The 282,486-nt window shown below is 46.7% G+C and overlaps 9 protein-coding genes, 2 long non-coding RNA genes and 1 other non-coding gene across 97 annotated transcripts; 7 read left to right on the top strand and 5 right to left on the bottom strand.

The window, feature by feature from the left end:
• The first annotated feature begins 3,836 nt into the window (after positions 1 to 3,836).
• On the top strand, positions 3,837 to 32,544 carry OCM2 (oncomodulin 2). Of its 4 annotated transcripts, XM_081552912.1 has the most exons (8): positions 3,965 to 4,190; positions 11,452 to 11,515; positions 28,765 to 28,850; positions 29,481 to 29,548; positions 29,820 to 29,957; positions 30,168 to 30,300; positions 30,746 to 30,855; positions 32,264 to 32,544. In XM_081552912.1, the coding sequence occupies exons 4-8, from the start codon at positions 29,488 to 29,490 to the stop codon at positions 32,287 to 32,289; spliced, it is 468 nt and encodes a 155-aa protein (XP_081409038.1). In that variant the 5' UTR covers positions 3,965 to 4,190; positions 11,452 to 11,515; positions 28,765 to 28,850; positions 29,481 to 29,487; the 3' UTR covers positions 32,290 to 32,544. The 4 variants fall into 4 exon arrangements, 2 of the variants coding, with proteins under 2 accessions (XP_081409039.1, XP_081409038.1); XM_081552913.1 differs by lacking the exon at positions 29,820 to 29,957 and having other exon boundaries at positions 3,961 to 4,190; XR_014072233.1 differs by lacking the exons at positions 11,452 to 11,515; positions 28,765 to 28,850; positions 29,481 to 29,548; ... (2 more) ...; positions 30,746 to 30,855; positions 32,264 to 32,544 and adding an exon at positions 5,654 to 6,252 and having other exon boundaries at positions 3,837 to 4,190.
• On the top strand, positions 25,923 to 26,029 carry LOC145533645 (U6 spliceosomal RNA). The gene has a single exon (XR_014074225.1). It is a non-coding gene; the product is annotated as a U6 spliceosomal RNA (small nuclear RNA).
• Positions 32,545 to 35,550: 3,006 nt separating the features above from the next.
• Positions 35,551 to 44,445, bottom strand: LOC145531151 (uncharacterized). Its single transcript, XR_014072229.1, has 2 exons — positions 44,366 to 44,445; positions 35,551 to 37,191 (listed from the first exon to the last, which is right to left on the bottom strand). It is a non-coding gene; the product is annotated as an uncharacterized LOC145531151 (long non-coding RNA).
• Positions 44,446 to 44,531: 86 nt separating this feature from the next.
• On the top strand, positions 44,532 to 60,132 carry CCZ1 (CCZ1 vacuolar protein trafficking and biogenesis associated). The gene is made up of 15 exons (XM_081552861.1): positions 44,532 to 44,667; positions 45,606 to 45,703; positions 45,797 to 45,890; positions 46,164 to 46,241; positions 47,286 to 47,333; positions 47,908 to 47,991; positions 49,411 to 49,586; positions 50,888 to 50,969; positions 53,080 to 53,141; positions 53,443 to 53,554; positions 56,906 to 56,939; positions 57,542 to 57,659; positions 58,439 to 58,597; positions 58,859 to 58,986; positions 59,790 to 60,132. Exons 1-15 carry the CDS (start codon positions 44,554 to 44,556, stop codon positions 59,843 to 59,845), a joined length of 1,443 nt encoding a protein of 480 aa, XP_081408987.1. The 5' UTR covers positions 44,532 to 44,553; the 3' UTR covers positions 59,846 to 60,132.
• Positions 60,133 to 60,740: 608 nt separating this feature from the next.
• On the bottom strand, positions 60,741 to 85,976 carry RSPH10B (radial spoke head 10 homolog B). Of its 50 annotated transcripts, none has more exons than XR_014072219.1 (21): positions 85,901 to 85,976; positions 83,923 to 84,275; positions 82,072 to 82,147; positions 79,886 to 79,954; positions 77,994 to 78,167; positions 77,705 to 77,790; positions 76,961 to 77,081; positions 75,538 to 75,714; positions 74,379 to 74,538; positions 73,627 to 73,748; positions 71,196 to 71,385; positions 69,113 to 69,227; positions 67,835 to 67,914; positions 67,586 to 67,734; positions 66,946 to 67,053; positions 65,883 to 66,026; positions 65,160 to 65,285; positions 63,725 to 63,818; positions 62,084 to 62,295; positions 61,233 to 61,609; positions 60,741 to 61,139 (listed from the first exon to the last, which is right to left on the bottom strand). XR_014072219.1 is itself a non-coding variant. In XM_081552800.1 (20 exons), exons 2-20 carry the CDS (start codon positions 84,177 to 84,179, stop codon positions 60,971 to 60,973), a joined length of 2,616 nt encoding a protein of 871 aa, XP_081408926.1. In that variant the 5' UTR covers positions 84,180 to 84,275; positions 85,828 to 85,976; the 3' UTR covers positions 60,741 to 60,970. The 50 variants fall into 50 exon arrangements, 34 of the variants coding, with proteins under 34 accessions (XP_081408926.1, XP_081408930.1, XP_081408923.1 ...); XR_014072208.1 differs by having other exon boundaries at positions 62,084 to 62,282; XR_014072217.1 differs by having other exon boundaries at positions 85,925 to 85,976.
• Positions 85,977 to 86,935: 959 nt separating this feature from the next.
• On the bottom strand, positions 86,936 to 112,917 carry PMS2 (PMS1 homolog 2, mismatch repair system component). Of its 10 annotated transcripts, none has more exons than XM_081552785.1 (16): positions 112,835 to 112,917; positions 110,696 to 110,835; positions 109,905 to 109,995; positions 109,623 to 109,745; positions 108,370 to 108,553; positions 106,134 to 106,301; positions 103,560 to 103,657; positions 102,167 to 102,266; positions 100,609 to 100,693; positions 99,504 to 99,659; positions 97,788 to 98,658; positions 95,921 to 96,088; positions 92,717 to 92,817; positions 92,337 to 92,506; positions 87,833 to 88,016; positions 86,936 to 87,337 (listed from the first exon to the last, which is right to left on the bottom strand). In XM_081552785.1, exons 1-15 carry the CDS (start codon positions 112,855 to 112,857, stop codon positions 87,873 to 87,875), a joined length of 2,622 nt encoding a protein of 873 aa, XP_081408911.1. In that variant the 5' UTR covers positions 112,858 to 112,917; the 3' UTR covers positions 86,936 to 87,337; positions 87,833 to 87,872. The 10 variants fall into 10 exon arrangements, with proteins under 10 accessions (XP_081408911.1, XP_081408918.1, XP_081408912.1 ...); XM_081552792.1 differs by having other exon boundaries at positions 103,560 to 104,597; positions 104,645 to 106,301; positions 109,623 to 109,725; positions 109,909 to 109,995; XM_081552786.1 differs by having other exon boundaries at positions 109,623 to 109,725; positions 109,909 to 109,995.
• A 148-nt stretch (positions 112,918 to 113,065) lies between these two features.
• Positions 113,066 to 120,709, top strand: AIMP2 (aminoacyl tRNA synthetase complex interacting multifunctional protein 2). 5 transcript variants are annotated; one of them, XM_081552899.1, is made up of 5 exons: positions 113,066 to 113,333; position 113,774; positions 117,369 to 117,550; positions 119,391 to 119,622; positions 120,180 to 120,709. In XM_081552899.1, exons 1-5 carry the CDS (start codon positions 113,199 to 113,201, stop codon positions 120,566 to 120,568), a joined length of 939 nt encoding a protein of 312 aa, XP_081409025.1. In that variant the 5' UTR covers positions 113,066 to 113,198; the 3' UTR covers positions 120,569 to 120,709. The 5 variants fall into 5 exon arrangements, with proteins under 5 accessions (XP_081409025.1, XP_081409026.1, XP_081409024.1 ...); XM_081552900.1 differs by lacking the exon at position 113,774 and having other exon boundaries at positions 113,066 to 113,213; positions 117,344 to 117,550; XM_081552898.1 differs by lacking the exon at position 113,774 and having other exon boundaries at positions 117,344 to 117,550.
• EIF2AK1 (eukaryotic translation initiation factor 2 alpha kinase 1) lies at positions 120,706 to 155,592 on the bottom strand. Of its 9 annotated transcripts, none has more exons than XM_081552855.1 (16): positions 154,804 to 155,592; positions 151,338 to 151,570; positions 139,538 to 139,700; positions 138,736 to 138,869; positions 138,007 to 138,044; positions 137,207 to 137,306; positions 136,566 to 136,646; positions 135,822 to 135,921; positions 135,228 to 135,288; positions 134,572 to 134,902; positions 133,218 to 133,329; positions 130,974 to 131,074; positions 125,154 to 125,268; positions 124,837 to 124,919; positions 124,148 to 124,381; positions 120,706 to 121,714 (listed from the first exon to the last, which is right to left on the bottom strand). In XM_081552855.1, the coding sequence occupies exons 3-16, from the start codon at positions 139,584 to 139,586 to the stop codon at positions 121,583 to 121,585; spliced, it is 1,671 nt and encodes a 556-aa protein (XP_081408981.1). In that variant the 5' UTR covers positions 139,587 to 139,700; positions 151,338 to 151,570; positions 154,804 to 155,592; the 3' UTR covers positions 120,706 to 121,582. The 9 variants fall into 9 exon arrangements, with proteins under 9 accessions (XP_081408981.1, XP_081408983.1, XP_081408980.1 ...); XM_081552857.1 differs by having other exon boundaries at positions 139,542 to 139,700; XM_081552854.1 differs by lacking the exons at positions 151,338 to 151,570; positions 154,804 to 155,592 and adding an exon at positions 147,934 to 148,119.
• On the top strand, positions 126,315 to 130,065 carry ANKRD61 (ankyrin repeat domain 61). Of its 2 annotated transcripts, none has more exons than XM_081552866.1 (3): positions 126,315 to 126,602; positions 127,407 to 127,504; positions 128,962 to 130,065. In XM_081552866.1, the coding sequence occupies exons 1-3, from the start codon at positions 126,387 to 126,389 to the stop codon at positions 129,905 to 129,907; spliced, it is 1,260 nt and encodes a 419-aa protein (XP_081408992.1). In that variant the 5' UTR covers positions 126,315 to 126,386; the 3' UTR covers positions 129,908 to 130,065. The 2 variants fall into 2 exon arrangements, with proteins under 2 accessions (XP_081408992.1, XP_081408991.1); XM_081552865.1 differs by having other exon boundaries at positions 127,404 to 127,504.
• On the top strand, positions 153,614 to 212,371 carry USP42 (ubiquitin specific peptidase 42). Of its 5 annotated transcripts, XM_081552761.1 has the most exons (19): positions 153,614 to 153,670; positions 159,270 to 159,426; positions 174,643 to 174,892; positions 176,926 to 177,126; positions 193,044 to 193,154; positions 194,811 to 194,913; positions 195,571 to 195,638; positions 196,330 to 196,400; positions 197,363 to 197,445; positions 198,885 to 198,996; positions 199,799 to 199,939; positions 200,127 to 200,227; positions 201,261 to 201,414; positions 203,133 to 203,861; positions 203,994 to 204,088; positions 205,697 to 207,166; positions 208,417 to 208,718; positions 210,523 to 210,566; positions 211,358 to 212,371. In XM_081552761.1, exons 3-18 carry the CDS (start codon positions 174,652 to 174,654, stop codon positions 210,528 to 210,530), a joined length of 3,990 nt encoding a protein of 1,329 aa, XP_081408887.1. In that variant the 5' UTR covers positions 153,614 to 153,670; positions 159,270 to 159,426; positions 174,643 to 174,651; the 3' UTR covers positions 210,531 to 210,566; positions 211,358 to 212,371. The 5 variants fall into 5 exon arrangements, 4 of the variants coding, with proteins under 4 accessions (XP_081408887.1, XP_081408886.1, XP_081408885.1 ...); XM_081552760.1 differs by lacking the exons at positions 153,614 to 153,670; positions 159,270 to 159,426 and adding an exon at positions 169,361 to 169,487; XM_081552759.1 differs by lacking the exons at positions 153,614 to 153,670; positions 159,270 to 159,426; positions 210,523 to 210,566 and adding an exon at positions 169,361 to 169,487.
• CYTH3 (cytohesin 3) lies at positions 200,785 to 277,613 on the bottom strand. 8 transcript variants are annotated; one of them, XM_081552869.1, is made up of 14 exons: positions 277,544 to 277,613; positions 228,758 to 228,840; positions 227,157 to 227,221; positions 226,663 to 226,729; positions 223,486 to 223,604; positions 221,419 to 221,499; positions 220,550 to 220,662; positions 220,322 to 220,470; positions 220,007 to 220,118; positions 216,272 to 216,348; positions 216,113 to 216,184; positions 215,880 to 216,034; positions 215,482 to 215,577; positions 200,785 to 204,213 (listed from the first exon to the last, which is right to left on the bottom strand). In XM_081552869.1, exons 1-13 carry the CDS (start codon positions 277,581 to 277,583, stop codon positions 215,505 to 215,507), a joined length of 1,206 nt encoding a protein of 401 aa, XP_081408995.1. In that variant the 5' UTR covers positions 277,584 to 277,613; the 3' UTR covers positions 200,785 to 204,213; positions 215,482 to 215,504. The 8 variants fall into 8 exon arrangements, with proteins under 8 accessions (XP_081408995.1, XP_081409001.1, XP_081408996.1 ...); XM_081552875.1 differs by lacking the exon at positions 200,785 to 204,213 and adding an exon at positions 212,572 to 214,221 and having other exon boundaries at positions 277,531 to 277,613; XM_081552870.1 differs by lacking the exon at positions 200,785 to 204,213 and adding an exon at positions 219,700 to 219,702 and having other exon boundaries at positions 212,572 to 215,577.
• Positions 277,614 to 277,766: 153 nt separating this feature from the next.
• On the top strand, positions 277,767 to 281,263 carry LOC145531153 (uncharacterized). Its single transcript, XR_014072231.1, has 2 exons — positions 277,767 to 278,424; positions 280,252 to 281,263. It is a non-coding gene; the product is annotated as an uncharacterized LOC145531153 (long non-coding RNA).
• The last annotated feature ends 1,223 nt before the right edge of the window (positions 281,264 to 282,486 follow it).

Here is a 282,486-nt window from a genome sequence, read left to right as displayed (position 1 = left end):
TCAGGGAGGCAGGACAAGAGCAGCTGCGTTGGAGAAAAGCACTTGGGTAAGAAGTCCCCAACGTGACCCTCATTTATTCTTAATATCATCGTTATTTTTATAGAAGCCCCAGTCTAACATATTTCAAGATCTTTAATTTCTCCAGACCTAAGCCTGTAAGCAGGGCTGTGATTCTCAGCCAGGGGTGATGCCGCCTCACCTAGAGACGTCTCTTGTTGTCACAACTCAGGGGAAGGGCTGCTACAGGCGCCTGGTGGATAGAGGCCAGGGATGCTGGTAAACATCCTCCGTGCACAGGACGGCCGCCACCATAAAGGACGATCCTGTGAGAAGCCCTGCAGTGGGGTACTGGCTTGTATGTATTGGGTGAGAAGACCTAGACCCTGGGTTCCCCAATCCGGAGTAACTTTCAACCTTTTTTTAAAAGGAAGAGTCTTAGTTGGGAGAATATATTTACAGATTCTTAAGGCTCCACAGACCTCTGTCTGAGAAGCAATGACTTCAGAATCTCAATGCTCATTCAGTGAAAATCTATCGATCGCAAAGTTATCATTAGAATAAAGGGTTGGTTCTTAAACTGCCAAAATGATTGTTTAAAAAGCTGGAAGGTGGCCCCCAAGGAACTTTCTGAGGTGATGGAATTGTCCCCTGTCTTGATCTTGGTGGTGTGTATATGAAAGAAATCCATCAGAATCTATACACCGCAATTAAAACAAACAGCTGGGGAAATAAGAGTAGCTGAATGGGATGTAAATGGAATAAACTTTATCAGTTATTGTATAATTTCACCCTGATGCGCCTATATTTCCTTAATATCCAGACAAAGACATTTTTTAAAGTAGGGAAAAGGAAGGACTAATAAGCAAATGCAATCTGCAGAAGACCCCTTCATTTGCAAATCTGAGCCAGGTCCATGGAGGAGGGCGGAGGAGGGTTGAGAATTAAGCTCCCCAAGCAATATTCCCTCCAAACACAAGGCTTGGGACCATGTAGAGCTAGTTCTGAGACACTGGGGCAAGTTACTTAATCCCTCAGAGACTTTGTTTCTTTATCTGTAAAATGGGTGAATAACACCGATATGTACAAGCTTGCTTCGAGGGTCTAATGCTGAGTCATCCAGCATGATAACTACTATCCATATATGTCAATTTCATTGTAAATACATTTAACGTAAACCTCAGTCCTTCAGTCCTACTGGTCACATTTCAAGGGCTCAGTAACCACATGTGACTAGTGACTGCTACATTGGACGGCGCAGATACAGAACACGTCTATAGAGGTAGAAGTTTCTGTTGGACAGCACTCATCGGGGGCACAACAGTGCCTGATCTATCATCAGGACCCAAGGAGGCCAGTTGTGATCACAATTATGATTCACTGTGAACTCTCAAATCTAACACTGCAGGGCTGAGGGAAGTGAGGGGAGCGTCTCTCGCTGAGAACTCAGAAAGAGGAGAAGAAATAGTGGAGGTTTTGCTGGTGCGGAGAAGAGAACAGAGGTCTCAGGGCTTCAGCTCCCCTCTAGGACAGATGCTGGTCAAACACCCGCCTGGTATCAGCAAAGGAGACTCCAGCGGCACACGTGCATGCCTCTGCCTTCTTCAGAGACAGAGGCCACGGAAATGGTTAGGAGATCTGCGGTTACCTTCACGTCATGGGACTGGCAAGGGGTGCGGCTCTCCATCCATTGGATACAACATTTCTGAATCATGAAAAATGTTGCTGAGATAACCTTCATTTGTTCTGGGCAATTCTGTTTCTAAAATTCAACTGCAGCGATTAAAAAGGTGTGGGGTGTGTGTGTGTAGTGTGTAGTCAGCTCTTTGGAGCTACACAGAAAGAACCAGAATTATTTTGCCCTTGGCAGTATCATCCTTATTAAAACCTGATTTCATTCATTCCGTGGAAGTGAAGCCTGGGGGAGGAGGTGAAGGATAAATGTTCCTGGGGGAGTTTTGGGCAGCATTTCCTAATTTAGGGAAACGGGGTCACCTCCTCGGGACTGCTTGATATAGCTGCCGGTTTGGGGTCCTAAGTGAAGGCAAACAGGACCTCCACTGGAAGTCTGGTCCCCTGGACGCACGTGGTGGGGGTCGGAAGGGTGGGATGTCTGGCTGCTTATCGCCTGTCAATAGCAGCCCGACATGAGAAATCCCATTTCAGCACCTTGCGAGGCCCTCTGCCAAGCACATCTATTTTGGACTCCACAGCTGCGATCACACTCTCTGGGCAGGCGTGAAGAGCAGAACATTGGGACTTTCCAACCCCACCCACAAGGGCACCCTTTCCTCCCAGCCCGTGCCTCTGAGTCCTGTCAACGGGGCCCCTCCGTTCCGAGGACCGTCCACACTGTCCATGGGCACTGTGAGGTGACCTGTCAAGGGGTGGTTGAACCATCAGTGTACAATTAGCAGGTTCTTGGGTCATTTGAGAGCACCCTCCACGTGTGTGCACCCAGAAATGCTACCCTTGTGGCAGAGGGGACTACGACACTCCTTGTCTGTAAGAGCCTGGAGCGATGCTGTAAGTGGGTTATCAAGTGCCTCTCGCTCCCCCGGCAAAAAGTCTTCAGGGAGAAGGAGTGAAGGTGTACAGCTCAGCAAAGTGGGATACGAAATGGGGCTTTTTAAACCTCTAGGTTCCTGGCTCAGCTTGGGTCCAGGGGAGACACCCAAAGGACACCTCCTCTCACCTCCCCACGGGAGAAGCCGGGGGTCCTGGTCTGTCCCTGAGGAGGTGAGCCCCAGAGGGCATGTGGGCAGCTAAAATCCCAGGTCATCCCCAAGGTCGTCAATGACCATCAGCCCCTGACTACATCTCCAACACGACCCCATCGCAGGCTGCACGGCAGCGCCTGTGGGCAGAGACCAGCCAGCAGAGTGTTTTGATTGACCCACGCAGAGTTTGAAAAAAATTGTCCCTAACGGCCAATGTTGAAAATTTTCGAGATTTCACGTGGGGGAAAAAAAAGGCCCTGTATTTTCCGATTCTCTTGAAAAATCAGAATCTCTGACCACTCTGAGCCCACATTCAGGTAAGTGACCAAAAGGCTGGGGTTCAGGGGTGGCTACCAGCTTAGAGTTGGTCACCATGCCCAGGGCCTCTGTCCCAGGGGCCATGTCTGCCCAGACCCTGTGGGTACATACAGGATCCATTCCTGCTCAGGGACCGCAATTACTCCCAAAGGCGGTTGCAACCAGGAAGGACTCCTTAGGGCCCATGCCTGAGACTTAGGACAGCCTCCCAAACGTTTATGAGGTACTTTCCCATGCATAGCCTCACTTAACTCTGGTAAAAGCCCTGCAGAGGGAAACAAGAAACATAGTAATTACCTGCAGGGGGAGATCAGTCAGTCCAGAAAAATCTGCCTAGTCTATGGCCTGAAATTCCTGTGGAAGGAACCCCCCACCGGGAGGAAGGGGCGTGGGTAATCAGAAAAGATGACCTGGCTTGATCACTGGGGACTTCTTGTTCCTGGGTTAAAACAGTGATACAGGCAGCCCATTAACTGTAGGGTCCAAAGGAACTGCGGAGAAGGCGATGGCACCCCACGCCAGTGCTCTTGCCTGGAAAATCCCGTGGACGGAGGAGCCTGGTGGGCTGCAGTCCATGGGGTCCCTAAGAGTCGGACACAACTGAGCGACTTCACTTTCACTTTTCACTTCCATGCACTGGAGAAGGAAATGGCAACCCACTCCAGTGTTCTTGCCTGGAGAATCCCAGGGACGGGGGAGCCTGGTGGGCTGCCGTCTATGGGGTCGCACAGAGTCGGACACGACTAAAGCGACTTAGCAGCAGCAGCAGCCAAAGGAACTCGGTGAGAGAAGAGAGAGTTAGGAGCCAAACGGTGGGAGCTGATGGAGGCGGGAGGCTAGAGGTCGCGCGGTGCGGCCAGGACGCAGCCCCGCGGGCAACAGCGACCCCTGGTGGACGTGACGAAGCAGGCTCCCCAAGTTCCCTGAGCCTTCACGGTGAAACCGACAGACAGCTCGGTGGGCACCGCGCACCAGCCAACGCACAAAACCCGGGGTTTGAAATACCTCTCCCAACAACCCTGGGATTACTGCTATTATCACTACTCCGTTCCACGGCTGAGAATCAAGTCAACGTCTTACCATATCCCATAGCTGTGCGGATTTAGAGCAGAGGCGACCTGGCTACCCCACCCAGTGCTGACCCACTTTAAAAACGTAAGCAGGGCTTCCTTGGTGGTCCAGTGGTTGGGAGTCCGCCTTCCAAAGCGGGGGACATGGGGTTCAGCTCCTGGTGCTCGAAGATCCCAACTAAGAGCCCCATGTGCCTCGACAAAGACCCAGGGCACCACAACAACTGAAGCTCGGGTGCCCAGAGCCCATGTTCCAAACAGAAGCCCCCATAAGGAGAAGCCCACGCAAATCCTAACGAGTGAGCCGCCTCCACTTGCCGCAACTAGAGAAAGCCTGCGCAGCAACAAAGAGCCCTGTGTGCCTCGACAAAGACCCAGAGCAGCCAAAAAGAATTTAAAATAAGTAAATAATTTTTTTTTAATTAAAAAGAAAAGCAGAAGCAGATCCAGCCATTCCACTTCTGGGGATATGCTCCAAAGAACTGAAAGCAGGACTAGATCTTTGCTCACCCTTGGTCATAGCAGTATTATTTTGCAAGAGCCAAAAGGACAGAAGGAACACAAGACATTTCCATCGATGGATGGATGGTGGTCCATCCATATGATGGAAGAGTATTCAGCCTTAAAAAGGAGGAAAGTTTTAACACCTGCTACAACATGGATGAACCATGAGGAAAGGATCTCAAAAGAAAGAGAGTCACAAAAGGACAGATACTGTATGATTCCACTGAGATGAGGTCCCTAGGGTTGCCGAATTCACCTAGACAGAGAATAGAATGCTGGGTGCCAGGTGCTGGGGGAGCGGGGAAGGGGAGTTAGTGTTCAGTGGGGACAGAATTTCAGTTTAGAAAGATGAAACTCTGTGGAGATCGGGGAGGGGCTGCAATGTGAATATACTCAATGCCACTGACCCGTGTACTCCCCCTGATGGAGCAAGGATCAGATACTTTCCCTTTCTCTCTCCCTGCACCCTTCCGTGCCCCACGACACACACAAAAGGAAAGACTCTGCTGCTGGGCCCTGTTCCAGATGAGGCTGGTGGGCGTAGACATCTCTCATGCCTCTTCCCAGAGCAGAGCAGGAATCCACTTCGTCACTGCAGACTTGGGCTCCGGGAAGTTCAGGCTTGGCAGGGGTAGGTGGGGGCTCTCTTCTGGCTCGGTGGTCAACCTTAGCCAGTGTCACCCCCCAAGTGAACAACCTCTCCACATTTACCACCTTCCCCTCCACCCGGGCTCTCCAGAGAGCGGCCAGGCCCTTTCGGCCAGGAGTGGACCTAGGGCCTGAGGTCTCCTCTGTGCATGGAGAACTGCGGTTGGAGGTTCCACAGGGCAGCAGGGGGCCAGGTGTCTTTGTGATGAAAGGAATTAGACTCCTCGAAGTTTGTCTTACAATCAGCCACTGAGTTGATAGCTTGATCCAAGAATTCTGTGCACAGTCTCTAAAAAAGATATATTTTTGGTCTTGCCTGCTTGGATTACAGTCTTTCATATTCTTGCCTTCAACATGTTCCTTCTCAGCCTGATTTACAACAAATTCCTTCCACAGAATTCCCAGGTAGGACGTTCCATGAAGTAGGTTCTTCATGACCTTGGTCTGAATCGAGTCCCTAGGACACCCTTCACGGCACCCCTCTCTCTCCGAGCCATTTCCGCTATCCGGCTTGGTGGAAGCTCCTCTGGGACTCAGGGGGACTCTGCTGAAGCCTGTTTTCAGAAGCACGTGTGTGTGTCCTACTTGTGTGGCTAATTGCCACCAATCACCTCAAATCCTAATAATTCATATTTGAAACCAGATGCCGCATTTTACGAGTGGTTTGCAGTTCACAGATGGTGGCTGCGTAAACAAGACTGATGACTGTCCGTACTGGGAATCAGCAGTGTGCTCACACCCACAGTGACGCGTATTTCCTCAGGGCCGGCTCACTCTCTCCCTGGGTCCGAAACCACAGACTTCCCCGTGTGCCTGCTGGATCTTGTGTTATCGCGTCAATCTATTTTTTTTTTTTCTGGGTGATTCTCAGATATCTGAATATGTGTTCGATGTATATTACAGTGAATACAGAAAAGCAAATACCTTACTCTCCTTGTGGAAGTTAATTTTTTAAAGGGAAAATAAAAGAACACGCAGGATGTTCATCAAATCTGGCACTTCGTATGATGTCATTTTATTTTTTAACAGATTGATTACATTGTGCCCACTTCCCTACACTGTCAAGACTGTGGATCAAAGACATTACGTGAAGGGAAGATCCTGTGGTATTTTTTTTAATTTATGTGAATCCACTACTTGTAACCCCACATTCTATGTTCATGAACCCCTATTTAGCATGAGCTGGTTCCCAAAACGATGATATTTAGCCCCCAATTGGGGTTTCAGTTCACACTTACGCATTGGAAACAGTGTTTGGTGGGAGAAGTGAATAAAAAGTAGCCAGAAGTGTAAAATAGAGAAGAATTGCAGGTTAAGGAGCAAGGAGGCTGAGCTGGAAAAACTGCCTGGAGGCAGAGAATCCCCATATGAAGAGAAGGGTCTCTGCCCCCACAGAGTGGTCTGGACCTGGGGCATCTGGAACCTTCTCTGTGGACATCACAGAAGCCGTGGCCTCGGGAGAAGCCAGTGTGGGCAACACAGAGACAGGCAGGATGGATGACCCCCTGGTCCCTTCTGCAAGAAGCCCAGAAAGGATCAGCAGACACCAGTCGTGGCTGGTGGTCAGCAGATATGCCTCAAACTGTGAAACACTGTGTGTGTCCAGAGGGGTCAGGTGGTCACCAGACCCGAGCTTCAGGACCTCCCAGCAATGACCGTGCTCCCAGCCCCACTGCACGCCGTGCCAAGGTGGGGCACCTGACCATCGAGACACGAGGACCAGACTCCAACGACGAACGAAGGGAACAGTCCTCCAGAGGACGTATCCACTTCTGATACCAACTGCTGTTAATAGTTTGAGCGAGTCCCTCAAACCACTCTGAGTCTGGTGATTTGCTGGAAGGACTCACAGAACTCACTGTGAGCTGTGGTTTATATCAAGGATGCAGGAGAAAGTCAGCTCAGGGAACCGGCACACGGACAGGTCCAGGGGGGCTCCACGTGCAGAGAATCTGCTGGCCCCTCCATGGAGTCACGCGGGTGACATCACACCACTCGGCGAGGCTCCCCCGAGCTCCGGCGTCCGGGCTTTCTGTTGGGGCTCCAGCACACATGACCCGATGGCTCAGCTCTCCAGCCCCTCCCGGAGTGGGGGCTACACCTGCCCCCGGATCCTGACAAAGACGCTCCTAGGCTGAACTTTAGTCATGCTCCTCTGAGCCCTCTTCTCCACTAGGCGTCCAAGAACTGCAAATTTTTGACACAAACACATCTATCCTCTGTCCTCCAGTCCCCATACCAAGTTCAATTCAGTTCAGTCGCTCAGTCGTGTCCAACTCTTTGCGATCCCATGGACTGCAGCACGCCAGGCCTCCCTGTCCATCACCAACTCCTGGAGTTTACCCTAACCCATGTCCATTGAGTCGGTGATGCCATCCAACCATCTTATCCTCTGTCGTCCCCTTCTCCTCCTGCCCTCAATCTTTCCCAGCATCAGGGTCTTTTCAAATGAGTCAGTTCTTCACATCAGGTGGCCAAAGTATTAGAGTTACAGCTTCAGCATCAGTCCTTCCAATGAATATTCAGGACTGATTTCCTTTAGGATGGACTGGTTGGATCTCCTTGCAGTCCAAGGGACTCTCCAGAGTCTTCTCCAACACCACACTTCAAAAGCATCAATTCTTCTTCGCTCAGCTTTCTTTATGGTCCAACTCTTGCATCCATACTTGAGTACTGGAAAAACCATAGCCTTAACTAGACGGACCTTTGTTGGCAAAGTAATGACGCTGCTTTTTAATATACTGTCTAGGTTGGTCATAACTTTTCTTCCAAGGAGTAAGTGTCTTTTAATTCCATGGCTACAGTCACCATCTGAAGTGATTTTGGAACCAAAAAAAATAAAGTCTGCCACTGTTTCCACTGTTTCCCCATCTATTTGCCATGAAGTGATGGGATCAGATGCCATGATCTTAGTTTTCTGAATGTTGAGCTTTAAGCCAACTTTTTCACTCTCCTCTTTCACTTTCATCAAGAGGCTCTTTAGTTCTTCTTCACTTTCTGCCATAAGGGTGGTGTCATCTGCATATCTGAGGTTATTGATATTTCTCCCAGCAATCTTGGTTCTAGCTTGTGCTTCCTCCAGCCCAGCGTTTCTCGTGATGGACTCTGCATATAAGTTAAATAAGCAGGGTGACAATATACAGCCTCGATGTACTCCTTTTCCTATTTGGAATCAGTCTGTTGTTCCATGTCTAGTTCTAACTGTTGCTTCGTGACCTGCATACAGATTTCTCAAGAGACAGGTCAGGTGGTCTGGTATTCCCATCTCTTGAAGAATTTTCCACAGTTTGTGGTGATCCACACAGTCAAAGGCTTTGGCATAGTCACTAAAGCAGAAATAGATGTTTTTCTGGAACTCTCTTGCTTTTTCGATGATCCAGAGGATGTTGGCAATTTGATCTAAATCCAGCTTGAACATCTGGAAGTTCACGGTTCACATATTGTTGAAGCCTGGCTTGGAGAATTTTGAGCATTACTTTACTAGTGTGTGAGATGAGTGCAATTGTGCGGTAGTTTGAGCATTCTTTGGCATTGCCTTTCTTTGGGATTGGAATGAAAATGACCTTTTCCAGTCCTGTGGCCACTGCTACGTTTTCCAAATTTGCTGGCATATCGAGGGCAGCCCTTCCCCACAGGCCATACCAAGGGATTTGAGCAAACAGTTGCCTGGTGTCTCTGGAGTGACCAAGCCGCCCCAGAGCCCCGAAGTTCTTGCCTGGGCTCAAGGAGGACAAAATAATTTGCTGCTTAGAGATATTCTGGCCCAACACCCGTTTTGCCTAACAGTTCTCGTCAGGAGGAACCAGGAGGGTTTGGGGTCCTGCAAGAACAATCGGACACCACTGGTTTGGCATCTCTATTGTGCTTCCTGGATGAAAACACTTTAAAAATTATTGTGCTTAGGACACTTAACATGAGATCTACCCTCCAACACAGTACTGTTAACTATAGATGAAACATTGAACAGAACTAGAACTTATGCAAAGACTTCTTACAACCTCCTTCAAAAGCTGAGAAAACTGAGGTTTGGCGAGGGCAGCTGACTTGCCCAAGACAATAGATAAATAAGTATGGAGATGTACACAGTGCACAGAACTGCCTCAGGCACCTCATTCCGCACGTTCCTTATAAACACCTCGAGCTTCACTGAGGGGCAGGTCTTACTATGACCGTTTCTTGCTGTTGTTCAGTCGCTAAGTCATGTCAGACTCTGTGCAACCATGATCTGCAGCACGCCAGGCTTCCCTGTCTGTCCCTCACTGTCTCCCAGAGCTTGCTTAAACTCATGTCTATTGAGTCAGTGATGCCACCCAGCCATCTCATCCTCTGTCACCCCCTTCTTCTCTTGCCCTCAATCTTTCCCAGCATCAGAGTCTTTTCCAGTGAGTCAGTTCTTTGCATCAGGTGGCCAAAGTATTGGAGCTTCAGCTTCAGCATCAGTCCTTCCAATGAATACTCAGGCTTGATTTCCTTTAGGATGGACTGGTTTGGTCTCCCTGCTATCCATGGGACTCTCAAGAGTCCTCCAGCACCACAGGTCAGAAGCATCAATTATTCCTTCGGCGCTCAGCCCTCTTTATGGTCCAGCTCTCATTTATGACCATTACAGTTGTGGAAATGGACTCAAAGACATGACAGGGCTCATCTGAGATCATGCAGCCTCTGAACTGGATCCCAGCTCTTCAGAGGGTCGCCTGGCACGTCTTTCACGTGCCTGTGCCACTCTCAGAATGTCCTGGAGCAGGGGGCGGGAACCGCAGCCCCCCAGCCGCAACAGGGTCCCAGCTGTCACCAAGTCTCCCTCTGCTGGAGATGGCTGGCTTTTGGATTGCAAAGCAACTCATTTGCTGAAACAACAAAGACGTCTAAATGCTTTGCCAAAAAGAGAGTCAGGCAGATGTTAACAAACCTCCAAACTGTTTCCCTAGTGATGGGTATATGGCAACGTGAGAACATGGGTTTGTTAGGCAGTAATACTGAGATGTTCCACGTCTTATTTGCACATTAGTGTTTATTTTCTTGTTTGTTTATTGTCCCCCTTCCCTGGAAGGTTAGCTTCACGGCAGTGGGGATCTTGTGTCTTGATCAACACTCTATATTCAGAGTCTTTGTTTTTTGGGGTTTTCTTTTGGCCTAACCTTGTGGCATGCGGGATCTTAGCTCCCCAACCAGGGATTGAACCCATGCCCACTGTGACGGAAGCAGAGTCTCAACCACTGGACAACCAGGAAAGTCCCTATCTTCAGCATCTTGAACAACAAAGTTGTGCTAAATGAATGATATCCCACCCATGAGAACAGACACACAAACGACCCCGTGACACGTGCTGCCAAAACCCCAGCTTTTAAAAGGAAGAATTTGATCAAATCTGACCTTGATTAAATTGGTCTGAAGACCCTGATGCTGGGAAAGATTGAAGGCAGGAGGAGAAAGGGACGACAGAGGATGAGATGGTTGGATGGCATCACTGACTCAATGGACATGAGTTTGAGCAAGCGCCAGGAGATGGTGAAGGACAGGGAAGCCTGGCGGGCTGCAGTCCATGGGGTCGCAAAGAGTAGGACACGACTGAGCCAATGAACAACAACAACAACCCTGAACATATGAGCAAATCTTTCCTTATTTGCTTTTTACCTGGGCAATGTTTAATTGGGTTGATAATATGATATTATATGATAATATTTATGATATTAAAACAAATATTTATGATATTAAAACAAATATGATAATATTTGTTTTAAGAAGGCTTTCACTATATCCATGTTAACATATTTTGGTTTTGTGGACTGATTTTCTTGATTTAAAATACAACCCTCTTCCAGCCATTTTGCGGAGAAAGCAATGGCACCCCACTCCAGTGCTCTTGCCTGGAGAATCCCAGGGACGGAGGAGCCTGGTGGGCTTCAGTCCATGGGGTCGCTGAGAGTCGGACATGACTGAGCGACTGCACTTTCACTTTTCCCTTTCACGCACTGGCGAAGGAAATGGCAACCCACTCCAGTGTTCTTGCCTGGAGAATCCCAGGGACTGGGGAGCCTGGTGGGCTGCTGTCTATGGGGTCGCACCGAGTCGGCCACGACGGAAGCGACTTAGCAGCAGCAGCAGCCATTTTGTACCCTCTGCTAATGATGCTCTGGTTTTCACTCCAAGATTTCTGTGCCCTCTGACTTGCCTTTCTCTGGTGACATCTACAGGCAGCTGCAAAATTTATACCACAAACAGAATTACGAAGGAGGGGCTTCCCTGATGGATCAGCAGGTAAAGAATCCACTTTCAATGCGGGAGACCTGGGTTTGATCCCTGGGTTGGGAAGATGCCCTGGAGAAGGGAAAGGCTACCCACTCCAGTGTTCTGGCCTGGAGAATTCCATGGAATGTATAGTCCATGGGGTTGCAAAGAGTCAGACACGACTGAGTGACTTTCACTTCACTGGAGAACTCGGGGTTCTACTGGAAATAAATATTCTGGGTACACATACAATTCTTTAAATTGTGTACTTATTTTTAATAGGTCATTTTATTTATTTATCTATTTATTTTTTGGCCTGCCCTGCAGCATGTGGGATCTTAGTTCCCTGACCAGGGGATTGAACCCATTCCCCCTGCATTGGAAACACTGGACTGTCAGGGAAGTCCTCTGTACATACTTTTTATCAAAAAACCTTAATACTTTATATAATCTTTAACCAAAAATTCTCCTAGTAGCTTACAATTTTTAAAATAACTGTGGCGATCTCTTCTACTTCCAGCCAAGATGGAACAGTAGAGACTGGATGACCCTTCCTACCTTAAGCACCTACAAAACTGGACAAAACAGAGAACACAGCAGCTGTTAGACACCGGATGGCAGGCAGTGTAGGAGGGGGAGATGAGGCAGGGAGTCTGCAGGCTGCGCTTTGGGGACTGGGGACCTGGGCAGAGGCTGGAAGTCTCTCTGAGTTGAGAGTTTGGGGAGGGCAGAGCAGCAGGAGTTTGCAGGGCAGAGTGCCAGAGGAGAGGGCGGTCAGAAAACCAGCTCAGCAGATTTGCAAAGGAGCCCCCTTGAGTCCTCAGCTGAGCAGCATCAGAACACGCATACTGGAGTGGGTTGCCATGGCCTTCTCTAGGGGAATCTTCCCGACCCGGGGATCGAACTCACGTTGCTTAAGTCGTCTGCACTGGCCGGTGTGTTCTTTTCCACTAGTGCCACCTGGGAGGCCCAGACAACCATACTATTATTTAAAAATTGGCACATTTATGTCACACCTAGATGTGTGCATTCATTGTTTTCCAAAAATGATTCAAGAACTAAGGATTTCAGTGTTGGCATTATCTATTTACTTAAACGCATAGCTAAACTCACTTTCTCTAAACGCACAGGCTATGTGTTGCCCAAGTGCTAAACAGTCCTCACGGATCCCCTAGGGCACTGCTGAATATATCTTATTTCCAGAATTTATTCATTTTTTTTCTGTTGCTAGAGGTGATTATGTTTCTTAAAAAAGGGCTTGCAAAAAAAAAAAAGGGGGCTTGCAAGCTAAGGGAATGGTGTGGTCCTCACCCACTGCCTTTGTGATGCTCTAAAAAACGCTGACTTTCAGGCTAGGTCGGGGAGCCCTCCTCCTCTAATTAGTCAGGCGTCTCTTCTCTCCTCTGTCTGGGACATTAATGCCGCCTGGCATCGTCGTCATTGGTGGAGTAACTGTGCATCATTAGTAAAGGCTCAATTCCCGTAAGAAGCAAAACCAGCAAGAAAATTCATCCTGTCCCGGTTTTCTAGGCAGCATCCTTCAAGATCGCACCCAGCTGCTTAATAATTTAGCCTTTTGGGCAAAGTTCTCGTTAGAATAGGTCAAAAGCATGAATAATTCAGGCTCTGGCGAATCATACTGCTCAGTTGTGCTGACACTGGCCAAAAAAGACAGTACGCACTTACAAAGAGGCTCAAGGTGACTAGATCAGGTGGCTGGGTCATGATGACACCAAATTTGGTTAATGGGAATCCCAGGTCAGATCCAGAGGTGTCAAACTACAGGCACTGCCTGCCATGTTTTGCAGCTCGTTGAAGTCTGAAATGTCTCATGAAGTAAAAATTCCTGCCAGGAAACCACACTCTACATCTCTAGTCCTTTCTCTCTCTCTTATTTCCCCAGGACACTCTTTTAATCCTCAAACCCCAACACACCTTCATCCCTAGAGGGTGAACTTGCTTCTTCACTGAGAAAATAGAAATCATCAGGAGCTTTAGGGGACTTCCCTGATGGTCCGGTGGGTCAGACAACATGCGCCCAATGCAGGGGGCCTGGGTTCGACCCCTGGTCGGGAAACTAGACCCCACACTTGGAAACTAAGAAGCCCCCATGCCTTGACAAAGATCCCATGAGCCAAAACTAAGACCCGGAGCAACCAAAATAAGTAATTTTTTTTTAAAAAGAGAGAGCTTTTTGCCCTTCCCCAATTCCATATGTCATTACCAGCACTTGCAACTCACACACTCTGCTTTCTATTCTATGCATAAGAGGCTCTAGCCCTGTCCTACCCAAGTCAGCTCCTCCAAGTGGATGCTGGGCCCCACCCCCTCCTGCCCACTCAAGGACCCCACCCCCTCCTGCCCACTCAAAGATATCACTCCACTCACTCTCCCCTCCCCTCAGACATGGATTTTTCATTACCTAAGAAATCTTTCTCATCGGCCTACAAATATGCTGTTATTGATTCTGTCTTTAAAACTACAGGAATACCTCTGAGATACTGCAGGTTTGGTTCCAAACCACCAAGATAAAGCACATCTTGCAATAAAGCCAGTCATTATGACTATTCGGTTTCCCAGTGTATATAAAAGTTATGTTTGCACAACACCATAGCTTATTAAGTGGGCAATACCATTATGTCTTGAAAAAAAAAAGTCCCATACCTTAATTGTAAAATACTTTATTGCTAAAAAAGGCTAACCATTATCTGAGCCTTCAGCAAGTTGTAACAGCAGTGACATCAAAGATCACAGATCACTATAACAAATATAATAACAATGAGAAAATTGGGAAATTACAAGAATTACTGAAATGTGACACAGAGACAAATACTGTTGGAAAAAAAAATAGCACTACAGACTTGCTCGACTCAGGACTGCCACAAACTTTCAATTTGTAAAATGTGCAATATATGTAAGCACAATAAAATGAGGTGTGCCAGTCATTCTCAATACAGATGGCAAATAAACTGCAAAGACCGCGCCTCCCAATATCATCACATGGGGATCAGGTTTCAACCTCTGAATTTGAGGAGATACCTTCAGCCCGTAGCATAGTGACATGAAGAGATGCTGAGCATCATAGTCATTAGGAGACTGAAGATGAAAACCCCAAGGTGCCGCTGCAAACCAATGAAAACGTCTTAATTTAAAACCAAAAAACCAGCACTACCAAGTGTTGGCAAGGATGTGGAGGGACTGGAACTCCCTTCGCTGCTGGAGTCGCACCCTTCGTGTGAACCAGAGTTCACATTGATAAGATCTCTCAGGCTCTTGGGATTTTTTTCAACACGCTTTCTCTCCTGAATTTAAAATTCTTTGGAAAACAGGTTGGCAGTATCCTAAAACTACTCTAGGACCCAGCTTTTCCACTCCAGCTTCCTCCACTGAAGCATCGGGATTTCCGAGGCACAGCCTCCCTACCACCCTATAAAACACTCAACAACCATCAAAACCACCACCACCTGCTATGACACAGCCCATGTCAGCAGCAGGGCTGTCCCCAGAGCCCACCCCGCCATGTTCAAGGACTTCTTGCCAAGAAGTTTCTGGGCATTTTTCAGTAAAAACCTATCCCTGAAGTTTCTGCAATCTGACCAACCCTGTGATTTATTTCATCGATGTATCACTTTTTGACCAAGGGCAAAAAAATATCAGGAGATCCCCAAACTGCTCAGGCACATATGAAATCTTAGAGGAGAAAAGAAACAAAATGCTTTAGATGGCTGATTTTTTCATGAACGAGAAATGTGAGCATCTCCATCTCAACTTACTGATGGGCTGGAGGTAACATTTAATGGAGACTAAGTGAGTTAATTAAGAAGAAATCACATGAAACCCAGCGTAAGGAGACAGGCCACAGCTCTTACTCCAGGGCACCCTCTTCTGATCTGTCTGCTCTTCCCTAACATGCAGATGTTAGGGCAGGGGGAGCTCCTTGAATTGAACAGACATCCCCCCAAGAATCAGATCCCCAGGAAAACCATCCACGAAGAGAAATTTCAAGGAAATTGTCATTGTCATAACAACGCTCATATCATGTCATAGAGCACTGCCATCCAGAAGTTCTGGAGACCACAGACATAGGGCCGGGTCCAAATCTAGGAGACTGTTCTAGAGCCTCAGGGCTCCCTCAGGTTCTTATCTAGACATGACCTTGAACAGATATACGAGCAGAAGACGTAGGACACCCTCACTCTGACTTTCCCAGCTGTCTGACCTCAGGAAAGTCACCCAAGCTCTTAGAACATCACTTTTCTTATTCATTTACATAATAAACTTTTTAAGAGTCTCATGCTCTACCGACTGAGCTAGCCGGGCCGCTTACACAATAAACTTTTAAAATACGACCCTCTATACATAAAATTGATTTGCTACTGAAAATTGAAACAGCACATCAAAACATTTTATTAAAACTCAACATGCTGCTCTGATAATGCTCCAGTCAGACCGCCCGGTGTTTGTTTTCTTTAGATTCCTTCCACACAAGCTAATTTGCTTCAAATTCTTGATATTGGGTTTCCTCTCAGGGACTTGAGGCTTCTAAAACAGGCACTGCTTGAGACCTACTAGTGCTTCTTTGTGTCAAATCAAAGTGGAACTAAAGGATATTCAAGTCATAAATGCAATCTACACAGATTCCTTATATGTTACCTGTATTAAGGCAGAAAAGAGATGTCTTGCATCACAGAACTTACAATACAGGTTATCGAAATATTGGTACAGTCTGTTCTATATGCTACAAATTTTTATGAAGTAAACATTACACTAGCATGAGTAATAAAAGATTACCTGGTTGACTTATTAACTGATGTAGAAATAATAAACATAAAATGAGTGTGTACATCACAGAGCCCCAGAGATCTCGCTGTGTATGTAACTGGTAAGTCGCTTCAGTCGTGTCCGACTCTGTACGACCCCATAGACGGCAGCCCACCAGGATCCCCCGTCCCTGGGATTCTCCAGGCAAGAACACTGGAGTGGGTTGCCATTTCCTTCTCCAATGCATGAAAGTGAAAAGTGAAAGTGAAGCCGCTCAGTCGTATCCGACTCTTAGTGACCCCGTGGACTGCAGCCTACCAGGCTCCTCCGTCCATGGGATTTTCCAGGCAAGAGGACTGGAGTGGGTTGCCATTCCCTTCTCCATGTGTATGTAAGATAATAGAAATATATATCTATGTTGGTCCCTAGCCCTGGCTCCTGGCACAGAGCTCCTTCCTGGACACTTGTAATTCCCTAAGTGCTAAGAGCACTGGGAGCATCTTTTGTCACTAATATTTGGTCTTTAACTCCGGTTCACTGCACCAGCTCATCAGTGCCTTAGAATTTCCTGAGTGACAGGAATCTCTTTTGTTCTACAAGGTGGGCTCCTGGACGAGGGCTGGTCAACAGAAAGGCCAAACCAGGATTAGAAAGTTGGAGCTTCCCCCCCACCCCACATCCTCTGGAGAGGGGAGAGGAGCCGGAAATCAAGTTAATGATCGACGCTGCCTACGTGAGGAAGGCTCCATGAGTCCCCAAAGTGTGGAGCTAGGGGAGCCTCACCTGGGGAACATGTGAAGATGCTGGGGAAGCAGCTGGCCTGCAGGGGGCACGAAGCTCTGGGCAGCTTCCCCTCTGCCTTGTCCTATGCATCTCTCCCCTCAGGATGCTCACCTGTACCCTTGATCATATCCGTTTACAATAAACCGGCAAATAGTAAGAAAACTCTTTTCCCGAGTCTTCTGAGCTGCTCTAGCAAATTAATCCAACCCAAGAGGGGGTTGTGGGAGCCTCTGACTTACAGCTGGTCAGTCAGAAGCACAGGTGACAACCTAGACTCGAGGTGGACAGTGTGAGAATTGAGTTAAATTGCAGGACACCCAGCTGGTGTCGCAGAGAGCTGCTCATGGTGGAGAACACCCAGCACACACATCTGGTGTCAGAAGTGCTGTGAGCGGGCTCAGAAGGTGAGCGTTAAGGAGACACACAGGAGAGGATGCCATGGCGGTAATCGCAGGCTGTTCAAGACGGGAGCACGGTCCACGGACTCCGAGGGTGCGGGTGGACCAGGAAGATGTGAGCACGCCTCAATGTCAGCATTTTCTTCCTACAGTGCTCCTCAAAACCCGAGAAGACCCCGGCAAAGGTTAATGTGCAAATAAACTAGGATTGATGTTTGCCATCAATTCCACTGAGTCATTAAAGCAAATCTCAAAGAGGGAAAAAAAGACATAAGAAGTGCTGTCATCTTTGGGGTTATTTAAGGCATGAGATGGGCAGGCAGAGAGGAGGAATTGTCCTCTCCTGCAGTATTTGGGTGAAAAATGCTGTGGCTTATACTGTCCTCTGAGAGCCAGTGAGAAGGCTGGGCGTAGGGGTACAGGGGGTCCTGAAGGCAACAAGGGGTCTAAGGACACTTAGAATGCCAGCTGGATCATTACTGAAGCCTGGAGCGATGGATCCAATGTTCCAAACACGGAATACAGTCCTAACAGAAAGCTGGAGGAAGAACCCAGAGGTAAGAGGAACTAAAACCCAGGAAACATCAGTGTTCTCACAAGTGGGAACCCTTTCCCGAACCTGCACTTTCTACAAGGCCACTGGCAGCCGGCATCTTAAAGAAAATTCCTGGGACTTCCCTGGCAGTCCAGTGGTTAAGACAAGTGAACCATAGCTGTGGCTTCTTGTTTGTTTTTAATATTTTTGGCAGAGGAGACGGACATTTGCAAAGTTCTTTTAAAAACAACAACAACAACAACACCTTTTGTATTTCCTTATTTATTCGCTGGGACATGCGGGCTTGTCTTGTTGCCCCTGGACTCTAGAGCTCGAGGGTTCAGTAGGTGCAGTGAACTCTCTAGTTGTGGCACGCGGGCTTAGTTGTTTCACGGCAAGTGGGATCTTAGTCTTTGACCAGGGATCAAACCCACATCCCCTTCACTGGAAGGCAGTTTCTCAACCTCTGGACCACAGGGAAAGTACCTGCAGAGTTCTTTATACATTCTCATAGCAGCCTCTCCATTGACTGCGGCCAGGACAGGCCCTCCTGAATAAGGATCATCTCACTGGGACTCTGCTCTCTGAGTCTGACAAAAGCAGCAGGTAGTCCAGCCAGTTTAGAAAGAGCAGGGAGACAGGAAGATTTCAGTAGGAAGATAACGGCTGGCCCATTCTCTGAAATTCAGCTTAGTTTCCTCATCTGTAAGGAAACATGAATACCTGACTTTTGGGAACATTCTGAGCTGTGAGATACACAAGGGTTTAACACACATTTTAAGTGGATAGGCTGTGTATGGCTTTTTGCAAGAGCAAAATAGGAAAAACATGAAAAATTACTAACTTTTATTATTTTACATGTCAGTATTGCTGGGTCAACAATGTTGTTGTTTAGTTGCTCAGTCGTGTCCGACTCTTTGTGACCCCATGGACTGCAGCCCACCAGGCTCCTCTGTCCATGGGATTTCCCAGGCAAGAATACAGGAGTGGGTTCATATTTCCTTCTCCACGGGATTTTCCCAACCCAGGGGTCAAGCCTGCATCTCCTGCACTGGCAAATAGATTCTTTACCACTGAGCCACCTGGGAAGCCCCAACAATGTTTGGATAAATAATAAAACAGTGACATACACAATTCATAAATTGTTATATTTTAAACACACAAAGTTTGTTTTTCTTTCTTTCTTTTTAGCAAACACTTTGTAATTTTATAATAATATTTCTACACAATATTCTACTGCAATAATAAGCTCAGGGACTAAAAATTAAAATGCAGTTATATTCAAAGTATGATGTTTGAATATATTTTCATCAAAAACATATAATAAAGGTAAAACATTTAAAAATCAAAATTATTTGTGTATGTTTTCACAAAATTGTTTTCTTCTGAAGCAAAGTCAGCTAGGAATAAATGGTAAAATATGAACTATAGTTAACAAAAACCAAAATTTTAATCAAAATGATTTAAATAAAATGAAAGTGTTTAATGTGTTAAAATACTCACAGAATTTCATTAAACCTTACTAAATTCTTCTAAACAGGAAATAGTTTACAATTCAATCCTCCCTCCTCCCCAGTCTCTGGGATCAGGAGTGACACAGACTCCGTATCTCTGGGCACAGTTGTCTTGTTTTGAGGACACGGAGCAAGAGATGTGAAGAAGTTTTTCCCTGGGGCCTGAGCTGTGTTAGCCGGGCAAGTGGATGCTCAGTGACACGTCACCCGGGCTCACATGGCAGGAGGGCCTGGGTTTCCCTCTCTTCTCCTCTCTCCTTTCTCCTCCCCTTCTTATCTGTATTTAACCTTCACACACACACACACACACACACACACACACACACACACACACACACCCCACACTACATACAAGCCAGGCTAGTGACTTGTTCATTCATTTACTGAAAGTGCCACAGTCTTGCCAGGTATCACATGAGTGCTAACAATCCTAAGAGTAGTCCAGATACTTGTTATGCTAAGTCAAGCTATCCTGATGTGATCATATCTTAAAGTACTATATCCTGTCTTGCTCTTAGAAATCCCCCAAGTACATATATACAGTGGAATAATTGTCGTTTAGTTGCTCAGTCATGTCTGACTTTTGCAACCCCATGAATAGTAGCCCATCAGGCTCCTCTGTCCATGGGATTTCCCAGGCAAGAATATTGGAGCAGATTGCCATTTTCTTCTCCAGGGATCTTCCCAATCCAGGGATTGAACCTGCATCTCCTGCATTGGCAGGTGGTTTCTTTACCACTGAGCCACTTGGAGAGCCACAATGGAATACTACCCAGTCATGAAAAAGAACAAGAAATGCCATTGGCAACAACATGGATACAACTAGAGATTATCATACTAAGGGAAGTAAGTCAGAGAGAGAAAGACAAATACCATATGATATCACTTATATGTGAAACCTCAAATATAACTCAAATTAACTTATCTAAGAAACAGAAGCAGAACCACGGACATAGAGAACAGACCTGTGGTTGCCAAGGGGGAGGGTTGGGGGAAGGATGCACTGGGAGCTTGGGGGTAGCAGATGTAAGCTATTATATATAGAATGGATAAACAAAAAGGTCTTACTGTATATAGCACAGGGAATTATATTCTATATCCTGTGATGAACCATAATGGAAAAAATATTTTTAAAAAAGAATGCATAAAAAAAAAAAAAAAAAAGAATGCATATATGTATAACCGAATCACTTTGCTATATAGCAGAAATTAACACAACACTGTAAATCAACTATAATTTTTAAAAAAAGAAAGAAATTCTCCCTAAGGAAACAGGTCCAAACCACACTAGCCCTGGATCTTAAGTGAATTATCAAGGGGAACAGGTGGGTGGGCTTCCCTGGTGACTCAACGGTATTTGCAGCATGTGGGATCTAGTTCCCTGAACAGGGATTGAACCCAGGACGTCTGCACTGGGAGCATGGAGTCTTAGCCACAGGACCACCAGGGAAGTCTCTGGATGTTGTTTAACTTAAGACTTCAGATTCCCACTTGGCCCACCTTACAGCTAGTCATGTACCCAGATGAGGCCAGGCCCTCTGTTCTCCACTGCTGGAGCCCCTGGGGCTAGTAAGAGCCAGGTCCTGAGGACTGAAGATGAACCAGACACACACACAGCCCCTACTTCTCAGGAGATTCCAAGAAAACAGTAAACCGAATAAATTCAGACCATGGTAAGCATTCTCGAGAAACAAAACACAGAGTGGTGAGATTAATGGGGCTGTCAGGGAGGAAAAAAATGTTTTCTTCCAATCTCTTAGGTTCGGTTCATGCGGCCTGTGAATTAAACTGACAAAAGACAGGTTGACAGGAGTTCACCTGCATGGGAGTTTACAGGAAAGAAGTGACACTCAGAGAAGCAATTAAGCTTGGGGGGTTACGTACCATTTTAACAAAGAATGCTGAATTCTGGAGAAGTGGCTAGACAAAGGAAAGGTGGTTTAGGCTTCCTGGGGTAATAGACCATGAGGAAGTGACTGGGAAATACATGGAGAACTAATGGAAGATAAGGGTTCTTTTAGAAAGGTCTGTTTATGCAGACTCCTCTTGGCATCAGCTCTCTACCTTTAAAAAATTATTTATTTATTTGGCCTCGCTTGGTCTTAGTTAGATTCACACTTGAATGGTCAGAGCACATATGAAAACAGAACTCAGAACTCTGATCCACCATCTGCAGCAACCACCCAGTGGAAGCCAACCTGTAAGTCAGATTTGTAGCAAATGAGACCACTATCTCCAGCAAGTAATCCAGGAAGCCAAACGAACGCTTGTAACAACTGGCCCAAAACAGTGGAGACTGGATTAAAACTGATAGCTTACTTCACTTTGGCCCTTGCTTCCAACTTAGGACCAACCAGAAAGCCAAATACGCTCCCGACACACTCACATAGGATGCTCAGCTTCTATCAGCCAGGCTCCGGCTGCTCCAAGCTGCCAGCCTCCTATCAGAGCATACCTGAGTCTTCCTCTTTTTCCACTGTCAAACCTTCCTGCTCCTCTGCCTGCCTTTGGGGCCCTGCCAAAGACAAGAGATGGTGCCTCCCTTGCTGCAGGATGCTCTGAACAAATAGCCCTTGCCTGTACTCATTTTGTTGACATCCACATGGGGAAACAGATTTGAGCAGACACAGACTCTGACCCTCCTCGCGTGCATCTTACTTCCCAGAGGGCAAGAAACACGATTCAAGTGACCACAGCAAGTAGGACCAGCAGCTGTGATTTTGCTGCTGAGAGAAGCACGGTGGTTCAACCGCCTGTGAAGTCGGGTGTGACCTACTCTGCGAGTCTGGGACGGCTTCCTGAAAGAGGTAACACTTGAGCAGAGCTATAAAGGCTGTGTGTGTGAGACATCTAAAGGTGAGAGGAAGGAGAAGGGTGTTCCAGGCAAAGGCAACAGTATAACAAGGCCATGGTTGGTGGAAGAGTGGGTAACTTGAGGGTCTGATGTGGGAGACGGTGTGAGATGAGGCTGGAGAAGTCTGCAGGGAACGGATCAGGAAGGGTCTTCAAGGCCGTGGGAAGGACTTTTGTCTTTATTCCAAGAGCAAGTGGAATCCAGAGAAGGGCTTGTGGTTTGGCAGACGAGGTCAGGGGGAAGGGGCAGAGGGGACCCATACGCTTTGTGTTTTAGGTTGAATCGTGTCCCCCTAAAAGATATGCTGAAGTCCTAACCCGCATACCTCATACAGTGACTTGTTTAGAAAAAAGGTCACGGCAGGTGTGTCATTAGTTAAGATGCGATCATACCACAGTCGGGTGGGCATTTGATCCATTACGACTGGTGTCTCTGTAAGAAGAGGACACAAAGGGGGAAGATGCCAATACGATGACGGAGGCAGACACCAGAGAGATGCAGCTGCAAGCCAAGGAGTGCGGAGGACTGTCCGCAAATACCAGAGGCTGGAAGAGGCAGGCAAGGATCCTTCGTCAGAGCCTTCAAGGGAAGCAGGGCTCTGCTGTGATTTGGGCTTCTGGCCTCCAGAACTTGAGACAACAGATTTTAAAGCCACACAGTCCATTAGGGCAGCCCTAGGGAACTAACACAGTTAGGTTTTTGGAAAGATCCACCGAGTGAGGCTGGAAGGGGAGCCCAAGCGGATGAGGGTTGGCCTGTTAGGAGTCCTCTGCAGCTGTTCCCAAAGAAATGACGGAGGCTAGGATGAGGGTGTGAAAGTGGGGCATGGAGAGAAGATGAAGCTGAGAAATGTAAGGAGGTGACATCATTGAGAGAGGATGGAAGTCAATTGTGCTTTTATCTACAGCAACACACACACTGAACAGAAGGCCTCAGACACTTCCGAGAAGTTAGTTACCAGTAAGATTGGGGTTGGGCATAGGTGGTGATGACACCTGGGTCAGGCCGATGTGGCTGGAAAGAGCTTACAGAGCTACAAAATCAGCAGGTGTGTGGGCTCCGAGGAGGGGAAGTCTGTGGGATAAATAGCCCCATCAGGGATCTGGATAGAAACCAGTGACTGGGGACAGCATCAAACATCTGAGAGAGAAGTGTGATCTGACAGTCGGGGGCCGTGGCAGAAGCAAAGCCCGAACACACAGCCTGGACGGAGTCAGGAAGTGCTCTGCTCCCTGCTGCCAGTCTTCCCATTGCAGACAGTGCTAGTCGATCCCAGCACCCATTCCCTCCATTCTGGGAAGTCCCTGCCAATCGAGTGGAACGGATACACAAATGAAATACTCTTGCAATTGCAGGATGGGGTGGGATTCACCAGGGGACACTGAGACCCCTCTGGACACTTGCAGACCTGCACTTGGCCACGTGATCCTTGGAGGAACTCTGAGAAGTTGATGGAGCAGGTATTTGCATTACTCCTACTTCCCAAAAGGGGAAACTGGAGTGCAGAGTCACATGGCTAATAAAGGACAGATGTGGGCTCAAATCAAGGTCTATTTCCAATGCTTCTTTCTTCTCTTTCATGGGAATTGGTGACCAAAATAAGGAAGACTACTGAATCAACACTTTTTATTGTGGTAAAATATACATAACATAAACTGTACCATTTTAACTATTTTAAGTATACAGTTCTGTGGTTTCAAGTACATCCACACTGTTTTACAACTACCAACCACCATCCACCTCCAGAATGTTTTCAGCTTCCCAAACTGAATCTCTGTCCCCATTAAACACTACTTCCCTTTTCCCCCTCTCCTGGTGGTTACCCTTCTATTTTCTGACTCCAGGATTCTGACTACTCCCAAGTGGCACTAGTGGTAAAGAACCTACCTGCCAATGCAGGAGATGCAAGAGACGCACATTCAATTGCTGAGTGAGGAAGAGTCCCTGTAAAAGGGAATGGCAAACCACTCCAGTATTCTTGTCTGTAAAATCCCATGGACAGAGGAGCCTGGCAGGCTACAGTCCATGTGATCACAAAGAGTCGGACACAACTGGGCACTAATTGAAGCACCTAAGAGTTGTGAAATCATACAGTCTTTGTCCTTCTGTGTGAATCAACATTTTGATCCCCAGATTGCACGTAGTGGAATTCAGGTCAGAATCCTGGTTACATTCTTGATTCAGACATCATTTACTGGATCTCTGTTTATCTTTACGTTCTATCAGAAAAACAGCATGAATATCTAAACTGTTTAACCCATATGCTGTTTTCATTTAAATGAGAAGATTTTTTAAAATGTCTTTCTCTCTATGGACAGTTGTAAACCCTTGCACAGAAAGAAACAACTCAGCCAGTTTCTATGGCAACTTAATGTCAGCAACCTAATTTCTTAAGACTTATTTTCAGAAACTGTTTTTTTTTTTAAGACTGGGGCAAGTGGATGGTGTCTGGTAATCTTATTTTCAGGTTCTTTTTGCTGTTTTTATATATCTATTCATCACATAATTTCCAGGCACCTAACTAGGCCAGGCACTGTGCTAGGCATTTGGGGCAACATCATATGGGCAAGACAGAAATGGCACTGACCTAAGGTTTGGTAATTTAAGAGATGCTGTAGGGACATAAAAAATACAGTTGTGGTTACCAGAGGAGAAAAGGGGGGAGGGATGAATTAGGAGTTTGGGATTAACCTATATACATTACTATATATAAAACAGGTAAACAACAAGGACCTATTGTAGCACAGGGAACCCTACTCAATATTTTGTAATAACCTATAAGAAAAACAACATGAAAAATAATGTATGTATGCACATATAAATATGAATCACTTTGCTGTACACCTGAAACTAATACAGCATTGTAAATCAACTATATTTCAATAAAAAATAAAAATTTTATGCAAAAAAAAAATGCTGTAGGTGTTCCTGAGAGAAACTTTTCATTGATAACACTAGCAAAAGAAGAGGCATAGAAGCAGGGAGGAAATTGAAGATGGCTGTCCAGATTGTACCCCCAGGTAAGAGTCCTGAGATCCTTCTCTAAAAAAACACTGAATAATTATGATTGCAACATGGGATCAGTTTTGACTTTAAAACACTTGAATTCAGCCTTCAAAAAAGAAGCATATGACATGTCATATGCTACCACATGGATGACCCCCAAGGGCATTTTGCTAAGTGAAAGAGACCAGTCACAGAAAGACAACGACTACACGATTCCACTTATAAGGAGCATCTAAAGTGGTCAACTCTTAGAGACAGAAAGTAGCATAGTGGTCGCCAGGGGCTGAGGGAGGAGCATAGAGTGTTCTTAATCAGTGGGTACAGAGTTCAGTTTTGTCAGATGAAAAAGTTCTAGAGAGATGTCCCTGGCAGTCCAGTGGCTAAGATTCCTCACTTCCACTGCAAGGGGCTTGGGTTCAATCCCTGGTCTGGGAAGTAAGATCCTAAGTGCTGCGGCACAGCAAAAAAAAAGAAAAGAAGTTCTAGAGATCTGCTGTCCAACCATGGACACATTCTAGAGATTTGTTGTCCAACCATCTACACGTAGTTAACGTTACTATGTGTACACTTAAAAATGGTTAAGACGGTGCTCGCTTTAGCAGCACATATACTAAAACTGGAACGATACAGAGAAGATTAGCATGGCCCCTGCGCAAGGATGACATGCAAATTCATGAAGTGTTCCATATTTTTTCTAAAGTTAAGACCAGAAACTATAAAACTCCTAGAGGAAAACATAGGCAAAACACTCTCTGACATAAATCACAGCAGGATTCTCTATGACCCACCTCCCAGAGTAACAAATAAAAGCAAAAATAAACAAATGGGACCTAATTAAACTTAAAAGCTTTTTCACAGCGAAGGAAGGTGAAAAGACAGCCTTCAGAATGGGAGAAAATAATAGCAAATGAAGCAACTGACAAAGAATTAATCTCAAAAATATACAAGCAGCTCCTGCAGCTCAATTCCAGAAAAATAAACGACCCAATCAAAAAATGGGCCAAAGAACTAAACAGACATTTTTCCAAAGAAGACATACAGATGGCTAACAACACATGAAAAGATGCTCAACATCACTCATCAGAGAAATGCAAATCAAAACCACAATGAGGTACCATCTCACACCGGTCAGAATAGTTGCTATCAAAAAGTTTACAAACAATAAATGCTGGAGAGAGTGCGGAGAAAAGGGAACCCTCTTACACGGTTGGTGGGAATGCAAACTAGTACAGCCACTATGGAGAACAGTGTGGAGGTTCCTTAAAAAACTGGAAATAGAACTGCCATACGGCCCAGCAATCTCACTGCTGGGCATACACACCAAGGAAACCAGAATTGAAAGAGACACGTGTACCCCAATGTTCATCACAGCACTGTTTACAATAGCCAGGACGTGGAAGCAACCTAGATGTCTACTGGCAGATGAATGGATAAGAAAGCAATGGTACATATACACAATGGAATATTACTCAGCTATTAAAAAGAATGCATTTGAATCGGTTCTAATGAGGTCAATGAAACTGGAGTCTATTATACAGAGTGAAGTAAGTCAGAAAGAAAGACACCAATACAGTATATTAATGCATATATACAGAATTTAGAAAGATGGTAACAATGACCCTATATGCAAGACAGCAAAAGAGGCACAGATGTAAAGAACAGACTTTTGGACTCTGTGGGAGAAGGCGAGGGTGGGATGATTTGAGAGAATGGCATTGAAACATGTATATTATCATATGTGAAATAGATCATCAGTCCAGGTTCGATGCATGAGACAGGGTGCTCAGGGCTGGTGCACTGGGATGACCCAGAGGGATGGGATGGGGAGGGAGGTGGGAGGGGGGTTCAGGATGGGGAACACATGTACACCCATGGCTGATTCATGTCAATGTATGGCAAAAAGCACTACAATATTGCAAAGTAATGAGCCTCCAATTAAAAAAATAAAAATTAAAAAAATGGTTAAGATGGTAAATTTTATGTTCTATGTTTTCTACCATAATTTTTTTTTTAGAAAATAGCACAGTGATGTCTATATAACGACTTTGTGGAAAGCCAAAAACCCCCAAAACAAAAACAAATCATGAGGTCCCAAGTCCTGGCCTCATATATTTTCTGCAAATTTTAGCTGTGGGGTTGGGAATGGGTAGTTATTTTCCTCTTTTTTGCCTTTTTAGTACGTGCAATTTAAAATACAGCTGAGAGCAACACGGATGCAACTAGATATTATCATACTAAGTGGAGTCAAAAAGAGCAAGACAAATACCATATGATTTTGCTTATATGTGGACTCTAAAATACGAGACAACTGAGGACTTCCTGGGTGTTTCAGTGGTTAAGACCCCGCCTGCCAACGCAGGGGACACGGGGTCAATCCCTTGTCGAGGAAGATCCCACATGCTCTGGGGCGACAGCCTGTGTGCCGCAGCTACTGAAGCCCATGCACTAGAGCCTGTGCTCCGCAACAAGAGAAGCCGCCATGATGAGAAGCCCGTGCACTGCGACCAAGAGCAGACCCTGCTCATCACTGCGACCAGAGAAAAGCCGCTCATGGCAAGGAAGACACGGCACAGCCCGAAAGATTAATTAACATCTTTAACAAAACATGACACAAATGAACCTATCTGTGAAACAGAAACAGAATCACGCTCATAGAGAACGCACTGATGGTTGCCAAGGATGAAGGAGCTGGAGGAAGGCTGGAGCGGGAGGTTGGGGTTAGCAGATGTAAGCTTTTATATACAGACTAGATAAACAACAAGGTCTTACTGTATAGCACATATTTAAGATCCTATGATAAACTGTAATGGAAAAGGAGATCAGAAAAGGATGTATATACAGGTATAACTGAATCACTTTGCTGCACAGCAGAAATTAACACAACATTGTAAACCAACTATACGTCAATCAAAAAAAAGTACAGCTGAGAAATGCCAAAGTCAAGACTTCTTTGGAAAGTCATCTAACCAGAGCTATCCCCCTGGCGGGACAAGCCTTTGTACCCATCTGACACTGACCCTGAGTCTGTCAGCCCTGGACTGAGGTCAGCCTCTCATATCTAAAGTTTCAGAGGCTGACAACAGACCTGCCTCCGGCAGCAGCCACTAACATCTGGGGGGGGGTGCTTTTCAATTGACAGAGCCCCCTCAGATGTGTTTACCTCGCTTCAACCACTGTCTCCTCTTTGCCAGGCCTCTGGTGTCTTGACACTTGGCCAGCAGGGTTGGTTTGCAAAATTGAAACCTTAGTTAAGGCTTGTTGAGGTTTGGTTTTGAAAACTGGCTGTTCCTACCCACATTCCTTTGAGATATAAATAGAAGAAGAAAAAAGGTTTAATTAGTAAAGCAAGACATCTGAGCTATGTCCACCTGATCCTTGAAAAGGAAATCTAAGAGGTTCTTCCTATCGCTTTTTCAATCCTATATAAGGTACGTCGTGAGGTAGCAAAAGCACATCTGTTTTTTGGCTCCTTCGGTTGTTTTTCCTGATTCTTCTTGGACGAAAATCTAAAACGGTGAGTAGCTGGTGGACCACCCAGATCCCAGACTCTTCTTTCCTACACACATTCATTTTAGGCTGGTGCATGTGGTGCTCAGATTCTTTTCCTGTGGAGTTGAAACATGGGTAGATTTTGATCTCTGGTAAACGGGTTTTTGATGTCTCTGATTCCCATCCTTCAGGACAGAAGGGCATCCCTTCCATAGAGGGTCTGCAAGTAGCCCAAGCTCTGTCCTTCCGTAAGTGAAACTTGCAACGTTGCTATTCTCTGGCCGGTGTATTAAAATGCCATTGCATTTGTAACACAGTCTACTTCTGAATGGCTTGTAGATGTCCGTGTGAGTGGTTGATGATGTAAATATAATTTTTTTTACAAGAAAGCAGCATTGAATCTTTCTTTAGTTTGTGTTTTTTAATTTCATCTTTGGCATATATTCAAGAGAGGACACTGAGACGAAGGGGGCTGGAATCTTTTCGGTATTTGGTTTTTATTTGGATATTATATCTTAGCTGGTCATATGCTTATTACATTTTAAAATTTCTCCAACAAATGTGCAGCTTCTGGGGGCCTGGGGGGGTGCACTCCCCCCAGACGTGCATGTTTCTGCTAGGCATTTACCACATCTCGATTATTCTGTGAGAACAGGTGGAAAATGAGCATCACAGATGTCCTCAGTGCCGACGACATTGCAGCAGCCCTGCAGGAGTGCCAAGGTAAAGCGGGAGTGAGGCAGTGGCGGGTTTCTCTCACATATTGGTAGCTCCTGAAAAGCTACAAAAATTAAAATGCAAACTGGCTGAAAGTGCATGGGAATCAGAGGAAGAACTTATTAGCTAGATAACTACATGATAGAAATAGGAGATCTGAGCATAGACTCCCTTTCTGTAAGGTGAAAGAAACTTACTAAACATGAAGAAAAAAAAAAGAGGAATCAGTGGATCCCCGTAGCCTGTTTGAATCCTATGACTGTATTTCTCTCACCAGTTAGACCAGTGGGGGTGCCATCTCGGATACACAGCCTGAATAAAGGGCACCAGGAAGCACAGAGGAGAGGAGGCCAGAGAAGGCGAGACGGACAAAGTCAAGTGCAGAGGGAAATCTGCGGAGGGGGAAAGGAGATGAGTATGAAGGCATATGGTCTTGGCTGCCTCAGAATCCAGACCCAGTCACAGCCCTTGGCTTTTAAAAAAAAAAGTTTTTTTTAAAAAGAGCATCCCTGTAGCTCAATAATGTTATGTAAAGTAGTTTTAACATCCTAAGTTGACATCACTTTGGTCCAGAGACAGAACGCAATCCAATGAGCATCAGAATAACCTATTCTCTATTTTTCAGATCCAGATACCTTTGAACCCCAAAAATTCTTCCAGACATCGGGCCTCGCTAAGATGTCGGCCAGTCAGGTGAAGGATGTTTTTCGTTTCATAGACAACGACCAGAGTGGGTACCTGGATGAAGAAGAGCTGAAGTGAGCTTTGTCCTAAGCCCGACCAGCACCCCAACATCGTTAGGTGGGGCGGGGGTGCAGAGGAGGCCAGTCTCCCCAGTATCTTTCAATGACCAGCTTTGGCGCTGGTCACTCAGTAGATTCTCATGAAAGAGAAGAACGTGAGTCAGTCGGCCACGCTGACTCGCAACACACTAAATACGGGCACCAGAGACCTCGGGGACAACAGGCCACCAGTCTCGGGAGTGCTCCTTGGCAAAGAGACTAACAGCAAACTTCTGAAAAAAATTTTAAACAAAACGTCCACTGGTCTCTACAATGAAGGAAACTTTTGCTTGCTAAGATCTTGACTGATTATTGTGGTTGCTGGGAACAGATGGTTTGCTTCAAGAGAAAAAGGAAGGGGCAAACGCAGGAATGTGTGCGGGTTTTAAAAACATTCCCCTCCATCGTTACTATCCTGTAGGTTTTTTCTCCAGAAGTTTGAGAGTGGTGCTAGAGAACTGACTGAGTCGGAAACCAAGTCTTTGATGGCAGCTGCGGACAATGACGGAGACGGGAAAATTGGGGCTGATGGTATGTTCACACCTGTACATGGCAGGAGAGATGAGCTCAGGCAGCATCCAGAGCAGGGGGTGAGGCCATGAGATCAGACAGACATGGGTTAAAATGCCCCTTCCTTCAGCTTGCTGAGCCTCAGTCTTTTCATCCATAAAAGTAACGTGAGGATGCAAATGATCTATGTCAAGACTCTGGCATGGGGATATACCATAGAACGTAGTCCCACTGATCACTGTCCATGAACCAGAAAATGCCCTTCACCTGACCAGGGTACTAGCTACTAGCCTGGCCCATTATTTGCAAGACACCCTGATGCGCCTGGAAAATAATGTTAGGAATCTCCAGCAGTGGGGTTTGAGTCTCTCTGAATAAGGAAGAATTGACATTCTCAAGTACGAATCATACCGAAGTATCTATTTGATTCTTTTGAGTAGGAAAGGATCTTAGCTTGCAAGGGTTTAAAGAAACAGGTTTTTCTGGACAATAGCATACCAAGGAGGCAATACTAAGATAACACATAAATCAATCACCATTTGTGCAGCCTTCTGTGTGCAGAGCCCTGTGTGCAAATTTCAGCATAACTGCATGTCTGTAGGATTATCTTCATCTGATTCTGTCATGTAACCACACGCTTTTTACCTACTTCGTGCATGTCAACTCAGGAGAACTTATGCGTGCTCCTTATGGTGGTACTAATTAAAGTGTAAAACTGCTACTTTAGATCCTTATCTTAAAAATCTACTCAAAATGATACCACTATCACTTACTATATGGGAGTTAATGCAGCCTATATAGATAGCTCAGAAAAATAGTTCAAGTAAGGGAAAATAGGTTTATTTAAACTTACTCATGAAAGACTTCAAACAAGCAAAGCTTATCAATAAATATAAAGCAAATCCCAGCTTTCAACTTCACTCTGTAGCATCCACACCTTATTATTATCTTTTAGTAACATAAATTTGGGGGCCCAGGTTAGGGTCCAGTAGAGAGAAGTTAGCTCAAAGTCCCAATCTATTAAGCGTTTCCTAAATATACAATAAGTAGCTACTGAACAGAAGATGGAAACCTCCCATTTCTGTCCCGAACTGACCAGACAAAAGGTTGAGTGAGCACAGGTATTGTGATGGGCTGCTACAATGAATTCACTTCTCGTCAAACAGAAATGACTGGATTGGCAAATCCTAACACAAGAGGCTCTGATGCAAAATTAAAGATGTTTGTTAGGTTAGATTAGGCGGGAAGACAGAACACTGCAGGCTGTCAGTGACACCTTTTCTTGTTTCTGTGCCCTTGGAGGGGGCCATGGCCATCATCTGACAATGTGCTTGGTTCTCTTTCCTCTTCAGAACTCTCACTGGCAGTAGCCTGTCTGTAAAGTGCCAAGCCTTCCCTGCTGACCCTGTTCTCACCTCTTCTGTTCTAGAATTCCAGGAAATGGTACATTCTTAAAGGGCCCAGACTGTGGAGCTAGAATCAGCTGGAAGGCCTCCAAAGCCCCAGGAATTGGGACACCCCACCTCCTCCCCCTAATTTATTAATTTCCCCTAGAATGCTTCTACAGTTTGCCCGCTGTGTTAGTGAGGTCATAAGACAGTCATTCGTGACTTTTTGGTGGTAGGTATGCCCTAATGACTCCTGTAAGGCCCTCAGCAGACAAAAATGCCTTAAAAAAAAAAATCACCCAATAAAGACACCTTTCTCATCATCTGCTGATGTGTGGGTGTGGTTTCTTCCTTCACGAGAGATGAAAGCAATTTGGAGACCGAGGGAAGAATTTTAGGAAGATTTCTGGTCTTAGTCGAGCACTAAGCCACGCGTACTTGCATTGTGCACAAACGCACAGGGAAAGGAAGTTGGGGAAAAAAGTCACAAATAAAGGGCATCATCAGGCTAGGATTTTCTCAGCAATTTATCTGAGTTTGAAACGCCTATGAATAGATTTTAGCCAGGAGAAAGTCACGCTTGCTTATGTGTTTTCTGCTACTGGGTGTTAGGTTGTTATAAGCGAGATTTATGTAAAAGCAAATAGTACAAGACAGAAAAAAGTGGAAGGCTACAACAGCCCTAAAGCTAAGGGAACCTGCAGTGCTGGTTGAGACAAGCAGACATATTTTCAAGCTGTTTTTTTTCCCCTAGGGAAACAGGCTGTCAGAGACTTGCTGGCTCTGACCAAGTCCCACCCTCCCACGTCACCTGCTTCCTCCTTCTCACTTCTCCTCTCTCCTTTCTTAGCCACTACTTTCCTGGCTCTCATTTGATACCACCTGAACCAATTACACCCAGAATTGTCCGAACATTCGAGGCGAGACTCGGGTTCCTGTTACAGGTCTTTCACTAGGGTGGGGCAACCTCAAGCCAGGAAGTTCTTCTTAGGCTGACTTCCAGGTGACAGGCTTGAGCTGTTCTCTCGGGCTGACCCCGCGGGTGAGGACTCCTGGGAGGAACTGAGGCACGTTCCCAGAGCGAGTGTACACGCTCACATTTCTTACCCCGATACCCAAGCTCACAGTGCCCTGGCCCCTCTTGGGTTTGCTGCCATCCTGCTGAGTGGCTTATCTACTTCAAACTCCTGTTTTTTGGAGGTTGTGGCAGAGCAGATTTTCAAAGTGTGGGCTATGTACTACAAGGGGCTCTCAAGGTGATTTTATGGGGGCAGGGACCAACACTCTTAAATGTGATAGCCATATCACATGTATGTGTATTTATTTTAATAGGTGTCAGAAAGATAAAAGTAGCACAAACTGGATTTTAATATCGCTGCTTTAAATAAGGCTACTAGACATTTGAAAGCATATTGAGGGACTTCCTTGATGGTTTAGCAGTCTAGAGGTTAAGACTCCAAACTCCCAATGCAGGGGGCACGGGTTCAATCACTGGTCGGGGAACTGGGATCCCGCACACCACACAGAGCGACCAAAGGGAAACAGGAAGTGTACTGATTTGAAGAACACTAAGTCATGCAGAGGAGCTTCCCTGGTGGCTTGGCGGTAAAGAAGCTGCCTGCAGCGCAAAAGATGCAGGAGACAGGAGCTCGATCTTTGGGTTGGGAAGATCCCCCGGAGGAGGGCACGGCCACCCACTCCAGTATTCTTGCTGTCCTGGCGGGCTATGGGCCGTGGGGTTGCAAAGAGTCGGACACAACTGAAACGACTGGGCACACACGCACACAAGCCGTGGAGAAAGGACAAAACCCATAAAGGCCGTCTTCAGGAGACTCAAGCGGGGGAAATCCAGCCCCCAAATGAGGCCCTCTTTGGGGGGGCCACAGAACGGAAGTGGCCCCTTCACGGCCGGCTCTCTTGCTCCCCGTCCCTGTGCACAGCTGTGCCCTCACGCTCCGCTCCTCCCCATCCCTCCTGGAAGGAATTGGGCTGCTTCCTCTGCACCTGTAGCTTCCCGAGGTGAGTGACAGTGTCTCCCAGGTACCAGCAAGAGGGCCTTCCAGGCCAATTCTGACACCCTCTGAGGCTTGACCCCTAAAACAATCCACATGCTGCCTTCACCATCACACCACGTGGACACGCTGATCCTCCTGACATTTCTGTTCACTCCACTGGCTCTCCCCAGGTAAGGGCTCTCATCCCAACAGTTCTGAAGGGAGAGTCTTTAAATAACTCAGTGTGATCATGTAGCCTTCTTCCCTCGGGCTCTGGACACCATATGCCTCGAAGAAACAAGGTGAATGATGATGCTTTTTAGACAATTTAACTGACTAAGCAATCCATCACCCATTGGAGTAGCAGAGGTAGCCTCACCCCAGCAAGGTAAAGACTGTGGGCTTCTCTCATTTCCTTTCTGTCAAGAGGGCATCCGTATGGAAATAATCACTGGAGGGGTTCTTTGGCACACCCAGGGGACTTCCCTGGTGGCTCAGATGGTAAACAAGCTGCCTGCCAATGCAGGAGACCTGGATTCAATCCCTGGGTCGGGAAGATTCCCTGGAAAAGGAAACGGCAGCCTACTGCAGTGTTCTTGCCTGGAGAATTCCATGGACAGAGGAACCTGGCAGGCTACAGTCCACAGGGTCACAAAGAGTCAGATACGACAGAGTGACTAACACCCACAGGGGACACTGTGCCATTGGGTCATACCCATGTTCTGAATGTCTTGGGGAAATTGTTTAGAGGATGGATGGATACAAAAGGATGAATTGCCACATTTTCCATACATAGAAAGTCAGTTATTCATGAACTGTGTTCATTCTACTGTTTCAAAGGGCTTCCCTGATGGCTCAGACAGTAAAGAATTCGCCTGCAATTCAGGAGTCGCGGGTTTGATCCCTGGGTCGGGAAGATCCCCTGGAGAAGGAAACGGCAACCCACTCCAGAATTCTGTGGATAGAGAAGCCTGGCAAGCCAGGGGTCGCAAGGAGTCAGACACAACTGAGAGACAAACTTTGCTTTGCTTTACTATTTCACAAGTATAATTCAAACTATTTTTGCCCATTTCAATTACATTACCTTTTCATTCTTCTAACCCAATCTTAGGAACTTAATTTCAAAGTCTCTGTCAATGGTAATAACTAGCAAACAAAAGGAGTCATCTCTCTGTATTTAACATCCAAAAGTGTCAGGTGGTACACTTAAATGAAACAATCTTTAGTGGTCTTTATTCATACCAATTTTTAACTGTGTTCTTCAGATCTGGGGTGTTTGGGGGAGGGGGTGGGTATTCCACTCTGCAGGTAATAACAACTCCAGGCATTTGGACACATTTGTGAATTAGCACTTTTTATTTTTGTAGTTATTTATCTAGGTTGAAATTTTGTAGAAACATTAGCGTTTCCAAATTTTAGCAGTAAGTATAATTTGAAAAGAAGAAAATGTTTTCAAAAATTACCCTAGTTTAGTCATTACATAAATACTGTACGAAGCAATTCATTTTTAAATGGGTCCTATTCAATACGTGCCTCATGGGAAAGAAAAAAGTGAAAGGACATACAGCAAAATGTTAACAGCCGTTCTCTCCAGCTGGTAGGATTACAGACCAGTGATATGAGCCTGGAGGCTTTTAAATGGGGGAGCATAGCAACTACAGAAAATGAAAATCAAACATAGGATTCACGCAACAACCCACCTCAAAAAAACATGTTCTCAGCAGTAGAGTGATGATATTTTGACTTTGAAATGAGGGCCCACATTGCCCACTAGGTCACAGAACTGAAAAACTTGGTGTCTGTTATTTTTCCTAATTGCTTATAAAACAGGGTGGCATCAGTGGCTTTAATTTGGACTCTTTTTACAATTATAATTTGAGTTTATAATTTAGTAGTCTATAATTGAATGGAATATGATCTCAAAGGCAGCTTTGTGAATGTGCTTAATTGTTGAGACTAAAGAAAATTACTAAAATACTTCTAATATTAGTTAGCATTTTGCTTCAGCTTCTGCACATTATGTTTATACAATTATTTTAACATACAGGTTTTTGTAGCTCTTTCCAGCTCAAACACAAAGTGTAGCAAAACAGTGAAGATGTGAAATATTTGTTGAATTGTTCAGGTTTACAAGCTACATAGTTAATTCTGCACAACAACTACAGTTTAATTTTGTGTAATGAGTACTTGGGAATCCAATTTCAAGCAAAAACCTATCTGGTATCTCTTCTGCCAATGTTAAGGTATGGTATTACTTTGCAAACACTTAAGAAGACAGATGAAATTGGAATCACCAAGATCATTTCCACCTGGCCTGTTAATTTATTCACTGGAAAGGCTATTCATTTACACAATGTTTTAACTGGTTTCAAAAAGTCAACTTTTTTTGGAAGGGAGTGGATTTTGAGACCATTTTTCTTAGGGGTTCTACAATGCATGTAAATAGAGTCACACCTTAAATTATAAGGTATTTCAAACGTACATCTCAGACTACAGAGATGTAGCAAACACCTGCATACCTACCACCTCACTGTATCAAACCTTGACAGGGACTGTTTGGTAGGTTTGTAATTTGTCATCTTGCTTAGGCTACAGGTACCCAGTTAGAGTGGGCAATAGGAGACATCCTCCTGCCTGGGATGTGAAGGGTGGGAGTGAAGCAGCCATGATACCGATGCTCTGGAGGTTGGTGTGGGAGTACCTTACCTGCTGGCTCCCCTCCATGGTGTGGGGATCTCGTTCTGTCCAAGCCCCAGGAGCATTTCCTTCGATGACAAAGAAACCCAGCTTTGGGAGCAGTGAGAGACTGATATAAGTTCCAGTCTGTTCCCAGGGGCTCCAGCCTGTCCTCACTCTCCTCTTTACATCCATCTTCCCTTCCTGCCTGTCTGCTCTGCAGAATTCAAGCTTCAGCATCAGATGCAGGCGAGAGCCTTATAGAGACTACTGAACCATGCTTCACTGGTTCATAATACCTGTAATACACATATTTGTATATATGATTGTATTTATTACATAATTGCATAATACCTGTAATTTATACCTGAAAATTACATTATATATAACATACATGTACATAAATATATATTTCCTAGATGATTCTCACTTTCCAATACTGATTTACAAACTGCCTCAGGTTTTTCACTTTTTAATAAAAGAATCCTTTACAAGTGGAAGATCCTTTACAAGTGATCACAGGAAGAGATGGAGATCAAGGGCAATTTTAACTGCAGGAGAGAGATGTACCCTCCGGATGAAGGTCACCTCGGAATGACAGGGTCTCTGCGCTCTAAGTCAACAAAAAAAAGGTCGATTACTTGACTCAGGGGCAGAACTATGCAGGAGGGAAGTCCATTTCTCCATCGTCTCTGTTCCCTACCTCCATTAATTCATCCATCAACACACTGTATCCTTTAAGGCAGGCACTGCACTGGACAACGGGAACAAGATGATGACTCTAATCGGGTCTGACCATCTACAAGCTCACTTTTCTTGTTAGCGGGGAGACAGACGTATGTGAGGACACATCCAGAACCTCCCACCCTGGAACTGTGACTTCTTACCTGGAACAATGCCTTAACTTAGTCCCTTGGAGTTTTGAACTCAGATTCTTTTTCCTTATCTTTATTGAGGTGTAACTGACATTTAAAATTGTGATATATTTAAAGAGTAGACCATGGTGATTTTACATATGCATATGTTATGGAAAGATTGCCACCAGTAAGAAACACATCCGTCACCTCACATTTAGGGTTTTTTTTTAATGAAAACACTTAATTCTACCTTGTTGGAAAATTTCAGTTATACAGTGTTATCAACTATAGTCGCCATGTTCACATTACAGCCTCAGATCTTATTCATCTTATAACTTCATTTATTTATTTATGGCTGTGCTGGGTCTTCGTGGTGGCATAAGGGCTTTCTCCAGTTGCAGCAAGCAGGGGCTACTCACTGCAGTGGCTTCTCCTGTTGCAGAGCACAGGCTGTAGGGCACGTGGGCTTCAGTAATCATGGTGCATGGGCTTTACTGGCCCATGGCACGTGGGATCTTCCCGGAGCAAGGATCAAACCCATGTCTCTTGCACTGGCAGATGAATTCTTAATCACTGGACCACCAGTGACGTTCCTTATTCATCTTATAAACAGAAGTCTCTAACTTTTATCAGCCTCTCCTTATTTCCTTCACCACCACTACTCCAGTCCCTGGCAACCATTATTCAACTTTCTGTTTCTATGAGTTCCATTTTTAAGGTTTCCTATAAAAGTGATACCACACACTATTTGTCTTTCTCTGTCTGGCTTATTTGACTTAGCATAATTAGGACTGATGCTGAAGCTGAAACTCCAATACTCTGGCCACCTGATGAGAAGAGCTGACTCATTTGAAAAGACCCTGATGCTGGAAAAGATTGAGGGCAGGAGGAGAAGAGGATGACAGAGGATGAGATGGTTGGATGGGATCACTGACTCAATGGACATGGGTTTGGGTGAACTCCTGGAGTTGGTGATGGACAGGGAGGCCTGGCGTGCTGCAGTTCATGGGGTCGCAAAGAGTGACTGAACTGAACTGAATTCCCTCGTTTCATCCGTGTTGATGCAAACGGAAGGACTTCTTTCTTTCTTATGGCTGAATAATATTCTATTGTGTACATATGTGTCACATTTTATTCACTCATCAATGGACACTTAGGTTGTTTCCACATCAGATACTGTGAATAATGCTGCAATGAACATGGGAGTACAGAAATCTCTTTCTGATAATTTCATTTCCTTTGGATATACACTCACAGTGGAATGGCTGAATGGTAGTTCAATTTTTAGGGTTTTTTTTTGTTTTTTTAGGAAACTCCATACTGTTTTCCATACTATCTGCACCAACTTACATTCCTACTCATAGCGCAGCGAGTTCCTTTTTCTCTACACCCTGGCCAGCATTTGCTCTCTCTTATTCTTTTCAAAACATAAACCTAACTGGTGTTAGGTGATATTGTGATTTTGATTTATATTTCCCTGTTTTTCTGTATCTATGAAAAATATCACTAGAATTTTGATCAGTAATGCACTGAATCTATAGATCATTTGGTAGCATGGACATTTTAGCAATATTAATTCTTCCAATCCACGGACACAGAATATCTTCCCATTTGTCTTCAATTTCTTTCACCAGTTTTATAGCTTTTAGTACACAGATCTTTCACCTTGGTTAAATTTATTCCTAAGTAGTTTATTTTTTTGATACTTATAAATAGGATTTTTTCTTAATTCCACTTTCTGGTATTTTATTGTCAGTGTATAGAAACACAACTTATTTTTGTGTATTGATATTATATGTTCTGCAACTTCACTGAATTTGTTTATTCTAACAGGTTTTTGGTGGAATCTTCAGGGTTTTCTACATATAGTATCATGTCATCTTCAGAAACAATTTTATTGCTTCCTTTATGACTTGGATACATTTATATTTCTTTTTGTTGCCTACTTGCTCAGGCTAGGACTTCCACAAGGATGTTGAATAAAAGCATTTTGAGTGGGCATCCGTGCCTTGTTCCTGATCTTAAAGGAAAAGCTTTAAGCATTTCACTGTTGAACATGATTGTGAGCTGTGGTTTTATCATTTATGGCCTTCATTATGTTGAGGTACATTCCTTCTATATCCCGTTTGTTGGGAGTTTTTAATCATAAAAGGATGATGAATTTTGTCAAATGCCTTTTCTCCATCTATTGCAATGATTATATGACTTTTACCCTTCATTTTGCTAATGTGGTATGTCACATTGATTTTGTGGATGCTGAACCATTCTTGCATCCCTGGAATAAATTCCACTTGATCATGGTATAAGATCATTTTAATGTACTGTTGAATTAAGTTTGCTAATATTTTGTTGAGTTTTTCTTTTTTCATATATGTCCAGCGGGGATATTGGCTGTCACTTTCTTTTCTTGTAGTATCTTTTCTGGTCAGGATAATGCTGGCTTTGTAAAATTTTAGAAGTGTTTCCCTCACTTCTATTTTTTGAAAGAGTTGGAAAGGATTTGTATTAATTCTTTAAATTTTGGTAAAATTTACCAGTGAAGCCATCTGATTCTAGGCTTTTGTGGTTGGGAGGTTTTGATTATTAATTCAATCTCCAAATGAGTAATTAGTCTGTTCAGATTCTCTATTTCTTCATGATTCAGTCTTTTTTTTTTTTTTCATGATTCAGTCTTGGTAGGCTATGTATTTCCAGTGACTTATCCATTTCTTCTAGGTTATATAACTTGTTGATGTAAAACAGTTCATAGTAGTTTCTTGTGACCCTTAGTACCTCTGAATTATCAGTTGTAATGTCTTCTCTTTCATTTCTGACTTTGAGTCCTCTTTCTTTTCCTTAGTTTAGCTAACAGTTTTTCAATCTTAATCATCTTTTCAAAAACACCAGCTCTTAGTTTCACTGATATTTTCTATTGTCTTTTTAGTATTTATCTCATTTATTTTCAGTATGACCTTTGTTATTTCCTTCCCTCTATTAAATTTGGGATTAGTTTGCTTTCTTTTCGTTCCTTCAGATTTAAAGTTAGGTTGTCTATTTGAAATCTTTGTTCTGATTGTAGGCATTTATTGCTATAAACTTCCCTCTTGAACTGTTTTTGCTGCATCCAATTAAGTTTTGGTACAGTATGTTCCCATCGTCATTTGTCTCAAGATTTCTTATTTCCCTTTTGATTTCTTCTTCGACCTGTTGGTCCTTCAAAAGCATGCTGTTTCATCTCCACGTATTTGTGAATTTTCCAGTTTTCTTCTTGTAACTGATTTCTAGTTTCATATCATTTGTCAGTGGAAAAGATGCTTGATATGATTTCAATCTTCTTAACTTTATTAAAACTTATTTGGTGGTATAATATATGATCTATCCTGGAAAATGTTTCATGTGTGTTTGAGAAGAATGAGTATTCTGTTGCTGTTGAATAGAATGTTCTCTGTATGTCTTTTCGGGTCATCTTGTCTAACATGCAGTTTAAGTCCAATGTTACCTTAATGATATTCTTTCAGGATACAAGACAGTGAAATTCATACAGTCAGAGCAGCCTACTCCCTTGGCACTGAGTCCAGGTATATACTCACTAGGAGTGCTCTCAAACCTATTTAAAAACTTTTTTTGACTATGTGCTGTGAAACTTGTGAGTAACCCTGTTGACTGTTAAAGCCAAGTAACATGGGGGCCCATTCCTTGGGGAGGTGTGTGTGTGTTAGTCACTCAGTCCTGTACAAATCTTTGCGACCCCATGGACTGTAGCCAGTCAGGTTCCTCTGCCCATGGAATTCTCCAGGCAAGAATGCTGGAGAGGGTTGCCATTCCCTTCTTCAGGGGTTCTTCCCAACCTAGGGATCGAACCCAGGTCTCCTGTACTGCAGACAGGTTTTTTTTACCATCTGGGTCCACCAGGGAAGCCCTGGTGGAGATTGCCTCCCAGCTGTATGGTGCTGTGCAGACGGTGAGGCTCAGACTTTCCTATCCATTTTGCTGTGGGTATTTTCTCATTCACCTCACATATGGGAGTCTCACCTCACATTTAGTTGGTCTCTGGATTTCTCTCAGATGAAATTGCTCTGTCTGTAGCTGTACAATCACTGTATTTGGGGAAGGAGGGAAGATCAGAAGCCTCCTACATCTCCATCTCGGTCCCCTGTTTCTGAGTTCACAAATTCTTTGTGCAAAAGATCTAATTCCTTTTTTTTTTTTTAATGATTTACATCTAATTTTCTATTTCTGTTACTGGACATAGATTTGAATCCCCGTCCTACTGGGAGACAAAATCATAATTTAGGACAATGTCAAGAATTCAGCCTCCTCTTCACCCTTATTTCCCTAGCTGACAGAAGAGGTGGGTAATGCAAGGCCCTGCATGGGAAAGGAGTATCTGGTGCTTAGTCCATACAAGTGACCATTGAGTCAACCTCAGTCCTCTCCAGTCTTCTGGACTTCAGTAGTGGGTCCACCTAGGCCACAGCTAGTTTCTCTTTGTTCTAATCTTACGGCCTTTCGGGTCTAGCTTTCTCTGAATTACTTCTGTGCACAAGTGAAACATTTAGTTGTTTCCTGCATCAAGTAGCACTTACTGCCTAGATGCCTAGACACTCATGTGGCCACAGCTATTCTACTGTTGATGCATTGCACTTGACACAGAGGGGCACTCTGCAAGACTTGCCACTTTCCCCATTCCACAAGGAACAAGATATACATCTACACCCTCTCTCCTCTGAGACCTCAAAACACATCTAAGTGTCTATCGTCATTACTCCACCCACCTCCCACCCATGCATACCCTATGACTGAAAAAGGAGGATGCATCACTATCTAAGCTTTCTTGCTTCCTTAGCTTTTGAAAAAAAGCATTCTGATTTCTGATTTTGTTTGGTTTATTTTGTTTTTATATCATCTCTCTCCTGTGGCGATCAATGCAACTGACTGACTGGGGCATAGAATGCAAAGTAAACAAGGAAGTAAAGACATGCTAGGGAGAATGCAATAAAATGTTATCTTACCAATTTTTATTGTAATTGTACTTTGCACATTACAAAGTACTTTCATTTGTGTCATCTAATGTAATATTTGCAGTTCTCCTTTGAGGTAGGTATTAATCTCATTTTTCAAAGGAAGAAACTGAGCTCAAAGAAGTTAAGTGATTAATCAAAGGTCATGTAAATGGCAAGTGACAAAATCAGAACTAAAATTCGGCTGTCCCTACCTAAGCCCCAGGCTCTTTCTACCACTCTTCCAAAAGCATTTGGTCTGAGACAAAGGAAGTAATTCTTTAACCTAGAGTTTTCAAATTATGCTCCCTGGAGCCCCAGGGTCCTGTACAAGTGCTTTAGGGTCCCTCAAGGAGACAGAGATGGAAGAGGGGCAGCTCTTGGAAAAGGCCAGTGGAAGGTTTTCTTAGGTCTCATTTCTACCACTCAGCCTCACATTCAACCAGAGTAGCTCTGTGTCTATTTTTTAGAAGTTCCCATGGACTTTGGGGCAATCAAAGGGAGAAAGGAGATTTTGCTACCTTAAAATTCTTTGAAAATCGTTACTGTCAAAACATATCTTTCTAACAAAAGACTGTCATACACTAAAGCAAGCTAGTTGAGGGAGTCTTCCAAGAGCAAGTAATGACAGCAATCTTGCTGAATAACGATTAAGGGCTGGGACTACTATACATACAATCACAGTCCCATTTTTTTTTTTTTTTTGCTGCACAGCTTGTAGGATCTTAATTCCCTGAACAGGGATTGAACCTGGGGCCAGGCAGTGAAAACACCAAGTCCTAACCACTGGACCAAAATGGAATTCCCACTCATTTTATTCTTAAAGTGAAATTCCTACTAGAAAAGCATTTACCATTAGTTATTTTACATATTAGACGCACAGACTGGAGACACCTTACATAATGGGTCCAAGGACTCCCGCCCAGGGAGTGACAGAGCTAGAGTAAGTATCCAGTTCAGTCTCAAGCACAAATTCCAACACCGCCTCCCTAAACATGAAGGTCTATTCTGTTAAGCTGGATAAGAGGTCCTATTTTCACACCTAATCTGTGAGAGACAAGACAACCTAAAATAAAGTCTTGAGTTTGGCCTTGCGGTCTGCTGCAAGGGCTTGAACTCCAAGTAACAAAAGTCACGAGCCGTTCCAGCTCCTACAGCCCACAGGCCTCCAAACCTAGTGAATCCCAAGGGCTGGCAAGGTCGATGCCCTGAGCTCCAAGGCCTGGGACTGGGCACTGTGCGGAGAAGGCCACGCTCTGGTCCCGCTTCGCCACACACCGCGCTCGCCACCTGCAGCTATCTTTCTCCCTTAAGGCAGAGAAGTCGCGAGAGGCACAAAGTCACCTGACGTCTCTCAAACGGGGATCTAAAAAGACCAACAAATATAGGGTGGGACCCTGTGGACGATGAAAACGGGCAAGCTACCTGACTGAATACACTACAACCCCAAACGTTGGGTCCTCCATTGCACCTTCACAATCCCTTTCACACAAAACAAGGCCCATTTCATTTTTCTTCAAACACGCAACCCCTGCCTTCAGCCAGGGCAGAAATCTGAGGGGGAAAAAAAAAAACACAAGACCAAAACGGCTTCACTTCCATTTAACTCTTATAGTACCGACAGAAGAAACACCTACCCAGAACACAAACAGGAACGAACCCACACGGGTGCGCCAGAAGGGGACGCTGGGCTGCGGATTCTTCTTCCGGGCCGGCGGCAACCACTTCCGGGGCGACGGCGAGCGAAGCGGAAGTGCGGTCTTCCGGCGGCAGCTGTCTCTGGGCGGGCAGAGGGAGGCTCCCGAGGCTGGGGGGCCGGGCCGGGATGGCGGCAGCGGCGGCCGGGGCCGGCGCAGGAGCGGCCCAAGAGAAGCAGTTCCCGCCGGCGCTGCTGAGTTTCTTCATCTACAACCCGCGCTTCGGGCCGCGCGAGGGAGAGGTAAGTGGAGCGGGGCCGCGCGCGGGCGTCCGTGGGCGGCAGAGGGCCCGGGGTAGGGGGGCTGCCGGATGGGGTCCGGCCCGGGCAGCCGCGGGGTGCGCCTGGGGGGTGTCGCTTGTCAATCTCCCCTTATCGACTGGCCTTTACCGGATTGTTTTGTGCTGGCTGTACGGCAGGGCCCAGACAAACGCGGGCAGGGTCTGGTTGCAGGTCCCAGATCGATGCCTGTGTATTGAGTGAAGGTTCGTCGGCTTAATCACACAGGTGGAGTCTCTCTTCTCTTGACATCCACCCTGGATGATTAGAGTTGAGCTTTTGTCGTTGTTGCTGGAAGTCCCCCGCCTAGAAGCGTAGAACAAGAGTGGGAGACGGTAGTCCTGTAATGCAGGCTTGGCGGATCTTCGGAAAGTTTTTTTTCCGAATTAATAAGTTAAGTCGAATGGGAGCGGTGGTTTTGTTTTGGTTTTTTATCATTTTTTTTAAGGTGGGGACGGTAACTTCCTCAAAGGATGTACGGCGCCAACTTTTAATGGCAGGAAATCACGGTCCTTTTAAAGGCTGCCAGTCCAAATGCTTGTGAACCTGCTGGGTTTAATTTGTGGGGAGGTGTATGTCTGTGCACGTGCACACACACTTATTTCTTACAAGCGTTGATGTATTACAAATTACCATGGAGAAAGAAATCCAAAGGTGGAGTTTTCAGCATAGTTGTCTAGTGTTAGTTTATATGACTTACCAAATATCACAGCTGTCTTTCATGCAGGTAGGCGTTTGTTACACCGTGAAGAGAAGATAATCTTTGTTTTTCTAAAAGGGGCCTTTGTTTTGTCTTGCCAGCTAGCGCATATGGCATGAGAGATTGACACTAAGTATTGTCTACAGCTAAGACAGAAAAAATGCTTATGTCAATGTTATGATTCTCTCTCTTCATACTTTAGGAGGAAAATAAAATTTTGTTTTATTATCCAAATGAAGTAGAAAAGAATGAAAAAATTAGAAACGTTGGATTATGTGAAGCTATTGTACAGTTTACAAGGTAATGCCTTTCAATGTGCTTTTGCAGAGCTCAGTGAATTCTTAAAACTTCCACTGGGGGATTGTGGCTAACATATTCTTTTACCCTTTTTAGGACCTTTAGTCCATCAAAACCTGCAAAATCTTTACATACGCAGAAGAACAGACAGTTCTTCAACGAACCAGAAGAAAATTTCTGGATGGTCATGGTATTTACACATACAGTACACTTTTCTGAATTTGTGTTATACAGTTATGGGTGATCTTTACTGTTAGGAATTCAGGGAAGTCCTCTGGTCATTGCATCAGAGGAGAGTTACAGTACAGTGAGTAGCAATTTAAAAATCAAACTCCTATTTGGTGTAATTGTTTTGGGGGCTCCTTTAAGAAGTTTTGGTGTTGGGACATGTTCAAGTTAGAGGAGAATTTAAAAACACATATAATTGATTCCTTATGTAATTTCAGTTTATCAAAATTTTTAGGTTGTTCGGAATCCTATAATTGAAAAGCAAAGTAAAGATGGAAAACCAGTTGTTGAATACCAAGAGGAGGAGTTGCTGGTAATGTGTCATTTTTTATTTCATATTCTTAGGAAAAAAATTGTTAATATCTTGAGTGACTTACTTGTTCAGATTTAACTTATGTCACTTTTGCAGAAGTGTCGCAAGGTAGGCGTAGGGAAATTTGCTTATTGTTTCCGTTAGCGCAATCTTATAGAAATGTCTATGTGCCGTCTCTTACCGGGGCCTTCTATTCATCTATTTAAAGCCCTCCTAAAAATTAGACTTGTTTGCTCATTTGTGTCCAACTCTTTGCAACCCCATGGACTGTAGCCTGCCAGCCTCCTCTGTCCACGGGATTTTCTAGCCAAGAATACTGGAGAGAATTGCTGAACTAGGCTTCAGTTCAGTTCAGTCACTCAGTTGTGTCTGACTCTTTGCGACCCCATGGACTGCAGCACGCCAGGCCTCCCTGTCCATCACCAACTCCTGGAGTTTACTCAAACTCATGTCCATTGAGTCGGTGATGCCATCCAGCCATCTCATCCTCTGTCATCCCCTTCTCCTCCCGCCTTCATTCTTTCCCAGCATCAGGGTCTTTTCCAGTGAATCAGTTCTTCGCATCAGGTGGTCAGAGTATTGGAGTTTCAACTTCAGCATCAGTCCTTCCAATGAATAGTCAGGACTGATTTCCTTTAGGATGGACTGGTTGGATCTCCTTGCAGTCCAAGGGACTCTCAAGAGTCTTCTCCAACACCACAGTTCAAAAGTACCAATTCTTCGGCGCTCAGCTTTCTTTGTGGTTCAACTCTCACATCCTCACATGACTACTGGAAAAACCGTAGCTTTGACTAGACGGACCTTTGTTGGCAAAGTAATGTCTCTGCTTTTTAATATGCTGTTTAAGTTGATCATAGCTTTTCTTAGGCTTATTTGTTCATAATTGAATTTAAATACCTCTTAGTTTCAGCACACAACTATTATAGGACCATGTGTATGAACATTATATTGCTTTACCAAGAGTCACTATACCTTTACTATGCAATTGATTATTTTTTTGTTTTCCCTCGAATGAGATCTGTGCTGTTTCTGTGCTATTTGTAGGACAAGGTTTATAGTTCGGTGCTCCAACAGTGCTACAGCATGTACAAGGTAAGCACAACATGTTTTCTAGGTTGAGTCTAGCCAATTACCCCAATTTACGTGGGTCATTTAAAATAATTCTTAATTCTTTACATGATTGTAAGGTGACTATGTGTCTGTTATGGGGAGGAAATAATGGGGCCTGTAAAGCAGTATTGAGGTTTATGCCTGCACCGATTCATGCAATACAGAGCCCTTTTCTCTTCCCCGACTTGTCCTAAGAGTATATCTGCATCAGTGAATGATAGAATCCATGTTCTTAAGGAAAGTAGAGAGTGCAAAGATTTATATGATTTAAGACGTCTAGCAATATTATTTATATAAAGTGAAACTTAGGTGTGAGTTCAGATTTTTTTTAAATGCCCAGAACAATTGGGTGATTTTACAAAAATTATAGTATCCCTTAACAGTATTTGATATTTTGTGATTTATAACTCAGACTTTCTCATGTAAATATTTTCTATATTCAAAAAGAATTGCGGGATGAAATAAGCAGAATTTAATGTAAAAGAAAAAAAAGAACTTGTTATATTGGGAAATTGGAGGACAAAAATTTTTTTTTCTTAATCTTTTACACCATTAGCTTTTTAATGGAACATTTCTGAAAGCCATGGAAGATGGAGGTGTCAAGGTCCTAAAAGAAAGATTAGAGAAATTCTTCCATCGAGTAAGTATTTGGAATTTTATTTGTAATCTTGGTAGTTATCAAACTGACTGTTAAAGAAATACAGACAAGTTTGCTTCTCACATACAAACAAACTTAGAAATTGGAGTTGGTGTGGAGACTCAGACACAGTGGGACAGAATCAGACCAGTGAGGAAACCAGGTTAGGTTTGTGTTTGTATTTTTTTTTTTTCTGCTTTAACCTTTATTTTTTATTTGTTTATTTTGCCACATGGCAAATGGGACCTTAGATCCCCGAACAGGGATCAGACCTACGCCCCCTGCATTGGAGACCCAGAGTCAAACCCTGGATCGCCAGGAAAGCCCCTAGGTTTGCACTCTTGAATCAGAGCTTCCTGCCAGCTGTGCACAGCCCCTTAAAGCACCTTGGAGGTGTCTTCTGGCTCCATCCTTGACCCACCTGTGTCTGTCAGTGTGGGCTTACTCTAAAGCAAAGCAAACTTCCTTGGGGTGGATTGGTTAATTAGCAAAATCGCACATTCTCATGGATTGATTGTGTTCATTGAACAGGCGTCATCTGTACTGACTCAAGGTGAAGTTTGCGACTATAGCACAGATTTTTTTCCCTTAGTGGTCATGAGTGTGATCTTTTTCCCCCTACGTTGTTTTCCTTCTTCAGTGTCAATTTTGCATATTTTACCCTGAAAAAAGTGAAAGTGTTAGTCACTCAGTCATGTCCAACTCTTTGCAACCCCATGGACTGTAGCCCACCAGGTTCCTTTGTCCATGGAATTCTCCAGGCAAGAATGCTGGAGTGGATAGCCATTCCCTCCTCCAGGGGATCTTCCCAGCCCAGGGATTGAACCCCAGTCTCCTGCATTGCAGGCAGATTCTTTACCATCTGAGCCACCAGGGAAGTATCCCCTGGTCAAATTCAGTTTGTCTTAGAGGAATGAGTCTCAATCAATCGTTCTCCCTATACTACTTTAATGTCTGTTTTTGAATTATTTTGTTTTTATGAATTACTTTTCTTATTGTTTCTTCACTTTAATGACCATAATTATTGACTCTGACTGTCCCCTGGTTCCTGTTCTCGTCTTTATTCCTCTCCTGTCCATCATCACTGCCTGCATGCTCTTCCAGTGTGATTTTAGTATAAAATGCTCCATAATAGCATGTGCAGAGGTCAGTCTAATCTGAATAGCACTAATAAGGAATTAAACACCTCACAGAGAGAAAACACAAAGCTGAAAGAACACCAGTTACATTTGAACTTAATTTTTTGAAATTGGTACTGATCCCATATCCAGTTCCCTGTGGTTCACCTCCATGTTGGTCTTGTAAAAGTGCTGTTTGCTAGCGTGTAATTGTACCACAAATTAAGACCTGTTATTTTCAGCTGCCAGAGTACTAGCTTCTATGTGCTATTAGTAAGTTTTATGCCTTATTTTTTTCCTGCAGTATTTGCAAACATTGCATTTGCAGTCCTGCGATCTACTCGACATATTTGGTGGGATCAGCTTCTTCCCATTGGATAAAATGACTTATTTGAAAATCCAGTCCTTTATTAACAGAATGGAAGAAAGCCTGAGTATAGTCAAGTACACTGCGTTTCTCTATAATGATCAACTCATCTGGTAGGTACTCCCATCTTTTAGGATCATAAAAATAGCAGTGACTGGACTGATAGCAGGTTATCAAACTAGAAATAACAGCTGAGGGTGGGGGTGGGGTGGAGTGGGAAGCGTCTTTTTAGATATTGTCAAAATAAGGCAGTGATTGTTTAAACCAAAATTAGGGTAATTTTGTTTAAAATTACCAAGCAGAGGAGTTTAAAACCAGTTCCACGAAAGATGGAAAAAATGTTAGGTTTAAGAATCCTATTTTTGTCTTGGGATTTTTCCAATAACATCTTCAAAGAGACAGCATAGTAAATGTGATTCTCATAGTTTCTTTTAAAGAAGCTAGTATTTAAAAACATCCAAGAAGTTAAAGGTGCTATAAAACCAGGAAATTAACCTGCTGTCATCAAGCTATATTTGGGTCTTGTCTCTTAGGGACAAAAACAATTTCTTTGATGAAATTATTGCTACTCAAGAAGCAAAGATGAACTGTTACTAAATGTTCTCAATGACCGAAGACTAAACTCCTGAAGAGCCGTGTGAATGAATGGGCATGAGCCCTTGGGTAGGGGCCCCAGCGGTGTAGGAGGCAGAGCTGTTTGTCTGCAGCTGAGAGTGGTCTGCCCTGGATGAGCCACCGAAGGCCCTCCCGCTCGGAGTCCTTCCATTTTAGTGTTTGTGTTTCCAGCACATCGTTTGTGCTGCGTGAATGTCGATGGCAGGGAGTGTTCCTGTGCTGACAGGCCAGGCTTCTAACATAACCTACGACTTACCTGGGAAAGAAGGGAGGGCCTCGGGGGTGTCACGCAGAGGCTTGGCTTCTATCAAGGGAGATTTCAATTATCTTGAATAGGAAAAAAAAAAAAAACCCAGATACAGACTCATTGTTTATATCCTTACCTGAAAAACTGATTTTGGATCAAATCCAACGACTCCTGCTGGTTTCTCTGTACTTTTCCACGTACCACTTATTCTTGTCTCGTTTCAGAGTGGATGGTTTCCCCGAAAGTTTGTTTCTTTCTCTGCCCGCTTTTTGCCTACACTGAAATTGAGAAAATTAAAACCCACATACATTTCTGAGACATAACAGGACCAAGTTCCCTGTCCACAGCATACAGTGTATTCAGGATGGTGGGTGAGAGAAAGTGTTACCCTGTAATCCAGATATCTGATACCTGGAGCAGAGTGGCCATCAGCTGCTGATGCTCCCTGGATAATCCCACGTAAAGAGGGAGAGATGATTTTTAATCACAAAACAATGGGAAGACGGAAGACCGATTCCAGACTTTTAACACAGTACTTTTCTGATGTTGCAGGAGTGGATTAGAACAAGACGACATGAGAATTTTATACAAATACCTCACCACATCTCTGTTTCCAAGGCATATCGAACCTGAGGTATGATGAGGTACTAATCTCTAAAGAGACAGATGGATAAACAGATACATAGACACACACACACACACAGATTTGGGGAGTGGAAGAACGTGGGGGGGGCAGTTCTGATCTATAGTTTACAGTATTAGTGTGACGTTCAGTGATGGAGCTGTCTGTCGGTATCCACGGGGAAGTGCTCCCAGGACCCCTGCAGATACCCATGCCCACATGTGCTCAAGTCCGTTATATAAAATGGCTTAGTGTTTGCATGTAAGCTGCGCATGTGCACATCCTCCCCTATACTTTGAATGGTCTCTAGATTTTTATAATACTTAATACAAAAAAATAAGAAAAACCCTGATACAATGTAAACGTTACATAAGTAGGTGCCAGCATGTGGCAAATTCCAAGTTTTGCTTTTGGAAACTTTCAAGCTTTTCCTCCCTGACTATTTTCAACCTGCAGTTGGTTGAATCGGCTAACGGAATCCGCAGGTGTAGAAACCTCTTGTGTCACTTAGCACGGAGAACCACGTATGTCAGCTTTTCTTCATCTTGTTCAAATGCAGTTGCAGAGGTGTAAGAGGGAAAATTGGATCTTTAGGTTGGGTTCTGGGAGCTCTCAGAATGCCCGCGATCTTGAACAAAACAGTGGTCTTTGCACCTACAAACAGGAGATCCAGTCTTGAGTTGCTTTTATACTGCCTACCTGGCTTTTCCACTCTGGCACTGACTCTCCCACTCCTCTGCAGAGAATTGTAAATAATACCACAGTGCTTTCCCCAAAGCATCCATTTTTAGCTTTAATTAGGTAAAGTATTCATAAGCCATGAAATTATCATTTTGACCCAAGGGTGCACGTGCGCACGCGCGCGCACACACACACACACACACACTCTCTCTCTCTCTCTCCCTTGCTCTATCTTTTTAAGGCCATGACTTGAAATAACAGGAAAATATCTTTTAGATAAGAAATCGCAAGGTTTTGAGAAGGACCCAGTCCTGCCCTGACTTCCCTTCTAGGTAGTTTGAATACAGTGGCTCACGTTGCTGGAGTGTATGCCGTACACCAGACACAGTATACGTACCCAGAAAACTTGCATTATCTCATGACATCCTGAGAGCTGGGGACCTCATCTCCATCTTACAGAAAGGAGACCCAGGCTTGAGGGGCTCCCATGACTCACCCAGTGTCCCCCCAGCTAGTAAGCGACAGAGCCAGGACTTGATCTTTGGGTCCGCTTGATGCTAAAGCACCTGCTTTCAACCACACCCTCGGAAGGACCCTCCAGGAGACTTTCCCATGGAGGGACGGTGCTGTTGTAACTGCTGAAAACTCTCTTGCTGCTTTATTAAACGTCTGAAGAGCCAGACTTCTAAAACAGAAGCATACGATGGGGCAGCGGGAACACAGACACGGGAGGACTTGTCTCTCAGTGCAGCCTGCATCTGGGAGAGTTAGCTGTGTGTTCTCAGTATCAAATTGACAGTGTTTTTCAGTCTTTCAAGTTGTATGCTAAAACCTTATGTAGGCTAGAAGAAAAGAACATCAGAAAGTTTTAGAAGGGTAAACTTTAGCTAACATGACTGTTAGATTTGGATTTTTTTTTTTCATTTCCTACACATACTGAAATAGTGTGTCTTCAGAAGAAACCAGGAATGTGATACAAATAAAAACCTACAAGGAGGCACAGTGTCATGGCCAAAGACAGGGACTTTGAGGTCAGACAGGCTTGGGTTTGCTACCTGGCCCTCCACTCAGGAGCTGGGCACATTGGTGAACTTCTTCAAACTTCAGTTTCCACTTCTGGAAAACTGGGAGAGGGCATTCCCCACGGGGCTGAAATAAGATGAAATTAAGTAATTGATGTCACTGCCTAGCACTTGTCAGCCTTCGGTTATTGCTGTCAAGTCCGTACGTGGAACTTAGGGTACAGTGAAGTTCTGGTTAAAACCAGTGAGTTCTTTCTGTACCTCTGTAATCCTCCCCCCCCCCCTTTTTTGGTGGAGATGAATGTGGGAAATTGATAGATTCATGGCATGGAGTCAACCAGTGATATGAATGCTGTTTCTCAAAGGGTTGAATGTAGAAAATCTAAGAAGTCACTTGTTAATATTAAATCTGTTTACAGTTGGCGGGAAGGGATTCTCCAATAAGGGCAGAAATGCCAGGAAACCTCCAACACTATGGAAGGTAGGACTTCTGCCCTCTGATAGACAGTACTGGATTTTATTGTCTTTTCTGGTAAAGATAAAATCACAAACACTGAATTGCCTTTGTGCTGCTTTGTTGACAATAATCAGCAAAGGAAATCCTTTTGGTTGCAATGAATTAAAACTATGCTTTTTTTATTTTCTGATGTGGTGTTTTCTAAGTAGTGTCTAGCTTCCCCAAAAAGGGTGTCTATTACCACCCTTCATAGGAATGCACTGTTTATATATTCCTGCTTATATCCGCCTGATTGAATCGACTCATCTCTATGCTTGCTTTTCAGATTTCTCACTGGTCCCTTGAACCTTAATGATCCAGAAGCAAAATGCAGATTCCCCAAAATTTTCGTAAATACAGACGACACTTACGAAGCTCTGCACTTAATTGTGTATAAGGTAACCGTCGTCTCTCGCTCCGGGGTTACAGATCGATGCTAAAGTAAATCTTTCTGGCACAGGTTCCACCGGGTACACCAGTCGGTATGCAGACCTCTTACATGACCCTTGGGACAGTGTCCTTACAAGTTCTAATTATTTCTAAAAACTCGAAATGAGTGCTGTCTGGAGTAAGAGGTGTATTTTCAATCCCCATGGAACAGTTGTGTGATTTGTGAGAGGGTCACTCTCTGAGGCCATGACTCACAAGTCCTGCAAGTGGACAGGTCAGGCCCTCAAGGCCACTGTCCCCTGTTGTTTGATGCCTGCCCACCCTTCAGCGGATCCTTCCTCCGCTCTGATTTTAAGGCTGTGGACTCACTAATTCCACGAGGCCAGTCTGAGTTTCTGTCAGGAGACTGTCTTGTAAGGATGTAAGTTAATGTTGTGGAGTCACTAAGTTGTTTCTGGCTCTTTGCGACCCCATGGACTGTAGTCCACCAGGCTCCTCTGTCCACGGGATTTTCCCAGGCAAGAATACTGGAGCGGGTTGCCATTTCCTTCTCCAGGGGATCTTCCTGACCCAGGGATTGAACCCAGGTCTCCTGCACTGCAGGCGGACTCTTTACCACTGAGCCACCAGGGAAGCCCCATGTTTATGTCAGGTTGGGGGTTTTTTTTATTTGGCTACGTCGAGTCTTAGTTGCGGCACACGGGGTCTTCGATCTTCGTGACCAGGCGCAGGCTTCTAGCTGGCCTCTGTGGACGGTCGTGCAGACGGCACAGCGCCTGTTTCTCCTAGCAGTGACAGGTGACAGTGTAGGGCGGCTTCCAGGGAGGCGCACCCAAGCCTGGACATCCAGAGGCTGGATACAGGCCCCACTGGCCACACTTGTGGCTGACCATCTGTAGCTGACCTGCGTGAGCTCAGGGCCACGAGGGGTTGCTGGTCTGTTGTTCTCTTTCGTTTTGAAGTCCTCTCTTTGTCGGTTTTGGTATAAGGGTGATATCCTGTTTTTGAAGGCTTTCTGAAGGACAGATGTGAATTCTTCAAATGTTTGGTCATGGTAAAGCCGCCTCCATCTGGGCTTGTCGTTGGGGACGTGTTTAAATTATTAATGAAGTCTCTTATTATAGGTCTTTCCTGACTTTCTTTTCCTCTGAGTCAGTTTTAGTAGTTGTATGTTTTGAGGAATTTGTCCATTTCAGGTTGTTGAAGTTGCTGGTGTCCAGCTTTTTGTGATACTATACAGGCTTGTGCTCCGTCTTTTGCAGCCAGTAGTGCGGTCTCCCCTCGCGCTCCTGTTAGTCATGTGCGTCTTTTCTCTCCTTGGTCTCGATGGGCCCGTCTGAAGCTTTTTCAGTTTTGTTGATCTTTTCAGAGGATCATCTTTTGGTTTCATGTTTTTCCTCTTGCTTTTCTGTTCTGTTTCTGTTTATTTCCGCTCCAGTCGTCATATCCTTCCTTCTGCTTGCTGTGTGGTTAGTTTGCACCTCTTTTTTCCAAGGTCCTAAAATGGAAGGTTGTTACCGATTTGAGGTCTTGCTTCTTTTTTAATATATGTGTTCACCGCTGTAATAAAAGACTGAAATACTAAACTGTAGTAGATTGTCTTTTATAAGCGTTCCTCCATCTGCTGTCTGCCCTTAGGAAAATTTCCCTCTGGAAATTTGATTTTTTTTTTATATTTTTCTCCAATTACGATGTTTCCTTGGGGAGAGAGAGCATTAATATGTAGATCAGGGTGGTGAATTGGGCAGGATTGTCCGTGAGTTGTCGGTTGTTGAGAAAGTGATGGTCCTTGGGGTTCATGTGTACCTTTCTACGTACATTTTTAATGTATTTGAAATTCTTCAACTTTTTAAATAGACTTGAAAAGGCCCATATTTTTGTTTTCTTTTCTTTAAATAAACCTCTAAGGAGTCAGGCACACAAATGTCTGATGGCAGACACGAGGGAGGCAAGCTGGATCGGGGTTTGGGACCCTGTGTCCCAAGGAGACCAGGTGGTGGCCACAGTGCAGAGCCAGTGGTCCTAGGGCTCGAGATGCCGGAGGAGGGGCTGGAAATTGGGATTTGGGTAGCAAACTAGTTGGCATCTAAGTCAGAATGACTTGAAATGAAAAGAAAGACCTAATTAGGTGGGACCAGCCTGTAAGCCACCCAGTTTGCAGCCTGTTTATGGGCAAATAATAATTACCATTCAGTTACAGAAGAGCATAAATGTCGTTAACTCTGACCACGTGAACATAAAGTCGGAGCTGAGAGTCTGAGAAGGGGAGGAGGGGAGAGGTGCAGGGACACAGGGGGGCTAATGTCCTCATTAAAGAGGGGCTGTGACTGGCGGTGGCGTGAGCAGTGAGCCCTGTGAGGCTGTAAGGTGACCATCCAGCGGAGGAACTAGAGTGGCTTAAACCAGGCCGGGGGGGCCGTGGCTGGAGAGGAGCCGCGTCTGTCATGACAGCCAGAGGTGATGGTGCTGTAGCCATATTATCTAGAACAATCACAGTGGTTGCTGGGGGAGCGGGCCTCAGAGAAGGAAGTCTTTTGCGTTTTCATCACAGACCTGTATGTTTTTTGGCTGCCTTGAGTTCTTGTTGAGGCATGCAGGCTTCCCTGGTTGCAGAGCACGGCCTCTAGAGCACATGGGCTCAGTTGCCCTGAGGCACGTGGAATCCTAGTCCCCCAACCAGGGACTCTCCTGTCCCCTGCGTTGGAAGGCAGATCCATAACCACAGGACCACTAGGGAAGTCCCAGGCCTACATGTTCTGTTTTGACCTTTGTTTTTTTAACACTATTACACGACTTTGATAAATTTAAATATATTTTGGCTGTTTTATTTACGATCTGGCATGCTGTAGGTTCCCGGTACCTACTCCTATCATAACTGCAGTATTTTCTATAATAGAAAAGAGAGACAAAGTGACATTAATTTGCTGGGGTGGGGGTGGGGGGGTTGAGTTGTATTAATGAAGATTATCAAACACACACAACTAGATTAGAATAATGAATACGCAGGTGCATATCACAGAGGTTAATGATATGCTAACGATACCACTCGTCTCTACACATTTTTTTTTGTTGGAGCATTTTAAAACGTCCTGTCGTTCCCCTCATAGCTCCTTTTGCATCTCTAACTACCAAGGGCATCTGTTTTAACATCGGCACCTGCCATTAGCATGCCTGACCAAAAGAAAGAATACTTCCTTAATATTAGCTAATGTCCAGCCGCATCTGGATTTCTTCAGCTGCCTTAGAAAAGTCTTTATAAAGTTGACACGTTTAAACAAAGATTCAGACAATGCCCTGCGTCGCTTATGTCGGTCCTCTTCTTTGTATCGTTTCCTGACCTTGGTTTCTTTTCATCCCAGGCCATGAGTGCAGCTGTGTGCTTTATGATCGATGGTACGTACACACGTGTATCTAAGCCTTGTCTCTTTACACGTTGCTCCCTTCCATTCCTGAATGATAAATACGTTGTCGTAGCAACATGGAGGCCGAATTAACCCCCGTCGTCCATCGAGGGCCTCTGCCAGCGTCACTGGCTGTTTCTAATATCATTAAGGTCCCAGCTTGCCTGCTTCTGTGCCTTCTTGCCCATGAAGCGATCACAGGGAGCACCCATCTAAAAGGAGCTTTAGAATTAAATGAGGTAATATTTGTATGGACCAACGGTACCGGGCCTGTGAGTGCTGTTGTAGTGTTTGTTCAATAAGTATTTGACTTTGCTTTTACTGAGGGTAGCCAGTCAGTTTACTACCCTGCAGGGCATGCTTCAGCCCACATTTACAGTGGATGAGTCTCTGCCTCTTCTTCATCTTAAATATAACTAGTTCTGAGCCCTGTGTGTCTCTCCTGTTTCGGAGGGGAGAGGGGTCTGATCATTTCATTGTTTTATTTCCCAGATCAGTAGTTTGCATATTGTTGTTAAGACAGTGAAATGAAAATCGAGCTCTTTAACCCCTGGCCCCTTGACACTCACTGGTTATTTCTTGAACTACTCGTAGCCTCCATTCAGCCCACATTGGATTTCTGCCGAAGACTGGACAGCATCGTAGGGCCCCAGCTCACAGTGCTGGCATCTGACATCTGTGAGCAATTTAACATCAACAAAAGAATATCTGGGTTTGTATTCTGCTTCCTGGTTGCTTTCAAGCATTTAACTGGTTTTGGGTGAATAAGGGTGGTTTTTACTTAGAATGTGGATGGTGTTTTCTGAATCCAGATGACACACATATTGGCCCTGTCTGAAGGGCTTCCTGGGGAGCTGTTCCTGGGTTTTTCTGCCTCACGATGGTGGCTGGGGTTGGGTCTTAACACATCCCCTCTGCCCTCCCTGATGGCGAGGTAAGCGTGTGGGGTCAGGTGTGCCAGCTTTGCCCACGGTCTTGGCCTTGTGCACCTCTCCCCACGTGACCCACCCAGGCTGTGAAGTCCACGCTGGCACTGGTAATCAGTAGGGTTTTGCTTTGCACAGACGGAACACACTCGGCCTCTTGTGCAGAAGTGTTCCCGGTGAAGTTGGCTGTGACGTGAGCCAGTAGGGGTTTTTCTTCAGTTGGCAAATAACTGAGTGACTACCATTTATAAAAGACTCTACTTGAAAGTAAAGCATCACAGTTAAAATATTTTTGGTTTTTAAAATGCATACTTGAGCTCACTGGAAAATTCAGTCATGTTGAATACATCACAGATATCCAAGAAGTTACTGCCGAATGTTATGTCTTAACTGAGGTTCTTGATTTGAAGGCCTAGCCGTTGAAAACACCACCTTAGCCATTATACACGCAGGGTTTTGACAGTGCAGCTGTATAGTTGGAGTAATGCTAGGATATTTCAGAAACTATCTTTTCTGTGTAATTGTTCTTTCAGAATGTTACCATCTGAATAACATGTATTCACAGGTCTGAAAAAGAACCCCAGTTTAAGTTTATCTACTTCAACCATATGAATTTAGCAGAAAAAAGCACAATTCACATGAGGAAGACCCCCAGCGTGTCACTCACATCTGTCCATCCGGATCTCATGAAGATTCTGGGTGACATCAATAGTGATTTCACAAGGTAATTCTCACCACCTCTGCAGCTAGGTGTCTACCCTCTAACGAGAATCAGCTCCAAACACCAAGAGATCCCAGGTCCCTTCAGAGGGCCTGACCGCCTTCTTGGGCAAATGTCATTAAGCCCAGGAGTGGCTGGTCACTCACAGGGGCCTCCCTGACCGTTTCAAGTCGCTCAGGTTTCCTGTTTATTTCAGAATGTTTGTCACAGTCCAGCTGTTATATATAAAATAAACAATTGCATCTTGAAACTCCTGTCTTACAGAGTGGATGAGGATGAAGAAATCATCGTGAAAGCCATGAGTGATTACTGGGTTGTTGGGAAGAAGTCTGACCAGAGGGAGCTGTATGTTATTTTGAATCAAAAAAATGCAAACCTGATTGAAGTTAATGGTAAATAGGGTTTGGTGTTTGAGCAGAATTTTAATGCTACTGATGTTTCACAAACTATCTTTTCAGTGTACTATGGAGCATGTAAATAGAGCAAACATGACTGTTAAGATTCTAAAGCAGAGGCCCCTGTTGCTGAAAGGAAACCATCGCTTGGTCTCTTTTTCTGTAACTTAGTTCCTTGAAAAAGTATGTGAAAAACTTGCCTGTTTCTTGGGAAACTTGATACAGGCCAGAAGAAAATTATTTTCTCTAATGCTGAAGAAAAAAAAATCCCATGGCTTTATACACCATGTATAAAATGTGCATTTTGGGAGATCCCTGGTGGCCTAGTGGTTAGGATTAATAGTTGATGCGTTAGGAACGACAGCAGTTGATACACGCCTCATTGAAAATGGGAATTGAGTTTAACATCCAAAGAATGATGCCACTGTGGAACTCCTAGTCCTCAATTCAGGGCTGCTGCTAGAGTTTCTGTGTGCTTGTGTCAGATTCCTCAAGATTTTAGAAGTTGTACTCCTAACCCCCAACTCATGGATGTCTCAGGGACTTTAGGTTTGAGCTCTCTCAGGCCTAAAGAAGAGATGTTAAATAGTGTTAAAGTCTCTTCTGTGTCAGGCCTTTTTATCTTTCTCTCGATTTACGAACATATCAAGGCTTCTAAGATTTAAGGTCAAATTCAATGAAGACCTTTATTTATTTCCAACTTTATTCCCAGAGAATTATCAGAGTAAGGTACTGATATATATCCTATAACCTCTTAAGTGAGAATTTCTATCCCTTACTGTTTTCTGTTCTTTTTGCAGAAGAGGTCAAGAAGCTTTGCGCAACGCAATTCAATAACATATTCTTCCTGGATTGACTTGAGAAGGGCTCCGCGAAACATCTTTTAAAAAAGAACTCGGCAGGCATTCTGTTTCCCATGGCTGGTTATTGGTCATATTATTGACTGGATTAATGACAATAGTAAAGCAATACTTGCTCTGAAGAGTCAAATTTCTACTCAATCTGATGATTCCTGAGGTTTTTAGATTTTAAATATTTATGTGGAATTAAAGGTAGTCAGCTACATCTCTGTCATTCCATTGTTTTGACATGTGAATATTTTACTGGAAAACAAGCCTAATAAATTGTTAAAGTTTGTAAAAATCCTGGTCTTACCTTGAGTCTCTGATTGCTGGTTTCTAGACCAGGGAACTTGGAGGAAGTGGTGAGTCAACCCGCTTGCTTGGTGACGACAGGTAGATCTGGACTTTGCCGCCATCTTCAGCGTTTTCTGTCTCCATTCTTTTTTTTCCTTTTCCCCAGTCTCATGTCGGATGATCGTTGCCTGCCGTTTTGCTAGTTTGGAAGCTTTAGGTGTATTCTTATGCTTTGGGTGGTTCCCCTTCAATTTAACAGGACTACTAGCTGTACCACGTTGCTAACAGAGACTTCAGGCCTTCGGTTAGCCTCCGACTGTGCAGCTGGCTCTTTATCCTTGCTGTTCGGCCTTTTGTCCGCCCGGCGTTGCTCGCTGTGCTGTGGGAGCAGGTGGGGAAGGACCAGGGCAGAGGCCACGGAAGAGGCGGCACGTGAAAGGACAGGGTGTGGACACGGCGGTTACCAGGGGCAAAGGGCGCGCCGGGCTCAGAGAGGGCGGGGCTGAAGAAACGTGAAGGGCTTCATCTGCTCCCCACTGTTTTCTTGTAGGTTTTATCAGATTCTAAGCTTAATCACCAGTGCTATATTTAAAAAAAAAACATAATACACGCTCATTCAGTACCCTCGTGTGTATTTTCATTCAGCTCAGCTGTCAAAATATAGGCATTTCGGTGATCCAACCACATAAGAAACCCTCAACCCAGTGCGCCCAAACCCCAGTTTTCAAGAAAACAGACAAGGTGTGAAACAGGCAATTTTATCGGTGAGGAAATTTACCGTCTTTGGTTCTAACCTCCTTTCACACCTGCCTGTTCTTGTGGCTCATTTACAAACAAGGAGATGTCTACTTTTTCTTTTTCTTGCTTGTGATGGTTTTGCTGGACACCACTGTGTCCTCTTTCGGGGGGCTTGGTGTGAAATTCGAGGAGGGGGCGTCCACCGGTTCCTTGATCACGGTGATGTCTACCTCATAGTCTTGTCTTCTGGCCTCTTCCTCTCTCAAGCTGTTTAGCCTAACAAGAAGCAAACACAAGAAAGTATCTTTTTTTTCTTTGAAATTTCAAAACCAGTTTTTACGCTCTCGTGTGGTGTAAAGTAGTCCATACCTGGATCTCAACAGGGTTGGTCATCACTTTGCCCGAAATAAAAAGTCATGCCATCGACATCTCATCAGTTCAGACTTTTCACACATCTTAGGTGACTTGTGAAGTACTTGTCTCTGTAGCAACTTAGCTAGTAAGCGGCCTTTTTAAAATCCTGCTGTAGCTGTTAGTTCCTAAGTCTAATGCTCTCCACAGGCCAGCGGGCTCGTGATGCCCTTCACAGATGAGCATCTGCACTCGAGACTGACCTGGCTGTGGAGCTGAGCCTGGACAGTGTGGCCATTCCTGCATGCTCACCACGCCCCAACCACTGTTCTCAATCGTTCAGAAACACGTGCCCGCTCAGTCCTCACAGCAGTCCAGCGAGGTGTCACCTCCACCTTTCAGGGGCAGAAACAGGGACAGACCTTGCCCAAGGTCCCCCAGGTGTAATAAGTGCTGGGGCTGGGATTTGAACCGGGGTGGTCTGGATCTGTGTCACGCTGTGTCCCTGTGGATGCCTGGGGACAAGGGCGTCATCGCTACCTTAGCCAGCCAGGACAGAACAGGCAGCCACGGGTTCCCGGCCCCACACGAGGGCATGCCGCTCTTTGGAAGTTGTAGACTCTTGTGGTTTTGTGTGGTTTTTAATCAGTGGCACATGGGATCTAGCTCCCTGACCAAGGATCGAACCCAGGCCCCCTGTGTTGGGAGTGAGAAGTCTTAGCCACTGGACCACCAGGAAAGTCCCTGACATCATTGCCTTTTAATGAAAGTGTCTGGTCCTGAAGCGCGGGGTGGCCGCAGAGGACAGGAAAGAAATGACCAAGGGCCCAGGAGGGAGGGAGTCAGTCGAGAGGTTTTTACCGAGTTACCTTGCTTCCAGCTCCTCGTTTTCCTTCTTCCTCTGAAGGGCCGTTGCTTCATTCTGTAGCCTGTTTTCCTTTACTTTCTCCTTGAGGGTTTCTTCATGCTTGTGTGCTTGGAAGAGAGTGGTCACAAAAAAGACGTACATATTACTGATCCATGTGTTGAATTTTTCCTTTTGTTCATCCTTGGATTTTTCTTTTTTCCCTGGAAGAAAGGGCTGATTGAAATGAGCATTGATACAGTCTTGCAGTATCAAGGGAGGAGTGTGCCTCCCCGTTCCGGTTCTGTCACTACCTGTGGTGGGCTGAGTGTCCTTGTTCCCCCATAAGGGTGACGCTGTGCTCCTCATGGGCTTGTGGGCATTAAGGGAACTGCAAAATGCTTCAGGGACCCCCCAAAACAAGGCTGGCATCAGCTGACCCCAACTATCATGGTCAATACTTCCTTCAGGTCTCCTGCTACTTATTTATTTTTTTAAAAAACTATTTCAGTTTTCTAAAATTAAAATCTTAAAACATTCTCATATTTTCAGAGAAAGGAAAAAAAACTTGGCTTTTGACTACACTGTCTTTAAAGGCAGTTTTAAGAAAGAAAAAAAAAACTTTAAAGGATTTTACCTCTGAAGTGAGTAAGAAGGTAGGTAAAATTACTGACTTGGTAAGGAATATAGCTTCATGTCTACTAAGGCAGCAGACACCCAATCGGGAATGTGTTTTAAATAGTTGATTCCAGGAGGATAATGCTTTAGATAGTTCTGTAATATCAGTAAGACTGGGGATCTGTCAAGACGGCATTTGTTGTTTGATTGTGTCTATTTCTTGGGCTCTTGTGGCAGGGATGGGAGGGGACGATGGGCACAGGTCCTGTGGAAATGCAGGGTTCTGTGACCACCCCAGCCTCCACCCCAGGAGCCACCGTGAAGGGCCCAGAGCGGAAGACATGGGGAGAGCCTTGATGCCAGTGCCAGAGTTTACAAGGGCGAAGAGATACGAAAACACGTCCACAAAGGCTGCACACCAGTGTTCACAGCGGCATTCTTTATGACAGCCAGAGCTGGAAACCACCCGAGTGTCCGTCAACTGACAAGTAGATAAAAATGTGGTAGAGCCGCACAATGGAATACTAACACACGCCACCACGTGAATGAATCCCAAGACAACAGTGAGTGAAAGAAAGAAGAAAGTGAAGTCGCTCAGTCGTGTCTGACTCTGCGACCCCATGGACTGTAGCCCACCAGGCTCCTCCATCCATGGGATTCTCCAGGCAAGAGTACTGGAGTGGGTTGCTATTTCCTCCTCCAGGGGATCTTCCTGTACCCGGGTCTCCCATGTTGTGGGCAGATGCTTTACCCTCTGTGCCACCAGGGAAGCCCGTGAGTGAAAGAAGCAGGCGTAAAAGATGTATGATTCCGTTTATATGAGGGGTCCAGAAAAGGCAAATCCGTGGAGAGAGCGAGTTGTGGGCATCAGGCGGCCCAGAGGCGCCCCCCGCACTCCAGGCGTCTCTCCCACACCCACCTCCACCCCGTGGCCAGCTCCCTGTGTGTGCTTCCCATGGCGGTGACATGGCGGTACCTTTTTATAACTGTGATGGCATTTATAAGCAACAGCTTGCTAGTACCAAAGTTGTAGAATTAAAATACTCACCACTTTGAGATAAAAGGAAGGTCAGCCCTTTTCCTGCAGATTTAAAATTCACTTTGGAAGTTTTTCCGTCACTTAGAGATTTCTTGATTTGGGGCTTTTACATAAAAAAAAAATTAAATTTAAAAAAGAAATCATAAAGCAAAATATGACTTCTGCATCATTATCGACTAACACTAATTTTCTATGTTGTAAATAATTAGAAAAGTATTCATGAGGCTGATATCCTTATGCTAGTTTGACTTTTTAACCTGCATAAAATTTGACTTTTTAACCTGTATATCTGTCCTATTGAGGAAATGAAGAACAGAGTTATTGTGTCCACTGGAAGGCTCCTCCCCCAAGAAACCAGACTGGACACTCTACCCTGGGTCTGTGGAGAATATTTATTAACCGTCTCTCGGTGGCCGTGATCACCTCACACATGCTGTACACACCCACATCTCTGCCGCCAGTAGATCTCGCCCTTGAACCCCAGACTGTCTCCAGCTGCCCGTTGCCATCACCACTTGGATGTCTCCTCAGGCACCTGACATTAGCATGTGTCCAAACTCAGCTCCTTAGGTTTTCCCCCAAAACTCCTCCCCCCTCCAATGCTAGTCCTCCCCTTCATGATAAACGGCAGCTCTATCCTTTCAGTTCTTCAGGCCAAAAAAATCTTTGAATCCTCCCTGCCTTCTCTTTCCCTCTCAAAGTCCACAGCACTCAGAACAGCGGCAGATAATCCCAAGCGCTTCCTCATGGGTTTGTCATCAGCTCAGCACTGAGGACAGGGGACCGACTGACCGCCCTGCGCGCGGGCCTCCGTCTCTCTCCACCGGGTGCCCCTGGCCGGGCGCTGCCTCACTCGGTGCATCTTCCTGGGCCGCCCCGACGTGGCTGCACCTGCTGCCACCCTTCCTGCCCAACCACCCAGATGCACTCCTGCCTTAGAGCCTCCACGCAGGACAGACTCCCTCCGCTGATCGCCAGCTGTGCTCAGGGATCACTTCCTCCCAGGACCCTCCCTCCCACCCACCCCGTCACTCAGCCTCCACTGCCCAGCCCGCTTCTCATCACATCCCCGACATACACCCTGGAGTGGAACTGCCCCAGCTCCGCTAGTTAGGAGCTCTGTGACACTGGGCAAGCTACTCTACCTCTCTGTGCCTTAGCTCCCTCCTAGAGCTGATGGCAGCACCTACAGGTCATCTGGGCATTAAATGAGCAGGACCCTGGCAAGTGCATGGCACTGGCTAAGCACCCCACAGGCGTCCCCTCTTCCTGTCTCTGTGTCACCACGTCCCTCTCTTCCCCAGAATGTGAAGCCCACGAGAGGACAGGCTTCCTGCTCCTGCCAGATCCCTGGCCCCAGAGGCACCCTGACCACACAGCCAGTGTGTGCCCACAGCGGATACCGCAGCCTTGGCTGTCTTCCCGGTTACCTGTCAATACACACCTCTGACTTCCTTATCTTGCTGATGTCGAGCAGGACTCCCAACTTGCTTGAAGATGACTTGGTGCTGTCCAACTGAACGTCAGACTCCTGGCTTGTTACTGCACTTGGACTCCTGTTCTGGGTGTTCTGATCAATGACAGACACACAAGAGGGCTTCTGGTTTCCATGGAGATGCACAGGACTTTAATGCAGTATAACTGATTTACGATAAACGACACATAAAGCGCACCGTGATGATAAGTACGGACCTGTCTGTACCTGTGACCCCGTCACCAAGGACAGTGGACGTGCCCATCGCTCCAGAGGCTGTAAGCCTCGTGGTCCAGCCAGTGCTCCCTGCCCCCAGGGTGTCAGCAGGCACTCTGACACTTGTGACGGAGCTCCTCTAGCATGGCTAGGAGTCTGCTTCCTGGGTCAAGACCAGGAAATACATTTCCCCTAACTTACAAAATAAATAATGTAAGAGACCTTCCCCGGTGGTCCAGTGGCTAAGACTGAGCTCCCAATATAGGAGACCTGGGTTCGATCCCTGACTGGGGAACTAGATCCCACATGCTGCAACAGCCAAATAAATAAATAATTTTTTTTTTTAATAAATACTTTAAGACTTCACTAGTTATTTCCTGAAGGGTTACAAAACCCCAAGATAGTTCTGATGATGGTTTAACCATTCCAGAATAAAGCCCTTCCTTACTCTGTCAATTCTAAGATATTATCTGTTACCTGAGCTGTCACGGGGTAAGTGCTTCCAGCTTTGTTAACAGACAGGTCACCGTTTGGGAAATCTGAACAGAGTTTAGTTGCTTGCTCAGGAACAGAGATGAGGGCGAAGCTCAATAGAGCTTCAAAGAATTCCAGGAAAACCAGCTGCAGTATAAGAAAATATAAAGGGGTCTTATTCAATCCTCACACAACTCGAGGTGGGCCAACGGCTCTTCTGGGTGTTTTTCTCTGTTCTCCAGGAAACGCCACCTTGTTCAGCACTCGGGTGCCACAGGGGCACAGCAGTCTGCAGTAAAAACTACAGCCTTTAAGAGATCTATGAGGATGCATGTTCTCTCCCGAGGTCTCTTAAGTCACTTTTCTATTTGATGCGAACATGTTGCTGTGTATTCCGTCATTGAGGACTGTCACTCTAAGAAGTATTTCCTCTTTTCCTGAACGAGAGAAGCGGCACCAGTGACAGCTGACACTGGAATGGCTAAGAGACACTGAGACGGGGTGACCGTGCTCTGTACGGAAGGAGCACAAGAACTGGTGAGGGGTAGATTGGGAAAGGAAGACTGTTGTGGTTTGAACTGTGCCTCCTTGGGAAAGGAGTTGGGAGTCCTAAGCCCCAATATCCTCAGATTTACAGATAATCGAGCTAAACTGAGGCCGCTAGGGTGGGCCCCAGTTCAACATGGCAGCTGTCCTCATAAGAAGAGGGAGGCTGGGGCCCCGAGACAGGCACAGAGAGAGATGACCACGATGAGCCAAGGAGAGGGGCCTGGAGCCGACCCTTCGCCACAGCCCGCAGCAGGAACCAGGGCCACCAGCACCTTGCTGATGCTAGCCTTCAGAACTACGGGCAAGAAATGGCTGACATAAGCCAAAAAAGAAAGGAGGGGGAGGGGTGTAGCGAGTACAAACGTTCGGAGGCAGGAGTCTGGTAGGTGTGACTCGGTGGTCAGACCTGGACTCAGAGAGGTGGCCGTGCTGGAGACAGAATCTTGGTCATTGGTACCTCAGGCAGAACAAACAGCCTGAATTGGATCTGGGCCGTTCGTGACACCTCTTTACAAACCTCAAGTTCAAAGTTACTGTCGATTCCATCATACATGGAAGGGTTATCCTCTGCTATGACCTCCACAAACTTGGTTGCTGTCAATTCTTTATTTATCATCTTAAAGCTCTGTAAAAGAAACAGCCAATCAAACCATAATGGCTGCTAACTACAAACAGCTGTATATACATATATGTACTTTTTAAAATGTCACAGTCCTGCTGAAAACGAGGGTGAGGGAAAAATGCATGTAGGCAGGGCCCTCCCTCCACACCGACCCTTCCCTCCACACTCTATCCTAAGAATGGGGAAAGCCGGGTTCACGTCCCCCAAGCACGAGGAGTTAGGAGAACTCCTCCCTTGGACACCTGAACATCCAGGAGAAGAGGTCTATGGACAGTGGGCTGAGGGGGTGTGAGAGGGGAGCAGGGGCGGTTTCCTGGCTCGCTTACTCCACAGTGAAACCCAGTCCTGGACCGGTGCTGCTCATCCACAGAGCTTCCCATCAGCCTTAGCATGCCACAGTCCTACCTGTGGGTGGACAGCCCAGGTGCACCACTCACTTGTTCCTTGCACATCACAGCTAGACTATTTTCCCTTTCCTAAATTAAAATCAAAAATGGCTACAAACAGAAAGCCACGATCCACCGTGAGTGGTTACCCTCAACATCCAGAGGAAGTGCCTCGTGTTCATGGCGAGCTCGTGGGGAGGGGCCGCATTCGGTCTGCAGTGCACCGTGTAGATCTCCCAGCACTTGTCCACGTAAGTCATTGAATAGAGGGTCCGCTGGGCCTCACAGAATAAACGGCCTGAAGACGGAGTGGAAACACCAACACTCAAAAAGATGATTACAGAACTCGATGTTGGAAACAATTAAGGTCCACATACTCCTACCGGTTCTGTCTTTACCTTTCACACGGCAGGCGTTTGGGAGAATGTTTTCATTCATCAGTTTTTTAAAACACAGAAAGAGCGATGGGCTTCGGTCTCTGCAGTTAAAAAGACACCATCGTCACTCCTCCCCCCAGGAAATGGAACTTAATCCCCCCTCCTGGAGTGCCGGGTGGACCTCGTCACCGGCTTCTCTAATAAGTAGGCCAAGCACAGAAAGGGGAAAGCAGCAAGTCTGCACTAGGGGACCCGGCTGATAGCACTTCGTCACGTGGCCACGGGTAACATCGCCAGTGATGAGACAGACGGATGTCATGTACCCGATATGGCGGTATTCTTCCCCCAAACCCATAACCTCAGGGTGATGACAGAAGAACATCAGCAAAGCAAAATCGAGGGATATTTCACAAAATTACTGATCAATACTTTTCCAAAGTGTCAAAGTCATAACAGACAAAAAAAAAAAACTATCACAGTGGTAGGGGACTAAAGAGCCACGTCAATGGAAAACACCCTCATACTGGGAAAGACTAAAGACGAGGAGAAGGGGGCAGCAGAGGATGAGATGGTCGGACAGCATCACCGACTCAATGGACCTGAGTTTGAGCAAACTCCGGGAGATAGTGGAGGACAGGGAAACCTGGCGAGCTGCCGTCCTCGGGGCCACAGAGAGCTGGACACGACTTGGTGACTGAACAACAACAACAGCAAAGGAGATATGACAACAAAACAAAGGGCGGGATCCCGCGTTCGGTCTCAGGACAGACAAGTGAAAGACTCAGGAAGTCCTAATAAACTCTGAAATTTACTTAATCAAATGGTAGCAATGTTAATTCCTTCATTTTAAGAAGCGCACCGTGATTCTGTAAGACACAATCATTTAGGGAAGCAGGATGCAGAGTATAAACCAATTCTCTGTGTTAACTTGGCCACACTCTTGAAAGTCCACAATTATTTGGAAATCGAAGGTTTTTATAGAAAAAAAAAGATACAGTATCAATTTTGTCTGAGAAAGACAGGAAATTCTAAGGAAGAGTTGGTAGTGACTATTTCTGAGTAAAAAACTTGAGAGCTGTTTGCACAACCGAAACGTGACCACAACAGAAGGGTTTTCAAAATTTTTAATTTTGCTTCTCATAGTCTGGGTGGCTAATGTTTGTAAGAAACTTTTGTTTCTAATCCTTCAAGAGTACGAAAAATAATCATGAATATCAAAGAAAAGAGAACAATATTATGACAGTCGTGACGGTTCGCTCAGCCCTCATCCTATCACAGGGGTCCAGAAGGAGAACTTACTGGTATTCTTTGTGATGAATGTGGTAAGCCAGCTGCAGGAGGTAATTCAAAAATGTCCTCAAAAGTAATGTTGTAAATGGAGAGTGAATTTCTTCCACTGGTATGTCGTTATTGGCTAAAATAAGAAAATTGGAGAGGATGTGATGGCTGAGAGGGTCAAGAATCCACCTGCCCATGCAGGAGACACAGGAGATGTGGATTCAATCCCTGAGTCAGGAAGACCCCCTGGAGGAGGAAAACAGCAACCCGCTGCAGTATTTTTGCCTGGAGAATCCCTTGGACAGAGGAGCCTGGTGGGCTACAGTCCAAAGGGTTGCAAAGGGTCAGACACAACTGAGCGACTAAGCACACTAGTGTTTTCTAGAAACGTCTCTCTTACTTGCTCCCAGTACACAACTCAAAGAACTGAATACCACGGGGTACTTTTTTCTAGAAACGTCTCTCTTACTTGCTCCCAGTACACAACTCAAAGAACTGAATACCACGGGGTACTTTTTTCTAGAAACGTCTCTCTTATTTGCTCCCAGTACACAACTCAAAGAACTGAATACCACGGGGTACTTTTTTCTAGAAACGTCTCTCTCATTTGCTCCCAGTACACAACTCAAAGAACTGAATACCACGGGGTACTTTTTTCTAGAAACGTCTCTCTTACTTGCTCCCAGTACACAACTCAAAGAACTCAATACCACGGGGTACTTTTTTCTAGAAACGTCTCTCTTACTTGCTCCCAGTACACAACTCAAAGAACTGAATACCACGGGGTACTTTTTTTCCTAGAAAATACTCTGGACAGCATATAAGCATTCACCGAAAAATTAAGTTCCACATGAAAGATCTCTATCTGTTACTTTACAAGAAACTAACAAGATACCTTGTCCTGGTGTTTGTCAGAGTGGTTTGAGTCACAGTCTGGTTAATACTGCTAATTTTTAATGGGTTTGAAGTATGTTTCATAAACTAAAATTTGCAGCAAATAGTTGATACACACACAAAGAACACCAGGTGAGCAAATGCCATTGGTAAACGCCGCTCATAGATTTGCTTGATGCACATGTATTAGTCGCTCAAACGTGTCCAACTCTTTGTGACCCCATGGACTGTAGCCCTGCAGGCTCCTCTGTCTATGGGATTTCCCAGGCAGGAATACTCGAGTGGGTTGCCATTTCCTCCTCCAGGGGATCTTCCCAACCTAGGGAACAGACCTGGGTGTCCCGCATTGCAAGCAGATTCTTGACCATCTGAGCCACCGGGGTTGATATTTGCTCTATCCAGTAGGTAATTTGAGACCTCTGAGCCTGCCTCCCACAGTTCAGCTGTAGGGATTAAAACCTTCAAAACTGTTAATTTTACTGCACGAACTTTTTAACCTGAACTCAAGCCCAACCTAAAATTACCTAAAGCCTTTTCTAGGCTATTCCAAGCCCTCCCTGATCTTCTCTGCTTCTGACCTTACAATTTGGTGGTGTTTTGTTTTGTTTTATAAAAACTATAGATCAGAGGTAGCATACACTGTATAGGAGAGCATACTCTGTCACAGAGATATTTAATAATGAGTCACTGAGGCTTGATGGGTTTTCAAGGAAATGGTCCGGGGATTGGTGGGTACTAACATGGTAAAGGACATTACCATATATGTCCTATATGCTATCTGTATAGGTAGCATACTCTGTAAAGAGCCAGATGGTAAATATTTTAGGCTTTCTGGGCCAGAGAGTCTGTGCCATAACCACTCAGATCCGGTTTTGCAGGGCAAGAGCAACCACAGACAAGACATCAACAAGTGAACATGGCTATGTTCCAATAAAACTTTATTTACAAGAACACAAAGTGGGCTGGATTTTGCCCATGGACCCACTTTGCTGACCCTGCTATGGATGGTCTTCGACTACTGCTGTTACTTCAGTAGATTCTCTCTTCAGTTGCATTTTAAGTACCTTGGGAACAAGCCCACAGGTTGCTTTCTGGAACACCTCTCCAGACATGTGCCTTCCTCGCTCCCTCAACATTTGCTAGCTGGTTTCAAGGTGCTGAGATGTTATACGACCCTTTAGACCAGACAGGAAGGACCTGGAATACTCACCACCGAGCACCCTGTCCATATCAGCAAGGGTTATGTTATGGTGATGGAACTTGCAGTCTTTGAGAAACCTCCAGAAGTGAAGTTTTGTCATCAGAAAGGTGTTATCCAGGGAGCGGTCACAGCCCAGGCTGCTGTAAAAGTTGTAGATTCTTCTTAATTCCGTAATGTTTCTTAAGATAGCATATTCTATCTGAAAAGAGAAAACCACATAAATCTTCAACTGACCTGATAAGAACAAAGGTAAAAGAAAACTAGCTTTCTAAATTAAATGAGGTCACACATGCAGTAGCATTCACCTCTTACCACTGTAAGAGCTCAGGGAATGTTATAGTCTCCCTAATCATTCCAAAGTCAATAAAATGCAATTTCTGAATGGGAATAGGAAGACATGCTGTTATCTTGACAGTGGAATTACTTTCCTACTACTCTGTCCTATTCTGTCCTGTTTCATCCCATCTCCATGGCAGCAATAAAAGTCTCTTGTCTACAGATCAATGGCTCAGTGGTAAAGAATCCGCCTGCCAATGCAAGAGACGTGGGTTTGATCCCTGGGTCAGGAAGATGCCCCTGGAGGAGGAAATGGCAACCCACTCCAGTATTCTTGCCTGGAGAATCCCAGGGACAGAGGAGCCTGGCAAGCTACAGTCCATGGGGTTGCAAAGAGTCAGATACAACTGAGCAACTGAGTGCGTGCACACACACACACAGAGACATCAATATCCCTCATGGACACAGGCACAAAATCCTCAACAAAATAGCAATCCAGGGACCTCCCTAGTGGTCCACAGTGGTTAGGACTCCTTCACCTGCCAAGGTCAGGGGTTCAATCCCTGGTCAGGGAACCAAGATCCTGCAAGCCACATGGCCAAAAATATAAAGATGTTTTTTAAATTAGCAAACTGAAGGTAGCAATATATAAAAAACAATAATACATTAACACCAAGTGGGGCTTATCTGGTGATGGCAAGGCTGGTTCAATATGTAAAAACTCAATCAGTGTAGTTCATTCTACCACAAAATCATATCAATACATTTGGCAAAAATTTTTAATATCCATTCATGAAAAATACCCTCAGCAAATTAGGCATAGAAAGGAACTCCTTAATCCTTACCCTGACAAACAGCAGACAGAAAAACATACCACTAACATCCCACGTAACACTGGAAGCCTGAAATAGGTGACAGTCACACTCACTGCTTTACTCACTAGCCTCTCTGTCCCCATTCACCGTCTATCATTTTCCCCAGGCCCTCAGTGGCCTTATGCTGCCCCCAGACTCCTCAGACCCACAAAACTGCAGCCTACACAGTGTCCTGTTTCTCCAAACCTTGTGTCCCATGCGTCACCCTCCAAAATAAAAAAAAAAATCAGAAAATGTGAAGAATGGAATTTGGGGTCCCTATGGAGACAGGGAAGTCCCAGCTGGGCGGCCCCATCAGGCCTGTGTCACTCTCAGCATCAACTCCTGCCTTTTAAAATTCCCTTCAATTGGATAAACAAGTGGAGTTGGCCCTACTGAAAACACTGCTCCAGAGAAGGACGCGGAATTTTCTTCAGGAAGCTTAAAATCTAGTAGAGATCACAAGACACACATACAGTAAGGAGGCCTCCTTACAGAACAGAGCCAGGGAGGGACAAGAGTTGGATTCAAGGACGAAGCTGCCTGGAGGGCCTGTGCCTGAACTGAGCTCTGGAGAATTGAAGAGTGGGCCGGACTTCACAGTCCACGATCCTCAGGTGTAAACAGCTGGTTGGGATTGGACACATGCTCACGAAATGAGGTCCAGCTACACATAATTTTTTCTCTAAGTATTTCGACACTGTGAACAATTTCTAAGGGTCTGAAGTTCTTTTGAATCCCAGCAGCCTATGACAACACACAGCAAAACGAATGTCCTCCAGAGTGAGGTGACCACAGCCTTGGCCTTCAGACCAAGCCAGGGGGACAGGGGGGTTGACTGACCCTTGGAAAAAAAAGTGAAAGTGTTAGTCGCTCAGTTGTGTCCAACTCTTTGTGACTCTATGGACTGTAGCCCGCCAGGCTCCTCTGTCCACGGGATTCTCCAGGCAAGAATACTGGAGCAGGTTGCCACTATCCATCTGTAGGGGATCTTCCCAACCCTGGAATCGAACCCAGGTCTCCTGCATTGCAGGCAAATTTTTTACCACCTGAGCCACCAGGGAAGTTCTGGGTAATTCACTGGGTCCTTCCATCCGAACTTCCTTTTTCTCAGGAAGCCGGCTCACTCACATGGGATCCTGGAAAATTAAACCAGAGGATATTTAAGCCAAGTGACTCCCAGGTGTATAAAAGATACTTGATATAGAACAGTAGTCATCAACAGTATCTTCCCAGGGCTATGGAGAGTCTGCTAAGATTTAAGCCTAAAATATATATATATATATATTTCTAACAAAGAAGGTTTTTACCTGCTTCTTTTCTTCTGACTGGTCTTTCTCAGGGTACATTTTCAGCAATAAACTGAGATCCAGCTCGATGCTCAAGCCTAACAGGGAATTACTTTCACTGCCATCAAGCTTTCTCATGATTTCTAGCAAATGAAGGCAAATACAAGGGATAATTGTGAAAAGCAACATTAAAATGTTTCACATGTAACATAAAAAAGATTTTCTGCAAAAGTGTGACACAAGAGTATTCAAAAACCTACAAGAAGGCTGTTGTGGGGACTTCCCTGGTGGTCCAGCGGCTAAGACTCTGCACTCCCAAAGCAGGGGGCCGGGGTGTGACCCCTGGTCAGGGAATTAGATCCCATATGTCCCAATTTAACAAAAGATTCTGCATTTGTAACTAAGACCCCTCACAACCAAATAAATAAATCTTTAAAATATATATATATATTTAAAAAAGACAGCAGCTGCTCACAGCAAACTTGTGTTTTCTTCTGAAATATTAGGTACATTTTTTTATATCAGTGATAAAGAATCTGCCTGCAATGCAAGAGACCAGGGTTCGAACCCTGGTTCGGGGAAGATTCCCTGAAGAAGGGAATGGCAACCCACTCCAGTATTCTGGCCTGGAGAATTCCACGGACAGAGGAACCTGGCAGGCTATAGCCCATGGGTTCACCAGGAGTCGGGCACGAGTGAGCGACTAACACTTTAAGTTTGATGCAATATCACCACATCAGTTTGCCTCTAGCTGGCAAGTGGACACTCCCTACCAGCACTGGCGGAGGACTTGCACCCCTGGGACCTGAGGGCGCACTCTGAAGTCAAGTCCGGGTAGCTCATCACTTCCCCTTCCAGATTCGGAAACTCCGCTATGTGATCCTTGGAAAATGGGCCATCATACACACGCCCATTCTTGAAGGTTAATCGGCCCTGCAGAGAGAAAGACAGTTTTTTGCAGCTTAGTGAAAGATTTTTAGAAAACCATTGGTAAATTTACATCAATATCTTTTCAACAGTTCGGAGGCTTTCATTTGTTAAGATCTGCACTTAGTTCACATACAGACAGGCTCATAGCATCTCAAGTCACCATGTAGACTCCTCTCTTCCAATCCCCCTTTCCTCTCCTCTCTCTGTATCTCCCCCACAACCTCTCCACAACCCTGAGCACTCCTAGGTCACAGAATGTGGCTTATTAAATAACGACCAGCAGAGGTGCCTATCATAGAAAGGGGACTCATCTTGATATTTGTCGAACCCAGGCCAATAGTTGGTCTGACTCAGAGGTGGGCAAATGCAGCTTAGTGAACCTAAAGACATGTGTGGAAAATTTCTGCAAAAAGAGTTTCTTCTTTCCTTCCACTTAGTGGGGTATGTAGGTGAGAAGCCTGGAACCACAGCAGCCATCTTGCAGTCATGAGGGAGGCACAGCATAAAAATGAAGCTGACAGGATAGGAGAGACATGGATGGATGGAAGAGAAAGATTTAAGCTAGATTTTCTGTTACTTGCAACCAAAACCACCCTAACACACATATATACACATACCACAGGCTAATTAAATAACCTCTAAATATACAGGAAATTGATGACATGTTAGAAATTATTCCCTGGTGGTGTAGATGGTAAAGAATCTGCCTGCAATGCAGAAGACCCAGGTTCAATCCCTGGGTTGGGAAGATCCTCTGGAGAAAGGAATGGCTACCCACTCCATTATTCTTGCCTGGAGAACTCCATGGATAGAGGAGCCTGGTAGCCTACAGTCCATGGGATCGCAAAGACTTGGACATGACTGAGTGACTAACACACTCACACAATCATCTTAACAAGTTGGTAAGTTGCCTATGCAAAATGGCTAATGCAGTTTACTAAGTAGAGAATGTCTTGCCTTTACATAATCTTTAAGATGTAACCTTCACGGGTCTGTACTTACCATGCCGTGTTTTTTATTGGAGACCCATTCTCCTTCATACATGGCTCCGCTGGCATAGTAGAACTTTCCATGGCCATGGCGGTATCCATTCACAAACTCGCCTACGTATTCATTTCTCAAAGGATACTGGGAGTAGGGGATTCTCTTTAGAAACCATGTGTATGTGCCAAGGCCATTCTGAAAAGAAGGCAAATTTCCATGAGAAATAGTCAAAACATTTCCTCTTTTTACCTGAATCAATTTAAGTAAGGTAAGAATCAAATACAGGGACTCATTTGAAGGGGCGAAAAGCATGGACACTGGAGTCGTACAGACTCAGTCCTCACCAGGGTCATGGGACTGATGAACTTACCAATCAAAGAACCTAACTTGTGTGCGAGACCTTTACAGAAAACTAAATGTTAATAAAACAGCACTTTTTAAAAGGCTGATTTAACTATAGAAAGAATGGAATAATAATGCCATTGCAGCAACACAGATGGACCTAGAGATGATAGGACCTGGACTGAAGTCAGAAAGAAAAAGACAAATACTTATGATATAGATCATATGTGCAATCTCAGAAACAACACAAATGAACGTATCTACAAAACAGACTCACAGAACAGATTTGTGGTTGCCAAGGGAAAGAGGGAGTAGGGGAGGGAAAGACTGGGAGTTTGGGATTAGCAAATGCCAACTATTACATATAGAATGAATAGACAATAACTTTCCACTGTAGTGCACAGGGAACTATGTTCAGTAATCAGTGATAAACCATAATGGAAAAGAATATGAAAAAGAATATATATACATAGATAACTGAATCACCACGCTATCCAGCAGCAATTAGCACAAAACTGTCAATCGACTATACTTCAGTAATTTTTTTTTTCAAAAAGGCTGATTTAGGGACTTCCCTGGCCATCCAGTGGTTAATACTCTGCACTTCCATTGCAGGGAGTATGGGTTCAGACCCTGCTCAGCAAGCTAAGATCCCATATGCCGTGTGGCATGGCCAAAAATTAGAAAAAAGAAAAGAAAACTGAAAAATTTTAAAAGGCTGATTTAGTCGAGTAATCATCACGGGAGTTTCTAAATTTAACACTGCCTGAATTTCAGATTGCCACACAATACCCAACAAACAATTCCTGGGCTGAGATTCAGCAGAGCATCTACCTGCGGGTTGCTGCTATTGTTGCAGGGTCGCTCAGTTGTGTCTGACTCTTTGCGACCCCATGGACTGTAGCCCGCCAGGCTCCTCTGTACGTCGGAATTCCTAGGCAAGAATACTGGAGCGGGTTGTCATTTCCTTCTCCAGGTTATCTTTCTGGCCCTGGGATCGAACTCCCGTCTCCTGCATTGCAGGCGGATTCTTCACTGCTGAGCCACCAGGGAAGCCCCGCCTCTGGGTATGTTCTGCCAAGACCAGCTGGCACAGTACCTGGACCCCGTGCTCCCACTGCCCGGTGTACTCCTCGTTAGTCGTCAGCCACCTCATCCTCCCTTCCCCATGGCGCGTGTTGTTCTCCCACTGACCCTCGTATATGTTGCCGGACTTGTAACTAGGACCACAAACCAAACAATTAAAACCAGTTATCTCATGTTCATTTACCTTTAAGGACTTTATCTGAAACTTTCTCCCCAAACGCCTTTGAAGAAATCCAACGCTTGTGCCCATACAATCTTCCCTGTATTTACATTCAGTGGATAGGCACGAGGTTTGCCAAAGCAATTCTCCCAGTGGTGGGGGTTGTGGAGGGTGCGTGGGGGGAGAATAGATCACTGTATATAAAACCTTTTGATCATTTAATTATCTGACAAAGTGGGTAAGAATAGGGTTTCTGTTTTTTTAATCTTTTAAAAACGATTCCCTATACTATTACGGTTAATATTTTGGTTAATATTAAAACTAAAATATTTAATTAAAATAATTAAAACCAAAATATTGGTTAACATTTTGCCCCAGATATTTTATTTCTTTGCCCCCAAATATTTTAATCCTTAAAATATTTGGCTCCATCAACTGAATCTAAATATTCCCCCTGCTTATACAGCAAATGTATTCTCTGTAAGTTCTGCACCTCATCTTTAAATAGCCTCAGGGCAAAGCTATCTGGGCCCACAAATGCTCTTCGTTAGCACCTGAAACTTGGCGGGGGCGGGGGAGGAGGCCGCGGATACCTACCATCTTATCCCCCAGCCCTTTCTGATGTTGTGTACCCAGTCTCCTTCATACCAAGAGGTGCCCTCTTGATTATAATAAATGGAGCCCTAGAACAAGGAATACCATTAAAAAAAAAATCAAACCTCATAAAACTGGTTTTTTAAAAAGGTAAAGATAAAAACATATGATTTTAGGGCATCTAAAGGATGTAGATGTCATCCTTACGACAGCTTCGGTAAGACATAAAATCGGGGTCACGGTTCTGGTTTGTGATTGAGGGTGTGGGCAAGCGTGTGGCTGCCTCGCCCACCTTTCCGTGTCTCTTGCCATGGCACCAGTGGCCGACGTAGGACACGGGCTGCGTGCTGCACCTGAACATGCCGAATCCGTGCCTCATGCCGTTGACCACTTCTCCTTCATAGGTGCTGCCATCTGGCCACGTGAAGACGCCGTGGTTCATGGGGATGTTCTTCACAAAGTCGCCCTGTGGCAACATGGCTATCAGAGCAGCAGAAAGAAGCCAGTGGGGAGATCCCTCACCTCGTGGGCTGCTGGGGACGCGGAGACCACGCCGGTCTCTCCTCCCAAGGTAACAGCTGAATACCCCCAGAGCCCCCAGCCCCCTCCTCCCGTCCCCACACAGCCCATCCTCCCTTACCAGGTCCCTGCACCGAACAGAAGCCCAGGCGGAGTGAACGCCGGGAAGGCCGTGTGCCGACAGAGCTCCAGGAAGCCATCAGGGGACACGGTACAGGGGTGCCTCCCAAGCCTGGCCTTGGCAACTCTGGACTCTGCAACCCGCCTCAACAGAGGCTACTTCATTGGTTCCCAGGAGATGTTGACCACTAGCTAGGCTCAGTGATCACTGGTGGAAACCCTAACACTCTGCAGACACGTCAGCCAACCGCCTGCCCTGGGGGCACCTTCCAGATAATCCCCTGTGGTTGGGGCCCCGGATGGGTGCACAGCACGAGGTCCTGCACACCTCAGGCCGGAGGCTTTGGGTTCTTCTCCAGGAACGTGAGCCTCTGGAAGTGAGATCCCACCAGACGTCCCAGGAGGCCAGGGACCTTCGTGAAGACGCGTCTGAGAGCAGGAACCCTGCCCGTAAAGCCTCCTGACTGGGCTGGTATGTGTATTGGAGGGGGCAATGTCTACAAGAATCAGGCCCACCTGACCTTCCAGAGATGATAAATGAGCCAGAGGCCAGGCCAGGCGGCAGGGTTTGGGGGAAAGACGGGTTTCCTGGGAAAGCCTGGCCTGAAATGGCAGCTGGCACCCAATCCTCTGGCCACCCTGGACCTCAGATGTTCTCTTCTCTCCATGACGGTGAAGGTGGACGCCCTCCCCTCGCTCTGCCCCAGCCCTGTCTCCCACTCCCACCTGGCTGTTTGAATATGTGCATTATGTCCTCCATTTTAAATACTTTCATTACAACTTATAAACACCATTGCGTTAGCAGCTTTGCAACTGTGATTTTCAGAGCGGTGTTTCAGGCCCACCCATACTATGCAGACACCGATCTAAAAATACATATTCCCCTCAGCCCAGCAAGATGGGATAAGTTAAACCCATATCCGGAACATAAGTAGCCAGTAAAAATCGAATGATCTCAGTCAATGGATATGATTTGATCTCTAGAAAAATAAAGAGGCAGAAGAGAGGGTATAATGAACTATCTCTGGGACTTCCCTGGTGGCCTAATAGCTAAGACTCTGAGTTCCAAATGCAGGGGGCCGGGGTTCGATCCCTGGTCAGGGAACTAGATCCCAAAGGCCGCAACTAAGACCTGGCACAGCCAAATAAATAAAATAAGTAAGTAAATAAAGTACCTCTGTTTATAAAAAGGTGGGAGAGGCTGAAGAATATCTCTAGAATACACAAACAAAACTGGAAACTGTTGACAGTTTACAGAGGGGCCCCTAGAGTAAAGATTACTTGTCACCTCCGTTCTTGGGTCTGTGGATTTTTTTAATCCATGTGCTGAGCAATTTTTACGAAACTAGCTTTTTTTTTCTCCTGGCTGCCTCATGCAGCAGGCCAGATCTTAGTTCCCCGACAAAGGATCGAACCCAGGTCCCCTGCAGTGGAACTGCAGAGTCCTAACCACTGGACCACCCAGGGAAGACCCTGACACTAGCTGGGAACCTTCCCATTAAATTGCATAGTTAGTTTAGAACTGCAACATATTATACGCTTTACCTCGTATTTCAATCCATCAGCCCAGATGTAAGTCCCCTGTCCGTGCATGAGTCCTTCAGAGAACATGCCCTTCAAAACAGAACAACAAAGCCTTAGGCCCAATCTTGATTTCATACAACTGCTACCCAGGGATTCAGCTCTTAAAAGGGAACCATGTTCCACAAAATGCTGGTCCAGCATTCAGCTGGGAGCTGGCACCGCACTGGCGTCCGTCTGGTTCTAAAAAGGATCTCAGGAGTCCAGAAAAACCCAGGTCCCTAAAACTGACACCAGGCGGTGCTAAGCAGTTGTTAAACTGAGCTCTGAAACCAGCCTTCCTCTCCTAACTAAGCTGTTGGAAAACGACCATTCAAAAGAACTCACATACTTTGGGCTTTACATTTCAAACTTTAAAGGTTTTTTTGAAAATTATTTAGACCAGATGTCCTTGGTCGCTCAGTCGTGTCCAACTCTTTGCAACCCCATGGACTGTAGACCGCCAGGCTCCTCTGCCCATGGAATTTTCCAGGCAAGAATACTGGAATGGGTTGCCATTTCCTTCTCCAGGGGATCGTCTTAACCCCGGGATCGAACCCGAGTCTCTTGTGTCTCCTGCATTGGCAGGTGGATTCTTAACCACTGAGCCATCTGGCAAGCTCCATCTAGACTAGAAGGAACTGATTAAAACCATCATCTGGGTATTAAGAATGATGACATTTGTCAGTGTCACATTTTGTTTTCTCTTATTGGAAATTGTAAGTATGTATCCCAAAGGCCAGATGGGACATTTTAATGAATACTATTCAACCAGAATAAATGGCTTTTTTTTCTTGGCTTCACTCCCTGGCTCATGGGATCTTAGTTCCTCAAGCAGAGGCTGAACCTGGTCCCTTAGTAGTAAAATTGTCTTAGTAGTGGAGTCCTAACCACTAGATGGGCAGGGAATTCCCATAAATGGCATTTGTAAGAGTTTTTACTACACAGGACAATAAACATGTTAAGGGGAAAAATCAGGGTATTGAAACCCATGCCTTTTGACCTCAACTACAAAAAAATCTGTTCTCCTATAAGCACATATTTCTTAGATAATCTCAATGAATGAATGAATACCTCCACTGTAGCCTCATGGATACACACGCACAAAAAAAAAACCCCAAAATACCCCCAAAGTATCTAACAATTGTGGCATAGTTCTGAATGTTAAATCAGAGCACTGTGCAATAATTAGAATAATAATTATGGAAGAGGGAATGGGGAGTTAGTGTTCAATGGGGACAGAGATTCAGCTTGGGAAGATGAAAAAATTATGGAGACAATGGCTGCACAAGAATGTGAATAGACTTAACATTACGGAAGTGAAAGTCGCTCAGTCGCTCAGTCACGTCGACTCTTTGTAACCCCTCTTGGAATTCTCCACGCCAGAATACTGGAGTGGGTCACCGTTCTCTTCCCCAGGGGATCTTCCCAACCCAGGGATTGAACCCAGGTCTCCTGCACTGCAAGCGGATTCTTTACCAGCTGCCCACCAGGGAAGAATACTGGAGAGGATAGCCTATCCTTTCTCCAGCGGATCTTCCTGACCCAGGAATGGAACCAGGGTCTCCTGCATTGCAAGCAGATTCTTTACCAACTGAGCTATCAGGGAAGCCCAACATTACTGAAATTTGCACTAAAAAATAGTAAATATTTTTTCTTAAATTGTAAATTTAATGTACATTTTACCACAAACTTTTAACTTATGAAAAGCATACATCAATACAGCAATGTAGTCCTAAGTAAAAAAAAAGATTCAAGATGTTATCTACAAAATCAATATGCCCATGTGAAAATACTGATTCATCCCTTCAGGAAATAAAAGGGACGCAGAAAACTGAAACAATTTATGGCAAAAGGATGCTGGGATTTTAATTTTACTCATTGTTATTTACTTTAGTGACCTTAATGTTGTTTATACAATAAATAAAAATCAAGAAAAGGAAAAACAAATCTAAAATTGGGAAAAGGAAAAAAAAATCTAAAACAATTATTTCAATTGTACTGAGTCATGTTTTTGCCTTAAAATATGTACTCGGAGTTCACAATAAAATCAGCATTAAGTATTTCCAATTCCTTCTGGAATTGGAATCAGAGGACGTTTCTGAAGACGCAAATCTAAGATGATCACCCCACACTGTCTGCCTTGCCCAGTCCCAAAACGTGTAACTCACCTGGTAGGTACAGCCTCCTTGGAAGATGGCAAACCCTTCTCCCTCATACAGTCCACGGACTTTTTCCCCTTCATAGCTGCAATGAAGTAAAGCTCAAGGCAGTGAATCAGGTGAGGAAACCCCAGTGACTGGGGGTTAAAATACAGAAGGAATATCAGTGAAGACGTGCAAATGATATCTCACACTCCCTCAACAAGCATCACACCCAGCCCCCAGGACCACTGTGTGCCTGCCCCTTTCTAAGTACTGGGGCTTGGGCTGTGAACAAGTTCCTGCCCTCAGAAGTTTAAGGTTCAAAGAGGAGAGACAGACAATAAAAAGGAACAAATGAACAAGATAATTCCAGATCACATCCAAGTTTTGTGAAAGAAATGATCGGGGAATGTGCCCCTGAATGAGGAGGAGGTTACCTGGTAACAAAGAACCTTGAGAAGAGGACCCCCGGGAGGAGGGAACTGCAGGTGCAATGGCTCTGAGGCAGGAAAGAGCCCGCCGTCTCAAGCTCAGCCGCGTGGCTGGACCACACTGAGGAGGGGAGTGATGGGAGGGAGACCAGGGGAGGCAGAAGCTGGGTGGGCAGGCAGCTGGGCTGAGATAAAGACTTGCCATCAAGTACAAAGCTCTAGAAGGAATCATGAGAAGGTTTTAAGAACTGGGTTGGACAGGACCAGATTTACATCTTAAAAAGATCACCCTGGCTGTTTCAGAGAACAGACTGGAGGGGAGAGTGAGCTGCCAGGAGGGAGCAGTGGGCGGGGAGAGAGATGAAAGGAATATTCCGGATAGTTTCCCATCTGGGGTGTGAAAACATTCTGGAAATGGACAGTGGGGATGGCTGCATAACGTGGAGAGTGTACTTAATGCCTCTGATTTGCACGTAAAAGAATTTAAAATATGTATATTTCACTATGATAATTTTAAAACTTTTTTTTTTTTTAAGATATATTCTGGACACAGAACCAATAGGGCTTGCTGATGTGCTGGCTTTGGGCAAGGGAGGTGCCAAGAACAGTGCCCAGATTTTTAGTTACCAACTGATAACGTGTGACATTATCACCTTGCTCACCTCCAGGCTCTGAGGTGAGTGAGGTGGAAAACAAATGGACCTGTGACAGCCATGACCACAGTGGGCGTATCCAAGAATCCGGAGACGAGTAAACATTAGAAAACCTACGATGAGGAGATTAGTTCTACGACTTCAGGCCTGGATGTAGGGAAACGGTGATGCCCTAAGAGAAACAGGGACCAAGGGATGAACCCACAGCTGGGAGAGAAACAGCAGTATCCAGAGAAAGCTTCTAAGGTGCGAATGCTCATTTATTTCCCCTCATTAAGAACCTGAGGCTCAGAAAGGTTCGGCAATGGGGCTGACATCCTAGAGCTAAGACTCAAATCCTGATTGCGGTATTTCAAGTCCTGCAGTCTTTGCTTTGGGAAACAAGTCCAGTGGATGATGTCTGGTAGGGCATTAAAAACCTGAACCAAAAACTTGCGGAGACAGAATGGTGCTAAAGGCATAGATGTTTACAGTCATCTAGGGAGATGGAAGTAAAGCTATAATAAGAGATCATCCACAGACAGCGAACAGACAGCATGCAAGTTGGAGACAAGGGAATGTGGAAGAAGCAGCTCCTTAAATCACCTTTCAAGAAAAAAGAAAAGTCAAGACTCCTTTGGTGGTCCAGTGGCTAAGACTCCATAAGGGCTCCCAGTGCAGGGGACCCGGGTTCAGTCCCTGGTCAGGGAACTAGACCCCACTTGCCACAACTAAGATCCCACGTGCTGCAACCAAGACCCCACACAGCCAAATAAGTAAATAAATAAATATTTAAAAGAAAGAAAAAAAATCACCTTTCTACTATGAGTTTGGTCAGAACGGGCTCTTCATACTGGGTGGTATCTTCATGCGGCAGGTTGTCGCTTTTGACCTCTCTCTTGACCCCCGGGTCCTTGAGCTGCATGTCCGGTGGTGGCGCAGCACTCGGGGACACGTCTTGCCTAGTGGCGTTACCATCTTGTTTGGCAAACTCTGGATAATCGGAGGGAGACGAGGGAGAACGGGCAGACTTGTCCCCTTTTTTATCCACTTTTTTCTTTTCTTTCACCATGGCCTTTAGAAGACCTAAGGTTCACTTTATTTAGATAAGTATCCAGTGACTCCTTCAGTTGAAAGCTGTGCGTTTCAAGGTGTAGGGGAGTTTTATCTGAAAAATAAAACTTATGTCTCTGAATACTTGAGGGTTTCACTCATAGTTACAATTTAAGTCTTTTTTTTTTTTTTTTAGTTCTACCAGTTTATTGCTACCAACCCATCTCCCTCCACCCTCATGCACGCATGCTCAGTCATGTAACCCCATGGACTGCAGCCCACCAGGCTCCTCTGTCCATGGACTTTTCCAGGCAAGAATACTGGAGTGGGTTGCCATTTCCTTCTCTAACAATTTAAGTCTTTTTAAAAAGTTATTTATATTCATGTATTTGGCTGAGCCGGGTCTTAGTTGAGGCATATGGGATCCAGTTCCCCCACCAGGGATGGAACCTGAGCCCCTGGCATTGGGAGCAAAGAGTCCTAGTCACTGGACCACCAGGAAAGCCCCTTACAATTTTAGTTTTACAAGCCCAATGTCATTATCATTCTCTTCCTACAGCCTGAAGCCCAATGTCATTATCATTCTTTTCCTACAGCCTGAAAAATTAATTACAAGGATCAAGTATCACCAGGTTATAAAATACAATTTCAATATTGCATTGTCCTAAGATTTTTTAAATTGGAACCACCATCTATCATTTCTTTTCAAATAGTGTTCCAGTGAGAAGGGCAACCCTTTGTGGGAAAAAATATCAACCTAACCTCTAAAATCTTACCTACCACCAGTTCATGCTGTAAAAGCCCATATCTGTACATCCCCCTGGCAAAGTGCTCAGGAGCTGAACACAGGCTCCTGCATTGTCCCCTTCCCAAACTGTCCTTCTGATTCAGATGTCAAACAGGAATAATAGTAACTTGTCTGCTTATAAGGATTAAATGAGACGATGCACAAAACCAGTTATTCTGTCACTTTCCTATTTTCAAACTTGAAGCCATCGGCCACCTACTCCCTGGGACAGCATGACAATAGATTGAGGCCTCCTATGTCAGACAAGAAACCTTGTGTTAATCATTTGCCCAAGGTCCCAGATCTAAAGGGCAGGGCTCCAAAGCCATAGTATTCGTGGCCCCCCCAAAACTTGGCCCCACTGAAGACATCCCAGTACATCAAGAAGGAGGCAGAGGTGAGTCCCAAAAGGCAAGGCAAGACCCCTCTTCCTGTGCCTGCCGGGGGCAGTGGCCACCCCACGCCCTCTGCCTGCCTGGCATCCTCTGGCCACCTGATTTCCGCTCACTCCCCCTCACCCCCCAGGCTCTGCTGTCACCAACACGGTCCTGCTCCCCTCTTCCTTCAAAACCCCATCACTCTTTTCAGCCCTGCACCCCCACCTCAGGACTGTCAGCGAAGCAAGCCGCCGAGGCTTCTAAACTCGTCTTTACTACAGGCTTTCCGCTCCTCCATCACCGAAGTCTGAACTACTAATAAAGCAAACTTACTTTCTTGTGGCCTGTTTCTTACCAACTTTTGTGTATCGTCTGCTCTCCCTGAGTTGAGGCTGTATTACGGACCGTTTACTTTCCTTAGCACGAGAGGGGCACGCATTCTCTGGGCCCAGGCTACCAGTTCGGTCCTGTCCCTTCCTCCGCCCTCCCCACCCACCGCGCACCTGCTCGGGTCCTCGGAGGCCGAGAAAGAGCCGAACCCGGCGGGCGGCGCAGACAGGGCCGCACGCCTGGGACCCCGGGATCCCCGAGGTCACTCACCTCGGTGGAGACCCAGAGAGGATCCGGCCGGGACGGAGACAGCACGGTGTCCGGCGTCCTCACCCTGGACGGTCTCCAGGCAACCGCGGGCCCCGCCCCGCCCGGATCTTAAAGGGGCCGCGGCAAGTGCTTTGCCCTTAAGAGCAGGTAGCAATCTGGAACTCAACTACCTGTGTTTTCCCTCCCCCGGGCTCTCTCAGCCTGTATCTTCACCTTAACACAAGACTAACTCAGGAACTCAGGTGTTACTTTTGCATTACTGCCATAAACAAGTTACCCCAAACTTACTGGCTTAAAGCAAAACAGATTTATCATCTCACAGTTTCGGGGAGTCCACAAGGAATTGGTTCCTTTGGCAGCTCCAGGGACAAAATCTTCAGGTTTCTAGAAGCCACTTTCCTCCAGCTTCGAAATCAGCAGCTTTTCTCTCTCTGGCACAGCTGGGGAAAGTTCTCCATTTTTTAGAAGACCTGGGCTAGACTGAGCCACACAACCAACCCAGGGCACGCTCCCCCTGCCCCATCCCACCACCCTTACACCTGCAGAGCCCCTTTGGCCACCTAGAGCAAGTATTCGGGGGTTCTGGGATTAGCACACGGGGCCTCTGGGGAAGGCCTCCCTCCCCCTCGAACCCCAATTTGCAGAATTCTTGTAAATATTAAATGAGGTCTTTCAGGTCCACCAGCATAGCGCTTACACGAGTAACAATAAGTATTACTTGACTGTCTCCTCACACCTAAGGACTTCTAAGTCTGTAAATGGAAGGAAGCCCGCTGTCTAGGCAGAAAGGTGGAGAGCAGGGTTAGGGTGGGAGGTCCACATTGGGTATCGTCCACCGACCATCATTTGGACCCTGCAGAAGGCATGCTTACTTGCATTTCGGGCAGAGTTCAAATGGGACGAGATTCTACGAAAAACTGACAACAGACGAGGGATTCTCCCTCCAGTACAGTCAGTAGCTAGAGCATCTTGCAGTCCACACTCCAAGGAAATCAAATCACAGCATCAAAGTTACAGAAAAATCAGAATCTTTTATTTCCCCTTGCCTACAACAGTCTTTGGGCTTCCCAGGTGGCTCAGTGGTAAAGAATCCACCCGCCAAGCAGGAGATGGAGAAGACTTGGGTCCGAACCCTGGGTCGGGAAGATACCCTGGAGAAGGATATGGCAACCCACTCCAGTATTCTTGCCTAGAAAATTCCATGGACAGAGGAGCCTTGCAGGCCACAGTCCATGGGGTTGCAAAGAGCTGGACACGACTGAGCAGCTGAGCATGCACAACAGTCTTTGCCGTTCTGGCTGCAGCGGGGAACATTTAAAACGAGAGACCCAGGAGCTCCCCGTCGGTTCAGCGGTCAGGATCCTGGGCTTTCACCGCGGTGGTCTAGGTTCAATCCCCGAAAACCTCGCGACACTGCCAAAAACAAAACAAAAATTAAAACAAACAAACAGAAAAGAGAGACCCCGAGCCACCTGCTCGACTTCTTCCAGCTGGACAGAGACTCCCCCTTGGGTTTTCTTGGATTCTTTTCTAAATTTAATATGCAGCAGGGTTCAGAATGACTAGCTCCAAAGAACCATAACATTAACTTTATGAAGTGAAACCATTAGGAATTTAATCATCATTAAGGGCTGAAAGTTATAGATCAAAACACGTCAGGCCACAGCAGAGGTCCCAGTGACTTCTTAAGTGCTATATTTCTGTAAAATATACTCCTGCCTCTATACACACACAGGCTCGCGTTTAAATGCAAAACAAAAAAAGTGTTGCAAGCAGTGCTCCATGTGGATCAAAAGAGTCCTCAAAATCATTTCTAAATGGATCTGATACCTTTGGAAATAGCAGTTGCATTTAGAAACAAACCCCCTAAACAGTTCATTAAAGCCCTGCCTTGCAAAACAGAAAAACCTGCAATACGATCAACAGCTCTATAAACTGAGAAGCGCTGTCAGCTCTGAGAAATGACATCCAGGTTGGCGATGTGTCTCATGGTGGGCCTTCCGTGGGGACAGTTCCAGGGGTGGTCCATCTCCCCCATGTGCGTGATGAGTTTCTTCATCTCGCTTGTGTTAAGAGGGGTTCCAACCATCACCTGCGTGTGAGACATGATGGCTTCAATTAAAGCTTTACTGATTTGGGTTAGAACAGCCACATTTAAGGCTTCCCTAGCAGCTCAGACGGTAAAGAATCCGCCTGCCAGGTGGGAGATCTAGGTTCGATCCCTGGGTGGGGAAGATCCCCCAGAGGAGGGCATGGCAACCCACTCCAGTATTCATGCTGGAGAATCCCCCATGGGCAGAGGAGCCTGGTGGGCTACATACAGTCCATGGGGTCACAAAGAGTCAGATACAACTGAGTGAAAAAGCACAGCACAGCCATTCTTCAGAAGCAGCGTTCTCCACAAAGAGGCTGGACAAGACTGTGTCTTGTGTTCCCTGAAAAGTCCTGTCTGGAAGAACCTCGCCCTCTAGGGCCCCAGCCCTCGGGCCCCTTTGTGAAATCCAGCCCCTCCATGGCTCCCTCATGGTGGCACATCCTTGAGAGCCATGGCCCACTCCCGTCCAGGACCAACCAGTCTCGCCAGTTCCACCAGCACCCACAACCCTGCCTCCATGACCTCCCACCGTGGCAACCACAGTGGTCTAACAGGTCTCCCTGCCCCCCCACCCCATTATTCCTTCAACATATCCTCCACTCAGGGGCCAGAGATTCCTCTTAAAAGTCTATCAGGAGCTTCCCCCGTGGCGCAGTGGATAGGAGTCCGTCTGCTAAAGCAGGGGACATGGGTGCGATCCCTGGACCAGGAAGCTCCCACATGCCACAGGGCCACTAAGTCCCTGTGCCACTACTGGGCCTGTGCTCTAGAGCCCAGGAGCCACAACTACAGAAGCCCGTGTGCCGAGCCAGCGAGCCGAAACTACGGAGCTGGCGTCCTGCAAGTGCTGAAGCCCGAGCATCGACAGCCTGTGCTCCACGACAGGGGAAGCCACCGCAGTGAGGAGCCCCTGCTCTCCGCAACCAGAGAAAGCTCGCACACAGCCACAAAGACCCGGTGCGGCCAAAACACAGAAACACCCGCAGCCACCCCTCAACCAAGTGCACCGCGTGACGCGGCCTCACTGGCCTCCGCACCCACATCTGCAAGCAAGCGGCCCTCCTTCCCCGGCTCCAGCCTCACAGACACCCCCTCCGCACCCACATCTGCAAGCAAGCGGCCCTCCTTCCCCGACTCCAGCCTCACAGACACCCCCTCCGCACCCACATCTGCAAGCAAGCGGCCCTCCTTCCCCGACTCCAGCCTCACAGACACCCCCTCCGCACCCACATCTGCAAGCAAGCGGCCCTCCTTCCCCGGCTCCAGCCTCACAGACACCCCCTCCGCACCCACATCTGCAAGCAAGCGGCCCTCCTTCCCCGACTCCAGCCTCACAGACACCCCCTCCGCACCCACATCTGCAAGCAAGCGGCCCTCCTTCCCCGACTCCAGCCTCACAGACACCCCCTCCGCACCCACATCTGCAAGCAAGCGGCCCTCCTTCCCCGGCTCCAGCCTCACAGACACCCCCTCCGCACCCACATCTGCAAGCAAGCGGCCCTCCTTCCCCGGCTCCAGCCTCACAGACACCCCCTCCGCACCCACATCTGCAAGCAAGCGGCCCTCCTTCCCCGACTCCAGCCTCACAGACACCCCCTCCGCACCCACATCTGCAAGCAGCCCTCCTTCCCCGACTCCAGCCTCACAGACACCCCCTCCGCACCCACATCTGCAAGCAGCCCTCCTTCCCCGATTCCAGCCTCACAGACACCCCCTCCGCACCCACATCTGCAAGCAAGCGGCCCTCCTTCCCCGACTCCAGCCTCACAGACACCCCCTCCGCACCCACATCTGCAAGCAAGCGGCCCTCCTTCCCCGACTCCAGCCTCACAGACACCCCCTCCGCACCCACATCTGCAAGCAAGCGGCCCTCCTTCCCCGACTCCAGCCTCACAGACACCCCCTCCGCACCCACATCTGCAAGCAAGCGGCCCTCCTTCCCCGACTCCAGCCTCACAGACACCCCCTCCGCACCCACATCTGCAAGCGGCCCTCCTTCCCCGACTCCAGCCTCACAGACACCCCCTCCGCACCCACATCTGCAAGCAAGCGGCCCTCCTTCCCCGACTCCAGCCTCACAGACACCCCCTCCGCACCCACATCTGCAAGCAAGCGGCCCTCCTTCCCCGACTCCAGCCTCACAGACACCCCCTCCGCACCCACATCTGCAAGCAAGCGGCCCTCCTTCCCCGACTCCAGCCTCACAGACACCCCCTCCGCACCCACATCTGCAAGCAAGCGGCCCTCCTTCCCCGACTCCAGCCTCACAGACACCCCCTCCGCACCCACATCTGCAAGCGGCCCTCCTTCCCCGACTCCAGCCTCACAGACACCCCCTCCGCACCCACATCTGCAAGCGGCCCTCCTTCCCCGACTCCAGCCTCACAGACACCCCCTCCGCACCCACATCTGCAAGCAAGCGGCCCTCCTTCCCCGACTCCAGCCTCACAGACACCCCCTCCGCACCCACATCTGCAAGCGGCCCTCCTTCCCCGACTCCAGCCTCACAGACACCCCCTCCGCACCCACATCTGCAAGCGGCCCTCCTTCCCCGACTCCAGCCTCACAGACACCCCCTCCGCACCCACATCTGCAAGCAAGCGGCCCTCCTTCCCCGACTCCAGCCTCACAGACACCCCCTCCGCACCCACATCTGCAAGCAAGCGGCCCTCCTTCCCCGACTCCAGCCTCACAGACACCCCCTCCGCACCCACATCTGCAAGCAGCCCTTCTTCCCCGACTCCAGCCTCACAGACACCCCCTCCGCACCCACATCTGCAAGCAGCCCTTCTTCCCCGACTCCAGCCTCACAGACACCCCCTCCGCACCCACATCTGCAAGCAGCCCTTCTTCCCCGACTCCAGCCTCACAGACACCCCCTCCGCACCCACATCTGCAAGCAGCCCTTCTTCCCCGACTCCAGCCTCACAGACACCCCCTCCGCACCCACATCTGCAAGCAGCCCTTCTTCCCCGACTCCAGCCTCACAGACACCCCCTCCGCACCCACATCTGCAAGCAAGCAGCCCTTCTTCCCCGACTCCAGCCTCACAGACACCCCCTCCGCACCCACATCTGCAAGCAAGCGGCCCTCCTTCCCCGACTCCAGCCTCACAGACACCCCCTCCGCACCCACATCTGCAAGCAAGCGGCCCTCCTTCCCCGGCTCCAGCCTCACAGACACCCCCTCCGCACCCACATCTGCAAGCAGCCCTCCTTCCCCGACTCCAGCCTCACAGACACCCCCTCCGCACCCACATCTGCAAGCAGCCCTTCTTCCCCGACTCCAGCCTCACAGACACCCCCTCCGCACCCACATCTGCAAGCAGCCCTTCTTCCCCGACTCCAGCCTCACAGACACCCCCTCCGCACCCACATCTGCAAGCAGCCCTTCTTCCCCGACTCCAGCCTCACAGACACCCCCTCCGCACCCACATCTGCAAGCAGCCCTTCTTCCCCGACTCCAGCCTCACAGACACCCCCTGGTCTCTTGCACAAGCCTGTTAAGCAAGTACCTGCCTCGGGCCTTTGGCAGTGGCCACGCCCTCTACCCGGCACAAGCTTCCCGCAGGTGTCTGCATGTCTCAGGGCCCCCTCCCTCAGGCTGCTGCTCAAATGCCCCTGCCTGCCCTCAGCTTGCCCGTCTGTCCTCTGCAGTGCCGTGGGGAGACTACTTCCGTTGGGTGCTCAGGGAGGGTCGGAGGGCGGGAGGGCACTGGGCAGGCGAGGAAGGTGTGTGGAGCAGGGCATCCAGGCAGAGGGCTTGCGGCAGGAAGCAGATGGTGTGGCTGGCGTGCCGAGAGCCAAGGGCAGGACATAGAGCCCTTGGGTGCAGAGGAGACAGCCCCCAGTCTGTGCACTGTGTGGGGACAACACCAGGGCCCTGCCAGAGTCGGGGGGCGGAGGGGGGGCGCAGCCAAAAAACACACACTGCCAGGCCTTGGGGTCCCTGCAAAATGCCTGCTGACCGCAGGGCCTCCGGATAACCTCCCACAGGGTCAAGAACTGGCAGCACCTACTCCTTCTCCACCAGGATCATTAATACCCATCAGGTCCACAGACGAACAACGGGGACAAACTGCGGACTAGGCGGGATCGCTGGAGGTGCTGGGAGGACGCTGCATCGGGGATGCAGTAACTGCGGGTCAGAGCGGCCGTGCAGGGCTCAGGGTTATGCTGGCTGAGGACAACGGGATTCTCTAGGCACATGGCCCAGGGTGACCATCGACCACACTTAACGGGGTTGTGCAGGGCTGAACCGAGAACTCCTAGCTGGAGCAGACCCCTGAGGGCCCGCGGGCGAGCGTTCCTTACTCACCGACTTGCGACAGGCTCTGGAGGCAAACATCTGCCTGACGCGGGAGGGCCGGCACATGACCCCGGGGCTGTCGCTCAGCATGAAGAGCAGCTCGTCTATGTCCTGGGGTCCAAAGGTCCAGTTCTTACTGGTTGGCAAGGAAATCAGCTTAGCTCTTTCAGTGACTGGCGCTGAAAGAAGACAATTTGGGGAAAAAGCCATCGTTTGAAAACTGCGTTTCATTTGGGTGCTACTTGTCAGGAACATCTGAAAGACAGGGCAAACGCAAAGCGCTTTTGGGGGGAAGCCTGTCCATCTCTAAAAAAACACACTGTGCAGGGCCTCAGAGATCGTTCTCGGCTCTATAAGGATGCAGTTCTACCTTCTAAGTAATAACTTACCGTGTTCATCGATAACAAAGTCAAAGCCATTCTTCCTGAATATTTCCAGATTTTCTATTAGAATTGCTTCATTGACAGCCGTTAGGCTGAGAGTCTGAGGTCTGAAAAACAGAGACCCAAACTACATCTTGAAGGCTCTAAGACAGAAATGAAATTAAAACAACAGCTTTGTGATTTATTCAAACATGAATAACATGGTTTCAGCTGTGAACCTCACCTGTCACAAAACTCCACTTCCTTTTTTAAAAAAATAATTTTTTTTTGGCCGCGCCTCAAGGCATGTGGGATCTCAGTTCCCCAATAAATGATTGAAGCCCACACGCCCTGCAGTGGAAGTGCAAAGTGCTAACCACTGGACCGCTGGAGAAGTCCTAAGCGTTTCCTTTTAATTTCCACTTTGTTTTTTTTTTTAAAGATCTTCTTAGAAGTCAGAGTTAACTCCAAAAGTAGTTTGTGTTTCCTCAATCTGCCATCCCACCCCAATAACTCTTTTTTTTTTTTTTTAACGATAACAATACAACCTAAAAGAAGCTATTTTTCCTCCTCACAATAAAGAGAATTTGAAAACCTGGCTTCGGTCATTATAGACATTTGAAAACAGAGGAAATGACATCTGTTCCACTATCCTGCTCCTTCTCCTGCCTGCATCCTTCATCCAACCACCTCTCCTTCCAGCGTCAGCGATCCAGCGATCCACCCATCTCTCCACCTGGATTTATAGAAACCGCTAAAAGACAGGGGCTATAAAGGTGAGCAAACACAGACCCGTTCTCTGTTCTCATGGAACAAACAGTCTAGTGGGGAAAAAAAGACCCTGATGGAACAGTCAAGCAAACAAACTATAATTACAAACTACACAGAGAATGTACTGCAGATGGTGATTGCAGCCATGAAATTAAAAGACGCTTACTCCTTGGAAGGAAGGTTATGACCAACCTAGATAGCATATTAAAAAGCAGAGACATTACTTTGCCAACAAAGGTCCGTCTAGTCAAGGTTATGGTTTTTCCAGTAGTCATGTATGGATGTGAGAGTTGGACGGTGAAGAAAGCTGAGTGCCAAAGAGTTGATGCTTTTGAACTGTGGTGTTGGAGAAGACTCTTGAGAGTCCCTTGGACTGCAAGGAGATCCAACCAGTCCATCCTCAAGGAGATGAGTCCTGGCTGTTCATTGGAAGGACTGATGTTGAAGCTGAAACTCCAATACTTTGGCTACCTCATGGGAAGAGTTGACTCACTGGAAAAGACCCTGATGCTGGGAAGGATTGGGGGCAGAAGGAAAAGGGGATGACAGAGGATGAGATGGCTGGACGGCATCACCGACTTGATGGATGTGAGTTTGGGTAAACTCCAGGAGTTGGTGATGGACAGGGAGGCCTGGCGTGCTGCGATTCATGGGGTTGCAAAGAGTTGGACACGACTGAGCAACTGAACTGAACACAGAGAATCAAGAAGAGACACTCAGAGACTTAGGAGCACGGAGCACGTGAGACTTGGCCTGGAGAGTGGGGGTGGGAATGGTCACGGAGGGCTTCTCTGAGGAAGTGACCTTTGGGCTGAGATCTGGGGGTGACAGGCAGTTATCAGGTGATGGGGGTAACAAGTGCTCTAGGCAGAGACAACAGTCTGTGCAAAGGCCCCAGGATGGACCAAGGATGTTCCCAGAGCCACACACACAGATCTGCTTCCTTCTGCTTGATGGCCAGGTAGGAATTCATCAGGCCTGTCAAGGGAAAACAAAGGATGGCCAGGGTGGCTCAAGCGTAGAGAACAGGAGAGGAGGGCTCAGGACAGCTGAAGAGGTCGTCAGGGCCAAGCGAAGCAGGGCCTGGTAGGAAAGGATGCAGCTGTTGTCTTTACCCTTTCATCCCAAACTGTGGTCCACCAGGAACCCATTGCGGCCTGGGATTATCCAAGTCAACTTGAAATGCCACAAACGAGACTGTAATTATGCAAAACAGCTAAAAAATAAATGGCCTCTGTGAGAGGCATAGGAGTAACTCAGTATTCTAAAGTGGCTCATTCAATGTCTTTACTACTCCTACTAAAAATAAAGGTAATTAAACCATTCTGCAAGAGACAGAGGAAACTGAGTACTCAGCAAATAAACTAGGTAAGGGTTCCAGCTGAGAGACGGTTTTAGTAGTAACTTCTTCATGACAGGATCTGTTGCTGTTGGGATCTGAGCTAATTACATAGTTTAATTCCCCAAATGAAATTCCATGACTTCTCCTTACAACTCTACTTAAGACTTCTGGTTTACATGCTACACAACCAAACTGCCTTGTAAAGTAGTCAGTATAAAACCTTCAATTTGGCAAAAGAGAGAGAAATACCAAATTCTGCAGTGACTAATCACTGAAACTGCTCTACCATAGCTGAGGACAGACACACAGGCACTACTGACCTTCTGAACACATGAAGTGAAGTGAAGTGTTAGTTGCTCAGTCGTGCCCGATGCTTTGCGACCCCATGGACTGCAGCCCACCAGGGCCCTCTGTCCGTGGGATTTTCCAGGCAAGAATACTGGAGTGGGTAGCCATTTACTTCTCCAGGGGATCCACATACTCTAAACAGACATACTATAAACTGTCCTTCATCAAAAGAATTTCCTGGCCAACCAGTGATGGGCATTTTTGAATAGCTAAAAAGGTTTGATCGTTAAAGAACCCATCAGCTATGTAACCTTGATTTAACCTCTGTGTGTGTGTGTCTTCAGTGTTATTACCCGTGAGATGGTGGTACTACACAGTTACTATTTCAAAGGTTTGTGAGGATTAAATGCAAAATTTTCAACAGTGCCCAGCACAAAATAAGCACTACATAAAGGGCAGGTATGACTATTAATATGCAAAAAGTATGAAATCTGCTTTAAGGATATTTAGGACTAAAAAATATAGATAAATAGATATAGATTTGTTGTTTGCCAAGTTGTATCTGACTCTATGACCTCCCCCCATAGACTGTAGCCCACCAGGCTCCTCTGTTCATGGGGTTCTCCAGGCAAGAATACTGGAGTGGGTTACCATTTCCTCCTCCAGGGGATAGTCTCAGACTGGGGATCAAACCGAGTCTCCTGCCTTGGCAGGCAGATTCTTTACCACCGAGCCACCAGGGAAGCCAGAGCTAAGGACAGAAGACACACCTATAAGCTAAGTCTGGGATATGAAATGACACTGAATTCTGAGCAATGAAATGCACTTACGCTATAAGCCTCTGACCCTGGAGAATAGTGTGCTGCTGAAGCATCTCGAAGTTGTATTTCTCGTCTGTGGCATGCTGGTCCACTATGAAGATATCTGCATTCAGCTTGGTGATGATAAACCCCAAGTTAAACTGACCAATGATTTCCATTTCTGCAAACATCGTTTTGCTGTGTGTAGAAAATATCAATTAGATAAGTTTTTTTGTTTTTTTTTTTGGGGGGGGCTATACTGCACGGCTTGTGGGATCTTAGTTCTTCCACTAGTGATTAAACCGGGGCTGAGTCCTAACCCCTGGACTGCTACGGAATTCCCATTTTACAAGACATTTTAGAAGATTCTTTCTCTGATTATAAAATACTGTTTCTCTGATTAAAAAAAAAATACAAAAACACAAAGTCCCTAATAATCACACTTTCCAAAGATAACATTACTTATTCATGCATTCATCTAACTCCCCCATGACTTAGTTACTAAATTATTAATGATTTGGTGCATATGCTTCCAGACCTTTGTCTGTACATTGTTTAAAATAAATAGAATCAATTCTTCATACTCCAAGCACTTAACGGTGCATCTCAGATATTGTAGGAAAAGACAGGGCATGACAGAAAGCAAGAGAAACCACTGCTCCCACTTGGTCTTGCAGAGTCCCTCCAGCGCACCCTGCTGATTATGTCTAACAGTGCACCAAGAGAAAGGCTTATGCGGTCCAGCCTCCAGGACTGCGACCCAACACCTATCAGGATTGCAAAAGCAGGGCTAAGCGGGGATTTGGAGCCAAGAGGCAACAAACTGATATGATCTGCACAAACACCAACTCCTTGGATCTAATTGCTCTTTCAGGAACCATCTGAGCCTGCTCTGATTCCCCAGGCAGATTCCCCACTGGAAAAACCTGTGCCAGCCTGAAGGCCCTGGTCTTTTCATGTCTTTGGCAGGTGTATCTCCTGGCATAAACTAGAACAAGAACCTAGCATCTGGGTTCAAGAAACAAAGCTTTACAGCTTGGTGCGTGCTCAGTCGCTCAGTCGTGTCTGACTCCTTGCGACTCCATAGACTGTAGCCGGCCAGGCTCCTCTGTCCCTAGAATTTTCTCTGTCCAGATATTTTTAAAATAAATGATAAGAAAAGTACAAGTTAAATATTTTGGCCTTCCCTGGTAGCTCAGTGGTGAAGAATCCTCCTGCCAATACAGGAGACACAGGTTTGATGGGAAGATTGCACATACCTCAGAGCAACTGAGTCTGTGCTCTGGAGCCCGGGAGCTGCAACTCCTGAACCCTGCTCAACCTGTGCCACCCAGAGCCCGTGCTCTGTGATGAGAAGCCACTGCAGAGAGAAGCCCGCGGGCTCCAACTAGAGCAGTCCCTGCTTACCACAAAGACAGAGAGTCTACAGAGCAACGGAGAACCAGCACAGCCAAAAACAAATAAATGTCTTCTTAAAAATTAAATATTTCAAGAGAATTCATCATTTTTAAGAATCACAGTGTTAGACATGATTACTGTCAAGAAACTAGCAATGACTAGTGTTTTTTATTATCTGTATTACAGATATTTTACTTTAAACCGCCTTTTTTACTTAACCTTATCTGATACCATCTTCTTGAAATGATAGCTTTGGTAATTTTGCCTCATAAACATTAAATGGAAAGATGGAAAATAGCAATAATGTTCCCCAAAGGTGCCCTGAATTCAATGCAGGAGAAGTCACCATGGGTTGAAAACTTCCAAGAGGAATGAAATTGGGGTCAAGAAGGCTTTGACTGATTTGGACCAAATCTGTATGAAACATAAGGAAAAGAATTCCTGCAAGGTTTCAGGTTGCAGAACTGCATGGTAAGAGTTCTTTAAAGAAAATTGTTACCTGATCTCTTTTCTTAGTTCGTCTTCTGCCACTTGATTTTCTCCTGGGCAAATCTTTGCCCGAAACTTCCTATAATTCTGTTGACTTTCTCGTTGCTGTTCTTGCTGACACAACTGCTTTATTCGTTTGGCTAAAGAACTCATGGAAAAATCAAGGGGCACTATTTTCTTGTTAATTTTCACAGCTACATCCACCTCGGATGCTGACGCATTCTGGGTTTTCACCAACTCTGGAAGGACATCGGGATTTAAAGGAATCCCTTCTTTTTTAAAACGCTTTGCGTTTGGGGATGAGAGCTTCGTGGGCTGCGGCAAGACTCTAGATGTGGAGCTGCTTTCTTCTTGGTCTAAATGGCACTTTGTGCCTGAAAGACGATGGTCAGTTTCAGGTAACTTTTCCCGAGACTCCACATTTTCTTGGGAAAAACTGTCTCCGGGGGAGCTTGCCACCCTGTCAGTGCTGGGGTGGCTGCTCATCTCGGGAGTGCTGGATGCCTCCTCGGAGCCGGTAGATGAGCTGCCGTGCCCCGAGTCCTCCTCCATCTCCACTCTGCCCATTGAGTCGTGAGGCCCCTGAGCAGAAGTCCTCCCATCCTCCCCAGGTTCAGAGATGTGCTTCCGGGAGCAGGGGCGCCCCGAAGCTCTAGGAAACTGGGCACTACTTCTCTGCCTCGGAGAAACCTGCCTCAGATTGGTGGCCTTCGGACCCCGGGACTTGTTCTCAGTTGACTGATGAAGGGAAAAGGCCTCTCTCAGCCTGGAAATGGTCACTGCCCTTTTCTCTGCTCCGTGAGTCCTTAATGGGGCAGGATCATCCTGCTTTTCTGGCTCGGGCTTCTCCATCTCTGCCGAAGGCCTCTTTATTAAGTGACCTAAGTAGATGCAAACAGAGGAGGGCGTCAGAGGCTGTGCAGAAATGGAATTACTGTTGTTTAGTCGCTAAGTCGTCTCCGACTCTTTTGCAACCCCATAGACTGTAGCCCACCAGGCTCCTCTGTCCATGGGATTCTCCAGGCAAGAATACTAGACTGGGTCGCCATGCCCTCCTCCTGGGGATCTTCCAACCTAGGCCCTGAACCCACGTCTCCGGCATGGGCAGGCGGATTCTTTAAAGTTGAGCCACCACGGAAGCCCGTGCAGAAATGGAATGAGGGGGTATTTTCACGTGAACACGCACTTTGCACAGATGAGCTCTGTATGGCTGATCCAAGGCATGAACACAGCACTACACGAACCAGGAAGGAGACACGGATTAAAATCACAGTGTGATGTGGCTATATACCCTTCAGAATAGGTAGATTAAAGAAATAGGAGAAAATGGCAAAAATTATCAGAATCAACTTGTTCAGAACTCTGGAAATGGACAAAAGGCTTGCCAAAATCAGGGCATGTTTACTGAAAGAGAAGGGGTGAGTCTTGGTAAGAACGGACCCCTGAGTGATAACAGAGGCGGCTTGTGTCTCTTTTTACCCAGATTACCTTAAAATCTGCAGCAACGTGCTTTGTGGGTGACGCATATTGTCTGTCTAAGAAGGGAGATTTTCTTTCATGCCAAAAACACTTGCCCTCCAAACAAACTGAGGACAGTACCAGGGCAGCCGCGGGTGGTGGAGGCTGTTTACATGCTGGTAAAACACTTGCCCTCCAAACAAACTGAGGACAGCACCAGGGCAGCCGCGGGTGGTGGAGGCTGTTTACATGCTGGTGTTTTTCTTACCTTCCACACCCAGCAGCGGCTGCTGGGTGACCTGGAGTTTGTTAACATCGCTCTCAAACATTCCTATCAAAGACGTCTTTAAAACTGCCAACAAAAGCTTCTCCTCGTGCAATAAAATTTGCCTTTTATCTGGAGTAACGTTGATGTCGACACATTCTAAAGCAGAATAGAAAAGATGCTGATTAAGTCCACCTTAAGCAAACAGATGAACTACCCAAGTACTTGAGTAGGGAAATTGCAAAAGAAAAAAAAGCAAACAAACCCATGAAAAGACAGGTTAAAATTGCAAGCTAAAATGTCATTTTTATCACCTACTGAATCTGCTTAAAACTTACAATCCCTAGTACACAGCTGATAGATGTATAAACTGGTATAACAGGATCACATTCACTGACCCAGTGATTCTACTTTTAGGAGTTTATCTTAAAGAAACAATCAAAGATATAGATAATGATTTATCTATAAGAAAACAATTTAAATTTCCAAAAGCTGAAAATAACTAAAATAAGCACAAACATAAAAGTTCACAAAGCAAGATATAGCCACACACCGAAATACAATACAGCTATTAATATTAGAATCATGTTTCTGAAAAGAAATGTTTACATCTAAGGTTAAAGAGCATAATACAAAATTTTCCAAAATTATTTTCCCATTCCAAAAAATATGGATAGATATATATATACCATTAGGTATATATATTTTTAAGGTGTGCACATATAGATTTCTAAGCATCTAGAAAAAACACGGAATAACAATAAACCATAATAACAGCTATCAGAAGAAAAATATCTAGATGAAATGAATTATTTTCAAAATCAGGGAAAACATTTATTCGACTTTCTCCCTTGGCTGACATGAAAAAGTCACATTTTCCTAATAACACAATCAACAAAGTTCCAAGTAGAAAGCAGGAAAGCCTGTATAAAAAAATAAAAGTCTAAAATAAAATACTTTTTTAATTTTTAAATTTTTTTAGTTTATAAAAATGTATATAGCCATTAACTGTTCTATAAAATTTTCTAGTCATATCTGAGCTTTATAATTTCATTTTATTCTTTCAGGAGTAAGTCACCAATTTTACTGAAACCTCAGCAGAACTTACCCGAATCAACAGAAATATCAAGAACAACAAATGGGTACTGATGTCGATTATACGTGTGATAGACCTCATTCACAAGTCTGGAAACCTACACAAAAAAACAAAGATTAGAAAAGAATAAATGTTTATTTCCCCAGTGTTCTAATAACACTCTAACCAACTATTAAAAGGATACATTTTTTTTTAGCAGCTTTCTTGAGGTAGAGTTGCCCTAAAACAAATTGAACTTCAAGTGTACAACTTTTTAAGTTCTGATATATACATACACCTGCAAACCCATTCCCACAATCAAGATAATGAAGATATCAATCACCTCAAAAAGGTTTCCTCTTGCCCCCCCCAAGGAGTATTTTTAAGCACAGATTCATAAAACTGAATCTTTTTCCAATATGAAGATGCTCTTGAAGAGATGTCAGTAAAATGTGATGTAGTTTAAATGCTCATAAAATACATTCGCACGTACATAGAGGTGTATTTATATGGGTTAATAATGAGACTATCAAATGGCATTACAGATAAGCCATAAAATCACATCCATTATAATACAGTTTAAAAGTTTAGAAGCTGAGTCATATCTGGTTGACAGAAGTAATCTGGAGGATTCTCTGCCTTGTGGTTAAGACCGTACTTTCATTGCTGAGGGTGGAGGTTCAGTCCCTGGTTGAACCAAGACTCCACCAGCCAGGCGGCACGGCAAAAACAAACCAGGAAGTAATTTTGAACAATCACTGGAAAACAGAAACTATTACTGAGGGATAATGTTGCTGAAGATGCAAAATCAAAACGGACCATTAAAACATGCTATAATCGTATCAAGACGATCAGTTTTAGTTTGAAGCAGAAGCAGTTTGGGCCTTATTTTCCTGGAAAATGGCTAAAACAAAGAGAAAATACAGAGGCACATGCACGTGTGTCATCCTACACCAAAGAGTAGATAATAGTGAACGTTTTAAAATGTTTACTGTCTTCTAATCGTGATAATTTTATGATAATAAGTATGTTGGTTATTAATATATGTCCATATGTATACACACACACAGAGATGTATAACTGAAACCACTGTATGGTACACATTTTTAAAGGTCTAAAATAAGATAATTTATACATAACCAACAAGGACCTACTATATAGCACAGGGAACTCTACTCAATATTCTGTAATAATCTAAATGGGAAAAGAATTTGAAAAAGAATAGATATATGTACGTGTATAACTGAACCACTCTGCTGTACACCTAAAACACAACACTGCAAATCAACTACACTCCAATGTAAAATAAAAGTCTTTTTAAAAAGAAAGAAACTAATAGCGAGACATTCTAAAAGTATTTTTTAAATGACAATAATATAGCATTGTTGGTTTAAATAATATATTTCCATGAAAACATGCTTTTAGAATAAGATTGATTAGAATGAAAAAACAGATAATTTACTCATGTTTCTGAGTTAAGAGTCTCAAGTTCCATGTAAATTGCCTGTGTCAGAAAATGTTATTTTATAAAAAATAAAATTAAAAGTGAAGGCTAGAAGAAAAAAACTAATCCCCCCAAATTTTGAAATACCTTTGATGGGTCACAAGGCCGCCGATTGATAAAGAAAAACTGTCTGTCCGTTGAACTTCTTCCCACGCCATGAGCACAGTGAGAAATAAAACCTGAGATACTGTTCAGTGTTAATGCCATTAGGGCAGGATTCCAGGGTGGAAAGGAGCAGACACACATCACTCAGCACATTCTCAAAGTGAAAAATAAAAACATAATCCCCGGTGACAAGCTGACAGGTATTAACATTTCAGGTAATGAGCGTCTGTGCTCCGTTCTGGTGAATCAGGAAAGGAACACAGACCCTCTGGAATGTCCCAAGATCCCATTATTGACAAATCCACCACGGGTAACTCAGTGGTTTCAAAACTGATTCACTTCGGCTCTCACTTTCCCTATTAAGTCCTTCGCCTCCACATAAGGAGCAGGTCTCACCCCACATTCACATTCTAGAAACTTCGTGCAGTCTCCACCGAACTGTCCACAGAGCCCAGGGACCTGAATCCAGGCTCTTTGCCCACATTCTCCTTCCTTTTAAAATCAGTTCTCAGTCAGCAAACTTCTATCAACTAACGCACTGGTTATGGGCTTATTTCACCTGAGATCCACCCACCCCTGGGATATCTGAGTTTCTGTAAGACTGATACTGTAACAAACAGGTAAATCTTCATCTTTAATTTCAGGCATAAGCCAGAGGCAAGTGGACGGATGGTAAACAATATGGGCTGTCACAAGGCCAACCCTGTTTATGGAAAAGTGTCTATATTTTTCTTACACTAAAAGTAATGATGCTGGGGGACTTTCCTAAGATCCAGAGTGTGGGGTCTCAGCCACTGGACCACTGCAAGAGGCCCAGGCCCAATCCCTGGCCGGGGAATTAGATCCCACATGCCACAACTAAGAGTTCGCATGCTGCAACTAAGAATAAATAAAGGAAGGATCCGGCAGCCACAATTAAAGACCCTGCATGCCACAACTAAGACCCCAGTACAGCCAAGTAGATGATTTAAATCATTATTTAAAAAATGATGATGATGATGATGGTGGATTGGATCCTGAGTAAGGCACAAGTGAAAATAAACTCAGCCTCTACCCCGCTTTGCAGATTCCAATAAAATGAAACATTATACATAATTTAAGAGCTATCCTACCTGTTCACTAGACAGAGTCTCTTCTACAAGGGCTAACTCAACAGGAAACCCCCTAAAATGTACCAGTTACCCAGAACACTGTTTGCATTCAGTACCCGACTCCTTCATATAAACCTGCTTCCTCAGCAATCATACTGCCTACAGTTTTATGATGGACATAAGAAACTATAAACTTTAAAAGCATGATCTTTAAAAACGAAACCAAGAAAAAAAAATCTCAAAAAAAAAAATGATGGTAATTTTCTGGGCAGCAATCTACTTACCAAAACAGGTTATGCAGAGCCTGGGAACAGCTCAGCCCATATTCTTCGCAGATGGCGTCACTAGGGGGCAGCTGCACAAAGGGGATGAGGCTTTGCAACTGAAAGAAGTCAAGGTTCATGGTGATTTCATGACCAAGTGAGAACTTCAACTTCCAAACTTCAGAATGGAAGCTATAAAGAGAGTTCTGTGTTTTCCTTCATAATCAAGCTATCCATATTAAGAGAACAAAGAATCTCAACAGTTGCTTTCTGCAGTTTTAGAGTAATTTTGATTTATTAGCAAAGAGAAACACTTGGGGCTCCTACTTATCCATTATCAATACACTGCCCACAAGGACTTCCCTGGTGGTGGAGTGGTTAAGAATCTGCCCTGCAATGCAGGGGATGTGGGTTCCAGCCCTGGTCGGGGAACTAGTACCCCACATGCGTCAGAGCAACTAAGCACTCGAGCCACAACTACTGAGCCAGAATGCTACAACTGGAGAGCCTGTGGGCCACAAAAGGGAGATACCACATGCCGCAACCAAGACCTAACACAGCCAAATAAATATTAAAAAAAAAAAATACACTGCCCACAAAACTTTCTATTTTTTTAGAGAGTAAAAGGGTTATTTTAAAACTTACAGCTCTTAACATTAATTTTTGTGACAGGAGCCTAATTAAAAGAAAATCAATTACTGGATTTTACTCTCTATTCTATTTGTTATTGCTGTTCAGTCACTGAGTTGTATCCGACCCCACGGAGAGCAGCACGCCAGGTTCTCCGGACCTTCACTGTCTCCCCGAGTTTGTTCAAATTCATGTCCCTTGAGTCAGTGATGCTATCTAACCATCTCATCCTCCACCGCCCCCTTCCCCTCTCGCCTTCAAACGTTCCCAGCATCGGGGTCTCTTCCAACGCTCTATTCTACTGGAAACGTTCCCAGCATCGGGGTCTCTTCCAGCATCGGGGTCTCTTCCAGCATCGGGGTCTCTTCCAACGCTCTATTCTACTGGAAATGTTCCCAGCATTGGGGTCTCATCCAACACTCTATTCTACTGGAAATGTTCCCAGCATTGGGGTCTCTTCCAACGCTCTATTCTACTGGAAACGTTCCCAGCATCGGGGTCTCTTCCAACGCTCTAGTCTATTGGAAACGTTCCCAGCATCGGGGTCTTTTCCAACGCTCTATTCTATTGGAAACGTTCCCAGCATCGGGGTCTTTTCCAACGCTCTATTCTACTGAAAACGTTTCCAGCATCGGGGTCTCTTCCAACGCTCTATTCTACTGGAAACGTTCCCAGCATCGGGGTCTCTTCCAGCATCGGGGTCTCTTCCAGCATCGGGGTCTCTTCCAACGCTCTATTCTACTGGAAACGTTCCCAGCATCGGGGTCTCTTCCAACGCTCTATTCTGTTGGAAACGTTCCCAGCACCGGGGTCTCTTCCAACGCTCTATTCTGCTGGAAACGTTCCCAGCACCGGGGTCTCTTCCAACGCTCTATTCTGTTGGAAACGTTCCCAGCACCGGGGTCTCTTCCAACGCTCTATTCTGTTGGAAACGTTCCCAGCACCGGGGTCTCTTCCAACGCTCTATTCTACTGGAAACGTTCCCAGCATCGGGGTCTCTTCCAACGCTCTATTCTGTTGGAAACGTTCCCAGCATCGGGGTCTCTTCCAACGCTCTATTCTACTGGAAACGTTCCCAGCACCGGGGTCTCTTCCAACGCTCTATTCTACTGGAAACGTTCCCAGCACCGGGGTCTCTTCCAACGCTCTATTCTACTGGAAACGTTCCCAGCACCGGGGTCTCTTCCAACGCTCTATTCTGTTGGAAACGTTCCCAGCACCGGGGTCTCTTCCAACGCTCTATTCTGCTGGAAACGTTCCCAGCACCGGGGTCTCTTCCAACGCTCTATTCTGCTGGAAACGTTCCCAGCACCGGGGTCTCTTCCAACGCTCTATTCTGCTGGAAACGTTCCCAGCACCGGGGTCTCTTCCAACGCTCTATTCTGTTGGAAACGTTCCCAGCATCGGGGTCTCTTCCAACGCTCTATTCTACTGGAAACGTTCCCAGCATCGGGGTCTCTTCCAACGCTCTAGTCTGTTGGAAACGTTCCCAGCATCGGGGTCTCTTCCAACGCTCTATTCTACTGGAAACGTTCCCAGCATCGGGGTCTCTTCCAACGCTCTATTCTACTGGAAACATTCCCAGCATCGGGGTCTTTTCCAACGCTCTATTCTGTTGGAAACGTTCCCAGCATCGGGGTCTCTTCCAACGCTCTATTCTGTTGGAAACGTTCCCAGCATTGGGGTCTCTTCCAACGCTCTATTCTGTTGGAAACGTTCCCAGCATCGGGGTCTCTTCCAACGCTCTATTCTACTGGAAACGTTCCCAGCATAGGGGTCTCTTCCAACGCTCTATTCTGTTGGAAACGTTCCCAGCATCGGGGTCTCTTCCAATGCTCTATTCTACTGGAAACGTTCCCAGCATCGGGGTCTCTTCCAACGCTCTATTCTATTGGAAAGCAACAAAAGAAACTTGCCATGACCACAAGAGTGAGAAAACGGTTTTACACAACTGGCCGCCACTACCTGCTTCTGCCCAAACACCAATCCGATGTTTTCCTTCATGCTGGAGCTTCCGCTGGTGCACACCACAGGCTGCCGCTTGCCCTGCCCAACCTGATTGGTACAACTTATACGGACGCCCGCTGAAATGATGCAGTATGCCTGTAACACCTGAACCATTTTGGCAAACTCCTGTTGAAAAACACAAACCCAAAGACTCAAGGTTACTTCAGTTTTACAAGAATCACATGATTCAAGTTACACAGCCAATTCAAGGTTCTCATATCATCTTTCAATGAGACAAAACAATTTACGAGTTGAATCTCCCAACACGATATCCAAGAGAAATCAGAGGATAAAGTTCTTTTTTTTTTTCTGTGCAGTGCCAGACACTTCATTGGCTCATGTAATACTCTTATGGGCACTCTTGTAGTTTTCTGCTATAGACGTACGTTCCCTTTGACCTTGGAATCCCCCCTCTGGAAATTTATCCTTGCAAAAAAAAAACAGTGGCATAAACAATCGAAAATGTATTATGAAAAAATGTTTACTGAGACAATCTGTAGTTGTGAGAAATTAAAAACAACCTAAGCAGGGGCCAATTAATTACAGTATATCCATACAATGGTACCATGATATAGAATAATATAGTACCAGTCGACCAAAAAAGATATCTACAATATACTATATAAAAAGTCGAGGTATTGAACAGTGTATATAATGTGATCCTAATTGTTAAAAAAAAGAAAGGAACATATGTAGAAAGACTGTATATACAAGTACGCGTTTAAAGTCTAAGGAATTCAAACCAAAGTCTGGGAGACAAGCAGAAACAGCACCAACTTTCTGCCACACACAGTTTCATGTGATTTAAATGTTTCATATTCTGTATCACTTGATTTCCTAATATTAATATTTATCTTGAAGACTTTTCTAAGATTTATGAATACATGAAACTAGGAGGCTGGAAAGGCAAACCAAACTGCTAACCATGGTCGTCTCTAGCAAGTACAAGTTCTTTATGCCTATGTTTTCTGAGGCACAGATGTGTTTACCATACGATACAAAATAATAATAAAAGTTTTCTCTGTACAAAAAATGTTTAATTTTTAAATTAAAAAAGAAAACATTTTTTAAGTTTTTCTATACTTTGCAAAATGTTATGAAGTTTTAACTAGCACAAATTGCTTTAGAGGTAAAGAACGTTTTAAGCAGCATATGTTTAAGTAATTTTTTGGATTATAAAAAACACAGATACAAAAGAGAAAGGCTCAAGGAAGATAGCAAAAGTGATAGCAGATCCAAGAAAAACCACTGGTAGCATTCATGCATCTACTTTCCCAGTCCTTTTTTCTATGCTGATTAGGCCAGTTGCTTTGTTTTTACAAAACTGTAATCATATATACATATGACTATACATACACACACACACACACACACACACACACACACACATATACATCCATGGACAAGGAAATGGCAATCCACTCTAGTATTCTTGCTTGGAAAATTCCATGGACAGAGGAGCCTGGCAGGCTACAGTCCATGGGATCACGAAAGAGTCAGACACAACTTAGCAACTAAACAACAACTTACATACATGTGATTACATACATACATATTTACACATACACATATATAGACAATTTCTAACTGCTTTTTAAACACAACAGTTATATAATTTGCAGCTATTTCATTTTCATTCCAATTCATAAAAGTTACACTGATTCACTTTTCAGGGAACCAAGAAAAACTGTCTTATTGAAAAATACAGAGAGGATCAAAAAATAGTCTTAAAAGACTCATTTCCCATACTAGAAGATCTCCTAGACACAATTTGATGATTCTTTCCAAGAAAAGAAAAAGATAAATCATCCAAAAGTTGGGTCTTTTAGAGAAAGAGACAAGCTAAGCACCTCTCCAAATATTAAAAAATTAAAGAAAGAGAATGAACAGTCGTGCAAACCAACCCGATTGATCTTGAACTACGTCTGGTCACTACCCTCTCCAGGCTCTCGCAAGTCAGGATTCTGGATTTATTGTACTTTTTTTTTTGGCTGCTCTGGGTCTTAGTTACAGCATAGCATGAGGGATCTTCAATGGGGCATGCAGGTTCTTTTAGCTGCAGTATGTGATCTCTTAGCTGCAGCATGCAGGATCTAGTTCCCTGACCAGGGATCAAGCCTGAGCCCCCCACTCCCCAGGCAATGGGGGCACGGCACCCCAGCCCCTGGACCACCAGGGAAGTCCCTTACCGTACCTTCTTAATATTCCTTTGAAACTCCTTATGGCGCACAGGAAGCGTATAAAACAGTTGCTGCACACTGACCGTCGTCCCCCTGGGTCGTGGGTAGGGGGTTTTCTGGAGGATTTTTCCATTGTGATCAAACACCAATCGAGTCCCAACCTTCACAGACGTGTGGCAGGTAGAAATAGTCACATCACTAGAAGCAAAAGCCAGCACAGCATGGTCAGCTAAAGATGCCCAGGTGCTGGACATCACATGCTTATTTTCTCACTTCCGTTCTCTCAAAACTCTCCTAAAAAGATGCTGATCCTTCTGAGATCATCAAGAGAGATTAAAGGGGTGAGGAATTGTCATAAAATCTAAAGCTTGGGCCCCAGTAGATAGTGAGAGTTCTGTAACTATTTTGTTTTGATAAAAGCTTTGATACTTGCTTTGGTTAAACTGCAAAATAAAAGATCTTAAAACTGCTGAATTCACTAATAAAGATTTATTTCTCTGTTTAGCTGTCATACTACTAGTCTAACAAAATCTTAGAAGATGTGCAGTTAAATAAGTGTTCAGCAAATTTTTTCCTCAACATCAAAATAAATTAAAATAGTACATGGCATCTATATTTATCTATATGTTACCTTTTTTTTTGATTAATTAATTTATTTATTTGGCGGCACCAGGTCTTAGTTGCAGCACTCGGGATCTTTGATCTTTCATTGCAGCAGGTGGGAACTTTAGTTGAGTGATGTGACATCTATTTCCCTGACCAGGAACGGAACCCAGTCCCAGCCAGTGGACCACCAAGGAAGCCCCTATGTGACAGCCGCTTGGTCGTGTCTGACTCTTTGCAATCCCATGGACTACACAGTCCATGGAATTCTCCAGGCCAGAATACTGGAGTAGGTAGCCTTTCCCTTCTCCAGCGGATCTACCCGACCCAGGAATGGAACCAGGGTCTCCTGCATTGCAGGTGGGATTTTTTACCAACTGAGCTATCAGGGGAACCTAGCTATGTTACTTTTAAATGGAGAACTTTCTGCTTTAATAAGGGTAGCGATTGTTTTATAATATCATATACCATTTGTTTCATTTCACTCATTGCTTACATTTCAGAAATATTACCACTTAGGTTGACAATACGATAGAACAGAGAAGTTAGAAGTTGAGAATATTCATATGGAAAAGTGTAAACAAAAATGATTCTAATCAGACTTCTCAGTTTTCAGAGAGATTTTTAGAAGGGGTCAAGTTAGATGATAAAAACATTGCATCACCTTAGTGCACAGAGTGAGCTCAGAGCTTCCCCTCGAAAGCCAAAAGTTTCAACCTGAGTAAGGTCAGCAAACTCCTGAATCTTCGAAGTGTGATGTTTCAGAGCTGAGAGAGAGGTGAAGAGTCTAAGTCCAAGATATCATCATGATAGAACAATGAACACACACAGTACCCACCCAAATGACTGGTTGTAAAAGCTGTTTTTGGGTTTCCTAAGACAGTGTTACCCCAAATTCTCAGATATTGGGCCAAAATATTTTAAAATAGGATTATCAAAATACCACTTACTTAAGCCTTCAAAATTTTCTTCTTCTACCCCACATCCGTTGTCTGAAACTTCGATGAGCTCCACTCCATAGTCTTTAAGCCTGAGATCTAAAAAGGTTAAAGTACTGATTCTCAAATTGGTCGACATGAAAAGACTTTAGAGTGAAAGACAATAGTTATAACTTACAAAATGCAACTTTGAGTCCTAACTATATTTATTTAAATAACTACTGTCATCTTGTGTATTTTATTCTTTAAAGTCCTTCTTGGCTATTTACTAGCCCAGATAAAGTCGTTTCATTTTTATTTTTTTCTTTCCTCTTTCCTTCAAGACGGTAATTTTAACACAGCCTTTAGAGAACAGGTTCTGGAATCAGACTCCCGGGGATCAGATTTACTAGCTAAAGCTCAAAAAAGGCAAATTCCTTGTGCCTTAATTTCCTCATTTGTAAAATGGAGATAATAATTATTGCAATAGTAATTTCTAATCTCATAAGATTACTCTGCAGACTAAATGTTACCTACATAGTTCTTAGCACAATGCCTGCCTGGCACATAGAAGAACACAATAAAAGTTAACTGCTATTATTATGATTACTACCTAGGCAAGTACTAGGCACGTAACAGGTGCTAAATTTATGTTTAAAAAAATAACAATTTCTCAGCACATCAATGATTGTCTTGCTACAGTCTTATTTTTTATGCTTAAAAGATAACTTCACAGCATATCAATGATCATCTTACTGTTTCTTGAATAAAACAGCATAACCTGATTATTTCTTGTTGTTTAAAACTCTCCCAAACTTACCAATACTAGTTGCACCGGCATCCACACTATTTTCTACCAACTCTTTCACAGCAGTGCTTAGACCAAGTACCACTTGCCCAGAACAAATCTGATGGACTGACTTCCGATCAATAGGTTTGATGGCCTTAGCAAGTTCTGAACTAAAGAAACCAGTTACAAGAGACAAAGCAAGGAGGCAATTATGTATTTTCATCCTGGTTTGAACTGTGGGAAACAATTCATCTCTGTTAAGTTAATTTGTCTAATCCATCCATTACATTAACATATCCAGTAATTATATTCATAAATGTAAATGTTGGTCTACAATCCTAAAACATGTCAAAAAATCTTCTGAATGGATACTTCAAGTAAAATAGATATTTAAAATCTAATTATACTGGGATCTACATGGGGGAGACACATGTCTCCCTCAAACTATGGGTCAATGAACATTTACAATAGGACCTTCTTTCTTTGAAAGCTGAAAGCAACATTTCCCCACAATTTGAAAAACCAAAAGTTTGCTGGGAAATCCACAGTGTTCACATCAAAATCAAAACCATCTCAGAAATCAGGTACCAGTTGTATAACTATTCCTATGGTTGCTTTCAAATACCCACTCCAGGGGCTTCCCTCGTGGTCCAGCGGTTAAGAATCCACATTGCAATAGGAGACGTAGGTTCAGTTCCTGGTTGGGGAACTAAGATCCCACATGCCACAGAGCAACTAAGCCTGAGGGCTATAACTAGAGAGTCTGTATGCTCAACAAAGGATCCTGCCTGCCACAATGGAGACCAAAGGGACCCCCCCCCCAAAAAATCCCCACTCTGAATCCAGCCTGCCAGCTTCTATCTTGGCAAAGGCCCTCAAAGTTCTGACTGTACCTCCTTTCAGAATTTTCCAATGGGTCTGTCTGTTTTCTACTTCAATTAATCCCCCATGATACCACCAGAGTTACTTTAGAAATCACAAATCTGGCCAAATAATTTTACTTTTTCAAGAACTTACTAGCACCGCACTGTCTGCTAGGTGTGTGTGCCGTCATGTCTCACTCTTTGTGACCCCATGGGCTGTAGCCCACCCGGCTCCTCTCTCCAGGAATTATCCAGGCACAAATGCTGGGTTGCCATTTCCTCCTACAGGGGATCCTCCTCACGCAGGGATCAAACCCACATCTCTTGGCCTCCTACACTGGCAGACAGATTTTTTTTTTCTACCACTACTTGTCACCTGGACATAGTATATCCTCGGTGAAAGTGAAAGTCGCTTAGTCGTGTCCGACTCTTTGCGACCCCATGGGCTATACAGTCCATGGAATTCTCCAGGCCAGAATACCGGAGTGGGTAGCCTTTCCCTTCTCCAGGGGGAGCTTCCAGACCCAGGCATCAAACCGGGGTCTACTGCATTAGAGGCAGCTTCTTTAGCAACTGAGCTATTGGGGAAGCCCATATCCTCGGTAAATCCTTGTTAAAAAAAAGAAAAATCCTTACTCTTCATTTTACCTTGCAAAAAATTCTACTCAAGTTTGTCTTAAATGTAAAAACTGCAGACGAGACCACATAAAATGGGAAAAAGTGCCTCTAAAAATAAGTTGAATTGGCAGGACATCCTACACGGGCCCACCCTTGACATTTGGAGAGGTGGAGATATAACATTTAAACACAGAGAACCTGGGTTCACGAATCTGACAACTGTGCAGCAATGCTACCCGAAGACCTGCTACCCCGAATTCGGTGCAGCCGCCGGTAAGCGTGTACTCAAGGAGCCACAGAAGCACTGCGTCTTTTAAAACTGTGCGGCTATGCAAATTCGCATGTGTCTTGAAGCCGCCCCTAAAACCACCCTCAATTTAAAAAGAGAAAGACAGCGCGCAGCCAGGTAAAAAGGAAAAGAATTCCGTCTACTGGAATTTCAAGCTCCGGGTTCAGGTCCGCGGATGAGTGGCAGCGTCCGGGCAGGGGGCCGAATTCCTCGCGGACCCCGACCTCAAAGTGAACCCACAGGGCGGCGTGTGTGGGGCGCACTGAGGTGCCCGCTCCGGGGTCTCCGCGTCGACGGCTCGGCCTGCGCCGCGGTCACTTTCCCCTCCGTTCCAGAGGCCTAGAACGCCGTGGGCTTTAGCCAGGGCGACCGCAAGAGAACGCTGCAAGTTCCGCTCACCTCGGCCCGTCAGCTCGCTCCATGGATGCGGAGCCTGAGGCGGGACTCAGAGCTGTTCGCGCCGCCGGTCACGCGGGCGCCCCGCCACCTGGCCGCCCATTGGCTGCTTCTCACACGGTGTCCCGCCCACTTCCGGATAAGGCAGGGAATGCTTCCCACAGCTTCTTCTCGCTGATTGGTGGTATCAAAGGTCGAGTCCGTGACGTCGAGAGAGCAGGGGCCAATTAGAGCACAGGAACTGAGCTTTCCCGAAAGCCCGCAGCCGGGTCGGAAAGGAGGTGGCTGTGGACTGTCGTAGACTTGGACGGTTTGTGAGCGTTCGTGTCTCTCACCTGCCACCTTCCCTCCTTTGCTTCCCAGAAGGATGCCGATGTACCAGGTAAAGCCCTATCACGAGGGCAGTGGATCTCTCCGTGTAGAGCTTCCCACCTGCATGTACCGGCTCCCCAACGTGCACGGCAGGACCGGCAGCCCGGCGCCGTCCGCCGACCACGTGCAGGTAGGAGCGCGCGGCCTTTGCCCCGCCCCCCCCCACCTTTTCAGTGCGCAGGCGCCAAGGCCCCGGCCCGCCGCCTGCCGGTCCAGTGCGCAGGCGCCCTGGCTCCACCGCGGCGTCGGCCCGCCGCCCTCTTGCTCGCTCAGTGCGCAGGCGCTGCCGCGCTGGTCCGCGGAGTTCGGGGTCTGGGGTCTGGGGTCTGGGGGTCGCTCCAGGTCACGACCGTGCGACCTGAACTGTGTCGAACAAACCGTGGCGACTAGACCCGGTCGCCTATCCTCACCCCAGCCTCACTCACCCTCCGGCCTCTGAGTGACCATAACTTTAACCCATTGGAAGATGTATCCCATCTTTTTTTCCCTCCGCTTAAGACTGCTTAGACTTTATTACCAAATTCTACCTACAGAAAAGCGAGTTCTAAGGAATCGTGAAGCGAATCCCAGGGTCACCCATTCAGGGTAACACGGAGTCAGCGCCCCCACTTAAAACTCTTGCGCCCCTATTGTGTCCTGCGTTTCTCTCTTGGTCCCCCGGGTGTGCGTCCCTGGACAGTGGGGTCTTGGTGTCAGTGGGGGCCTGCAGCGCGTGCCCTGCGGTGTCTGGCGGCCCCTTCTGAACGTAATTGGAAGAATCGCTTTGCTGCGTGAGAAAGCTTCGCTTTCATCCCCTGTGGTTTACTGCTCCTTGGCATAACTATGCCGCCACGTCTTTATCCATCCCACTGCCCACGGGCGTCTGCTGGTTTTCTGTTTTAGGCCGTTATGAACAGTTCTGCAGTGAATGTTCTTGGACAAGAGCAGGCGTAGGGTATATACCACGGACATGGGATTGCTAGCTCAGTGGGCTGGTGTACATTCAGCTGGACTGAGTTGCTTTTCAAAGCGGTCATCCCAGTTTATGCTGTCACCTGCAGTGTATGTGAACTGTTTTTTTTTTAAAGATTCATTTTATTTATTGATTTTTTAAATTGTTCTAAAAAAATTTTTGGCCATGCTGCAGCACACGGGATCTTAGTTCCCCAACTGGATTCGAACCTTCGCCCCTGAAGTAGAAGTGCACAGTCTTAATCACTGGCCTGCCAGGGAAGTCTGCTGTATTTACTTATTTTTTAATTTTGGGGGTATGTGAATTTCTGGTGCTGGCACCCTCCCCAAAGCTGGTGGGAGTACAGTGACATCCTAATATAGTTTAGTTTAGATCTCCCAGACCTCTAAATCGGTCTAGCACCTTTTCATGTTTATTGGACATTTTGATTTTGCCTGCTTTGTAAAGTAGCTGCTCAGCTTTGACTTTTTCTATAAATTGCAGGCACATCTTAATTTCCCTGCAGGAGAGACTTTCGGTCCATTCTGACTCGGATGAGTAAATAGAGAACTTTTGTGACTCGTTTTCCCTGTCATCCTTTGTCTGAAGAGTTTTCTGCCTCAACTGGAAGGGAGGTGGTTAGTTTAGTTTGAAAGCAAATAACACAAGTGTTGTCTCACTGCAGAGCTAAAGCAATGATGCAGGCATGGTCCAGTGTCTTCACCTGGAGATCCCCATGGAGACATACGGTCCGGTGCCTCTCAACTGGACTGACTCGTGGAACCGAAAAGGAAACCCCAGAGTGGGGAGCATCACATCTCTTTTGAGACCAAGTTCTTTTCCTTTTTTTTTTTTTAAGTCTGCTGCCTGACTTTCTTTGGGCATTTAACTGTGAACTTGCAACCTAGAAGATGATAACCTAGCAGATTATAACAACGGGGATAGATTATTAGAAACCTAGCATCTCCAGGGGAAGTGAGGGCAACACAAAGAATAAACAACTTCTAAAGACATGTGGATAACACAAATGGATAAACACAACACGCCAAGTCCGTCTAGCCCGAGCAAGGAAAACAGCAGGCCAGCGTTGCAAAGAGTAGTAGGTTTGAGACTTCTGGGGGTCCACTGGCTAAGAAGCTGCCCTCCTAATACAGTGGGTACTGGTTCAGTCCCTGATTGGGAAACTGAGGTCCGGAATGCCACACAGCTATGTTGGACTCTTGATCACATTCCATGTGTAGTACTGGTCGGGCAGGGGTGCCACTGCCATGTGTAGAAATGAGTGAAGCTGAGTACAGACAACGCACACATACAGGCTGGATTACAGGATTGGAAGTACTGCTCAAGAGGACTAATATTGAGTAACCTGAGGCTTTCACACAGGTGGTGGCCTCGCTGGTCACACACCTTGCGTACAGACTTATTTCTGGTCAGCACCCCATTATGTACTTGGCACACTGAACTCTTTCTTCTTCTTTATTCCACCCAGACCACAGTCATCTTGCATTTCTCTGCTCTGTGATCTTAAACAAGAGCAGCAGGCGAGGGAGCTGAGAGTGTGGAGATCCAGCCGTAGGGTAAATAGCATTAACCAACGGAGAGCCGGGGGAGGGGTGTTACAGAAGGAACTCGATGAGGAAAAGCCCTGGGGCATGTGGGGGCCTGAGCGTTTTAAGACCCAAAGGACAGTGTGGCCTGTTCACAGAGCGAGGGGGAGAAAGATGGGAGAGGAGGTAGCCAGAGGACCAACTGTACAAGCTCTTTATCAAGCCAGGTTAAGGACTCTGCTTTTTAGCCTAAGAGGTTGTTTTGCTTTCTGGCCACCATCCTGGGGATGGACGGGCAGGAGGGATGATGGATCAGAAGAGTGCCAGGTGGAAGGAGGCCAGGTGGAAAATGGTGTTTCGGACTCAGGCGGTGACCACAGAGGCAGCTTATGAGCCACTGGATTCCGGAAACTGGACAGCAGCTGGCAATGAATTGGATCTTTGAGGAGGGCAGTTATGAGCGACAAGGGGAGGAACGCAGTGTTCCTTAAAGTCACCAGCACACAAATGTGAGCAGGAGCTCTTCCCACACTCACGTTGTATAGTGAGCCCATATTTCTATAGACTCAAGGTCATTGCCTTGTTGACCCTTCTGTCTACTTATGAGCATCTCATTCATGCTTACGGGGTCCTTTGTTCTCTTGACTCAAATGAGTTATCTTTTGTAAGAGCTTGAGAGTCTGGAAATAGGCTGCACATTGTTACTACTGGGAGGTTTCTCACTATTGCTTTTTAAATAAGTATGTAGAGATTTATTCCTCTGCAAATATTATGTTAGTCCAACTCTTTGCGACCCCATGGACTATAGCCCGCCAGGCTCTGTCCATGGGGACTCTCTAGGCAAGAATACTGGAGTGGGTTTCCATTCCCTTCTCCAGGGGATCTTCCCAACCCAGGGATTGAACCCAGGTCTCCTGCATTGCAGGCAGATTCCTTACCATCTGAGCCACCAGGGAAGACCTCAGCAAATATTACTAGTTACTTAAGGTATACCAGTCCACAAACAGGCAAGAAAGATGCAGAGATTCAGTGAATGAAGGATGTGAGTATTCCCTGTTTATGAAGTTATACATTTCAGCAGTGAAGAAGTTCTAGATAATTCTAAGATAAGGGAGTGCCAGTACTGCCGCAAAAATGATTTGGGGCACGGATCATGAACACACTGACACACACACACACACACACACTACCACCACCCTGCCCACCCCGATATACCTCCAAACCTAAAGACACTTTTTTAAGTTGTGTGTGCCCCCATTTTCCTTCCATTAGTATAAATTATTGATCACATTCTTATTGCCACCCCCGTCTTTATTCTGTTCATTTACGTGAAGTATTTTGAACTAGTTTGATAGAAGGAACAATCTGTGTTGGTTTTTTTCCTCATTCTCTGTTTTTAAAGACTTAAGTGCCTGAAGTAGGAGCCTTACAATTTCAAAGTGGTTTTCAGTTGCAGCGTTGTTTGTTTTATAGCATTTGGGGATTGATTTCAGGACCTATGAGACTGGGGAAAATGAGATGATCCTGCCACTTCATTCTGATGTCTTTCGAAAGGCAGGAAGTTCGATGAATTCATGGAACTAAGTAGAAGGCAAGTGGCCAAGTTTAAACAGAGTGCTTTGCCGTGAGAGGAAATGAACGTTCTGATGTTGGTCTGTTTAGGAAGCCTCGGACCCGTCTCTTCAAGCTCTTGAGTCCCGCCAAGACGATATTTTAAAACGTCTGTACGAGTTGAAAGCTGCGGTTGATGGTCTGTCCAAGATGATTCAGACGCCAGATGCGGACTTGGATGTAACCAACATAATCCAGGCTGACGAGCCGGCTGCTCTGTCGACCAGCGCTGTGGACTTAAATGCCATGCTTGGGCAGGTAAGTTCATTCAGAAAGCTAAAGAACATCACAGCGCTGGGTGGTGGTTGGTGCTGGAAGATCGTGCTAGTGTGACTGAAGCCCAGGTTTCCACATTTTCAAAGATGGTGCAAAAAGCACATTCTTTTTTCCTCTTCTGATTGCACCTGCACGGAACAGATGCGTGAGCTGTGAGTGAAGCCAGGCAAGCGCTAATGCAGCTCTGCAGTTCTCGATGCAGAGGAGGGACTCGGGAGTCCCTTCTTTCTCCCACTCGTGGCAGCTCCAAGCAGCCTCTGAGCCCTGGCGAGGCAGCTCTTGGGTGGTTCCTCAGTGCTTCTCTGAGGTTCAGCCGAGTCAAGCTTTGTTCCTTGGGAGTGGCCTGAGTTTCAGCTTTGGCTGCCCAAGCACAAATATCTCACCAAACCTGCAGTTTGTTGCCAAAAGCAAGTCACTGTCTCATACCTCAGGCATATTTTGCTTAAATCCATTTGCTCTATTAAAGTTCAGTTGCTGCAGCTGATGTAGGGGACAATTCGATACACAGAGAAAGAACGTCTTGTTAACAAGTGAGTACAGAAGGGTTCGCCCCAAGAATTCCCGCTAGCACCACCCCTAGAACTGACGGTAGAAACGGTCCTGCTCGGAAACCTAACAAGCAAGGCGGCGCGGAGGTGTCTGGCCCAGAGCTGTTTTTGAAAACCTGCGTTCCTCTGCAGTCACGTGTCCCTTCGTCACCCAGTTCACGTTTGCATGAGACCCCACCCAGCCAGTCCCCCGGGAGCCAGTGTGTGTAGGGGGTAAACCGGGAGCCAGTGTGTGTAGGGGGTAAACCGGTGAGCGCAGCCGGGTCGGGTGTCCCAGGGCCGGAGGGGCCTCCTCGAGCACACGGTGCTTCAGATGAATGTTGATACTGCGGAAGGCAGGGTCAGGTAACACAATACGTTTGGAGAAGTGGAGAGCATCCAGCCTAGGTCCACGTGAAGGGCATCAGTCAGGAGTGGCCTGGCCGGGCCAAACCAGAGGCCAGATTGTGGCAGGGCTGTGGAGAGAAAGCCAAGCCGTTTGGCCTCTGCTGTATTGGACGAGTTCATTCGTTATGAAGTGTGGATGTACAGAAATAAGATAGTCTGCATCTAAAAGGGCAGTGCATGTCGCAAATCAACTGTAATTAAATTTAGAAAACAAAAAGGCAGTGCATTTCAGCACTTTAATTCACAATCTCGCTCAGCCAAGACCCTTTTCCTAGGGGCTCTTTTGTGCTGTGCTCAGTCACTCAGTCATGTCCAACTCTGCGACCCATGGACTATAGCCCATCAGGCTCCTCTGTCCGTGAAATTTCCCAGGCAGGAATACTGGAGGGGGTTGCCATTTCCTACTCCAAGGGAACTTTCCAACCCAGGGGTCGAACCCATGTCTCTTGAGTCTCCTGCATTGGCAGGTGGATTCTTTACCGCTAAGCCACTTGGGAAGCCCCAAGGGGCTCCTCACTGACACATAAACCAAATTGCTGTAGAAACTATATCCTTTTGGGCATTCAATTTAGTAAAAGGAATAATTGCGTGTGGAATTTTTTTTTTAACTTGGGGAAAAACAGAAGTGTCCTTCCTACCGTGTTGTACTGAGTTGAAGGTAAAGTCGCTTGTGGGAGCGTGCGTGCGGGGCTGGGGGCACTAGAGTCGCCGCTGTCCCTGGCTCACCAAGCTGAGCGCCCTCGGGGGCCCCCTCCCCACCTCGGCTGAGGCTGGGGGGATGGTGGCGCCTTCCGGGGGGTGACACTTGGCACGAGCCAAGCCTGGTCAGGCGCTGACTCGCATCGTGGCGGGTGTCCCTGCCCCCACGGGCGTCTGCCACTCCCCAGGACCACGGGGCGCTGAAGGACATCGTGATCAACGCCAACCCCGCCTCACCGCCGCTCTCCCTGCTGGTGCTGCACCGGCTGCTGTGCGACCACTACAAGGTCCTGTCCTCGGTGCACACCCACTCAGCCGTCGGGAGCGTGCCGGCCAACCTCCTGCAGTGCTTCGGCGAGCAGGCGAGGCAGCAGCCCCGCCACGAGTACCAGCTGGGCTTCACCCTCATCTGGAAGGACGGTGAGCGGGGGGGGGCGGGCTCCTGGGCTGTCCGCCCTCAGGTCTGACCCTCTCTGAGTCTAGGAAGCCCGTCAGGGCTCTGCAGGAGTAGAGACATCCTTACCCAGAGACACGCTCCGTCCTCTGGGAAGGCGCAGGTCCTGACTCTCAGTCCAGGGGGGGAGTCCAGTCTACGCAGCCAGGGCAGGGGAGTGGCCGCTGGCACACTCCAAAGCCTGTCGTGATGGGGGGACACACTAACGTTCTCTCCTAATAGACATGACCTGATAAAAGCACAGCAGGATGTCATTTGTTCAGTATCCCACTGCAAGGCGCCTCTCCAGTCAGACTCCTAGAGGGACGTGAGCTCATGTCCATCCCGTGAGGCCCGAGAGTCAGGGCGAGGGCAGCAGGAGGTCTTGTTTAAACTTTCTTGAATATTATCAACCTTTTAAGTACCACCGGGTGCATGACTGACAGGGACCCACCACCCCACCCCACCCCCGTGCCACGCTGCACAAACACTTCCTCCGGCGGTGCCGCCCTTGCTGACGTCTCGTGGCGTTTATTCCTTTCAGTGCCGAAGACCCAGATGAAGTTCAGCGTCCAGACGATGTGTCCCATCGAAGGGGAAGGGAACATCGCCCGCTTCCTGTTCTCGCTCTTCGGCCAGAAGCAGGATGCTGTGAACTTAACCCTCATAGATAGCTGGGTGGATATAGCTATTTTTCAGCTGAAAGAGGGCAGCAGTAAAGAGAAGGCCGCCGTGTTCCGCTCCATGAACTCTGCCCTCGGGAAGACCCCCTGGCTCGTGGGGGATGAGCTCACAGTGGCGGATGTGGTGCTGTGGTCTGTGCTCCGGCAGACGGGGGGCTGTGGTGGGACGGCGCCGGCCAATGTGCAGAAATGGATGCAGGCCTGCGAAAACCTGGCCCCTTTCCACACGGCCCTCAAGCTCCTTCAGTGAGGCTCGGCCACTGATTTTCAAGGGTTTCGATTTTAAGAATGGTGCTGTTTCGTGCCTATTATTGGTAAAGGGACTCGTACTAAAATCAAAGCCTTTATTTAGGCCCAGGATCAAGTATCAATAAAAGCATCATATAATTAACTTGTGGTTTTCATTTTATTTAAAATCCATGGACACTGTGTGCAATATACCATGACAGCTGCCGGCAACATGGCAGGCACGTTGGGGTGCAAACATGGATGTGTCACGTCACTGCCTTGAGGAATGTAGGTTTGGGGGACGCGAGTCTGATGAGGAGGCCCGTGGCAACCACGCAGGACAAAGGCAGGGACATTGAGAGCGCAGCTGCCCAGTGATCGTTTGGGGGCAGAGAAGCACAAAGCTTTGAGGGGGTGTGGGTTTTGGGGTGATGCCAGGGTGCAGGTGAAGAGAACAGGAATGGGCTGGGTGACGTATGCCATGCTGCCGGCTGATGCCCGGCAGTGAGTCGGGCAGTAGTGTGGAGGGCAGGGGGGCCAGCAGCTGTGGACTGAACAGCCCAGCGAGCACACGGGCCTGGGCTCCGGCAGAGAGAAGTACAGAGCACACCGCGTCTCTGCAGCAGAACCTTCTGGAGGAGGATGTGGTCAGCAGGCAGCGCTCAGAAGTGCTGAGGAAGAGGCCTGCATCTCACGGTCCGCGGTTGGAGGGATGGTAATAATAAGGTATGAAATCCAAGAAAAGGAGCACACGGGGCAGAAGGGAAAGACGAGAGCAGGTTCGTTTCAAGCCATCTCGCGTGCAAAATGCCAGCCTTAAAAGGCACTGTCAGAACCTCACTTTGATGAGTCCTGTAGAGGATTACTACATAGAGTTACACCAGCTACACCCAGGTAAAGACTGAAAATTTACACTCCAGTTGACTGTTTAGGTTGAAGAGTTCAAGTCCTAGTAAGGATGGAAAATTCACACTCCAGTTGACTGTTTGGGTTAGCAGAGTTCAAGTCCACTTTCCTGTTTATAGAGCCCTTGCGGCTAGATGGGCACGCCCCTGTCTCTCATGTCATCCTTCACCCCTTTGTCCCGAGAGAGGAGACTTAGCTGCTTCCTTAGTTCCTGAATTTCCCTCTCTTGCTCGAGTATCTTCATCTGTAGGGTGAGATTAACCTGTGAAGAGAGAAAATTGTAAGCTCCGCTGCCTCAGGTTCTTCCTTTACTTTGAAACATGCAGGCTGCCTCTCTGCACGGCCCTGACACGTGTGGATTCCAGTTCCCACGGCTTACTACGTGTCACCCAGCCACGTGGTCGAGCGTCAGTTACCCGGGTAGAGTGACTGACTGCCTGAGCGCTTCAAGTCCACAACACACAATGTGACTCACCCGCGTCCCATGACTGGGGACAGTGCTCACTTCTCAAAAGCTCTGGTGGCTGGTTGCTCAGTGAGTCAGTTCACACACCAGCAGTGTGCGCGCAGCCGTGCTGCCTCCTGTCTCCCAGTGATAAACCCACTGACATTTCTGAAAGGGAATCGGCCAACAGAGATGGAAGTGCAGCCGAGTAATGAGAAGGGACAGTGCTGGAAGTGAAAATCAAACACTCGGCGTCCCAGACAGGACACCTGATGCTGCAGCTGCAGATCACGTCACTATCCAGTGCCGAGTGAGGGCAGCTTATCAAACAGGAAGAGGACGCAGATGTCCCCGGGAAAGAACCCTTGGGGACAGATCCCAGCATCAAAAGTGCCCAAGACAAAATGCCAGAAGCTGATGCAAACTTGGCAGGCAGGGTGACAAGTCACCCTATGAAAGGCGCTCACTCCATATCCTAAGTTACAGGACGAGATGAAGGCGGGCACTGCTCAAACTGCTCCTGAAACACTTTTATTCTCCATTGTAGTTTTATAACTTTTCATGTCTGTATACATCTGTAACTAGATACTACTCGAGTTTTCAATGTTTTGACACACGTTTTTAAAGGCCAAGGAGTAACTTGACTTCTTCCCATCAATGACTCAGCTCCTTTTGTATGCTGTGAGCTCTGTGCGGTCATCTTCACAGCCCTGCACTGCACAGACTGCAAGCAGGGTATAAACAGACGTATCTGTGCGGAGGTTACTGTGGAGAACCGTTCTACAAGGAGAAATCCTTACCATTAATACCAAGTAACAATGGTCTCCACTCACCGTCCTCATGGGGAGTTAGAAAATGCTCTCCACACGAGGAGATCAAGGTAACAACCACGTCTGCTCTTTTCAGAAACTCGAAAAGCACTCCACCTGCCTGTTTAGTGTTCCGTCTAGTAAAATTCCCTGTTTTGACTCAAAAATGAATAAGCCTTAAACAGCAGACAAATCAACTAACTAGCTGCCAGCAGGTCCCCAACTCGTGAGCCTCAGAGCCTCTTGGAGGGCCTGCGGAAGCACACACGGCAGCCCCTTCTCCCGCAGGCCTCGTTTTTAACAGGCCAGTAGGGGAGGGAGGGGGCTCTGAGAATTCTATCAAGTTGGTGGTGATTTTACCCCGCCGGTCTGGAGACTGCTCCCTGGAAGCAGTGCATTCGCACACTGGGGCCCACACACTGTGGGGAAGGCCCCTGGAGACCTTGTTACGATGCAGGTCAGGGGCGCAGAGCCCGGAGCCCGTGTTTCTAACGAGCTCCCAGGTGAGGCTGCTGCTGCTGGCCGGAGGACCCACTCTAAGTAGCAAAGCACCAGACAACCTGTGAGTTTCTCTCTGAATCCAGACTTTTTAAGTCTTGCAAAGTTTCTGTTTGTACCTGGTAGTAAAACACCAAGTTGGGGAGGAGGGTGGGGAGGGGCTGCCTAGGGCGACACCTCCTCACAGGAGAGAAGGCCAGACTCCCGCACCCGAACGCTGAGCTCTCGGGCTGGTTAAGCAGGTCCCGGCCACAGGTGGTCCGGCTCCCCTGGGCGGCCCTGCTGTCCTGGATCCCCTGGTGTGTGCGCCTTTCCACTGTGCGCTCAGTCGTGTCCGATTCTTTGCAGCCCCATGGTCTGCAGCCCACCAGGCTCCTCTGTCCACGGGATTCTCCAGGCAAGAATACTGGAGCGGGTTCCCATTTCCTCCTCCAGGCTATCTTCCCGACCCAGGGATCGAACCACTGTCTCCTGCACTGCAGGTGGATTCTTTACCACTATGCCACCTGGGAAGCCCTTCTACTAGTACACACTTTGCAACAGTTCATAAAAGGCCACATACCATGGCTGCAAAGGAAAACTAAAACCTTCTGACAGCAGGATGAGGCTCGAAACTGGAGCCCAGGTGACCGCCTTCAGCGTGGACAGCTGGCAGCGGTCACCTGGCCTGCCCGACAAGTGAGCCACTGGAAGCTCTGAGAATGGGTTGAGATATTTCGTCTCTGTAACCCTTATTCTAAGCTCAACTGCTCTTCACGAAATGGGATTCACAACTTAAACCACCTCTGGCCAGTGCCTCTCTTGGCTTGGCCCACCTCTTCCTTGAGGTGCTCTTTCTGTTCTTTCTTCAATAAACTTGTTTTTGCCATGGGAAAAAAAAACAAAACAACAAATTCCATGTTGGACTTCCTGTTGTCCCCAGTATTAAATAAGTCGTACATACATTTCCAGAATTTTGGAAGAGCTCACTCTGCAGCAGCTGGATGGCGGATGGCCTCTGGGCTGAGTTCTTTCTAGTTAAGTGCTGGATGTACTTGGCTTGGACGGGACACCTTTTACTGAGGGCCTCAGGGATCTGTCCAGTTCTCAAACCTGTTAAAACGTGTGCTCGCTCCATTTCTGTCCCAAATGGCTGAAAGAGCTCCAGCAGGATCACGCCCAAGCTATACATATCTGACTGGAAAACGGGGGAGACGGTCATTGAGTAGTGAAATACACAGTGACATCTGTGACACCCATGGATTTGAAAACAGTTGTTGTTGACTAAGTCATGTCCAATTCTTTGCAACCCCATGAATTGCAGCACGCCAGGCTTCCCTGTCCTTCACTGTCTCCCGGAGTTTGCTCAAACTCACATCCATTGAGTCAATGATGCCATCCAACCATCGCACCCTGTCACCCCCTTTTCCTCCTGCCCTCCATCTTTCCCAGCATCAGGGTCTTTTCCAAAGATGCAGTTAGAAAGTGAGGCTTTCCCACTACGGCCGTTTGATGTGAGAGAGAATCTACCTACCTCACTCCACCATGTCCAGAATCACTTGGATGTCAGAGCTTCCCCTGCATTTACTGTACTTTCTGTTACTTCCGACTACAGGTAAACCCACTAACTGGGTAAAAGGGAACCAGTCCTACCTTGGCATCATACTCGGATCCCTCCAGCTGTTCCGGGGAAGCGTACAGACACGTACCCACTCTGGACGTGTGTGCTGGCGTTCCTGTGATTTGAAAAGTCAGAGATGAAGCCTGGCAGGGTTAGCACTGTCCACGTGAAGACCCCTGACCCCGAGCAGACACTGAATCTCCCAAGGGAATGGTGCTGCTTTGTAAAATCGCACCTCTGCTATTAAGTCTTTATGATTCTCTTTAAATACTGACAGTGTCCAACCATATCTCTCTCTCTTTTTAATGTAAAAACAAACAAACAAAAACCACCACCAAAACAAACTTACTCGCCCCATTTGTGCCGCCCCAGTCTGTGTTCTTCTGGATGATGTCTGCACAGGCCAGGCCAAAGTCTCCTATTTTTACTTGCTGATCAGGGCCATGAAGGAAAATGTTTCTGGGCTGGAAACAAACACAATACATCAATTCCCTGGTGTTCTAAAACGAACAGTGAAAACGAGTAGATGTTGAGACATCGCAGCTCAGGAGTCAGCAGCCCTTCATGAATTAACAATGAGAACAGTGGCTCTCAAACTCGGCCGCACTTCACCGAGGAACTTGAAACAAATCTCAGTGTCCAAGCCACTCCCTGGACTAACAGAATTCTGGGGGGTGGACACGGCCACTGACATTGGTTTCAAGTCCCCAGCTTCTAACATAGAGCATGTTTGTACACAAGCGCACCTTAGCCCTGCCGAGACCTCAGAATCACTGAGAAGCTTTTAACAAACTACTATCCTTTCAACAAGTCAAAGCTGTTGATTTTTCTTTTCTTAATGAAAAAAAAAAAGAAAACTGGTCTTTTTTTAAAGCTCCCAGGTGACTCCTCTGTGTCAGCCAAGGTTGGGAACGACCAGGCCACACTCTGAACATATACATTTTGCTCTGTCAAAGCACGACTGTAGATCCAACACGTCTCCCTTGGAGCTACCCCTAGACCAGTGCAAAAATACACCTCTGCTGGAGGCGGGAGGAATTCCACTGAAAACTAAAAAATGCTCGGGTTAAAAGTCAGGTTTTCTTAATTTCACCGTAGTCATCTGGGGACTTCCCTGATGGTTCAGTGGTTAGGACTCCAAGCTTCCACCGAAGGGGATGTGGGTTCGATCCCTGACTGGGAAACAAAAGATACCATGGGCCTCATGACCTGGACCAAAAAAAAAAGTTTTATTTGAATGTATAAATTCCCCTATTTTAGCTTCGTCAGTTTTCTTTAACAGTAGCTGAATGGGAAGAGAAAACAAAAAAAACAATCTTATGTACAAGATGACAATCTGAATACATTTTTATGACTGAGGAGAAAGTCCTGGAAACAGCACTTCTATTGGCGCAATAGATACAGGAACAACAGGTGAAAAAGTTGGACTCTGAGGTAAAAATGCATCGTGTTCATGGATACGATTCTCAGCAGTTCTAGGTCAGTTCTAGAACTGAGCTGGGAGAACCCCAGAGAGTGGGACTGACCGATTCCGTGCTGCACCTTCCCTGAATCCCTAGGTTCCCCACTGGAAGCTGTGCTCATGGGAAACGTAACCAAGAGAGGCAGCAGGGGGCAGGCGGCCGACGGGCCCAAGGCCCTGGAGGGCAGCACGGCGGCCACGCTGCACATCCAGCTCTACGAGGCCATCATGCAAGAGGACTGTGCCGCGCTCCGGGCCCTGCTGAGGAGCCACCCCGTAAACCAGCCCATGACCGTCCTGGCCAACTCCACAGGCTACAGGCTACTCCTCACCCAGGTACTCACCTCCCCTGCCCGGTCCCTCAGCGCCCTCGGCATGCCCCGAGCTGAGTTCTGCAGAGTCGCGACACCCGTTTCCCAGGGACCACAGGGAAAGCGGTGTGGGCAGAGGCGGGGCTCGCCCGGCTGCAGGAGCCCCCCGGTCACCCTCCCCAGTGTGCCGAGGCCACAGCTGTGTGCTGGCATCACTTCTCCCTTTCTTACAGATACTTTTTTCATTGTCTGAACTTTTATACAATGATTATTACCTTTATGATTTTTTTTTTAAGTCACCCTCTGCCCTAATCTTACAGTCATGCTGTAAGGCCACTACATACATCTTTTTTAAGAACTTGGGTAAACAGCTCTGCTAATCATAGACAACAAAAGTGGCGTTACCTTGGAAACCCTGAAAATGCAGAATTGACTAATGATACCAATGACTTTGGCAAAGCCATAAAAAACACAGAACCTACTTGGCAATGACCCTCTGGGTTCATTTAAATTCGAAGGGAACTGATAGCAATTACCATTAATTCTACACAATGAGCTCATCACAAAAAACGACTTTCAAAGCTTTAAGTAAATTGTATCTGCTGCCTTGGTAAATCTGCATTAATGTAAAATACCGATTTTTATAATACAGAATTAACTAGCTTGGGGTCATTTAAAACAAGCCAAAGAAAAGGATAATTTCAGTGCACCTAGCAGAAAAATACTGAATTAAAGAGATACTAAACATAATTAATCCCTTGGAGGGGGATTAACACAACTATTATTTCCAACTACACTGGGCTACTTGTATCGTATTTCTCCCCAGAAGCAGATGCAGTCCATCATCCCCATCCACCTGGCAGCCAAACACCGCAAGGCGCAGAGTCTGCTTTGTTTGCTGGAGCACGGGGCTGACCCGGAAGTACGGTAAGTTAACGCTACAGGCCACCGTGTTGAAACTATGAATAAATGACAACACACAAGATTTCAGTGCCCTTTGCCCGGTCATGTCTGGACTCATCCATTTTCCACCAGTGATGGACTACAGGTTACCACATTTTGAACAAACCAACTTCTTTACTGACTAGAGAGCCTCTGAAAAACTGGAAATAATGTGAGAACACAAGTCAGTCAGCCCACTTAAAGCATCGTTGAGTATTAAGCGCTCAGCAATGGTTTGTGCAAAATGAAGTCCCTGGTCACATCCCTCAGGGAGTTTAATGACCTAAGTTAGTTAGGAGAGATAAGAAAATAGAAACAGGCAGAGATTTTCTTGGAAAGAAGTTTATGTTGCTTCCCAATATATCTTCACCACCTAAAACCAAGGCTGATACTTCCTAAGTGCCCTATAAATACCATCTGAACGAATGGAAGAAGTACATAGTATAAACGAAAGTAAAGCCCCAAATCCTGACCGTGCTCCAGAAGGGCCCCCAACCCATCGTGCCGTCACCCTCCCCCATGAGCCCCACCGGGGTCTGTAGAGCCGCTCACAGGCCTCCCACTGGAGCGTCAGCTTCCCCCCCCCTCCACCGGGACTCCTCGGTGCACCTTCCTTGCCTTGGGTGGGGCCAGCAGACCTCTGGAGAACTCTGCCCACCAGCTGTTCAGTAGCTCTGTCGGCTTAATCCTTCCACATTTGACTGGAAGCTATGCAAGGTGGGGACGCTGCTATTTCCCCACTTCCCTGTCATAGGGCTTACGCTAAATCCACATAGGTGAACTGAAAGTTATCCATTTCCAGGGGAGTGGTCAGAGGTTCCTCAGAGACCTTCCCCTTTCTCTGCCAAAATCAAGGAGCTCTGAAGGCAATCGTGAGAGACTTCAGTTAACGGAGATGAGGGCTGAGTTGTCAAACCCTTGCTCGGCCTGGAGCAGGTTCTGAGGGTGAACTCCAGAGGCAGCCCCTGCCATCCGCATGTGGGTGAAAATGTCAGGTTAGAGAAGCAGGCGCGGGGCCACCAGGGACTGAGTCTATGGGCGCCCTGGCCCTTCACAGCTCACTTCGGTGGGAACCCCCGGATCATGCAGGAGTCCAGGCAGTTTTACTGAATGGCTGCTAACTCTGCACACTCCCCTGGGGAGGGGCTGGGACACAGAGGTAACTGAGATGCAGCCTGAAAGAGGCCACGAATCTAGCAGGAGTCGCAGCCGACACGAGCTGTGACAGGAAGCTGGGCCCCTCTGTGCTGTGAGGCATACCACCCTGCCCCTCAGAATGCTGCAATACCCCAAGAAACTAAAGAGCAATGCAGACTGTCAAAACCATCTTTCAGGTAATTACAGGGGACTATCGTAATCGTTTCCCTCGTAAGCCATAGCTCGCCCCGCCAAGCCATCCCCACTGTGAGCTGAATGTAACCTGCCACAAATGCCTATTCCAGGGACACACAAGGCCTCACCACTCTGCACCTGATGCTGCTGCACTGGCCCCTCACCTCGACCACATGGATGAAGCCGAGGAACAAGATCCAGATGATGCTGATGGACATCGAGAGCAACGCCGTCCTGTGCCTCCGCATCCTGTGCGAACACGGGGCCCAGGTGAACGCACGGGTGGACAGCAGCGGCAGGCATTGCCCACTGCACCTGGCCACCACCTACGGCACCCATCCGGTCCTCTCCATCCTGGCACAGAACGGGGCCCAGGTCAACGCCAGGAATGGGTCCAGCATGACGCCCCTGCACATGGCTGCCGACATACTCAACAAGGAGATGATGGAAACGCTGATTGCCTGCGGGGCCAACGTCAACTGTGCCGTCTCCTCCACGGGCAACACGGCCCTGAAGCTAGCGGTATGCACCGCATCAAGCAAGGCCGGCCGGCTGCTGGCGGCGGGCCTCGGCTGCATTCGCCTGCTCCTGGTCCATGGGGCCCAGGTCAATGCCCAGGACCACGACGGTCAGGCCGCCATCCATGAGGCGTGTTTCGGAGGCAGGGAGGCGATCATCAACCTCCTGCTCGAATTTGAAGCCAATGTGAACATCTTAACAAGAAACGGGGAGTCTCCAATATACATGTACCTCCAGCGTGGCTCCAACATACGAGACACGGCCCTTCTTGCCAGGTTGCTCTTCCGCTCTTACCCTCTGAGGCTGACCAACAACCAAGGAAATCTACCTGCGGGAATCAAGCTCCCGGAATTCCACCTCCTAAGGGAAACCCTCCTAAAGCTATCTCAGAGGCCCTTATCCCTGGAAGACATCTGTAAAAGAAATGTCAGAAATATTTACGGGGAGAAGCACAAACAGCTCTTGAAGCGACTTCTCCCGGGGAAGATCTGGAATTCTGTCTATGGTTATCACGACTTAGCTCATCTCCTGAAATAAGACCTCCAAGCTGCACAGGGCCACAGAGCTCCAGGGACTCACTACCCTTTCTGGCGAGACGTGGGCCCAGAAACACCTACACCGTCAGCTTATAATCCCAAATGTACAAACTGCTGGTTCTTAAACCTTTTCAAAAAATAAAGTGATTTGCACAGTAACTTCTTCTTCCTAAACAGTCTTTTAAGAGCATTTTCCAGGATTTAACTTTTGCCCCCAAAAGGTAAGTAAATTAATTTAAAACTCTCTGCCAAAAAAGGAGGGCTTCTCCAATGGCTCAGCAGGTAAAGAATCTGCCTGCAATGCAGGAAACATAGGAGACAGGGGTTCGATCCCTGGGTTAGGAAGATCCCCTGGTAGAAGGCATGGCTACCCACTCCAGTATTCTTGCCTATGGAATCCCACGGACAGAGGAGGAGCCTGGTAGGCTATATATAGTCCAAGGGGTTGCAAAAGAGTCAGACACAACTGAGCAACTAAGCACACCAAAACAGTAAATATATTTTTTTCTCTTCTTTTGGCCGCACCGAGCAGCTTGTGAGATTTTACTTCCCCAACCAGGGATTGAACCCTTGCCCTTGGCAGTGAAAGCATGGAGTCCCAACCACTGTACCAACAGTGAATTCCATTTTCTCTCTTGACAGTCTTTTATAAAAAATTGAAATAGTTACTGCAGTTTTTTAAAACAGCAGAAAAAAAAATTCCCATGTTAAATTTCCCTTAAGAGGGATAATTATAGAAACAGATTTTACCTCAAGGCAGAAAAAAAATGAGTATTTTTGTCAGCATGAAATATCTTTAGCAAAGTAAGTTATATCAGTACTCAGATCACCCTCAGTATTAACACCTGAAATGAGCTAGAATTTCTGAATGCCCAAAGATTATTCCTTTTAAATTTCACTTCAAGTTTTCATGTTCCAGACCTATGGAACGATGAGTTATGTAATATAAAGGTAATGATAACCTCCGAGGTAAATGAACAAAGGTACACAATCTCATTTAATTCAATGAACCGATACCCAAGGCATCCCAGGAAGCAGGTGTTAATGATTGAATCTCCCCTACTTACCTTCAGATCTCTGTGTACAATTCCCATGTTATGTATGTAAAATACACCTTCCACCAATTCCTGAAAAATTTTTGTTGCAACACTGGCCATAACATAAGGACCTTGAAGTTAAAAAAAAAAAAAAAGTTTCACTTTTCTAATAGTTTTTCACTCATTAACATCAAAATATAATGAATGCAGTTACAAATACATTAACATGTGACACCAACACAACAATAAGATTTTCAGTACTTCCTTAAGAACCCATTTCCCAAGCAGAAGCTGTGAAATCAACTGCTCACAGGGCTGGGGTGAACCACTCTCCTCCCACAGAGACAAGCACACAGCACTACAATGCGCACGCAGCGGGACAAGGATACATACAACTCCTGTGGGGCCCTAAAGATACCCCAGGCATCACCGACCACCAATGGACTGAGCAAGGTCTGGCACATTCTAGTTTCATGGGAAACAGAGGGACACTGAGGAGCTACTGGAGAGGGATGTTACATCTCTGCGCTGGAAGCTAGTCTTCAGATTCTGAGCAGGCCAACTAACCTGTGTTTTAGTCCAAATAAAGGGTCCCAGTGTCATTAGGAGTGAACAGCAAATGACTAATTATACTTAGTTGAGTCTTCGCCTAAAATCAAGTCGTTCGCATCCCCTATTTTGATAATCTATTATAATACAGTGAATTTCAACTTTGGCCACACGTTAGAATCAACAAGAGAACTTTCACAAAATAGACCAAAGGCCAAGCCCTAACCAAGACCAATTATGTAAAAGTTAATGCCGTGGACCCAGACAACATCCTGTTTAAAAAGGATTTCATTTTTAAGAAAAAATAGTCTTAGATCTACAGACAAACTGAGGAGACAGCGCCCACTTACCCCACACCCAGTTTCCCTGTTGTCAACACCTACATCAGTCTGGTACATCTGTCACAATTAATGCACCGATCCTGCTAAGAGTCCATGGGTTATTCAGACTTCCCTAGTTTTTACCTAATGTCCTTTTTCTGTTCCAGGACTCCATCCAGGACACCACATTACATTTAGTTGTCATGCCTCTTGAGGGTCCTCTGGTCTCAGACTTTTCCTGTTTATGATGACCTTGACAATTTTGAGAAGTACTGGTCAGGTGTTTTGTAAAATGTCCTTCAGCTGGGATGTGTCTGTGTTTATCTCGTGATTAGACTGGGGTTATGGGCTCTGGGGAGGAAGACCACAGAGATACCCTGCCCTTCTCATCAACTCTTCTCAAGGGCACATACTAGCAACATGAGTTATCACTGTTGCTGTTGACCTTGACCCCTAGCTTAGGGGGTGTCTGTCGGGCTTCTTCCACTGTAGTTGTTCTTTTTTATTGACAACATGTTTTTGAAAAGTTCCCCAGGTGATTTCAATGTGTAGCCTAGGATGAGAACCAGTGTGGTAATATTTTACAGACATTAACCTAACAGTTATTTCTAGAGGATATGCTAGAACTGCAAAGGGGGGGGGGGGGCCTCTGGATCTTGAGGGAGACAAACTTCTGACCATGTACCCTTCTATAAGGGTTTCTTTCAAGGTCTCTTTTTGTAAAAGTGTCACATTTTCAGGCTAAAAAGCTAAAATATTTAAATTTTCTCCCTTACAAACATTTTAAAGACCTTTTCTACCTAAAATCCCTAAATTCTAGCACATTACTCCTGTGCTGTGTGCTTAGTCGCTCAGTCATGTCCAACTCTTTGAGACCCCACGGACTGTAGCCCACCAGGCTCCTCTGCCAATGGTGACTGTCCAAGCAAGAATACTGCAGTGGGTTGCCATGCCCTTCTCCAGGGGATCTACCCAACTCAGGGATCAAACCCAGGTCTCCTGCACCGTAAGCAGATTCTTTACCACCTGAGCCACCATATTACTCTTAAATATTAGCAAACTATGTATCTATGACAGTGAATGTTACTCGCTCAATCGTGTCCAACTCTTTGCGACCCCATGGACTGTGGCCCGCCAGGCTAATCTGTCAATGGAATTCTCCAGGCAAGAAAACTGGAGTGGGTTGCCATTTCCTTCTCCAGCGGATCCTCCTGACCCAGGGATCGAACCTGGGTCTCCTGCATTGCAGGCAGATTCTTTATCGTCTGAGTAACTTCCAAACAACTTACTTGTTTTGAAAACTGTGATTTTCTCCGCCCCCCCAGTCTCAAGCATCCGGAGGCAAAAGACGATCTGCCTGCCTGTCACTCCGGGCCAGACCCTGGGACACCCCCGCGGTACTCACAGGCGGACTCGTCCACACTCTGCCGGCCCCGCCTGTCTCTCTCCGCGATCCAGTCCCACAGCGAGAGCTCGCACAGCTGCATCTGGATGTGCAGCATCAGGCGGTACTGCGCCTAGGGGGCGACACGGTGCAGGCTCCCAACTGCAGATTCGCTCACAGGGTTCTCGAGGGGACAAAGGCTCCCCCGCCTGCTCTAGGCCAAGCACTGGGCTATGGGCTGTGGGCAGAGGCGGTTGGACAGACAGGCCAACCCAAGAAGCCAGAAGTCTACTGAAGGAGATGGGAGGAATAAAGCAATACTGAAGACGGGGAGTCATCATGAGTGGGCGGAGGCTAGGTCCGGCGGGGCTTAGGTGGGCAGCAAATGGAAGAAGCTCTCAAATGTACAGAGGCCATGGGCCCAAAACTGTTTAGTCTGCTCTCAAGATACAGTTTTTATAGCTAAGATAAAGTATCGGACTGACTGTATGGTAGTCCACCACTCTATGGATACCCCAGAGTGTACACACGCTTTGTCTGACTTCAGTGGAATGGAAATTAACCATTTGTCTAAGAAAAAAGTAAGCAACAATTAAGCTCACTGCAGCCCATTCAAGACGATTTTCAAATGTATTACAGAGCAATGAAAGGATTTCTAACGAAAAGTCCCTCACTCAACTTCTTTAAAATTCAGGGGGACCTACTCAAAATTTTGTGCTTCATCGAAAACACGTGCACAGAGCCTCGTGTTCCTGGACAGCCAGGATTAACTCTACGTGAATGTACGGATAGGGTCTGCAGGTTTATGATCCCAACACGACAGATTGTGTGTAGACCCTGTATTAACAGGAGTTACTTAACAGGAGTTAACACCAGTTACTCAGTGAAGGTGAGAGCACGCGGGAGTCTCACCAGCATTATCAGTGGAATCCTAATTAGTGTAATAAGACCCTGAAAGATGACCAGGTGACCCCACTAGGACGGTCTTCTCAAGTCTTCTCTTTCCAAAAGACAGAAAATCTTTCTCCATAAATACATTTTGAGAGTATGATGCTAACATACCACAGCAACAGCGTGCGTGATACTTCCTAGCCCGAGGTGTACATATGAAATGTCTAGAGAAGGAAAGGGCCCGGGCAAGGAGGTCAGGAAAGGGCGAGCGTTAACTGAGGGAAGGAGGGGAGACCAAACACCAGGGCTGCAGGTTAGGAGGGACACGAGAAAAGAGACAGACCATGAGGGCAGGAAGGCTACGGAAGAGACGGGGAGGAGAAGCCAAGGAGGGAGCCAGCCTAGGAAGGGGCTCTAAGCACAGGGCTCCACGCCATCACCACCAGGAAACAGCAGGTCGGCAGGTCCTGGGAAAGGTGCCCACCTCCGTCTGCCCCAACAAGTTGAGGTTTCCTTCAGAAGATTCCTCGGTGGATGCAAAGTTCTCTTCCAGGTTGGAGTTATGCCGAAGCGGCAGCCGACGCCCAACAATGGGTCTGGAAGACCCATCAGCCACGTCACTTTCTCGGAGCTCAAGTGATGATTCAAAGTCACCAGCATCTCTGGCGACTACACTGGAGCTGTAGTTCACCAATCCGTTATTCTGATTATCTTCAACACCAGGTTCTCGTAAGGATTTTTCTTCTTCTGGGGTGAATTCGGCAAAAATAATGGATGAGCTATTACTTCCATCACTTTTAACATCATACTGAGCTCTGCAGGGGGAAAAAAAAAGTAAAGATAAAAACCGATGTAAAAAAAGGTCACGAGTACCTCAACTGTTCCTTCCAGGCTGTATGAATATCTTACTGGTAAACTAACAAAAAAAAACAGCCAATCTGTCTAGAAACAGTAATTACTTAAAAATACTGACAGGAAACACTTGAGGAGAAAGAAAACAGTTTAACATTTTGTAATGAAAAAAAGCAAGAAGAAAGTCTAAAACACTCCTGAGCTCCTTGGTTGCAAAAGGCAACCCAAGGAGGTGACAGGAAAGGAAGTTAACGTCCACTGTATGAAAGGACACAGCAGCCCACGTACCCGGGGTCTTTCCGGTCAGAGACCACTTCCAGGGACGGCAACTGAAGAGAAAGTCTATCTGCTGAAGAGAAAAGGAGAGTCTTCAAAGCTGCTCAGTTTTCTAATTTATAGTCAAAGGCAGTGCTAACGTAGGTAAGGAACACCAAATGAGACTACAAAATAAAAACGTCATGACCTTCTGGCAAAATGCAAATACATCAAGCTTAGTCCAATGACTGGCGGACTGAGGAAAGATAAACACAGAGCTGTTCACCTGTACAAGGGCTCAGGGCACTTACTGGACAGGGCCCGACAGTGAACTCTTCAGGTGCTGTGGGCCCCGGGGGACTCTGCTGCCACGACGCCACTCTGCTTGGTGGTGCCAGAGCAGCAGAGGAGCACACACTCCTATGAGCCTGGGGTCTCACATACTTTACTTATTGGCAATGAAATTTGAATTCACATAATCTTTACAAAATATTCTTCCTTCGATCCCTTCTAACTCTTTAAACAAAAAATATATCAGCTTGTGGGATGCGCAAGAGAGGCAGGCCAGATGTGGCCCGCAGGCCAAAATTCACCAGCCCTTCAACTGTGTCTTCGGAAGCCGCTCACCTTGCCTGTGGGCCACGTGAACGTGTTCTATCCAGGCCGTGTGATAGCCAACGATATTAGGGTGCTGAAGACCGGCCAGCACCTTAACTTCCCGCAGGACCTGGAGAAGAAACACACTCAGAGCTGACTTCTACTGACAAACCTGCTACATGGTTATGGTGTCAAACATGACTTGTTCCCTCTGTACGAGGAACCTAAACTCTCTTAAAATGATGGGAATACTTTTGTGGGAGAAAAATGCAGTTGTTTAGCAACTAAAAACCTTATATGCATATGGTACTTTACACTTCTCATGGTTCATACATAATCATTCTCTCATTTCATTCCTACAAGTTAAGTCCAGCCCTCCAGGGTAAATAAACCATACTTGTCACCGCTATTTCAAGGGCAAGAGACAGAAGTGGCTTAGAGGACTAGGTCATTTGCACAGGACCACCCAGCGTGTCAGGAAGGAGCTGGACCTGAATTGAGAATCTATTTTTCCTAACAAGGTTGTTACATATTATATATAAATAGTTTACTTAAAAAATTAACTTCCCCAGCAATGACCCAGAAATGTGGTCAATCTGAAGTGCCTATAAAAAAATTAAGTCTTGATGTTTATTTTACTGTAACGCATTCTTAGTAAATTGTAATCCATACCACCTATTTCCAAATACATGCGTATGCACACACACACACAAACTCTTTCAAAAGGACCTAAATACTCAATTATTCAAAATAAGTAAATGTTTTAAATCATACCTTCATGCAATCTGTTTTAGTTGCACCCTTAATCAGGATTTTCTTAATTGCATAGTACTGACCATCTAATTTATTCCTGACCTAAAAAGTAGATGAAAAGACAAAGTAAACTATACCATTAAATTCCAGCTGAATAAAGACAGTTCTTTTCAGCTTGACCTCAGATAATCCAAACTAGTCAAAGAGGTAAAATTACACCACAGACGTGAGTCCTCTTAACTACATTTAGGAAGTCAGCCATAGACAGCCAGACTAAAAGTTTTTTCAAGTACTGAGAATGTCGTGGTTCTGAAAGTTGGACTGAGAGTCCAACTCCCAGAAGCGCTATGTCTGAAGAATGGGATTGTTCAAAAAAGAGCTCTGTGAAAAACACAGCAGCATAAATGTTTCAAGTAATACATTTTTAAATAAAAATTAACCACAGAACAAAACTCAAAAGGTTTCCAGACTCCCCCTAAATCATCAACATGTTAGGAAAAACTTAAAACCTGCTCACGTCCCTAACAAATGACAAATCTTAATAAAACAAAATACACATGATTTCTAGAAATTTCCTTTGAGCACTGTAAATGACAATGAAAACGTCTTCAAATAATATGTTGTTTAGAGTAGGAAGTCAGAACGAATATGTAGAAAGCCACCTTGTATACTCTTCCATATCCACCTTTTCCTAAGACGGCAAGCTCTTCAAATTCATTTAAGTAACGTGAAGTCTGTGCTTCAAAGGCTACTTCCCTTGCTCTGAAAGTTAAACACAAACCAATCAATCAATACCAAAACATGAGAGAACCACAACATTCTAAGATCTAAGATAGGTCACGCTCACTGTATCACTGTCCTGGGACACCTCCTTTATCACTAAGCTGGGATGGTTTGGAAAGGATGAGCTAAAATGAAATTCTTCCTTCTCTATGAAGAATGCATCTGCTAATAAGCAAATCAACAGCATAACAGAGATAGCAAGGGGATCGTTAACTTAATTTTAAGTATTTTACCAGCAATTAGTATTCCAATCAGAAATTATTATTGTTTTAAAACAGGAATTCTAAAGATGACTAACAGGCAGCAGCTGACCAGTCAAGTTCAGTGACAAATTTACTTAAATTTCTTAATGATTCAGAACAATTACAGGTTTTAAACTAGCATTTCCTACATGAAGTTGAAATTCAGTGGTGCTCCCCTGACAGGGACTGGATGTCAGTGCTCTGAATTAAAGGCAGGGCTTTACAGAATCCCCAAGGAATTGTGGGGGAGGCGGGGGTGGAGGGGGTCAAAAAGAGAATGAGAAATTTTACCAAGCTTTTAACTTTCATGAACTACCCTAACTACATTATTTTTCATCCCAATACTAATTTCTGATTAATTCCAGATTAATTCTCAATACTGATTTCTTTTGGATCAGTTTGCTTCTTACATAGTCAAAAAAGTATTCAACACATACCTGATCTTCTGGATATGAGAATTATCCTCACAAGGACTCTAAAATCAAAAAATTATTTTTTAAAAAACATCTTGAAACTTTCATGGAATAAGGAATCTACCAAAATTCAATGTTATATTACAACTCCCAAATGCTCAAATTAACATTTAAAAAAATACACCCACCCATCCAATGGCTTTTTCAATATCACTTAAGAGTTTGCAGTTAATGATATTTCTCCCTGAAAGATCACTCATGAAAAAGCTATATTCTCACCACCCAAGGACCAGGCTGAGACCCTCTGCTTGGCTCAGTCCCCAACCGCAGCTCCTGCGTCTCGTCTCCGCAGGGCCCACTCTGACACGCTACAAAGAGCTCACACAGTGCCCGCACAGTGCCTCCCGACATTTTCTAAGCCCTCTACTCCTTTATGCTTCCTCTTAACACCACCAACTAACACCCCGCATATCTTTCTTTTCCTATTGTTTATTGCCTCCTCATCAGAACATAAGCTCCCTGAGGGCAGGGACTTTTATTTTGTTCACTACCTGAACCCCAGCTCCTACAAGATAGCCTAACACACGACAGCCATTTGATAAATATCTGTTGAATAAACAAAGTTAATATTAAACCTGTTATATAAAAAAAAACACCACCTTATAATCAGGTTTTCATAATGCTTTAAAATATAGTTCTCTTAAAATCAGGATGTTTTTTGTCACACACCGAGTATCACTTCGCAGTGCTTACCTGGCGAACTCTCTCCTTAGCTGACCTCATCAGATGCGTAATAGCTCTGTTGTGATGTAGCCGCAACGAGCTGAACTCATCGCTGCAGGTGAAGGACGACAGCAGCCCCATTTTGATAAAGGTCTGACAAAGTACTATAAGAACAATGTGGAAAACAATCATTAGAAAGGCCAGCAATAAAATGTCTACCTGAGCTGTGAGCTGTCACAGCAAATTCTCAAACCTGAGGGGCAACGGGAACCCCCAATTTGGAACCAAGTCAGCCACAAGCATGGGTAACCCAAGCACCCAGGGACCTCCTGCTTGCAACTGGCATCTGAAATGAGGGCAGTCTTGTGGACTAAGCCCTTCAACTGCGGGAGCTGACTCTGACTTCAGGGAAACAGTGCCAGGAGTGAACTCTAAGACACCCAGCTGGGGTCAAGACAACTGGTCACAACTGTTTCAGGGTTTTGATCAAAAACAGGTTCAGAATCAGTATCTGGGATTTTCATGTACCTGCTCACCAACTAAATCATAACAGATCTTCGAAAACTATGTGAATTATCACACTGTAAATCAAAAAGACCTACTTTTTATTTATTCAGATACACACAATTTTATAGTGATTAATCTTTTTTGGGGTTCCCAGCGATGACATTCATAAGGAATTACCCAAAGGAAAATACAAAATAAATTTACAAGATGTATTATTATTAAGGCTTATTTCAAATTTTTAGACACAGGCTGCCTCTCAGACCCATGGCATTAAACAACATAGAATTTGTACAAGTTTTATTTAGCAAAGCTAATTCATTCTTACTGACATTTAAACACCTGTCTGGAACGAAGAGGGTTTGGCTCGTGCACATGGCTCAGGTGCTCCAGCAGAGAAACCAGCAACAGTTGGTTGGCAACTGCAAAAGGGAAGGTCGGCTGCTGCAGAGGTCCTTTCAGCACCTGGAGTTCTGCGGGAACATCAGATTCTGCAAGTGAAAACAGGGAAAAAAAATTAAGAAATGGTGAACCGGTCAGTCCTAAAGGAAATCAACCCTGAATATTCACTGCAAGGACTGATGCTGAAGCTAAAGCTCCAATACTTTGCCCACCTGATTAGAAGACCACTCAATGCCAACTCATTGGAAAAGATCCTGAGGTTGGGAAATACTGAGGGCAGGAGGAGAAGGGGGAGACAGAGGATGAGATGGTTGGATGGCATCACCGACTCGATGGACGAGTTTGAACAAACTCCAGGAGACAGTGAAGGACAGGGAAGCCTGGCGTGCTGCAGTCCATGGGGTCACACAGAGTCGGACACAACTTACTGACTGAACAACAACAATAAGCATATCTCACAATGAAAAAAAACAGCCTACGCTGATTAGTAAAAGACTCTACTTAAATTTAAGGAAATAAAAAGCAAAACATTAGTTTAGGTGACTAAAGTTAATCAAGACAGAATTTCTGGAATTGAGCTTTGAGTTGAAATCTGCAAGTTTGGAAGCACTAGCAGAAAGACAAGGAGGAAGTTTTGGCTAATGATGATGTGTGCAAAGGTAGAAATGAATAAATGGAAAATAAATATTTCAGCAAGCAAACAAGCAGGGACAGGCTTCCTTCCGGCCAGAGGTACCAGAAGTCTGGCCATGAAGGAAAGGAGGAAGAATGGAACATTTATGCTGAGTGTGTGCTACATACGTTTGGACCAGGTGTTTTATATGCATGATCTCATTTGCTGCTGCTGCTAAGTCGCTTCAGTCGTGTCCGACTCTGTGCAACCCCATAGACGGCAGCCCACCAGGCTCCGCCGTCCCTGGGATTCTCCAGGCAAGAATACTGGAGTGGGTTGCCATTTCCTTCTCCAGTGCATGAAAGGGAAAAGTGAAAGTGAAGTCGCTCAGTCGTGTCCGACTCTTAGCGACCCCATGGACTGCAGCCTACCAGGCTCCTCCATCCATGGGATTTCCCAGGCAAGAGTACTGGAGTGGGGTGCCATTGCCTTCTCCTATGATCTCATTTAGTCCTCACGAAACCCTATGTGACCATTCCCATTTTACAGATGCAGGCGCTGACCTCATTGAGAGGCTGAGGAACAAGTAAGCAGGCATCTCAGACTCTCAAGCCTATCCTCGTTCTGCTAAACAAGACCAAGCCGACAGCTGAGTTGGCACTTAAAGCAGAAGGTCATAAGTTCTCATGCACCGTTTATTAAATACATCATTTAACAGGCCAAAAACACAATGCAGGAAGCAGTGAGGACACTGTTCCGGACACGTGACGGGGAGCCTGGAGGAGGCATGCAACCATCAACACCAAGTCAGGATGAGCCCAGTAGAGGAGTTAAGTGAAGAAACGTGGAGGAAAGAACAAGTCCTAGAGATAATAAGGAAGAAATGGACTAGCCAGGATTCAAACACTAGGAATGGGAAGGAGAGGTTAATGAGAGTGATACCTGGTAAGAGGGACTGTTGGAGGAAAGAAGAGGCCCTCCAAACTCTCAAAAGCTACTGACCCAATCGGCTGGAAATACTCTGCAGAACAGGGCCCATTGTACCCTACATCTTCTATTAACAAAATCGTCCCCATTCCAAACACTCTGCTCCGAGCTTCTCTATAAACCACTGAAGGTCCTGGAAGAGCCGAGGTTTTCAAATTGAGAGTTCGTTCACCAATTTCCTCTCTGACCTGCAGGTGGCTCAAAAAAGACCTGCATGAATGGCGATGTGCTATTCATTTTAAATGAATAATTATTATCTGAGTATGAGAAAGAAAAAGAACGGAAAATGCGCCATGTAAAAACGTCTCTATATAAAGGTATCTTCAAATTAAAACAGGAATCACAAAATCAGATACAGTAATCTATACTGTATGTGTCAAGAAAGAAAAGGCGACAATATTTATACAGAGCTCTTACAGGCTAGTAAGAAAATGAAGCACAGTTAAAATTCAAACAGGCTTAACAGAGCTAGTAGGTAATACATATATATTATGAAACGGAGGACCTTAGATTATGTGTAACACATACACAGTAAAATAACCACAGTACCAGAGTCTGGAAACAGTGTCATCAGATCGGTAACTTTTTAAAAATTTATTTTTATTGAAGTACAGTTGATTTACAATGTTGGGTTAATTACTGCTATACAGCAAAGTGATTTAGTTATACATACATATATATACATATATTTTAACATCCTTTTCGGGACTTCCCTGGTGGTCCAGGGGTTGGGACTTTGCCTTCCAAAGCAGGAGGTGTGGGTTCGATCCTTGGTAGCGGAGCTAAGATCCCACATGCTTCTAGGTCCAAAACCCAAAACATAAAACAGAAGTAACACTGAAACAAATTCAGTAAAGGCTTTAAAAATGGTCCACATCAAAAAAAAAAAAAAAATTAAAAAAAAAACCAAAACATCCTTTTCCATTATGGTTTACTACAGGATATTGAATACAGTTCTTTTGTGTGATTCAGAAGGACCTTGTTTATTCATTCTATACATAAAAGCTTATCTGTTAACCCCAACCTACCACTTCATTCCTCCCACAAACCCCTGCCCTTGGCAACCACAGATTGGTAATTAAATTCTGGAATCCCTGGTATGGTTAAGAGCACAGAAAACTAGACACTTTCAAACCCAAGGGGCTAAGTATCTACAGCCTTTGGCTATACACTGTAGAAGTTCAAATGTGCAAACCTTAACCCAGCAATTCTACTTTTGGAAAGACAAACCAAGGAAATAAAGAAAGCACAGCAAATACATATGTCCAAGGTGATCAGGGCAACACCTTCAAGTACTGAAAATTTGTTAAGGTAAATACAGCAATATGTGAACTGGGAACTTCCAGATGTTCAAGCTGGATTTAGAAAAGGCAGAGGAACCAGAGATCAAATTGCCAACATCCGATGGATCATCGAAAAAGCAAGAGTACCAGAAAAACATCTATTTCTGCTTTATTGACTATGCCAAAGCCTTTGACTGTGTGGATCACAATAAACTGTGGAAAATTCTGAAAGAGATGGGAATACCAGACCACCTGACCTGCCTCTAGAGAAACCTGTATGCAGGTCAGGAAGCAACAGTTAGAACTGGACATGGAACAACAGACTGGTTCCAAATAGGAAAAGGAGTAAGTCACGGCTGTATATTGTCACCCTGCTTATTTAACTTATATGCAGAGTACATCATGAGAAACGCTGGGCTGGAAGAAACACAAGCTGGAATCAAGATTGCCGGGAGAAATATCAATAACCTCAGATATGCGGATGACACCACCCTTATGGCAGAAAGTGAAGAACTAAAGAGTCTCTTGATGAAAAAGTCAAAGAGGAGAGTGAAAAAGTTGGCTTAAAGCTCAACATTCAGAAAACTAAGATCATGGCATCTGGTCCCGTCACTTCATGGCAAATAGATGGGGAAACAGTAGCTGACTTTATTTTCCTGGGCTCCAAGATCGCTGCAGATGATGACTGCAGCAATGAAATTAAAAGACGCTTACTCCTTGGAAGGAAAGTTATGACCAACCTAGACAGCATATTAAAAAGCAGAGACACTACTTTGCCAACAAAGGTCCGTCTAGTCAAGGCTATGGTTTTTCCAGTGGTCATGTATGGATGTGAGAGTTGGACTATAAAGAAAGCTGAGCACCAAAGAATTGATGCTTTTGAACTGTGGTGTTCGACAAGACTCTTGAGAGTCCCTTGGATTGCAAGGAGATCCAACCAGTCCATCCTAAAGGAGATCAGTCCTGGGTGTTCATTGGAAGGACTGATGTTGAAGCTGAAACTCCAATACTTTGGCCACCTCATGCGAAGAGTTGACTCATTGGAAAAGACCCTGATGCTGGGAAGGATTGGGGGCAGGAGGAGAAGGGGACGACAGAGGATGAGATAGCTGGATGGCATCACCGACTCAATGGACATGGGTTTGGGTGGACTCAGGGAGTTGGTGATGGACAGGGAGGCCTGGCGAGCTGCGGTTCATGGTGTCTCAAAGAGTCAGAGCGACTGAACTGAACTGATACATAGAATACTATGTAGCTGTTGTATCAATAAATGACTCTGTACAGAAAGATTATCATAAATAACAATGTAGCAAGTCAAAGAAGTAGGCTAAGCAACAAGGACCTATGGTATAGCACAGGGAACTCAACTCAGTATTCTGCAATAATCTATATGGGGAAAGAATCTGAAAAAGAATGAACATCTCTACATGTATAACTGAATCCCTTTGTGGTACACCTGAAACTAAAACAACCTGGTAAATCAACTATACTCTAATAAAATAAAAATTTTAAAAAAACAAAAAGAAGCAGGACATAAATTAGTAACGCTAATGAAGGTGAGGCAAGACAGTTTGATACAAATCAACACAACCTTTCTGGTCACCATTTTAGCAAAACATATCAAAAAATTTTTTTTAAATGTTTTCTTAAAAAAAAAAAAAAGTTTTCTTTGACCAAACAAACCTTACTTCCATGGATCTATTCTAAAGAAACAATCATGTATTAACAAAGGCTTATGAATATAGATATCAAGCAGAGGTCAAGCCCTGTATTATTTCTAATGGTAAAAAAAAAAAAGACAATCCTGTTTTTCAACAACACAGAAAAGATTAAATAAACCACAGTACAGAATGTGATCATCTTAAAATAACGTTCTTAAAGGCTAATTTATCACAAGAGAATGCTAACATAAGTTCACATTTAAAAAGCAACCTGCTTATCAGACTATTATGATCATGATTTTAAAATATATTTATTTTATAGCTATACTGCTCTACATATACAAAAAGAACAGAAAGATCAAAACAGACAAAAATCTCTGCCCCCTATGTTTTCAATGATACATCGACAGAGGCTACAAAGAGTGAAATTACAGTGAGTTTTATAGTCTGCCTATTTGACCACTAGTGTCTAGGTATCCACCTGGTATACAGCACCTCTCAGGAAATACTACAAATAAAAACACCAAATTTTTAGCAATGAGTTCTCCTCAGAGACGCGAGTAAAAGGGACCTTCCCCTCTCCTTCCTTTATGCCTTTAAATTTTCCAAATGCTTTCTCTAAATTTTTATCATAGTCAGACAATGTTTCTATCATATTCCGATAGAAATCTTTAATCTATTCAGAATACCTTTCTTTGACAAATATTTTAAATGCAAAATTCACCCAGAAAGTTGTCCCTAGCTAAACCAAAATGTACTGTTTGTAAATGGATATTACAAACCTCTGGGCGATGAGATCATGGCTTTTTTAGTTTCTTCTTCAGACTTCTCTACCTTTTCAACATATTCTATAATGTGAAAAAAAAATTTTAAGCACTGAATTACCAACAGTGATGAGATTTTTTTTTTAAGGAGTGTTTTCTGCTTCTATATACCCTTATCCTTATCCTCTATGATAAGAAAATTATTTTTAATAAAAAACAAAAAAAATGGTTGCTCAGCAGAGTCAACTGACGAGATGACACCACCCTTATGGCAGAAAGTGAAGAACTAAAGAGCCTCTTGATGAAAGTCAAAGAGGAGAGTGAAAAAGTTGGCTTAAAGCTCAACATTCAGAAAACTAAGATCATGGCATCCGGTCCCATCACTTCATGGGAAATAGATGGGGAAACAGTGGAAACAGTGGCTGACTTTATTTTTCTGGGTTCCAAGATCACTGCACAACTGAACCTAATAAAAAAGTGACAACTTTAAAAAGATGATGGACAGACACCCAAACACAGGAAGGAATAAAACTGACAGGAAACAAAGGTGGAGGTTGAAAGTCTCTCACTTCAGTTATGGTCCAGAGAAAAGGAAGAGGTAAGGGGCTGAAAGGAAAGATGAGGTCAAGTTCTCCCATAAAAGAGTAAGAAATAAGATCCAGACCCAGTGTGAATTACAGTTCTACAATTCTGCCAAGAGGGGAGTAAGACAAACAGGAAAGGAATCATCTGATTCAACCTCCTGAGGAAAGTATGATCCAAATTAAAGAATTTGAAGGTTAATCAGAGGTAAAAATTCAGAAATACCTGTGTCAGATGAGAGAAGAAAAATTAATGAGCCTGACAACAGGCTTACTGTTGGCCCTCGTTCTAATGCGAGCTTTTCCACAGGGGCGGGGAAAAAACATGCAAAAACTTTGATCAAAGACTGATGATGCTGGTTCAAGCAGAATCCCTACTCAATGAGCTGCTGAAGGACACAGGCTTCAGTTACAGCCAGACTGTGACTTTTCTAAGGCTACCAGTGCTGGGCACAGTGACCTCCTCACACCAACAGACACCCGCTGAGAAGTCATCTACCTATTCTGTTTTTACATCAAGAAATGAAACTGGGATTTCTCACAGACCTAACCTTTCATATAAGGTTATGTCCAGTGTATGTCTGGACATTCTGGGCTTCTCTTTTCCTCTCTGTGAAAGAAAAGGCACTATGTAAACACAGCAGTATCATGAGTAACCAAAGGAGAAGGAAACTTTTAGAAGCTTATCAAAGATCACTCCCTTCAAGAATAATCTTCAGCGTGCAGAAAACCTTATCACAAGTGTTACAGAACAGACTTGCTTGTTTACAGCAGGGACTTTGACATAACGCTTTACGTATTACCGAGCTACTAGAATATGATACATGTGGGAAAAAATCAGTTTTTCCTTTAAAAAATAGTTATCTTACAACTGTCCTATGCTAAGAGCCTACCTAAATCACTATCACAGTCTGCTTTTGTTTCTCTTTATCAAGAATTGTAGGTAGTAATAAGGGTGAAAATTGAAGAACTTATGGAATAAATTAAGACCGTTTCAACTCAGTTTGCACCTTTAAATCCCCTGTAACGTGTTAACATTTGTTTCAGGCTTCAACTTAACATATATTCTCTATAATCACTCTATTTGAACTACCACAAAGTAAAAACCTTTCTGAATCAATGATGCATTCATTTATGGCGCAATTTTATTTTTAAAATGGCCATAAACCCTACTATATATAAACAAGGACCTACTTTACAGCACAGGAAATTATACTCAATATCTTTTAACAACCTATAATGGAAAAGAATATATATACATATATATGTATGTGTGTGTGTGTGTATATATATATATATATGGCTGAACCACTTTGCTGTACACTTGAAATTAACACAACACTGTAAATTAACTATACTTCAATGTGTTCATCCACTAAAAAAAAGTACATTCTGAGCACTTGGGATATTTTTTGCTACTGGATTACAGAATACCGATGCCTATACTACCACCATCAATATATTTACTGAGAAAATGAAACTTTTAAAGTATTTTTAAACTATTTCTATAGTTATCCCATATTCTAAGTAGAGCAAACAAATACTACCTATCATACGCTCCATTTGGGCCCCTATTTAATCTTAGTTCTGCTCAAAATTATACCGCTGTCATGATCACTACAAATCCTTATGTTGATGTCTGCAGGGGCTCAGGCAATTACAAGGTAAACAGTCCACACCAAACCACCCTCCCTTCTGACACCAACTTCAATTCTGGAAAAGTTCCTGGTATCACCCTGATGTTCAAGAAAAAAGAAAAAAAAAAACTGCCAAAACAACTGGTTACCACTGAAGAGTCTACTGCACTTTCATTAATATATTAGATATTTTGAACTGGTTAGACTCAATGTTATAAGCACCCCTCGCTTTATGAACCACTTGACGCACTTAAGCCCTATCTCCTAGTAACCAAAAGCTTCAAGAAAACTTGGGTTTCTTCCTTAACAGAAGAGGATGATGTCCTTACTGTTTCACTATGAGAACTCTTCAGCTACGCGAAAGTAAAGCAAAAGACAAAGAGAAGCAACCAATGAAAACTCAACCCAAACTGCTCTGCGCACAGGGTCTGCCAAGTTGCATCCGACTAGTCTGCAAGGCTCAAGCGCCATCACCGCAGCCCCGGGGCTCAGGAGCTGGAAAGCAGCCAGAGGGAAAACAGACTGGCGCGTCCGCAGCCCTGAGGCCGCAGAAGAAAACAGTGGAGCAGAAAGGGGAACGATAGAGCGGGCTGCAGACAAGTGTTTCCATACGAGCTCTCCGGATCCAGACGGCCCGCCCGCCGCCCCGGCCCCGACACTGCCCCGCTGGGTCCCGTTCAGGCCCGGATCCAGCCCGACTTGTCCAGGTCCTGGGCCGAATCTCGCAGCCACCCGCCTGCCCCAAGAATGAAGGGGGCCCGGGGCGGGGAAGGCCGCCGCACTCCGTGTTCCTCACCATCATACTTGGGGTCCGAGCCCTCGGCGGGGAAGTCGATGGCGGGCGGCGCGGGCACAGCCCCCGCCGCGTCGCCCTCCGTCTCGCGCTCCACGGCCCCAGAGACGCCCCCCAGCATCGCCGGGCGCGCGCTCGGGACGCCAGTCAGCCTGCCCTCCCGCCAGCCAGCTTGGCGCCGCCACACTCGACCCTTCCGGCGGTCGCCACCGGATAAGGAAGTAGCCCCTCGGAAGGCGGAAGACCTGCCTCGCCCCCGCCCCGAGCGACGCCGTCGCAGGCCACGCCCCGTCTCGGGGCCATGCCCGGCTTTCATGGAGAGAAGGACGGGCTGGTCGAGCGCCGGCGCTTCCCTGGTGCCGGCGGCCGGTGGGCTGGTCCTCTCGCTGCTGCGGCGGTGGCGGGATCCACACCTCCCCGCTACGCCGGGGTTGACCTGGGCCTGCGCTCCCCGCGATCCGGCTCCACTGCCCTCGAGACCTGAACATGCAGCTGGTCAGCGCTCTCACATCTCCCGGTATGACTCCGGTGCTAGTCTAAGAATCCAGCGTCTACAGGGACTATGATCCCAATGTTTACTTTTTGCGGACACGTCGGTGACTTTGTCATTTGTTGTTGTTGTTTGAGAAAAATCAAAAGCATCTACAGGATTCGTCTCAACGAGAACTGAACCTGTTTGGCTGAACCGTTAGGCCACCACAAAACGGGAATTGCTAGCTAGTGAATCAACCTCATAAAACTAATGCTGGTTTTGAGACAACTTGCAACTGAGGTGATTTCAAATCCAGACAGCCTTTTCGAAGTGATCCCATGGCCACACCGGATCAACGGTGGTTTGAAGCCACTGGCTGCAAAAATCCTCTTTGCTCTCCGGTGTCTCTGATGACTTGGTCGCCGACGCAATGCTGTTGGAAGTTAACTCTTAGACTGCAGATCACATGGCATAGCTGGAATAAAACGACAATCAGGGAGTTTCCTGGCAGTCCAATGGTTAGGGACTTGGTGCTTTCACTGCCATGGCCTAAATTCAATCCCTGGTCACAACTAAGATTCCACAAGCCGCCTGGCGCGGCCAAAAAAAAAAAATTCCTTTCAGATTTGTGTGCTCAACCCCAGTGCCATGTGCAAAAATGGTATTGTTTAAGAATTGCATTTGAGGGACTTCCCTGGAGGTCCAGTGGTTGAGACTCCATCCTTCCAATGTGTCGGGGTGAGGGTTTGATTTCTGGTCAGGGAAATAAAATTCCACGTGAATTTTTTTTAATCTACTCTTAAAAAAAAAAATTGTATATGAACAAAGCTTCCTCATAGTCTACTGGGGTATTCACCCTGGTAGAAGTAATTAAGGATGTAGTTCTCCAAATAACCCCCAGGGACTAGGGATTCGCCTTTCCATGCCCTGCTGATGGAACGAGCATAGCCTTTCTGGCGGTGATTTATCTATAAATAAATGTGCAGAGCTTTAAAAATGCAAATACTTCTGATTCATCAATTCCACTTTTGGGAATTTATCCTAAGGAACAGATTAAGACTGAGCAAGAAGACTTAGCTTAAAAAGTATTAATTGCAACACTAATTATGATACCCAAAACAGCACAATATAATTGGTTAGATAAATGATAAACATCAATACAGTGGCACACTTTGCAACCATTAAAAATGTTGGGATGCATTATCTGGTTCTCACCACTTTTTTCAACCACCACCAGAATAGAGAAAAAAACCAAACTCACTCTGGTGGGAAGATAATGAAGGCAACCTTTCTAGAAAATGACATGCAATTTATGGTTAAAAGCTTTTAAATAGGCATACACTTCTACCTGTATATAGGTGGATATCCAAAGCAAATAGAGTGGTGAAAAAAAGATAAATACAAATTCAGTTCAGTTCAGTCGCTCAGTCGTGTCCGTCTCTTTATGACCCCATGAGCTGCAGCATGCCAGGCCTCCCTGTCCATCACCAACTCCTGAGCCCACCCAAACCCATGTCCATCGAATCGGCGATGCCATCCAGCCATCTCATCCTCTGTCGTCCCCTTCTCCTCCTGCCCTCAATCTTTCTCACCATCAGGGTCATTTCCAATGAGTCACCTCTTCTCTTCGCATCAGGTGGCCAAAGTATTGGAATTTCAGCTTCAACATCAGACCCTCCAATGAACACCCAGGACTGATTTCCTTTAGGATGGACTGCACAAGAGTCTTCTCCAACACCACAGTTCAAAAGCATCAATTCTTCGGCGTTCAGCTTTCTTTGTAGTCCAACTCTTACATCCATACATGACCACTGGAAAAACCATAGCCTTGACTAGACGGACCTTTGTCGGCAAAGTAATGTCTCTTCTTTTTAATATGCTGTCTAGGTTGGTCATAACATAAATACAAGAATGTCCACCAAAAGAAAAGCCAAATATATATATATATATATATATATATATATATATATATATATATCCACCAAGATATAGTTTATAATAGAAAAGCACTGAAATAAATCCAAATTCCAAATAGAAGAGCAGTTAGGGTACAACTGTGCAATGAAACCACATGCAGGCAAAAATTGGGGGTAGGGGGGAAGGTACACATCACTCTCTTGGCTTCCACAATATCACACAATTCTAGTTCTTCCCTGTTTTACTGGTCCTTCATCTCAGTATCTCAGTATCCCTTTCTGGATCCTCCTTCTCTAAATGTGTAATTTTGTAGGGCTCTTGTCACGTCACCCCGAATTCTCTCAGAAGATAACCATGTGCATTGCTATCAGTTTACATACCACCAATAACCTGACAACTCCCAAATGTATCTCTGCAACACAGACTTGTTCTCTCAAGATGGCTTAAAAGCTCGAATTTGTGAAAGTGAACTCTTAATGTTCCTCCTAACACTTTTATACTATCCTTCTCCATCTATTTAAATTAACACATAATCCACCCATTTATCCAAGTCTAAAACATGAGTTAATTTTTATTCCATATCCAGAATATATCTAAAGTGAAAATGGAAGTCGCTCAGTCATGTCCAACTCTTTGCAACCCCATGGACTGTAGGAATTATCCAGGCCAGAATAGTAGACTGGGTAGCCTTTCCCTTCTCCAAGGGATCTTCCCAACCCAGGGATCGAACCCAGGTCTCCCATGTTTCAGGCGGATTATTTACCAGTTGAGCCACAAGGGAAGCCCAGAATATATCTAGGCTGCCTACAAATTAATAAAAAAAAAAAAATAGAAACATGATACAGATAAACATGCAATACTAAACATATAGGTAACCAAAAAGGAATCCCATAGGGCCCATAACATAGGAGAAGATGCACAAATTTCACTAGTTACAGGTAAAAGTTGCATGCCACAACGAAGACCTGGCACAGCAAATAAATATTTTAAAATAAAATAAAATATAAAGTGTACTTACTCTGTACCTGTGGGCTTTACTGCTGAGTGGCTCAGCAGTAGCGAATCCACCTGCAACGCAGGAGATGCAGGTTCAATCCCTTTGTTGGGAAGGTCCCCTGGAGGAGGGCATGGCAACCCACTCTTGTCTGGAGAATCCCATGGACAGAGGAGCCTGGTGGGCTACAGTCCATGGGGTCACAGAGTCAGATGTGACTGAGCAACTGAGCACACACGCACACTTTGTACCTGTTTCTTTAAAAACAAAAAAAATCATGATCAATATTAAGACCTGGGAGGTATCCTGAGACAGAAAGTGCAAACACCCATGAGTAGGAATGAATCTAGTTTATTTCAAAGAAAGAAAGAGGCCAGGGGAGGAGAAAGGAAACATGAGTGAGTGGCTGGAGAAGCAGTTAGGCCTTGTGAGAACGAAATTTAGACTCCTCTGTAAGGCCCCAGGGCCTTTCAAGAGCTGCCCCAGCGTTCCTTTTCGGTCTTCACTCATCACTCTCACGGAAGTCTAGGGGACCACGCAGATGACTAAGACTCATGACTTCAGCGTTCATGAGAGGGGGCCAGAGCAGCGATGGTTCCCGAAGTCACAGCTTCCAGAGCAGGGACAGAGTCACACAAGAAGCAGGACAGAAACCTTAGTGACTGAACAACCGGTGGCCATTGGCTGCACAGTGGGTCTTTGCCCACCTTCTCCACTTATACTGCATGTACAGTATAACTTTTTCCTCTTGGTGAAGTGAAGACAAACTTCCTAAAGAGATGGAAATTTCTTCATGGTGGGGGTGGGGATCTTAAAGTGGGGGCTTGTATCCCTGAGGAAGGCCCCCTCTTTTTGGCAGAGTAGGCGTGTGTTCGTATGTGTCTGGATGTGTGTGTCCCTGTGTATGTGTGTGTATGCACAAATGCCTACCCAGTCTCTCCGTCACCTTCCCCATCACTAAGCACCCTAATGTGAAACCTTCACATCAATATTCACATGGACTTTGTCACCTATTCGGAGAGACAGATAAATAACCTCAGAGGATGTCCCCAGTAGCTACCTTTATCAATCATCCTGTTACATCAATAATGATGATTACCTGGTAGCTCAGATGGTAAAGCATCTGCCTACAAAGCAGGAGACCCAGGTTCAATCCCTGGGTTGGGAAGATCTCCTGGAGAAGGAAATGGCAACCCACTCCAGTATTCTTGCCTGGAAAATCCCATGGACAGGGCAACCTGGTAGGCTACAGTCCATGGGGTCGCAAAGAGTCGGACACGACTGAGTGATTTCATTTTCAATTTCACTTTCAAGAGAAGCTAAGTGCTATAAACCTTAGTAGAATTAGTGGTCTATCCATGCATGTTTGCAGGTTAATGAGATGGGAGGAGGTATAAATTTCTCATGTCTATGGTGGGGAGTTAGAAGATACTGTTTGATGGATCAATAAACAGAGATTAAAGTATATCATATAAGGTCACTAATAAGGTGCTTAGTGTACAGTGTAAAACTGGGGGTTGGATCCATTTTATCATCTTTCCTACTTATTCATTTCATGTTAAGGAATTGTCCAAGTTAACACACTGGGATCCAATCTTCTCTAGTCTGTCTCTAATTCTACAGTGTCTCTAATTCCTCTATTTTTACTCTAACAGCTCCAGCCACCTGGAGGTATCTAGCAATGATCAGGGAGCATGAGCGTTGGACCTAGGGTACGACACCTTGATAGCTAGCCTTCCAGATGGCCCCTACAGATCTCTGCCTACTGGTCTTCACACCCTTTTCAAGTTCCTATTCACAGTGTACTAAGGTTAGCTTGTATGATAGTTAGCATATGGAGGACTGATGGTCTAAGGTGCCCAAGATTAGTTTAAAAGATGCGGTGACTCCCACCTTGCTTTCTGTCCCTCATCCCTCCCTCACCATGTTGTGAGCAAGGCCCAGGAGATGAGGATGTGAGCCTGCCAACAACACGGAAGTGGGCTCAGAGCAGATTCTTCTTCCCTAGAACCCTAAAATGTCTGCAGCACAGGACAACGGCTGGACAGCAACCTTAGGAGACTCTGAACTAGGACCAAGCTTTGCTGCTCTCAGATGCCTGACCCTCAGAAACTGTGGGAAAAAAATAAACGCTTGCTTGGGGGTAACTGATTACACAGCAATAATAAATATATATGCTTAACTAGATTTCCAGCCTTTTATCGGGGTAAGGAACAGCCTAAGGTAATGCCTTGTGAAGATACTGTTGATATGCCTGGCTACCAGACAACAGCTGTGATGTCATCAGGATTAGAACCCTCACTCCATACGGTCTTGCCAATGTGGGATGACAAGTCCCAGATGAACAGACTTTTCCGGTAAGCACATCAGTTTCTGCTTTCCTCTTTACTTCCCCAAACAAGGCCAATTACTAAAGGATCCTCAAGCCAAAACTGTTTCTTGATATTCCTTTTGTCAACAGACACACTTGAAATGATGATTTAACGTGGATATTGGCAATTAAGAGTGTGTCACTCCCATTTCAATCCCTGGACTTCTCTAAGTTTTGGGGCCTCAACCCCAGTGCAACATACAAGAGATGTTGAGTGTTTTTAACAATTTTTATATAGGGCTAGTCAGATATATAGGGCTAGTCAGATATATGGAGAAGGCAATGGCACCCCACTCCAGTACTCTTGTCTGGAAAATTCCATGGATGGAGGAGCCTGGTAGGCTACAATCCATGGGATCACTAAGAATCGGACACGAGTGACTTCACTTTCACTTTTCCCTTTCATGCACTGGAGAAGGAAATGGCAACCCACTCCAGTATTCTTGCCTGGAGAATCCCAGGGACAGCGGAGCCTGGTGGGCTGCTGTCTATGGGGTCGCACAGAGTTGGACACAACTGAAGCGACTTAGCAGCAGTCAGATATATGATTTCAGTGAGTTGTTAATATTAAAAATGAATAACTATATAAATAATAACCATTTTATAAAGTCAAGCTATAACATATTTCAACTGAAAAATCTCAGGATGCACATTTGAAAAGATATTTAATTTTACTTAATGCCTCTCAGTTTCCATCCAATATAAGCCATGTAATGTAGAACTAGGGCAGTTTTGAGGTAACCTTCTCTTTTTTTTTAAAGCTCCTTGAGACTAATGAAATACTGCACTGTTAAAAATGATTTTTAATGTTCTTTTGGGAGTCCGAGAACCTTTATTTTTATGTCCATATTCTCATAACCCTCATGTCCTCACACCATCAGGCGGATTTTATTTCTCAAATTATTAAACTTTGTAAGAATAAAGTTCTGTTCTACCATAACTCTCTTAAATCCCTATGCCTCCTCCTTCTCTCCCCTACTCAGTTGTCGGTTTAGTGTATATTACTCCAATCTTTATTCAATTACACAGATAAGTGTGTACTACAATAGAACAGCATTGTTTCGAAAAGGTTTGGTTTTACAAAAACAATGGCTAAATACACATTTTCCTGCAACTTGCATTTTGTTCTCCACTCCGAACTATGTCCTGGGCAACTTCCATGTTTAGTGTAACACAGTATTTTGTAACTTGATATTCCATAATTCGGCGATGCCTCCAGCTGAGGGAGAAATAGGCGTCTCCGATAATATTACAAACAACTCGAAAAGTAACATCTGTATCCAGTTTGTTTACACGGAGTCCCACCACTAGTAGCTGTAATTTTTAAACAAATCATTTAACCTGTCTCAGTTCTTCATTTGTAAAGATTCCACTTCATCCAACCTTACAGGGTTACATGACAATTAAATAAATTGACCTGTTTGTGGGCAGCTCTTGGTAACTGTAACCCAAAGCCGTTATTTTCTTCCTTTAGCTTCGATCCTTCAGTTTCGGCTCCTGGGAGACGACTCCAGGGGCCGTGCGCTGAGGGTCATTTTCCAAATCAGAGTAACTCTGAACCGGGTGGGAAAGTCTTCCTCTGACACCTCTTATTTTCCTGGTGAAGGTGAGAGGATTTTCTGACAGTTATGGCTTTTCTACTCAAAGGTTAAAGGAAGCGAACTGGACACACATTCACCAATACCCACGAGCTGCTCCTTCTACCTAGATGCCCAGGCCGGTCCCTCACCATCACGCTTGGGGTCCGAGCTCTCGGCCGAGAAGTCAATGGCAGGCGGCGCAGACAAAGTCCCCGCCAGGTCGCCCTCTGCCTCGCCCTTCCGCATTGAGCTGCACCCCAACATCCCCGGCGATGCGAGCGCCATAACTCAACCCGCCCACCACTGCCTCGCAGCTCTAAACTGACCCGGTAGCTATCGCCACCGGATCCGGAAGTGGCACCTTGCGAGGCGGAAGTCCCGCCCCGGCTTCTCGCGCTTCGCTGTCGGGGGTGGGCCCTGGCTGAAGCCCCGCCCCTTCCTGTCGAATATGGAGGGCAGGGCTGGTCCAACGTGGATGCAACCCTAGCGCTCGCGGCCAGGTGGGCTTCTCGGGCAGCTGCCGGGGATGCAGGGCTGGCCTGGGCGCGGCCCCGCCCGCTTGATCGCAGCCTTCGCTCGCGGTAGCCTCTCCCCGCTGCCCTGGAGAAGGCTAAAGCCCCCCGCTGACCCTCAGACCCCATTTAGGTCTTTACTCCCCAAGTAAGCAGAGCTCTTCATGTCTAACTGGTCTATCATTTCTTTTCTCCCTGGTCTGCACATTGCCTCATAAGGAAGACCCTGCAGTTAAATGGGTGAATGAATGAGTTTATTGCTCAGATGAGTACTTAAAACATTGTAATAAGTCTTGAACGACTCCTCTCAGTAAGCAAAGATTGTAAACATAAGAGCGTAAAGACAAAATTGCGAAAGGGAACTTCATATTATTTAATACCTCCCTGTTCCCAGTAGCTGTCAGGTAGCTCCTCTGGGAGCTGACACATCAAATTTGCTGCCCGGGAATCCTAGAACCAACCTTTAAAATTTTACACTGTTGAAATTATTTTGTCTATTATCGTTTAGAATTACCTCAAGGCATTTTCTTTGTTATACTCACCAATGCCCTAATGGTGCATTTCTTTCCTGGAATCAGACATTGGCCTTCTAGAGGTTAGCGTAGTTGAGGAAGAGTAAAAGCTAAAACAAAATTGTATCTTTGGCAAAACAAAATTTTTATTGTTAACAGTACTGCACAAGGAATAGGCAAACTTTTCTAGAAAACCTTTTGTGTCAAGTTCCACTTGGCCATTATACTCTGTCCCCTCTTCTTTCCCCTTTCTGGAATTAAGCACTCTTCACTTTGTCCAAATCTTTTTCTATTCACTTCTGTGCCTGGCCATGTGTCCGTAGAAAAATGTATATTTTGGACTTTAGTTTCTGGATTCTTACTGAATGTTGTATTATTGTTCTACAACTTGCTTTATCAATCAACAACGTGACTTTGGGAATTTTTTCATTACTGCATTTTATTTTATTAATTTTTAGCCACACCTCATGACGTGTGGGATCTTTATTCCCCGACCAGGGATCAAACCAGTGCCCCCTGCATTGCAGTGGAAGAGTTTTAACCAACAGACCACGAGGGAAGTCCCCCATTACTGCATTTTACATATTACTCACATGCAAAGCTTCTGTGACCGAATTAGGTGAAAATATTTTCAGATTAACCAGCAAGAATGGATTTGTACTTCTGTGCAATATGATTGCCCACAAGGCCCCCTTTCTGACCACCACTGCCACCTTTTTATGCTGGTGTGCCCCACACTCCTTTTATTTGCCTAGTAGATCTTTCACACTTCTGTTTGTTAGCCATTCACTTGTGTTTGTTGGAACCTGTAAAATGCAAATCTAATTATCCCTTCCTCATTGTGTTGTTGAATGTAATTAAAGAGTTAACATATAATTCAGACATACAGAAGATGTACTGGGCATATGATACCATGATAACAAGTATTATTATTATTTTATTATCTCTGATGTATGTATTACCTTATTGCCCTAGAAGCAACTCTTCTAAGAGACTTCATTCCGCCACAGACACTGACACCACCAAGATCAGAGAAAGCACCCTGGTGGTAGCAAAACTTCCTTAGTCCTCCTTTATTGTACTAAGCTGGGATAGTTTTCAGAAAGAGTTGTGAATTTTCTCCAGCAGCGCTTTTAGACAATCTACACACTGAGATCTCCCTCCATCTCTTTTACTGCTGCTTTTGCACACACTACCCCATCTGCCTAGGAAATCCCATGTCCCTAGCCTTTTCTGGTCTTGCAGTAAATCCATGTTCAGTTCAGTTCAGTCGCTCAGTCGTGTCTGACTCTTTGCGACCCCATGAATCGCAGCACACCAGGCCTCCCTGTCCATCACCAACTCCCAGAGTCTACCCAAACCTGTGTCCATCGAATCAGTGATGCCATCCAGCCATCTCATCCTCTGTCGTCCCCTTCTCCTCCTGTCCCCAATCCTTCCTAGCATCAGGGTCTTTTCCAATGAGTCAACTCTTCGCATGAGGTGGCCAAAGTATTGGAGTTTCAGCTTCAACATCAGTCCTTCCAATGAACACCCAGGACTGATCTCCTTTAGGATGGACTGGTTGGATCTCCTTGCAGTCCAAGGGACTCTCAAGAGTCTTGTCTAACACCACAGTTCAAAAGCATCAATTCTTCAGCGCTCAGCTTTCTTCACCGTCCAACTCTCACATCCATACATGACTACTGGAAAAACCGTAGCCTTGACTAGACGGACCTTTGTTGGCAAAGTAATGTCTCTGCTTTTAAATATGCTATCTAGGTTCGTCATAACCTTCCTTCCAAGGAGTAAGCGTCTTAATTTCATGGCTGCAGTCACCATCTGAAGTGATTTTGGAGCCCCAAAAAATAAAGTCTGACACTGTTTCCACTGTTTCCCCATCTATTTCCCATGAAGTGATGGGACCAGATGCCATGATCTTAGTTTTCTGAATGTTGAGCTTTCAGCCAACTTTTTCACTCTCCTCTTTCACCTTCATCAAGAGGCTCTTTAGTTCTTTTTCCCTTTCTGCCATAAGGGTGGTGTCATCCGCATATCTGAGGTTATTGATATTTCTCCCGGCAATCTTGATTCCAGCTTGTGTTTCTTCCAGCCCAGCGTTTCTCATGATGTACTCTGCATATAAGTTAAATAAGCAGGGTGACAATATACAGCCTTGACATACTCCTTTCCCTATTTGGAACCAGTCTGTTGTTCCATGTCCAGTTCTAACTGTTACTTCCTGACCTGCATACAGGTTTCTCAAGAGACAGGTCAGATGGTCTGGTATTCCCATCTCTTTCAGAATTTTCCACAGTTTATTGTGATCCACACAGTCAAAGGCTTTGGCATAGTCAATAAAGCAGAAATAGATGTTTTTCTGGTACTCTCTTGCTTTTTCAATGATCCAGCGGATGTTGGCAATTTGATCTCTGGTTCCTCTGCCTTTTCTAAAACCAGCTTGAACATCTGGAAGTTCATGGTTCACGTATTGCTGAAGCCTGGCTTGGAGAATTTTGAGCATTATATACGGCTTAATGCTGGGGAATATACGTTCTGACACTGTGAGATCACAAGCAACGTACTTAACTTCTAATCTGTAAAATGGAAATATTAATTGTACCTACTTCATAGTCTTGTTGTAAATAGTAAATGAGTTAACATTTTTAAACCATTTAGAAGAGGTTCCTGGGGGCGTAGGTTCCTCTCAGCTATTAGCTGGTAGCCAGTATTGATGCTACCAGCAAAGGCTCAGGGACTTCCCTGGTGATCCAGTGGTTAAGACTTCACCTTCCAGTGCAGGGGGTATGGGTTTGATCCCTGGTGGGGGAGCTGAGATCCCACATGCCTCAAGGCCAAAAAACCAAAACATAAAAAAACAGAAACAATATTGTAACAAATTTAATAATGACTTGAAAAATGATCCACATCAAAAAAAAAAAGAAAACAACTTAAAAAAAAAATACCTTTGCTTAATGCTCATCCTTCCTCTTTGCTCCTAGGAGGCTGATCTTTCTCCCAGCACTGACGGACATCACTCAGGTCAGACACTCTGATCCTGGTGGGAGTGTCGGTTCCTTAGCCTTTAACCATTAGAATCTCCCTAACAGGAAGATTTCTTCTGAAAGTATATAATCTGTCTCTTCAGCACTCACTGAGGTAAGTTGGACATTCTTCTTCCTTTCTCCCCATTTCTTCCCCTTGCCCCTCTCCTTCAAGCCTGCAGTGTCCTAAGAGTATAAATGTTGGGTACGTATGGCAAAGTTGGTGCAGCCACAGAAGGAAACGAGAACAAGACTTGGAAGGAAGAAAGTTGATTATACTCACAGGTCCCAGAGCAGGGTCACTGCATGCCCCGCAGGGGCAAAGGAAAGCATCAGGTTTTGGTTAAGTGGCACAAGACAGGAGTGAGGGGAAAGCCTGAGCCAGACCTTGATTGGGGTTTGGTTTTCTTTTTTTTTTGACTGGGGTTTTAATGGGAGAGGCAAGATACAGCAGAGTGAGCAGCTTAGGATTGGTTTGTTGGAATAATTCTGGAAGGCTTTGCCATAGGGGTATCTCAAGGTTCCCCTGGTGGCTCAGATGGTAAAGCATCTGCTTGCAATGTGGGAGACCTGAGTTCGATTCCTGGTTTGGGAAGATCCGCTGGAGAAGGAAATGGCAACCCACTCCAGTACTCTTGCCTGGAAAATCCCATGGACAGAGGAGCCTGGTGGGCTTCATTTCATGGAGTTGCAAAGAGTCAGACTGAGTGACTTCACTATCTCAAGTTGCCTGGTAGCTAGCCCTGGGGTAATTTAGGGGACAGAAGTATTGACTCCTGTGTGAGTGACATAAGGAAGAGGTGAGGTCTTTAAGCTCGGGACGGGTTGGTTTGCACGGGTTAATTGCACTCTTTGCTCTCCTTATGAAATGGCTAGCTCTGGGATAGTCTCTCCTGACCAGCAAGCTTTTTAAGATGTCATAAAATACAGAAAATAAGAGCATATGATCCATCAATGCAGATCTGGTTCCTTCTGCCCAGAACGCTCCCCCGCCCCAGCCCCCACTTCCCCTGACTTCCAGTTACTGTCCCTCAGGTCTGTAATGAAACTCTGACTTGTTGCACTTATACATGTCACAGGACCTCCCGCCATTTATTAGTTTGCTCGAGCCCCACCATAACAAAGTGCCACAGGGTGGGTGGCTTAAACAACACATGAATTTTCTCATAGTTCAGGAGGCTGAACATCCAAGGTCATGGACCACAGGGGGGAAAGAAAAGATATCCATAATAACCTAAGCTGGTAAAGAATCCGCTTGCAATGCGGGAGACCTGGGTTCGATCCCTGGATTGGGAAGATCCCCTAGAGAAGGGAAAGGCTACCCACTCCAGTATTCTGGCCTGGAGAATTCCATGGAATGTATAGTCTGTGAGGTTACAAAGAGTTGGACATGACTGAGAGACTTTCATTTTCACATATGGGATCTTAATTCCCTGACCAGGGACTGAACCTGCTCCCCCTGTATTGGAAGCATGGAGCCTTAACCAGTGGACCTCCAGGGGAGTCCCCACACTTCCCGACTTTATAAGGACGTCTGTTCCTGGTTTACAGTCCAATTCAAGGACCTCACATTAACTAGATTAACTTTACAGAGACCCTGTCTCCAAATAAGGTCATATTCTCAGGTGGTGGGAGTGATGACGTCAATGTATCTACTGTGTGTTGGGGGGAACACACTTTAACCTAAAATACCCCCTCACAGCTTTCTCTTCATCCGACTATGTTAGTGCCTCCCACTCTGCCCTTCATAGCCCTTCATCCATCTCCCGTGCGTGCTAAGTTGCTTCAGTCGTGTCCAACTCTTCACAACCCTGTGATCTGTAGCCCGCCAGGCTCCTCTGTCCACAGGATTCTCCAGGCAAGAATACTGGAGTGGGTTGCCATGCCCTCCTCCAGGGGATCTTCCCGACTCAGGGATCAAACCCAGGTCTCTTACATCTCCTGCATTGGCAGGCAGTTCTTTACCACTAGCAGCATCTGGGAAATGCCTCCATCTCCCATAGCATTTAGCATACCTTCATTCTAGATGTTGCATTTTTGAAGCCAATTTCTCTTTCTCCCTCCAAGTCCCCTCCCCATAAAAGCACAGTGAAAACCCCATTAATACAAGCACTGTTTATGTGTCTCTTACTCATTTTTCTCTGTATGATGCACACCCTCTGATGCTCAGTGGATACTCAATGGAAAATTGATGAATGAATGAAAGTCTGAACTGTTTGGAGGGGAAGGTGGTCCATGTAAATAACAATACTCATAAATTAATGTATTTGTTGCCTGGAGAACATTTAAATCATTTTTACTAATTTCCAGAAGTAATTCTCTTGGGATGCATGACATTATGCTTGTAACTTAATTAAAAGGATTTATACATTTGCCCTGTAAGCAATTTATTATGTTGTGGAAAGAATCCCCTTGGAATCAATTTCATCACAGTTGCAATCTAATTTGAGATACATGATATCTGTTCAATATTATGTTATAACTCTGCATTCAGCAAGTATCATTCAGCTATGTTTGATCATGTTCTTCATATAAGCACTACAAGTTATTTATTATTATTTGCTATTTTGTTTCATCTACTGTGATGAAAGTCACTGCTTAAAGCATTTCTAAGTTGTTACTGTTAAGACTTAGGGACCAACTGACTTTACATACCTTTTTTAATCAGCCAGCCTTTTATACTCTAATTGGGTTTCCATTGATTATATTGATTCTCTCTCTCATCTTATTTTTATTCTTGTTTTTGTTTTACATTGGTCCAAAAAAAAAACAAGAACCATATTAGTCATTATGGTAATAATACAAACTATGGTTTTGTTCAAACATAAGATGTTGTTAACATATCTTTGTTGACCAGCCAGCCAGCTGCATCCTTATTTCATAGTAAATGTGTTTTCACAACTGTTTCTCCTCCCTCATTTGAAACCTGAGGTCATCACATCACTGTCCTTTTCTCTATCTTCATCTTCTGACTTTTGTGTCATTCCTTTATGCTCATGGAAGGCTGTGGTCCCTGACTCCGTTTCAGCCATCCTACTCCTCAGAATTATTACTCCCAACTTCACCATCTGTATGGATGACAAAGTCACCTTGATAAATAGTTTGCACCATTTTTCAAAGACAAGTGGGGGAAATGGAATAATAGAAGAACCAAGAGACTGGTGAACTCTCTGAAGAACTCCCTCCTCTGCTCCCACGACCATGTCTCCTGTATTTTCCACATGTAACATCACTTCTATATTATGCCCAAACATAATTGGCATTAAAAAAAGAAACTCTTAAGAGTGACGTCAGCAAAAATGGTAGAGTATGAACCTCAAGGGGCCGACTCTAACACTGAAACTCCTGCCAAAAAACTGTCAGAATCACCCTTATCAAAGCTCCAGAAGACAGTCAAAGGTTTTCAACAACTAAACAAATGCTTCGTGGTGGCCCAGAGACCAAGACTCCAAGTTCCCAATGCAGAGGGGCCAGGTTCTAGTCGTGGCGAGTGGGGGCTACTCTCCAGTCATGGTGCACAGGTTTCTCATTGCAGTGGTTTCTCTTGTTGCTGAGCGAGGGCTCCCCGGGCTCTGGATCACAGGCTCAATAGTGATGCGCACCGGATTAGTTGCTCCAAGGCATGTGGGATCTTCGCAGATCAGAGAAAAGCCCACGCAGCAACAGAGACCCAACACAGCCAAAAATAAATAAAATTACTTAGAACAATTACTAGTATTATCATTTGTAAACTCCCCTGAGACTTGAGTCTACTGTCAGCGTTGATTGTCATTCTTCTTTAAAAAAAAAGAGTATTTATTTCTTTATCTTGGCTGCCCCAGGCCTTTGTTGGGGCATGCAGGATGTTTAGTTGGAGCATATGAACCCTTCGTTGCGGTGTTCAGGATCTAGTTCCCTGGCCAGGGATCGAACCCCAGCCCTCTACATTGGGAGCGCAGAGTCTTGGCCGCTGGCCCACCAGGAGGTTCCCTGATTGTCATTCTCAAGTCAGAAAAATGCAGAGCCTGGTGGTAGCCTCTTTCTTCCTTGGCCATCCTTCACTTTGTTCAGCTCCACATTGAGACATTTTTCTACTAAAGCTGTGAACTGTTTCTTTCAAATGCATATCAAGGTGAATTACACATTCAATCGTCCTTTCCTCTCTTGATTTTCTTTACCATCTCTGTCCTTGAGTCTCTGTGTCCAAGTCTTCAAGTCACCTTGCTCTCTGTACTTTCTGCAGGGAAACTGAAAGTTGTTCAGTTGTGTCTGACTCTTTGCGACCCCATGGACTACACAGTTCATGGCATTCTCTAGGCCAGAATACTGGAGTGGGTAGCCTTTTCCTTCTCCAGGGGATCTTCCCAACCCAGGGATCGAACCGGGGTCTCCTGCATTGCAGGCGGATTCTTTACCAACTGAGCTGTCAGGGAAGCCCCCTCTGAACTCGCCCTCCAATTTACCCATGCCCTTCCTCCCAATTGTGTTATTTTCTCCCACTCTTCTGGAAAATTGTCCTTAATTGCTTAGCTGTTTTATATAAACATCCTGAAAGCTACTGAAGGCAGGGACAGTGTGGACTAACTCGTCATTTCTCTTTCCCTGATTTCCAAAATAGATACCTGTATCTTTGGTTACCTAGATGGATATTTGCTGAATGAATGCAAGAGTCAGCTGCCTCAGGAGAAAGGAGCTAGACACAGCTAACTGTTGAGTGTGTGAACCAATGGCTTTATTGCCCAGATGAACATTCAGAACTTTAGAGTAAGTGCCACTGGAGTCCTTTCAGAAGGCACTGCATTTGTAAATTTATTTTAATCTTTATATTACAGGCATTTTATTAAGTTCTGGAGAAAAATCTCTTTGGGATCAGTTGTTTGTTTGTTTGCTTGTTTAGTTGCTAAATTGTGTCCAACTCTTTTGTGACCCCATTGGACTGTAGCCCACCAGGCTCTTCTGTCCATGGGATTTTCCTGGCAAGAATACTGGAGTGGGTTGCCATTTCCTTCCGCAAGGGATCCCAAGGATTGAACCGGAATCTCTTGCATTGGTATGCAGATTCTTTACCATTGAGCCCCCAGGGAAGCCCTGTTCTTAAAATCTTTACAAATTGAAGTGTGTCTCTTCATTTAGATAGTCTTCCTTTGGGTCTTGCATGTTTTTCAAGCTTATTTATTCTTTAGTATTTTGTTAAGCTCTTGAGATTATTATTTACTATTTTTCTAATTTGGATATTGCTATATATAGATTTCAGGCTTCCCAGATGGCACTGGTGATAAAGAACGTACCTGCCAATGCAGGAGACAGAAGAGATGCAGGTTTGATCCCTGGGTCAGGAAGATCCCCTAGCGGAGGGCATGGCAACCCACTTCAGTATTGTTGCCTGGAGAATCCCGTGGACAGAGGGGCCTGCTAGGCTATAGTCCAAGGGGTGCACAGAGTCAGACATAAATGAAGCCACTTAGCACGCACGCACGCATATATAGATTTCAGCTGACTTTTTTATTGAGGTTAACTATATATAAAATTTATCATTTGAACCATTTTCAAGTGTATAGTTCAATGGCATTAAGAAAATGCACATGCAATTGACTTTTTATTTTTTAATTTTATTTATTTGTTTTTGCAATTGACTTTTTAAATAGTCTTACTAATCAGTCACTTTCCTGAAAACTCTTCAGTGGGTCTTGTTAGGTAGTTAGAATTCGCCTGACAAGCTTATGTATTTTCTTTTTCCCAAAGAGAAGTATAACATACAAATGAAAATAAGGTTGGCTCCACTCATATAAATATCTTGTTTTGATGGTGGTGGGGGGGTGGCAGACTTCCAGAATCATGTTTAATCATTGTTTAGGATAGTTTGCATTCTTTAAAAAAAAAATAAAGTGTTAATATTTATTTTTGGCTGTGTTGTGGCACATGGGCTTAGTTGCCCTGAGGCATGTGGGATCAAACGTGAGTCCTCTGCGCTGGAAGTCTGTCTTAACCACTGGACCACCAGGGAAGTCCCAGTGAGGCCCAGTCTTAGTGATCGGTCTAGCAGCTAGGTGGGGCTTTGGGGCAGATCCTGGAGAGGGCATTGTCCTGGGGGGTACCTGCCTCCTTCGAGGCTTCTGCGTGGTCTTGGGGTTGTGGGGGTGGGATGGGAGCAGGCTTCTTCTACAGGCCCCAGAGCTTCAGACGAGTCTGAGGTTCTACCGCTGGCAGGTCTTCATCCTTAGTCTCGGGGTCCCACCTCTTCCTTATCAGAGCCCTGACTGTGGTGTTGGCGAGTAACCATGACTAAGGAGTTGACCATTTCTAAAGTTCAGCTCCTTTTTAAAAAATTTTTTAATTTATTTATGGCTGTGCTGGGCCTTTGTTGCTGTGTGAAGTCTTTCTCTAGTTGCGGCGCTCCGGCTTCTCACTGCGGTGGCTTCTGTTGTTGCAGAGCACAGGCTCTAGAGTGCGGGCCTCAGTAGCTGTGGAACATGGGCTTAGCTGCCCCACAGCATGTGGAGTCTTCCTGGACCAGGGATCGAACCCATGTCCCCTGTTCTGGCAGGTGGATCCTCAACCACTGGACCACCAGGGAAGTCCTTAAGTTTTAGCTCCTTTTCAGTGAACCTGAGCCTGGTCCTCAGAACTGTCTGCCCTCTGACTGCAGGTGATGATTGTAACAGGCTGCTAAGCAGATCCTTTTGGCTTTGCTGTATATTGATAAGAGGTTGCCTGGAGGCAGTCGTTTTGCCTCTTTCAAGCATCAGTGGCCACCTAATTCCAGTTTTAAAAAATTTCCCCCACATCCTCAAACACCAGAGAGATTGAATAAGCCAATGCACCCCCATCTACCACTCTCCCATCCAGCTCCCCCAAGATAATGGTCATCACACAGCTGTCAGCATCCTAGCAAGCACCTGAAATCCTATCGTTAGACTACTTCTTAGGACCATTCTGGGTACTGACTCTCTTAAGCTGAGAAGCAAGGCTTGAGACAGAATTCCAATGCCTGCATTACATGGAGAGAGTGTTCTTGGGGAGAAAGGGAATGGCGGAAGGAGAATCAGGAAAAAGAATTAAGTAAGGATGCAGTCTCAGCAGGAGATGAACTTGCTTCTGATTTCATTGGCTCCAGAATGTCAACTGCATCATAAGGGCTGGTCACTATTTGAGGCAAGGTCTTTCTGAACCCTGCATCGGTGAGCCATTGGCGTACACTGGAAGGGGTAGGTATGTGGGCTTAACTTGCCCATGAGACAGCCCTGCGCCAGCCAAGAACAGCCGTCAGAACTGGGTAGCTCTGCGTCCTTAGCGGCCAGCACACAGAGCAGCTGGGAGTGGACGGGCGCCTCAGCCAGCCAAGGAGACCTAGATGGGGCAGTAACAGCACCCACCGCAGGCTCCCTCGGTATCTGGGGGCCCTTGGAAAATCTAATCTTTTCCTTTTGGACACCTTTGGCTCTTTGATCACGTGATCACCTGGAGGCAGAGGACTTGGTGTCAGTTTCTCTGTGTGCGCTCAGTCGTGTCTAGCTCTTTGCGACCCCGTGGACTGTAGCCACAGGCTCCTCCGTCCATGGGGTTCTCCAGGCAAGAATCCTGGAGTGGGCTGCCATTTCCTCCTCCAGAGGACCTTCCCGACGCAGGGATCGAACTCAAGCCTCCTGCACTGGCAGGCAGAGTTTTTACCACTGAGCCACCTGGGAAGCCCCTGGTGTCAGTTTAGCTCTGGCGTAAAGACAGCGCTGGTCAAGGTAACTAGCTAAGTAATTAGTGTAGGTCCCACAGCTTGTAAGAACAGAGGCTTCCAGCAGCGTTTACTTTGGGTTAAACTCTGGTCTTGAGGAAAATGAGTTTCTGTGGCAAAAGCCAAAGACCCGGCTGTTTGAAGGCAGGGGCTTCCTAACATCCTTTGTCAACTTCTGCATTTATGTCATAGGTTTGCTACAGTAAGTGGCCCTGAAATTCTTTAGATGAATAGGACCTCTGTGTTTGTTTTCAAGGCACAGAGGAAGGAGGAGGTAGGAGGAGAGGGCCATGGGACAACCCCGCCTCTCCAAAAAATTCTGTTCTAGATAGAGAATGCCAAAGGATTAAAAAAAAAAATCCCTGGGGCGAGAGAGCATGAGATGGTTGGATGGCATCACCGACTCAATGGACATGAGTTTGAGCAAACTCCTGGAGATAGTGAAGGACACGGAAGCCTGGCATGCTACAGTCCATGGGGTCACAAAGAGTCAGACACGACCAAATGACTCAACAACAATTCTACTATATTAAGAGGTTGGTGGCAGGGGCAGTTTGTCAATAGGATGTGAAATGGAAGATGAAAGTAGATGCCAGACTTCTCATGTGGCTTCCAAAGAAAGCATTTTGAAATAATCACAAAGCTCAGGTGACTATTAGGCATTTGACTTCTTAATTCCTTTTCCTTCTGTATTTAATCACCTGAAAGCAAATTACTGGCTCCATCCCTATGGCTCTTCTGTTCTTACAAATCTCTTCATAGTGTTGCCAGGACCGTGCAGGTGAAATTTCATAACCATTCTTCACCAGGAAGTAAATTGTGGTGTTAATCCCCAAGTAAAGTCGCTAAACCGTGTCCGACTCTTTGCGACCCCATGGACTGTAGCCCACCAGGCTCCTCCATCCATGGGATTTTCCAGGCAAGAGTACTGGAGTGGGTTGCCATTTCCTTCTCCAGGAGATCTTCCTGACCCAGGGATGGAACCCAGGTCTCCCGCATTGCGGGTGGATTCTTTACCGTCTGAGCCACCAGAAAGATCTTTAATCCCCAAAGCGGGTCCTGAATTTTGGAGGCTTGAAATTCACCTTTTCCTTTCTTGTCTCCTCAAACAACTTCAGTGTTCTGATCCAAATACACAGCTGATCATTTGCATGACTTCTTTCTTAACAGTGAAATTAGAGCTACTAAGATACAGGGGGAGCAGTAAGATTCTGATGGGGGGGGAGCTCATGAAAGAGGAGGCATGGAGTGGGATGTCTGTAGGAATAAGGCAGTTTTGGCTAGGCCCTAAAAGGAAAGGGAACTGGAGGCCTTCCGTGCCAGGAAGAGTGGAGACTTTTCTGTGGGTCAAGAAAGTAGCTCTTAGGAAGGCAGCGACATCTGACTTGTCTTTTTTTAAAAAGAGGATCCTGGCCACAAGTGTGAAGGTTGAAAGGGCAGCAGAGTGAGTGGAAGGAATGCGAGCGGCCAGGCTAGGAAGGGACGACAGCCCCCACTGGGTAGGTTCAGGTGGGAGTGACTTGATGTAGTAGGATCAGGAGAGGGAGAGAGACAGAGGAAGCACTCAGGTTAGTGCAGGAGAGGGCCGCGTCGGCTCATCAAAGCAGGCAACCACACGGGCAGGAGCAGGCCGGTGGTGGAGGAAGGGAGATGCCACAATCAATTCTGTACTCTCCTCGACATCCAATAAGCGGCTGGATCTGGCCCTCGGGAACAAGAGCCGGTCTAGCTGCCCCCCAGGCGCCCGGCTCGGATCTGAGATGATCCTGTGGCGGGATGGGCCGGGGTAGTGGTGGTGGGGGTCTGCGTCTTCTGGAGCCTGGGTGGAAAATTCTCCGCTTGCAGGAACACGGCTGGCGAAGTCCGAAGGTGCCCCGCTGGCTCCGGCGTCCTTAAATGCCGGGTCGCTAGGCTGAGGAGGATCTCTCCCGGAGACCTGCCGTTTTAGGGTGGGGGGGAACCCAGGTGTCCCCGCGTGGTAGCGTCCCCCCGGCGCGGGCCAGACCGAGCGCACGCCGGGCAGAGGCGGGGGGCGCTCTCGGGCCTCCCCTCGCGCCCCACCGCCGCTGGGGAAGGACCTCAGCGCGCCCGCGCCGCGCGCGCGGCCCGGCGCCGCCAATCAGCGCGTCGCTCCCGCGGCCGCCCCGGCGCTCCAGTGACGCGCGCGCCAGCCCGCGCCCGCGGCGCTTTGGGCGACGGCCCCTCCCGCGCCCGCCCGGCCCGTTAGCTGCGCGCCGCGCCTCTTGTGCGACGGCCCCTGGGCGGCGGCGGCGGCGCGTGCGGGGCGCGGCCTTGGCGCGCCCCCTGGCGGCCCGGCGGGGCGCTGCGGGCGCGGCGCTGACCCGGAGGCGGCGGCGGCGGTGCCCGGATGGAGGCACGTCATTGTCCCCCGCCGGGCGGCTGGGCTGTGTGCGGCGGCGGCGGCGGCGGCGGCGGCCGAGGGGGATGGAGCGAGCGCCGAGCCGGGTCAGGTAAGCTCCCGCCTCCTCCCCGCCCGCCGCCGGCCGGCGTGGGGCCCGCGGATCGCCCGGCTCGCACCGGTCGCCGCCGGCCGGGCCGCCCCTCAGCCGGGGCGGCCCGCCGGGGGGCTGGTGCGGCCCCTTGCCCGCCGGCCCCGCTCCGCAGCGGGCCGGGCCGCCCGGGACCCCGCTGCGCGGGTGGCAGCGCCGCCGCCGCCGGCCGGCCGGGGCCAGGCCCGCCGGGGAGGGGGCGGCGGCCGCGGCGCCGCGGGAGCCGGGCTGCGCGGGGGAGGCCGGGCTGCCCCCCGGTTGCCATGGACACTGCCCTCCCGGCGCCCCCGCCCGGCCCAGCCCGCCCCCTTGGGCCGTGGGCCGGGTCCGGGGCGGCCGGGCCGGCACCGGTCTGTCCCGGGTGGGCGTGTGCCGGCCGCCGGCCGCGGAGCCCCCCCCACCCCGCGTGGCTACCACCTCCCGCCCCCCGCCCCGAGCGCCCCCCGGAGCCCCGGGCTCGCCTCCCCGCCCCCCCAAAGAGACAAACTTTCCCACCGGGTCGGCCCGCCGCGCCAGCGCCGGTCCGCTCCGTCCTCGCGGGGCCGTCCACCTGGCCGGGTCCCCGCCGGGCGTCCCGAGTTGCGCACGCCGGCCGCCGGGCGGAGCGGGCACCCACTCGCTGGGAGAGCAGGGGCCGGGCCGGCGTCGCGGTCCCCAACCCCCGCACCCCGCACAAGCGCGTGTGCCGGGGTCCTAGTCTTTTATCTTCGGGGCAGGAAGAGCCAACTTACCTGCAGAGGGGGTGGCGGGAGAGGGCGATCAGATGTTTGAGAAGATTTGGCGGAACCCGAAGTTTTTACGGTCTTAGGACTTTAACCTCGCTTTATGATGAAGGCAATCGACATCGCTTTTGGTGAATAGCTCTTTTATGTTCCGGGAGGCCTTAAGGAGGGCTGACTTGTTGGGAAAAGCACGTTTCCTCAAATAACAGGAAAACTGGTTGAGAAACTATTTAGTTAGCACCTGTTTTTCAAAGTGAGCCCCACTGTTTTAGCTTCTTCCACTTGTTAGTGGAGTCTCAAATCTTAAGTTGTATATTTGAAACATCAGTCTCGTCTTTTGACTGTATTGATTTCATTCAAAATGGATTGGTGATAATGAATCATCTGTCTCACTTGTTTGTATTTAGAACCAGTTTCACTTTCTTTTCTGTGTCATTGAATTAAGTCTACAGAGTTTGTAGAAGTTTAAAGGTAGTCGATGTGTTTACGTACAAGTAATTAAAATCCAGGTTTTGTCTTTTTAAAGCATATGTATTTGAAAATGGAAATACAGCTAGAAGGTGGATTACACTGTTAATATATTAAAAAGCAGAATGTTAACAGTTTCTTTTTGCATGTATGGATATTATTACCACAATGTATGAGGGGTGCCATAATGTTTAAAGAGATGTTTATTTTTCTAAAAATGAAAAAGAAACATATATTCTAGCCTCTCATCACCACAAAGGAGAAAAAATACCATAGGAGGGATAGCATTTTAAGACTTTCGAGTAAAACATTGTACTCAGAGCGAGTTACACTTACAGGAAACACTTGTGAAGTCACTTTGTCTCATTCCTCCACACACCATCCAACCTTGATTCTTGTACCCAGTTTTTTTCAAACATGCTTTTGTAAATTTTTATCTGTCATCAGAAGATGATGAGAGAAGTTTAAACTGTTCATTGAAGTAGTTGCTTAAAAGTCCTGAGATTTATAACAGTAATGTTTAAAAGCTTTACTGAGAGTAAAGAACACGTAACATCTGAATCCTGCACAGCATAGTTTGGCTTCCAGAAAGGTTTCTCCGTAGCAGATGGAGTTTAGTTTAATGCCTGATGGTTTCAGGGTAAGAATTCACTGGCTGAATACACATAATGAAGCAGAATGGACGGTTTTGGTTTTCCCAAGTCATAATGCTATATGGTTGTCAGTGAGTGAGTTGTATGTTTTACTTTTTTTTTTTTTTAAGAGTTGTTCCTCCCCCCCAAAAAAGGCAACTGCAGCAAGTAAAATAGTCTTATTAGGTCATGAGTGAATAATTGTCCTGAAAGGGATGTTCACCCCAGAAAATCAAGGTTTTTGCTATTTAACATTATTGTAAATAAGGCTAGGTTAATTTGCTTCTTCCTTTTCTTCCTCCTCTACTCCTTCCTCGCTTGTTTTCTTGGTCTTGCCTTGTTTTGTAGTTTCTTTTGACTGTTAAATGAGGAAAGTGTAACTTTTATTTGGATAATATGGCTCCACTGTTTCCACATCTATTTCCCATGAAGTGATGGGACCGGATGCCATGATCTTAGTTTTCTGAATGCTGAGTTTTAAGCCAACTTTTTCACTCTCCTCTTTCACTTTCATCAAGAGGTTCTTTAGTTCTTCTTCACTTTCTGCCATAAGAGTGGTGTCACCTGCATATCTGAGGTTATTGATATTTCTCCTGGCAATCTTGATTCCAACTTGTGCTTCATCCAGCCCAGCGTTTCTCATGATATACTCTACATATAAGTTAAATAAGCATTTTTCTGGGCTCCAAAATCACTGCAGATGGTGACAGCAGCCATGAAATTAAAAGACGCTTACTCCTTGGAAGGAAGGTTATGACCAACCTAGATAGCATATTAAAAAGCAGAGACATTACTTTGCCAACAAAGGTCCGTCTAGTCAAGGCTATGGTTTTTCCAGTAGTCATGTATGGATGTGAGAGTTGGACTATAAAGAAAGCTGAGCACCGAAGAATTGATGCTCTTGAGCTGTGGTGTTGGACAAGACTCTTGAGAGTCCCTTGGACTGCAAGGAGATCCAACCAGTCCATCCTAAAGGAGATCAGTCCTGGGTGTTCATTGGAAGGACTGATGTTGAAGCTGAAACTCCAATAGTTTGACCACCTGATGCGAAGAGCTGACTCATTGGAAAAGACCCTGATGCTGGGAAAGATTGAGAGCAGGAGGAGAAGGGGACGACAGAGGATGAGATGGCTGGATGGCATCACCGACTCGATGGACATGGGTTTGGGTGGACTCAGGGAGTTGGTGATGGACAGGGAGGCCTGGCGTGCTGCGGTTCATGGGGTCGCAAAGAGTCGAAACGACTGAGCTACTGAACTGAACTGAATATGGCTCCGACTTTCTTCCTGAGTAAGAGTCCTGTACTATATTTTACTTAGATTGACTTAACACTTCAATTCAGTTTTTCTTTTTGTTAAGATCTAATTAACATCTTCTTTTCTATTTCTTGGAAAATCTCATGGACGGAGGAGCCTGGTAGGCTATGGTCCATGGGGTCGCTAAGAGTCGGACATGACTGAGCGACTTCACTTTTACTTTTCCCTTTCATGCACTGGAGAAGGAAATGGCAACCCACTCCAGTATTCTTGCCTGGAGAATCCCAGGGATGGCGGAGCCTGGTGGGCTGCCGTCTATGGGGTCGCACAGAGTCGGACACGGCTGAAGTGACTTAGCAGCAGTAGCAGCTTTCTATTTCTACGGAAGATTCCAAAATTTTTTTCTTTAAGGTTGTACTTTTTAGGGAGGTGATAATCTTGCTTTCATGTAAAATCGCAACAAAATCAGGCTTAAAAAAACTCCTTGTTGTGAGTAGACAGTGCATGATAACATTTGTTAAGGCATCATATACATGGGTATTTATTTCACTGTTTTGAGTATTTTTTGAAACAAGTTTTAATTCTACTTCAGAGTCCTTAAGGATTAAATGAGATACTTTGTACACATCAGTCACCTGCAGCCTGGTGCAAAGAGCAGACACTGGTTCCATTCTCTCTTCACAGCTCACTCATCTGTTCAGCACGTGTGGGGAGAGCTTTCCCTGTGCCAGGTCAGGGCGTACAAACAGGAACACGAGGGAGAGGAGCGTGGCAGGCAGGACGGCTCCCTGGAAACCAGCCAGAGGGTGCCCCGGGTGCTGGGGAGCTTCCAGGAGGGGTTCTCCCGTCTTGGGGGAGGGGGCTGTCCAGGCAAGTGTCCCGAAGCCAGGGGAGTGTTCACCGGCTGGAGTTGGAAGGGTGGGAGAGACCTGGGGGAAGCGCAGCCCGTCCGGAGCAGGGAGAGAGCAGGCAGGAGAGGACCGTGCGCGCCTGGGGAGGTTTCCGGGGCTGGCAGTGCAGCTCCAGGTGTTGGGGAGCTGTGAGGGGGCGGGGCTCCCCTGGAGGGTCACCTGCAGGGCAGTGGCCTGCTCCGTCTGGTTGCCGCTGGGCAGTCTCAGAGCATTCCTGGAGTGCTGTGCTCTGGACCTTGGTAGAGCCCGAAGGAACCCCCGCCGGGAATGTGGGGCCTAGCGCCTGTTCCCAGCGGTGGCTAGTTTGGGTTAGGGTTGCCCCGTTTTGTAGCCCCAGTGAATTCTGTCCAGTCTCTCATAGGTCCTTATGAATATTAAGTTAGTGACTAACACAATGCCCAGCACATAGAAAGTGCTCAATTAGTGCTGGTCCTAAGATTTCTGTAGCGTTCAGAGAGAAAATTATAATGAAGTACTTTTATAACGTGTTTGTTTTCCAGTTTGATGTCAGAAATGCCTTAACGGGCTTCATTTTAAAAAGTCATGTATACCACATAAATGAGCCTCTTCAGAAAATATGTTTCAAAAGTGAGACTTCCTATTTTTTTTTCCCTATATTGTTTAAAATAGTAATATAGTTCAAACAATGTCATTTGAACTTGAAGCTTAAAGCTAGGTTTTCTTTTCAGGTAGTTGAGACTTTTCCCTGAGGAATTATATATGAATTGAAAATTGAGCCAAGGGTATTAGTGCATTTCACATTCTAGGTTTAAGCAAAAGAGAGAAAAAGATACTTTGTGAATGTAGAGAACTGGAAATTGAGGTACTTGATTGTAAATCAAAATATTAGATTTTCAGAGGGCATGAAATAGAATGACACGATCTAATCAAATACTTCACTGAAGATTTTATGATGAAAAATTGTTGGCATGTTCGGATTAGCACAATGGTAAATATCCCAAGAAAATTATTACAGAGCTAAAAACATACTGTTGCTTTTATATTGGAGTGATTTATTGGAAAATTAGCCTAACTGCTTTTAATTATTTTCAAAGATTTAATGGTAGAATAAGTAGATTACTTTTCTTTACCTTATGAAGCAAATGTATGCTTTTCGTCTTTTACAGAGTTGAACAATGACCATAGTTGACAAAGCTTCTGAATCTTCAGACCCATCAACCTATCAGAACCAGCCTGGCAGTTCTGAGGCCGTCTCACCTGGAGACATGGATGCAGGTTCTGCCAGCTGGGGTGCTGTGTCTTCGTTAAATGATGTTTCAAATCACACACTTTCTTTAGGACCAGTACCTGGTGCTGTAGTTTATTCAAGTTCATCTGTACCTGAAAAATCAAAACCATCACCACAAAAGGAGCAAGGTATTACTTTTTAAAAGACGGAATCACTACAGGAAACTCCTGTATAAATGCTGTCCATAAGTTGGTAGTTTCAAAGAGGGGCTTATTTTGCAAGATAAATTATTGCCACCTGAGTGGCCGGCAGAGTTACGTTATTTGACGGGCTTCATTTTCCTCTGCTTCTGCTTCATGATTTACATACGTATCATAACAGGGTAAGATTATTTTTAGTTACTATGAATTTCTTTAATTCCTAATTATTTGAAGGATAAACTTTATTCTGGTGAGAATTGAGATGGACAAGCGTTTCGTTAACTTGTTAATTAGCTACAGAGCCCTAAGTAAATGTCTACCTCTCAAAAATGTAAAAATAGTTGACTTTTGACAAGTGAGCTCTGCCCAACTTTGTTTTCAATTTTTTGTTGGTTTTTCCCAGTTAAAGTCATCTGTAGTCGTAAAGCTCTTTGAAAGAGAGCAGATCACGTAAATATTACATTATGTATCAAACCATATAGATGTGGTTACATGTGTTAAAACTCATCCAGATAAGTAAGATGTGGACCCTTTAGCTGGCACTCCTAAAACTTGGGGATTTGAAAGCTTTGAAAGTGTAAGGAAAGATTGATTCCTACTCAGGACAGTGTTCACGTAGAATGGCTTGGCCCTCGGATTGCCCTCCTAGTACGTATGATGCTGTGATGTGGGGTGGGGGGTGCGATTTGCTGAAGGTATTTGCGGGGGAGTTTGTCTCACAGAACAATTTTATTGAAAGTTGTACAGAGAGGTGTAGAGACCTTTGTGAGCAGGATTTTGCCACAGGACGTCGTCTCACAGACCCAGCCTCCTCTCATCTTGCTAGGGCTTCTCTCTCCCTCCAGACGGAGTTTGTGTCACCCCCCACCCCGGCCCTTTTTTGGGGTCCTTGTCACACTTTTTAAAGACTCATGTCTCCGTTCCTAATTTGGCTCTCCCTTCTTCATGAAGCTGAAGCCTGCCTTTTTGCATACTTAAATGCTCAATATTGCTGTTGCAAGCCGAGAACCATTTATCGGGCGTCTTAATCTTTCGTGGCACTGAGGAACTGGCAAACTTTTGAGGAAACGGTCTGGCTGTGGATGATTTTGGCCTCTCCTAGATAAGTTGTTTTTGAGCTTCACCTGAGTTTTATTAGCATCGTCGTCAATTAGCCATTTAAGTCTTAAAAATAGATTAAAAAAAATTCTTCCTATATGATGTCTTTACGAGTATGTTATCATGGTGCCTGAAATGCTGTTTCCTTACTGGTAAAGTTGGGACGACATCACTACCAACCTTTAGAATCGAGACTGACCAACAGCGAGAGAGGACTCAGCGAGTGAGGCGGCGCGAGCGTGGCGGCGCCGGTGGGGCCGGGATACGCGCACCCACGGCAGGCGTCACCGGGCACCGGCTTTCCTGCACTTGCTGTTGGGTTGTTGTTTATTTATATAAAAGAGAATAATTATAAGGAATTCTCAGGTCCCCTTCAGTCAACTTTGTTTATCGACTCCTGGCCACTCATACCTCTACCCACTTAACTCCTCACCTCACTTCCCAACCATTTAAAGCAAATCTAAGACTTTCTATTTCGTCTGTAAATATTTTAATGTGAGTGTCTAAGTCATTCTTTTCTGAAAATTAAAATGTTTTTCTATTAAAAATCCAGTCAATATTCAGTTGTGTCCCGGGTTGGCATAGAATGGTTTTTAACAGTTGGTCATTGAAACCAACTTCCAAACAAGGTCTACCCTTTGCATTTGGTGAATGTCTTTTTTAAGTTTTTTTAAATCTGTTAAATACTGTCCCCCCTCCCACACACACACTTTTGTCCTTGAAATTTATTTATCAAAAAACCCCAAATCATTTAGAATTTCCTGCATTCTGGGCTCTTTTCTTTTAAAATGTCCCTTTCTCCCCTGTGCTTCTGGTTAGCTGGTCAGAAGAATCTTGGTCAGATTCAGATGTGATGTGTTGTTATTTATTTAGCCTCAGAAGTGTACAAAGCTTTTGTTTTAAATATTTGTTTATTTTTATAGCCCTAGGTGATGGCATTGCTCCTCCACAAAAAGTTCTCTTCCCATCTGAGAAGATTTGTCTTAAGTGGCAGCAGACTCATAGAGTAGGAGCTGGGCTCCAGAATTTGGGCAATACCTGTTTTGCAAATGCAGCACTGCAGTGTTTAACTTACACGCCACCTCTCGCCAACTACATGCTATCACATGAGCACTCCAAGACATGTAAGTGTCCTGTGTTATGTTGTGCGTGTGGTGTTGTGGTATGCTAACCTACTTTCATTTTTTTCTCTGAAATGAAAGTGAAGAATTAAGTCAAGAATTTGGTCATCACTAAGTTGGTTTCTTTTAGAAACCACAGAGGAAGACTCAAAGGTTTGCATTCAGGTTGCATAAAAAACATTTTGCATGTAATTTAATCTGTGGAATTATTTAAAAAGAAACGTGTTTTTTCGGCATTGGGCGTTTCTAAATACACTGCTGACTTTCTACACTTGCTAAAAATTGTGCCATAAATATCTACTGCCAACAGCTTGGGACAAGCAGGGTTGAGTCCTGCCTCTCCTGGCGTCCATCCTGTGTCGAAGGCTTGATTCATTTACAGGCTTTAGGCGTGAGAGGAGCGTCTGGTCACAGCTCCTAACCCCTGGAAATTGGTGCAGGACTTTCCCTTTAGTGTGTGAGAGCTCAGTTTTCAACCTAGAGGGCAGGAAATTAGTTCAAACATGTTATGTCTTTAAAAACATGTTATGTCTTTCAAAGAGCATGTTTTACTTTAACTAGGGGAGAGGCAACTCAGTGGTCGACTGGTGAAATTCAGAATTTAGAACGTATCCATTTTTTGTTGAGGTTTTGAACTTCTACGTATAGTATTATAAATGCTCTTCACCTTTTATAAATGAAAACTCCCTGTTCTTTGATCTACATTAATGTGTATGTGTATGTTCAGATGCTAGTCCTTCATTATTAGGGTGAGAAGAAAAAGCCCTTGATTTCTTTCTGAATAGTTCTTTACTTTTTTGTTTTTTTGATGGCTGGTGGGATCTTAGTTCTCCCACCGGGGATTGAACCCAGGCTCTCGGGAGTGAAAAGTGCTGAGTCCTAACCACTGGACCACAGGGAAATTCCCGAATAGTCCTTTACTTGATGGAGAATTTAGACGCATTCTTTTAAAACTTTTTCCCCCCAAAGAGCAAAATAATGGCTGTGTAAAGAATTGGGAAAGTACAGAAAATTTTAAAGTAACCAAAGGAAAATCACTGAGACTGTCAACCACCAAGAGGTGTTTGCTATGCCAGGGGGTTCAGATTACAGAAGGAAGATTCTCTTTGCCCTCGTTTTTTCCTTTTCCAAGTCCATAGTTGATAATTATGTTAATATGTAATAATTGATATAATTAACACGGACAGCTTTCTGATCATTTTTGCACTTACTAAAACTGGGGTGTGAATGAGAGTCCAGCGCTGGCACCTGGACATCGAGAGAGAGGGATGGAGACAAAGACGCAGCTGCTTGGGGTTTTCAGAGTCAGGTGCCCGTCTTTTACAGGCCATTGGTAGTTTTCCCTCGTTATCAATAAGCAATAAACTGCACATACTTAAAATACACAGTTTGATGCATCTTGACATTTGTGCACACCCATGAAACAACCACCACAATGAACTCTTTCATCACCCTGGAAAGTCTCAGTACGGCTTTGAAATCAGTCCTTCCAGCCCTTCCTGCCTCGCATTCCTTCCAGGCCATGCAGCCACTGATGGGCTTTCTGTTTTATTGCAGATGAGTTTGTATTTCCTAGAATGTCATATATGGGGGATTACACAGTATTTATGTTTGTATTGCCTGGCTTTTTCACTCAGCACAGTTATTTCAGTATCATTCTGTGCTGCTGCCAGTATCAGCAGTTACTTTTTATTGCTGAGTAGTATTCCATTGTATGGATTAATGTACCACAGTTTGTTTCTCCATTCACCTGTTGACGGACCTTTGGGTTATTTCCCTTTCGGGGCTGTCACAAGTGAAGCTGCTGTGAGGTTTCTGTAAGGACGTGTGTTCATTTCTTGTGGGTAAGCATCTAGGAGAGGAATGGTTTGGTCCCATAATATGGGTATGCTTGACTTTAAGATACTTCCAAACTGGGAAGAGGATTATGAGATTTTACCTTCCCACCAGCAGTGAATGAAAGTCATTTTGCTCCACATCTTCCCTGATCCTTGGTGTGGTCAGTCTTTCTAATTTTAGCAACTCTTAACAGGTGTGTGATGGTATCTTACTGTGGTTTGAATTTGCATTTCTGTAATGAATAATGGTGTTGAACATTCCTCCATATGTTCAGCAGCTGTGTATTTGCTTTGCCCAAGTGCTTGCTCCTATCTTTGGCCTGATTTAAAATTGGATAGTTCTCTTCTTGTTGAGTTTTGAGAGTTCTTTATATATTCTGGATAGAAGTCCTTTATCCAGTACATGATTTGCAAACGTTATTTCTCAAACTGGAGAAAATAGTCTCTTCACACTGTCTTTCAAAGAGCGTGTTTTATTTATTTCAGTATTTTTCTTTTTTTGTCAGTTGTGCTCTCAATGTTGTATTTAAGAAATCTTTGCCTAACCAGAGGTCGCAAAGATTTCCTCTATTGGTTTTTTTTTAAGCAGTCTTATACTTTTAGTTTTTATGTTTAGGTCAGTGATCCATTTTGAGTTAATTTTTGTCTGGCATAGAGTTCATGTTTTTCAATATGAATATCCAATTGTTCCAGTGCTGTTTATTCAAAAGATAGCCCTTTCTCCACTGAATTATTTTTGTACCTTTGTCAAAAATCAATTGATCATATCCGTATGGATCTGTTTCTGACCTGTTTTGTTACACCGATCCACTATCTGTCTTGACTCCATAACACAGTGTTTTTTTAAAAATTATTTCTTTTATTTATTATTTGCATTTTTGACTGCACTGGGTCTCATTGCTGCACCGGCTTTCTCTATTCGGAGCGAGCGGGGCCTGCGCTGTAGTTGCGGGGCTGGTGCTTCTCATGAGGTGGCTTCTGCTTGCAGAACACAGCTCTAGGGCACTCCGGCTTAGTTGCACCACAGCCTGATAACAGCAGTGTCTGGTTACTATGTATTTAAAAGTTTTGAAATTAGGTAGCTTTTCCAACTTTGCTCTCCTTTTTCAAAGCTGTTTTGGCTGTTCTTGGTCTTTTGCATTTCCAAATTAACTTTGAAATCAGTTTGTCAATTTCTACAAAAAAGCCTCCTGAGAGTTTGCCAAGGATTGTGTTGAATCTGTAAATCAGTTTGAGATGAATGACATCTAAACAGTATTGTCTTCTAACCCACAAGCAAGATGTACGTCTCCATTTATTTAGGTTCTCTTTGGTTTTTCTTAGCACTGTTGCATAGTTTTCAGGATATAAATATAATGTGCACATTTTAAAATCTGATTTATTGCTAAGTATTTCATATTTTTGAAAGCTATTATAAATGGTAATATATATTTTGACCTTCAAGTTTTGATTGTTTATTGCTAGAACGTAGAAACGCAGTTGACTCTTGTTTATTGATCTCGTATCCTACAAGCTTGCTAGCTCCTTAATTCTAGTTCTGTTTTTTTTTTAATACAGTTACCTGATTGGTTACCCATGTGATTGCTTAGAGGCATGTTATTCAGTTGCAGATGTTTGGAGATTTTTCAGAAATTGTCCTGCTACTGATTACTAATTTAATTCCATTGTGGTCAGAGAAGATATTTTTATTGTTTGAATCCTTTGAAACTTGAGACTTGTTTTATGCACTAGAATGTGGTTTAGTTCGTTAAATATTCCATGTGTACTTAATAAGGATGTGTATTCTGCATTGGTTGGAGTTTCTATAAGCACTGATTATGTTTAGTTAGTTGATAATGTTGTTAAGATAAGTCTTTTATGTCCTTACTGCTTTTCTGTCTACTTGTTTTATCAAATTTTGGGAGAGATACACTGAAATAAAATACATTGAATAAAATTCTTGTAAATAGCCTATACTTCTTATTTTTTAATCCAGTCTTACAGTCTCTACCTTCTGTTTTAGAGTGTAAATCATTTATATTTAATGAGAGTATTAATATGATTGGGTTTTGCATTTACCATCTTGCTATTTGTTTTCTGTTTGTCCCGTATTCTTTGTCCCCTTTTTCATCTGTTTCTGCCTTCTTTTGGAATGAGTGATTATATGATATTTCCTCTACTTTATTGGCATATCTTCTCAACTTTGTTTTCTCTTTTTAGTGGTTGCTTTAGGGTTTAACATACCTCTTTAACTTATCGTAGCTTCCTTTAAAATACTGTTCCATTTCTTGTGTGTTGTAAGGACTTTATGACAATATACTTTCATGACCTCTCCCTAGGCATTTGTGCTATTGTTGTCATACATTTTATTTTTACTTATTTTGTAACCACATAATATGTGGTGTTATTTGCCTTTAAATACAACTAGAAAGTTTTAAGTGGTTTGTTAAGGTTTCTTTACAAATCTTCTATTTTCTTACTCTTATCATTTCCACTGCTTTTAATTCCTCTGTGTAGATCCAGGTACCATCTGGTATTTTTCTTATGCCTGGAGGAATTCTCTTAACTATTTTTGCTGATTTTTGTTTTGTTTTTATTCTTGGTCTGAAATGTCTTTATTTTGCCTTTTTTGAAGTTAAACTTTCTATTTTGAGGTAAATTTAGATTTACATGTAGTTGTAGGAAATCACACAGAGACATCCTATGCACCCTTACCCAGTTCCCCCTAGTGGTGACCCTGAAGTTCTGTCTTAAAACCAGGATTCTGATAATGATACAGTCAAGGTATGAGCATTTCCATTCCTAAGGAAATGTTTCCCTTTTATAGCCAAGCTGACTTCCCTCCTGCCCCTACATCCTCCTTAATTCCTGGCAACCACTAGTTTTCAGTTATGTTATTTTGTTGTTTCAAGAATGTTGCATCTATTGAATTATATAATAGGGAATTGGCTTCTTCACTTAGCCTAAGTCTTTGGATATTTCTTCACTTTGTTGTATATATTAATAATTTGTTCCTTTTTGTTGCTGAGTAGTATTCCATGGTGTGGATGAGCCACAGTTTGTTTAACCGTTTATCCATTAAAGGACGTCTGGGTTGTTTCTAGTTTTTGGATATTATGAATAGGGCTGCTGTAAACATTACTGTGTATCGCATATGTGTGATCACAAGTCTTTCTTTCTCTGGAATAAGCGCCCAGACTGCCGTTGCTGCGTCATGAGGTAGTTGCATGTTTGGTTTTATAAGAAATTGCCAAATAGTTTCTTAGACGGCTGACCATTTTGCATTTCCACCATCAGTGTATGAAGAGTTCCAGTTGCTCTGCATTGTTGCCAACATTTGATGTTGTCACTGTTTTTCATTTTAGCCATACTTTAATTGTGCATATAATGATATCTTGTTGTGGTTTTAATTTGGATTTCCCTGATGCCTGAAGGGCTGGAGCGTCTCTCCGTGTGTTTGTATATCCTCTTTGGTAAAATGTCTCTTTTGTGTCTTCTGTTCATTGTCTGTTGTGTTCTTTTATTTTTATACTGTTGATTTGTTCTTTATGTATTCTGGATATTGGGTCTTTTGGATATATATTTCCAACATTTCCTGCCAGTTTGAAGCTTGTCTTTTTATCCCCTTATCCTTAGCAGGATCTTTCATAGAACAAAAGTTTTAAATTTTGGTGACGTCAAGTTTTTCCTTTTATGGATTGTGTTTTTGCTGTCGAGTATAAGATCTCTTTGCATAGCCCTTGACCCTAAAGATTTTCTCCTGTTTTTTTTTTTTCCTGAAAAGTTTTATCGTTTTATATTTCACATTTAGATATATGATCCTTTTTATATCAATTTTTGTATAGTGTGAAGTTTGTTTTGTTTTTTTGTTTGTATGTTTGTGGACGTTCAGTTGCCCTAGCACCGTTTGTTGAAAAGGCTAGCTTTCCTTCACTGAATAGTTTTCATACTTTTGTAAAAAATCACTTGGGTGTATTAGTGTGGGTCTGTCTCTGGGTCCCGTGTTCTGTTCTGTTAAGGTATGTATCTGACCCTCAGTATGGTCTTTTGTTATTGTGGCTATGCACTAAACCTTGATATCAGATAGAGAGATTCCATCCACTTACTCTTTTTCAAAATTGTTTTTCTCTATTCTAGTTCCCTTGTTTTTCTATATAAATTACAGAATAATCTTGTCTTTATTTACAAAAAAAATCTTACTGGGATTTTGATAGGAACTTGTTAAACCTGTCTCTCAGTTTGGGGAGAATTGACATCTTTACTGTGCTGACAGTTTCAGTCTGTGGATGTAGTGTCTCTCCATTTACTTAGATCTCTATTTTGTCTATTTTGTTTCATCAGTGTTGCATAGTTATCAGCATGTTTTGTTTTGTTCGTTATACATCTAATTCTTTTATTTTTTGAGGAATCAGAGGCATCATCATATTCTTAATTTTGGTGTTCACGTGTTTATTGCTGGTATATAAAAATACATTTCATTTTTGTAAATTTTTGTATATTGACCTTGCTGACTTCACTTAACAGTTCTAGGCTTTTTTTTTTTTTTTTTTGGTGGAGTCCTTGTATTTTTCTATCTAGAGAGTCATGCTATGTGTAAATAGGGGCATTTTTACTTACTATTTACTGATCTGTATCCTTTTTCCCTTTTCTTGCCTTATTTCACTGGCTAGAACTCCCAGCTCTATGTTGAGTTAGTGATCAGAGGTGACGTCCTTGCCTCATTTCTGATCTTGGGGAAGAGCACTCAGTGTGGTATTAGCTGTGGGTTTTTGGTGTAGCCTGTTCATCAAGTCAGGGGAGTTCTGCTCTGTTTCTTTTTTTCCCCCTGTTTTACCAGTTCCTGCTTTTTATCATGAAATAGTGTTGATTTTTGTCAATAGCTTTTTCTATATCAAATTGATATGATCATGTGAATTTCTTCTTTAGCTTATTATTATGGTGGAATATTCTTGTAGATTTTCCAGTATTGAGTCAGCTTTGTATCTCAGGAGTAAACTACATTTGGTCATGATGTTTAATTATTTTTATATTTTGCTGAATTTTTATTAAGGGTTTTTACATCTGTTCATGAGATGTATCATTCTGTAATCTTTTGGTTTTATACCACCTTTGTTTGGTTTTGGTATTAGGATAATACTAGCTTTATAAAATGTATTTGGGATATGTTAACTCCTGTTTTTTGGAAGAGATTGTATAGAATATTGATGTAAATTCTTATATAAACATTTAGTGTATATAAACATTTAGTGTAGAATCCATCAGTGAAAATATTTTGGCCTGGAGATTTCTTTTTTGGGGAGTTTTAAAATTGCAAATTTAATTTCCTTAGTAGGTATAGGGCTATTCAGATTATTTTATTTTTGATGGGTTATGGTAGTCCACTTTTCTGAGGAGTTGGTCCATTTCTCCTAAGTTGTCAAATTTACATGTGTCAAGTTAATTACAGAATATGTTTATATATATTCTCTCGGTTTTCTTTTGATGCCTGCAGGGTCTGTGTTCATTTACTTGTTTTTGTTTCTGATGTTGTTATAACTGTAAATTTCCCTTTGGACACTGCTTTAACTGTGTCTCCAAACTTTTGATATGTTGTCTTTTCAATTTTCATTTTAACCCTTTGAACCACAGGTTATTTCAGAATCGTTACTCAGTTTCCAGGTATTTATAGACTTTCTTGTTTTCTCTCTCTCTCACTCATTTTTAGGATTTTCCATTCTGCACTTTTTATGATTTCTGTTTTATTTTTTGAGGTTTGTTTGTGGCCCAGGATATAGTCTATCTTGGTGTCTGTTCTTGAGCCCTTGAAACACATGTGTATTCTGTTGTTGGGTGGGGTACTCTATGAATGAGCCCTTGGAACACATGTGTACTCTTGCTGGCTGGGGTATTCTATGAATGTTGGTGAAATCTCATTGACTCTTGGTGGTGTTGAGTTCTATACCTTGCTGGTTTTCTGATTAACTGTTCAATTGTTGACAGAAGGATGTTGAGGTTTCCAGCTCTAATTGTGGATTTCTATATATCCATTTTCAGTCCTGTCCGAGTTTGATTCATGTATTTTACAGCTTTGTTGTTTGGTACAAACACATTTAGGATTGCTTTGTCTTTCTAATGGATTGATCCTTTATATAATGTCCTTTTCTCTGATAGCTTTCTTTGCTCTGAAGTCTACTCTTATCTGCTATTAATATGGCCATTCCTGCTTCCTTTGGGTTAGTGTTTGCATGACATATATTTTTCCATCCTTTTTTTTGAGCCTGTTTGTATCATTACATTTGAAGTGAGTTTCTTACAGGCAAAATAGTTGAATCGTGTTTTTAAATCTGCTTTGTTAATTTAGCTCCTTTAGTTAGTGTACTGTTTATTAATATTTAAGGTGGTGGTTTATGCATCAGGACTCAACTTTACCATTTTGTATTTTGTCTTCTGTTCAGTTATTCCTTTGTTTTCTTATCTCTGCCTACTTGTGGGTTACTTGAGTATTTTAAACTTTCGTTTAAAATTTGTTTTTGTGTTTATGTTTTTGAGTGTCTCTCTTGATATAGTCTTTTTAGAGATTCCCCTAGATTTACATTATTTATGTGTAACTTTTCACAGTTTACTAATGTTATTTTACCAATTCAAGGGAAATGTAGAAACTTGACCTTTTGTCTCCTTTATTCTTCCCTAGTTACCATGTAATTAAATATTTCCTTTATGTACATTTAGAACCACATCAGAGCCAGTGTTACAATTCTTATTTCAACTGTCACATAATTTAGAAAACCCAAGAGAAGGAAAATGTATTTGTCTATATTTTTGATTACCATGTTTTTTGTCTTCCTTCTTGATGTTCCAGGGTTGCTTTAAAAAAAAGCAAAAAACAAAAAACCCAAGCCCAAATCACTTCCTTTTTGTTTAGAGAGCTTCTGACTTAAGGAAGTCATTCTTTTAGGGTAAGTCTACTGGTGACAGATTCTCCTAGTTTTGCTTCACTTGAAAGTGTCTTAATTTCATCTTATTCCTGAAGGACATTTCCACTGGGCATAGGATTCTGGGTTTAGTCCTTTTCTTTCAGCACTTGAAGTCTGTGCTGCTTCCTCTGTCCTCCATGATTTTGGTGTGAAATCCATGTCTGTTCCTGTTTTCTCTTACAGGTCAAGTGGTGTTTTTCTGTCACTATTTCCAAAGTCTTTTTCTGTGTCTTTAGTTTCCACAAGTTTGATGGGATGTGTCTTGGTGTCTATTTCTTTGTTCTTTTTCCTGTTTGGTGTTTGCAGTGCTTCTTGAATTACACCTTTTGCCACATTTGGGGACGTTTCTGCCTTCATTTCCTACACTTTGAACCTCTCCTCCCCTTCTGGGGCTCTGGGAACACGAGTGTGAGCTCTTCTGTTAGAGCCCCGCGGGCCCCCAGGCTCTGCGCACGGCTCTCTCCCCGTCTGGGCTCTGGGAGCACGTGTGTGAGCTCTCCCGTCGGCGCCCGTGGGCTCCCCGGCTCTGCGCATGGCTCTCTCCCCGTCTGGGCTCTGGGAGCACGTGTGTGAGCTCTTCTGTTAGAGCCCCGCGGGCCCCCAGGCTCTGTGCACGGCTCTCTCCCCGTCTTGGCTCTGGGAGCACGTGTGTGAGCTCTCCCGTCGGCGCCCGCGGGCCCCCCGGCTCTGCGCACGGCTCTCTCCCCGTCTGGGCTCTGGGAGCACGTGTGTGAGCTCTCCCGTCTGCGCCCGCGGGCCCCCCGGCTCTGCGCACGGCTCTCTCCCCGTCTGGGCTCTGGGAGCACATGTGTGAGCTCTCCCGTCGGCGCCCGCGGGCCCGGCTCTGCGCACGGCTCTCTCCCCGTCTGGGCTCGGGAAGCACGTGTGTGAGCTCTCCCGTCTGCGCCCGCGGGCCCCCCGGCTCTGCGCACGGCTCTCTCCCCGTCTGGGCTCTGGGAGCACGTGTGTGAGCTCTCCCGTCGGCGCCCGCGGGCCCCCCGGCTCTGCGCACGGCTCTCTCCCCGTCTGGGCTCTGGGAGCACGTGTGTGAGCTCTCCCGTCGGCGCCCGCGGGCCCGGCTCTGCGCACGGCTCTCTCCCCGTCTGGGCTCGGGAAGCACGTGTGTGAGCTCTCCCGTCTGCGCCCGCGGGCCCCCCGGCTCTGCGCACGGCTCTCTCCCCGTCTGGGCTCTGGGAGCACGTGTGTGAGCTCTCCCGTCGGCGCCCGCGGGCCCCCCGGCTCTGCGCACGGCTCTCTCCCCGTCTGGGCTCTGGGAGCACGTGTGTGAGCTCTCCCGTCGGCGCCCGCGGGCCCGGCTCTGCGCACGGCTCTCTCCCCGTCTGGGCTCTGGGAGCACGTGTGTGAGCTCTCCCGTCTGCGCCCGCGGGGCCCCCGGCTCTGCGCACGGCTCTCTCCCCGTCTGGGCTCTGGGAGCACGTGTGTGAGCTCTCCCGTCGGCGCCCGCGGGCCCGGCTCTGCGCACGGCTCTCTCCCCGTCTGGGCTCTGGGAGCACGTGTGTGAGCTCTCCCGTCGGCGCCCGCGGGCCCCCCGGCTCTGCGCACGGCTCTCTCCCCGTCTGGGCTCTGGGAGCACGTGTGTGAGCTCTCCCGTCGGCGCCCGCGGGCCCCTCGGCTCTGCGCACGGCTCTCTCCCCGTCTGGGCTCTGGGAGCACGTGTGTGAGCTCTCCCGTCGGCTCCCGCGGGCCCCCCGGCTCTGCGCACGGCTCTCTCCCCGTCTGGGCTCTGGGAGCACGTGTGTGAGCTCTCCCGTCGGCGCCCGCGGGCCCCCCGGCTCTGCGCACGGCTCTCTCCCCGTCTGGGCTCTGGGAGCACGTGTGTGAGCTCTCCCGTCGGCGCCCGCGGGCCCGGCTCTGCGCACGGCTCTCTCCCCGTCTGGGCTCTGGGAGCACGTGTGTGAGCTCTCCCGTCGGCGCCCGCGGGCCCCCCGGCTCTGCGCACGGCTCTCTCCCCGTCTGGGCTCTGGGAGCACGTGTGTGAGCTCTCCCGTCGGCGCCCGCGGGCCCCCCGGCTCTGCGCACGGCTCTTTCCCCGTCTGGGCTCTGGGAGCACGTGTGTGAGCTCTCCCGTCGGCGCCCGCGGGCCCCCCGGCTCTGCGCACGGCTCTCTCCCCGTCTGGGCTCTGGGAGCACGTGTGTGAGCTCTCCCGTCGGCGCCCGCGGGCCCGGCTCTGCGCACGGCTCTCTCCCCGTCTGGGCTCTGGGAGCACGTGTGTGAGCTCTCCCGTCTGCGCCCGCGGGCCCCCCGGCTCTGCGCACGGCTCTCTCCCCGTCTGGGCTCTGGGAGCACGTGTGTGAGCTCTCCCGTCGGCGCCCGCGGGCCCGGCTCTGCGCACGGCTCTCTCCCCGTCTGGGCTCTGGGAGCACGTGTGTGAGCTCTCCCGTCGGCGCCCGCGGGCCCCCCGGCTCTGCGCACGGCTCTCTCCCCGTCTGGGCTCTGGGAGCACGTGTGTGAGCTCTCCCGTCGGCGCCCGCGGGCCCCCCGGCTCTGCGCACGGCTCTCTCCCCGTCTGTTCGAGCGCGTCAGCTCTGCTGCTCCGTGTGCCTGTTGCCGGATTCTTTCCTCCGTCACTTCCGCTCTTCTATTGGGCTCATCCACAGAACTTCTTACTTCGGTTATTGTGTTTTTCGTTTCTAAAATTTCCGTTTGGTTCTTTATATCTTTCATTTCTTTGTTGAGTCTTTCTATATTGTTTTATTTGTTTCTAGTATATTCATAACTACCTGTTGAGGCATTTTTGCCATGGCTGCTTTAAAACCTTTGTTAGATAATTCTAACATGTCTTACTGTCTTAGGGTTGGTATCTATTCATTGTCTTTTATTCACTTCTCCAGCATTCAGAAATTCTTGGTTCTTAGTATGATGAGTGATTTTCAGTTGAAACCTGGACATTTTTGTGTTATGCTTTAAAATATTGGATCTTATCTGATCTCTGTTTTGACTGGCTTTCTTGTGACACCATTCTGGCAAAGGAAGATATTAGGTGGAGATGGAAGTCCAGATCCCACACTCAGCCTCTGTTGACACCTGAGGTGGGGGTTGGGCTCCACGTTCTTGCCGGATGGGAGTGGGGGTTTGCGCCCCCTCCCCCGGTCTCCAGGGAGACTGCAGTGGCTTTTTACCGACAGGTGATGGCAAGAGTCCTGATTCTGACAGTATCCAGTGGGGAGTTGGACAGATGCTTCTTTCTTTCCCTCTCTTTCTTTCTTGAGGTATAATTCATTACAATATTGTATGTTGTTGTTCAGTCACTGCTGCTGCTGCTGCTGCTAAGTCGCTTCAGTCGTGTCTGACTCTGTGCGACCCCATAGATGGCAGCCCACCAGGCTTGGCCGTCCCTGGGATTCTCCAGGCAAGAATACTGGAGTGGGTTGCCATTTCCTTCTCCAGTGCATGAAAGTGAAAAGTGAAAGTGAAGTCGCTCAGTTGTGTCCGACTCATAGCGACCCCATGGACTGAAGCCTGCCAGGCTCCTCCGTCCATGGGACTTTCCAGGCAAAAGAGTACTGGAGTGGGGTGCCATTGCCTTCTCCAGTCACTAAGTTGTGTCTAACTCTTTGCAACCCCACGGACTGCAGCACACCAGGCTTCACTGCTCTTCACTATCTCCCAGCTGCTGCTGCTGCTGCTAAGTCGCTTCAGTCGTGTCCGACTCGGTGCGACCCCATAGACGGCAGCCCACCAGGCTCCCCCATCCCCGGGATTCTCCAGGCATGAACACTGGAGTGGGTTGCCAGTTCCTTCTCCAATGCATGAAAATGAAAAGTGAAAGTGAAGTCACCCAGTTGTGTCCGACTCTTAGTGACCCCGTGGACTGCAGCCTACCAGGCTCCTCCATCCATGGGATTTTCCAGGCAAGAGTACTGGAGTGGGGTTCCCTTGCCTTATCCGACTATCTCTGGGAGCTTGCTCAAATTCATGTCCTTTGATTTGGGGATGCCATCCAACCATCTCATCCTGTGTCGTCCGCTTTCTCCTCCTGCCCTCAGTCTTTCCCAGCATCAGGGTCTTTTCCAGTGAGTCAGCTCTTTGAATCAGGTGGCCAAAGTAATAGAGCTTCAGCTTCAGTTCAGTCGTTCCAGTGAATATTCAGGGTTGATTTCCTTTAGGATTGACGGGTTTGATGTTGTCCAAGGGACTCTCAAGAGTTTTCTGCAGCACCACAGTTCAAAAGCATCAGTTCTTCGGTGCTTAGCCTTCTGTACCAGGTGTACAGTATAGTGATTCCCAATGTTTAAAGGTTATGCTCCATTTACAAGCACATTTATTGTAAGCGACTTCACTTTCACTTTTCACTTTCATGCATTGGTGAAGGAAATGGCAACCCACTCCAGTGTTCTTGCCTGGAGAATCCCAGGGACCGCAGAGCCTGCTGGGCTGCCATCTATGGGGTCACACAGAGTCGGACACGACTGAGGTGACTTAGCAGTAGCAGTTAGCACTGGCTATATTTCCTGTGTTGTACACTATCCTTGTAGCTTATTTTATATATAGTAGTTTGTAGTTCTTAATCTCTTACTGCTGTCATGCCCTCCTCTCTCTCTCCCCACAGGCGAGCACTAATTTGTTCTCTGTATCTGAGTATGTTGCTTTTTTGTTGTATTCACTAGTGTGTTGTATTTTTTTGATTTCACATGTAAGTGTTACCGTAACAGCATTTGTCTTTCTGTGTCTGACTGATTTAAATTAGCATAATATGGAGGGATGCTTCTTTATTACTGGATTTGGGGGTGGAAGTCCAGGCTCGTCTTTTGATCTTCATTGACGTTGTGAGGTGGGGTGTGTAGTTTGTTATCACTCAGCATGGATGAAAGTTCCCTTTCCTAATCTACCTTTTTTTAATACTACACCAGAAGCTTTCAATGTGGGTTTGTTCACTGCTTTTGTTGGTATTTCCAGGTTGGTGGCTTCTTCTGCTCCAAGTCTGAAATATATGAAGCAGAAAGAAAACCAGAAAACTCACTGCCATGTCATTCCTTGGGCTCTGAAACTTAATTTGTCTTTTTCTCTCTACCTTTCGCAGCTTTCTTATGTCTTGTTTCATATACAGTGTCCAAAGGGTTTGTTGTTGTTGTTGTGCTTAGTGGGAGGAATAGGAAAAAGGACCACTAGTCCGTCTGAGAAGTGGAACGTCCCGTCTTTGTCTCTGAGAGATGTTTTGTGGGGATGGAAACCCTGTGTTGACATTTTCCTTTTTCCGCTTGAGAGCTGCTGCTCTGCTGTCTTCTCTCTCGCACTGTTTATAACAGCAAGTCTGTTGTCAGTTTTACCTTTGTTCTTATAGACATAATTTATTTCCACCTGCTTTAAATTTTTTATTTTTATCACTTTTATAAGTAGCCTTCTGTTTGGGTTTTGTTGAAGTTGTTAGATGTGTAAATTTACTCATGTTTGTATGCCTTTTTAGTCATTTAAAAAAATGTTTATTATAATTGTGTTAAGTCACTTCAGTTGTGTCCAGCTCTTTGTGACCCTGTGGACTGTAGCCCACCAGGCTCCTCTGTCCATCATGGGATTCTCCAGGCAGTAGTGGACTGGCTTGCCACGCCCTCCTCCAGAGGATGTCCCCAACCCAAGGATCGAACCTGTGTGTCTCACATCTCCTGCATTGGCAGACAGGTTCTTTACCACTAGCATCACTTGGGAAGCCCTCAGTATTTGTTAACATTAATAAATTAACATTTATAATAATTATTATAATCAATATATGGTTAACTTCTTTACTGTACAGTTCTGTTAATTTGGGGGGGGTCAGTTTTATGAATTTTGATACAGGTATAGGTTCATGTAAATCACCATCTCAGTCAGAATGCACAACTGTCTGCCACTCTTTAAAAAAACTTTGAAAGCAATCATTTCTTAAAATATTTGTCCTGTCTTTTCTCCTTCAGACTCCAATTACATGTATACTGGGGACAACTGGAAGTAGTCCCATAGCTCGCTGATACGCTTTTTTGTTATTGTTATTTTGAGAGGTTTTTTTTTTTTGAGGTTTGTGTTTCATAATAGATAACTTCTGTTGCTAAGAATTCAAGTTTGCTAATCTTTCCTTCTTTTGTTTCTAGTCTTATTAAATCTACTCGTTGTCTTTTTCATCTTAGAAGTCCTATCTTTCATCTGTAAAGTAGATTTGGTTTTATTTCCGTGTCTCTCCTTAACATGCCCTTGCTTTTTTCTACATCCTTGAGCATAGAAATATATATATTATGTCTTTTTTTATTGTCCTTGTTTTTGAGGACATTTCCAGGTCTATTTCTGTGTTATTTCCAGGTCTATTTCTGTTCATCTGCTCCCTGTTATTGGTCTTTTCTGCATCTTTGCATGCCTTGTACTCTTCAGTTAGAATTCTATGTTGCTGGGTGCTAGATTTTCTTTTTATTCCTGTAAATATTTTTGAGCTTTACTCAGGGACACAGTAATGTTAACTGGAAATAGTTTGGACCTTTTGAGACTTGAAAAGCTTTGTTAGGCAGGACTGAGCTGCCTTTAGTTTTAGGCATTTCTTAAATTCAGGGTAGTTGACTTTTGGGGCCATGTAATTCTTTAGTGTAGCGGCTTGCTTACTGTAGGATGTTGAACAGCATTTGTGGTCTCTACCCACTAGATGCCAGTAGCACCACTTAGTGTGAGCTAAGGTGGTTTTCATGTTTTTTAAAAGCTGTTAAAAAAAACAACAGAGACCTTTGTATGTGGAAAAGCTAGAACACTTGAGATTTTGAACCCTTGCACAGGAGACATTCCTTTACTGTTTGAGACAAATGGTAGCATAAGAAAAAAGACTTCTTATTTCTCCAGTATAGACAATAGTTAGGAGCACAGCCTTCAAAATTAGAAGGTTATGATTTGAGCCCAATTATGTGCCTGCCCTTAATGACTATTTGGCATTGGGCAAATTTTTAACTCACTGACCCTCAGTTTCCTTTCTTGTAAAATAGAGCCAATATATATTTATCACTTAGGTTTGTTGGAGAATTAAATGGAAATGAGTAAAAGTATATAGCTCAATAACAGGACACATAGTTACCATTATCTTTGTTTCAGGAGTGTGCTTGTGTTATTTATAATACCCCTTGATGTACGTATAGTGTCATATTTTGCTAACTTGGAGGATTATCATCTGTTATCTTTCAGGTCATGCAGAAGGATTTTGCATGATGTGTACAATGCAAGCACATATCACCCAGGCACTCAGTAATCCTGGGGATGTTATTAAACCGATGTTTGTCATTAATGAGATGCGGCGTAAGTATCCTCTCTAGTAGTTTATATGAATATTTGTTAGCCAGTTGGTCTTAATGATCTGACTGGTAAATGATGAGCTCCTTGGGTATTGCAGCAAACAGCTTATTGTATATGAATATGTCTGTAACGAATAATAGTTTTTTAGCAAACCATTTACTATGTAAACACATTTTGAAACCTAAAGCAAAAGATGACAATATAGTAAAGAAGGTGATATTCAGTTTGATATTTGAAAAAATTAAAAATGATAAACCCCTCAAATTTGTTAATAAAATTGATAACTTTTGCAGCATTTTTCCTAGATATTTGGATTTCTATGCTGAGTAACACTAACTCTAAATATTGTCCCACTGGTTTCTTTAAATAGTTTTTAGTTAGCTTTAATTCATTGAATGAGTATTACACTATACATAGTGACAGGAATTATCAAAATAAAGTTAATTATATTCTTAAAGAACATTTTATACCCAGAACTTAGCAAATTTGTGGATAAATTTCACAAGTTTCTATATAATTTTTAATGCCTTTAAAATCTCTTGCATTATAATGATTTTGATAGGTTGCATGAGATTTTTTTATGCACTTTCTACATGTTTTTTGCAGTAAGCTTTTGTGTTATCTTAATTAACTGAGTTGGAATAAAAAATGCTTACAAATAAAACAAAAACCTGACTCTTAATCTGTTATCTAGCTGGGTAATTATAGGGGGTGGATAATTACACAGTGAAAATTTATAATCCTTTTGCCTAAAAAGCTGCTGAGGATAAAGAAGTGTTATCTTGGCCCCTGGTACTATTAACAGACTGGAGGAGACCATGAAAAATTTTTTTAAACATTGCTGGATCTTAGCAAAATTTTAGCCAAAGGTGATTTTGTTTGTTGAATTATATATGTATATTATATATACTGATATGCAAACATATATACACACACACACATATATGGCAGACATAATTAATTTTTTTAAACCTAGTTCTTTAAGAGAATGCTATTGATGTGTGTATGTACATACATCTACGGACATACACCCCCCCAACTCTAGACATACATGGTTAAATAATGAAATTATTGTCATTTTTGTAGGTCAGAACTTGTGGAATGTTGTCAATGTCATATGATTCAAGTTAATATATATCTATATATTCATTCACATAAAATTATATGTATATACTTCTGTATTGTTTTTCATTATCATTTTGGCTTGTGGCTATTTAGTCAATTAGAAATAGGACTGAGATGTTACTGTGCAGTGGAGAATATAATATGTTCTCTAGGTTATTGGGATAGAATTAGATAAGTTCACACTTTGTGTTTTATATAGATTCTCTTAGGGAATCCTAGTGCCCAAGTTAAGATATGTGTACTAACATAACATTTGAGACAAAATTTTGAAACAATAACAGCTAAAGTTGAGTTTATTCAAGAATCATTTTATTGCTAAAGACACAGTCTCTGGGATCTCAAACTCCAGCCCAGGTGGGCTTTTAGTGGTCTGAAGGGCTCATCCTAGGTGTTCTCAGGGGAAACTTATTAATGCTATTTCCTCATAAAATAGTTACCTAACCAGTATACTGTCATAAGATGCAGCCTCTGGGGAGCATGGCCTGGGCGTATGATAGGTGATGATAAGGCTTTGTCTTTCCTCAAACTCTACAGGTATAGCCAGGCACTTCCGCTTTGGAAACCAAGAAGACGCCCACGAATTCCTTCAGTACACTGTTGATGCTATGCAAAAGGCATGCTTGAACGGCAGCAATAAGTGAGTCAACATATCGTCGGCCATCCCCCGCCCCCACCCCGCCCCCCCTGCCAGCTCGCCGGAACTCTGTACAGGAGGGGTGCACGGAGCTCTCTGTCAGCCTCACCTTTGGATTCTGTGCTGCCTTTTCCTCAAGTGGTTTGCATTATTTTAAAATGGTTGAAAATTTAAAAGGTGTGCTTCCTATCTCTAGCCTTTGAAATCTGTGTTTGTTCCTTTTGTCACTGGGGTCAGTTACCAATCCCTGCAGTGTCTTCTTTAAAATCTAAACTGGGCTCTGGAAGGATGGAGAGACAGACGAGTCGTAGCCCACTTGCTGTTGCCTCGACACCCCGGCAGGCCTGCATTCCCTTCCCGCGGCCCGTCTGGATGGCGCTGGGCTGCAGAGCAGGGTCCTCACACTGGCATCCCAATCCTGCTGAGGGCCACTGCCTCTTGCTGCCCTGATTCCCAAATCCCGTCTTAACACCGTCCAACCACTTCTCCCCACCCCAGGCGCGTCCTGTGATTGGACAAGGCTCTTCTCTGGCTGTCACCATATGTGCAGCTCTCTTGCGGGAATTCTCGTTCTTTTATGGACATACATGGTTTTAGCATCAGTTACAGCATCTCTTATTTTTGCAGAACGTTTCTCTCATCTCACTGATTTTTTTTCAGATTGGACAGACACACCCAGGCCACCACACTCGTCTGTCAGATATTTGGAGGCTACCTAAGATCTAGAGGTAAACTCTTGGTTTTAAAGGTTGATAATTGTGATCCGGCACATGGTGTAAAAGGATGCAAGGGCTTGGAAGGGGTTAAGAAGGGCCGGAGTGTCTCCCTGCCAGCCCAGACTCCCATCCCCCACCCTCCGTCAGCCCCTGACCCAGCTTGTGGTATCCTCCCAGTAGCTTCCTGTGCATGAACAGCCTGGGTTCTTTTCACACTGGAAACTTTCTAACATTTTCAGCACATATAGGTCTAACATAGCCTTTCACAGTTGCAGTAGTATTCCATTTATTTTAGTTCCCCACCAGTGAATTTTTAGGCTGTTTCTAATTTTTGTTGTTATTACCACTAGCGCTTTATTGAGCATCCTTGTATACACATACGTTTATGTCCATGTAAAAGTGTATGTACATACGCTAATTAGTTAGAATTTCTGTATCAAAGATATGTGTTTTCAAATTCTGATTTTGCCATATTGTTCTTCCGAGAGGTTATACCAGTTTACACTCCAGCCAGCAGTGTATGTGGACCAAACTGGTGACTCCCACTGTGTAGTAGTAACATGTTTTGCCCAGTCTGATAGACAGAAAAAATGCCTTATGGTTTTTGTTTTGTAAATGTATGTGTGTGTTCTGTCATTTCAGTAGTTGATATCGCCATACTGATTATACTTTGCTTATCCTTTGTGTTTTATTTTTATTTCAGTCAAATGTTTAAATTGCAAAGGTGTTTCAGATACTTTTGATCCATATCTCGATATAACTTTGGAGATAAAGGTAAGTTTGGTAGTTGTGGTAGTAGTCAAGTCAAACAAAAATTAGTGATACTTTATATAACTTTATTTATAGTTCTCTTACAATTTAGACCACACTTGTTAGAGAATATGAATTGAAAACTTTAATATGCTAAGACTTCTTTAGAGGAGCTTATTGAAACTTTGTATTAGGCATGATAAAAAACTTAGAATATTTAATAATTTTATTACCCTTTGACCTTTAAACTTAATAAAACCAGATTATGATGCCTGTATCAGCCAAATTTAGGTGGTGGTTATTCTTTAGAAACTGGTTTTTGCTGCTTGCATTTTCTGAACTCTCCCATTTTTTGTTGTTCTGATCTCAAGTGTGATACACACTAATGATAAAAATGAGAAACCCTGCAGAGACATGTGCGAGCCTGTCGCCCAGAGTGAACACTGGTTAACAGTTTGATATAAACCCTTCCGGGAGTGTCTGTTTACTGATCACACTGACGGGACCGCGCCTTCAGTCTGTCGGGCACTTGCTGTTTTCGTTCCATTTTGCTTGGGCCTGCTGTGTGTCGTGCTTCAGCCGATTTACAGGCCTGTTTCCTTCCTGGTAGATACTTCGATTTTGTTTCTGTTTTATGCTACCGTAAATAATGCTGCAGTGGGCAACCTCTGTTTTTTTGTTTTGGCCACACTGTGCGGCTTGTGGGATCTTAGTTCCCCGACTAGGGATTGAACCCGGGCCCTTGGCAGTGAAAGCACGGAGTCCTAGTCACTGGACCACCAGGGAATCCCCTGCTCTTTTTTTTAAATTGAGGGTGGGGAGGGCAATAGCTTGGTGTATACGTGTGTAAAGCTGAACACTATAATGAAAAAAGTGTCTTTTTACAAAAAATCTGCACTCGGCTTTACACTTCGGAGTCGCCTTTCCTCTTTGGCTGCCAAGTGGCGGTGAGGGGTCATGTGCTGTCGGTGCTCTTCTGTCCCCAGGCTGCTCAGAGCGTCACCAAGGCGTTGGAGCAGTTTGTGAAGCCGGAGCAGCTCGATGGGGAAAACTCATACAAGTGCAGCAAGTACGACGGTGGTGCTGGTGGGCAGGAGGTGGGGGGGCTTGGGGTGGAAGGGTTTGGCGTGTCTGCGTGACCAGCAAGGTTCCCGTTAGCTTCCAGGCCTGCCTGGGAAGACCCTGGCTCTCTGTTCCCTGAGGGCCAGGGCACCCTAGTCTCAGTGCTAACACTCCTTAGACCCGGGGAGGCGGGTCCTCACTCCTGGGGAGCTGGGTGGGAGGGGAGGGGTGAGACCATCCGCACGTTAGTGCCCCCGCGTGTGAAGGTGGCTGGGGTGGCACGTGTGTGTCGAGCAGCATCTCCAGGGACCCCGGTGTGAAGGGTTGGGGCGGGTGGAGCGTTACTTTCTCCAGAGCAGTTAAGGATCTCTCTTTTTCATGGTTGTTTCCCAGGATTTGGGGCAGTACCTGCCAGAATCCTCAAGTTTGAGTCATTCTGTAATGTTTCCCCATGAAGAGGGCCTATTTTAAGAAAGCCCTGTTTCTTACGGTTTAAGTAGATGTTCACTTTAAGTCAGATAATATGGGTAAGCGTTGTTACTGTGTACAGCCAGGCCTCGGGGATAGCCGCGGGTTTGCTTCCAGACCGGTGCAATAAAGCAAATCTTGCAATAAGCGAGTTGCGTGAATTTTTTTGTTTCCCAGTTTATAGAAAAGTTACGTCTATATTATACCGTAGTTTTTAAGTGTGCAATAGCATTATGTCTAAGAAACAATGTACAAACCTTAATATAAAAATACTTGTTTAAAAATGCCAAAATAACTAGAAGAGTAACATCAAAGGTCACTAACCAGAGATCATCATAACAGATAGAATAATAATGAAAAAGCTTGAAATATTGCAGGAATTACCAAAATGTGGCACAGAGACCTGAAGTGAGAAAATGCTTTTAGAAGGGTGGCCCAGTAGACTTGCTCCACGCAGGGTTGCCACAAACCTTCAACTTGTGAAAAATACAGTACCTGCAAAGGGCAGTAAAATGTGGTGCCCGGGTTCATTTTTGGGGGGAGAAGGCCCCTTTCCTCCTAAGACCAGAGGGATGTTTCCTTTGTTTTAAACCTCATGGATGTTTCTAGTCTTTACTTCCTTGCTTTTGTATCTGGGCTTTGTTTTCACAGGGTTCTTCTACCAGCCAGTTTTTCAGTTTGTTTTGAATTGAGAGAAACTTATATAAATCTAATTTTTAAAGTATCAGTGACCTATAGTACCTGACATTTCAGAACTGTCCTGTGTTTTTCATTCATGTTAATTAAGCCATCTCCCATATTTCAAATTTTAATATTTTCACTGTTGGATAAAAAGGGTGGTATTTCTCATCTAGTACCCTTCTTTTGGAAACTTAATTTAGACTGTTTCAGAGAAATAACAAGGGTAAGACGAAAAAACAATAAACAACCAACCCATATTAATCTTCTTAAACATCTGCTTTTGTTTTTTTTCCCAAGGTGTAAAAAGATGGTTCCAGCTTCAAAGAGATTCACTATACATAGATCTTCTAATGTTCTTACACTTTCTCTGAAACGTTTTGCAAATTTTACTGGTGGAAAAATTGCTAAGGTGGGTAGATAATATTATTAATAACTATTTATGCTGAGCCTTTCAAGGCTTAACTGTCAGCAGCTACATGGAAGTTTTATTACCTGATTTTCTGAGTTCTTCCAGCACTTGTTAGTGAAATAAAATGTCAAAGAACTGAGCTCAAAGTTTGATGTGTGTGTTTACAGGGTGTGTGTGTTTTCTTCTGTATCCTTTAGCTGGCTAGACTTTCTGAAGGTCACAGCTGGTGCTTGTTACCCACATTTGGGCGTCGTATTCAGTGAAGGTGCTGAGGGGGTTCAGGGAACGCTTATGGCAGTTCAAGTCCAAAGAAGATTGCCCAGCCAGACCTTGCCATTCTTTCACCAGAGCTTCTTTTCTTGTTTACTCATTTGTTTTCTGATTGGTAGTATACTGACCTTTCCCATTTTCTTCCCACTTTCTGAAATTGAAAGTGGTCAGAAATCCAGTAACACGCAGAAGAAGTAACTGCTCCTGAATTGTTAAAAATAAGCAATGACTTGAAGTCCAGACTTGTGATTGTTAACTGTCTGCTTTGATGGGTTTGGAGAATTCACATAAGTCTGGGTCCTTACTTGCGTAAAGGAAATGAAGAACACGGTGGGACTGCACTAAACACATAAGTCCGGCGTGCTCTGGCTTAGTTCTGTCTTCTGAAATGAGGCTCCGGGTGTTGGGTTTCTGCTGGAGCACCGTGAGGCGCTGTGCTCCGCGAGTCTCCTGCCCTGCCCTGTGTATATGGACAGGATGATCTGCACCTTCAGAAACAATGTTCCTTTTTCCTCTCTTCATTTTTGTGTAGGATGTGAAATACCCTGAGTATCTTGATATTCGACCGTACATGTCTCAACCAAACGGAGAGCCGATCATTTATGTTTTGTATGCAGTCCTGGTACACACTGGTTTTAATTGCCATGCTGGCCATTACTTCTGCTACATAAAAGTAAGTTGTGTGGATTTTCTCAATTACTCTTTTTACAGTACACTGTAAGACAGCACTGGCATTCCTGGGAGGGGAGGGGGGCTTTTCCATTTGGTGTGTGGTAGACCCTTTTTCTTACTGGTCTCTGGATTGGGGTTCCCCGTGTACCTGATCGAATCTGATATCTCTTTTGTTGGCTGTCTTGCAGGCTAGCAACGGCCTCTGGTACCAAATGAACGACTCCATCGTGTCCACCAGTGATATCAGATCAGTACTCAGCCAGCAAGCTTACGTCCTCTTTTATATCAGGTATTGTCAGGAAAGCGCACTTCCACCTTTTCTGTTAAGTCAGAAAGAGCGCTTTACTTCATCAGCATGCTTAAATTACATTGTTTGCTTAAACAGCATCTCGATGGTGGGGAGAGTAAGGAAGGTGTATTTGAGAGTGGGCCATGCATTTACTGTAGCTCCCAGCTCTTCAGCAGGTTAAAGAAATGCACAGAAGAAGGGAAGGGAGTAGCCACAGAGGGCTTCTGCTGGCAGCAAACCGGGTGGGCTGGTGGGCCGGGGAGGCAGTGAGCAGAGGCCCCATAAAGGGACTCCTGAGTAGCTGGTGTGGTCATCTCTCAGCCCCTGGGCAATGGCAGCCAGCCACGTCCCTGGCCAGGCCTGGGCCAGCACCCGCCTGCTGCTGCATGTTACTGATCCGGTAATTCCTTCTGGAGATGTGGGGCCTTGGAACAATCCGATGAGTGCTCCAAGGTATATCCATTGGTAGTAGCTAGAAATTCAGAACATCCTGAAATTGCCAACAATAGCAGAAGATCGCATAAATGGTAGCATGTGCACGTGACAAAATACAGTGCGACTGTTAAAAGTAGTTTTTATAATTTTTTTTAAATGATATGAGAAGGTGCTCTATATAGGGAGGAAAAGCAGTTTGAAATTTTACACGCTGATGTTGAGGAGATCAGTCCAGGCTAAAGTTTGGAGGAAAATCCACAAAATCTGGATGGCAGGTGCCTTGAAGGGATGAGAGGAGGCACAGGGTCTTTGTTTGCTTCTAATTTTCCAGGATAGCACAGATCTTTCTATAGTGATATGTGTTTAGAATTAGAAAAATGGAAAACAAAAGAAAAATAGCTTGAAAAAATTAACCAAAAAAAAAAAATAAACACAACCTTTCACTAGAATACACAGTGACCCTCTCTGTCTGCTGACCTGAGCTCCCAGTGCCAGCCTGGGCCAGGCCGGGACTCCTGTTGCCCGAGGGTGGAGTGTACGTGAGCTGTTCAGGGAGGTGTCCCGTGTTACCCTGAGCACTGTCACTCTCTGTCCCCAGATCCCACGATGTGAAAAACGGAGGCGAACTGACTCATTCCGCCCACAGCCCCGGCCAGTCCTCGCCCCGACCGGTGATCAGTCAGCGGGTTGTCAACAGCAAACAGGCACCCTCGGGTTTCATTGGACCACAGCTCCCCTCTCACATAATGAAGGTAACCCTCCCGAGCACAGTGTCCAGCCCTCTACTTAGTGGTGGCCCTGACCTCATCCACAGCTAAGTTTCGTATCCAAAAAAATGGATTCGGGCCATTTATTATAAAATACTTCAAACAGAGGGGAAATCTCTGAGGATGAACAGTGTGATCCAGAAGGAAGGCAGGGTGTGAGTCCGTCTAAACCCTGGGGACTTGATCTGCCACCCTGGACTCCATGCACTTCATGGAGTGAATATTGAGGGGTTCTCGATCCATGCCGGCCTCCAGGAAAGAGATGCTTGTACAGAAAGAACACTTCCCTTGCCTCCCTTTAGCCCTTTCAGGGGTGTGACGTTTTCTGTCTGCTGTCTGGCTGGGCCCGATCACACCCCTGAGGGCTGCTCAGAGCGAGCGGAGGGTGTGCTCTCTGGTTCTGGTGACTCTGGAGTCCTCAGTGGAGGCCTGGGTTTCGCTTGACGTAAATGTTGAGATTGCGGACATGTTGGAATAGCCTGTACACACCGTGGAAAAATCCTGTCACCTGTGCCATAGTGTCATAACAGCCTTTCAGTTTGACAGGGAGTCACAGCCTCAGTGCTGTAGAGAGCTGGACAGGCAGCAGGTCCTGTGCTGGGCTCGGGCTGAGTGACGTGGGATACACCGACAGAGCACCTGCCCTGTGTGGAGGGGCCACTGCTGTTGATTTGTCAAGAGGTGTTTTTGTTTAACTATGAAGCCTTCCCTTGTAGCTCAGTTGGTAAAGAATCTGCCTGCAGTGCAAGAGACCCAGGTTCGATCCCTGGGTCAGGAAGATCCTCTGGAGAAGGAAATGGCAACCCACTCCAGTATCCTTGCCTGGAAAATCTGATGGACAGAGGAGCCTGGTGGACTGCAGCCCATTGGATCACAAAGAGTCGGGCACAACTGAGCAACTAAGACTTCTGGTGTGAAAGTCACTCAGTCATGTCTGACTCTTTGAGACCCCCATGGACTATACAGTCCATGGAATTCTCCAGGCCAGAATACTGGAGTGGGTAGCCTTTCCCTTCTCCATGGGATCTTCCCAACCCAGGGATTGAACCAGGTCTCCCACACTCTAAGCAGACGCTTTATCAGCTGAGCCATTATCCAGTGGTAAGTTAGCAACTAATTCAGATACTTAAAAAAACATTTTGAAGGCCAAACAAAGTTCCTCTGTGAGGCAGAATTCACCCATGACCACCGGTGTGCAACTTCTGGGTTTTAGCAGCAAAAGCTGGGATGTGGAGTGAAATAACTACTTGAGTAAGAGTGGGAGGTCATAGAGGCAGGGATGGCTAAGTGACCGTGTCCGTCCACGTGACTGTCACCGCATTCCTGGGGCCCATGGGAAGTCCCCGGGGCTGGCCCTCCTCCTGCCTGAACTGCCAGGGGCTCCCAGGGAACCACGAAGGAGAACCTGTGTGACTCCATGCCCAAGAGGACCTGCTTCTTTCTGCCAGATTGGAGCAGGAAGAGTTTGGTCTGGGGGTTGTTCTCTGACAAAAGCAGTTGTCCCTGTTTGCCAGAAATTAATTCCCAGAAAACTGGGACCTGTGAAGGGTCTGTGGCGGGCAGGCCCACGTGAGAGGGGGAGGTGTTTCTCCTTCCTCATAGAAAGAGAAATGATGGCCAAAGTGGAAAACGCCCGCCGCCTGAGGTCTGAGTCTGTGGTGGTTTCTGGAGCTCTCACCTGGCTGTGGTCCGCTTGTCCCCAGAACCCACCTCACCTGAACGGGACGGGACCGCTGAAGGAAACGCCGAGCAGCCCCATGTCAGGTCCCAGCGGGAATTCCAGTGTCAGCAGGACTGTGGTGACCTCAGGTCCTGTGAACGCCTCCCCGTCTGTTCAGAACTGGTCAGTTAACAGGCCCTCAGTTATTCCAGAACACCCCAAGAAACAGAAAATCACGATCAGTATTCACAACAAGTTACCTGTGCGCCAAGGTCAGTCTCAGTCTAACCTTCACAGCAATTCTTTGGAGCACCCCAACAAGCCCGCCCCCTCTTCTACCATTACCACTTCTTCTGCAATACAGTCTACCTCGAGTGCCCCCACGCCGCCCGCCTCTAGTAAGGTCCCAAAGCAGATGGCCCCGAGGGAGGCCTGCTCCAGGCCCGTGATGAACGGCAGGTCCAGGCTGAGCGCGGGCGTGCTGGTCCCCTACGGCGCCGAGTCCTCCGAGGAGTCTGACGAGGAGGCCAAGGGCCTCGGCCAGGAGAACGGCCTCGGGCTAACCGAGAGCGCATGCTCCCCCGCTCCAGACGCCGAAGACGGCGAGGCCGCCCCGCACGAGCTCCGAGAGCCCGTGGCTCTAAATGGTGCTACTGGTCCGGACAGCGACCCGACGGAAAACGGCCTACCCTCGGATGGGGCCCCTTGCCCAGGCCAGCCTGCGCTGCACTCAGAACACCCCTTTCCCAAGGCAAACGGCCTCCCTGGGAAGGTGAGCGGCTGTGGAGTGGTGGGCAGGCGGGCTTCCCTTCTGCCCTTGTGTCCGGCGGGTCGCGTGGCTGGGTTTCAGTCGGCATGGGGGTGGCACTCGCAGCTGAAAAACATCTTTGCTTTTTTATCCTAGTTGATGCCTGCTCCTTTGCCACCTCTTCCAGAAGACAAAATCTTAGAGACTTTCAAACTCAGCAGCAAAGCCAAAGGCTCCGCAGAGGAGACGAGGTAAGACAGCTGTCCCAGGGCAGCAGGATGTGGGACCGGGGTGCGTCTGCTCACGGAAGACCTAGGATGAACCTTCTGGATCTTCAAATGGTGTGAATAATCATTTGTAGAACTCATTGATTTTCCTGGTGGGAAAGTCAAGTAAACAGTTATCAGGGCCTGTTAGTCCAGCACCCACCTCCTCTCCCGCAGAGCCTCCTCCCTGTGGCTGGGGCGTTGTCAGTATGTCTGACCAGCCAGCATGTCTGACCGGCCAGCACGTCCCACTCAGCGCCCCCAAACAGGCACCCGAGGGTGCGCAAAGGGGCTGGGCAGGGTGTCTTGCTCTGTCCAGGAGCAAAGGCTTTGTTTTGCTCTCTCGAAGAGTTCTGAGATTAAATTAATGGTCAGTGTGGTGTGTCTCCATGCTTAAAAAACACACATCCGTGTCCTGACCTCAGCATACATAATGTGATGGGAGTAAAGGCAGGGCCCATGAGGCGGCAGCCGCCGGGTCACCAGGTGAACAGCCCGGGAGCCAGGACCTCGCACAGGTCAGGTCGCGTCACTTCATGTCAGTGCCATGACATCCTCCTGGAGGACAGCTCTTGGCCAAGGTGTGACCACCTTTAGATGGATACCTGAGGGTGTCTGTGAACCGGCCGGTAACAGAGCTGAGGTTTTCTCCCACATGAACCTCAGGCCGTGGGCGCCTGGCTTGTTCTACAGAACTGCCTGCCTCAGCCCCTCCCTACTGGTGCTCCGGTTCTCCCCCATCACAGGGACAACCCCCAAATGCACCCCATGTCAGAAGGGCCCTTGCGGGGGACGTGCCCTCACCAAGAACCCCAGTCAGGAACATTCTCAGTCGAGCCTAAAGAGGGGCAGCCTGAGCACTCAGTCCCTGGCACCACGGCTGCCCTCATCTCTCCCCTCGTCTGGCTCAGCTTGTCCTCAGGTGGAACGTGCGTGAGCATCGTGATCGATACCTGTGACAGTCACACCTCAGCCACACGCGCCCCAGCTGCACAGGCGACCTTGAGCGTCTGTAACGACCTCGCGTGTCTTCTCTCTCCCAGACCAAAAGGGGGCCCGCTTTAGGGTTTTTCTTGTTTTCTGGCAGCTTTCCTTAACTTGAGGAGTCCGTCAAAAGCATGGCAGAATTCGCTTACTGCAGCAGTGGTTCCTCACAGTTTGTTGGTAATTCAGGGAGCCCTTGGCTCTGTTGGGAGGTAACTACTCTGCCTCTGAGGCTCCAGGAAAATTCGGAGAAAAGGGATCCAGAGAAAAAGTAAGCGCCCTGTCATTATTTGACTTTTTTGATGGTCTGGACTTAGTTACTGAGAAGAATTAGAAAAATATCTGAAAACCAGAGGCACCTAGAACTGCAGAGTTATTGCTGAAAAATGAAGTAGGCTTGATAGAAATTTTTACATTTATGCATAATGAGAAAACTTGAAGTTTCCAAAAATGATAAGCCCAGTTTTAGGTTTCAGCCAGATACAGTAAAGCCATAAAATATTCAGTAAATGAATGAAGTGTTTGTCCATCCCTGTAGTCCACTGACAAAAACCCAGAGAGCAAATGAGTAAATGACCCCTGTCCTTCTCTGTCTCTGCGGGGCCGCAGGACACCTGGCTTGGAGGAGAGGCCTCTGGAGCATCCGGAGGCGGAACTGGAGGCCGGCCGCTCCCCTCCCGACAATGACCGGGACGACCTGGAGTCTGTCTCAAATCTCAGCAGCAAATTCAAGAAAGCTTCGCCGCCCTCAGACCCCAGCATCAAACCTACCAAAGAAGAAGTCTCTGAACATGTTTCGGCAGAACCCGAGGAGGCCGTGCCGAGTGTCAGCACCTTTTGTAACCCCGACAAGGATGCCCTCGGGAATGATCAGCTTCCAGCACCCTGTGACCCTGGGAATTTAACAGATGATCAGAGCAAACCGTCCCTGGACGTGGGAGGGACATTACCAGAGCGGCCCCGGGACCCGGTGGCCGCGGAAGCCGCGGGGAGGCTGAGCCCGGGTCCCTCTGTGCCTTCCGAGGGCAACCGTGAGCCCGAGCCCTTGGGTCACAGCAGTCGGGACAGAGGCTCGGACACGGAGGGTCCCGCTAAGAGCACCGGGGTGTCCACAGACGAAGTGCCCTCTCCGCAGCTAGACCCGATCACAGAAAACCGTCCAGAGGGGCCCCCTGAGCGTGGCAGCGGTGAGAGAGGGGAAGACAGTAAGGCTGGGCAGAAGGCCCTGGAGCCGTGTCCAGTCCAGGAGAAGGTCAGCGGCCTCAGAAAGGTCGACCGAGGACATTACCGCAGCCGAAGGGACCGCTCGTCCAGTGGCGAGCGCGCACGGGAGAGCCGGAGCAGGACCGAAGTGCAGCATCGGCGGAAGCGGCCCCACCGGGAGCATGAGCGGCTGCGGCCCCAGCGGCCCCGGCCAGAGCCCTGCACCCCGGCCCCACAGCCCCCCTGCCCCAGCTCCCTGGCCAGGTCGGGCCACCACCACTCCCGGAGCAGGGGCGCCCCCGACCAGGAGTGGGGCCGCTACCACCATGCCGAGGGCGAGCATGCCTGGGCCCGGGAGAAGTACTACCCGGACAGGCTGCACTGGGAGCGCTGCCGGTACCACCACGACAGGTCCCCCCTGTACCCCGGCCGGGAGCCCCGGGACTGGCGGCCCTTCCACGCCGAGCGAGAGTACGCGCGGGCCGGGCCCTACGGCGGCCGGCCCTACAAGGACCACTACAGAGGCCGCAAGGGCTACGAGCTGGCGGCCAAAGAGAGGGACCGGCACCGCTTCAGCAGCCCCCGGGCGGGCGTGGCCCACGCGCCCCCTCCACACCCCACCACCAAATACGCCCACGACAGGCTTGGCTTCGGGGCTGAAGACGGCAGCTGCGACCTGGCCGGGCGGTTTCATGAACACGACAATGTTAAGTCACGGAAACGGAGATACGACAGCCTAGAGAATGACAGTCATGTAGAAAAGAAAGCCTGGAGAAGCTTACAGAAGGACCCTTTAGAGGAGCCCAAAGTGAAGAAGCACAAAAAATCAAAGAAGAAGAAGAAATCCAAAGACAAACACCGGGACCGAGACTCCAGGTGAGGGGGCGGCTGCACGTGGGGGCGGCGCTCGCCCTCCGCAGCCAGCCTGGGGACAGGTGAGGGCTGTGTCGTGTGTAGTTTTCATCTCGGTGGGTTTGGGACTTCCCTGTTTTTATCGATTCCTAAAACTTAGCTCTGTTTTAAGCTGTATCTTGTTACATGGTTTTATAAAACGCCTGAAAACCTGGTCTTTCAAGACGTTGCCATGTTCAGTTGGTGCTTTGTAACTCTGAGTACACGTGCAGCATTCGGGGGGTAAAGCTTGGGATTTTCCGACTTCACAGTGGTGGTGGTGTTTAGTTGCTCAGTTGTGTCCGACTCTTTGTGACCCCACGGACTGCAGCACTCCAGGCTTCCCTGTCCTTCACCATCTCCCAGGGTTTGCTCAAACTCATGTCCGTTGAGTCGGTGATGCCATCCAACCATCTCATCTTCTGTTGCCCCCTTCTCCTCCTGCCCTCAATCTTTCCCAGCATCAGGGTCTTTTCCAATGAGTCTGCTCCTCACATCAGGTGGCCAAAGTATTGGAGCTACAGCTTTAGTATCAGTCTTTCCAGTGAATATTCAGGGTTGATTTTCTTTAGGATTGACTGTTAACCCTATTTATTCACAGATGTAGTTATAGTTCTATCTCTGTGGATTAATCTCCAACAGATTGTTCAATGAGATTTCAAACTGACTTTCCATTTCTCCATTTCTCAGTTTGAAATCTCATTGGGAAGCTTATTCTTGTATTTTTTAAAAGCTAAATTGGTCAGCAGTTTTCTTGAAAATGACTTCTCCATGACGAGAGGACTGAGCACAAACACAGTTACTATACACTGGTGTCTCTTAAGATTGGAACCCTGGGAAGAGGTTACCAGAAGCCACAGGTGAAGAGTGGTTACTTGAAGGAAAAGGAAATCAAATCTCCTTCCTTCTGTGTGCCTGAGACACCCGGCAAAGATACTTTTTCCTTCAGCCACTAGTTTCAGGAAAAGTTGGTGGAGTCCTTCCTTCCTCTGGTGTTTTGGCCAGAGCTCCTCTCCTCAGAGTTGAAGCCCACGGTGGGGACAGGTTGAAACTGGTGAGTTTATGACCCTGGACTTAAAATTATTATAGTGAAAACCGCATGTTTAATTAGGAAAGTCTCACCTTTGGTGCGTAGTGAGTGTCCACAGAAGTGGGTGTGAGTCAGAGAAAGGACCAGTTCTCCTCGGGGCGGTTTGTTTTCCTAGCGGTCCTAGTCCTGGCTTTGTCTTTGGCAGGCATCAGCAGGATTCAGACCTTTCCGTAGCGCACTCTGACGCTGACCTCCACAGACACAAGAAGAAGAAGAAGAAAAAGAAGAGACACTCGAGGAAATCAGAGGACTTTGGGCGAGATTCAGAACCGCGCTTGCCCAAGGCAGCCAGCTGTGAGACTGTGGACCATTTCCGGAGAGCTGAGGGCGTCTTTCCCCTCGCAGACGGCCTGCCGCTGGAGGGCGCAGCACCTTTCTGTGAGAAAACCAAACACTTCAGGATGGAGAGCCGGGAGGTCAGGTGTCGTCTGTCCGAGTGCGGCCAGGGTAAGGGCACGCGCTGGGAGTGGTGGCCCTAGGAGCCCTTCCCTTGGGAGGAGGCGGTCGCTCGGGAAGGAGCCTCACAGGGCCCCGGAGCAGCTGTCAGTCCCCCTGAGCCCCGCCCTGGTTCCCCCGAGGCCTCTGCGCGGCGCCTCGAGGCTTGGGAAAGCTGAGTGAGGTAGAGCCAGGAGCCTGTGCGGTTTGTGGCTCTGGGCACATGACTGTGGACAGAACTTCTGTTTATACGCCATGTTTGACAGAAATATTGTTGTGGTACTTCCTTTCTCTCCCGGGTCCTGAACCTCTGCCCGTTGTGAGGAGACCCTGGAAGTCTTGTCTGGTGACCGGTGTGCAGGCGTCACGGCTCGGGCCCAGGTCTCTGGGGCGCCGGCTCCCCGTGGGGGTCCCGGGTGACCGCAGGCTGCCAGGCGCTGGGATTCTTGTCTGCCCTGCAGGGCTTGGCCCACTTGTAACTTCCTAGCCTCTCCTGCTCTGACCACTCTGTATGCAGCCCTTCTGGCTTTCTTAGCTGTTCCCCTGACCTTCAACCCTAGAAAGAGTGCTGAACGTTGGAAGGGGCCGGGCCGACGGCGGAGCGCCACCTTCACGTGGCCTGCCGGTTAGGAAGGATTTGACATTTTTTAATGGTTGGAAGAGTCCAAAGAAGACTGTTTCATTTCACATGAAAATTTTGTGAAATTGCTGTGTCAGTAAAGCTGCGCTGCAGCTCAGCCCCCATCCATGGCCCATGGAGCTGGCAGAGCCCGGCCTGGGCCTTCCATGGACCAGCTTGCTGACCTCCCCACCCCGACGCCCGAGGTGCCCCCTTGTGACCCTGCCTGCTGTCCCGGAGCCCCAGAGGCCATGGGTTCTCTACTGTGTCCTGGACCCAGTGAGGTGTCATGCTGGTTTGGGGAGGACCCTCTCCCGTGGCCCACAGTTATGTGATGGTTGGTGGAGGAGGGACAGATGGCCGCACAGTGCACTGGCGTTTGGGAGTAGCAGAAGCTACATGGCGTTTGCTCTGTTAAGATGACAACAATGTGCATTTCCACCTTGGTTTCCACGAACATTTCTGCCATTTGGGGCAGGGGCTTGGTGAGATGAACCCCTTCTGAGGCGTGGGGTGAAGTGGTCCAGGCGGGTCCTCAGGAATTCTGCGTGTCTGCCTGAAGCTTCCCCTTCAGGCTGCAAGTCTCTGGTGAGGACCACAGCCAGAGGGCGCGGCTCACCCACAGAGCTGGCCCCCGGGACAGTAGGTGGCGTGCGAGGCCTGGTAGTGGACATGTGGTGGCCCACATGCGGGTCTCCAGGGGCTGCAGCGAGGGGGACCCTTTCCTGTCCTCGACCTGATGGCATCTGATGACACTTGGATGCCCATCCTGTCCTGACCTCCCGGCAAGGGCCAGCCCTGAGGCCCAGGCCGAGCACCGCTGTCAGCTTTCAGAGGACGGACCTCTTTGCCTGCCTGTGTCTGTCCTGGTGCCTTGACCACTTTCCTTTCCTCCAGACTCCTGTTCTCTGGTGCCATCAAGCTCTGGATTTCTTTGGCCCAACGTTGAAATGCTGATCGGTTTGCTGGGATCAGATTGGGCTGTTCCCACAGGCACATGGCCCTCAATCACCAACCATGTAAATGTGTGTTTTCAGTGAAACCCTTGGAAGCACAGCTCGTGTAGGACTGATTTCAGGCAACAAACTTAAGTTTCTGAGAACTGCTTGTAAGTTAAAGATGTGATACACACAGAGCACAGGCACTAAAATTTTTGCAAAAACATCATTAAAATGTTTCCTAACCTTTACTTTCTAGGTGATTGAAAACTTGGCCTCAAAACAAAAAATTCACTAGTTACGGTAAGCTCTTTTCCTCTCTGCATGTTTTTCCTGACCGTTTGTGGAGCCGCTGAGGGGCCTGAGGAGGGAGCTTGGGGCTGCAGGGGAGCAGGTGGGGAGTCAGCCCTTGAGGAGGGTGAGGTTCAGACCCTGAGACACGCCCTCCCTTGCTGTAGAAAACGAGGGCCGGTCAGAAGCTTAAGTCATCTGAAAGACGGAGACGCTGTTTCTTCACACAGCCCCACCTGAGGGAGGGGGCCCTTCCCGAGACCCCTGTCCTTGAGCTTTGGGCGCCCGGCTCCTCCCCACCCTGCACTAGCTTCAGACAAGAAGGGCTTGGGTTGATCTGAATGAGGTTTGGGTGCTTTTTTACAGCAAATCAAAGCCTCGAGCATCATCTCCAGGCCTGGTGCTCAGTGCCCCTGGTTGGGGTGGGGTGGGGGGAGTGGTCATGGGGAATGAGGGGCAGCGTTCGCTCTCCGGAGGGATTTTCGTCCCAATGTGTAACTTCTCATCAGCAAGGTGAGGTTTGAGTGAACCGTCTACCGAAGACTACCGTGTGGTCAGTTAACACTTAACAGCGTGTCCTCCAGGGGAAGCCCTGAGCCACGTTGAGGAGTTGGCATTTTCTTCCTAGGGCGGCGGCTCCGAGTGCCCAGCAAAGGGCGCCTTCCCCACTGGCCTTCCGCGTACTGCCCGCAGGGAGGCCGGGGGCTTTCCCAGACCTGGGGTACCTGCGAAGGGGTGGGGGGACGTGGCCCACCGGGGGCTCACCAGGCCCTGGGTTCCACTTCCTGCCTCTTGTCTTTCAGATTCACCGTGTTCAACAGAAGCCATCCCCAACCCAGCTTAAATTATAAATAGAGAAAATAACTTTGTTCAAATCTGCGTGGTGCTTCTTTAGTAAATACTGTACAGATTTTACCATGGAGGACTTTTTTTTTTTAGTTTTTACCTTTTCTTAATTACCCTTATTCCAAATGGATGAACACTTTCTACAACTGCTGACCATTGTAAAATACTGTATATATAAATCACATTGAAAATAACGCCCTGGACTAGAACATCTCAAATGCTGCTTAATCACAGACTCAGGTTGATCACTCGTATTCCATGCAATGCTCCTCCAAGTTAGACATCCGGTGCAAGACCAACCGGGAAACCATGGAATTATTAAAAGTACAAACTGACAGCGTGTATATTTAATTTAAAGACTTATTTAAAGATTCACAAGCTCTCGACTAGACTTTTGAGAGCAGTCTGTTTTCTGTAATGTCTGATACTAGAAACTAATTTGCTTCATATTTTAGTTGTATTCAAGATTTGAAGATGTATTTTATAGACAAGTTCTGTTTTTGAACTTTGTGGAACTATTCCAATCAATTTACCAGTTATGATGAGTATTTACATTATGAATGTATAATCCAAACATTATTTGTAAGGCCTACAGTATGTTTTTATTACATAACACTTTTTTATACAGTGTCTCTTGTCTTGACTATGATATTGGAGTCTGAGTTGTCAGCTTGGTCCCTTAAAGTTTCTAGTTACAGACAAAATCATACTGTGATTTTATTTTTAATATGGATATGCTATCAAACTGTGATACACTTATAATTCACTGGTCCTGCATCAGGAGATGGAGTGGGGAAAACTGTATTTAATACAGTTTGTATCTGAATAATCTGTATGGTTTATACAGTTTGTGTTGTTCAGAGATGTCTAAAGTTTGATCTTTGTTTTTTTAAAGATTAAAAAAGCACTTGCCCCACTGTAAATATACAGCATGTAAAATTTATATAGTATATAAATGGCAGCAAATTAAACCTTTTGTGTCTTATTTTTTTACTGCTGTTTCCACATTTGCTTGCAGACACTTCTCAAAGACTTCTTTCTCTGCATTTACTTTCTTAAAACTTCTAAAGCTCCAGCCACGGGCTCTCAGCCCTGCTGGTGAGGGAGAGTCAGGCGTGGGCTGCTTCACCCAACAGTCCCCCTGTTTGAAAGAACCCAGCTGTAAGCAATCTTATTTTAACAACGTGTTTTTATTTAATGAACACAGTATTTGCCATTTGACAGCCATACACTCTCCAGGTTTACCATTCACTTTACAACAAAATTATCGATAAAGGATATTTCTTCATGCACGTTGTAGGAGTATATACATTGAATAACAAACACTCCAGAAGTCAACATATATGTACATTATTTACATATTAACTATTTACCGTAAATAGAAATGTTTTCTAAGAAAAAATAAAACGAGAAATCACAATGTGTGGTTTCTGGTCTACAACAGACCTAACTTCTCAGCAAAGCACATCTATGTAGATATATGCATTTTAGCTTGAAAAATATGCATTGCTTTATATGCAGCATTAAATGCTGCTTCATCTATAAATAGCTCCTGTTTGGACTTCGTTTGGTACCACATTAAACTGCTCAAGGATGTTCTGTGATCCTGAAGACACCTGTCTGTCTGGGCCCAGGGTCTCCACTTAAACCCCACATGTCAACGGGGGTGACTGGGGCTGTGGAAGCCATGCCTCCCACCCAGTGGACAGTCCCTGCCTCCTGCCCTCCGTCTCTGGAGGGAAGCTCTTTGGCCAGAGTTGGGACAAGACGAGTAATTCAAGCACTGAGCGCAGACGGGAGGGTGGCAGGGGGCTGAACAGGATCACACTGAGGGCAACCAGGCCCGCCGGCCACAGACCTGTCCCCGCACAGCCCTGACCCAGCAGGGCTTCCGGGCCAGGCCATCTGAGGGCTTAGTGGGGGGAGGACACCTTAAGCCTGTCAGGTTAATACTGTCACAACAAAACCTGGAATTACATGACTTCACGTAACACTCCTAGGGCAAGGGACAGACCCTGAGCACCATGGCCTTCTGCATCATTCCGGGCAAACAGCCATCCGGTGAGGCTCCTTCACAAGTGGTCAGAGAAAGATTTCTTACAGAGGTTTCCTTCTGTTCACTTCTCTCAACCTCACCCTGATGCAAACCCAAAAGACAGAAAGTCCTGTATCCCCAGGGTCCTACCTGGATCAGACAAAGGAGAGAGAGATTGGTTGTCCCACGCAAAATACTGATGGCACCGGCGCCACAGGCAGCCCAGGAGCGGGGCCGGCCTGAGGGGAGGGCGCTGCCGGTCGGTCGTCGGCAGCAGTGTTTGGTCAGGTGGTCTGGGCAGCATCTTTTCACGGAAGACTGGGGCTAGAGTTGCATATATGCCAGTCAGGCGTTGCAAGAATGCTGACTTGCCTTTCTCAGAACTAGAGGTTTGAATCTGAGGTATCGGTACAGTAGCAAAGCCTAAACGCTTGCGAATGAACCAAAAAAGTCGTTTGATGCCTGGTAGAGTCTCCTGTGCGTGGCCCCCTTTGCAGGATAGTGTGACTTTAACCTGCACGAGGCTGAGGGCCCACAGCCATTCCGTCTCAGCATCAAGGCAACTCCCAGGAAACGTTTTCTGTTTTACCTCTCCACGTATAGACTGAGGTGGTCTTTCTTGAACTTGGCCTTTGCACAGGAGAGGTGATGACCTTTCAAGTGTGCAAACCAAACAGGGTGGGTGCCTTCACGGTGGGGCGGGGAAAGTAGGTCCCGCAGGGAAGGGAGCCTCCACCAAAACAGCCCACATGGGCGAGAGGGTCCTACGTATAACGTGTGGGGGTCCTGGTGGTGGAAATAAAACTTAGAATAAAAGGTATGTCGCTGGCCCCGCCCTGAATGTCCCACCTGTGCACCCTTGGGCCATCTCTGCAGCGTGATGGGCCCAACTCCTCACCGCACGCTTGAGCACCTCTCATTCAGCCAGCAGCACCTGACAACCTGGTCAGGGATCTTCTCCAGTCCGACCACCAGTGCATATCTGGAGTTTTAAACTATTTACAGAAAAGCCTAAGTGCTATACACCTTCATCCCCCAGCCTGCTCTTTCCCTTCCTATAATAGAGCAAATCGCTCAAAACATGGAGGAAGATTATCTCTAGTTCCTTACATTTCTACACATTACATTAATACATCTGATCAAAGCATTATAAGCATTCGTTTGGCCAACAGGCCTTAAGTAGTGAAGACAGTGTTCACAGCTGACCTGAACCATGTTTTTGGTTGGACCACGTGACACTGCTGTTTGTGGGTGTCAGAAACGGGACACATGTGAGCAGTTTCATGTGGTTCAATACATACACTGTCCGTCCTGGGATTCAGCAGTTACAGGATAAACACCCCAAACCAAAATTTAATGATTTGTGTCTTTAGAAAAGCTATCTGTGGGGCCACGAAGACTGAGCTGGATGCCTCACAAGACTGGGCCCCTGGAGCCCACCCTGCCCAGCGCGTGTCCTCAAGGACACTGGCGTCTTCCTCCACCAGGGGGCGCCCTCGGGTTTCCCTTGAACACGGCACCCAACTCCCCAGTTGCTGCATATGTGTGTATATGTAATTTGTTCTCAGTGCACAGTATATACGTGTGTCCGGAAGTTAAATTTATAGCTGCCATTCTAAAAATACTACTGTTAGAAACTATCTTTCATTATAATTTCAGAATATAAAAAGGCGTATAAAAGCTATAATCCTATATATCTGAGAAAAAAACTCAATAAAAAAGTGGTAGCTTTTCCTTTCCTGTTATGATACAAAACAGCGGCTTCCAGAACGGCCAACACCGCCACTGCCACCAAGGAGCACATGTGGCCCCTTGTCTGCCCCGCGGATATTCAAGGCTGGACCACCAGGCGCAGCTGTTGGCCGGGACTTCGAGAAGGACGCCCTCGGAGCCGGGAGGGCGGCGGCAGGAAGGGGCGACGTGAGGCCTCTTGAGATCAGCAGGGGCTGCTGTCCCGGAGGAGACAGGCCAGGCCGTCGGGGTGATCCAGGGTGTCGCGGGGAGCCCCCAGTCACTCTTTGCTGTGGGGTTTCAGTTTACTTTTACCTGCTGCTCAGACCAGGAAAGCTCTATTTCTTATTGGCAATCCTCCTTTTCCTCGTGGCCAGCATGTCATAGAAAGGATCCCTGCTGATACTCGCTCTGGGAGAGAGGGTAAAAAAACTGGGTTAGGATGGGAGGAGCAGTCCCTACACACAAGGCCCCGTCCCTCAAGAGCGCCCCCGCCCCAGGCCCCGCCCTTCGGGCCCGCCCACAGCCCCACCCACCAGCCGGACCTCAGCCCGGCCCCGCCCCTCTGACAGCCCCAGCTCAAGCCTCACCTGCCCCGACCCCGCCCCGACACGCCCACAGCCCAGAGCCCGCCCCTTCTGGCCCACTCAGCGTGCAGGCCCCGCCCCGACACGCCCACAGCCCAGGCCCCGCCCCGGCGGGCCCGGGCGCACCTGATGGACTTCATCCACTCCTCCTTCTCCTCCGGGCTGGGCGCCGAGATGCGGTACACCACGTGGTTGCCCTCCACTACCCGGCCATCCGCCTCTGTCTTACAGGCTTTGATAACCTGCCCTTTGTGGCTGGGGTTGTACAGCTCGAAACAGTTCTGGTGGAGACAGACAGGGCTGTCACCCGGCGCCGAGGGAGCGGGAGGGCAGGGAGGGCGGCGGGGACGCCAGCTTACGGGTTTCCGCGGGTCCTCCACCTCCCTGATGCTCAGGTTCTCCAGCGGGATGATTCCCCGGGGCTCCTTATCCTGCAAGACAAGAACGCTCAGCCAGCCTCCCCCGCACCCGCCGAGGGAGGGTCCCGCGACCTGGACGGCCCGCAGCCCCGCGCTTACCGTCGTGTATTCAAAGTAATAGAGGCAGTTGTCGGTGAGGATGAACCAGCGCCGCTTCCAGGTCTTCACACGCCCCCCTAAGAGCAGAGGGACCCCGTGAGTCTGGGCAGCGCAGGCTCTACACGAGCTACTGTGCTTTTCAGAAATGCCACTGGGGACGAGCTGGGTTTTACGCTTCCTCCTTCGTGAAAACGTTTCACATTCTGCCCCAGATCCTGGCCACGGTGTGCGGCCTGGCCCGCCCATGGCTGCTGGGGCCCGCATGCACCCCCGCCCGCCTGCAGGGCACCCAGATGACCCGAGCCTTTCCCAAGTCTGCTTTCTGTAAGAGTTAGTCGTGATGAATGGTCTTAATTTCCCCACATGGAAATGACAACAGAATGAAGTCAGCGCCGCTGCCGGTCTGTCCAAGACTTAATCCTGTTACGTCAGGGCCGTCATCGCATTACTGAGGACTTGGGGTGGCCCTGGGATCCATCAAAATCGATTATGGCCTTGGCTCAGGGAATCCTTAGATTGAATTAATCTCTTAACAAGATCTGGGACACACAAGCATATACACACACATACACACACAGCTCATCTGCACCTACTCTCCTTATACTACGAAAAAGAAAATCTTTTACCCTCAAATATTCAGCAGAAACCAACTGGCTTCCACTTCTATTTCTAGTCTCTGCTTCCGACATGAAGTTTAAAAACAAGTTGAAAGAGAGAACATGCGCCTGGTAACAGATGTCTGCAATCCACTGGTATGAGGTAAGCAGTGGCTGCCCCGCCCTTTGGCTCCCCTGGGGCAGGCAGGTGAGACCCTCGTGGCTGAGGGTCATGGACCTGGTCCCTGCTGTGGGGAGCTTGAGGAGCCCAGACGGGGACATGGGGGCCATGAAGGCTGTCCAGGAATCGAGGCACGAGGGCTGACATTTGGGGAGATCTGGAGGGAGGAGACACACGCGGACACCCAGCCGCAGGGAGGGAGCCCCGCCTGCGGTTTCAGTGCCACTGAGGGGTCCTCGGAGACTGGGATCCTCACCCTTGGGTCACTGATGAGACGTCTGTCCTCATGATGGCCACAGGCTGGCCGGGCAGGCATGTGGGGCGGTAGCCTCAGTCATGCCATGAAGAGGGTCCCCAGATTCCTCTGCTCCCTTAATCTCACTTTCCATCCCTGTCAGAAGCTGTCCTTGGGGGCCCTCAGACCCTGAGGCCCTTTCATGCCTCCAACCCCCAAGGCCTCCATCCCCTGGAGGCGTGTCTCAGATCGTGGGCAGGGCTCTCTGTTCTCCTGGAAGGCCTCTCAGCTCTTCTGCACCTAGACTCCTGCCCTGCTACACCCAAGTTCAGTGGCACGTCTGGAGGAGCCCAACCCCTGGTCCAGCTCTTGAGACCAGGGGAGCCTCTTGGGCCGGGGGCAGTAGGCATCAAGATGGAGGTGTGTGATCGGGTGGACCCCGGAGCCCGGCCCAGCCCCGGGCCCCCTTTCAGGGTGGCGGCGGCAACACTCGCGGTCTCTGAGCTCCAGCAGGTTTTGCTGCTCCTCTCATGCATGTATTTGTGGCTGGGCTTCGGGACAAGAGGACACACACACACGCATGCACGCACACACACGCACACATCCCCCCCGCACGAAGGAGCCTGGCTGCTCCTGACTAGTATGGATAGAAGCAGCCCTTTTCTCTTTGCAAACGCCTGTGCCTGCATGGTTGTTAGCTGGCACGGGCTCTCATGCATACCATGCAAGCCTCTTCTCCATGCCAGCTCTGCGCCGACCACACTCCTGTGTTAACACAACTGACTCACCCTCAAAACACAGTGACTACACAGTATTTATAAGACCACCATAAAGCACCATCACCAGGCTCTGCTCTGGCGGGGCACCTGGGCCTCCTGAAAGCACCATCTCCTCTAAGCTTAACTTAACGACAGCAAACCCCCAAGCAAGGGCACGCTGGGACCTCCGGCTCCTAACCTAGCACGTGTGTGGCCACAGTTCCGGCTTCTCTGCCTGTGTGCGCAGGCCGTTCAGGGGCCCAGGGCTGTGTGTCCTCACCAAGTATGGGTGTGCACCCAGACCCAGCCCAACACGCCCTCAGCACCCGCCTCACGAGGGACCGACACCCAGGGACCCTTCCCAGGGGAAGAACCATCGGCACGAGCCTGGCGTGCTAACCGGCCGGCCATGCACTGGGACACCCCGGGGGACGCTAACAGCTCTGAGAGCAGAGCAGCCCCGGGGGCTGAGGACACAGCGGGGGCTGCGGGGATGGGGGAGCAGCAGACCCCAGGCCCCTGGGACACCCCTGGGCACCAGCCAGCCCTGTGCCTCATGTCGGTGCTCTGCCCCAGTGCTGCGGTCCGGTTATCTGGTCAACCAGATGACAGGCTGGAACACCAGCCCTGGTATCAGACATCTGGTTCAGTCTTTACAGCCACCCTGCTGGCACTGTGGGCATGCTGGCTGCCAGGCAGGCCTGTGCTGTCACCGTCCTGGGGGGCACTTGCTGGCGACAGAGAACAGGAAGGGCCCACGTGCAGCTGCTGCTGTTCTGGGCACCTTCCTCGTGTCCTCATCCCAGCCCACAGGCTGGATGGGACCTCAAAGCCTGGTGTGTGTGGAAGGTCACTCAGGCATTACTCAGGGCCAAGGCTTAGGTTCTGGCTTTTTAGGCAAAGATCCAGAAGTCTTCCGAACCCTAGCACAGCCAGAGAAAGGTCAGAGCTAGATCCCAAATCAGGACAGCCGCCCTGCGCTGCGCACCCCTCCACCGGCCACACCGTCACCAGGCCTGTGTTCACCCTCTCTTTAAAGACTCAAACCACCAGCGCTCCTGTAGGCCCTGGTGTCTGACACACTGTCTGCAGAGTGCCTGTGTCATCTGGCTCATCTCACAGGCTCTAATGTCACCAGGAGGAGGAATCGCAACCCCCACCAGAATGAAAACTCCCTACCGATCCCTAAGATAGCCCAGAAAATATAAATGCTCTTCTGCTTATCAATAGTTAAGATAATTTTAACATGCTTCTCCCATCCAAGTACTAACCAGGCCTGGCCCTGCTTAGCTTCCGAGGTTAGAAGAGACCGCCCGCGTTCTAACACACGTGTCTGGACTCTGCACAGGCGGTGCAAACGCACTGCCTGGTTAGCGGGATGGGCGGCGGGCGATGCGCTCAGGCCCCAAGGCCGCGGAGGGGCGAGCTTGTCTCCGCTCGGCATCTCCACGCACCTCGGTCCCTCACTCCTCGCCCAGCCGCGGAGGGGAGACGCGGCCGCGGCACCTTGCCCTGCGTGGAGGATGAGGTGAGCCCGGCACGTCTGAAGCCACGAGGGCCAGATGGATGGCAGGCACGTCGGAGCTTCACACGAACCGACAGAGAGAGAGGAGAGGAGAGAGCAGCTGGCAAGGGGCAGGAAGCCGCTGGGTACATACCTCCTAACGCAGGACAAGCAGGGACAGCCCGTCACAGAACAGAAAGGTGGGAGCCACAGGCAGAAGGAAAACAACAAGAAGGCACATTTAAACCACGCATCAAAAGTCAGCCACACCGTACCAAGAGAGGCAGCGGGCTCCCGGGGGGCGGCGCCGCCGCCGGAGCAGACCCCGCGGCGGGCGCGCCTGGCCGCTAGGGGGCGGTGTGCGGGGACCGAGGGGAGGCGCTCCGGGCACCGCGGGGGCTGCGGCGCGGGCGCAGGCGGAGGGGCCACGGCGGGGTCCCGCCCCCGGCGCCGCCGCTCACCCAGCTTCAGGAGCCAGCCCTCCCGGTCGGGGTTGAAGAACGTGTGCGTCAGGTCGTTGCCGTCGTCCTCGGGGATCTTGAACGGCTCGTTCTTGATGCTCTCGTACAGGTTCTGCGCAGGGAGGGCGACGGGGGCTCAGGCTGAGCGCGACCAGCCGCCCCGCGAAGCCCCCCAGGGAGCGCCCGGGGACCCTCTAAAGACCATCGACTTGGGCGCAAGGGCAGAGCCTGACGCTCCTGAGCACAGAGGTGGGGACGGGACGGGGGGCCACGGGGAGGGGCTCGGGAGGAGGGGGCCACGGCGGGGCGGCGCACCCGCAGCAGCTCCTCGGGGAGGTCCCCGCCCTCGTTGATGCCGCGGTTCATGGTGACGAAGCGCTCGGCCGTGGGCTTGTCGCGCACGTTGTGGTTGTGGAGGCTGGTGTTGAGCATGATGATGGCGAAGGACAGCACATAGCACGTGTCTGGGGGCAGGGCCGCGGGCCGTCAGCGCGGGCCCAGCCGGGCGCCCCCGCGCATCGCCCGCCCGCAGCGCGCACTCACCCGCGGACTGGAAGACGCCGGGGTTACACAGGCAGTAGCGAGCAGCGAAGGCCTCCATCATGCGGTCGATCTTCTGCGCCTCGCCCGGCAGCCTGAAGCTCCAGAGGAACTGCCTGCAGGAGTGAGAACCCGGGGTGGGGGTGGCGGGTAGGCGTCTCCGAGACCACAGGCCTCGACCAGGCGGCCGAAGCCCGCTGACCCCCTGGACACCGAGGCGCGCCGCCATCTGCGCTGCTTGCCCACTTGCGTGAGCCCCCAAGGCTGATGAAGAGAACCGAGCCCTCGTGGCCGCACCCCAGGCTCGCCAGGCCTGCCCCTCTCTGAGACACCCGTAATCTAAAACTGGACCCGCCAGCGCAGCTTTCAGCCAAGGCCAGGGGCTGAGCCCACAGCAAGGCAGCAGCCACCACAGTCCACAGCTGGGGGAACAGTCACCAGGAAAGGGGGGCACTGCGGCAGAGGACACAGGAGACAGGCTGAGCCCAGCACCAGCCAACGAGGCTGGGAACACGGGCCAGGGTGGCCTCCCGTGGCACGAAACCCACACCCTCCTGGGCACACGGTGGGCCTCCACGTGGTTAGTGGGCAAAGCCAAATGTGGCGTAAAGTGGGCCCAGGCCTGGAGGCACTGAGATTGCACCCAGAAGGGGCAAGGGGGGGCACCCACAACTGCCAAAGACCACGCAAAGTGAGAGAAGGCAAAGTGACCGGGAGCGGAGCCAGAACCTGGCCACGAGGAGGCAGGAGAGGCCCCTCCCCAGGCCCGTTCCTCTCTCCGGTGGCTGGAGTTACCTGGAGGGTCACCGCCCGGCACCGCTGGGCCACGCGCCCACCCAGCCTCCTTTCACAAGCAGGCGATGAACGCTCACCTTAAGGCTTGCACGAGGTTGAGATCAGCAAACTCGTGGAGCTCCACAAAAGCCTGAAGAACTTTAATGTTAAATTCATCCCTAGGAAGAAAATGGACTTTACAGCCTCACTGCATGTCATTTCAGTCGTTTTATTAGACATTTCCTAAATCAAGTGTTCAAGGAATTTAATGTCATATGACTAAAAGACAAGTTATTTTTCACGGCGCGTTTGTTTTCAGGCTTAGCACAAAGGAGACCCAGTAGGATGTGGAGTTTACTTCTCAATCAGTACGAGTCAGGGTAAGACCCCAAATACGAGCCTGACTGCCAAGGTCCAGAGTCCCCTGTGCCGAGCGCTAAGGCACCCACCCAGGTGCGTGGTGCAGAGTCTCAACCTCAAAGCTACCACGAAGCAGGCGCCAGTCCCGTTCCCGCCTCCCAGGTGGGATTCTGAGGCTCAGAGCCAGGAAACAGCTCCTCCAGGGTCACGAGCCAGAAAGCGAGGTCCTGGGCTGAGACAGGAAGACGGTTTGGAAGTGATGCCTGCCGTTAGTAACTAGCTTTTAAAAACTAAACCGTGTGCGAGTACCAGTAGAGTTACTGGGTCACGTGGTAAGCTCACCATTTGGAAGAACTGCCAATGACTTTCTAAAATGGCTGCACCATGTTTTTTTTTCTATAGCCATGTGTGAGGGTTTCAATTTCCCCACATCCTCACCAACATTTATGATCTTCTTTAATGACAGCCATTCCTAGTGGATGTGAACGGCTACCTCACTGTGGTTTTGATTTGCATTTCCCTGATGACTCATGATGGTGAGCATCTCCCCACATGCTTACTGGCCACTGTGCTCAGGCCTTGTCATACGCCTGTTTATTCTGGCTGCACAGGGAACAAGCTTAGTTGCCCCAGGGCATGTGGGATCTTCATTCCCCAACGAGGGGCTGAACCCGCTTCCCCTGCACCTGACGGCCAGGGAAGTCCCCTGTCACACGCCTATGTATGTATATCCCCTCTGGATGAATGCCTATTCAGACCCTTCGCCCATTTGACGACTGTCTTTTTATGACTGGGTTGTAAGAATTCTTTTTATATACCGGATACAAGTCCTGATCAGATTTATTTCTGACCTGCAAATATTTCCCCTTATTCTGTGGGTTGTCTTCTGCCTTTCTTGACGATGTCCTATGAAGCAACTGATGTTTTGGAATTTAATGATTCTGTTTTTCTCTTTTGTTGTCATATCTAAGAAACCCTGGCCTAATCCAAGGTCACAGAGATTTATCAGTTTTCTTCTCAGTGTTTTATGGTTTCAGTGCTTATATCTAGGTCTTTGGTGAGAGATCCAGTGCCGTTTTTCTGTGTGTGGATATCCAGTGGTCTCAGCACCATGTGCTGAAAGGACTGTCTTCCCCACCCGAACAGACTTGGCATCTCATTTGATGGTCTGTGTGAGGGTCTATTTCTGGACTCTCAACTCTGTTCCATAACCTATATGTCTGTTCTTACACCAGTACACCAGACTGTCTTCATTAGTGGAGCTTTAGTCTGTTTTATAATTGGGAAGTTTAAGTTTTCCAACTTTGTTCTTCTTTTCCAAGATGGCTATGGCTATTCTGGGTTCCTTGAATTTCTATATGAATTATGGGATGAGCTTGTCAACTTCTACAAAGAAATTAGCTCGGATTTTGCTAGGGAGTATGTTAAATTGCTTATCAAGGTGTAGGGAGTTGCCATTTTTGCAACATTAAGTCTTTGTCATACCCCCAACTAACGAGGCAAGACGACCGCTGAGAGAGCTGAGGCTTCTGTGCAAACCGTCCCAAGGAGGTCACGATGCTTTCTGGGGCGAGCAGCGGCCTTCTGGATTCTGCCCCAGTCCCCGGGGTGAGCAGAGGGCCCCAGAAGAGTGCAGACCCCACCTGGCCCCAGGACTGCCCCCCGCCCCTGCTCACAAGGCCACGGGAGGGCGTGGCTGCACGGGGCTCGCTCGGTTCTGGGGAGCACGGGCACCCCGAGCCCACGTGACAGACGGTGCAAGGGTCGACCTGGGCAGGCGGGGGGCCCTCTCCCCTTGAACTCACCTCTCGCCCAGGTAGTCCCCGATGACGGTCTTATTCAGGCCTTCCCCTTTATACAGGAACTGGGCCACGTCCTCCGGGGAGCTCTGCAGCAGGTCGTTCTCTATTAGAAACTGGATTCCCTGGAGAGGAGCGTGAAGGAAGCAGCGCTGAGGAAGGTCCAGAGACCAGGTGTCACCGCCTTGCTGGTTCGGACGCAGCCGAACGGACACAAGAGCACGGAGGGGTGCTCCCATCACCGGACTCATCTCACCCATCAAAGAAAAGTGCTTCCAGGCCTCCAGGCAAGCGACTGGGCTAAGGACAGACAGGCTGCGGAATAAGCCCTAGGTGTCACCAGATATTATAAAGGCACAAGGAGCCATGACACAGAACTTCCCCAGCTCAGGAAAAGGGTCTGTGCTCGGGTGACAGGAGCTCGTCGTACGCGGCTAGCCAACCCAATGCCAGTCCCAAGCACCCCCTCCCTATCCTCCCCTCCAACCTGAAGCAACCTTGTGAACAGATCGGGTCTGAGAGACAGATGAAGTCTGTGAGGAGGACCCCGGAGAGCTGCTCGTTTTCTGATAAAAGGGGACTCCTGAGCAGCACAGCTCCTTCCTCCTCCTTCCTGCCGTGAATGCAGACGTGATGGCAGGAGCCCTGGCAGCCGGCACACAGGGAGACACCAGGAAGAACACAGAACCCTGGGTCTTGCCACCTGGGAGCCACTCGATGCCGTGAGGCCACCTCTGCTGTGAGAAGACAGCCTGCAGTGTAAGCTTCTTCATGGAGGTACTGCCACCTGTGGCCGAACACATCATCGGTCACCCCGCCACTGAGCTCAGGCAGTCAAATCCACACCCACGTAGGGACCGACAGGAACCGGCCAACAGGCTCTACGAGCGCCTGCTGGGCCCAAACTAGCAGTGCTCTGGCTCACAGGAAGCACAATGAGAGCAAAAGTCTACCGACTGCAGCTTCTGACCGGGTTTCAAAATACACATTAGAAAGCTTGTAAAGGAAGAGGGAATTCTGCCATCTGTTTGCCCAGCGGTTGTTTCTACAAATGCAGAGATGGCCTTCCAGCTAAAAGTCTAAAGGCCCAAGACCAGGGCTCCCTCGCATGATCCATCTGAAAAGTCTATTAATTTTTTAAACACATGAACGTCCCCAACAGCCTCATTTGGAATTTTTAAAAACTGGCAACAACCCAGCAGTCAGTAACAAAACCATCAAGTACATTCTAGCACATTCACATAACAAAAGACCGTAGAACCAGATGGAATAAACACGGGCATGGATAAAATCTATAGACATGACACAGAGTAAGGAGACTCAGTATACTGTAATTCCACCGATGTAAACTTTTAAAGAGGCAACACTCAGGTGCCCTGCATCTTGGTCTGTGTTGTAGTTACACGTGTATTTGCACTTGTTAAAATTCTTCAAGCTGTACGTTTAAAATCTGTGCACTATGTTATTCTTCAAAAGAAAAAAAAAATGTTTACCGAAGAAACCCAGTAAGTCTGACAATCCTAAATTAACTGCCCTATATTTCTGGTGGGAGCTTAAGTGGGTACAGCCACCTGGGTATCATTTTCAGAGTGTGAAGACACACGCTGGGACACAGTGTTCTGATGAGAGGTGAGCCCTGTCCTCACCCAGATTCCTGGAAAACAACGCCGGGGATGAGGGCGGTGCCCGGGTGAGGGACGGAGTGAGGCGGGGGAGGCAGGCTGGGCAGAGGCTGTCTGACGTCAAATCTATGCCAAGGGGTCAGAGGCAGGGCCGCCCCCCACAGCCTTGCTGGAGTCCTTGTCGTGAGGACTCGACGGGCTGTGTGCAGAGACAGTACACTCTGTGCCCCAACATTGCAAGGAGCGGGGGAGAGGGCCTCCAAGGAGCCTGAGGTCCAGGGACACAGACCGGCAGAAGCTCCCCGGGGACGCAGGTCTTCGTGACCACCGTGGCTGTGATACCGGCGAGGGCGGTGGCCCAGCGGCCACCTGTGCCAGCACCCCTGGGCAGCCCCCCGAAGCGGCCACCTCCCTGCCTGGGGTGCTCATGGCCGTGGGCCCGTGGTGGGGCCGGGGCTGCGAGACTTTACTGTGAGCTCTGGTTTCTTTGCTCTCTTTTTTTTGGCTGTGCTGCAGGGCATGATCTTAGTTCCCCGACCAGGGATCCAACTCTCGCCCGCCGCAGTGGAAACCTGGAGTCTTAACCACCGGACCACCTGGGAAACGGCCTTTCTAATCTGGCATCTCACCCATGGGTTCGCTTCTGGCTTAGACATGTTCTATCCCAACACTCCGTTTCTGAAGACCAGAGAAGGTCTTTAGTGGTGAATGTAAATCGCTTGTGCAGAGACTGTGGAAAACGTTATCTCATCCTTGATTCAGCGAGGCTGTGAACAACGTGGCCGTGGTTTTCATTTCTTCTGAGAGGCTGGTCTCTGCTTCCTGGAAATTTCGTGAGCTTCTCTTTATCCACAAGTTTCTTGATATTTCACTCGATACAGCAACGTGTGCAGGTCTTTTAAAACCGTATATCCCGCTTGGCATTTGGTGAGGCCTTTGAGTCTCAGGAGCTGATCTTACTCCAGTTCTGAAATGTTCCAGAAGTTCTCTGGAACCAGGAGGGCGCGGGAGGGACTAAGGGCTTCCTCCGCACAGCTCCTGACAGTTGGTGTGACGCGGAGTTCGTCGGATTCCTAGGCCCTGACAGCGAGCATCTCAGGCCGAGCGGGGACACCGCCCTCACCTGTCTAAGAGAAAACCTGAATCTCTCCATGAACTGGACGGCCTCCCCCGAGCTGCACCTAAACTTAAGGCCTGGTTTTTAAAACTTCCACCTGTTAGGTCATCTCCCTCCAGTGCCTGTTACATCTACTCTGCAAACTCACCTTCCAAAGGAAAAAAAAAAAACCCTCTTGTTACGAATACCAAAATCAGATCATCAGCAAGTTCACAAAACTGTTCCCCTGACGATCTGGAGTTGATTCATACCTTGTAAGGAGAGAATCGGGAAGCAACAGGGAAACTCGCACAGTGGCCTGGGCACCCAGCTAAATGAGACGCTCCTGTGCCTACAGACGTGCTGTATCTGAAGAAAACTCCCACCGGAGACCCTCGACTAGGGACTCATGGGATGGATGTCTGTAGATAACACGCGCAGGCGTGCTTGTGCCTGGACGCTTACCTTTTTGGGATCCATGTTGAACTTCTTCCTTCCCATGGCGATCTGCTTGTTCCTCTGAGTCGTTTTGCTGTGTGTGTGGAACAGTGAAGAAGCTGTTACTGGACGTCTGCACAGAGCACAGGGAGTTCGTGTGCCCCCTGACAGGACAGCGCAGGCCGAAACGGGCACAGCCCCCCAGTGCCCCTGCCCGAGGGTCCCCCAGTCTCCCGGGTGGGCGCAGCTCAGGACGGCCACGAGGCTCTTCCCTTTCGCAGTGATAAACTGCTGAGCAGAAGCACAGCTCCCAGTTAGAGAGAGGGCACGTCAGGGCAGGGTGGTTCTGAGGGGCCTGTGCCCCCTTCCTCAGCGGCAAGGCCGGACAGTGAGGGGTGGCGGAGAAGGACCAGCCCCCACAGGCTCCCCCGGCCCGGCCCCCCAGCCCCCTCCGCTGCCGTCACCACAGCGTCCCGAGCTCGGCCGGACGGCGGACTGAAGGGGCAGCCACGGCTGCTCACCTCTCCTCCACCGACGTGAGGTTGTCGATCTCGGTCATCACTTCTGCGATTTCATACTTCAGCCTCTGGCGAGACAGAGAGTGCGCGCTGTGGGGCTGACAGAGGGGCCTCCACCTCCCGGAGACGTTTCAGGCCCCCAGGTTCGAGCCACCCTCAGGTGCGTCGGGACAACACAAGTATGGAGAAACCAGGACTTCTTCTCAACACAGAGGGCCTCCCAGTCAGAGCCACCCCGACTCAGGAGCAGACAAAATGACCGCTTGTCCACCTCCCATCAGAACGAGAGCAGAGGGGCCCAGTGTGTAGAGTCTAGAGTGTGTGTGTTTAAAATCACAGGTGTAAAAAGATACAAACAGCAAAAGGAAGCAACAGGTCCCGCCACACACCACCACACGCCCACCTGCCATTGCTGGCACCCAGGTTCTCAGGATGGCCTGGGCGAGACAAACACAAGTCAGTACCAGGCCCCCAGCCACCGTCTCTGGACGATTTCTGTCACCTTGGGTGAGATGAGGCACCGTGGGCAGAGCCCAGGAGGTGTCAAGGCTCTTGCCTGTAGCCTCAGGCAAGCCAAGGCCTCACGAAGGGACGGGTCCTCCCCGCTCAGACAGCTCTGAGTTCCTGGGCCTTGGCGGCCTCAGCTCAGAAGTGAGGTCGTGAGAACCACACTTGGCTCCACAGGCCCTGTGATCACTAACGTCCGTATCAGAACATTAGCCTTAAAACATACTTTCAACCAAAGCATACATTCTGGGTTACCTGATTTTTCCAAGAATGACAGGTAACCATAGAAGAAAAAGTTTCACAAACCATCTCTCAACTACAAGGAAATTTTTATCAAGACCCTATGATCTTAGGTGCCAAGGAACTCCACACTCAAACCGTGAGCACCTAGAAAGGAGCTGCTGTCTGGACACGGCTCGGTCCCACGGCCAGTGGCCGGAGAGGCGAAGTGGACTTGGGCTCGCCAGTGCTTAGGAAACTGCTCAGAGAGCAGCCGCACATCCGATCAGTTTCCCCAGGAAGCCGCTCCTCTTAATCATTCCTACAAATATTACAGATGCACCAACTGGGAGACTATGGCTGACTCCCCTGCGCCTCCCGTGAGAGCCCTCCACCCCGTCCTCTGAGCACACGAGGGTAGAAGGCGCAACGCCCGTCTGTCTGTTTATCCGTCATTCTACTCCCACCAGCTGGTAGGTGCTGGGTGCACGGCCAGAACTTGATACAGGTTTAGCCCTTTATTCAAAAGATCCCTGAGTGCCAATAACATGCGAGGCAGAGTCCTAGGTGCTGGGGACACTGATCAACGAGACGGGCTGGTCCTACAATTTCCAAGGGCAGCACGTGTGACACCCCCTGTGACGCTGGAGTCAGGCATCACTCGCTCTAGACCGCAGCCCTGCCTTCTCCTCCATCCCAGAGTCTGTCTGCCCAGCAAGCACCAGCTCTGTTCCACCAGCCAAGGTAAGTCCTACTCCCTGCCTCCCCGTGTGGTTCAAATACGCTCACGCTAAATACCCACTTTTTCACATTTTCATGAAGCTACTCAATTTACAATTTTACCTAAGAGCAAAAACGAAAAGACATTTTTTTTTTACCTCGATGTCATCAATAAGTTCCTTTTTTCTTCGACGGATGTCTAAAAGTTCTTCTCTTTCTTCTAGTGAGAGGTCTTCAGGCACTGAAATTTAAAAAAAAATGAAATTAAACAATTAAACAACCCTGGAGAACAATCTGTAGACATCCACTGAGGTTGAAGATGGGCATACGTGCAAGCCAGCAATTCTGTACCCAGGTTTTATCCAAAGGAACCAAGGAAGCTTCGCTTACAGACCACATGTAGGACACTCGTAGCAGCACTGTTTTGACAGAAAAACCTGAGTTGCCACTAATAAGAAAATAAACTGTGGTATAGTTATGAAACAGAATCCCACATAATTACCAATGGCTGAGCTCAGTCTTTCAACACAGATGAAGCTCACGATGAACGAAAAGAAGATAAAAGCAGAAGACAGACACAGTCTGTGACCCCCCAGAGGGGGGACATGTATGTGCAGCAGAGCGTCAGGACATGCACCACACTCATGACACCGCTTCCTCCTGAGCAGGCTGGTGGGGGAGAAAGCACATTCCAGAAGGATGCTGTGTGTGTGTCAGTAGCTCAGTCCTGGCCAACTCTGTGATCTCACAGATACTGTAACCTGCTAGGCTTCTCTGTCCATGGGATTCTCCAGGCAAGAATACTGGAATGGACTGCCATTCCCTTCTCCAGAGGATCTTTCCAACCCAGGGATCGAACACAGGTCCCCTGCACTGCAGGCAGATTCTTTACCATTTGAGCTACAGGGGAGAAGGATATTAGGAAACGTCAACACAGTGGGTGAAGGTTGGCTGGCACGTGCATATTTAATTTTAATTGACAGGGTTCTTCCTAATATCCTGGTATTAATGATTAACCCCTGCAGCATTTTCCATTCTTACGTCTATATTCTCTTTATTTTATGCTATAATCGACTTATTTCATAAACCTTTTCAGAGAAACAGCCTTTGATTTTAATAATCCTCTACTGTGTGTTTAATTTCTATTTCATTAATTTGTTTAAAGAAACAAAAGATTAAGAATCTGAGCAAATAGCAAAAGAACACATAGAGATTCTACAAACAAGACAATGGGATCATGGCACAGGGGCAGACAACTGGACCGATGAACTGGAAGACAGCAGCCAGCCAGACAGACAGACACAGACTCACAGAAACTTGATTTGGCACAGAGCTCACACTGCAGTTCAGAGAGACAGGGCAGACTCCTGCGCATGGCATGTGCTGTGTCAGTCACCTCCATGTGAGAAAACGAAACGGAGTCCTGATTATCGTCATACCTTTAATCAGTTCCAAGTGGAATAAAGGCTTAAATTCACATAATTTCTTATAAAGAAAGAATGTATTTATAAATTCAGAGTAGGCAATTGTATTGCACACCCCACACCCCTCCCCCAAATAACTTTGAGAGCAGCCATTATTACCCTAATTTTATAATTAGGGAAACAGGCCAAGAGACATCTAATGATCTTCCCTGATAGAGAAAGAATATTTGAAGAAGTAATGGCTAAAATGTTCCGTGTTTGACAAAAGACATGAATATACATATCCCAGGTGCTCAAGCTCAGAATAAACCCAAAGATCCACAAGGTCCCAGAGTACGTCACATGTGGGCCCAGCAGCTGAAGGATGTCACCATGGACACGGGCTTTCCATCCTGGTGTCCAAAGTGTCAGCTTCATCCTGAAGCTGCTGCTGGCGGCTTCCAGTAGCTTTTTATTTATGCGTGGGGGGGTGGGGAAGTACCCAGATCAAAAGAAAAAATGAGAACCAGCAGAGAACGATGGTTCCAAAACCAAGATAGGAAAGATGTGCCAATCCTTGAAGTTTCCAAGGAATTACTCTTACCAGCAAGCGTCTTAATGTAATTAAGAAGGAAATCTCAAAGTAACCAACCAGCTGGCTGACACTATCCTGTTATGAAAGAATAAATATACCTACAGAGCACAGACTAGGCTCCCAAAAGGGACCTCATAAGGAAAACAAAATACCCTGTTGTTCTGCTGAGTTCTCCTGTGTGGATACGAGAACAAGAGTCTGAAAGGGTGGCACCCTAGGTTAATCATCAATAGACTGTTTAGTTTAAGAAAACCCACCTCCAGCTTCTCCCCTCCAACCCTGATGATGAGTAGGGTTGGCTGATAACTGAATGAAGGTACATCCTAAGAGACTCTAAACACAGGGGTGATTCAATGCAAGATCCTGAAGCTTCTAACCATGATCGTCAATGGATTTCCTTGACCTTCTCTCAGTAATGCCCATCTTGTCCTATACCATTAAGGCCCTAAAGAGTTAAAAGTACTGACCACTTACTTACAGTTACTCTAACCAGAATTTGCACTTCTAAAAGACAGATTCTATAACGTGGGATAATGACATTGCGACTATGTTAAAAAATGTTCTCATTCACACTGTAGAACTGACGAGTTGTGATGTTACTATATCTGTACTTTGAAATAGTTCAGCCAAAAATTAATTAAGCAAAATGGTAACAACTGTTAAATCTATTGGGTTGATATATGGGTATGCATTATCTATTTTATACTATAAGGGTTTAGAATTTTTCATAAGTTAAAAAAAAAAGGTTTCAAGTACAAATGGCCTATAGCCATTTTCAGGGTGTTTGGCTAAAGTATTAATGAGAAACAATGGGATGTTCCCTGGCACACTTGAAAGAATTAGTAAATGGAAAGAATAGAAGCAGATAATGAAATACTCACGGCCAATCTCTTCAAGCTGTCACCGAAATATCTCACTATCCTATTATTTCTATCACCACCCAAAACGCGTGGTGCACACCAATATTCTGCTGGTAGTCAGGGTGAGTCTATCAGTACCTCTCGCCGGTCAGAAGAACTTTGCAGTCACAGACTCTGCTCACGCACAGGTGCTTCACACGCAAGTGCCATGGGAAAAGAACGGGGAGGTAAGCCACGCTCAGAGAAGGGTGTTCTTAATTATCACCACCTCCCCCACAACTCAGCAGCCTTCTCCCAGTGAAGGCAAAAATTGGGTTCGGCTTGCTCATCATCCACATTTTGTCACTTTGACTTTGTCAGGTAAGATGAAAAGTCTGCAGCTGATCTATTTTTTCTCCTAAGAAACTAGTTTTTTTTCTTTACTGAAAAAGTTATACGTGGATATGGTTACACACAGGCACATGCTCTCTGAACACACACAAAAGAGAATGCAATGAGCCATTTCCTTCCAACCTCAATAAAAGCTCTTTTTTAAAAAAGCAAGTTAACTGGAACTTGCTGGTGAGAATTCTGTGCAATTCACTGCAGCTGAACGCTCCATGATCAGTCTTCCTGATTTTCCAGCAATAAGGGTCATGTTCAAGCCTCAACACAGTGACAGGGGGGCGGAGACATGGGGTTATTCTTCATGTCCTTTCAGGCCAGTTCCGTTAGCCACGACCAGCAGGTGTGGTTTCTACAAATACAAACATTTTCATGGGGAAAAAGCAGTGTGGAAAGGTGGCGAGAAATTCCCCGTTTTAGTACAGAGGTGCTGCCAGTGAGGTTTCAGATTAAGAATCAGGAGCAATCTGTGTAATTTAGGCCAGGCCCCCGCCTTTCTTGAGAAGCACTGGCTTCCCACAAATGGAGGCTCGCGGGTGGGAGGGCTGTGTTTGGGGTTCGGGATGTGTGATTTAATTAAAGGACTGAAGTGAGAACTTCTGCTTTCAGCCCAGACGGAGTAACAGGGATAGACTTATCCTCCTGTCGGAAACAACAGCAACGATGGACACAGCTCTACACCCTGCCAAGTAGCTTTCAACACGAAGGTGAAACAAAGCCGTCTTCAGACATTAAAACCTTGGAGGAATTTATCACGAGTTGACCTGAGCTATGTGGTCGTGGTTTAGTTGCTCAGTCGTGTCCAACTCTTTCCGACCTCGTGGACTGCAGCCCGCCAGGCTCCTCTCCCCATGGGGTTTCCCAGGCAAGAATACTGGAGTGGGCTGCCATTTCCTCCTCCAGGGGATCTTCCTGACAGGGATCGAACCTGCATCTCTTGCACTGCAAGCAATCTTCTGCACCGCAGGCGGATTCTTTACTGCTGAGCCACTAGGAAATGTTTAAAAGCCCTTCCGATGGGATGGGGGTGGGGTGGGTGCTGGACAGATACCAGAAGAAAATCTCCATCTACGTGGAAGAATGGAAAATACTGTAAATGCTAACTATGGGAGTAAACCTTTTCCCCCACATGATATGAATCTCTTAAGAACATTTACAGCTACCGTTTAAGGCAAAAATAACAAAAAAGTGTGTCGGGCTGATAACACACGAGCACAAAGGCTGGAAGGGGAGAAACGTAACTACACTGTTAAGAGCTTCCTGCCCTGGATGTGAAGTGGCATGATATTATTTGATAGTAGAGTCTGACAAATTAAAGGCATCTAATATCCAAGAAGAACTACTGATTAAAAACTAAAATAAATCATTAACATAAAGCATGCAAAAGTAGCTTATTAGTAAGAGTGGCTCAGTCGGTAAAGAATCCACCTGCAATGCAGGAGATGACACAAGCTCAATCCCTGGGCGGGAAGATCCCCTGGAGGAGGGAATGGCAACCACTCCAGTGTTCTTGCCTGGGAGATGCCATGGACAGAGGAGCCTGGCGGGCTACGGTCCATGCAGTCGCAAGTGTCAGACACGACTTAGTGATTAAACCACCACTTTATGATGTTTAATAAAACCTCAGATCCCATCAAATATAACATCCATTTCAGTGATGTCAAGAGTTGGAAAATTTTTCCAAATCAGAATCATTGGAAAAGGGAGATTATCATACCTGCTGATCAAAGCATAAGCAGATGGTACCTCAAAGTATGCTCTAATTGTCAAATTATATTAATAACCTATTTAGCTAACAGAGTCCAATCCACCAAGAAGCTGCAATTTGGTTTATTGCTATAGTTATCTAATGACTGCCTTACAAATCTTACACACACACACACACACACACCCCCCTCTATAAGGTTAATCAGCAGCTCTCCTAGAAGATGATAATGCTCCACAGATGTGAGCTACAGCCAGAAACCCTCAGTTCTAGCCCCTCAACATCAAACTGATAATTTAATAATTTTAACAAATTTGATAATAGGTGATAAAACCGAGTTCACACAAGCATATGCAGATGCCTCACAACTGTGAATTCTGGTATCTAGCCCTAATGGAGACTGATGTCACCTCATCCTTCATTTTACCTTGACTACTAATCGATACTTTTTTGTTATGATATGTATTTTTCAGAGTTTTGGTCAATGCTGCAGGCACTAAGAATGCTGGGAAAGCGAGGGTTTGGCCTCTGGCCCCGTTAAGTCACTAGATGGGAACTCTGAGACTGTACGGGAATGTGGTTTAACCCAAATAACACATCCCTGGAACACTACAAAACTGGCAGCAGACAGTTAAAGCAGGAGTGGCCAGCTGCTCTGGCAGTGTGGCCGCATCGAGGGACACTGTGGCTGTTGGCAGCTGGACCTCTGGGTCTGGTCACCCTAAGGATTGTTTGCCCCTCATGCGGTGATGGAATGGAGTCCACGTGGCTAGCGGGGCCAGCGGTACGTCAGTCACATCAGGGGCCCAGTCAGCAGAAGCCACCGTTTTGCTTATCCATTCATCTATTGATGGATGTTTGGGCTGTTTCTACATTTTGGCTGTTGTGAACAATGCTGCTATAAACTTGAGAGTAAAATTCTTGAAATTTAAATCCACAAACATGGATTTGCTCCATAATCAAATGTCATATTGTACATCACCCCTCTTAGGACACTATGGTACATGTTAACATTTTAGAGACGCCATGAAATCTGTAACTAGAGAAGAAGCATCAGCAAAACTAACTGTATTAAACTAAGAGGGTTCTTCACTCTATATGTTTTAAAATGTATCATTTATTTCTGACTGTGCTGGGTCTTCGTTGCTGCGTGAGGACTTTCTCTAGTTGTGGCGAGCGGGCTTCTCGTTGCGGTGGCCTCTCTTGTTGGGGCTTAGCAGACTCTTGAGTGCCGCTCAGTAGTGTGGCACACGGGATTACTTGGCCTGCGGCATGTGGGATCTTCCCGGACCAGGGATGGAACCTGTGTCTCCTGCATTGGCAGGCGGATGCTTAACCACTGGGCCACCAGGGAAGTCCCTAAGAAGATTCTTAACTGACTTGATCATGGACTTTTTTTTTTTTTTAACAAAACATAACACCTCTAAGCTGTGTAGCCTGTTGAGCATAATTAGGGACAAACAGGCCTGGCTTTTTCTTTTTAAATTAATTTCCACTGGAGGATAGTCGCTTTACAATGTTATACTAGTTTCTGCTATACAGCAAAGTGAATCAGCTATACGTATACACATATCTCCTCTTTTTTAGATTCCCTTCCCATTTAGGTCACCACAGGGCACACTTCCCCGTGCTCGACAGGTTCTCATTAGTTACGTTTCACACACTGTAGTGCATATGCGTCAATCCCAATCACGAAATTCATCCCACCTCCGCCTTCCCCCGCCCTGGTAACTGTAAGTTTGTTTTCTACATGTGTGACTATTTCTTCTTGGCAAATAAGTTCATCTCTACCATTTAGATACAAAAGGTTTATTTAAAACATAAGAATACATGACACAATTGAAGGCAGAAGGGTAGGGAGTGATAGACCAAAGGAAAGTTGGTCCTGCGACATGAACGCAGGCAAAAGAGACCAAAGATAAAGTCATTGGATACTGACATTGTTCCATTAATCCCCAAATTAACAAGTCTGAAATCTACTCATCTAACACCACAGGTTCAAAACATATACAGCAAAAACTGACAGGTGTACATTAAAAATGGACTCTTCCTAAAGGCGAAAGAAAGAGCTATAGATTTGACTAATTAACAAGCTGAACTAATTGGCATCCTCTGCTTCGTCAGTTTTAAGAGGCACATCTTTGCATCTCTGAAATCCAATGTGACACATACAGGTCACTGCCTTCAAGTCTGGGAGTGAGCTTCTCACCGCCGGGGGCACTGCTGACATGCCAATCCTTGATGGTTCTGCGAAGAACATGATGTAAGAACCATCTGATTAAGAAACAGGAGGCTGGTTACTGCTTCAGACCGTTCATGGGTTCCCTCTGGGAAGATCCACCAAGTCTCAGCATTATAACCTGCAGAACTGGAGAACTCCCTGAGACAGTGCAGGAGGAGCCACTTAAGAAGGGTCACGTCAGCCATGCCTTGAGCAGCAGAGATGTGTCTGCAAACACTTATTCTGCATGGAGTGAGGCTCTGATTGTGAGTACGTTTTAGGACCACCTCAACCAACTTATTTTGGTTCTATTTTACTCTACGTACGCATGATAGTAAAGGTTATTAGTAAATAACCTATTATAAACTAATTATTAGTAAATAATTAGTAAAGGTTATTAAAAAAAATCAATGCTTCAAGAATTTCAAAGAACTCTTTAAATTAGTATAAATTAAAAAAATCCTAAGGGAGAAGAAATTCTTAAGTCTGGTTTGACAGCCTTTTCCTTAATGGAACATAAAATGATGATGCATCTTACAACTGGAGACATAGGTTCAATGAGATCCCTGCGCCCTGCAGCTGGGCGGTATGCAGTCTTGCCAGGGACACGGGACATTTATGCAAATTGACTGTATGCTGTCCACCAACAAAAGTCACACGAACTCTCACAGGACCGGAGTGGTAGATACAACGAGTTGGCTTTGCTCCACTGAAAGGTCAAAATTACACCCCCGGACTCTCTCACGTTTAGACTTCCAAAGACAAAGCAGGCTCTTTGCGTGGGATGCCCCGCCCAGGAGTCCACAGAGCGAAGGGAAGCAGGGGTCCTCCTGCGTTGTTAAAGAAAGCTTCCCGGCCAGCCAATGAGGACTCGGAGGCAGAGGGTCTCCGTCTACAGCCTCCTCGTGCTCCTTCTCCAGGGCTGCTAGGAATCGAGGTGGGGCTGCAGCAGAGAGCTGCCAGATTCAGGCTTGTGGGCCCACCCCTGGTGGATCTCAATGGTTCCAGGGGCCGCCTACGAGGGTCTCCATTAGTGACTCAACTCTGGAGACCCTGCCAGAGCCCAGTCCTCTAGCCATTCCAGGGCTATGGGCAGCACCGATTCCCTATGACATTTTCTCTTCTTGCTCCAGACACTCGGCCGGCTTCACATATCCCAGGTGGAACTCACCGCAACAATGCTGCTGTCGAGACCATGTTCCCCGAGCACAGAGCAATTATGTTAGAAATAAGTAAAAAACAGGGACTAGAAAAACCCATTAAACAGACAGGAAGTTACGGAACACAATTCTAAATAATTCCTTGGTCAAAGAAGATACCATAAGATAGCATTTTCTCAGAATGAGAAAATTCTGAGAAGAGAATGATGATAAAAAAAACTATGTATCAATATTTGTATGCTCCAGCTAAACCAATCCTTGGAAACTCACAACCTAAAATGCTTAAGAATTACACTGAAAATGAAAAGATAAGCGTTCACCTTACAGTAACAGTTTAAAACCCAAAGGAGAAAATAAAACAGAAAAGAAGTTCATTTCAAAAAGGCAGGGAAGTGCAGCTGCTCTGGCAAACAGTCTGGCAGTTCCTCAAAAGGCTTGACACTGAGGCTGCGTGGAATCCAGCAAGTCCCCTCGCAGAGAGGGGACTGAACCCGCGTCCACACAGACACTGGCGCACGGCTGTTCACAGCACCCTCACTGACCAGAGGGAAGACGCGGAAACAACCTAAGATCCAAGCGATGAATGGATAAACAGTGTGACACACCCACAAAATGGAATACTATGCAGCCATAAAAAGGAGCAAACTACTGACACTTAGACATGTTAAGCTCAAGGGGAAAGATGCCAGCCACAAAATACCACATACTGTATAGCTCCATTGACAGGAAATGTCCAGAACAGGCTAAGAACAGACAAAACGAATTGGTGGCCACAGAAACCAGAGGAGGTTTGTCGGCGGCAGGGGGAGGTGCTGAATGAGAAGTCAAGACAGGAGAGCTGCTGCGGGACAATGCACACTCTCTACCTGCATCTGGGTGGCTGTTACACAGCGTGTGCGCTTACACACGGAGAACAGCTTGCACTCTGTGGGCACTAAACGCTGGGGATCGTGGTCACTGCCCTGCAGGGCTGCTTCCGGACAAGTGGCCCCGTATAACCCTCAATAGAGGGAAGGAAGAATTTCCTTGAAAAGACACCGGAAGAGCATTCGCACCTGCGAACAGAAACAACGCACACCCACCTGGGACGGCAGCAGGGTAGGCTGGTCTGAGGGCGCGGACCTGAGTCGGCGGCCTGGCTGCGATGCCTCCAAGACTAGCCTATCTCAGAAAATCAAAAATCCATCAAGTATTTTTTAAATTCTTTTTCTAAACTTTTTAAATTGGAATATAACTGCTTTACAGTGCTGCATTAGTTTCTGCTGTACAGCAACGTGAATCAGCTATTTTATATATATATTATATATTATGTATTATATATTATAATTATATTTATATCATATATTTATGTAATTTTTATATAAATTTATATAAATTTTTATAATATATAAAAATATATTACAATATATTATATATATATATATATATATATATGAGAAGGCAATGGCACCCCACTCCAGTACTCTTGCCTGGAGAATCCCATGGATGGAGGAGCCTGGTAGGCTGTAGTCCATGGGGTCGCGAAGGGTCGGACACGACTGAGCGACTTCACTTTCACTTTCACTTTATATATATACATATATATATATATATAAGGCTTCCCTTGTAGCTCAGTCGGTAAAGAATCTGCCTGCTGTCTGCAGTGCAGGAGACCCGGGTTCGATCCCTGGGTTGGGAAGATCCCCTGGAGAAGGAAATGGCAACCCACTCCAGTATCCTTGCTTAGAAAATCTCATGGACAGAGGAGCCTGGTGGGCTGCAGTCCATGGGGTCGCATGAGTCGGGCACGACTGAGCAACTAACACTTACTTACATATACATATATATATATATATATACATGCGCATATATCCCCTCCTCTGGAGCCTCCCTCCCCAGCTTCCATCCCACCCCTCCAAGGTCATCACAGAGTCCACTGATTATTATTTTGTGTCCTCTGAAGAAAGAAAAAGCCCCAAGACTACCAAGTTTAATTTTAAAATGCCCAACTGTAAGATTCATTCCAGTTTTAGAGAGGTTGAAATGTGCATCCTAGAATCAATGACAGAAGAGCTACGAAGAACGCTTACTTTATAAAGGAATAGGATTTCTCAATTCTAAGTTGCTTTCAGAGCAGATAAAAATCACTGCTAACTGCTCTAGAAGACGAAACCTTTGAAAACGACAGCTGTGACTCCAAAGGCTCCCTCCCCTCAGGTGTGAGCCTCGATCCTGGGGCGGCCGTTAAGAATCACTGCAAGGAGCTAGGAACGAAAGCAGGCCCTGCGAGCTTTTTAAATACATGGGGCTGCGCTTCACCCAACAAGCCTCGACACTCATCTGTCAACGTCCTCTGGATGACCACTTGCCAACCCACAGTGGGCGCCTTTCCCGGTGGGTGAAGGGCCAACCACCACCGGGGGACGGGAGGACTTCCACAGCGGCATGTGTACCACTGAAGGCAGTGGCGAGGGGCACTGACCCCCTGGCTCCATCCAGCAAAAGTACACGGACAGCCAAGGACTCAGCCAGCTCTCTGGACTCCTCATCAATCGTGTCTCTTCTGAACCAGTGATCCCAGCTCATTATCTACAGCTGTTCTCACTCAACACGGTCCACAGTCCTTCTCATCAGCAACCCATGCAGGCAGTTGGCTAAAATAGGGTTCCAAGGCCCTAGCCCATGCTTATCAAATCAGAACCTCTGGGTAGGCGGCCAGGGACTCTGAATTCTATGAGCTTCCCAAATGATTCTGAACATTGCTAAAATGTAGCTATGCACAGCTACTTCCTTAACACAAATCGCGAATGCAATACATTAAATACAGATATAGTGGTTAGGAGCCTAGGTCCTGCAGCCAGAATGCCTGCCTCAAAGCTTGTCTCAAAGCTTGTCTCTGCCACTTACTAGCTGTGTGACCTTGAGCAACTTACCTAAACCTCTCTGTGCCTCAGTTGTCTCACCTCTGATAGGACAGTCTCCACATTACTCATCAAAAAGCTAATCAAAATTTAATGCTCTTCTTGAAAGTTGCTTGAAATTTCAAGATAAATATTGCATCTTGAAGCAAGAAGCATTTAAAGATACTGAAAGAGACATTTTAACCTCAATCATGTATAACTAATAATAAACAATGAGACTTTCTGTTTCTACCCTGGATAACTGCAAAAGCAGAACACACAACTTTTCACATCAAACCTGCAACTGATTCTTTTTTTCCCCAGGCAGAAGCTGTGATCGGTGGTGGAGGACAGAGTGGGAACAGCTTCACAAATACGCATGAATAAAAATCGTGTGAAAACGGTTCGGCAGTTCCTGACAACGCTCAACACCACCTTACAATACGATCCAGCAATCACACTCCTGGGAATTCACCCAACTGAGCTGAAAATCCCCGGCCACGTGAAAACTCGCACACGAATGCTTGCAGCACCTTTATTCAAAACCACTCCAGGGAGTTAGTTCCCCGGGAGATGCAGTGGTTAGGACTCTGCACTTTCACTGCTGAGGGAGCAGGTTTGATCCCTGGTCAGGGAACTAGGGTCCCGCAAGCCAAGGGGCATGGCCAAAAAAACCAAAATAACTGCCCCAAACTGAAAGCAACTAAGACATCCTTCAGTAGGTGAACAGATAAACTGTAGTACAACAGACAACGGAATGTTACTCAGTGTTAAGAAAAAATGAGGCTCAAGCCATGAAAAGACACGGAGGAATCGGAAATGCACGTTACTAAGTGACAGAACCAGTCTGAAAGGGCCACACACTATGGGATTCCAGCCACGTGACCTCTCGAGCTACGGAGACAGTCAAAGCAGGAATGGCTGCCAGGGGCTGGGGGGAGGGCTGAACGGGTGAGCACCGGATGTTCAGGGCAGCGAATCTGTCCTGGATGATGCCCTAACAGTGGAGACATGTCGTTATGCATTTGTCAAAACTCCCAGAACTGGACCGTACCAAGAGCAAACCCTGCTGAAAACTATGGACTTCAGGTAACAATAATTTATTGGTTCATCAGTTGTAACGTTCTCACACTAAAGTCTAAAACTCTCAAAAAAAAATCTCGATCAATAATGTTTCTAAAAAAAGATCATGACATCCAAAGCTTCCAAATAATATTCTTTAAACAATTTTATGTGAGGCAGCGCTGGCATTTTAATCAGCCCCGACTTCCAAAAAGTTCCTCTAAAGATCAGACAGAAGATGAAAGAGGAGCCTCATCAGATTCCAAATGAGATTTTCAACCATGATGTCAGAAGAACATCACCTAAAATTTAAGATGCCATTTTTTCCCTTAAATTCTTTTCAAAAACTCTGCCTTTGAAAGCTTCATTAAGTTGGGAAGATAAGAACACGTATATAACCAGTTTGCTGAAGCCATAGGTGAGGTCTGGCTGAAAATGCATAAAATGTGCATCAAGTAAGCATGTCCCCAAAATAAATCTGCCTATGTCCATCTTCTTCCCAATCCATCTGACGAGTTCTGATGAATCCTGACACCGCCTCAGACATCGCCTTGAGCAGTGGCCCCCACGCTCAAGGAAAGCCACTTTTCTCCTTCCAACTTTACGTATCTTTCAGAAAGAAATGGGTGAGACTAAGTGCTTTCCCTGGTAGAATGCAGACTGGTAGATTCACCACACTTACACACGCTTGAACGGAAACTTCCCCGGTGGTCCAGGGATTAAGAACTTGCCTGTCAACGCTGGGGACACGGGTTCAATCCCTGGTCTGGGAAGACCCCCTGTGGTGCAGAGCAGCTAAGCCCGTGCTCGGCCACCAGAGGAGCCAGCGCAACGAGAGGCCTGCGCACCGCCATCAGGGAGCGGCCACCACTTGCCGCAACTACGGAAAGCCCCTGCGCAGCAAGGAAGACCCAGTGCGGCCAAAAATAAATATATATATATTTTTTTAAAGTAAACAATCCAATTAGAAAACAGGCAAGCACATAAAGAAACATTTCACTGAAGAGGATAAACGCCAAATAAGCAGAGGTAAAGATATTTAACATTAGTCATTAGAAAAATGCACCACACTGATTAAAACAGCTAGGTTTAAAACAGCATACAGGACTCTGGGTCTCTCTTATGGGGCTGGTGGGAATATAAATTGTTACAGCTCTCTGTTATTCCAAATCCTCACAACAAAGAAATGTTGCAGATTTGGGGGCGATGGTTAATTTTTATCTGACAACACAGCTAATATGACAAAAGAATATTTTATAAAGTAGTTCCATACAACACTTCCGTTAGCCGGGTTCAAAATAGTCAATGAATCAGTAATTAACAGGAACTGAACACCTGCTGGCAGTCTTTACTGACAGGCAAGTAATTTTCTCCATTATTTGAAGCAGGTAAAAGTGAGTAAGGATATTCACTTCTCCACTTACATGGAGAGTAGGTATTTATATACAAATCAATCCTCCAAGATTTCAAGAACAGACAACGTGTGTGACTTACAGCAGTCAAACCATCAAAACCTGTGAGTGAGGCAGATACTGTCTTTTGTTTCCATGCACAATTCTCACTGATTCACAACTCTATCCCCATTCACCCATCTTTAAAATCTTTCTACCTCACTCAAAGCAAAGACACGTGCTCATGCAGAAAAAGCAAATACGAAGCAAAAGAAAAAGCAGTTACAACCCCCCATACAGAGATAACCACAGCATTCTAGATTCTTCCTTCTAGGATACAAATATACAAGTATACATAGACACAGAAAGAGAAATGGAAACCTTTAAGGAAGTTTAATGGGATGATACTAACACTACAGACTTTGACGGCACAGGCAACCTGGGATCCAGGCTGCACTGGGGAGTCTTGTTCCATTTTTAGTGCCGCCTACTTTCTTATAATAATTAGCACCTCACTGTACCACTTCTCCTCCTGGCCACACAAATCAGCATGACACCATTCCACCCTTTTTAAGAAACTTTGTAAAGATATGATAAGCAATAAAAACAAAATTAAATCTCATATCATAGGACCGAGAGATGCATTTTAGGTCAAAACTAAGTTTGGTAAGTCACAAGTTATTTCAGTCCTTCTTAGTTTATTTTAAATCGAAATTCATTCCTCAAAGAGAAAGACTGCACTGTACTCATTAAAGGAAAAACTAATAGCAATTTTAACAGAGAAAAGAATGACTAGCTTTCACACATCCACTTAATTTCAAATATTTAAATTTAGCCCAATTTTCAAGCCATAACCCCCCGCCCCCATCTAGATTACAAATACCAAATTGTGTTTCACAGTGCAACATCTTCCACTTTCAGAGGGAGTAAACAGCGCCTTCAGTACACACAAGCCTATGCCTTTGGCTTTCTTCTGTTTTGGCTGCAGTGTGGTTTGTGGGATCTTAGTTCCCCAACCAGGGACTGAACCCAGGCTCCCGGCAGTGAGCGTGTCAGGTCCCAACCGCTGGGCCACCAGCGAAGCTCTTCCTTTAATTCCTTTCCTCCTCCAAAATCTCGCTCCCGGAGCCACACCCTCCCTCTCTTTTATCTTTAACCTTTACCTTTCCCATCCCACTTCTTTCGACCTGATCTCTCCAACCCCAGCCCTCTGAACAACTACAGTCCTTCAGCGCTGTCGCACAACCTCTTTTCTCCTCACATAAATTGTTAGAAAGAGTAGCCTGCACTTTCTCTCTGGTTCTTAAGGACACAGATAATCTGAATATTATTAATAAGTTTATATCAGTAGGTATATACCAAAGTCTGTATCCCTTCACTGAAGCTCTAATAACAACAGTGTGGTACTGGTACAAAAATAGATCAATGGAACAGAATGGAGAGCCTAAAGACAGAACTGTGTATAAAAAGTATTTAAAAGAACAGTCTCTTCAACAAATGATGCTGAGACAACAAATGATGTGGATGCAAAAGAAAGAAGTTGAACCCCTACCTCAAGTCAGTTCAAAATGGATCAATGAGCCAAATATAAGAGCTAAAAACCATTAAACTCTTAAAACAGGAAGGGGTAAATCTATATGACCCTGGATTTGGCAAGGCATTATTTAAATATGATACCAAAAGCACCAGCAACAAAAGAAAAAAGATAAATGGGACTTTATCAAATAAAAACTTTTGTGCATCCAAGGAAATTATCAAGAAAGTAAAAAGCCAACCTACAGAATAATGGGAGAAAATATCTGTAAATCATGTATTTAATAAGGGTCTAGCATCCACAATACATAAAGAACTCTTATAACTCAAAGACAAACAACTCATGAAATACAAAGGACTTGAACAGACGTCTCTCCAGAGAAGACATACAAACACCCAAGAACACACGGAAAGATGCTCAGCATCGTCAGTCACTAGGAAATGCAAATGAAAACCACAACGAGGCGGTACTTCACACCAAGGAAGACGGCTATCAGGGCTTTTTAAACAAGTATTCTAACAAATGTTGGTGAGGATGTGGAGAAATTGGAACCTTCTTCATACATTGCTGGTGGGAATGTAAAATAGTTCGGTCACTCCAGAAAACTTTTTAAAGGTTTCTCGAAAAGTTGGACACACAATTACTATATGCCCCAGTAATTCCACTAGGAATATACCCAGAAGAACTTAAAATGGGTATTCAAACAAACATTCATACATGAACGTTTCTGGAGCACCGTTTACAACAGCTGAAAGGTGGCAACAGCCCAAATGTGCAGCAACCAAAGAACAGATGAACAGGTTGTGATACAGACACAAAATGGAGTCTTATTCAGCAAAAACAAAAATTAACAAACAAAAAACCACACTATTGATTTCTGCTACTAGATATGCTAAGCAAAAGAAGCCAGCTACAGAAGACCACACACTGTATGGTTCCACTGACGTTAAATGCTATGAGGCTTGCAAAAAAACTAAAGGCAGAGAAAACTTGTGCTGAAAATATTTTTTTAAAAAAGAAAAAAGGGTAATTCTGTCTCTGAACAAAGAGAACCCCCTTTGCTTTTCCAAGTCCCTGAGAGGTGATCAAAGGGCAGCCTGGGCACAGGACTGTGTGCCTCCCTCTCCCCTAAACACGTGAAATGACAGGAGAGGTTTCTGGAAAAAGAAGAATCACCAACAGCCTAGAAATGCAGGAATCACGTCAAAGTGGAAAGCAGACAGGTACAGAATGAAGGAGAAACCAAACTCGAGGAAAAACACGTGCAGTAACACGGCTGCCAAGTCAGTGCTTTAAAAGAGTTCTAAGCCTTGGGTGAGTGGATGTACTATGTGCAAATGGCTTTTTTAGAAAGTCGACTGGTACAGAAAGGCGCCTGATGAAAAACACACGACTGTCTCAAGTAGACGGAAAAACAGCATTTGATAAAATTCAACAGCCCTTCCTGATTAAAAAAAAAAATGCAGTAAACTAAGAATAGAAGATTTCTTAACCTCGGCAAGGGATCTCTGGCAGAAACCTACAACACTCAGCAGACCTGGAAGCACTCCCAACAAGGACGGGCCAAGACTCGGGCGCGGCCATCGCTGCCTCCGACCCACGCGGCTCCACGGGGCTTCCAGAGGGAAGGAGCACTGACATCAACTAAGTTTCCAATAATTAGCAAATTTGTAGTTCTCCACCCAAACAGACTGTCAGATCCTTTGTGCGTCTTCCAAGACACCATCATCTCGTAAACTTTACTGCGAATGTTTCTGAGACTGATACTGTGACTCCTCCAGCAGAAAATTCCACCGTGCGTGTGAACAGGTAACCTTACGGGACCCCGGCTGAACCAGGGGATATAAACTCTAACTTTCTGGAGAACAAGAGCCGCTGACTTGCTTCGGCTCTGTGTCTTTAATCAGGAGAACGTGGAAGGTGGGGCCAATTTAAAAAACCAGACCATGGCTCAGGCTCATTCTGACTCAGATTCTCCAATTTAGAAAAAAAAAAAAAATCATTTAACAATGAATGTAAAAATGTGAAGCTTTCCCTTATTTTACATCCCCATTTCAGGGTTTAACTCTGCTAAACCGAGGCTCACAGAACAACTGTCTAAGGACCTGTGTCCTTGGTTCTCCATCCCCTTTTACCATCTCACACCACCGCTGACCACCTTCTTCTCAGTTTCAGAGATAAACATTACATAGATCGCATAGCTCGGCACATTCATAAAACTGTATGCCCCGGGCTTGGACGGACACTTCCATGTTCATACACATCTGCTTTAAGGAGCGGCCTTTTCCATGTCTACAGGACAGAAGACATACATACGTACGTGTCCTCTGGCCATGCTCTGGTTCAGAAGACTCAGCTCCAAATATGGAGTATTTTGAGGGGAGGAAAGGGGTTGGAAAGAAGTCTTTGTGAACAAAGAATCGAGTTCTCAAGTTGTGTGGGAGGCTTGGACTCGGGGGTCAGGCCACACTGAAAGAGCCTGGCTGCGAGTGGAGAGACTGCCCCCGGATGACCTTAAAAATAAAAATGAGGGTTGTAAAGCAAGTCAAGGAGGCAAAAGAACTTCTCATCTGCATCCAAGCCATGCTCAACTTTAACATTTTAGCTTCTGGAAGCCCGGGCCCCTCTCCGCCTCGGCCACCCCCTCCCGCAGCCCAGATCCACAGCGGATTCCCTCGCACTGGAGAACACTGGGTTCAAGGATGTAAAATCCGCCCTTTTTAACAGATTCCCTTCCACTTTGTGTCCTCGTTCCCTCCATTCCTGCGACGGGAGAAGGGCCTTAACTTTGTCAGACATCTTTACGGGCGATGGCAGCGCCTGAGGCTGGGGTCTCTGGGGGCACAGAGGACCGGCCAGCGCCCGTGGAGACCCTTCGGCTCCCGCCGTCGATGCCGGCAGGGTCAGAGCTGCTGTACACATCCGCCCGCTGCGTCCTCTGCGCAGAGGGGAACAGATGTCCAGCAGCTGTCCAGCGACAGCGCAGACCAGAGGAGCGGAAGGTAAAAGCGGCCCAGCCAGAGAGGGAGCGGGGCAACCGAGGGGGAAACGCGTGGCTGGGCGCCGGGCAGCCCTGCTCCCCCCGCTGCCTCTGCAGCCAAATCCACAGATCAGCCACACCTGGGTTTTAAATACGCTCCCTCCCCAGACGGTGCACCACTTCTGCTTCTCTTTTTAAAGACACGGTGTCTTTAAAGTCTTTCTAAAGTCACTTTACAGAGAAACTACCTCTCAAGGCCGCCAGGTGAGCTCATGTTCCTGAGAGGCCTGCGTGGGGCGCGCGGTCGCCAGGGCGGACCCCAGGAACACACAACTGCGGGGGCCACGGCTCCGCACCGCCCTGCCCAGCCGCAAGCAAGTCATCGCACCTGGGCAGGCCTCAGTTTCCTCATCTGTACGATGGGGCCGGTAGCACCAATCTCAAGGACTGTTATAAGAACCCCCCAAGGAGCTCCTACTCCAAACACAGAGTGCCGTGTGCAACACGGGGCACGTCGTGGACAATTAATAACCAACCATTAGAACCGTCGCTGCTGTTACTGCGATTCTACCGGTTAACTACTAACATCCTTCACCTAGAGAGAGACTCACAAGCGTTTCTCCTCCTTCAAACAGAGCCTCAGGCACCTAAAGCTAAAATACCTATTCCCCTTCTTCTCGGAGGGAGAGGGGCACTTTTTTGGGGATTTCTGGCTCTATAGAGGTCATCAAATGACTCACGCAAAGGAGACAGAACCGGTCAAAAGGAAATTCTTGGAGCCCAGCCTGCATTCTACTCCACCCGCCACCAGACTCGGGGAAGGGTCTCGGAGGACTGAAATGATAATCTGAAGGCTGTTCATCACAGTGCAATTTACATGGCCAAAAAAAAAAACAGTGTAATCTACGCAATTGCAACAGGAGACAGGCTTGCATTCCAATGACCATACCACGCAGCCAATCCAACGTGGATCTCGCTGACACAGAAGGATGTCTACGACGTAATTAAATGAGAAGAGCTGGGTAGGAAACCATAAGTATATGCAATTGTGTTCGTGTTCTGAAAAATATATATACTCACTCACAGAACAGTCAAGCTATACAAACCAAAATGGTGACAGTGGTAGAATTATAGATGGCTTTCATTCTCCTCTTTGTAATTTTCTGGAATTTTTTTTTAGGAGCTCATACTTTTACAATCAGAAAAAAGAAAATCGATGATGTTCTTCGTATCTTAAAACAAGACACGACCCCGTGGCGGAGCAGGTCAGGTGTGGAACTCCACGGTTCAGAGGCAGCTGCCCTCATGACCTTCGGCGGGGTTTTGCCTCACTCCCTGGGGTCCTCTCGAGGTCTCTGCCCTCCCAACTGTACCCCCACACCCAGGGCTTCATTCGCTGAGCAAATACTGCTCAACACCTGCCCGGAGCGGGGACCGCTGCACTAGGGGGCCATGCACGTGAACAAGACCACAGGCCTCCGCCGGCTCTCACATTCTGTCCAGGGAGGTAGCACTTCTCCCCGCCACACACATGCACACACACGTTATTATTATTATTATTATTATTATTAGAACAGTAACAATAGTTCTACGAGGGAAAAGAGAGAACAGCAGGAACTTTAGACTAAGGGTTACAGAGGGCTGGGAGGAGGCCCGTTTATAATGGAGAACCACTGTGTGCCCAACAAGGCTGAACTGGGAGGGAGGCAGGTTAAGGGCCTCAGGACCTGCCCAAGTGCCCCGGAAGCCAAGCGGGACGGAGCCAGACTGAAGGGCATTCCGGACAGGGGGCCCCATGGAGCAGGGCCTCAGGGCTCTGCAGGAAGTGGGAGTCCTGCTCAGACTTCTCGGGACCTGGTGACAGGGTTTTGCAGAGGGGCACCCTCCCACCAGTGGCCTCACCCCGCGGTGCTCGCCGCTGGAGGGCCCTTGCAGCCCAGAAGCTGGACTTGTATGTGCCAGGAGTGGGCCCACCTCTCAGGTCCTCCAACACAGGAGTCACATTTGAGCAATCTGTGTTTCAAATCAGCATGCCTGATTATCCATCTACAGTAAGAAATACAACTGTTCGTTGCTTTCATGCTGACTGGTCAGTTCAAAGGGAACTACGGACCTATCCCAGGGGACAGGTAGATACTAGAATTAATGTGATCACCACACCAGTTCCCAGGTGGGGAGCCTGTTCATAATGGAAAACCGCTGTGTGCTCACAGTCGACCCAGGAAGGGGGCAGTTTAAGGGCATCGAGACCTTGCCAGATGCCCCGTCCCTCCATGGGGACACTGCTCGAACACCCGAGCCCCCTGCTGAGGCCCGCTGCACACACCCTCACACTCGGAACGGGGTCTCACCAAGCTGGACCCCGGAGGCCAGCAGGCCGGCTCTGCCTCTGCGCCCAAAGGACACACCCCTCCTTGCCTGTTTTACTGGACAGGCAGCCGTCCATGTCCTCCTGAGGAGGGGACGGACTGACGTCACAGTCTGTAGCCCCAAGGCAGGAACCAGCCTCCCCCTTCATGAGCGCTTTGAGGACAGGTCACTGCTGTCCTGAGACGCCCCCCAAACAAGTCTTCTTCCCGATTCTCCCCTCCCAGGTTCTCCCCTGACTTTAGCCCAAAAACCTGAGTGCTCTGCCTCCTCCCCTGCCTGCCTTTACTAAACGCCCGTCTCCTGGCCTCTCCACGCGCTCCAGGTTGCACGTGCCCCCCTCGGCGCAAAGACGCACCTTTCTAATAACTTCCTTCCTTTCTAGCCCTTCCACCAGACCCACTGCCAAGCTCACTCCTGGATAAACTCAACCAGCCTTTAATCCAACCCAGAGACAAGTGCATTCTTGCACTTGTACAAGTACCATAAACCAGGAGGCAAATTAGTTCTCCGACCTTGGGAAACCCACAGCCAGACGCAGGCAGGCCCCCCCGGGAGTCCATGCTGCAGGGGTCGAGCGCACTCCGGCCCTGATCGCCGGGCCCCGGGGCGCAGGGGTCTCCTCCTGCCTCCCACTGGCCGTTTACCCTCCCAGCTGCTGCTCCTGCCCCTGCTTAGCCCACCAAGGGCACTGTGCCTGCCGACCCTCCCAGCCCGCCTCCTGGCCTGTCGTGAGGGGCCCCTGACATCAGGGAACCCACGGAGCCTCCGCGAGCTGCCCCTGCGCAGGGCTCTGGCTCACAGAGCGCGCTCCAGAAGCTTAGAGACAGCTCGCCACTGCCGGCAGCAGCCAGGACCCGGGGGTGGCGGCGGCACCCTCGGGCACCTGCCCAGGCAGGGGGCTCTGCGGCCCGGCCTCCTCCAGCAGGGGCTCTCGGGCTTCTGCAGGTTCCGTGCCCTCCCTGCGTCTTCCTGCCCATTGCCTCTGGTCACTCGAACCGCGCTTGCTGCCTCCACCCTCACTTCTCCCACCCCGGATTCTCCCCTCCCCAAGCTCCCCACGCAGGGCTGCTCCCTGCAACCTCAGCCCTCGGGCGCCCCCCGCCCCCACGCCACACACCCTTCATTCACGGCTGTTGACAGCTCAATGCTGTCACATCACACGTCACCGGGGCGTGGGTTACTCTGGGATACTCAACTGCCTGCCAGACATCCCGACCGGGACTTCACCGAGACATCCCGCTGTGTCCCAAACCACCCCATCATCCCGAACGCCACGTGTTCGGCTCGCCCTGCTTGCCTGATCCAGGTCTTCACTGGGCAGCGCACTAGACAAGCTCCGCATTATCTCTGACCTTCACCCAAGAGGTCACCAAATCCTGCCAACTCCACCTCGGTGTCAAGTGCCTGTTTTGTTTAAGACGGAAAGCCTGTCTCTTCATCTCTAGTCCCAGCGGGTACCCTATTTCAAGACCTCGTCACTGGTCTAAATATAACACACACAGTTATCTTCCTACATCACCCAGCTGGTCAGCGTGCCCACCACCCTACCCTTCAACCACGTGCTGCAGGAGCCCGGGGCGGGGGGGGGGGGTCGGCCCTCCCGTGCTGCAGAGCTGCCAGTGAGGACAGCGCCGAGTCCCCAGGATGCAATTACCAGACAGGACGGGCGCCCACCGCCCTGGGAAAAGGACACACGTGACTCCTGGGTCCTGACCAAGGTTTGCCTTTCCAGGAACTCAGATGCCACTGGTCCACTCTGTATCTGGGCCAAGGGACCTCCTGGAGGCAAAGGAGAGAGGCCCTCATCCCTCCGGTTGGGAGTTCTCAGGGAGCCTGACCGCACAGGTCAGCCAGCAGGAGACACCTCAAGACCCCACAAGGAGGACACTGTGACAGGGCGACCTGGGCTCAACACCGCGGCCGGATGCTCAAGGGGGCGGCTGTTTCAGCACAACTTGTACTGAAGGCCAGGAGCACAGGGACCCAGCGAGCCCGCCACGCAGCCGCATGTGCAGCGCCCACGGCTCCTGGCACGGCTGCAGGACAAGCCCGGGGTCCAGCAGGATCGTCCTAAAGCAGACGCAGGCTCATGCTCGGGAGTGAGAGGGCTGGGGCAAGCTGCGGGCAGAACCGCCTTCCCCACCGGCCCGGCACAGGATCCAGAGCCTCCCGGGAGCCACGAAGCGCCTCTGGTCCTGGTCCTGGTTCCAGCCTCTCCCCCACCTGGCCTCCAGGCTCAGCTCGCTTCCCTGCCGTCGGGGGCACGTGTCCCCCTGGCAGGAGGGCCGCCCGCTCGTTCTCCCAGGCTCAGTCACTGCGTGTTGCACGAGGTCGGCCCTGGTCCCTGTGGCCAGGACCGCTCCCCCCAAGGCCAGGCCCCCCGCAGCGCTTGTCCTGGGCTCCGTGTGCCCCCATCGAGCCCCCCACGCTCCTCCTCACACGTGGTGGTCTCATACCACGTATGAAACCCACCGAAATCTAAGATGCCCCACCACAGACAGCAGCATTATGTATACACTTATCTTCATTTCGTCTACACAGTCTCCCAAGTCGGCCAACCCGCAGGGACAGCAAGAGTGGCAAACCCAGGAGAGGGCACGAGACTTAGGCCCACGCACATGGGTGTGTCTGTTCCGCACACCCGGCTGGACGCGATGCTGAGCCGTGAGGACAGCGTCACCAAGGCCTTCCCTCACTGTGACATTCTGATAGGAGAAAACACATCTTAAATACCTCAGACAACCTTCCAACCCAGCCAGGTCTCCTCTGCCGTCGGTTTTCACTCAAAGTGACTACACGGCTTGTACCAACCAGGAGAAGAATGAACTATTAACATTTTAGGGACCAGTTGTAATTTTTAAAGATGTTTTCTTTTTAAAAGAATTGCTCTTTAAGTTCAGGTCCATGAAAATTGGAGGAAAAAAAAAACCACTGTGAATCTTAACTATGTATTTTATTGCTCCATCTGTCACCAAAAGGAGGCAAGCACCCGCAGGCTGGCGTTCAAGCACTGTTCCCGCGCAGGTAACTGTTTGAACAAGTCCCACTGAAGGAACTTCTTTACTTCGCTTTTAAAAAGAAAAAAGGGCTGAGGGGAAAATAGTGAAAGATTAGAGAAACAACTGCTAATGAAGAAGATGGAGTTCAACAAAGACTAGGGCGAGGAAAACGCAAACCACAGCCTACAGTCTGGGTAAGCATACTGAGAAAGCAAAAAGAAATTCTAAAAGAAACCCTCTTGTGAAACTGCTGTGCTGGACACTGGGATGGACACAGGTCACCAGGCTTATGCCCAGACCCACAGAGTGTCCCGCGCCAGAGTGCGTCCCGAGGGGGCCTGCAGACTCCGCCTGGCGTGCCAGGTCGCTGTCTCAGGGGCACCACTCCCAGAGGTGCTGCCAGCGGCAGGGGCGGGAAAGGCCGCGGGCACCCGGGAAGCCTCTGAAATTTCTGCTCAGTTTTGCTCTGAACCTAAAACTGCCCTAAAAATAAAGTCTAGTTAAGACAGAGGAAAGAAAGAAGAGAGCCAGCCAGCCCTTCCTTCCCGGGCTCGGCCCATCACCGCCCACGAGTCGCCACCGTTCTCTCCAGCCCTGTCCCCATTCCCCACTGCACCTGCTCCCCATGTCTTCCGTTAATGATTGCAAATGTGATTCCCAGCTCTATTATCTGTCTCCTCAGCTTCAAACCCACGCCTCCTCCTCCTCCTTATGGAGGCCTCACTAGCATCTCAAAACGCACACTTTCAAAACAGGACTATGGGCCAATGCAAATGGACAAGAGACTAAAAGCACAGGAATAAAATCTGGAGAGCAGATAAAATGATCACTTGCCAAAGAAATAACTGTGGAAGTAGAGAATCTAAGAGAACCAACCAAAACTCGACGTGTCTAGAAAACAGGAAGATAATTTGGTAAGCTAGTGAGACACAAAGCTAATACGCAGAAATCAACAGCTTACATAAATCCCAACAATAACTAGTTAGATAATAAAATGGAAACAAACGGGAAAGAACACCTCAATTGGGAGAGCAATAAAACATTGAACATCCAGAAATAAATTTAATAAATGTGTAAAACTTGCGTAACTGGAAGGAAAACTTTAACACATTCTTGTGTAACCTAATGGACTTAAATGAGAAGACATATCATGTTTCTGGATATAAAGATGCAACATCAGAAACATGTCAATCTATAAATGTAACGCCATCTCAAAGTGGCAGCTGTTTATTTTCTACTGTAGACAAGCAGATTGTGAAGATCATAAGAAAGAAAAGACAAGCAAAGAAAAAAGGGCCAGAAAAACCCTGAAAAGAAAAATGAAAAGGGAGAAGAAACAATTCTAAACAATATTAAAACACCACGACCAGTGGGGAAGGAAAATTGGGCAGTACTGACATAACAGACAGACCAAGGGGACAGAACAGTTAAGTCCAGAAGGACTCAAATCAGATGGAAACTTAGTTTATCACAAGGCAGCATGGTAAAGATGAACTTTTTAATAATTGGGGACAAAACAGTCTTCTGAAAAAAAAAAAACAAAACCTGTATGTACACTTCACATCATACACCAAAAGCAATGCCAAGTAGTTCAAAGACTTAAATGTAGAAAAGGAAACTATAAAATAAAATTCAGATACACTCTTGTATAATCTGGAATGGAGAAGTCATTTCTAAGTATGACTCAAAACTAAGAAGCCGCAAAAGAAAAAAAAAAAACATTTGGCTACACTAAAAAATAAGATTTTCTTCATGACAGCAAAACAAACCAACAAAATGTCAAAAGCAGAGTCAAAAGAGAATCGGCAAACCGGGAGACAACATTTGCAAATCATGGGAATGAATGGCCCGAACAAAGACAGACCTTCCAGAAGCTGAAAAGGAAAAGACCAAGAACCCAGTGGACAGACAAATGGTCACACAATGAGAGGAGAGCAAACGAAAACTCAACTAAGATTCCATTTCTGACCATCGGGCTGTGCAGACCCACAAGCTGGCCAGCATTCTCTGCTGATGAGGCTGTGGGGGCTCCTGAGGTCTCCCACGTGGTTGGTGGGAGTTAAAAATAGCAAACGGGTGTGGAAACAAGTCTGATAACCTCTACCAACCTCTTAGATCCATTTTCCCTTTGGATCCAGAATCCCACTTGTGGAAATTTCTCTCTCAGATCAATTCACAAAACTTGAGGACCCATAAGAGGAGGCTGAGCTGGGGATGCACGTGGTTCAGGCTCCAGGGGATGCTTCAGGTGGCTCTTGGCCACGTCTGCGGATCACGTGACAGGACACGTGATCGGGGGGCGTGGCAGACAACTGAGCCTCCTTACCTGATGGAACAGTGGCCGGTGGACACCAGGCAGAGGGGTCTTTACTCTCGGTGCCTGAGAGGGTGAGGGCGGTGGAGGAGAACTGGGGTCGGTCGGAACTGCACCTTACGGGATTTTAGTTGCCCGACCAGGGACGGTACAAACCCTGGCCCTCAGCAGTGAGAGTGGAGGAGTCCTAACCAGCGGACCACTGGGGACATCCCGAGGACATCGCAGATAAAGCAGACTTGATTCTAACACTGAAGTCTAATCAAAATGGAAATGTTATCCTATTAGGAATACACTTGACGATTACCACAAGTCACAAGTACATTTTTTTCTTCTTTGGTGTTTACTGTGAAAAACAGAATTTAGAGAATTTAGAGAATTCCTATGTGTACAGGTTTCCACACCTGCAGTCCGGAACTAGCAGGTAAGTCTGTGTTGAACATGCATGCCTGATGCAGCCCAGCGAATCACAGTGAATCTGGCGCATCCTGTCCTGATTAGTCCGGCAGTGTCAGACTCCACAGATAAAACAGCACACAGGCTGCCACCTAAGTGACAAAACAGCCTGAAGAAACGTGGTTTCCGGTGACAAAATTCTAAACTCGCTCATCTACCATTCATGATTCAACTATGTAACTCAACACAACTTAGCGGTTTCCATGCATTCCAATTGCATTTGTACCTGCGTTACCTTTAGAATAATTTGGTATGTTTTTCAGAACATTTCATCAATCAAAAACTCAAATATATGAAGAAGTATCCTGATAAAATTCAAAACCAGAAACTGAAGGAAAAAAGACTGGAAAAAGCTTCAAAATGTCAAAAAAAAAAAAATTCTTGTATTACAATGAAAACTTAAAACTTTCAATGGTCAAAATCTTGAAAGAAACCTTCTTAAATTAACAGTAACTTAAATTTTTCATTCAACCATCCTAGAAGGGGGCCTTTTTTCAATAAAACACAACATTATTGTTATGTGCAGAGGTTATCAATTAGCTAGAGTAGGCAACCAATGATGTAGGGAAAAGTATAAAGTTGTGGCAAGCACAGAAAAGAACTGTGGGATTTGTCTGAGTTTTGACTTTTCTGTGGTTTTCTAAGCTTTCTAAAATTTCTAAGTTATGACTTCTTTCTCATTGTAAACAATTTCGCTTTGATACTCAATTCTGTGATATTTTTCTTGAAGAGGGTGTTCCAAAAGATGAACTGCATGTCCCACAAAAGCCGACTCCTCCCCAGCTGGCCAAGGCTGTTCGGATGGGGCGGTTCACTGGGCTACGCCACCCTTGGAAGGTGCACCTTTGGGACACTGCGTCTAGAGGGAGCCGCTGCCACACCAGACCTGCCTCCCCACCCCCAATCACACCACCCCTCTTCCCCAAGCCTTTCTGCCTCAAAGACCTTCCTAAAGATCTGTCCAAAAACATCTCAAAATAGCACGGGGATGAGTCATGGAAGGTCTAAATTTCTAAACAAATACACTCTACAGAATGGATAATCTCCCACTAACCCCTACCCCCCAAAAGGCATTTACTTCTTAAAGATTTTCCCATATGTGGGGAAAAGAAAAAGCAGGTAATTCTCCTCTAAATAAATTCAAAAAGCCAATAACAAAAACAAAACTAGACTGGGAATTGCTGGGCAGTCCAGTGGTTAAGACTGTACCTTCACTGCAGGGTGCACAGGTTCGATCCCCAGTCAGGGAACTAGGGTCCCGCATGACCTGCCCCTATCCCATGGATTAAATTTACTGGTATTTTTCTCCCTCTAGTGATGTGGAATGTATATGTCCTACTACAAATATTCTAGAGATTACCATGAAGTTATTTTTTTTAAATCACGCTAACTATATTTTTCTATTTTTCAAGAGTAAAAATAAAGCAGTAAGAGCAAAAGGCAGGACTTTTACTTTGTCACAACCTCCCTGACTCCCCCATCACCTACTTCTTGGCTTCTGTTAAGAGTAGCTTCAATCCACCTTTATTATTGCTGCCATTATTACTGAATTACTGTGGGGGTTTTTTTCATCACATTATCTTCTCTTACAAGACTTATGACAATTGAATTTTGATTTGTAATCAAATCTGTAATTACATACACTTAAATTTATGTTTACATGATTTCAATTCCACGTCCGTTTTATTTTATATCACGATTTTCTCCTTCCTAAGGTATTCTAAGTAATCTTTTAGTGGATTGGAATATATCTTTGAAAAAGTCCACCGCCCCCCCCCAAGAAAAATTCACAGCTGGTTTATCAGGAAGATATTTGGTCCAGGTAGCAGCAGAAAAAAAAAAAGCTCCTTAAAGAATAAGGAAATGTGTTGGCCCTCGTAATTCTTAAGTGCAAAAGCAGGGTGAGCTCCAGCAGAAGGCAGGGTGCTAGGCCTAACTTCTGTACCTTCACAGAACATCTGTTTGTTGCCTCCACAAATGAACAGCAATTAGTGTAATTACTTAATTCTTGGTTACAACCTTTCAGCCACATAACTCTTACCCTCCCCTCTACTATTTTCTGGCAATGTTACAGTAAAGCCTAAAGTCATCCTTATTCTTCCTTGTTAAGTAACCTCCCCCCCCCACTTCTGACTGGCTGGCTGTACTGTATTTTATCTTTGAGATCTAAAACTTTCACAAGCACAGTTGCTCTTCCCACTAATTTCATCTTAGCAGAATCAGCCCTTTCAATACACAGAAGCAGCTGTTGTTTTTTCAGCTCAAAGATACGTTTTCCCGTTGTATCTCTGATTACTGTTTCTGTTCTGCTGGTTTGGGTCGCTTCCTCAGGAACAACTTATTTAGATCAGAGCACTGATTAACTTGCTACATTGGAAATGATGTTCTTCCTGCAAATGCATTTAGTATCATTAAGGTTTCTTCCTCTCACTCAGCTCATTCATTTCACTTTATCTGCCTTATCTCCTCTTTCAATCACATTATTTCGGAGTCTTCCTTGAATTTTATTAAATTGAATTCTATTTTTTATATTTTTAAAAAAAGCACAAAGCAGATTCAACCTGAAATTGACTTACAGTTTCTATAATTAGTCTTCCTCAAAAATTACACTTTTCCTCTGCCTCAAAAAGTCTATCCCTCTTGCTTACTTTATCCTGGCAACATGTTGCTTCTTTTGCTTTTTATCATGGAACAAGGATATTCAGGTGCGATTTGCCTTCAAAACAATGGCTGGTACTTCTTAGGAAGCTGAGTTTGGTGAGCTTTTTTTTTCCCTTCTAGATCTAAGTTTGTGAGTTGAAGGGCCAAGGCACATCCAGTTGCATCACCCATTCTCGGGTGGCCCAGCTTCTCCGTGAATCCATCATGTTGCTTCTGTGACCTAGTTTCTGTACATCACTCTCCATCTGGCATGGCTTCTGCTCCAGAGAGTTGGGGTGCTCCCACTGCACGGGGGGAGGGGGGCGACTGTGGAGCCCAGGGACCCCCGGTAATCCTGAGCACACTGCAGCTGTCTGTGTCTTCCGGCCTCCAGCTGCTCCGACCACTGAGGCTGCACGGGGACCCCCAACCCTGTGCCTGCGGCCCCTCGGCCTCACTCTCCCTGTTCTCCCTGTCCTCTTACACGTCTCCTAACCCTGCACCGAGCCCTCGAGAAGCAGAGTCATGAGTCAGCCCCTGGGATCTCTTCACCCTGATTTCAATTCTCACCGTTTGGTTTTTCACCTTTTTTTTTCCTCCTCCATCACTTCCATCAGAACCTAGTGGCCCGAGCGGGGAGGGGAGGCCAAAAGTCAAACCCCAGTGCTAAAGTCCCACCTTCCCTCAAGTTTCCAACGACCCTCTTCTCAAGGGTTCTAGCTTCTAAATCCTCCTCCTTTGGGAGGCAGTTACCCCCTCCATAAAAATTTTATATTGCATTTTCTCTTTCACGTTGTTTTTCCCCATCCGTCTGGTCATATTTACAAGTAAGACGCAGCTGTGCAGCTTCCTCTCGCACTGGGTTAGGTACCTTCCCTCCTCCGACTTCTATCCTGAACGGGAAGCTTCACTGTGTTTGGTCTCTGGCAGGCTTCACTTTGGGATGAAAAGCCCCCATCACACAGGGGGAAAAAAAGCTCCAGCTGGGTGCTGGTACCTACTCTGGGAGCCCCAATTCTCCCCCAGAGAATTCCATCTCCATGAAGAAATATTTGCCTGATGGCAAAGTGCTATCACCTGCCTGCCTCAAAACAAGGAGTGGTCCAGCGGTGCCTGACTAGGGCGTCCATGACCACATCCACACTCGCTCAGCTCAGGGGCTGCCCGGGAGACCTTCTGCTCACTCCCAACCTGCATCCGGTGTACATCATCTTGTTTAAAGGTTCCAACTTCTTGTCTCTTTCCAAGGTCTATAGAAAACTCTCCTCTAGTAAGAAAGGTCTCTTTCCCAGTCTCTGCTGCTCTGAGTTTCCTACTGACTCCTTTTTGATTGTTTGCTGGGATCTCAGGGTGAAGAGGGGCTTCCCAGGTGGTGCTAGTGGTAAAGAACCTGCCTGCCAACGCGGGAGACTTATGATATGTGGGTTCGATCCTTGAGTGGGGAAGATGCCGTGGAGAAGGGCATGGCAACCCATTCCAGGACTCTTGCCTGGAGAATCCCTGGGATGGAGGAGCCTGGTGGGCTACGGTCCAAAGGGTGGCAAAGGGTCGGACACAACTGAAGTGACTTAATATGCAGGCAGGGTGAACAGAGGACAGCAGTCTGGTCTCAGGCGTCCGCAGCTGGGATCGCACTGGCCAAGTCTCACTGCATCCCCCACTGGGAGATTCTCTGTGCTTCTGTTAACACATTTCAGTACAGCTCACTGGGGAAGTCGGCTTCTTGTACCCGTATGTGGGTCTCCAGCATAAAAATCTTCTACAGACGACGTGGTTCTGCTCTGAAGCAACCACGCGTAGTATTACAAACATTCTATACCAAGGCATGATGACAGCAAGCTTTCAACGTCGTCCTTCTTCAAATAAAAATGTCGAAAATAAACTTCAGCTTTCTCAATGGGAAGAAGACACATGCCAACTTAAAAACCTTCAAGGCAGCAACAAACCATGATTCAACCACGTGACAGAGGTGAGTAAAACCTCTCCAGCCAATCCAGGTGCCCCGCACTCCCAGGCACAGCACAGGCGTTCCAGGCTGAATCATCAGGGTGTGGATGAGCTCGGAAAATGGAATCGTGCTACAACGCGAGGGGACTTGCTCAGAGAAGGGAGCCAGACGCAGATGGCCATGGCCATGAAACGTCCAGAACAGGCAAATCCATGGAGGCAGAAGGCAGGAGAGTGAGGCTGAGTAGGGAGAACTGTGCTAACTGAGATGGCGCTCTCTTTCAGGTGATAAAATGTTCTAAAATTACGTGATGGTGGCAAAACTTTGTGAATATACTAAAAACCACTGAACTGTATAACTAAAAGGGTGACTCTTCAGACACAGAAAACAAAGTTGTTACCAAAGAGGGGGAGTGGTAGAGAGGGGTAAATTAGGAGCTTGGGATTAGCTGATACAAACCAGCATCTATAAAATAAACAACACAGTCCTACTGTTTAGCATGAGAGCTATATTCAACATCCTGTGATAAACCATACTGGAAAAGGATATGAAAAAGAATGCATATTAATATGTGTATAACTGAGTCACACTGCTGTACACCAGAAACAACACTGTTAATCAACTATACTTCAATTTTTTTAAAAAGGAAAAAATCAGGACACTTGAAAAAAATAGTTGGAAAAACTTTTGAAACCTAAACAGAATGAAAAAAAAAACTTTTTTAAAAGAGTGACAAAATATATGTAAATGCAGTTCAATTTCTAAAAAAAAAAAAGGAAAGAAGAAGAGGTGCCATAACACCTTCATTAGATCAGTCACTTTGGGAGAACAGGGTCCCTGCTGCTACACAGAGCAGGAAACAGATCAGTTATAAAACCTAAGACACTACCAGACTACTCTTTTGTTTAACTGCTCAGTCGTGCCGACTCTTTTGCGACCCCACAGACTGTAGCCCGCCAGGCTCCTCTGTCCATGGGATTCTCCAGGCAAGAATACTGGAGTGGGTTGCCATTTCCTTCTCCAGGGGAATCTTCCCGATTCGGGGATCGAAACTGCCTCTCCTGGGTCTCCTGCACTGGCAGGTGGTTCTTTACCACTAAGTCACCTGGAAGTTTAAAAAAAAAAAAAAGCAAAAACTATGAGTAAAACTGGGACAGGACAGAGGTAGAGGAGACTGGTGGGAAGTCTCTTGAAGGGTCATTAAACCGCCCCCCCCCCGTTCCTCTCAGTGGGAGGCAGAAAATAGTAACTTGTGAGAACCCAGGAGACTGAACTGTCCAGTGTAAAATGGGTAAGGATTCTTCTAAACAGTGGTCCTGCTGGTACAGACACAGCAGGGGTCTGAGGGACACAGCAGAGTGCTCTTCAATCTGTTAAGCAGCACCTGCTTCTTACATCCACTTAAGTGTCACGGCTTCATTTTTCTTATGAAGTTTACACAGTCTTAAGACACTCGACGATACTTCTATGCTAAATAATAAATATATTTACTACTGATGCCCTGAACCTCAGAAACGTAGAGAGATTATCTAAAAACAGAGCACCGAGTTTGAAGGAAACCTGCCCACAAAGTCAAGTCCAGAATCCACAGCTTGGATGGTCACCACGGAACCCCAGGACTTCTTCACGGGCAGTGCTGCTCTTGAATTGCCCCCAGACAAGATGTCTGCTACAACTAGAAGAAACCTGAGAATCTAACCTCCGTAACATTAAAAAAAAAAAATGTTCAAGATGCACAAGCATGTGAACATCACCGGCCTTATGATTATTACATTGATCACAAAAACTATTATTTGGAAACCTACAGTCCATTTTCCACTACAGGGTGCTTTTAAGGTGGCTGTGGCTCATACCATAAAGAACCCGCCTGCGATTCAGGAGACCTGGGTTTGATTCCTGGGTCGGGAAGATCCCCTGGAGAAGGATATGGCAACCCACTCCAGTATGCTTGCCTGGAGAATCCCATGGACAGAGGAGCCTGGTGGGCTACAGATCATGGGGTTGCAAAAGAGCCGGACACAACTGAGCGACTAACACTTGTAAGACAGAGCAGATCAGAGACGAGGGCTTTTACAGGAATCATGTGGGAGCGGACGGGCAAATCTGAAATCTAATTTTACTCAACTGTTGATTCTATACTAACCTGCTCTCTGGCAAATGAGTTAAGTATGAGTTCTATGGCACAGATCTAAGGAAAGACGATGCCACTCTTTCCCCAGATGGCTGCTCCCTCCACAGGTGCACGAACAGCACTTTGAGGGCTCCCGGCCCCACTGAAGACACGTCGGCCTCACGCTCTGGTGACACGGTTGTTCACCTAACGTGATTAAAAGGGAGAAGCCGAGACGCCTGCTGGACTCCTCGCACAGAAGGAACACTTCAGGGTCGGTCTGGAACGGAGACTCCTGGAAGCAGTCGCTGTTTCTCGAACACTTTTGTAGAGTGTCACTTGATTTCTTTCCCACCCTGCCCTTTCCTTTATTGAATTTTCATACAATGAGTGTGCTGTGATCATCACCGGATACACTAACAACAACAGAAAAAGCTACAGCTGGATCCTGTATTAGTCTCAGCTGCAGCTCAAGTCTACAAACGTTTAAAGCCAATAGGAATGCTCGGAGGGAAGGAGAGGAAGAAAAAGCCTTGTTCCTGAGAGCTGGAAGGTCTGCTCTTCCTCCAAGGTTCTGGCAGCAAAGACATCTCTTCTGTGTTATGTAAATAGTTTGTCTTACTAAGTTTTCCAATTCTAAAGCTCATTTCTTTGTGAAACCAGGGCCAAATATTAAAACCAAATCCTCAGTATGTTAAGCCAGATAACTAATCACCTCCATATGGGGGTGGGCTAACCAACCACTGTGCGAATTGGTTCCAAGTCCGCCCACGCGCGTACTCCACTGACATCTGAGCCGGTTAGTAACTCCTTTTGGTTACCAATCTGATCCACATTTACCAAAGAACAAGAAAAATGAATGTGACTTTGACCTTGAATCAAGCAGATGACTTTAACATACAGTTCCTTAAATGACATTAAAGAAACCAAAGCACTCCTCTCTTCTGTTCATATATATGTCATCTAGACTACAGGATACAAATAATGGTATTGGGCAACCAGCCTGGACTCTCTTAAAAAGTCTTTATAGAAAAAAAAAAAGTTTGTTGTTTTTTTTTTTTAAGACTGAGGAGACAGAACTAAATACAAAGTGTAAACCCTGATGGGAATCTAGATAGGTAAGAAAAATAGTTATAAAAGGCACTGTGGGAACAAACTGGGGAAAGCAGAATTTGAATGACATGTGAAAGTCTAGTACGGACTTACTGCTGGTTCCCTTAAGTGTGGCAATGGTTGTGGTTAAGTAGGAGACTGTCCTCGGGAGATGAATGCTGTTTAGTATTCAGGGATAAAGCGTTACGTTATACATAACTTACTTTCAAATGGGTTAGCCAAAAAAAAAAAAGGTAGTATTAACAGTGTTAAGAGATAAGGCAAATGTGGCAAAATGCTAGCAATGAGGTTAAGGATACATGGATATTGACAGCACTATTTCAACTTTTCTGTAGACTCAAAGATTTTCAAAATAACAACTTGAGCAAGAAAGAAACAATAATCGTACTGCCAATCACTGGTTATTCCTCAATACAAACCCTCACGATCCGCCCCACGGCTCTGCTGTGAATGTAAATGGGGGCAGGGGACTGGCCTCTCTGATGACTAGCGGCTTTAAATGCCTACTGATTGGGATTTTTGATAAGTGTTTCAGGACATAATTTCATATGGGCTTTTTCATGCCCATTTTACATATGAGAAGATTGAGACTTAAGGAGATTAAGTAATCGACACAAAGCCTTGAGGCTAGAAGTACCACAGCTGCAGATATTTGCTTAAAAATATATTAACAGCAAATAACCGGTTCAAATGTTTAAACAAACCTCCCTACTAGACTCAGATTCTCAGAACAAACCACTGACGCCATGGTTCTGCCTTAAACTGGGGAAACTGTCAGAAACATCCTTCAGTGGCTGACCTGATGGAGCAAATGGGCAAACCCTGAACTCTTAATGCCCAGAGATCACAAGGGGGTGGGGGGAGCCTCTCCAATCCCCCCGGGACTGAGGTTATCGGTGCAGGAGTGGTGGCACGGTTCATCCCAACACAGCCAGCCAGGAGGAAGCATGGCCAAGGACAAGGAAGGCCACCCGCCACAGTGCTGAATCACCCCCCACAGCCCCCCGATTCCAATAAACGGATAAAAGTAATGGTCTCTGGATGGATGATGGATGAAGGGTGGGGGAGTGTAGGGACATTAGGGAACAAGAGCTTCAATAAAACATGCAGAAACAGCCTCAAAATGAAGGGTTTACACTAAAAGACCCCTCTCTAGCACTTGGGGAAGGTGATCAGGCTAGCTTTGATCACCGGAGCTTGCTCTTTCATCTCTAACTAGTGAACGCTGGACAGGCCCTGGCTGTCAATCTACAGCTCTTTTAATTAAGGAAATGGTTCTCCTGTCAAATCTGTTCCTGAAATTCCCAGTTGCCAATCTGTTTGATTGCTAAAACCAAAATAAAACCGCCCAAGCCAAGCTCATGAGATTAGAGAAGCTTCTAGGCATTCCCTCTCTGAAGGGAGACAGCTGGGGCCAGTGACCACCCACTCGGGGGTCAGTGAGCCAGGGCGCACCCCTGACTCAGGGCTCCCGGGCAGGCCTGCCGCAGATCTCCGGGCGCTGGAAGGACTAGGTGAAGCGGACTTTCCTCTCAAGGGTGCAATGCTTTTTACCCTACCCCCAAATTTTCACAAACCCCTGGAGAAGAGAATGGCAACCCACTCCAGTATTCTTGCCTGGAGAACTCCATGGAGACGAGCAGCCTGGAGGGCTATAGCCCATGGGGTTGCAAGAGTCGGACACAACTGAGTGACTAACACCCACACACAAATTTTCACCAACAGAAAAGGGAGATAAAATTTCAAATGGAGAAGCAGCCAGAACACTTCTGAAAGCCTTTCTCAGCGTTACATGCAGGCTAGTCTGCTCTGTGCATGACACAGGCCTCAGATGCCCCTCCGGGGGAGGGGATAGGAGGGAGGCCCCCAAGGTACCAGAGATGAAATCCTAAAACCAAACGTCTCCGCACTGACAGCAGCAGAGCCCCCGGGGAAGCATCTTGGCTTATGTTCTTTCCAGATTAAAAAAAATAATAATCATGTTCTGCACGTCCGGCCAAAGAACCGGGCATCTGGGAGGCAGAACCACCCCGGGGGCTGCCAGTCGGGTGTGGGGCACGACTGTGCTCCCCGGGGCTGCCTCGCCAGCAGGAACGTTCTCGCAAGAGTCCAACCACATCAGGACCAGTCTGACCAGAGGAAGGAGAGAAGGCATGTGACTTTTTGCCAAAAACATCCCAGTAACTGTCTGATTGGCACAGAGCTTAACCGCGATTTTCAATGAAAAGGCTAAAGCTCTAGAAACAGTGCGTCTTGGGGGAACCCACAGCAGACACTCTGTGATTCCTGGGGAAACGCAATGTTTCGGAAGAACACTCACCCGACATTAATATTCCTGTTGTGCAGGCGATGAAAGGCATCATTTTATTCTCAAGACGGTTCTCGCCCTCTGAGTGCATCACACACTGCATCAAAGTCTGCAGTCACTTGTCCTCCCACACTTGGGAAATACGGCCTCATCGTGTGAACAGGCCAAACATTGAAAAGTCACTGAAATCCTCCCGTTTTCCCATACTCTAACACACACAGAAATGAACTCATCTGCCTGTCTCAATTCAAAAAAATTTTAATCTAATTACTGCAACTTGGAAAAGGACATTCTTGATCGCTTTATTTCCTCTCTGAAGAGCTAAAAGGAAGTCCTGTCTTCTCTTCTAACAGAATATTAAATGGCCGATGCCTGCCGCTTCTGACTGCTGCGTTTTAAAAAAAAAAAACCTTCTGCGTTAAAATAAATGTAGTCACAAGGATGTGCCAAATGAAACTGTTAATGGATTTACCAGCATATGAAAATACATTTTGTTTTACTCAATGTAGGAGCAAGTGTTCATCTCAGAAAGAAAGTATAACCTAGCTTAGATCTTAAAGGGATAAATATATACACCCAGGGAACACGCTGGGAGAGAGATGAGGTTTCCTCTGGGCCCTCAGTGGCCAAGACGAGATCCTTACTCTTGATAAATGAGAGAAGGAAACCCGCCTGCTGCTCCAGTCAGCATCAGGCGACCCCGCGGCCCCTGGCTCCAGCCACCTCTCCAAACCCCCAAAACAAGACAGGGACTTACAGGACACATGGAGACGGGAAGGGAGAGGACCCTCCCGGGTGGATGGGACCTAGCAACTCCACCGAGAGTCCAGCAGACCATCCTCAGCGGGGGCGCCTGGAACTGGACAGATTTGAGGGGTACCATGAATACAGGCTGGCCACCACCCGGGCCTGACAAAGGCCACAGTGAGAGAAGGAACTGTTTCTTCCTTGAGTTTTCCTCCAAGAAGGAAAACACTCTCCCAAGAAGTCCCCCTGCAGACTGCCCCTGCAGCTCATGCTGAACTTGACTTCTATATCCTTCTTTCAATCAATAAGTAAAATAGGATTACCTTTACCGGTTTAGACTGCTTAAGATCCACTCCCTCGTGGTGCTGAGGTCCCCTTCCCACAGGGCAGATAACTGCACAAATCAGGGTTGTTAAGCAAGGAAGAAAGGATTTATTTGGGATATGGAGCAAAATGGGCTGCTACAGACTCCAGCTCAGCCCTACAGACAGCCAGCCTGCACGTGGTGGGCAGCAGAGAAATAATCCGGTTGACCTGCCCTTCCCCTGCTGCCCCAAAATGTCTGGGTCCTGTTTTCTGGTTTAAAATCAAGGTTTGTTATTTAAAGGTTACATGTTATAGAAAGCAAAATTTTTTAAATACTTTCAAAAGTCTATGCAGCCACCCTAGCACTAAATCAACTAGAGAAATAGTTAAATACTGACTGCTTTAATGAAGCCTCATATTATCAAATTGTGGTTTTAAAGAACTTCCAGAATGTAAAATAAATGCAACCCAGATGTTCTCTAAAAAAAAAAAAATGAAAACAAGATTGTTTTTACTTCATAGCAACCAAATAGGTCAACCCATTTCCTCCTTCAGAGAATTCTCAGAGGACCACAAACTCCACTTGAAGAGCATGTGTTTCATATGCATCTGTCCAGAGAAAAAGGAAACTGTGCCGTCCAAGATAAACGGAGGATATTATATGTTCCCATGAAAGTGAATTTGAAAACTGCAGTAAGACTGTGTCTACATGTTGCCAAACATCTGGATGAAAACCGGAAAAAAAAAAATCGCTATTACCCAGATATTGGGAAATACTTTCCAATTATCATTAAAATGCCCAGTTTTACAGCAAACTGCCATTTTTTATAGCAAATTGCCATTTTTATTAATTACAGGAATAAGTTGCTCAAAAGAAGAGTACGATAATTTTAAAAAATTGCCCTGCTATGAGTTTAAGATAGGAACTTATTTCTCCCTGCTTGAACAGTGATCCTGATGACATGAAGCCAGCGAAAAGAGTAAATTTGCTCTATCAAAGTAAATCACAAAATATACTTGGCCTACTGAATTGACTCAGGTGAGCCTTTTCTAATATTTACAGAAAACTGAAAGATATTTACCCAAAATAAACCCTCGCTTCACTGTCTCCAGTCACATTACAAAACATGACAGGATCTCACGTCGGTTCTATCATGTCGACTGGGAGACTGACGTTGACTGAAAAGTTGACAAGCTTGATTAACTTCAAAATCAGGATGGAGGGACTTCCCTGGCGGCCCAGTGGTTAGGACCCCATGCTTCCACCTCAAAGGGTCCAAGTTCAATCCCCGGTCAGGGAACTAGGATCCCATGGGCCACACGGCCAAGAAAAACAAAAAAAATCAGGCTGGAGAATCACGTATTTTTCTACTCTCATTTAAATGATTTACTGTTTCCCCACAAGTCTGAAATATTTAATTTGCTTCATGCAGCTTTTAGGATACTATAGTAAAACCTATTTTTTCATTTCATTTCACTTCAGAAGTTTTAACAATCCTCTATTACAAACTGATAAACCTGCTTCCTGAAGGATGTGCCAATAACTTTAAGAAAATAATTTCTCTCTCCCAAAGTTATTTATAGTAAGAGTGGGAGTGTGCAAACAGCGTTACTACTCTAACTCGCCTGATGGATTACTGCTGGTCCTCCATCAGCAGGATTTACTTGAGAAACGCTTACCTTTCTCATCCTAAGCTCCCCTCCCCTAGCTTTCCCTCTGTTCTCATCACACAGCAAACTTCTAGGAAGGGCCCCAGCCCAGGCTACTCCTCCACGAGGTAAAATCTCTCCCGTTCACTTTTAGCCGTCTTCGGTCTAGTCATCAACCCCTGTAGACAAGTGCCCACTCTCACTTCAGCCCACCTCCCATTCAGACCTGGGCTCCCCTGGTGGCTCAGACGGTAAAGCGTCTGCCTGCAACGCGGGAGAACGGCGCTCGATCCCTGGGTCGGGAAGATCCCCTGGAGAAGGAAGTGGCAACCCACTCCAGTACTCTTGCCTGGAAAATTCCATGGACAGAGGAGCCTGGTGGGCTACAGTCCATGGGGTCGCAAAGAGTCGGACAAACGGCTGAGCGACTTCACTGCACTTCACTCAGCACAGCTGACCCCTCACTTCCTCGTCTTCAAGTGTTCCTCTGCAATTCCACACGGCCTTTCTTGACTTCGCTGGCTCCTCTTTCTTGGTCTCCTTTACTGGGTTGTCTGCAGTCCTGGGATTTTCCTCCTCTCTCAAGTCTCTAAGTGATCTCACTCATCCATTCCCATGAACTAAAATGAGTTTAAATCTTCTTAGCAGACTACACAGCTAAGCATCTTCCTACCATCTCTACCAGGACATCTCACAAACAGGTCCGATTTTAAACACCAAAACTGAACTCCTGAGACTGTGTCCAGTAAAAGCTGACCAGCTTGTTGCAGACAACGCTTCTGCCAAAAAACAACTAAAAAAGCTGAGTACGTTGTAAGAACTAACTGTGTGAAGGTATCAGAGAGCTGCCTAATGCAGTGAGGACCCAGGAGGCCAGGATCCCAGAGAGAAGGTGAAGAGGTGAGCCCAATCGTCCGCGCCAGTTTCCTCCTGGAGGCACTTGCCAGTTCAGGCAGAGGGTGAAAGGTCAAGACATTAGGCAGAGACAAGCAGTTGAGAATCTGAGGTCAGCAGAATCTCCAGCAGTCTGATGGGACTGGGAGACCAAATTAGAACTCAGGGGCTGCCAAGCAGAAGAGGCGCTGGTAAACACCCCGAGTTTGCAGCTGGAACCACTGAAGAGCTACACCCTAGGAGAAGGGTAAACCACAGGGGGACTGACCCTCACGGTTCTAAAGCGGTATTTCCCTATCCTAACTGCCTGCGAGAAGCCTCTCTCGAGGAAGATAGTCTCAAAGTACCCCTACCATTTTTCATACCCATCATCCAGAATTTAATTAAAGCTTAACAGGCAATCTAGAATCAAGATCACAGGCTGAAAACCAAGGGTGAAACGGACAACAGAATACATTCACAGTTCAGTTCAGTTGCTCAGTCGTGTCTGACTCTTTGCGACCCCATGAACTGCAGCACGCCAGGCCTCCCTATCCATCATCAACTCCTGGAGTTTACCCAAACCCATGTCCATCGAGTCGGTGATGCCATCCAGCCATCTCATCCTCTGTCGTCCCCTTCTCCTCCTGCCCCCAATCCTACCCAGCATTAGGGTCTTTTCCAGTGAGTCAACTCTTCACATGAAGTGGCCAAAGTGTTGGAGTTTCAACTTCAATATCAGTCCTTCCAATGAACACCCAGGACTGATCTCCTTTAGGATGGACACCTATAACTGATTAATACAGACAGTCACTGACAAGATGAAAATTTTTCACAGAAAACTGGTATCTAAAAAAAAACAAAAACAAATCAAGAACACTGAAAAGGGCAATGACTGAAATTAAGAACCTAACAGATGTGTTAAAAACCAGATTAGACCGAGATGAAGAAAGGATTAATGCAGTGGGACTGTAGGTCAGGAGAAAATTATGCAGAGTGAAGCATGGAGAGATCAAAAGGATGAATAATAGGAAGAAAGTCGAAGGGATAGAAGGACATAATGAAGAGGTAATTAGTGAACCAGAGGAGGAGAGACAGGACCTGCAGCCAAAATAATAACTGTAGAGACAAAGGCTAAGACTTCTGCAAACCTAATTTAAGAGTAAGTCGTGTCACTGCCCTACCAAAAAGAAGAACCACCACCGATGCCAATAAGGACAAATTCAAAGAGAACCACCTCTGGACACTGCACAATAACCTGACACAACTAAGAACCTAAGGCAGAGAGAACAATCTTAAAAAGCAGCCCAAGGGGAGGGGAAAGACACACCGCCTTCAACAGAACGAGTCTGATACGGCTGACTTCGCAACAGAAGCGAGGGAAGGCAGAAAGCAATGACTCGACCCGTTCAAAGCATGGCCAGGAATGAACCAGCGAAGCCACCATCGCACACCCAGAGAAACTGTCCTTCAAAAGCGAGAGCAAAATAATGACACCCTGGACCAAAAAAAAAGAAAGAAACAAGTGAACCCTCCGAACAGTTTTCTCTCAAGACTTGCCCTTCTCGTGAAGCCATAGCACCACCTTCGGTCACAGGAGCCAGAAACCTAGGAGTACCTTTGGCTTCTGCAGTCCCTTCTCCTTTAACCTCCAGGCTGTCAGTATGTCCTTCTGATTCTCCAAAAGACATCTAGCAAAGCCATGCAGATTAAAACAACACATCTTTCCTTACCCAGGAGACAGCAAGACATTGTAAAAGTCTCACAAATGGCAAGACTCGATTAGAACACCAATAGTGTGAGAAGGGAACCCGCCAACATCTGGGGTAACAGAAAGCACGCCTATAACCCACAGCTGCGGCTCCAGAGAGACACTGGCAAGAAGCTTTCACACGTTTGTAAATGGAGATGAGCCCCCCTTAGTGCTGTTTGTAACCATGTAAAACCAAGGTGCCAGTCCAGGGCAAGAGGAGAGAAATAACACACAAACAGGGTCTGCAGGTAACAGCGTGGATAACCTCTAACTACATACAGCACAACGTCATTTTTAACAGTTTTTAAACCAAAAAAAAAAAAGATGCATGCATTGCTTGTGGGCACACACACACATGTTCAAGCATGAGAACCATGCGGGGGGGGGCCCACATCCCATTCATCACGGTTGCCTCGAGGGAGTACAAAAGGCAGGCAGGGGACCAGAACTGCTGATAAAATGAGTTCCACTCGCTCAGTTTATGAACAAGTATTTACTGATGGCATATGACACACAGTGGCCCAGGTCTTGGAGACACAGTGGTGGATAAAAGCAGACCATAGTCCTGCTTTCACAGAACTCACATTCTGAGAAAGAAGACACACACCATGAACAGGACGGTAGCAGCTGAGGAGTGATAAAGCCAAGCAAAAAAAAGGCAGCTGGGAAAGGGGACAGCGAGATGCTGCTTACGACAGGCTGGTCGAGGAAGACCTCTGCAGAAAGGACGCGTGAACAGACACCAGAAGGAAGGAAGCCAGAGCGTGCCCAGACATCCAAGGGGAACCCGCCGTGGGAAGAGCAGGGGCAGGAGCGCTTGGAGACCAGCGAGGGGACACAAGTGAGGGGACGCGTCCACGGTGGAGAGAGGGCAAGGACAGGCCGAGATAAGAGTGGTCTTTATGTTTTTACAGGGTTATCAGCAGTTCCCAGGTGACTCAGTGGTAAAGAATCCCCTGCCAGGCAGAGATGAAGGTTTGATCCCTGGGTCGGAAAGATCCCCTGGAGAAGGAAATGGCCAACCCACTCCACCATTCCTGCCTGGGAAATCCCACGGACAGAGGAGCCTGGCGGGCTGCAGCCTATGGCCCCACAGAGTCAGACAGACAACAACAAGGGCCATCAAGGAGAGTTGGCGAGAGCCCGTGTGTGGTGCACACAGCGGAAAACGCCTACTGTCGGGCCTCTTGGAGGAAAAGCGTGCAGCCCCCCGCCGAGGGCTCGGGGAGCCCAGACCGCAGGTCCTGGATGCAGGCAGCAAAGGGCTCGGGGTGAACCGAGGGCAGTGCGGACGTGGAGAGGAGCGACACGACCTGTGGCTGCTGGACGCCAAGGACAGCGTCAGGGAGGAAGAAAGGCTAAGGGAGAACTAAGGCAGCAGAAGAGGAGGCCGGCACCGCGACCCCGCCCCAGCGAGGAGGCACGACGCGGCCGGGTGCAGAGATGAGACAGGCGTCTGAAATGCCGTCCTTGTTTTTTGTAAAGACCTGAAGTCAGGCGACAGAACATGGAACAGCTACTATATGAATCCTGGGTAACGGGAACACGAGCGTTTCACTGCTTTCTGTACTTTGCCTTCGCGTCTGCCGCTGGATCCGCCTCGCCCTGGGGCCCGCCCCTGGTCCTCGCTGCCCCTCCTCCCCTCTGGCACAGGGCAGGGTGTCCGGCGGTTCAAGGCAAGGCCTCTGGAGCCAGCACGCCAGGGCTCGAGGCCCAGCTCCACCACTTCCTAGCTGTGGAGCCTGACCCGGGTTACCTGGCTTCCCTGTGCCCCCAAGCTTTCCCTTTTCATCCATAAACGGTGCTGACGTTAAGTCCCTACCAGGTTTATTGTGCAAAGTAAATAGGTTAAGATCCGTACGGCAGGCAGGACAGAACCGGACACAGAGGCCCTTCTGTAAACATTAGCTACAATTATTTAAACATAAATCAAATGTCATTGCCCAGGTTGAAACCCTTCCCCTTCAGTGGCTTCATGCACCTCAAATAAAATGTTGAATTCCTTACCTACTCAAACTGCCGGACACGCCCCCGTTCCCTCTCTGCTCAGACCACACAGAGCAGCTTTGGGCCCTCTGCTGGCCAGGCCCTGGACCCCTTCCGGCCACCCCTGAAGGAGTTCTCTCTCCACGAGGCTGCCTGCCCCCACCCCACCCCTCAGCCTCTCACCCTCCCACACTTCCTTTCACACATCAGCATCATCTGCAAGGACCTGATACATCTGTTTACATTTTTCATCAGTCTCCCATCTAAACAAAAGTCCCAGGAATGCAGGAAATTCAGCTGCTTTATTCACCATATTCACCCTTTAGCACAGGACCGGGCATTTGGCAGGGACAATATCGATGTCTGCAGAATAACTGTTCTAGAAAAGAGTACTCTGAAAGCACCCATCGAGCCACTTTTTAAGCACTCAAAAGAAAGCAGTTAATTTCTTATGCAAAGGCTGAAAAAATAAGTATGGTATTCCACAACTTTCTACATGCTATCCTGACATTTTAATACAGCAAAACTACAAAATATCGAAGTACTCTGCAGTACACCTGAAACTACCGGAACATCGTAAATTAACTATGTTTCAATTGCAAAATTTCTCTCAACAAAGGATGTTTCCTTTCCAGTGTACTATTTTTCTGTGAAACTGGTTTCCAGTTTGGGAAACAGTGGAGACGGACAAGCTTTTTTTTGAACTGCGAAATTAAAAAGGCACAGAGAGAGGGTTCGGTTTCCCTGCCGCCATCAGCCCCCCTACCAGGTAACCACTGTTGTGAGTTCCTTGTTGAGCCTTCCTGAGAATTTTCATGCAAGCACTTCCTTTGTGCCCCCTTTTTTAAAACGGAAATGGTAACAAACAATGCACATTTGCTTACACTTTGCTTTTATAACTTAGCAAAACATTTGGAAGTCTTTGCCCATCAGTTCCTAAGGAGCCTCCTCATTCCTTTCTACAACCTCACATCATCCTTCACCATCTGGGTATATAACCTGCAACACACACTCAGGTTATTCCCCATCGTTTACTATTACAAACCACGCAGTGAATAATCCTGTATCTCACACATGTAAAAATACATGTTAAATTCCTAAACTAGTATCGCTGCCTCAAAGGGTACATGTGTGTGTGCATGCTCAGTGGCTCAGTCCTGTGGCCGACTCCTTGTGACCCTGTGGACTGTAGCCCTCCAGGCTCCTCTGTCCATGGGATTCTCCAGGCAAAAATACTGGAGTGCGTTGCCATTTCCTCCTCCAGGGAATCTTCCCGACCCGGGGATTGAACCCACATCTCCTGCATCAGCAGGCGGGTTCTTCACCACAGTGCCAAGCTGCTGAATCTCTTTTGGGCCCACCCAGAGAAAACCTCTAAGGAGCTGAAGGAACAGTGAAAGTGAGGTCACTCAGTCGGGTCCGTCTCTCTGCGACCCCATGGACATCAGGCTCCTCCGTCCATGGGATTGTCTAGGCAAGAGTACTGGATTGGGTTGCCATTTCCTTCTCCAGGGGATCTTCCCGACCCAGGGATCGAACCCAGATCTCCCGCATTGCAGACAGTCACTTTACCGTCTGAAGGAGCTGAAGGAGAGGGAATTTAAAACAGGGGGTTGGTTACACATGTGATAGAAAAACCAAGGATCCTACAGGAAATAGTGAGACGATGCAGAGATTAGCAAGACGAACAAGCAGCCACCATCTATACACTGGACGGTCAGAGGAAGGATGCCTTTCCAGAGCGCAGGGGCTCGGTCAACAGGCAGGAGCTGCAGCCAAAAGCAGACCAGCCGCTAGACACACGGCCAGAGGCGGAATGAGAGGGCGGATGATAACCTGACGCCTCCCTGAGCACCTGCCACCCAGTCACCCACTGGCGCCTCCCACCGGCCAAACCGGGCCCAAGGTGAGCCCGCGGGGGCGCAGGACGAGCAATGCATCCACACCCACCAAACCCCCGCGGATGCTGCCCCCTTAAGAGCGGAAACTAACGGATACTCTGGCCCACAGATGGTTTCAGGTGTGGGGGTTATCGCTCGTCTGACAGGCGGAATCCGCGATCTCAACCCGGTCTTAATTTATATGAGTTTTATTGAGGGAGGTGGAGCAGCTGTTCACGTAAAGCACAGATTTCACTCGCATGTACACGGCTGCGGTACGGGGTGGGCGTCGGGGGCTGGAAGAGGGAGGGGGCAGCCCAGAAAAGCTCTTCACTTCATCTGCCACAGATCATTCATGCAGGAAGTTCAATCAGACGGGTTCCCAAACTGAGCCTTAGGACGGTGGCAACCAGCCAGACGAGCCAGGCACCTTCCAAATACAGACACGTCTCAAGGACTGTTCAGAAGAACTGAAAGGCAACAGGGCCCCCAGAGGAATCAAAAATACCTTAACTGCACTCAACACACGGTTATAAATAACAATGTGCTCTTGTCTTCCAGTACCCCTATGTTCCTCCTTAGAACGGCCTTCCAGCCATTCCTCCCACCATCCTCTCTCCTTATCCTGCATTTAAAGAACAAATAATGCCCTGGAGGAAAACCTCAATGATCCAAACAGCAAGCAGGAGTCTCCTCTGAAGTCTCCTAACCCGACCAACATATTAGCAAAGAAGATATTTTAAATTCTTTTGTCCCTGGCATGACTACTGTTTGAATAGATTATTTATCCTCTCTTGTAAACACGCTGAAACTGACTTCCCCATATACAGTTCAAAGTTCTGTACTACACTCTTAAAAATATGCCAAAAAAGAGTTACGTTTTGCAAATGACTGGCACGCAAAATTATTCTCTTCCAAACAGCTGAACTTCAGTTTTAAAAACAAGAATTTTAAAGCGAAGCAATTTTTTTTTTAGAAATCTAAATGGTGATTAAAAACTAGCAAACTGTAAAGAGGTATGTTAACTTCAAAACCCCCATCAACACAGTTAAATATAAGCACACCAAATTTATATAATAATCACTGTATAATGACTCTTCCGCTTACTCAAAAACATATTCATTCTAAGAATGCTGAACATATTTTAAAGTGCCTTAAAGCAAGGAAGAAAGATTTTATAAACTATATCAATACCTGTTAATGCTACAGAGACATTTAGCAGATAGTAAGTATCTGTTCACTGTTGACTGTTCCGGTGAAGTCAATCAAATGACACATACATTAAAAACAATCATACCCCTTTTCCCACTGCAGGGTAAGTTTTCAGTAAGTTTTTTCCCCAAATTTGAAAGTAATATATACCATTCAATAAACTTAGAGAAAACTGGGAAAATAAAACATCTGGATATATCAGTTTTTACATTGTTTAGACCATAATATATAAGACTTCTTATTTTTTACGCTTGTGAAATATTTCATCCAAAAATGTCCCATAATTTACTTCACCAATCTATTAGGCACTGCAATTTCCAATTCTGTATTAGGAATGGTGTTAATGCAAGCCTCCTGTGTGAGATATTTTTCTGACATCTCAAGACTGTATCCCCAGAAAGAGCTATGTTAATAGCCCAAAGTCTTGAGACTTTTGAGATGTAATACTATCCTTTGCTCTAGCCCTCAAGATCTATACTGGCTTCTGTTTTCATAAAGATGTATACCTGCTTTGACCTTCAAGTTTTCTTCATTTCTTGATTCACAGAATCCGAAACACCTTCAAATGAAATCGCGAAGCCAGCGCGCTCCTTGGACACGAATGTCAAACGTTTAAGTATTACAGTGGTTCAGTCTTCATTTTCTAAGGAAGAGCTGCTTGTCTGCCTGTACCGTTACCCCAGCTGTGACAGGCAGGAAGCAGGGCGTCCAGGGAGAATCCATCACTTGGACGCTTCAGACGGCAGTCTGGCTGGAGGAGGATGTGCACCTGGGCTCCTTCTTCCCACAGAACTTTCCATCATAAACAACACAGCCACTGGTGCCACAGTGCTACCCCTCGCTTCAACTAGCAGAAGTGAACTCCGCAAATGCCAGGGCTGGGGCCAACTTCCCACCCTCCCAGCCCCACCGGCTTCCTGCGAGGCAAACATCTCCCTCTGGAGCATCACTTAAATTCTAGAAAGCACCTTGATTAACTACTTCATCCCGAAGCGTTCAATACTGCTGATTCTTACAGGCAGCTGCTCCAGCAGCCTGTAATTAAGATTTTTTTTTTTTTCTTTTCCCCAAACGCTCCCTAATTACAAGAGATTCTGATGATTCCGTCTGTCAGCACTTAGGAGATCTTTAGCAAAAACACACACAGATCCTTAACTTCCAGTGTTCCTGTAAAAAAAACGGATATTAACCCTTTGCGTCCCAAGCCAACGACTCACTCCATCCACAGACACTATGTAGACGCCTTATTCAGTTTGAAAGGCGTAATCCGCAGCATGACACGACGGTAATCTGAATTCCACTAAATAATTTACAGCCAACGCGAATCTTCCAGCAAGAGCTGGCTGAGCGTCGAACGGGCGGCCCGGTTCTCTGGTCCCACCAGCGGGCGGGCAGGAGCTCCCGACTCCGACCCTCGTCTCCTCTGACTTTTTACTTATTATTTCCGGCTGACTCCGTCACGTCCCCTTACTTTCTAACACGCGTGTGCCCTCGCTGCCCCCTCCTCACTTAAACGACCCCCGTGACCACTTGGGACCTAAAGCCAAGAAAACTGTCACGATGCTCAACCCTCTCTCCGCAGCCGCCCTTCCTGGGCCGGGGGATCCCCAATTCCAACCTTCGCCCTCCCGGTTTCCCGGGGGTCCCCCCCTCACTCTGCACCACCTGGGGGAGACGCCGCAGGGTGGTCACCGGCAGTTGGGCTCCGGAAGGCGTGGACGCCCTTGGCGACAGGAGGCGGGGAAGGTCGCCCCCAAGGTCCCCCGCCCAGGGGAAAGCGACCCCCGAGTCCCGGCCCGAGCCTCCTGGCGACCCCGGCCGTTCCGGGAGCTCGCCCGGACCCCGCGACAACACCGCCGGCCCCCGCCTCGGGGGCCCCCCGGGCCCCCACCTCGGGCTCCGGGGCCCGGCGCGCCGCGGGCCTCGGCGGTCGCCAGCCGGCAGCGCTGCTGCCCAGACGCGGTGTCCTCGGGCAGACCCGGACCCCCAACCCCCCGAGCCGGGACCGGCCGTCCCCGCTCTCCGTCGGTCCGGCGCGTCCTCGACTCCCCCCCTCGCCCCGGTCCCAGGCCGCCGGGCGGGCCGGCCACACCTCCGACACTCACCGCCGCCGCCCTCGCCGCCGCCGCCGCCGTCTTCGTCCATCTTGAGGCCGCTGCCGCAGCCGGCGAGCCCGGGGCCGGCGGGCGAGGGGCCGCGGGTATGGAGCGCGCGGGCGGCCGGGCGGCTCCAGCAGCGCACGGGCCGGGTCGCGGCCCGGGCCTCCTCCCGCGGGGCGGGACGCTCGGCGCTCGGCGCCGCCGTCACGTGGCGCGCAGGCCCCGCCCCGGGCGCGGTGGGCGGGGCCCCGCCGGTCCCCTCGGGAGCGCGCGCGGCCCCGCCCGGAGACCCCCGTGCGTCTGAGACCGGACCCTCGCGGGCAGGGTCGGGGGGCGAGGCTCGCACGCCCCGCCCAGCCCCCGCTTTCCAGCAGCCTCTGGACCGACGTGGGGTCCGGAGCACAAAACCCGGCGGTGAGGGGCTGGGGGGGGTGTCCTCCTGGCACGTGCGCTCAGCGAAAAAGCTCGAGAAACGTATTTAAAAGTCAAGCCTTCCCCCTTCGTCCGGAGGCATTTCGCAGTCATTCCAGCTTTTCAACCCTTTCTGGGATGTCATGGAGGCTCTCCTTTCCTGGCGATGAGTGCGCTTTGACATTCATTAAAGTGTAAAGCTTGTGGATGAACGTTATCTTAAGGCTGGAACCGAATCCCCAGCCGGCACACCTGGGGCCCACCCTCAGAGGGGTCGGCCAGACGCAGACGCTCCTGCGCTTTCCCGCCAGCTGCCCTGGGCAAGCTGCCAGCTGCCCTGGATTTACGATTCAGAAGGAGCTCTGAATTCAATTTCCCGTGGGCACAGCCAGGGTCCTCGGCACAGGCCGCCTGGACAGCAGGCCTCCGCTGGCCACTGCTCCAGACCTCCCTTCCCATTCCACATCTTGCTTCCAGTAAGTTCTCTGCCTCCCCCCCGCCCCAACCATTGAATGTGATCCCTCCCAAGCTTTTCTGTTCAATTTGCTTGGAATAAATTGCATTAAAGAAAAGGAAACATTGTAATGGAGGAGATAATTCATCTCTAATACAGTTTACCAGCAACTGTTTTATATCTACAGATGGCCCATTGAGTTGAAGGAACTTTCTGCTGTCATTTATCAAAATGGGCCGTTTTCACTTTCTTTGTTCGAGGTTGTGGGATGATTCCAAAGAATTCTATTTCCTAATAATCTCAAGTTATACAACCAGCATTTGGGTGCTGCTCAAGGCTCCCCACATACTTCTGGGTGCAGATAAGACGTGTTGCAGCTTATGTGACAAGGACAAGCAGAAAAGGGGTCTGGGCATCAGGTCTCAGCCCTCACACTTGGCTTCCTGATCTTGTTCCTCCAGCCTTGGTTATCTTGGAGATAACAGCATAGTTACTGAGAAAGAATGACAGCATACTTTGAACTTGATAATGTGATGTGTGGAGCTTTGAACTCAATGATATTATCAATTTTAAACACTTTTCAGTGTCAGTTCCGAATTCTTTAGGTTTCTTAGAGTTTGATCTGTAGATGCTTCTCCCACGTTTGAGTCTGAAAATTGCTTCTCCAATCACCACCTAAGTTCATTTCCATCAGAATCAACCATAGCCCAGTTATTTGTAAGCAGAGAATTAGATCAATATTATCCCCACAGCTTAGCCAGGGCCTCCATTTCCACAAAGGCTGCAAAAACTGTTGAGAGAATAAAGGCTTGAGGTGTACACCTTTATTCCTGCACTTGAATGGGCTAATTGGAAGACTTAAAAACTTGCAGTATGCAAAGGAATGAATATCTTAATTGAAAAATTAGAAATTTTTTTTTAAAAAAGGAGCTGCCTTTCCAGTGTCTTAAATCCCACCAAGATGCGCTGTGCTATACTCAGTCACTAAGTCGTGTCCGACTCTGTGCACCATGGACTGCAGCCTGCTAGGCTCCGCTGTCCATGGGATTCTCCAGGCAAGAATACTGGCGTGGGTTGTCATGTCCTCCTCCAGAGGATCTTCCTGACCCAGGGATCTAACCTTCATCTCCTATGCCTCCTGCATTGCAGGTGGATTTTTTTTACTACTGAGCCACTGGGGAAGTCCCTCCCACCAAGGTAGTAGGTATTTTAATCTGTTCACATGCAGGTTGCCCCTACAAAGGAATATTGAGTATCCTGGTTATACACTGAGATAGGCATTTGCTTTATGCCCATCTATGTTACTTCGATGTTGAAAACTTTATAAGTCAACCTGTAAGGAAAGCAATTCATGTAGCAGACACCACTCCAAGATAGCAAGTGTTAAACCCCAAACCTTGTTGCAATCTCATTCCATCAAACAATGCATATTTAGGGACCTGCTTTGCTTCAAGCACTGCCCAGATGCTGGGAATATGATGATGAAAAGGATAGATTCCTTTCCTGCCTTCAAGGGCCTTCTGACCTGGGAGGAATGTAGCCATTAAGCAAATAATTACTCAAATAATTATTTAATTGAAAATTTGATGTCCTACTCTATTTATGGCATCATCAACTCAATGGACATGAGTCTGAGCAAGCTCCGGGAGATATTGAAGGACAAGGAAGTCTGGTGTGCTGAAGTCCATAGGGTCGCAAAGAGTGGGACACGACTGAGCGACTGAACAACTCTATTTATAGGCTTTCTCTTACTGTTTTCCTGTCTACTCTCTACTGGCTTTGCAGCCTTGAAACTCCTTCAGACCAAGACTGTAGTCTGTATTTATTATGTCTCTGTGATCCACTGCAGGGCCTGGCCGTATCAAAGAAGAGGAGAAAGCAACAGTATTTGCTTGAATTGGACGTATCTGGTTTTGCTGCTGGACGACCATGGCGATCAGAAGTGGGAGACATCTTGAAAACATGTTGAAACCCATTTATCAGCCCTTTGACCATTGCAGAAAGAGCTTAAGAAATCAAAAAAATGTGCACACATTCCGGAAAGGTCAGAGGACTTCTCCTTTGTACATTCATCTCAGTCCTCCAAGAGAAAGTCTATGCAGCTGGACAGAAGGGTCCCTGCGCAGCACTGAGGTCACAATAGCCCAAACTCTGCCAAGGCCAGTTTCTTCACGCTCAGCCAGAAAGAGGCGGCCCACGCCACCTGCACAAAGCAGCCCCCGTGTCCTCTGATAACCAGTCGGGAGATGCAGAGGCAGCAGTGACCGTCAGCAGATGGAAACCTCAGCTAATCCCTTACATCTGCTTGGGGGTCTGGTCCAGCCTGGGGAAGACGCACCCAGTGGCCGCTCACTGCCAGATCCCAGTGCTTTCAGAAATCTAATTTCATCTAGTAAAGAAAATGTCTCGTTGGAGCGGAGATGATTTTGTGCAGGCTAGCGTTCTCCACTCTGCCCAGGCGAACAACAGGGGTCCAAGTGTCAAGTCACATCCTCATTAAATTTTCAAAGGCCCAGACATCACGTCCTTCACAGAGTCCATCTTCCTTTCCAATCATTCAGGGCAGTCTACCTGGGTCGTATACTCTTCTCCCTTGGAATCCACACAACTGACTTGAGTTCTGTGGCTTCACGTTACCAAGGGCAGCCAATTCCTTTCAGATTGATTAGTCACTTGCATTTTTTCAAGAACAAAGGCAGGTCAGATTTCTCAGTAGTGGTAAACTTGGGGGGAAAAAAATAACTTGGCCACCATTTTGAGCTATTTCTTTGGAAGAAAGGCATTTCACATACCCACTCGAGGCAGCGTGGAGGTTGAGTTCTCAAAGTGTCTTCTGTAGTAATAAACAGCTGTCTTATTTTTATCTTGCTCTTCATTTTTATAGGACGTCCCTGACCTACTAAAAACAAAAACAAAAAAAAAAATTTTTTTCTAGTTTAAAAAGGTCCCCTTCAGAAGTTGGTTAGAGTTTGCTGTGTGCAGCTTAAATTCATCCGGAAAACCCATCCCTGGGTGTAGAGTGGACTGCCGGACAGGCAACTAGAAAGGAAAAAAAAAGTGAAAATGACAAACATCAGGACACAGGACATCTGTGATCCCCGTCCTCTGAATAGAAACTGCTCTCAGCCCGCAATCAAGTCGCAGAATGACTCCCCTGCCAAGTGTTGTGTGACCTGGAGAGCCTCGCTGTGCCCGAGCAAGTGTGAGTCTGCAGTTTGACTTGTCGGATGGCGAAAGCCAGCCACGAGTTCCCGTCATTCACTGACTTTGCCCAGTAAAGTCATTAGGTCCCAGCCATGAGGCATCACAGCACATCACCTCTGCTAAGTGGATATGTCAGGCTCTAAAGTCAGACGGCCCAGGCAGTTTGAGTTCTTGGCTGTCTGACCTTGGGCAAGTGACTTCACCTCTCTGCACCCTAGTTTTTGCAGCTGAAATGGAACCGACAATGACTCTGCCCCATACGGCTACTCTGAGAGCTAGAGGTAGATGCTATCATCCACCAAGAGTGTATGGCACACAGTAAGCGCTCAGTCGAGGCTCATCCTTGTCACGCACAGAAAGCGTCTCTGCTCCCTCTTCCACAAGCCCACAGGATGTAGGCGACAGGATTGGGAGGCAAGGGTGGCTTTCAGTAAGGGCTCCCCGCCTTCACCACCACCTTCTAGCAAGTCTGTCCTCGGGAACACACCTTGCTGTGCTACACGCCCTCTGCTTGTGGATTGTCCCACACTTGGTACCTCCTCAGTCGTGCAAAGAATGGGACTTCCCTGGAGGTCGAGTTAAGACTCCACGCTCTCGCTGCAGGGGACACTGGTCCCTGGTCTGCACGTGCCATGCAGCGCAGCTGCCCCTCCAAATCTACAAAAAGCCTATAGCTACCGTCGTACTTATCTTTGAAAGACTGACAGATTTTCCCCTGAGATTGGGAGCAAAGCCAGGATTTCACTCTCAGCACTGCCGCTCCTCAGAGTCCTAGAAGTTCGAGCCAGAACGAACTTGCGAGAAACGCAAGAAAAGGCACATAAACACCAATACAGTATACTAATGCATATATATGGAATTTGAAAGATGGTAATGATAA

Source organism: Giraffa tippelskirchi, chromosome 13, assembly GCF_054371585.1.
Source record: "Giraffa tippelskirchi isolate mGirTip1 chromosome 13, T2T-mGirTip1v1.2.pri, whole genome shotgun sequence".
Lineage (NCBI taxonomy): Eukaryota > Metazoa > Chordata > Mammalia > Artiodactyla > Giraffidae > Giraffa > Giraffa tippelskirchi.
This window is presented reverse-complemented; position numbering and strand designations above follow the sequence as displayed.

What these genes read in the sequence shown, in the direction of transcription:
- OCM2 (XM_081552912.1), top strand. Translation starts at nt 29,488, where the DNA reads ATGAGCATCACAGATGTCCTCAGTGCCGACGACATTGCAGCAGCCCTG. An exon ending in AGCCCTGCAGGAGTGCCAAG is followed by an intron (nt 29,549 to 29,819) that starts GTAAAGCGGGAG and finishes TTCTCTCACCAG; the next exon opens with TTAGACCAGTGGGGGTGCCA. An exon ending in CTGGATGAAGAAGAGCTGAA is followed by an intron (nt 30,301 to 30,745) that starts GTGAGCTTTGTC and finishes ACTATCCTGTAG; the next exon opens with GTTTTTTCTCCAGAAGTTTG.
- CCZ1 (XM_081552861.1), top strand. Translation starts at nt 44,554, where the DNA reads ATGGCGGCAGCGGCGGCCGGGGCCGGCGCAGGAGCGGCCCAAGAGAAG. An exon ending in ACCAAGAGGAGGAGTTGCTG is followed by an intron (nt 46,242 to 47,285) that starts GTAATGTGTCAT and finishes TGCTATTTGTAG; the next exon opens with GACAAGGTTTATAGTTCGGT. An exon ending in AACCTCCAACACTATGGAAG is followed by an intron (nt 53,142 to 53,442) that starts GTAGGACTTCTG and finishes CTTGCTTTTCAG; the next exon opens with ATTTCTCACTGGTCCCTTGA.
- RSPH10B (XM_081552800.1), bottom strand. Translation starts at nt 84,179, where the DNA reads ATGGTGAAAGAAAAGAAAAAAGTGGATAAAAAAGGGGACAAGTCTGCC. An exon ending in CCAATAAAAAACACGGCATG is followed by an intron (nt 74,539 to 75,537) that starts GTAAGTACAGAC and finishes TTCTCTCTGCAG; the next exon opens with GGCCGATTAACCTTCAAGAA. An exon ending in ACTTCCTCTGGATGTTGAGG is followed by an intron (nt 67,054 to 67,585) that starts GTAACCACTCAC and finishes TTTCTTTTACAG; the next exon opens with AGCTTTAAGATGATAAATAA.
- PMS2 (XM_081552784.1), bottom strand. Translation starts at nt 112,857, where the DNA reads ATGGAGCGAGCTGACGGGCCGAG. An exon ending in GCTCTGCATAACCTGTTTTG is followed by an intron (nt 102,267 to 103,559) that starts GTAAGTAGATTG and finishes AACACTGAACAG; the next exon opens with TATCTCAGGTTTTATTTCTC. An exon ending in CAGGGTCAGAGGCTTATAGC is followed by an intron (nt 92,818 to 95,920) that starts GTAAGTGCATTT and finishes TCTGTTTTTCAG; the next exon opens with ACCTCAGACTCTCAGCCTAA.
- AIMP2 (XM_081552898.1), top strand. Translation starts at nt 113,199, where the DNA reads ATGCCGATGTACCAGGTAAAGCCCTATCACGAGGGCAGTGGATCTCTC. An exon ending in TAAATGCCATGCTTGGGCAG is followed by an intron (nt 117,551 to 119,390) that starts GTAAGTTCATTC and finishes GCCACTCCCCAG; the next exon opens with GACCACGGGGCGCTGAAGGA. An exon ending in CACCCTCATCTGGAAGGACG is followed by an intron (nt 119,623 to 120,179) that starts GTGAGCGGGGGG and finishes TATTCCTTTCAG; the next exon opens with TGCCGAAGACCCAGATGAAG.
- ANKRD61 (XM_081552865.1), top strand. Translation starts at nt 126,387, where the DNA reads ATGGGAAACGTAACCAAGAGAGGCAGCAGGGGGCAGGCGGCCGACGGG. An exon ending in ACAGGCTACTCCTCACCCAG is followed by an intron (nt 126,603 to 127,403) that starts GTACTCACCTCC and finishes ATTTCTCCCCAG; the next exon opens with AAGCAGATGCAGTCCATCAT. An exon ending in GGGGCTGACCCGGAAGTACG is followed by an intron (nt 127,505 to 128,961) that starts GTAAGTTAACGC and finishes TGCCTATTCCAG; the next exon opens with GGACACACAAGGCCTCACCA.
- EIF2AK1 (XM_081552848.1), bottom strand. Translation starts at nt 148,051, where the DNA reads ATGCTGGGGGGCGTCTCTGGGGCCGTGGAGCGCGAGACGGAGGGCGAC. An exon ending in TCACGTGGCCCACAGGCAAG is followed by an intron (nt 135,289 to 135,821) that starts GTGAGCGGCTTC and finishes TTTTCTCTTCAG; the next exon opens with CAGATAGACTTTCTCTTCAG. An exon ending in GATCCGAGTATGATGCCAAG is followed by an intron (nt 124,382 to 124,836) that starts GTAGGACTGGTT and finishes CCCGTTTTCCAG; the next exon opens with TCAGATATGTATAGCTTGGG.
- USP42 (XM_081552759.1), top strand. Translation starts at nt 174,652, where the DNA reads ATGACCATAGTTGACAAAGCTTCTGAATCTTCAGACCCATCAACCTAT. An exon ending in CAAACGGCCTCCCTGGGAAG is followed by an intron (nt 203,862 to 203,993) that starts GTGAGCGGCTGT and finishes TTTTTATCCTAG; the next exon opens with TTGATGCCTGCTCCTTTGCC. An exon ending in TCTGTCCGAGTGCGGCCAGG is followed by an intron (nt 208,719 to 211,357) that starts GTAAGGGCACGC and finishes CTTGTCTTTCAG; the next exon opens with ATTCACCGTGTTCAACAGAA.
- CYTH3 (XM_081552870.1), bottom strand. Translation starts at nt 277,583, where the DNA reads ATGGACGAAGACGGCGGCGGCGGCGGCGAGGGCGGCGGCG. An exon ending in CGGCGGCGAGGGCGGCGGCG is followed by an intron (nt 228,841 to 277,543) that starts GTGAGTGTCGGA and finishes TTTAAATTTCAG; the next exon opens with TGCCTGAAGACCTCTCACTA. An exon ending in AACCTCGTGCAAGCCTTAAG is followed by an intron (nt 220,663 to 221,418) that starts GTGAGCGTTCAT and finishes TCACTCCTGCAG; the next exon opens with GCAGTTCCTCTGGAGCTTCA.